This window comes from Sus scrofa, chromosome 5, assembly GCF_000003025.6.
Source record: "Sus scrofa isolate TJ Tabasco breed Duroc chromosome 5, Sscrofa11.1, whole genome shotgun sequence".
Lineage (NCBI taxonomy): Eukaryota > Metazoa > Chordata > Mammalia > Artiodactyla > Suidae > Sus > Sus scrofa.
Genome location: NC_010447.5, coordinates 91,351,961 through 91,640,318, shown reverse-complemented (window position 1 = coordinate 91,640,318; position 288,358 = coordinate 91,351,961). Strand labels below are relative to the sequence as shown.

General features: G+C 36.6%; 1 long non-coding RNA gene across 3 annotated transcripts; it reads right to left on the bottom strand.

Moving 5' to 3' along the window:
• On the bottom strand, positions 78,420–218,204 carry LOC102159901. 3 transcript variants are annotated; one of them, XR_002344335.1, is made up of 5 exons: positions 217,954–218,204; positions 212,950–213,061; positions 208,019–208,094; positions 175,268–175,394; positions 78,420–81,289 (listed from the first exon to the last, which is right to left on the bottom strand). It is a non-coding gene; the product is annotated as an uncharacterized LOC102159901 (long non-coding RNA). The 3 variants fall into 3 exon arrangements; XR_303648.3 differs by lacking the exon at positions 78,420–81,289 and adding an exon at positions 129,332–130,124; XR_303646.3 differs by lacking the exon at positions 78,420–81,289 and adding an exon at positions 129,332–129,962.

Below are 288,358 nucleotides of genomic sequence, written 5' to 3'. Positions count from 1 at the left end.
AAAAAAGGGGAAAAAAAGAGTTTTCCTTTGTACATTTTTCACTAACTAGAAAATTTAATACAGAGAATTTGACATATTCTATGAATTAGTGTTATTCAGTGAGTTTCAGAGTAGTAATATTGTAGAATAAAATGCATAACTCAAAATGCAGTGCTGATAACAGTTTGAGTGTCAAAAATGCTCGCAGAATTTTCTTCATTGCTTATCTGATGTTAATGGCAAAGAATGAGGGAATGGAAAAGTTTTGCCAACAACTCTAAGGACAGTGGATTGCTAAACTGTCTTTTTTTCCCAGAATCAGGACTATTCTTGTTGTTTAAGACACCACAATTCATATTCTTTTAATTACTCATTCTTAAGAGCCTGTCGTGTCACAAAAGTTGTGGCTGTAACTTTGAAGATCTTTTTCCAGAGTTTACAAAATGAGAAAAAATATTATAGTATGCTACTAAACTTTCCAGACTTCTTCAGAACCACAAACAGCCAGTCCTCTGTATGTCATCTGAAATGATTCAAAGATTGCTCACTCAGTGTACATCCCCAAAACCCAAGCTTGAGCAAGCACAGACACTTGATGAGGAGCCAAACCCAGAACAGCATGCCTGTACTTTTTGCACATGGAATTGTTTAGAATTAAGACTAATTTGATTCAGGGAACTTACACCAGGTAACAATTCTTTCACTCTTTGAGCTCTGCCACATACAGGAGGGCTAGTGTATTCAGTCATTTATTCATTCATTTGTTCAATTGTTCATTCTTTTATCAAATACTCATTGATAAAAATCACAGCATCTTGTCCCCATGAAACTTGTATTCTGGTGGGTGTGACAGACAATAGTATGTGAACAAATAAATGAACAACATGATTCCAGTAGTGATAGATGAAAATTTAATCCCAGCTCCTTTCTTCTTAACAGTTGTGTGAACCTGGTAATGTTTCTTAACTTTTTTGGTATATTAATTTTTAAGATCTTAATGAAATAACATTTTTCCTAGACTTTGTTTGAAGATTAGATTATACAGCAAACTGCTTGGAAAATAACATATGCTTCATTTGCATAGGATATATACTAGGTTGTCTGCAGTGCTATTTGTCATGGGAAAAATGGAAACAAGCCAAATTCCTCAGAGGGAAATGGAATGGTTAAATAATATGTGTCATAGTCACATAGTGCAATGCTGCCCAGCTGTTGAAAGGCATGTAGTACTCAAATGAAAAAAAAAAACAGAGCTTAAAACATAATTTGAGTAAAAAGTATGGCAGAAAATATATATAAAATATATAAATATATAAAACATTCATGAACATATATGTATGTGGCAACATTTTAAAAGGACAAGGAAATAGACATATCAAATTCATGATGATAAATGCAGTGAAAAAGAAGGAAAGAACACTATAACTAGGAAGAGGAGAGGAGAATTTGGAGTTCTTATATATATTATATATTCTTTATTTTAAAAATCAAGTACATGATAAATTACATGAAAAATAGTAAGAGGCAATATGGTGGGGGGAGATAAAGTCCATGTATGAATAACTGAGATATTATATGAAAAAAAAAAGGTCCCCTAAGAGGAAAAGGCTTTGCATATTTGTGGCCATCCTTTCTTCAGGACAGTTACGATAAGTCTAAAAATTCCTTTTCCCCTGACTTAGCAAGGTTTTGTGAAATGAATGTGCTATTGGTTTTTGGGTTGGCTCCCTTTTTCAGGTAAAACATATTTACTTAGGATAATTAAGTTTTTTTTCAGTATTTCATTTATTATTATTATCATTACTTACTTAATGCTTTGTTTAACACTGTTTTTAGCCAGGGACTTCATTACATCTTGGTGACGGCATAACATTCCTGCTGTTTTGAGTTTTAAATAAAAAAGTCAGGGTGTTTCAGTGCATTGTCACAAAATAGTGGCCCACAATTTCTCCTGCCCTACATATTACAGAGATTTTATTGACTTGTATAGACTCCAAGTGGTCCTTCTTCATGGCCTCTTTATATTACTGAGTATACACACTTATCTACCGTTGCCAGCCTAAATTCTTTCCAGCTCTGATGGCTTTCAACTTTCACTGAGTACTAACAGTCCTGGCACATAGTCACTAAATGAGGTTGTTGAGTTTCCATTTTCCATCTCACATAAATAGCTACTCAGGCAGATGTGGACTGGGATGGGTACTCCCTAAACCAAAGCTATTTGGCAAAGATTTGTCTTTCCTTAAACAGGGGAAAGGGTTTTGGTTCCTAACATCTTCATTCACTGTATTCACTGCATGAAAACCAGAAAATACTTAATATAGGAGTTGCTGTTGTGGTAGCTCTTTGAAGGACTAATGAATAAGGTATTCGTTTCATTGCAATGCCTTTTCCTTAATTGTTTCTTAATAGGGTCCAATGGAATATATTTTTCTGTTTTCTTTAAAGACATATCACTTGCTTGACTTTGGTATATTTGACAAGATTTGATGACAAATAAGAAAGTGCATTCATTTAATGAAGCAAGTTTATAAGAATCCAGCTAAGAGGGTGAAAAGCTTCAAACTTCTCTTAATTTTCAATGTCCAGATGATAACTTCAGATTCCTGACTCTGCAGTTTTTTTTAAAAGAAGGTTAGTTTTATTTGCTTGCATGATTTTTTTTTTTTAACTCGCCTTATTGAGTCACAGTGTCCATGCCACACCCACATTCTGGACTTAAGCTTGTAACAATGTCAAGAAATGTGGCTGAGACTTCCAGAATGCCAGCAATACATTCATCATTGAAATAGATTAATTGGTTCTTGGAAAATAAGCAAGACTTTCTCAACTCCTAGAACTTTTTAATAAAATGTTTCTATTGAATGCTTAGACCTGAGGATCTGACCCCATGTTTTGTTAACCGAAATATGACTTCTCTGATTAGAGCAAACCATGTTAGTCTGTCCTGCCCTTTGATTCTCCTGATGCCTTCACCATTTTGTGCCATTAACCCTGTGGAATCCCATCTTCGTATTTTTTCAGAAATCCTGATTCAAGGGAGTGTTCCAAACTCACTTTCTGATAAGAAACTTGCTTAATTCTTTCTCAGTTCTCCACTCAATTCTATGTTTTATATTCCCTTAGCACTTTATATATACAGGTGTCACCATATTATCTGATATTTCTTCATTTTGTCCTTAATAATTCCTTTGTAGCTTAATAAAAGTATGTTTGATCCACCCCTCAAACCCTCACTGTCACCACAAACCTGAAACTGATACCATGTCTTTTTCCTTGTGTCTTGCCTTTCCAATCTCAGTTATTAACCTGACAGTGTGTGGGAGAGTCAAAGGAATAACATAGGGTATAATCATCAAGAACTTAAAATCTTCAGGATAATCAAGGAAATGATAAAATGGCAAAATATTTAAATAATCTCTGACAATTATAGAGACATACACAGTGTTGCCAGACCTCCTAGAAAATATTTTTTGGGAGACTCAAGATAGGGAGAAATTACATCTAGGTGAAGATAAAAACTACTTATGTGATGAAAGGAGAATTTGATTTGAAATTTTAATTCATTCATTTAGCATATTTTTTTCAAGTAGCTAAAGTCATTGTGATGATGATAGAGTTTTGCTAGGTGAAGAGACAGGGATACAGGTTTATGAGAGAGGAATAGTACAAGGATGCTTGAGCAATAGTGATGGGCCATTTTGGTGTTTATCTGTCAATACATTCAGCAAACATTTACATTACTTCTATGTACTTGATACTGGGTTAAGTTCTGGGAATGCAGAAATGACAGAGAACAACACTACCCTTTTCCAAGAATTCAAAATATGGTGAGACAAGTAAAGAGTTTGCAGAAAAAAAAGTGATAATCAGTGTAACAGACACACATAAGTAAGCCATGCTCCCAGAACTAAGCATCACTAAATGATAAGATAAAGCTCCTGGCCTTTGTAAGAGACAGTCAAGTAGCATAATTGCTAGAATAAATATTGAGATTAAGAATATACACAGGCACTTTGTGTTTTAGGGATTTTTCAAAAATGTTGGAAATTAGGAGAAAGACAGTATGGCTAAATTTTGGATTAAAGAAAAATGTGTGGTCCAGGTCAGTGAGGTCTAGGGAATGTGAACCAAGTTATAACCAATGGGAATCTTTGAGGAAATTTAGTCAGAGATGTGGTCAGAATGCTCAGCTTCAATAGTCAGCTCTACCCTTGATGTAAAGAAAAAGAAAGATGAGACTATTAGAAATCTAGAATTCCAAGTTTTGTTTTGTTTTGTTTTTAATGAGGTACAAACAGTAGAATAAGGAGGGGAATCAACAAAAACTTGATGAATAAGTGGTTCAACAACCCCTTCTTGGTTTTTTGCCTGAGAGAAGAAAAGCATGAAACTTGGAGGATTACACTTTTGTGTCTAAATCCAAATTCCAGTGACAGCAGGCAGGAAAGGCTCTGGGCCATGCCACATGGGCCACGGCTGTGTGCAAATTTGTGTCCATCTGGTCACAGGGGAAATTGGTTGGCCTGAGGCAAATTTAAATGGGCCCGAGGACCATTTATTTAGAATTAAGTAAAATTTTCTTTTGGGAAATTCACCTGTTATTACAAGTAAAAAGTAAATTTCCACACACAGTGGCTCATAGTTTCACAGCAGGAAGATCTGCTTAACATTCCAGAAAGTTCTGCCTTACCTCTCCAGTTCCTCTCTTACTGAAAGTATTTGGGGGTAATGAGAGTTGGAAAGTACATTCTGAAATTCCCTCTCCTATGACTTTCTGTGAAAACATTGGCCTATCAAACTCTGTGGTCCCTTTCTTCATTTGAAAAACATCTCAATGCTCCTTTTTTAAGGCTGCACCTGCGGCACATGGAAGTTCCCAGACTAGGGGTCAAATTGGAGCTGTAGCTTCAGGCCTACGCCATAGACACAGCAACACTGGATCCGAGCCACATCTGCGACCTATGCCTCAGCTTGCAGCAACGGTGGATCCTTAATCCTCTGAGTGAGGCCAGGGATCAAACGCGCATCCTCAAGGAGACTATGCCATGTTCCTAACCCGCTGAGCCACAGTGGAAACTGGCCTTTTGATTTTAATATATTATAAATCTCTTACATCTATGACAACCGTTTTATTTGAGAAATTGAGTAATCCCAAGTACTGTGAACATCTCTTTTGAGTTCTTACTATTTCATCATCTTGACTTCATTCAGCTTAACTGGTCTTTTTATTTATTGGACTCCTGACTTCAACCGTCTTCTTGTTTCTTTTGTTTTGCTTTGTTTTTCTAATACTAACTTCCCTTCATCATTGACAAATTTTTCTAGTAACTTTTAATATATCATACCTTAGGCCCCAAATTATTACTTTCTTGTTTACGTGTAATTTTATCCTATTAGGTAGGTCATCCTTACTTTTTGTATGGTCATGCAAAACTATCTACCAAAACATTCCATCTGAATTCATTCAAATTGAATGAGTTAGTTAGGCTAAATGTATTATGGAATTAATCATGTACTCAAAGCTATACACACACACACCTATGACATATTAGTACTCATTGGTCTTGTTTACATATTGCACTACTGAATGTTTGAAGATAGAGATCCATCTAACCTAATTCTATTAAAATAACATAACACTAACGTAGACCCACATTTCTTATAGATGTGAACAGGGGGGCAATGATAATATCATACTTTGTTACAAGATTTATGCCCAATTATCAGAGTTATTGAACAGACTAAGGTTTTGCCAAATTTCTTATTTAAATATGAATAAATGGATCTACACTTTTAGAGGAAACATGTAAACCCAAAGAAATAAATATACGCATACAAAAAACTATTCTCATAACCCTACGCCATTTTTTTCTGAGAATCATATAATTTTAAGGGAATATCTGAAGAATACACAATGAATGAGATGAAAACATGAAATTAAGCATTTACATAGATATTATAGCACTAAAGAGCTATATAAAATTCTAATTATAATATTCATTTAAGAAAAAATGCATTTTGTTGTTCCTTATTAATGTCTTGAGGGAGTTGATACATATATATCTGCAGGATGGGGGATAAATGTTAAAATTTTGTACTGAAACCAAAGTTTTTCACTAACAATGTGTCAGTAGAACTCTTGACATGTCAGCAAGTATCCCCAACCACAGATTCCATTCATTTTATCTGACTCTCTTTTTGTTTGTTTGGAATATGAGGTTGTTCTTTGTACTGAGATAAGTATACATTATTGGGGCTTGGTTTATCCAAAACAGCATATGCTACTATGCTAAATAGAGGTTTAAACTTGAAAATGATGTTGAAATGCTACTTTGGTTGTAGACACATGAGAGGAAAAAAAAAGAATTTGTCTTTCCATTGCCAATGTCTTCCACATCAAGGGGACGGAGCCAGATATGTCACTCTTGTGTTTCCTTTTTTACTTTGCCCCTCAGAACCCTTTCTCTCTTCCTCTCCCTAGTCATGAGAAGGGTCAAAGGGCCACCAACATTTACCATTTTAGACTAAGTAATCATGGGCTTCTTTTTCAAGTCAAGGAAAAGATGCAGTATCTGTAGAAACTCTCTGCTTAGCTCTGACTTACTAATGAGTATCACTGGAGAGTCACAGGTTAATCTTCTGAGACAGCAAATTATGTTTTTTGTTCCTGCTCCATAGTCCCTCAATTTGAAGACGACAGGCAGACACTTTGTACCTCTTTACCCCAGGAAAGTCTGTGTAGTGTATGCTGCCTCAAATTTTGTCTATCTTTCTTTCTTAGAAAATTTAAGCTGCCTGAAAATAAGCTTATAGAGATAAGAGGAAAAAGGGAGAAGTGGTCAAAGTGGAGACCAGTTTGCCTTATTCCAAAGTTGGGGCCAGAGGCTCACTAGCTCTGCCGACAGTGCAGAACAAAACCTTGAAGCACCCAGGGAAATGGGAGGAAGACATCTTACAGAAAGTAGACACAATTTCTAGCCTGATCAAATTATCCTTTGCTTAAAAAACACAGAAATATAGCACTGCTCTCAGCAATGTACCCTGAGATCTTGGACAATGGATATCTAAGTAGTAATCCAGTGAGAACAGAAGGCCCTTGGGGCTTAAATAATCTGAATGGGAAACAGATAATAAGTTAGGGACTCAAATCTAAGGGTTTTTTTTTTTCCCCCCTGGCTTTAAGAGACAGAGATTCATTGTCAGATTTACTACCATTTAAAGGGGAAATGTGCATATTTCTTACATGTCTAATTTGTGAAGGAAGTGTCACATCAGGTATAATACCTAGGGTATGCCTGGATGATGGATGATCCTGTTGTTAAAATCTAGATACTTCTGTCTGTTGGTGAAGAGTAGAATAATCATTCATACAAATTCTAATGTAAATTCCATTTGTCCCATGTCAAGGTAGACAATGCAGCTATGGTGTGCAATCATAAGTTCAATATGTGCCCTGCTTTATAGCAGGTAGTCCATGCAAGTTTTCCTGGCAAAATTATTAACAGTATGCACTTTCACAATCAATAGTATCCCAGTTTGAATGATAGATGATTTTGTCAGGCTACCCTTGAAACAATTTGACTTTGAGATAATCACTAATTCATTTTCATTATCCTGTACATATGCAGTTGCTGAAGCTTCTAAATAGTATATAGTTAGTGTTTTGTAATTTCTCATTATGTAGGAAATGTGGAGTAATCTGTTATTAATAAATTTAAGTATTTATCAGAATACTAAAAAAAAACAGCCAGAATAGAAAGATCGAAAGATTATTATAAATTTCTTAGCCTACCTTTAAATTTAATGGGATTTAATCTTATGAATCTTCAGGGAAACACAGAAGAAATTAATAATAAAGTTCAGTGTGACACATTTTCTAATTCTGTGCAAAATGAGAAAAGTCTAAAATACCATTTGATACTGTACATGAATTAGTACAAGACAGTATACAAATTATTTGTATTCCTCAAATAGTATAGAACTTTTGATCACTTAAACAAAAAGAAATAAGAGAGAGAGGTGGCAGTTGATGTCAGTGCAAAAAATGTTGGGATACATGGTATTCTGAATTTGTATTGTTAAGAATGAATATGCTAAATACCTATTTAACCAGAATGCAGCCATGCTCATAAAGCCTTGTGAAAAAGATAAAGAAAAATATGCAGTCATCAATGGGGAAATCACTTTTTAAAAATCCTGTAAGAGTTTTACAAAATAAAACATTAACAATAATAAAAGGTACAAAAACATTTTATCAAGGAGTGTTGAAACAGCAAATAATTTTTAAAAATTACTGTTACCACCAGAATGTGTTCCATTATCAACTATGAAGTTAAAAAGAATCACATCAACAAATGTGTCTCATTTCCAGCTGGATTCACAGTCCTACTTATTGCAGAATGTGTATCTATACTAAGAAAACAGTTATATCTAATGTTTTTGGATTGTAATACTTAGTACTGTTAAAATGGCCACATTAGTCAAAGCAATCTATGGATTTAATGTAATCTGTATCAAATTACCCATGACATTTTTCACAGAACTGGAACAAATAATCCTAAAATTTACATGTAACCATAAAATACCAGGATTCCTAAAGAAATCCTGAAGGAAAATATCAAAGCAGGAAGCGTAACTCTACCAGGCTCCAGACAGTACTGCAAAGCTACAGTAATCAAAACAGTGTGGTATTGGCATAAAACAGATATATGAATCAATAGACCAGAATAAAGAACACAGAAATAAACCAACCACCTACAGATAATTAATCTTTGACAAAGAAGACAAGAATATGCAATTGGAAAAATACAGTTTCTTCAGCAAATGGTGCTGGGAAAGTTGGACAGCCATATGTAAATCAACGAAGTTCAAACACACTATTATACCATGCACAAAAATAAACTCAAAATAGCTAAGACTTAAACATAAGACATAACAGCATAAAACTAGAAGAGATCATTGGCAAAACATTCCCTGACATAAATCATACCAATGTTTTCTTAGGTCATTCTCTCAAGGCAATAGAAATAAAAACAAAAATAAGCAGATGGGACCTAATCAAACTTACAAGCTTTTGGAGAGTAAAGGAACCCACTAAAGAAAATGAAAAGACAACCTATTGAATGGGTGAAAATTTCTGCAAACGATGCAACAGACAAGGGCTTAATTTCCAAAACATACAAACAGCTCATACAACTCAACAACAAAAAAAAACAAACAAATTGAAAAATTGGGCAGAAGATCTAAATAAACCTTTCTCCAAAGAAGACATACAGATAGCCATTAGGCACATGAAAAGATGTTCAGTATCACTTATTATTAGAGAAATGCAAATCAAAACTACAATGAGATACTACCTCCCACTGGTCAGAATGGCCATCATTAAAATGTCTACAAATAACAAATGCTGGAGAGGGTGTGGAGAAAAGGGAACATTTTACACTGTTTAGAATGTTACATTTTACAACATTCTACACTTGGTGGGAATGGAAGTTGATACAACCACTATGGAAAACAGTAAAGAAGTTCCTCAAAAAGCTAAAAATAGAATTACCATATGACCCAGCAATCCAACTCCTGGCTATGTATCTGGACAAAAGTATAATTCAAAAGGATACATGCACCCCAATGTTCATGGAAGCACTACTCACAATAGCCAACACATGGAAACAGCCTAAATGTCAGTCTACAGATGAATGGATAAAGAAGATGCAGTTAGTATATACAATGGAACATTGCTCAGGTTTAAAAATTAACAAAATCATGCCATTTTCAAGAACATGGATGGAACTACAGATTATCATACTAAGTGAAGTAAATCAGAAAGAGAAAGACAAATACCATATGATATCACTTATATGTGGAATCTAAGGTATAACACAAATGAACCTATCTATGACACAGAAACAAACTCAGACTTGTGGTTGCTAAGCGGGAGGGGAGTAGGGGAGGGATGGACTGGGAGTTTGGGGTTGGTAGATGCAGACTATTACAAATGGAAGGGATAAGCAACAAGGTCCTACTGTAATAGCACAGGGAACTATATACAATATGCTGAGATAAATCATAATGGAAAAGAATATAAAAAATGTATATATATATATATGTATAACTGAATCACTTTGCTGTGCAGCAGAAATTAATGCAACATTGTAAATCAACTTATTACTTCAATTAAAAAAAGGAAAACATGTTTTGAGGCAAAGATTTGAAATGAAATATTAATTATCACTGATGAAATTTCAACTGCTCTACACAATAATGTTTTAATAATTTATTTAAAACTTAAAAATTCATGATTTGGAATACTGTTTAATGGATTTGTTGAATTTGTGAATTAGAAGAAGCAGTATTTGGACTAACATATCAAACAACTTTTTAAAAATGTTGTCTTATAAAACAGAATTATAGCAAAACCTCATTGGAATTTGTAGAGGAAAATCTATTATACTATGAAGGAAGTCTGGATCTTTTTTGAATTTTTGAAAAATACTCTTGATGCTTTAATTTGGCACTGACAAAATCACTGCATTCTCAATTACCTTGGAATAATGCAATAAAGATGTAAATCAAGTAAATTACATTAACTCCTTTTTAGTTCAATGAAAAAAAGGTTATATATATATTTGCTATTATACATCAAATAAACATCAGGGAAGTGAAATAATATATCTGAGAAGATGGGAACTGAAATAATGAAAATTGGAAAAATATTAAAATCTCACCCTGATGATCTCTTGCTCTCCTGAACTGTGCAGATTGCTGTTTGTTTGCTACTATCACTTACTACCTTGCATAATGCAAAATGCATAATGTTTTGCTCATTTTATTTCTCAATGCCAGTGGGGTAAAGTACAATTTATAATAGAAAATGTCCCCTTATCTCCTCTATGTAATATTTTTTATGCTGTACCAAGGGCCTCGCATAATAAGTGGACTAACGTGACTTTAACTCAGAAGATGAGAGTCATCAAACATCCTGGAAAAAATCATCTAGAAAATATACATTTCATGTAGATTTTTTTTCTACTTGATAGCAAATGAGGAGAAACTCTTCAAAGATAGTCATAATGTCATCTATAATATTTAATAGAAATTGGGGACCACATTTTCAACAGCAGGGTTTGGTTAAAGTAAATTATGATTGGAGTTCCCATTGTGGCTCAGTGGTTAATGAATCTGACTAGGAACCATGAGGTTGTGGGTTCACCTCACTCAGTGGGTTAATGATCTGGCGTTGCCATGAGCTGTGGTGTAGGTCACAGACATGGCTTGGATCCTGCGTTGCTGTGGCTGTGGTGTAGGCCGGTGGCTACAGCTCCCATCGGACCCCCAGCCTGGGAACCTCCATATGCCGAGGGTAAGGCCCTAAAAAAGACAAAAAAAAAAAAAGAGTAAATTATGATAAATCTATGTCATAGAATATTTAACATGTAATGAAAATATTTTATAGAAGTTTTAATGATGTGAGGAGTTCCCATTGTGGCACAGTGTAAACGAATCCAACTAGAAACCATGAGGATGCGGGTTCGATCCCTGGCCTTGCTCAGTGGGTTAAGGATCCAGCATTGCCATGAGCTGTGGTGTAGGTCACAGACGCAGCTCGGTTCTGGTTGCTGTGGCTGTGGCGTAGGCTGATGGCTGTATCTCTGATTAGACCCCCAGCCTGGGAACCTCCATATGCCATGGGTATGGCCCTAAAAAGCAAAAAAAAAACAAAAACAAAAAAAAACAAAAAAAAAGTTTTAATGACATGAGAAAATATTACGACTCTTGTTACTCTATAACGTTAAGTAAAAGATACAAAACAAATATACATATATATATATACAATATGAAGTTAATTATATGTATATATGTGTATGTACATTTTATACATATATAGATAAAAAGATTAAAATGTTAGTTGTGGTTGACTTTAATTTGTCATTATCAATAATTATAATATTTTTCTATTATATTCGCCTTTATTTTCTACATTTTCTACAATGTGTACATATAATTTCTAATTAGAAAAAATGCATTAAATGATTATGGACTCTTTCACATACTTATTCACAATACTGGAAAATGAGATATGATAGGCTACTCCAGGAGAATCCAACCAATAGAACAAGTTTATACTTAGGAACAGAGTTAAAAACCCTCTACCAACCATTAGCATCAATCAGTATTCTATTACCAATAAAGAAAAATATTTGATCTAGTTCTAAAGGTCTTCATAGGATCTGGGAGATCAACTCTGCATTCTCAAAGGTCAGGATGTATTTTTATTACTGGTGATAATTACTGATGACTGGAATCATACCCTATATATTTGGTAATTAACATACCATTAAGGGTGTTCAAAAATTAAGTAAGATAATATAAGAAATAAACATTGCCAGTGGCTGCCTTATGGTCGGTATAGCTAATATTTGTTTGTAGTTTCTGACATAATTGCAGAAAGTTTTCTGATCTTTTAAAGGACTATGTTCTGGGCCTTAAATAATATATTAAATACATTGTACATTTCCATTAATACGACTTTGGAGTTCCACTGACGGTAAATGTCAAGCCTGAATGCTGGCTAATAGCCTTGAAACTTTGTCTATAAAGTGTATTTTAGCACAAACCTCCCAGATTACAGATCTTCTAGGGACTACTGAGTAACAGAATTTCCAAGTAACCTCTATAGAGAAAGGCAAAATGTAGGCAAAAGTTGAAGTAAAACTTCTAGCAAAATAGCATATCAGCCTGCATAATTATGGACTGTGAAAGTCAAATACCCATAGCATACCCCAGCTCTTCATTTGTCATTAATTAATCTTAGTTTATTTAATCATTAATTAAACATCAATGTTATGAGTCCCTATTAAAGGACTGGAACATGTGTAATATATTACTGAACAAAAGAGTCAGTATTTCTGACCTTGTGGAGTTTATAGTCTAGGAGGCAAGTTATCAAGAGTTAGATAATTTTCTGGAATAACTCTAAGAACATTTAATTGTTAACCCCAGGTCTAATTAGAAATGGCAACCTGTGAAGTAGCAAGGGAGAGCCTGGTCTATTCTGAATAATATATGGTTGTTTGGAATTGGACTTTTGAGCTATAACCATATGCATATAAAATATTTAACATTAATTCTACACATATTTATTAGACCCTGATAGACAATGTGCTAGCTGTTGCAAACACAAATAAGAAAAGACAGCATCTCTGCAATACAGACATAACGGTCTCATGAGATAAACGTAATTGTCACCATTAGTTTTGAAGATCAAGAAAAAAGATGGTGTAGGAAAGAAAGGAAAAGAAAGAAAAATAGGGAAGCCCTTATTTAGGGATTACAGATTACTTCACTTAATATATAATAGCCAAAAAGTGTATTACCATTCCGTATTCATGATGAGAAAGCTGGGGCTCAGAGGGTATGTGAATTGCTAAAAGCTATTCATTTAATTAGTGGGAAAGATAGAATTTGAAATGCAATCATTATTATTATCTCACCGATATCTTAAATCATAGCAAGAGTACCATTTACTGTGTGTCTTAAAAATATTTTAAAACGTCTACTAAGGATATAGTAACAAATCAGGTACAATGTGAAATCCATGGGTGAAAATTGCCCATAGATACTCATTCTCAAAACACTATCTAGGATATATAAGATCTGCTGTAAATGAGTGAATCGTACATACATATGTACATACATACCTGCATACACACATACATAAATTGATCCAGAAATTTAGGCAATTAAAAAATATCTCAGCATCTTCCAGCTTAATTTTATAAAGATTTTCCAGTTTTCACATAATTTTATGTTGCAGTAAGGCATAATTTTAAAAATTTATATAATTTATTTCAGGGCAAATTGAGTATTACTTAATGAGCAAGGAAAGAGTTATATTTTAAAACCTGAATAAATACAGACATTTTTTGTTATCATTTTCCTTAGGGGAAAAGAAATCATGTTAATTTCAATACCAATAAAATAGTGAGTTTTCATGTTTTACTTTTTCTAGTATTTGAGTCTTTAACTGGATATATGAAAGTGTGTCAGCATTTGCAAGCTTGAAAAAAAATTTAAAATCTTAGAGTCTCTTGTTAGCTTAGGCAGAGAGCAATGCAAAATACTTTTCACTTCTGGCAAAAACAACAGGAAAAAAGCATTAGTCTCTCCAGGGTGATTTGGTACTTCCTACTCTAGGGTAGTCCAGAAACACAAAATGAGATCAGGCTTTTTCACTAATTTCTGGCCTTCTCTTTCTCTCCATTCTGGCAACGAAATGTGGAAAACATATTTGTTCAAGGGCAATGTGAACTCTTCCTGAACCTCTCAAGACATCCACGCTTAGTCACAGAAAAACAGAATTTTTTGGTTCTTTCTTAACTTCAACTTCTGAAGCCACTAATGAATCATACAATGGCTTCTCCCAGTCTCCATCCAATCAGAATTAATTTTCCTTCCTTTACTTATCACATTATAAGTAATATTATGCCAGAGTGTGGATTTACAGAATGCTTGATCAAAGACATGCAGTCAGTTTTGTGGTCAGAGTGAAATAGCCCGTATTCTTAAAAATGTCCCCTTTATGCCTCCCAAGCTGTTTAAGCCAAAACTACTATTGAAATAGAATGATGGTTAAATGACTGAGTAGGATGATTTTTTTTTTAAAGGTCAGAGTCTATTATCATGTTTATCTTTATTAGTCTCCAGAGTTATTTGTTCATTTGAGGGTGGCCAGAGAAAGAAGTTAGTTTAGAGATTATTTCATTTTATGAATGGAAAAAATAATTGCTATCAAGATAGGAGGCATTATCTGTTACATTATATTTGCCAAAGTCCCAAGAGGTTTTCAGATAATAAATGCTTCTAATACAGTGATTCTCAAAGACTAGTTTGATTAATAAAAATGGGAATCTGCCCAATGTCAAATTGCAAAAGAATTTACCCACATATAAACTAAAGAGTAGGAACCCTTTAGGAAAAGAGAACTAAGCTAAAGGGGAGTCAGCAGCATCTCTGAAATGAAGAAAAAGGCAAAAAAATAAAGAGAATTACCTTCCCATCCATCTTTCCCCAAACTGTCTGCTTCACTGCTTGAAGGGGTGTTGAGCAACTTTCAGGGATTGCTATTGTGACTGCTCAGCTGAAGATATCATTATGGGTTGTGAAAGACAGCCTTAGATATTAAAAACTTTTACTTCCTTTCACTCACTTCTTTTGTAGAACTCTTCAGTATTTTAAGAAAATAATGCACTGATAGTATTACTGTTAATATATTTATTTGAATTCTTTTTCAGAAACACCAACCTGAGGTTTATATTTTTGTTTGACCTTTTAAACGTCAATTTGGAGTTTAACACTATAGCACATAAAAGCTATGTGATTTGGGCACACACTGATCCAGACCACATTTTCTACCCAGTTTAAATATCATGCTCATTGCTGTTTCCATTTTGCTGTGATTTGAGAAACATCAGGTTTCCATTTCAATGTTCTTATATATTCTTCATGACTTAAAAGTAAAAGAACAATAACTTTAGAGATTCTTTGAAAAACTGTTTAGTTTGCTTTTCTTAATTTCAAGGAATTTCTAAATTCATGTTTCTCATGAGAGAGCATATATTCTGGATTACAATACATCAAAGAAGAAAGTCTTTACTACATGGGGTGCCCTTGGGTAGCCAGTAAACTCTGTAAAAATGTTTTAACCTTTGCAGTCCACAGTCTCTGTTGCAACTAGTCAACTATTTGCACTTCATGCAACTTTCACTTACCATGGATTTATTCTTTTGATTTTTAAATTTCAAGTGGTTAAAAATGGAAAAATTATTCTTAGGCAGTAGGCTATACAAAACTAGGCTGAGGCTGGATTTGTCCATGGGTTGTAGTTTGCTGACCTCTGATTGGTACACTGGTTAGAAAATTGAATCTTGAAGTTAGCCAGTCCTGAGCAGAACTAAAATTCTATCATGTGTTGTGCAGCCTTTGGCAAAGTACCAACCCTCTCAGTATCTCCATTTTTATTGGCACAATTTCTATATAATAACATAATGATTAAGTACAGTTAAGTTCTTATTGTGTACTCATTAAAGTAGCTCCATTATTGGGGCTATAACTTTTTCAAGTAGAGAAGTAAACCTGCCTCACCCTGCTTCAACCTCTATGTAAACAAACAATAGTCAACTATTCTCATTGGTAAAATAACATTTGCCAAACTTGAAGCTTCTTTGTGTCATTCTCTTTCCTGCTTCGAACAATGCTGATTCCTCCAGCTTTAATTTTGAGGTGTTTTTCTTCCAATTCCTTACTCATGTTCTGAAATTATTTTAAATACTCTGAAATGATTCATAATCCTCTGAAACTCTGACACCAAGAATGGACTGAATTTTAAGACTAAGTATGCAGCCATGTTCAAAGTCTTTGCATAACCACATGAAACATTTCCAGAACTGCTGGTTGGGATTTTCTGAAAATTTAAGCGTCATATCCAGTGTTTTTTTTACAGAAAGAATATTTTATGCAGCAGTATTTTCTATTTTTATATGAATTCAAAATCCTGTTGATACTTCAAAGGATATCCTGTTTGATTTCTTACTTCAACTAGTTACCTCAGTAGTAAGAATTGTCTTTTTACCTTTATTTCCTCTTTATTTTTAAAACTATATCTATAAATTATCTTTGCAAGGATATCTCAGATTGTACTTACATAATAACAGCTACCTTCTCCTACCCTCCGGCAGCCACAATGTCTAACATGTACTAATCTTTTCTTTGTCTCTATAATTTTGTCAAGTCAAGAATGTTATGTAAATGGAATCATACAATATGTAACTTTTTCTCATTTCCTTTTATTGAGTATAATTCCTGTGAGATTTATCTGAGTTATGGTGTGGTGTAGCATGTTGCTTTTTTATTGCTAGATAGAGTTCCAAGGTATGGATGTACCACAGTTTATCCATATGGTTGAAGAACATCTAAATTGTTTCTAATTTTGAGCTATTATGAATAAAGCTACTGTGAACATTTATATATAGGTTTTTTGTGAACATTACTTCTCATTTCTCTAGGATATGTGCCCAAGAATTCAACTGCTGAGTTATAAAATAACTGCATGTTTAGTTTTATAAGAAATTGCTAAATGTTCTCCATAGTAGCTGTATCACTTCACATTCCCACCAGCAACATATGAGTGATCAACTTTCCTCTCAGCCTATCAGCATTTGACTTTTCTCACTATTTTCTAATTTTAGCCATTTTGATACTTGCATAGTAATATCTCATTGTAGTTTTAAATTTAATTTCTCTAATAGCTCGTGATATTGAATATTTTTCATGTGCTTATTTGCTATCTGTAATATCATCATCAATTATGAATTCAATTTCTTTAATGGTTATAGGACTATTCAAATGATCAATTTCATTTTTTGATGAGTTTTGTACTTTTTTTGGCTTATAATAAATTGGTCCATTTACAATCTAAGTTGAATTTATGACCATAAGTTATTCATAGTATTCCTTTCTTATTTTTTTATTGGCTATAGGAACAGTAGTTACATCCCATATATGTGTAATTTGTTTCTTATTTTTATTAATCCTGCTAGAAATCCATCAATTTTATTTTCAAAGAAGCAACTTTTTTGTTTCATTGTTTTTCTCTATTATTTTCTGATTTTCAATATCACTGATTTCTTCTCTTTTCCTCATTACTTTTTGACTGCTTTGCATTTATTTAACTCTTAGATTTCTAATTTTTTGAGTTTATAATTTAGATGATTTGAGAGCTTTGTATTTTTTTAACATAAATATTTTGTGCTGTAAATTTTTATCTCAGAACAGTTTTATCTGCATCACACATATCCTAACACTTCTATCACATCACATAATTATCATTTCTTTTTTGTGATGAGAACATTTAAGATCTAGTCTCTGGGCATCTTTGAAATATATAATACAGGGAGTTCCCATCATGGCACAGTGGTTAACGAATCCGACTAGGAACCATGAGGTTGCGGGTTCGGTTCCTGCCCTTGCTCAGTGGGTTAATGATCTGGCGTTGCCGTGAGCTGTGGTGTAGGTTGCAGACGCGGCTCGGATCCCACGTTGCTATGGCTCTGGCATAGGCCGGCGGCTACAGCTCCGATTCGACCCCTAGCCTGGGAACCTCCATATGCCGCGGGAGCGGCCCAAAGAAATAGCAACAAGACAAAAAAAAAAACAAAAAACAAACTGAAATATATAATACAATACTGTTGACTGTAATCACAACACTGTACAATAGAGCTCCAGAAGAATGTGATCTTGAAAATTCTTCTTTTACTACTGCAAATATCTTCCTCAGAAACTGAAGACAAAATTAAAAAAATATGATGTATTACACACAGCTAGTGACAAAACACACAAATCTGGCATTGTTCAAAAGTATCAAATTTTGGAGTACCCTTCATGGTTCAGTGGTTAAGGAACCCAACTAGGATCTATGAAGATGCGGGTTCGATCCCTGGCCTTGCTCAGTGGATTAAGGATCTGTCATTGCCATGAGCTGTGGTGTAGGTTGCAGATGTGGCTCAGATCCTGCCTTGCTGTGGCGCAGGCCAGTGGCTACAGCTCCAATTTGCCCCCTAGCCTAGGAACTTCCTTATGCCATGGAGGGCCTGAAAAAGAAAAAAATTTAAAAATTTAAGAAAATAAAAGTATCAAATTTTAACCAGTCAGTCTCTAGGAATCCAAGCAAATGCTGAAGAATTAAATCCTATGTATGTATTTTATGAAAATTGCACAGCATTTCATAATAGACAAAGTTGTCCTGATGTTTTGTGCTAAGTAAATACTGAGTAATAGTAGTCATACTAGGGCATATATCAAAGCAATCACTAACAAAGTTGTGAATGGAACCTGGTTTATCTAACTTTTGGACTCCGTTTAATAGACTCATTCACCTTATATATATGTAAGTCTACTTTACCATCTCATTACAGAGACTTCTATTAAATTTCAAACGAGAAGGCTCTTTTCTTAGTTTGGGCCTTGGGGTTCCACAGCCACTAAAAGCTTATAACTAAAGGAAACTTAAGCGCATTCTTCCTAGTAGTGCTATTATCTAATGAATCACAGCTGATTTTGTTGGCTGAATAGTCTCAGAAGAAAGTTTTATAATGTGTCCAGGGTTCAATAATTGCTGATTCAGTACATCTTTATATAATAGGAAAATAAGAAAACTCTGCAGTAAGCATGTTGAACAAGGTTTTAATTAAAAGCAGTCCTACAGCTGGCAGCAGACTCTGTCCTGTGTTTTTATAAAATTCTTCAAAATATTTTAATCTCTACCTTTACTTATTATTAGGGTAGTTACATTTTTCTGACTGATAGGAATAAGAATCATTTTCAGCTCATATAATTAATAGAGTAACACATTTACTTATATAGTATAGTCAGCCAGCAATGGGTGTGTGTATGAAATAAAAAGCCCACCCCTATCTCCCTAGTGTATGACCTCAACTTTGGAGAAGATAATAGAAATGGCTTATGTAAGAGATTAGTTCCTGATGTTTATGGAATTAAAATCCACAGAATGTGCCCTTTGTTTAAAGGCAGAGATGGGAGCTTGCTCTTGTAGTCAGTGCCTTATTTACATGTACACATGTGTCATGTTTTTAAATATGTCCTCAAGTATAAATTCTATTAGTAGATTCCAGCTTCCATCTCATTGTTGTCTTAGGACATTTTCTTTCTCATCTTCCCTTACTATTTATGGCAAGTGGAAATCTGACATTATAAAGAAGAGGCTGATGCAAAAAGTCTGAAGCTTTTTCAATTTTCAAAAAGAAAGCAATATGTCTGCAGTTTTGTAAACTATGTTCAGTGTCCTCAGTTCTCCACTGACTTTGATAAATTACTTTAAAGGGATTTGTTATAAAGAAACAAATCCCCAGGATATATATTTCTCTCATTGCCTCATCTCTTTATTTTTCACATGATTGTCCTGGGAATCTCTGAGAACATCTGGGAGAGCTCTGATTACAAAATCTGAAGTGTTTTGAGCACAGAGCAGTTTGTAATTCTGATTTTCTTTGTTTGTAATGCTGAATCTTGTGTTTCCACCCCTTCTTCACTCTTTTTAAATAGATACCATGTTCCAAGATCTCTTATAAATGGGTTAAGTAAACTTGAGGTCCATGGAGTTAGGATTTCTCATCACTTAAGGGAAATCTGATATAACAGTTTTCATTATATCTCAATTGATATCATGTAGGGTGAGGCAATTTCATATAAAGAGGGACAAGGGATATACTACAGGGATCTCAGGTTGCAAAACCAGTTTCTTAATCTCAGTATTATAGCACCAGATGTAGCTGCTGTAGGAATTGGTTCATACACGTATTAGGACCTTTTACTCAAAATGTCGACTTTAAATTCACTGAAGTTAGAGACTGGATTACATTTTATTTCTGTATGTACCCCCAGTGTTTAACACCGAGACTAGCACACAATATTCAGTAACTGCTTCTTGAATTGAGTTTGTATTATACAACTGATAAACAAGTAAGAAAACAGATTAACCGATGAATAATTATGTTTTAGATTGTGGGTTCCATTACCATTTTAAAGATATTTAGTAAAATTCAAAGAATCGAAAGGTAAATTGATAGGCATAATTTTTAAGAATCTGTTTTTGTCTATTATATGTGATACTACCATTATCAGCTTGATATGCTGCAGCCTTATGTTGAATAGTATAATACTCATCATAACTATCAGTTACTTGGTTTTGTTCTGTGTTGAGGATTTTACAACCATTATTTAAGAACTTCAAAACAAGCTATAAGTTCTTATTATTTCATTATGTAAGAAAATAATTAAAAATGAAATTTTTAAATAATTTTCCCCAAACTTTATGACTGAGAATTGAATTCAGATATACTTGACTGTAAATCCTGAATTCTTAACCATTTAGTGATGGAACTAGCACTGGATTAAGAATAAGATCAAATTTTATACTAAGCTTTGATAATAGCTCTGTGTCACCTTGGGCAAGTGATTTAAAATTCTTTGACCTCTTGCTCATTCTGGAAATGAAAATAGAGTGAGCTAATGTATAAAGTCCTTTTTCATTTTAAATGTAATTATCCAGTAATCACAGATAGTTGTTCATTTCAGTCACTCTTACTTCTTCTATACCAAGGACAGCAGAGGTGTGACCAGAGCAATGAGGCACAGCTATCCTGTGCACACTCACTCGTGAATATAGACACAATAAGTAAATTAGAATAAAGTCATTTTTTATTCTAGAGGAAAATAAAATCAATTTAAGGTAGGAAGGAACCTAAAAATACATCCAATTAATGGCCTTGATTTTTCAAATTACGAAATTATTTGTCAGAGACTGTACTACATCCAAAGTCTTAGCATAACATTCTCTATACTATAGTATGATGTTGATTTCACTTGTGAAGATCTTAAAATTCAGAAGTAAAAATCGAAGCATAAATGGTGGAATACAAAATCATGAAAAACACTGAGAAATCTGCATCCAAAACAAATCAGTTCATCTGTTCATTCAGTCAAAAACATTCACTGACAAGCTCTCTGACTCAGGACTGCCTACATAAGGCATGATACCTGACAACCTGCTCAGTGGAAGAGCAGATAAGTAAATAGACTGATACAAAAATGATTGCAAATTATATGATAGAAGAAAGCACAGACTTCGCCAAGATAGCACATTTTACCCAACATTAGGTGGGTTAAAGCACTGATCTTCAGTTTTTGTACACATTTACCCTCTAAAAAAAGATTTTTCAAAATCATGTATTTGCTTGCCTGTTTTAAGCTGAGATCAAAAATTTTTCATCAGCAATGTATATAATTCTAAAGGATTTATTTATAACATATTATAAATATTGATTTTTAAAAATAAAACCAAGCCTCTCTTAAATATATCCAATAAAATTTAAATTGAAAAGCAATATATCACCACCACCATACATTAAAGTGTATATAAATAAGCTCTGGGTTGGAAGTTGGAAATTTTCCATCATTCCTTTTAATCTTTGAACCCATATTTCCATTTCAATTCTTCTATTGAAGTTTTTCAAATATAATATACTTACATGTAAAAATACTTATTTTCCTAATATTTCTACAACAAAAATATTTATATAGATTAATAAATTTTAAATATACTTCTAATGTAGAGTGTTATATATAACATAATTTATGATTATGTAATCTAATTAAATTTAGGCAAAATAATTTATGTTAAGAGTACAAATGAATTATATACATTTTAATTGACAGATATGTTTTCAATTTCTGGTAACCTTATGTCTCTAATTGCTAAAATATTTGTCTAGCATTATCATTTTAATGTTTATTACTGCCAAGTGATAAAACAACAGAATGTGACTAATTTAGTGAGATGGGTAAGAATCACTTAGTATTCCATGTATTTGTCCTTGAATATTAGCTATTACTTGAATAAAGCAGGCTACAATATTAATTTTAATTCTAAATTTAAAAATTCATTTTTTTAAAAAGATCACATTTATAAATCCTTTTTATATAAATACATATATATATAATAGTTTCTTCTGTGAACAGAAGAAACTTTTTAGAGCAAAAGTACAAATTAAAAAAAAATTTTCCATTTATATTCCAAAAATCAAATAATGATTTACCAATAAATATTTTTAATGAACCAAAATCTCAAATATGCACTTCTTTAATTTTGTTGAAGATAAATAAATAAAAACTATCTGACATTAAATGAATTTGTTATCAATAGTCACTTACATTCTTAATTTCTGAAATGTGTACCTATAAAGCCTAATCAAATCTGATAAAATTACTTTTTATTTTGTTTGCCACTCCTTCATTTAGAGACATATATTAAGCCACAATTAGGCAAAACGGGGGACAAAATTCCATAAAATTAGAAGTTTCACATTTTAGTATTTTTCCACTCTCAGTTCAATGTTGATTGGGTCAAAATGCCATTAAAAAGGCATGAGGCAAAAAAACCAAGCAGGAGGAATAACTCTCCCAGACGTAAGGCAATATTACAAAACTACAGTAACCAAGGTTTGTACTGGTACAGAAACAGACATACAGACTAATGGAACGGAGTAGAGAACCCAGAAATAAACCCAGACACCTATGGTCAATTAATCTTTGACAAAGAAAGCAAGAATATAAAATGGGAAAAAAAGTCTTTTCAGCAAGTGGTGCTGGGAAAACTGGACAGCTGCATTTAAATCAATGAAACTAGAAAACACCCTCACACTGCACAAAAATGAACTAAAAATGGCTTAAAGACTTAAACATAAGACACTATAAAACTCCTGGAAGAGAACATAGGCAAAACATTGTCTGACATCAACTGTACAAATGTTTTCTCAGGTCAGTCTCCCAAAGCAACAGAAATAAAAGCAAAAATAAACCAGTGGGACCTAATCAAAATGACAAGCTTTTGCACAGCAAAGGAAACCATAAAAAAAAAAAAAAGACAAACTGCAGTATGGGAGAAAATAGTTTCAAATGATGCAACTGACAAGGACTTAATCTCTAAAATATATAATTTATACAACTCAACAGCAAAAAATAAAAAACAACAACACAATTGAAAAATGGGCAGAAGACCTGAACAGACACTTCTCCAGAGAAGGTATACCGATGGCCAACAGGCACATGAAAAAATGCTCAACATCCGTAATTTTTAGAGAAATGTAAATCAAAACTATAATGAGATACCATCTTGCACTGGTCAGAATGCCCATCATTAACAAGTCAACAAATAGAAAATGCAGGAGAAGGTGTAGAAAAAAGAGAACCCTCCTACACTGTTGGTAGGAATATAAATTGGTACAACCACTGTGGAAAACAGTATGGAGGTACCCCAGAAAACTAAATATAGAACTACCATATGATCCAGCAGTCCCACTCCTGAGCATGTATCTGGACAAAACTTTCCTTGAAAAAGATACATGTACCCCCATGTTCACTGCAGCACTATTCATAATAGCCAACACATGGAAACAATCTAAATGTCCTTTGACAGATGAACGCATTAAGAAGTCACACACACACACACACACACACACACACACACACACACACACACACACACACACACAATGGAATACTACTCAGCCATATAAAAGAAAAATAATGTCATTTACAGCAACATGGATGGAACTAGAGACTCTCATACTAAGTTAAATAAGTCAGAAAGAGAAAGACAAATACCTATGATATCACTTATATCTGGAATCTAATATATGGCACAAATGAATCTATCTACAGAAATGAAACAAATTAATGGACTTGGAGAACAGACTTGTGGTTACAAGGGGGGAGGAAGAGGAAGTTGGATGGGCTGGGAGTTTGAGGTTAGTAGATACAAACTATTGCATTTGGAGTGGGTAAGCAATGAGATCCTGCTTTATAGCACAGGGAACTATATCCAGTCACTTGTGATGAAACGATGGATGATAATGTGAGAAAAACTATATATATATATATACACACACACACACACAAACATGCATATATGTGTATGACTGGGTCACTTTGCTCTACAGCAGAATTGACAGAACATTGTAAATCAACTATAATATAAAAAATAGAAATCTTAAAAAAAGGGCATGTGAAATGGACAAAAAAACAGACACGATAATCATATTAGTAATTTCTTTCTATGGTTGACAACAATCATGTTAATAATTATACCTCTGAATTTATATGGTTTATATCAACTAAGGGAGAAGGAACATGGATAACCTTTTTGTCATAATCCACTATGTGAAAATTAATATGAAGAAAAAAAACAAGATATTGTACCCCTTGTAATTATGCAGCCTGCAAAAGTGTATTAATGTGTTGTTAATTATATTATTAATTACTGATTGTATTTATAAATCCACAATATTCATAAATAATGAATAGGAATAAATAATGAACAAATATATATATGATTACAAGGAATCTTGGAAATGTGAAAAATTGACTAAATTTTTTTTTTTTTTTTGCTTTTTTGCACCTGTGGCATATGGAAGTTTCTAGGCCAGGGGTCCAGTCAGAGCTAAATCTGCTGGCCTAAGTCACAGCCACAGCAACATGGGACCTGAGCCTTATCTCTGACCCACACCAAAGCTCATGGCAACAATGGATCCCCTACCCACAGAGTGAGGTCAGGGATCAAACCCCGCATGCTCATGGATACTAGTTGGGTTTATCACTGAACCATAATAAAAACTCCTCAAATTGCCTAAATTTAAAAATGGACATACTCAGTGTATAGTGTCACTTTATGAGAAACCATCATATTTTTTTTTCCCCAAAGGACTCACTGTAAGTGCATAAAAGTGTCAGTTATTGGTATCACCAGCTTTTTAAATTCACCACTATTATGGGTATGGAGTGTTTTATATAATTGAATTTTAATTTGTATTTTCATGATAAAGTATGATGTTGGCCATACTTTCATGGCTTATTTTTTATTCCTATATCTTATTTGGCCATATATCTGTTTAATTCTTTTCCCTTAAAAATCTTATTATTGTATTTTAAGAGTTCCTCATATATTTTTGGACCAAAGTTTTTTGTTTTTATTATTTTTTGTTATAAATACATTTTGCTAACACTCTCCTAGTTTTTTGGTGTGTCTTTTCATTTTCTTAACAGTGTCTTTTAAAGAACAAATTATTTTAAAATTTTATGAAGTCAAATTTATTATTTACAGTGGTCCACCTCTAGAGGTCTACTCAAGAGTTTAGAAAATATACGTTCTTACACTAACTTAAACCTAAATGTTTGTAGCAGTTTTATTCATATTAGCCCCAAAATGGAAACAACTCAGATGTATATTGATTAGTAAATTCATAAACAAAATATTGCAAATATATGTACGATGTACTACTACCTAGCAGTAAAAGAAATGATACACATAATGACATAATAACATAAATGAATCTCAAATGAATTATGCTAAATGAAAAAATGCCCAACAGGAAAGACTACATGATTCTTTATATGAAATCCTACAAAACTATGCAACAAAAAGCAGATCACTGTTCTTAGAGTTCTGGTGGGGAGGGTAAGAGGAATGACTACAAAAAAGGCACAAAGGAACTTTTTGAAGAGATGCAAATATTCAATATCATGACTGTGGAGATTATTAAATGAATGTATGTATGTATCTGTCAAAACTTACTGAATTTTATACTTAAAACTGGCGAATTATATTGTTTATAAATTACAATTCACTTTTTAAAAAGTGAAAAAACTAGTATGGATTTACAATATGGCTTTTTTTTTTTCTTTTACAAAAGCTGATGTAAAAGACTTAAGAAATATTTCTTCCAATAGATTTTCTTTCATCAAAGAACTAGTAAATAAGGTTAACTGGTGAAAGTAAATGTGTAATGAGGAGAAGTCAAAATCATTAAAAAAAGAAAGAAATCACTTCTATCATTCCACTTTACCGTAACTAAATTTAAAGTATTTCTAAGGCCATAGTGCCCAGAGGAGACATGTATTTAACATAAAAGAAAAGTCCTATATCAATTGATTAAGAAGACTTCATCAACACCCACTCTTCTTATGGGTCCATTAGTGTTCTAGAGGATTTTATGTCCTGGAGCAAGACGAGGATAGATGAGTGACAAAAACTGTCAAAAGTTCTTTTTACTAAAATCTCTTATTGGGCATCGGGTTCATAGGATGTCATTGCCTCTTAATAAAGTGGAGCACAACTGGAGGGGAAGACTGCTTTCCTCCGGAGGTGAAGTAGCATGGCCTGAGAGGTGATTCCTAATGGCTTTCATCTAAATTGAAGAGTGAGAAAGAGTACAAAAGCCTTTAGAATCTACATAAAGTGAGGAGAAGGAGAGCAATGTTTCAATAAAACACTCTTGCCAGTCTTCAAAAACTGGGCAAGAAGATGTTTGAAAGAGCAAAGCTCGCAATATTGGGAAGAATAGAAATAGAGAAATCTTTAAAGGAGAAAAATGTCCCTCCCAACATCACTGAGAAAGATGGAGAAATTTCAAACTATGCTTATACTCCTTACATCTGTTTGTTGCACATTTTCAGGACATAAATATTCCTTTCCAGGTTGAGTCTTTCTCAGTTGAAGAGCCTGAAGGGTAAGGTTGTTTATAGTTAACCTGTTCTGAATCCCTCTTTTGTTCATTTATTTTGTGAGAACAATCACTTCATGTTGGTGAGGTCTGCTCCTCCTTATCCAAGGTTTGCATCTGCATCTTCTCCTCAGTTCCTCACTTATAACCTTGCATTAGCTCAACTGAATTTGAATTAAATAGTTGCTTTCTAATTTGTTTTTATTTTAATAAAATTAATGAAGAGTTTAATAAAGATTTACTAAACATCTAAAATGTATATGACTCTAGGTTAGCTATTGTCCCAGGTATAAAATAAATAAGATGAAATTCTAATCTTTAAGAGGACATCTAGTAAGAGACGGAGGAGATATACCAAAAATAATTCAAGCACAATGTATAACGTAATGTTTGTAGTAAGAGAGATATAAAATGCTATGCAAGCACCTGAGAGAAAGGCATTATAGAATAAAGACACTTTAGATATAACAGGGACCTTGGAGATCATCTAGTGTAGTGGTTCTTAAACCTTAGCAGGGATTAGAATTACATAGAATCAGTGTTAAGACACAGTTGCTTGGTCCTATCTCCAGAATTCCTGATTTTTAAAGCTGGGGTTGGTACGAAGAATTTACATTTCTAACAAGTTCCCAGGTGATATTGATGCTGCTGGCCCAGGGATCACACTGAGGAGTACTCCTCCAGTTCATATATGAGTAATTTACAGATGAGAAAACTGAGTCTGAGAGAGGTGAAAACTAGCCAAAATGTGCATAGCTCATTAGCGCACAACTGGGATTATGATCCAAGTCTCCTGGTTAAAGCTGAGTTTTCCTTTTTTAATGCATGCTTATGTGAGTGCAAGATGTGATAGGAGGGGAAGGATTTCTACAGATTAAGATAATAAGAAAGGCTTCCCCCATCTGAGCGGGGACCCAGGGAAAAGCTATAGCAAGCACAAAACTTCATTTTGGCTAAATCTAGTGAATTGGCTATTGCCTGAACTGTGACAGAACTGTTCGTTTAAGTAGTTATGTATTGAGTGGACTGAGGGAGAAGCCCAAAGGACAGTAGGATGATGTAAAATCTAGTTGAGAGGTAAAAAGGGCCACAACGAACACTAAGGGAGTAACAGTGAAGTAACACATTGTCTATTTATGGTTTAGAAGGTAATCAGTTATCTCCCTTTTGAACTAGAAAGTATCCCTAATAATAAATTCAGAGTAACAAGCTGAATTCAGAAGACTCTGAGGGTAGGAAAAATCACAGCCAACTGAATTTTAAGTATCGGTAGTAACTTTTTAATGTTGCATCAGAAGTATACTCTGAATATTCAGCTTTATAAGTAGTTGGTATAACCAATAATTTGAAAAGAAATATTAATTTCTTAAGCCAGCTCTAAAATCTTTTTATTAATAACTCAAAATAGATAGAAATTATCTTCATGTCGTCTGGCTCCTGCTATCCATTTTAATAAATTAAAATGAAATAAAATAAATGGAAAAGATAAGGAAATTTAATAAATTCTAAGTTTAAAGATCTAAAATATTCTGTTTAAGGGACTGAAAATTTTAAACTTTAGAGGCTGTTTTTAGTGAATATGTTCCTCAAGATTATACTTTGTTCAAAACTACATGGAGGATTTTATTTGAGGGGATATTAAAGGAGGATTTAGCTCAAGAATTTAATTTCCTAAATTCCTAAATCTGATTTTTATTTCCCCCCCCTTTTTTTTTACTCACAGACGGTCAGCACAAAATTTTACAATTAGACTCGGCATAATTTTCTGCAAAAAGACTAAAAGCTAAAGGATTTAATGGATAACTAAACGCCTATTTATTTATTGGTGTTAAAATTCATGCCTGTGGGATGGTATCTTAATATTCTACCCAGTATTTTGAGAGAGACCAAGAAGCAAGGGACAATTATGAACCTGGAATAAGTATCTCTGACTTTCCTTGAATTAATGGATTCTTTTCAACTCTTCTGAAAAATCAGGAAAATTAGCGCCATTTCCACTTCCTCCAAGAATTAGACTGTGCAGTCAGCCATCCATCTGATGCTTTGTCAGGACAGCTGCTTCTACATGTTCTGGTATGTGATGCAGTTCATACTGTGTGAGTCCCATGGTTACTCCTGTACCCACTTTGCTGTGAAGTGGGTCCCTTGGTCAAATGCTATTATGTGTATGTCCTTGTTTGTAGATCTGGCGCTATAGAAGCCCCTGAATAGTCAGGCTGTTTGCGGTCCTGTGGAGGGAAAAAGCAAAGTGCTATCTGGAATATGTATACGTTCCCGTGAAGATAAATACTGGCCCTTCTAGAAAGAAGAGGGCCCAAAGCAGATGACTTGACATTGGTACCAGCTGGTCTCCTTGAGAGATAATGCCACACTAAGGTCCCAGCAATCATTTCTGTGGCTGCTGGGATGGACATTCAGAGTTGTCTGTAGTCTTACTAAATGGCAGCCCACTGGCTAATGCCTCGTTTCCGTCTCTGCCACCGTGGCTACTCTGTCCATGTGCCTATTGTGTCAGCTCTGGGACTGCTGAATACAAAGGCTGACTGAATCATTTTGTCGACTCCATCTTCAGTTCCTCTCCAGGTGAATATTTTCTGGTGGATATTAATATGCAATGACAAAAATCTTCACACCAGCCCCATTTCCTTACGTTCATTCATATGTCTCCAGTCCAGACATCCCTTGTCTCTGCTGCTCCAGTCCTCTTCCTTCCAGTTTGCCTGTAACTGTAACACTGCCCTTGTGCATTTGTGGTTTGCACCCATGTATCATGCTGATCCCTCCACAAACCAAACTTAGGCTTTTTACTTCTCTTTGATCTGGATGGACAAGACCCTCACATGGCCATGGGTGAAATGAAAACTGAAGGAAGGTCACAGAAGCAACTGTGGTGGGTGACACGGGGATTTGGGCCATATATGTTATGCAGGCCCTATAATCCTGCTCAAACTCAATTCCATTTTCTTCTTATGATGGGTTAGCTCAGGTCCTTCTGACACTGTGCTTGACAGGTTTGACAGAACTTAGCTTAGAATGAGTCATTTCAGAGATATGGTTACTTGGTGCCCCATGGAAATTCTATACATCTTCTGGTGCTCAGTAACTTATAAGAAACTGTTTCTTAAAAGAAGTATAATTCTTCTCTGCTGTTAGTATGGCTATAGTCCAGAACCCCAGTGGCCTATGTTAGGATTCTCCTTCTGAGGTTTTTCATAAGGCCACACTGCCACTCTTTTAACCATTTATCTTCAAATACAACTGGGAAGGATCATCTGGCCCAAGTGGCAGAACTATTTGACTGCAGCCTAAGTTTTCTGCAGAACCCTTTACTGCACTTGGCTCTGCTCAGAGGTGGTAGCCTTTTGTGACACCTGGTATATCACCCAGAAAAGTAGACCTCCATGTAAAATGTGCTGCTTCTAGAACCCAACAATGTATCCAAGCATTGCATTTCCTTCTCTGTGATAAGTGATCAAGACACAGGGATTTACTTTTTATTTTATATGGGATATATCAGCATACCCCTTACCATAGGTCCTTTTAAAATTGTACTGAAGTGTCATGTTCTTGAATCCACATGCCTCTGGAGTGCATGTGTTTTACCAAGGCCTCCAGAATCTTAGTAAACTCTTGCTCACTCTGATTAAACTGAAAAGTACCATTAATGTAATGAATCAATATACATTCATTATTGGGGTATGTCTCTCACATGGTCTCTATCTCTTCGAATTACATTGTAACTGTGGTTACCAGAGTTAACATATTTCTGGGGCAAAACTATAAATGAATATTGTTATTTTCTACTGTGAAAGTGTACAGTTTCTCCAAAGAAGATATACAGATGGCCAACAAACACATGAAAAAATGCTCAACATTGCTGGTTATAAGAGAAATGCAAATCAAAACTACCATGAGATATCACCTCACACCAGTCAGAATGGCCATCATTAATAAATCCACAAATAGCAAGTGCTGGAGGGGCTGTGGAGAAAAGGGAACCCTCCTGCACTGTTGGTGGGAATGTAAACTGGTACAGCCACTATGGAGAACAGTTTGGAGATACCTTAGAAATCTATACATAGAACTTCCATATGACCCCGCAATCCCACTCTTGGGCATCTATCCGGACAAAACTCTACTTAAAAGAGACACGTGCACCCGCATGTTCATTGCAGCACTATTCACAATAGCCAGGACATGGAAACAACCCAAATGTCCACTGACAGAGGATTGGATTCGGAAGATGTGGTGTATATATACACAATGGAATACTACTCAGCCATAAAAAAGAACAAAATAATGCCATTTGCAGCAACATGGATGGAGCTAGAGAATCTCATACTGAGTGAAATGAGCCAGAAAGACAAAGACAAATACCATATGATATCACTTATAACTGGAATCTAATATCTAGCACAAATGAACATCTCCTTAGAAAAGAAAATCATGGACTTGGAGAAGAGACTTGTGGCTGCCTGATGGGAGGGGGAGGGAGTGGGAGGGATCGGGAGCTTGGGCTTATCAGAAAAAAAAAAAAAAAAGAAAGTGTACAGTTTCTGTTGTTCTTTATTAATTGGATAGAAAAGAATGCATGTGCCAAAAAGAATGGCCACATACCTTATACCTGAGACTTCTATAGTCATCTCTTGCAAGGATACCATGTTCAACACAACAGCTTTGATCAAGGCTTTGTGTAGACTACAGTTATTCTCAAGATCTGTCTAGTTTGCAAGGGACCAGTAGCATACTAAATGAATATATGAAGAGAACTATCACCACTGCATCCTTGAAGATCCTATATCTTATTCCACAGCTTTAAGGCTTAATATTGGATCACCCCAATTGCCATTATGGCAATTCCCATTATTCAGTGACCAGGAAAATGAACTCAGTGGTCCTATTGAAAGCCGGATTTTATCAGGACTCTCCATTTATTATCTGGCTTGTACATCACCCTTTTGATGAAGGAGGTCCAATGATGATTCAGGTTTCTAGGTATCATATCCACTCATACCAAATGTCCAATAATCTTTGAAATATCTGAATAGTATATTTACTACAATGTATTGATGTCTAGTAAATGGCTATAGTTTCCTTTTCATATAAATAAGAAATGTATTTATTTTCATATAAATACCTAATAACTATCCTGCTATAAAGAAATCACAACATCATAACTCATGTTATTTATGCTATTTACCTTAGTGATTCATTCATGCATACAAACCCCACTAAGGGCCTATTTTGGGACTCTGTGCTAGATGCTTGAGCTTGTATAAGAAAGAGTTTATGTACAAGGGTAGAAAGTTCTGAAATTTGTCAAACTTCTCATTTGACAGAGCATATACAGTTAAGAAACAATTTTAAATGTAGTCAATTGCTCATTTAAAGGGATATAAGCATACTTTATTTATGACACTGATGTACATTCTTGTAAGGAATTCTAAGCTCTTATGTAATTATTTTATTCTTCTTCTTAAAGGGCTCTAGACCCTTTAAAAAGGTTTAAACAAAAACACTTAAATTAATGGATTAAAATAATGTAGACATTAGCTCGTAGTTACCATATACAGCACTGCACAGCTAAAGGGAGCACATTCACAGGGACTATGATATAACTGACACCCCCTATGGGGGTGGGGTTGTGCAGCACACAACCATACAACTGCAGGTAAAAGCCCCATAATTCTGTTACCTACAATCTTGGTATAGCTAGAGCCTGTCACACAGAAATTAGTAGGAACGTTTTTGCTTCTTCTCATATTTAAAGCCTTGAATTTAACATTTGGAAAACTCCAAATGAGATTGTATGTCATATTATTATAATTTTATGCACTATAAAATTTTAATTTAGTAAATGTAAATATTTAAAATGTACAAGGAATTTTTAACACATTGCTTTTTTTTTTTTTTTTTTTTTTTTTAGCAAACAGAGCACTAAAAAGCAATTGAACAAGCAACAATAAACAAACAAAATCAGAGACAGCGAGGCTCAGTATGTGCCAGCAAGGTACATTATTACCATTGCCATTTCCATCTATTATTAAAAAAATATATAGCACAAGACTATACGTTGGATCACAAATTCAGCTTCTTTAGTGTTAGTTGGAAGTTGAGCCCCGTCTCTTTGAGGAGATAAGGAAAGAAAATAAAAGAATTGTCTAGCCTGGCAAGGCAGGTGCTAGCACTTTGTAACCTTGGTTAGGTAACCTCAGTTTCATAAATATTCATTGTGCTCAGTCCTAGGGATAGAAAAGGGAATATATCTCCTTTCACTTGCAATTTAGACTTGTAGAGAAGACCAAAAAATTTGGTTGTTATTTCTATGTACTCTGTACATACTATATACCATGTATTATATACTCTGTGTAATAAATAATAATTGTGTGCAACAACATAGGTCACACACCCGTGAAACAAGCCTGCATAGGGGATTATTCTCTGGAGATAGGCTGAGGATGAGCACTACTGAACCTATAGTATTAAGCATTTTATTGACTCTCTGGCTTTCATTCCATCCCACCCCATTCCTATTATATAAGATCCATTTGATTAAGGTAAAATTGACCCCATTCTCAGATCCAAGTGGATTCCAATTGATATGAACCAATCAACGTAATTTTATCCCTTTCACCTCAGTAGGATATGAAACAACCCAGGCTTAAGCCAATCAGCCTGAAGTCCAGATTCTAGATCAAAGTGATCTATTCAGATTGGTCCAACTGAATCAAAGTTCAGAACTGTTATTTGACTGTTAAATAAAGTCTTTCTCTTGGTAGTATGATAGGCAGAGATGAGGTTGAAACTTCTGTATGCCATTTTTCTACCGTGAGGGAAGCTAGTATGAGGACATACCTCTCGGATATCTGCATCTAACTCCATCAAGTCTTTGCTTTAAGCCAGTAAAAATCCATCGTGGCTCCTAAGTATGAGGAAAGAAGTAAACTGACCTATGACTGGCTTTAAAGCAGCATTTCAACATTCCAGAAAAAAAAAAAAAGGAGAGACTACTGGATGATGAATGTAGGCACAAGCCATGCACATGTAGTAGTAGAAGAAAAAAAATGCTGTTAAGCACAAAACAGAAAGTGTAAAACTGCAATCTGGCTGTTCTCTAGCTTGGGTGTTCCCCTTTTGGCCCCTCCTAGGGCCTTAGTAATTGTCAACTGACAGCTTCAAGTAGGAATTCTGAAGAGGAAAACAGGAAATCCTAAATATTTCAGCTAGTTTGGAAGAGAAGAGAGGAAAAAGGAGAAATACAATTAAGAAAAAAATGACAAACAAGAGATTACAGAGTTATTTAATTATACTTCTGTAATACAGAGAGGTGGAAAAATGACCTAAGAAATTGACAGAAAAAATTATAATGAATGTGGAAAGAACACGATCTCTGTTCCTCTTCCATTTCTTCAGTAGCTATTCCAAATCTGCCCCACATCCAAAAGCTTCATCCAATCCATAACTGGTCCACGCTAAGAAAATTATTTCTTCTACCACAAAAATGTGAGACCACTGGAGACCAAATGACCCACATTCTACCACTCTAGTGACAACAGCATCTCCATCTACAAGAATCTTTTCTTCCTCTCTCATCTCAAAAAAGGAGGTTCCCCATTTCTATGTGGAGACTAAAACTCCCATTTATATTCTTCATCTCATCTCTAAGCCTTGGTTTATCTGTTTTACCTTCAAACTTTTATTTTCTACACAATCCTTATTTTCGGTTTAGATATATGCTTGATCTCTCCATCTTTGAGAAATTTCTCCAATACATTATGTTGCTTTCTAGCTAGCTTTAAAAAAATAAAAGTTTACTCTTGCTTTTTCTACTCACATATTATTTTGAAAACAGTTCTAGCAGATAATAAATGATATGGTGGCCAAATCCAAAGGACTTGGCCTCACTATGACATTTTATTTTTTAATTATTCCTTCTTTGTAGAAACTCCCTGCCCTTTGTCTCTCTGCTATTTTCTTTTGGTTCTCTTCCTGTATATATGATTTATTTGCTGGAAATATTTTGCCTGCTATTTAAATTTCTATGTTTCTGACTTCAGATCTCTTCTCAATCTCTATCTTCTCCCCTCAGAAACCTAAACTCCTCAAATCCACATTGGTACCTTTCAATTTTGTATCTCTACTTTAGATTTTTCTGCAAAGTACCTAACCCACAGAAACTATTGCCCACTAGATATTTATACAAAAATATCTCACTAGAAGTTTTGTTTTCTCTACTCATCTCTGAGTCCTGGCTCTTAGTTCCTGGCTTGGTTAAGGGCATAGAATCTCCCAGACTGAGTTCCCTTTGTGGCTCAGTGGTTAATGGATCTGACTAGGATCCATGAGGATGCAGGTTCAATCCCTGGCCTTTCTTAGTTGGTTAAGGATCTGGTGTTGCTATGAGCTGTGGTGTAGATTGCAGGCTCCGCTCAGATCCCACGTTGCTGTGGCTGTGGCATAGGCTGGCAGCTATAGCTCCAATTTGACCCCTAGCCTGGGAACTTCCATCTGCGGCGGGTGCAGCCCTAAAAAGAAAAAAAAAAAAAAGTCTCCCAAGCAAGAAATATGAGAATCAAGTCAACAGCTACCCTTCATTAGTTGCGAGATTTTACCATCTTATATGTACTTCTGCAATAGCTTGCTATTCAGTCAGCCTTCTCACTGTTAGTCTTCCCCTCTTCCTACTTTTCCTCCACATGCTGCCAAGAGAGATATCTCTAATAATAGTTAAATGTAAGTCTGATCATGTCATTTTCTTGTTCAAAATTCCCCCAACAGCTTCCCATCACCTGCAGGATTAAAGCTAAATTATGGCTAAATGTCTCTGGCAGGAGTACAGGAACCTGCATGTTTTGATTCCTATATGCTTGTCCAGCCACATCTAGTCTATTAAATAACTGCTTAAAATTCTCTAGTTAATGCTGCGTCAAGTTCTTGATCTTTTCTGCACACTATTCCTTCTTGTCCAACCGGCCTTCTCTTTCTTTTCAACTCTGAACATTCTTATGTACCTTGCAAAATTCAGATAAGCACCATTGACTCAAAGAAATGTCACCTCTGTCCCCAGACCAAAAAACCCATCCCCCCACCACTATAATATCATTGTTTCTTAAATCTACCTCTATTCTTGAACATTTCAGAAATTACTGCAATTTTTGTCCACTCTTTCTTCCCTGTTACTCCATTACCTCTTGAAGGTACAGACTGTGTCTTATCTAATTTCTACTCCCATAACTTAGAACAGACTAATTTCTATTCAATCTCAACAAATGTTTGTTCAAGTGAATTCCATTTCAATATAAACAAGATTATCAAAGAGAACATATGTTATATGAATGCACTTATCTTAATAAAGGAATGATAGAAAGTGGCTAGTAATGGGTTATTTAGAAATCTTGATTATTATGTCATATTTGTGGCACAGAGAATACTTTATATAAGCTTTTAAAGAAGCTTTTACGTAAACCTCAGATGATGGGAGAACATGGATTTATTTTGGAGGCTGTACAATTACAAAAGGATTAGGACTTCTTCCACATCTAAGATCAAGAATAAAGACTTCTGTTCCTTATTTTCCATAATGCAATAGTGGATGAAAGCACACTTGGGTCCTGGTGAAAGAGTATCAGGATATATCAGCAGTTTTAGGAAAAGCAGCAGATGTATTAAGAGTTTTAGCTGGAGAATAAGTGAAGGAAGTAGAGTTGTTGTAAGGGCAAGGTGATGCACATATCCTAGATACCAGGTATTTTTAAAGCAACTGACAGTGAGCAATTTTGGTGGAAAAAGGGACGAACTAAAGACATACTATAGATGTAGCTGAAGAAGTATACATAAAAAGTTAAGCATGGGACATCTTTATACAACAAAACCATTGGATTTGGGAGTGAATTTTAAATCTTGGTAGAATTTTGATAGCACTGAAAGTAAACAAATCATATACACACTAGCAAATAGGAATTAAGGATTTTTTTTCCTCAGGGTTGAGAAAGTGACGATTGGGACATTTAAATAAACGTAAATTGTGAAATGTCAAGTTAAAAATGATGCCTGTAATCAGGTTCATTTTCTACACTGAGCCTCTAAAGCCTTTTCCTCTTTTAGGTCACTTCTCTACCTGGTGAGACTTGGTAGAGGTGGAGATGCCTCCAGTAGAAGTGGAAATTCATTTTCCTGGACATAATCTCACCACATTCTAAATCTTCAACTCAAGGTGTTCAATGGAGAGAATCAGGAGTAGTAAGAAATCCATGCAGGTAAGAGTAGAGCAGCAAATAAAGCCGGATTAAGTCCCAGAACAGGTGATGGTTGTGATTCTGTCAGCCTGTCCAAGTTCTGGCAGTTATGGTTTCCATGGTACAGCAGCTGGGCTGGTGCCCAGTAGTGGTTGCATAGAGGTCTGTATGGGACCAATTCTCTGACATCACTTTAGATATTTTTCCTGATAATGTGGTCTCTAAACACAATTTCTCATACCCTTTTTAAAATTCCATTTCTGCTGAAAGTATCCTGGCTTGGTTTATGATATCTAAAATGAAGGAACTTGACTTGTCATCTACCTTTCTAACAAATCCAGAACTGCAATCTTCTACTGAACATTTACTGCATGCACAGGGAATTATATTATGTTCTGGGGCACACAGGTTGGATAGAGGTGAATACTAAAATGTAGACACAGGGCAGCTCTTGGGGCAGGCGGCATAAAGCAAACATAAACTGAGGCAGGAAGATGCAAGCAGTGCACTGAAGTACAAACTATGCAGAACAGAAGTAACAATCATTTCTGACTAATGGGATTATGGGGTCCTTCATAAAAGACATAGATTTTTAATTAATTCTGGAAGAATGGGTAGGATTTTTAATAGGGAATGTCTGGGGTGAGGAAAGTAGAGATTCCCATTGAGTGATACTGGGCTTAAGGAACATTATAATCAAAAAGAAGTAGTAGAAAGTGCAGTGGATCAAAATGTAAGCTACTGTTTCATTCAACTGTAATTAAATACAGAGGAACATGGTGCACTTTCAAGATGGTCTAATTATTTTAGAAACTGGAGAGTTCCTAGGTATACACATGGGAGGCCTGAGATTATCCCATAAGCCTGATTTCTGAGGGTCACATTTGTAGGCCCCTGGGAAGTGTAAACAGTTCAGTGCCTTGTAGACACAATTTCCTTGGGTAGCATCAGGTGTATTAAGCCTACCTCAGCCTGGTGCTTGTCTTATGTTGTCCAGAGTTGCACAAATCCTGAGTCAAGTGATGATTTTCAATTTTTTTGAGTAGAAATAATTTCTTCAAAATAAATACTATTCAGAAGGCTAATTTAATAGATAAAGATCTCTGGTAGATGGAAACATGGGGGAATCTCACAGCCTTGCTCTCTGTCCCTTCCCCCACCTCCTCACCACATCATACTCTTCAGTACTTCACCTTGGAACTTCTAGGAATTTAGAGAATTAAAGTTTCTAAACCACTGGAATATGCAGAAGTGGAATTTCATAGCAAAAGTCAGAGACTGCGTTAGGAGGAGATATGATAGAGGGAATCATAGCGACATGTTTGATTTATAAATGGGCTATATCAAAGACTCTTGGAATCACCTAATCTATGTTGTGATATAGAGAGGAGAGAATGAACAAATAAGCTACATATATGAGGAATTTATGTGAGCTCATTGAAATTAAGAGGGAGGAGTTTCCCCACTGTGGTGCAGTGGGTTAAGACTCCAACTGTGGCGGCTTGGGTCCCTGTGGAGGAACAGGTTAGATCCCTGCCTGGGCACAGTGGATTAAAGGATCTGGCATTGCTGCAGCTGCAGCATAGGACACAGCTGCAGCTCAGATTCAATCCCTGGCCTGGAACTTGCGTACGCCATGGTTGTGGGCATAAAAAAAAAAAATTTAAAAATTAAGAGGGAAAGAGAGAAAACACTTCTTATAATTTGAGGGATAAAGACTTTTTAGATACAAAACAGCAATAATTAATAATAATAATAAAGACCAAAATACAACTGTGTAAAGTTTGTTGTCACTGGTAATAGAATTAAAAACGTAGGCATAAATATGTCTGTTGCTTCTATAATAAAATCATCTGTGATAATTATAACTGAAGTTATACTTTTTAATGCTAACAATGTATAGAATAATACAATGAGTGAATCTTTGATTTATTTGGGTTCAAGACACTGTGAAGAATACACTAAGTTATCAACATGTGGACTTTAAGTGCTAGACCACCCAGGAGCTAATTGGACTCAATAAAGTGTGTGTTCTTTTTGGATGGTATGTGTGTGTTTTCTGAGAGAAAGACATTTTCAGAGTGTGGTATATTAAACTATACACATGTGCCCTGAAGCATGTAGTGAGTTCAAGCATGTTTATTCGCTCTTCAATGCCAAACTAGGCAGGGCAGGATGTTTCTAAATCCCCCTTAAAGCAACAAATCAAAGTGCTTTCCTGGGAAGGATTCTTTGGGGAATGGTGATCTAGTGTCCCAGATGACCACATAGGAGTCACACAAAACTAGCTACACATTAACCCGTTGTTTTTTCCCTTTGAGGTTAGTCTCAGCAGTGCTCCTCTTCAATTCTAAAAGAAGTAAGGAGACTAAAATGTAAGAATAAAAAGTAAAGTGAACTAAGGTGTCACTGATGATAGATAGGGGTAGGAGAAATAAGTTATCTCACAAAATTAGGAATAATTTCTATTTATGAAAATAGATATGGATATATGTATATTTATATAAAGCTCATGCCATGTTGCCAGGTGATGTTTTAGGCACAGTCAAGGTCCCTATCTTCTAGCAGGGTGAGACGATAAACAGGGAAACAAAAAGATAACCTTACGTCACAATAACTGTTGTAGAGAAAATACACTGGGTGATATAATAGTAACTATAAAAGGGCTTTTATTTTTTTAAGTGTTTTGATTAACTCAATTAATTTAATTTTATCTTCATTATAAAGAGTGCTGCCAGGGAAGGCCATTCTAAAGAGGTGCTGTTAGAGTACAGGGCTAAGTGAAGTTGGGTGTCAAGTGAAAGTTCTAGGGGAGAAAATAGTTCAGGCAAAGGATCAGCATATGTACATCTCTGAGCAGGAAATAGTTGGGTATATTTGCAGGAGGAGCATGAAGGGTCAAGCATTAGGTAGGTGATGGTATGAGAGGAGTAGAGAGCTAAGCAGAGGTCAGACCTTGTGTGGCCTTTAAGGCTGTGGTAAAGAAATTGAATTTAATTCTAAAAAAATTTGGAAGACTAGTAAGTTTTACTAGGAAAAGTAACCTCATCTGGTTGGCTTTGTAAAAGAGCACTTTGGTTCCTGGGTGAATGAAATATGTCGTGGAATGTATGGGAGAAAAGAGGCTAACTGCAGGTTACTGCTACAGATGCACTAGAAGAAGGCATATTCCAGGACCACTTTAGGAGACACTGATGGACTTTCTGGCAGTTTAAATGTGATAAATGGGACAAGAGTTCCCAAGGCAAAGGGGAAGGGGAAGGCTCTATAATAACCACCATTTTGGCTTAAACCACTGAAATGGGAAAGGGTATGGGGGAGAAACAGGTTTGCGGAAGAAACCAAACATTCTGTTAAGTCTGAGATGTTTCTGAAATATCTAAGTCAAAATGCCACAGATGCAGATGTGTATAAGCAAGGCTCCCTCATACAGTACTTGTGCAGCAAATGTGTTAAAGAGAGGCACCCAGGGGCATATCCTTAGCAGTGGAACTTTTTAAAAATGCTCCACAGTGACTCTGGATATGCTAGATGCATCATCACTGCTGTGATTTGGGTTCATATTCTCAGTTTCAATACTCAAAGTATCTTCCAAACTTAAAATTAATTTACAGGCCTTCCTCAAAAAAGAAGAAAAATCTCAAATTGACAACTCACCACCTAAATGAATTAGAAAAAGAAGAACAAAAAAACCCTAAAGTCAGCAGAAGGAAGGAAATAATAAAGATCAAAGAGGAAATCAATAAAATAGAGATTCAAAAAAACAATAGAGAAAATTAATAAAACCAAGGACTGCTTCTTTCAAAAGGTGGACAAAATTGACAAACTTCTGGCTAGACTCACTAAGAGAAGAGAAATAACCCAAATAAATAAAATTAGAAATGAAAAAGGAGGAGTTCCCGTCGTGGCGCAGTGGTTAACGAATCCAACTAGGAACCATGAGGTTTCGGGTTCGGTCCCTGCCCTTGCTCAGTGGGTTAACGATCCGGCGTTGCCGTGAGCTGTGGGTAGGTTGTAGACGCGGCTCGGATCCCGCATTGCTGTGGCTCTGGCGTAGGCCGGTGGCTACAGCTCCGATTCAACCCCTAGCCTTGGAACCTCCATATGCCGCGGGAGCGGCCCAAGAAATAGCAACAACAACAACAACAACAACAACAAAAAGACAAAAGACAAAAAAAAAAAAGACAAAGAAATGAAAAAGGAGAAATCACAATGGATACTGCTGAAATACAAAAAGAGAATACTATGAACAAATATATGCCAACAAATTTGAAAATCTGGAAGAAATGGACAACTTTCTAGAATACTACAGCCTGCCAAAACTGAATCAAGAAGAAATAGATCAACTGAACAGACCGATCACTAGAAATGAAATTGAATACATCATAAAAACACATGCTACAAACAAAAGCTCAGGGCCAGATGGCTTCAAAGGTGAATTCCACCAAACATACAAAGAGAATCTGATGCCCATCCTCCTTAAACTTTTTCAAAAAGTTGAAGAAGAAGGAATACTCCCAAAGACATCCTATGATGCCACCATCAACCTAATTCCAAAACCAAAGACACCACCAAAAAAAAAAACAAAACCAAAAAAAAAAACTATTGGCCAGTATCTTTGATGAATATAGACGCAAAAATTCTCAACAAAATTTTAGCCAACCGAATCCAACAGCATATCAAAAAGATCATATACCATGACCAGGTGGGATTCATCCCAGGTTCACAAGGATGGTTCAACATACATAAATCAATCGTCACACATCACATTAACAAAAGAAAAGTCAAAAACCATGTGATCATCTCAATAGATGCAGAAAAAGCATTTGACAGAGTCCAACATCCATTCATGATCAAAACTCTTACCAAAGTGGGTATAGAGGGAACATACCTTAACATAATCAAAGACATTTATGACAAGCCCACAGCAAATATAATACACAGTGGAGAAAAGCTGAAAGCCTTTCTTGCTAAAATCTGGAACAAGACAAGGATGTCCACTCTCACCACTGTTATTCAAAATAGTACTGGAAGTCCTAGCCACAGCAATTAGACAAACAAAAGAAATAAAAGGCATCCAAATAGGAAGAGAAGAGATAAAACTGTCACTCTATGCAGATGGCATCATACTCTATATAGAAAACTCTAAGGACTCAAGCCAAAAACTACTTGAACTGATCAACAAATTCAACAAAGTAGCAGGATATAAGATTAACATTCAGAAATCAGTCACATTTCTGTATACTAACAATGAAATATTAGAAAAGGAATACAAAAATACAATGCCTTTTAAAATTGCACCCCCAAAAATCAAATACCTGGGAATACACCTGACCAAGGAGGTAAAGGACTTATATGCCAAGAACTATAAAACATTAATCAAGGAAATTAAAGACCACCGAAAGAAATGGAAAGCTATCCTATGCTCCTGGGTTGGAAAAATCAATATTGTAAAAATGGCCATACTACCCAAAGCAATCTACAGATTCAATGCAATCCCTATCAATTTACCTATGACATTTTTTCACAGAACTAGAACAAACAATCCAAAACTTCATATGGAACCACAAAAGACCCAGAATTGCCAAAGCAATCCTGAGGAAAAAAAAAACAAAGCAATATTACAAAGCCACAGTCATCAAAACAGTGTGGTACTGGTACCAAAACAGATAGACAGACCAATAGAACAGAATAGAGAACCCAGAAATAAACCCTGACACCTATGGTCAATTAATCTTTGACAAAGGAGGCAAGAACATAAAATGGGAGAAAAACAGTCTATTCAGCAAGTATTGCTGGGAAACCTGGACAGCTGCATGCAAATCAATAAAACTAGAATATAAACCCTCACACCATGCACCAAAATAAACTCAAAATGGCTGAAAGACTTAAATATAAGACAAGACACCATCAAACTCCTAGAAGAAAACATAGGCAAAACATTCTCTGATATCAACCTTACAAATGTTTTTTTCTCAGGTCGGTCTCCCAAGCAACAGAAATAAAAGCAAAAATAAACCAATGGGACCTCATCAAACTGACAAGACTTTACACAGCAAAGGAAACCAAAAAGAAAACAAAAAGACAACTTACAGAATGGGAGAACATAGTTTCAAACGATGCAATGGACAAGGGCTTAATCTCTAAAATATACAACTTATACAACTCAACAGCAAAAAAGCCAACAACCCAATGAAAAACGTGCAAAAGACCTGAAGAGACTGTTCTCCAAGTCAGATGTAAGATGGCCAACAAGCACATGACAAAATGCTCAACATCCCGGATTATTAGAGAAATGCAAATCAAAACTACCACGAAATACCACCTTGTACCAGTCTGAATGGCCGTCATTAATAAGTCCACAAATAACAAGTGCTGGAGGGGGTGTGGAGAAAAGGGAACCCTCCTGCACAGCTGGTGGGAATATAAGCTGGTACAGCTGCTATGGAGAAGAGTATGGAGGTACCTTAGAAATCTATACACAGAACTACCATGTGACCCAGCAATCCCACTCTTGGGCATATATCTGGACAAAACTTCCCTTAAAAAGACACATGCACCCGCCAAGACATGAAAACAACCCAAATGTCCATTGACAGATGATTGGATTATGAAGACGTGGTATATATACACAACGGAATACTACTAAGCCATAAAAAGAATGAAATGATGCCATTTGTAGCAACATGGATGGAACTAGACTCTCATACTGGGTGAAATAGGTCAGAAGAGAAAGACAAATACCATATGATATCACTTATATCTGGAATCTAATATAAGGCACAAATGAACGTTTCCACAGAAAAGAAAATCATACACTTGGAGAATACACTTGTGGCTGCCCAGGGGCGGGGCGGGAAGGAGGGAGTGGAGGGATGGGGAGCTTGGGGTTAAGGGATGCAAACTATTGCTCTTGGAATGGATTTACAGTGAGATCCTGCTGTGTAGCATTGAGAACTGTCTAGATACTTACATTGCAACACAACAATGGGAGGAAAAATTATGTATACATGTATATGTAACTTGGGGTCCCCATGCTGTACAGTGGGAAAAAAAATAAAGAGAAAAAAGATTCATTTATAGTAGGTAGGACCTATAGACATTAAAATTTTCCTCCCTTTAAACATTCTAATCTCTAATATGTAGTATATTTCCATTATGTCCAATCAGAGATATTTTATTACTTATCCTTCACCTCAGGTGGCCTGCCTATTATTTTCAAGAGATTAATCCTAGGGGTTATATTGCATAAGACTGCTCTTTATTTGTCCTGAAACATTCCTTCACTCCTAAAAGACAGACGGGATGTGGCCTAATAGGAGAGGGTTCACAAAGCTCCTCCAGCCCCAGTACAGCTGGCGTCCATCCTCTGCCTGTTGCTGCCAACAAGGCTGGGAGACGGCTGCTCTCCTATGCATGTCAGACTCTGCAGCTGGGAGGGTACAGTTCTCTGGGAATAGCCTCTAGTTGGGTCCCCAAAGTGGGTGGCATGTTTATCTTTCCCCTTGAAAAACAAAAGGTCAACTAGGAACACATGTTTCTATGACAACAATAAATTCAAAGGAAATGCTGAGTCTCAGTAAATGTGGACGTGGGGAAAGAGGAAGTGAGAATTTGGCTCAATTCCAGAGGAGAGGTCTTGATAGTACATTGGGTTTCTTTTAATTTCAACGTAATTCCCCCTTGAATTTATGCAGGATGAAAGGCTTTGGTGAAGAAAATACGTGAAGAAATGAATATTGCCCCAAAGAAAGTAGTCTGTGCACCACTTAAGAGGGAGGTCTTAATTTGGAAAAAAAATAAACTAATGATCTTACATCAATAAGTGATGCAATAGGTTTTCAAATGGGTATCTTACTTGTCAGTGTTGGAAATGATGTAATCTGGTCTGCCTTCGGCCCTTATTGAAAAAACACATTTGTAAATGTGTGATTCAAATTTTTTTTTTATTTTGTCATTTGTGTTTTTGAGGTGCAGTCTATTTCATCCTGCCATGATTTTGCTATTTTCAGTTCATGGGCACCAGTATATGAAGTGTGGAGTATTTCATCAACAGAAGACAGAAGAAGAAAAACAAAAACATTGAGAAACTCAAGTGGAAGGAAAATTCTCTTCAGAATTTTTAATATTTAAAAGGAATAGAGAGAGTAGAATTGATAATCTTGCAGAAAAATAATACCTTCAGAAGAGTATTATGAGCCATTTCTTTCAACGTATAAAAATGGAAAGATACTCCATAGTGTTACAAAACGTTCTCTCCAACTATCTTAGAGGTAGAAACAAAGGCACCAAATAGAATTTATTTTTATTAAAAAATCACAAATTGAAGCATATTTATCGTGAATTCTTCAAACAACTCAGAGGACTATGGAGAAAAGGTCTCTTTACTGCTGTCTCTTCACTCCCAATGAAGAACCACAATCTCTGTTAGAAGTTTGTTGTGTTAGTTTTCCAGAGTTGTTTCAATTGCACTTTAAGGGGACTTGGAGGGAGGCAACTTGAGGTAGTGGAAAAGCACCAGGATGGAAAAGTCACTTCCCAGGTCTGCCACTCTGTGGCTTTTGGAGAATCCATTAACTTCCTTGGGATTCTGAATCCTGCTGTGTAAAATGAAGTGGTTCTTGGGAAAGATGGGCTGGGATTTACCACCAGCCACGGCTACTGGAAACTGGTAAAGATAGTTTGGCAATTTTGTTTGTCAAAATGACTAGGAGAGCCTCCTAATGTTTACCACCCTGAGAACAGGGATGCCAAGCATCCCAAAGCACAGTAAAGAATTTTCTCAGTCTAAATCTCAGTAGTAGCCTCTCTACCCTAGGAAAAAAGTAGAGCATAACTCAAGTCTCTTCTGACTGACAAAGCCTGGCACAGAACTGTTCCTAGTGATTTCAACCAATACCAGTACTTATTGGCTGACCAAGTGAATTCCCTACCTACAAACGAAATTTTTGTATATACCATAAATGTTGTAATTACATGAAAATGGTTTTCTTTGTGTGATAATTCAATTTGAAAGGTAATTTATGTCTAGATTCATTATTTTGGTGATCTTTCAGCTTGCATTTTCCTTTTCTTATTAAGATATTCTCCATCTGGAACCAGTTGTTTTGATTATTCTTTTCTTTCCTTTTTTCTTTTGGTATTATGCACATCTCTTTTTTTTTTATTTTTCGTAGAAGTTTGCCTCTTTTATCACACATGTGAATATCAAAGAAAATATTATTACATATTAAATGTACAATACAGCTTAAAAGATTCAAAGCCAATGTTGTAACCAAGTGATTTTTAAATGATTATTTAATTTTCAATTATTTTCTAATATGTCCTGTATGTTCCATGGGAGGCCCAGTAGTCAAACGATCCTATTAATTCTGTTTCAAGAAAGCAGGCTTTATAAACAGGACTAATAACAATAACGATAATAATCAGGAGGTTCAGGACAATACTTTGTTTTGGGTTTTTTTGTTTGTTTGTTTTTTGCTTTTTTTAGGGCCATACCCATGGCATATGGAGGTTCCCAGGCTAGGGGTTGAATTGGAGCTACAGCTGCCAGCCTATGCCACAGCCACAGCAATGCAGGATCCAAGCCATGTATGTGACCTACACCACAGCTCACGGCAATGCCAGCCAGATCCTTAACCCACTGAGTGAGGCCAGGGATCGAACCTGCAACCTCATGGTTCCTAGTTGGATTTGTTTCCACTGTGCCACGATGCGAACTCCAGAGAATGATACTTTGTATTTATAGAATGGAAATGGAAATCTGTAGATTATTTATTCTAATGCTGTCACAAGGATCATCTTGGGTGACAACAAATTCAAGAGGCTGGGTAGGCCAACAATTATTATTTTCATTTCGTGTTGTAGGAAGGAAAGGAACAGGATGGGGTTAGTTTGATGTCCAAATCATCTTATAACAAACTTATTTTCTTCAAGGGTTTAAAAAATACCAATGTGAACTTTTTTTTTTTCCCCGAATACACTTAATCTGGCAAGATTCTTTCACACAGCAATAAATGGCATTTGTTATCTTGGAGGGAAAGCCAACCTGTCTCCTTCCTAGTCTTGGGGTAAACAAACAGAAGGCTGCCTGCTTCCCTGGGTCTGCTCTCACTAATTAAAGAATTTGTGGTCTGTTTCACTTCAAGTACCTTCTGGAAAATAATAGTTCCTTTTTCCCTCAACTTTCTACACAGCTCTGTGTAAGAAGCATCTCTTTCAGCATGCTTTTCTCTTCCATGGGGATGAGAGTGAGAAAATCCCTCAGATCCAGGATCTTAGAAAACAGGAGCAAAAGAATGTCTGGATAAGGAATTAATCCATATATGGACTAAAAGCCATGAATTCTCATTTCTATTCCAATTTAAATTAAAACAAAGATCAAGCAAAATCCTTTGACTTAATGTCAATATATCTTACTAGTTTTTTTAGTTGAAAATCTTGACGATCAAGTAAAAAATTTTTTTCTCACCCCCTTCTACTTAAGACCCCACTACAATTTATTTGACCAAGACTAAGATATTAAAGCTAAAGTTTCATAGCTCAGTTTCCTTATCACTTCAGCTAAATATTGTCTTGCCAAGAGATTTCTGGGCACCTTTATGTAAATGGAGTTTCTAGCAGGTCAATGGGTAGAATAAAGGCAATGGAGGAAAAATATAAGATTAATATAAACAAGGGTCAAGGGAGAGTTTGGGGTAGATCAGAGAGAAGAGACATTTGGAAGAGCCACTTCTTTGTGGGAGATATTATAAAATAAGAGATATGATGAAGGGACATACATTGGGAGTTTTTTTCCTAAGTGTTAAGAATATATTCTTGGAGTTCCCTTGTAGCAAAATGGATTAAGGATCCAGCATTGTCACTGCAGCAGCTTAGGTTGCTGCTATGTCGTGGGTTTGATTCCTGGCCTGGGAACTTCCACATGCCATGGGGAAAAAAATGTATATAAAGATTTTCCAACTCCCTCTGTTTAGTAAATTCAAGAGAGAACTCAGTAAAAATGCAGTGTGCTTTTAACTACTTCTTGGTTGACAGGCTGTTATTTGTTTGAAAGTGATATTGGCATTAGACAATGAGAAGGATTTTTTTTATATATATTGCATTTAAATGTTGACATTTTCTTCGTGGAAAACTCATTACTGTTTTTATCATACATTCAAAAATGTCAACTGCCTACTCCCAAGACTTGAAAAATTTCACATTATCAAGCACACTAAGAGAAAAAGAAATGACAGTGCTAACTATAAACACATCTATTTCATTTTTGTTTATTTTTACCTAATTCACTTCAATATTTTTTCCAGTTTTTTTATTGAGGTATTATTGACATATATGTATGTTTAAGGTGTGCTATATGGTGATCTGATACACATGTATGTTGTGACATGATTACTAAAATAAGGTTTGCCTCCCCATTCCCTCACAAATTATTATTATTATTGGTTTTGGTGGTGATGACTTTTAATATCCAATCTCTTAGCTTTCTGTTATTTTATCTTTAACATTTTTTAACTTAATATTTCTTAACTTTTCTTTCTTTTTGCCCTCTGAACCTTTTCTTGGTACTGGTACTCACTCATATAGTGAAAAATGTAAAATTTGAAAATAAGAACTATTCACATTTTTCAAGTTGATTCAATATTTGAATATCCACCCTGTTTGCAGAATATAGGGGATATAAAGGCGAACATGAAACATTCACTGCCTTTACTAAGGAAAGATACAAAATACACTGGCAAATATCATATACAATGAAATAAGATAAACACTGGTTTCACACACTAATATAAGACTGGACAGAGAAGATGTCTAAAACAAGCCACCCCTGAAAATTATGTTGTTACTTCCACTTACTATTTACTGAGTCTTGAAAGAGTTTGGGAAAACAAAACATATGTCCATTTCCTGCTTACTTTATGACTGTTTTAGGAAGGAGTCATCTTAAAATAATTAGAGTTTTTCTAAAATATGAATTATTTATTTCTCCCTAAAGTCACATATGTTGACCAGAAGTCTCTACTATCCTAGGAATGATGTGGTTTTCAAGCATCATCATTTCTTCTACGAAAACTTCCTGGAACTTAGGAAAATTGGATAAAAACTCTTTGGCGTCCCTAGTATCATTTCTTGTCCTGTCCAGGTGGTTGTTTTTCCTCATCATTTTTTACATCTTTTCCTTCAGGCAGTTTGATAAATTGTTGCTTTTATGCCTATTCATGACCCCACATCTGAAAAAAAGAAATTAAACTCAAAAGGATGTTTACCATACTGATTTCTCTGTTGGGAAATAAGCCGAAGCTCTGTATGTTTTAAATTTAGACCAGTTATTAAAAGTTGGTATCACTTGTGTTTCTACCTCCAGATCTGTGAAAACTATGATAAGTAATTATTGCGTGTGGTTTAAACAAACAAACAAAACAAAACAAAACAAAAAAACCCTTGGAGGCCAAACCACAAACATCTTTTATGAAGTTGACAAATCATTGGGTATTTTCTAATTGACTCACTGTCAGTCATTCACAAAATCTTCTACCTTTAATTCTGACCCTCTGCCTACATTTTCTTGCTTAAGTTGAATTATGTCTTCCCTCTGAGGTCAGTGTTTACTTGGCAGCCTTCACAAGTGGTGGCAGTTTTTTCTCCCACATCCTCCATAACCCTACACTGTTTTTTTTCTCCCCTAATCCCTCCAACCAAGTGTTTTCTCTTTCAGAAGCTACCCATTCCAGGCCCCTTTACCTCCCTTTCTCCATAAAACCATCCTCTTTAATGCTGTGTTATCAGAATACTATAGCAATTTTTTTGTTGTTCTCATCTATCAAGCTCTAGGTTACTCCATCCATTTCTTAAAGGGTTTCCTATTTCAGTACTTATTCTTTCCAACAGTACTTAGGTGATCATTCATGATGATTTCAAAGCCCACATAAATAGTTCTTCCAATTTTATGACCTCTCTGTTCCCTGATAATCCATTTTTTTCTCTGTGTTTGTCCTTCATGCTCAATCAACTACTCTCACAGTCATACTTTAGAGTTGATCATTATTGATAAATGCCACTCCTTCTTCTTTATTTCAGTTTGCCCACTTTTGACCTCCATTTCCCTAGTATCCCATCTCTGGCAATCCTATAGCTATTAGCCCTATAGACTGCATAGTTCCTTCCATGTCCAAACTTCTCATTTAGTTTAGATTCCATTATCTATGTTATAATCATTGCTTTACACATATTTTTTCTTTTTCCTTTTTGGCCATGCCTGTGGCATATGGAAGTTCCCAGGCCAGCCAACCCACTGCACAACAGCAGCAACCCAAGCTGCTGCAGTGACAATGCCCTGTCCTTCACCCACTGAGTCACAGAGGAACTCCAGACACATATTTTCAATTCCATTATTCTCTGTCCCTTCATCTCATCTGGCTGACCACACCATAATCTTGGTTAAATCCCCTTTTCCACCTGATCAGCACTTGGATCCAGATAACTAAATATGCTGGAGGAAAAAAATACCCATGTCACTAACCTTAAATGGGTCTTCAGTCATGGCAGTGATTATACCACACTTTTCTAATTCATTCACTTCTGATCTCTTCCAACCTCTGAAACTTTCTCTCGCCCTCATTCTTAGATGATGCTTTTGGGTCCTATTTCAATGAGACGTCAGAGGCAATTGAAGCCTACATGTACAAGTTCTCACCACCTCATCTCACCATCTGCCTGCCTGCATTTGGTTTTTAATATTATGGAGACTCTATTATTGTTGTCAAGACAAACCCCTCAGTTTACTGCCCATTCAAAGGTATTTCTCCAGTATTTGATCCCTATCTCTTCAGCTTCGTCATGTTTTCCTTCTCTACTAGGATATGCTAAAAATATGCTAGAGGCTTTCACATCTTAAAAATTCCTTCTGATTTCATATCCTCTTCCAGCTATCACTCCATTTTTCTGTTTCTCTTTTTAACAGTACTCTTCAAAAAAGTTTTATATTTGCTATCCTTATTTATTTTCTATTTTCTTTCCTTGAATCCATTCACCCTCCAAATACCACCACTACCACCACCGCCACTGCTCCACTAAATATATTTTTAATATTTTGGCCAGTGATTTTTTTTTACATTATTAAGATCAGTGGTCTATGATTAGTGCTCAGTTTTCATAAACTATTAGCTGCTTTTCAAATGACTTATTATTCCCTTCTCTTCTTGAGATCATTTCTTCATTTTCCATGTTTTACTTAAATTTCTGGTTATTCCTCCTCACTGTTTTGCTAGTTCTTTTTTATTACAATGACCTCTAAATATTAAAGAGCTCCAAGATTCATACTTGGTCTTCAGATTTTTTCCTTGCTTTTTTCCCTACATTTATTCACTAGGGTATTTTATCATGACTTTAAAAGTAACCAAATGTCCAAATTTTAGCTTGAGCCTGCACCTCTCTCTCAAAACCCAGACTCATATACCCGATTGTCTTCTTGACACTCTCATCTAGATGCCTAATAAGCATCTTAAACTTAGCATGTCCAAAATTTAACTACCAGTCTCTATTTCTCAAAAATTCAATTAAATATAGAAAATGCTTCTGACACAATTTTCGTCATAGCTATAAATGGCAACTTCATTTTCCCGATAGCTCAAACTGAGAACCCTAGAGCTATTCTTGACTTACTCCTGTCTATCACATCCCACATCTGATCTATCCTTTCAAAATATAGACATAATCCTATCACTGCTCACTGTCTCTATTTGCTATCCTTATTTATTTTCTATTATATCATTTGCTATATCCTTATTGTTTTCTATTATACCATTATGGCTCAAACTACATCCTATCTTATTTGGTTCATTAAAAGAACAAGATCTCTTTTCTCTTTTTACTTTCTCTACTTAAACACTTCCCACCTTATACCTTGTTCTGAACATAGCAGCCAAAGTGATCCTATTAAAATGTAAGTTATATCAAGTGTCTGAGATAGCCCATGGGATCCTGGGAAATTGCAAGAATCTCTTTCCCATTTCATTAGCTAGATATACATGGCAACCATGCTCCAGAGGACAGTGTACTGGAAGGATGCAGACTGAGTTCCTGAATTATCAAATAAAGGAGAACCAAAAGGAACTCCTGCTTTGGATGATATGTAAACATATTGGATTTGAGAAATTTTACATTGTTGGGTCAGTTTGTTCCAGGAGTTAGCAATATTCAAATTAATGTATATGATGCCACATTTCTTTCAAAGATTTCAAATGAAATACAATTTCATTAGAGTAAATGCTAGTCACTTACAGACCTTGCAAAATCTGGCTCCCTTCTATCTCACTGACCGTATCTCCTCTAACAATTAACTGGCTCCAGCCACCTCAGCATCCTTCTTATTCCCCAAACACACTAAGCACAACCTCACATCCAGGTCTTTGCACTTGGTCTTCTATGCCCTTGGAAATGCTCTTCCTTCATATATCTAACAGCCACCTTCTTAGCACCTCCAGGTCTCATCTACCTTCTCAGGAGCCTCTTCACATTCTTTCTCAAACAGCAACTATCCCCTACTTTTCATACTGCCTGTTCCCCCTCCCATCCTACTTAAATATTTTTATACCACTCAAGATTTTGATATATTACATGATTTATTTATGCATTTATTAATTTCTCCACTTAGACTAGAACTGTAGAGAGGTGGAAATCTTTGTTTTTATTCACTGCTCTAACCTCAGCTACTATAGGTAAGTGTATGTTTTATATGTATATAGTATATATGTGCCACATAAAAACATGCAATATATATTTGATTAATTATTATTGACTTCTTTTAAAAGTGAGGTATAATATATACTTATGATGAAATATTCAATTTTTTAAAATTGAAATAAAATTATGATACTTATAGAAATAGCTCTAACCTGGAATTGTGGCTAAGATATTGTTACTTGGATTCAATTGAATATGTCTTTGCCCTTGACCACAGATTTAAACCAATTCCAGATTTTAAATGAAGTGCTACTTTAATAGTGTCAAATATAGAGGAGAATGATTTCAGCATTTTGCCAGTGTATCTTGTTTATACTATAACTAAAATTTGGTAAGTTTTTTGCTTTTTTCAGGCCTTATCTTCTTAAAGAAACCAAGGCTAATTGTCTCAGAATAAAACAAACCATATGCCTTATGACAACTGTATCTCTTGTCAAAGTCAATAAAACAGGGTTTTGCTTTGACATTGTCTCCTCAAGTGAAGAAAAGCATAGAATCCAGTTTTAAATATTTACCCTGTAATCAAGCCATCATGGTCTGTGTAACCCCTTCCCTCCTGCATTTGCATGATGTCCAAAAATACACCAGTGCCTTTCTCTGTTTCTGAGTACCAGGATGTGTGCATTGCTAAGGGGCTTCTCAGTCATTGCACTCCCAATGAACAATAAATCCCTGGTGTAACAACTGTAAGCCACCATTGCAAAGCAGTAATAATAATATTTCCAAATGATCAGCAGAGTCTATTTCACATGCTTTTTTTATATTATTATTTTTTAATAGTTATTTCCCCGATACAATTTTTTTCTACTGTACAGCATGGTGACCCAGTTACACATACATGTACACATTCTATTTTCGCACATTATCATGTTCCATCATAAGTGATTAGATATAGTTCCCTGTGCTACACAGCAGGATCTCACTGATAATCCATTCCAAAGGCAATAGTTTGTATCTACTAACCCCGAGCTCCCAAACCACCCTACTCCCTTCCCCTTCCCCTTGGCAACCACAAGTCTGTTCTCCAAGTCCATGAGTTTCTTCTCTGTGGAAAGGTTCACTTGTGCCTTATATTAGATTCCAGACATAAGTAATATCATATGGTATTTGTCTTTCTCTTCTTTTTTTTATTTTTTATTTTTTATTTTTTGTCTTTTGTCTTTTTGTTGTTGTTGTTATTGTTGCTATTTCTTGGGCCGTTCCTGCGGCATATGGAGGTTCCCAGGCTAGGGGTTGAATCGGAGCTGTAGCCACCGGCCTACGCCAGAGCCACAGCAACGTGGGATCCGAGCCGCGTCTGCAACCTACACCACAGCTTACGGCAATGCCGGATCGTTAACCCACTGAGCAAGGCCAGGGACCGAACCCGCAACCTCATGGTTCCTAGTCGGATTCGTTAACCACTGCGCCACGACGGGAACTCCTGTCTTTCTCTTCTGACTTATATCACTCAGTGTAAGAGTCTCTAGTTCCATCCATGTTGCTGCAAATGGCATCATTTCCTTCTTTTTTATGGCTGAGTAGTATTCTATTGTGTATACATATCACATCTTCCTAGTCCAATCGTCTGTCGATGGACATTTGGGTTGTTTCCATGTCTTGGCTATTATGAATAGTACTGCAGTGAACATGCGGGTACATGTGACTTTTTCAAGGAAAGTTTTGTCTGAATATATGCCCAAGAGTGGGATTGCTGGGTCATAAGACAGTTCTATGTATAGTTTTCTAAGATACCTCCATACTGTTCTCCATAGTGGTTATACCAGCTTACATTCCCACAAACAGTGCAGGAGAGTTCCCTTTTCTCCACACCCTCTCCAGCTTTTGTTATTTGTGGAATCATTAATGATGGCCATTCTGACTGGTGTGAGGTGGTATTTCATGGTAGTTTTGATTTGCATTTTCTCTAATAACCAGTGATGTTGAGCATTTTTTCATGTGCTTGTTGGCCATCTTACATCTGACTTGACAAATGTCTTTTCAGGTCTTTTGCCCATTTTCCCACTGGGTTGTTGGCTTTTTTGCTGTTGTGTTATATAAGTTGCTTGTATATTCTAGAGATTAAGCCCTTGTAAGTTGCATCATTTGAAACTATTTTCTCCCATTCTATAAGTTGTCTTTTTGTTTTTTTTTTATTATCATTTCCTTTGCTGTGCAAAATCTTGTCAGTTTGATGAGGTCCCATTGGTTTATTTTTGCTTTTATTTCTATTGCTTTGGGAGACTAACCTGAGAAAATATTCATAAGGTTGATGTCAGAGAATGTTTTGCCTATGTTCTCTTCCAGGAGTTTGATGGTGTCTTGTCTTATACTTAAGTCTTTCAGCCATTTTGAGTTTATTTTGGTGCATGGTGTGAGGGCTTATGTTCTAGTTTTATTGATTTGCATGCAACTATCCAGGTTTCCCAGCAATACTTGCTGAAAAGATTGTCTTTTTCCCATTTTATGTTCTTGCCTCCTTTGTCAAAGATTAATTGACCATAGGTGTCAGGGTTTATTTCTGGGTTCTCTATTCTGTTCTATTGGTCTGTCTATCTGTTTTGGTACCAGTACCACACTGTTTTGATGACTGTGGCTTTGTAATGTTGTCTGAAGTCTGGGAGAGTTATGCCTCCTGCTTGGTTTTTGTTCCTCAGGATTGCTTTGGCAATTCTGGGTCTTTTGCAGTTCCATATAAATTTTTGGATTGTTTAGAAATGGACAACTTTATAGAATCTTACAGCCTGCCAAAACTGAATCAAGAAGAAACAGATCAACTGAACAGACTGATCACTAGAAATGAAATTGAATACGTCATAAAAACACTCCCTACAAATAAAAGCCCAGGATCAGATGGCTTCACAGGCAAATTCTACCAAACATACAAAGAGGAACTTATACCCAACCTCCTTAAACTTTTTCAAAAGGTTAAAGAAGAAGGAACACTCCCAAAGACATTCTATGATGCCACCATCAACCTAATTCCAAAACCAAAGATACCACCAATAAAGAAAACTATAAGCCAATATCTTTGACGAATATAGACGCAAAAATTCTCAACAAAATTTTAGCCAACCGAATCCAACAGCATATCAAAAAGATCATATACCACGACTGGGTGGGTTTTATCCCAGGTTCACAAGGATGTTTCAACATACACGAATCAATCAACATCATATACCACACTAACAAAAGAAAAATCGAAAACCACATGATCATCTCAATAGATGCAGAAAAAGCATTTGACAGAGTCCAACATCCATTCATGATCAAAACTCTTACCAAAGTGGGTATAGAGGGAACATACCTTAACATAATCAAAGACATTTATGACAAGCCCACAGCAAATATAATACACAATGGAGAAAAGTTGAAAGCCTTTCTTGTTAAAATCTGGAACAGACAAGGATGTCCACTCTCACCACTGTTATTCAAAATAGTACTGGAAGTCCTAGCCACAGCAATTAGACAAACAAAAGAAATAAAAGGCATCCAAATAGGAAGAGAAGAGGTAAAACTGTCACTCTATGCAGATGACATGATACTATACATAGAAAACCCTAAGAACTCAAGCCAAAAACTACTTGAACTGATCAACAAATTCAACAAAGTAGCAGGATATAAGATTAACATTCAGAAATCAGTCACATTTCTGTATACTAACAATGAAATATTGGAAAAGGAATACAAAAATACAATACCTTTTAAAATTGCACCCCAAAACAAATACCTGGGAATACACCTGACCAAGGAGGTAAAGGACTTATATGCCAAGAACTATAAAACATTAATCAAGGAAATTAAAGAAGATGTAAAGAAATGGAAAGATAGTCCATTTTTCTGGGTTTGAAAAATTAATATTATAAAAATAGCTATACTACCCAAAGCAATCTACAGATTCAATGCCCCTATCAATTTACCCATGCCATTTTTCACAGAACTAGAATAATAATATTAAATAAAACTTTAACATCAAATTTATGAATTCAATCAACAGAAATACTGCTTATATACTTTTAATTATGAGTTACATATGGCTTAAAATCGCTAGGAATTTGATTAATATAATGGATTTAATAAGTTTTTTGGCCCACGGTTGCTATTAAAATTCCATTCTAAAAATCAGAGCCTTGTAATAATTTCTAGGAGGAAATAAAACATATTCCCAAACATCTCTGAATATTTTATAAAAACAAAAGTCAATCACAATAGTATTTACTATTTTATGAACTGATACTGTGTCCTAATAAGAACAGTGTTAGTTTTTTTATATATTAATTGCTATAATGCTAATCTTCACTGCTATAAGGGAAGATGTATAAAGTAGTAATATCAGTTTAGTAGGAGACAGTTTAAAAAATGATTGGGGCTTTGGGTAGGTAGGAGTGAATAATAGAGGTATAAGGAATAGTTCAAAGTCTGGGTGGTCAGAGAGAATATAGCAAATAATGGAGATTATTCATATAGAACTAATGCCATGTAGGTTTTGAGGAATATAGGTGCAAGAATGTGTTGGAATGAGTATGGAAAAATGGCCAGAAGAGAACATCAGGCTTGATCAAGAGGTAAATCATTAAGGGATGTATAAGCCACTATTGTGTTAAAGATTCTGGATTTCATTTGGAACAAAAGGTAATTATTGCTTTCACTTTTTATTTTCTTTCTCATCTTTATAGTACATATAAAACTCTGAGAAAATTTACTCAGCAAGACAGACCTAAACCATCTCTCATGAAACTTACAGTATGGTGAACAAGCTTGACATGTTTAGGGAACTGAAATAAACTTAGTGCCTTAAAATTAAAAGTAGGGAAATGTCATCTCTGAGGTTAGAGAAGGAAGCAGGGGCTGTTGTAAATCAGATAAGGAATTTTAGTCTTTATGCAAAGAGTGGTGGGAAACCATCAAAGTATTTTAAGCTTGGAGATGTGATTTATGAACGATCACACTGGCTTTGTATAGTAAATCAATTGGTAGAGGAGAAGTATGTAAAAGGAAATATCATAAGATGCTATTGCTATATGCTCTGTAAGAAAGATGGCAACTTGGAACAAAAAAGGTGATGGTGATGGTAGGAGAGGATGGTATTGCAGGCGATGGTAGAGGTGGATCAGAAGAGGAGAAGTATACATGGTATTCTGTTTGAAAGAATTTAAGCAGTAAACACATCAGAAATTGTGGTCTTGTTGTACCAGTAAAAATGATGAAATAAATACGCTTCCTCCTCCGGCTTTCAGAAAAATAGCTGATATATTTTTATTTTAAAATTTCCTCTCCAAAGGGAACCCTCCTGCACTGCTGGTGGGAATGTAAACTGGTACAGCCACTATGGAGAACAGTTTGGAAATACCTTAGAAATCTATACACAGAACTTCCATATGACCCTGCAATCCCACTCTTGGGCATCTATCCAGACAAAACTCTACTTAAAAGAGACACGTGCACCCGCATGTTCATTGCAGCACTATTCACAATAGCCAGGACATGGAAACAACCCAAATGTCCATCAACAGATGATTGGATTCAGAAGATGTGGTACATATATACACAATGGAATACTACTCAGCCATAAAAAAGAATGACATAATGCCATTTGCAGCAACATGGATGGAACTAGAGAATCTCATACTGAGTGAAATGAGCCAGAAAGACAAAGACAAATACCATATGATATCACTTATAACTGGAATCTAATATCCAGCACAAATGAACATCTCCTCAGAAAATAAAATCATGGACTTGGAGAAGAGACTTGTGGCTGCCTGATGGGAGGGGGAGGGAGTGGGAGGGATCGGAAGCTTGGGCTTATCAGACACAACTTAGAATAGATTTACAAGGAGATCCTGCTGAGTAGCATTGAGAACTTTGTCTAGATACTCATGTTGCAACAGAACAAAGGGTGGGGGGAAAAATGTAATGTATACATGTAAGGATAACTTGATCCCCTTGCTGTACAGTGGGAAAAAAAAATCACAGAATGTCCATATAGGCTTTTGCAGACATTGAAAATTGCATGAAAGAAAAATATATGATGACATGGAAATAGTTTCATGGTATATTAAATGTAAAAGAAAAATTATAAAAATAAATAATAAATTAATAAATTAATTAATTAAAATTTCCTCTCCGCTTATTCACCCTCTTTAATATGGTTTCCATTCCTCTACACCACAAAAGGACTTTTTAATATGGACTCAAATAACAACCTCAATAACATTCAAACTACTGGACACTTTCCAGTCTTGGCTGCTTAGGATCATTAGATTGCCTCTTTCCAGACTGCTCTATTCTGTTACTTCCATGACAATAGCATCTCCTCTTACCTCGGTGGCCACTTTTTTCCTGTCTCTTTTGCCAGTTTGGCTCTCTGTTCTCTCCTGGTCTTTATTTTTTTTTTCAATTTTTTTTATTATATTTGATTTACAGTGTTCTGTCATTTTTGCAGTACAGCAAAGTGCCCCAGTTACACACATACATACTTTTTTTTCACAGTATCCTTCATCATGTTCCATCACAAGTGATCAGATATAGGTCCCTGGGCTATACGGCAGATCCCCTGGTCTTTAAATGTTGGAGTCAGTCATTGTTCAATCCTAGACCCTCTCCTCACTTCACAGTCTACTTCCATGTCATCTTAAGGTCATACCTCTACAATTTATACCTCCAATCCATACAATTTTTCTGAATTCCAGACTCAGGCCTAACTGTGTATATTAGACCTCCGTTTTGATTCTTCACTAATACCTCAAACTCAACATGCCAACTCACAGACAGGGAAGAATAGAGAAGAACGAGGTTGGGAACCAGGCAGAAATGTGTGATTGTCAGTGGCTTAGATATATTAAAGGAGAGGGTCTCTGGAAATAAGGTCAAGAAATTAGGAAGCCAGGAAATTGGATGTTTGCCAGGAGAACACTTGAAGGTGCCTAAAAAAATAGCAAAAACCTACAACAAAATACTTGCAAAGTAAATTCAACAGCATTAAGAATTATGCACTATGACAAGTGGGATTTATTCTTGGAATGCAAGGAACATTCAACATATGAAATTTGACCACTATAATACATCACATTAACAGGATGAAGAGAAAAAAAAACACACGATCATCTCATCTGATGGCAGGAAGAAGCATTTGACACAATTCAAGAACTTTTCGTGATATAAAAACAAAATAGAAATAGATGAAAGCTTTGCATGAAAAAAAAATCCACATTTAACATCAATAGTGAAATAATGAAAGCTTTTCTTCTAAGACCAAGAATAAGGCAGGGGTGCTTGCTTTCATCACTTCTATTTAACATAGCACTGGATGTTCTAAACAGCAATTGAGCAAGAAAAATAAATAAAAGGCATCCAATTAAAAAGAAAGAAGTAAAATCATCTCTGTCCACAGTCTATATGATCTTATTAGATCTTATATGCAAGAAACCCTAAAGACTCCAAAAATTCTGTTTAAGCTAATAAAATGAATTTAGCAAAGTTGTGAGAGACAAAGTCAACACACGAAAATCAGTTTCATTTCTATACACTATCAGTGAACAATCTGAAAAGGAAATTAAGAAAACAATTTCATTTACAATAGCATCAAGAAAATAAAATACTTAGGAATTAACTAAAGAGGTGAAAGACATACAATGAATACTATAAAGCATTACTGAAAAAAATTTAAAAAGTTAATAAATGAAAAGATAAACCATGTTCATAGATTGGAAGATTTAATATTTTTAAAATGTCAATACTTATCAAAATGATCTACAGATTCAATGCAATTCCAATCAAAACTTCAAAGACTTTTTTTTTCAAAAATAGAAAGCTCCATCAAAAATTCGTAAGGAATTTCAAGGGATCACAAATAAAAAAATAATTCTGAAAAAGGACAAAGTTGAAAGATTCTTACTTTCAGATTTCAAAACTTACTACAAAGATAATCAAAACAGTGTGGTGCTAGCATAAAGAGAGACTATAGACCAACGGAATAGAATAGACAACCCAGAAATAAACTCTATACAAATATGGTCAAATTATTTTCAACAAGGGTTCTGGATATCCAGGAATTCCTGTTGTGGCAATCTGACTAGTTTCCATGAGGATGCAAGTTTGATCCCTGGCCTTGCTCAGGGGTTAAGGATCCAGTGGTGCCATGAGCTGTGGTGTAGTTTACAGATGTGGCTGGGATCCTGCATTGCTGTGGCTGTGGTGTAGGCTGGCAGCTGTAGCTCCAATTCAACCCCTAGCCTGGAAACTTCCATATGCCATGGGTGTAGTCCTGAAAAGCAAAACAAAACAAAACAAAAACAAAAACAAACAAAAAAACCCCCTGGATATCCACATGCAAAAAAATAATTTGGACCCTTACTTAACATATATGCAAAAAATAACTCGAAATGGATCAAATACCTCAACGTAAGATCCAAAACAATAAAAATCTTAGAAGATAACATAGGGCAAAATTTCACAGCATTGGATTTAGCAATGATTTCTTTGATATGACACAAAAGGCAAGGCAAAAAAAGCAAAAGCAGACAAACTGAATCTGATAAATGTTGTAAATGATTTTACATCTAAGGCTACAATCAACATAGTGAAAACACGACCTATGAAATGGGAGAGAATATTTGCAAATCATGTATCTGATACCTCTCTGTTGAGAGATTAATAACCAATATATAGAGAACTCCTAAGATTCAATAACAAAAAGCCAAGCAACCTTATTCAAAATGGGCAAAAGACTTGAGCTGATATTTGTCCAAAAAAGATATGAATGGCCAAAAAAGCACACAAAAAATACTTAACACTACTAATTATTAGGTAAATGATGCAAATGAAAATTACAATAACTGCATATGTAATAATCCCAAACTGAAAACAAGCTTATGTTCATTAACAACAGAATAGATAAATCTAAGAGTGGAAATTAACTATCTAGATATACATACTGTGAATCTGAAATACATAATGTTGCTCTCAAATAGACACAAAAACCAGACATTGTATTATTTTTTCATATATGGTTCAATAAGTACACAAAAAGCAAAAGGATATAGTATTCAAAGTTAAGAAAGCGTGATGTTTTGGGAGAAGGAAAAGATAGCAATTTGGAGGTGGCATAGCAGAGAATATTTTGGTTACTAGTGGTAGCCTATTCTTTTATCCAAAAGTACTAAAAGTGGGCCCTTAGATAAGTGCTTAGTATTGATTCATAGAAGTATACATGTGTATTTTATTGTACTTTTCTATAGATGTGCTATACTTCTTTTTGTTTGTTTTAATTGACTTAAATTTATTTTTTTTAATTTTTTTCAGGAAATTTTTTAAAATCGTTATTTCCCAAATACAAGTTTTTTTTTTCCCTACTGTACAGCATGGTGACCCAGTTACACATACATATACACATTCTACAGAAAAGAAAATCATGGACTTGGAGAATAGACTTGTGGTTGCCAAGGGGGAGAGGGAGGGAGTGAGGTGGATTGGGAGCTTGGGGTTAATAGATGCAAACTATTGACTCTGGAATGGATTAGCAACGAGATCCTGCTGTGTAGTACTGGGAACTATGTCTATACTTCTTAATCAAAAAGACAAAAGATTAATAAATACAACGAGGTGTTCCCATCGTGGCTCAGCAGAAATGAATCTGACTAGTATCCATGAGGATGCAAGTTCAATCCCTGGCCTTGCTTAGTGGTTTAAGGATCTGGTGTTGCGGTGAGCTGTGGTGTAGGTTGCAGAAGCAGCTCGGATGCCATATTGCTGTGTCTGTGGTGTAGGCCAGCAGCTACAGCTCCGATTTGACCCCTAGCCTGGGAACTTCGATATGCCGCAGGTGTGGCCCTAAAAGAGATAAAAAATAAAATTAAAAGTAAATAAATAAATACAACAAAACTATAAATACCTAGTAATAAAATCAGTAACATAGGTAAGTTGCCTATATGAAATAAACTACAAAACAAAACCTGAGTAAGTGGGGAGATGACCTAAGTTCCAGAATATATAAAGGTATCCTATAAATTGATATAAAAATAACTACATAGGAAAGTCAATTGGTAATAGAGATGGACAGGCAATTCACAGGAGAGGCAATTTGAAGATTGAAATAATTTATTTCAAAAGTGTCTGGAGTTCAAAGGAAAACTCAGGGAAATCCAAGTTAAAACAACAGTAATAAAATACCTATAAGATTCAGGTCTAATAATGTGAGAAAATCGAAACTTTCTCAGCCATATTGCTAGTGGGAGGGTGTTAGCTCAAACTTTTCTTGAAAATAGTCCGACAATATCTATTATAATTAAAATTTTATAAGCCCTTTGTTTGGCTCTACCAAAAGGATAGTACCACATATAAAAATATGTGTACAGTGTTTTTGTTTGTTGGGAACAATCTAAGTGTTCATCACGGATGGAAGAAAGCTTTTCCTACAAACCTAAAGGGCTGTCCACAATTCATTACAAAATGAAGAGAGAAAAGTTGTGGGAAAATGTGGTTATACCTTGGTTCTGTAAAAATACTGCCGAACATTTTATCTGTACAATGATGTGTAAAAGACATTGTTAATAATTACTCCCAGTAAGAGGGAAGTGGAGGAGGCTGGAGGTCACCTAGAGATATTTTTAACTTTCTTGTTTATCCCTAGGTTATCCCATCATGTGTTACAATGAGCATGTATTTATATTTTTAAAAATCAGAATATAAAGAAAAATGTTTTCTTCACTCATCAAATATGTGGCACTTTTCTTCTCCATGTGACCTCATACTTTTAGCTTTACCCACTGAGAGCTCCTAATGCCAGTTGTCTCTTGCCCATTTTCATAGACGTCTCTTGAAGCTGGTCTAGCTATGCCAGCTTTTCTTTTATTGTTATGGTTGTTTACATTCTACAAGTATTTATAACTTGTTAAGATGGCTCTGTGGTCAAGTTTAAAAGAGGATTCTGGTAAATCCCTTCCACTTACAACACTTTTATCTATTAATTTGCTGTAGTTCATTGCTCTACTTCTGTTTACTTAAAGATTTCATCTAGGTTCTTTATGTTTTGCCAGCACCCAAAGGCACACTTTTCTCTTCATGCCTTCCAGTTTCCATAGCACTATTTGCTGGCTTGATTCTCTAAGAGACAATCCTTTCATTGAATTTCAAAGACTCTAGATTTAACCCAAGATAAATGTTGAATAGTGCTTGGGGTCCTGGAAAGCATTAGACACACTGTGAAAGAGTGGCCCTACCTCTAAGTTAAAAGCAGCCTGTTTGAAGTTCCAAATGCACATTCCACGTCAGTGTAGACTGTCACCGTAAAATTTTGTTACCCTGTGCTCACCTTGACAACCCAAATCCTATTCTTACTGGATGAGTTTCTTTCCTGTGGGACTTCATGTAGAATACAGACTCTAAGTTCACTCATTTTTCTCTCTCTGAAGGCATTATTCTTATTTTAAATTCCAGGCTTTCAAAATCCAGTGGCCCCAACTGTCCTCATGGTCAAGCACAGACTCTTTCTGATGACTCTCCAGATGCTATAGGACTAGCTTAAACTAGTAAAATCTCATCCAAAAAGCTAAATCCAACCAGTTGCTCAAACAGATCTGCTTAATACCACTCCCTCCTCAACATGCAGTATCAAAGAGTTTGATAGAAAATATCCAGTCTAAACTCTGCTCTCCCCCTCCTTCTCAGTAAGCACTGACTTGCTTTGATTCTTTTCATGTCTCTCCTGATTGACAGTAGCCTTCTCCCTGAGCTTCTTATCTCATCATATTAATCTTTCCATCAAACTTCTGCCAGTGCTATTTTTTCAAAAACAAGAACCCAAGCTTCCAATCCCCTCACTAAAGAGATTTGAGGTTTCTCTACTACTTGTAAAAAAAAAAAAAAGACTAAAAAACCTTAATATCTTAATATGTTAAGAAAGTCTCTCTGAATTCATTTCTGCCCATCTTTCTAATGTTGACACCAATATTCTGCCAGCAATGCTCTCCCCCAAAGATAACAGGCTATGTCATGCTTGCTTGCATTTGGTTATACTGTTTCCTTTATGGGAATGCTTTTCTGACCCTGTTCTGCTTGGTCGAGTCCAACTCATCCTTACAGACTCTAATCAAGTGTCACAAGCTCTGAAGCCTTCCAAACTCCTTTGGGCACATAGCTGTTCTTCATTTTTGTCTCCACTGTTCAGAGTTCTATTTTAGCATGTATCAGATTGCATTTTAACCATGTGACTCCATCCCTTGCTTGACTTCCTTCTTAAATCATGAGTGACTCAAGGGCAGGGATGACAACCTTATATGCACTGTGTTGGGTTCAGTTCCGAACATGGAGAAGGAATCTAGTGTTTGGTTTTTTGAGGACTGGACTACAGGAATGACAGAATAAACAGAGTTTTTGTTTGTTTTTTCCACAGAAATCAGGAGTCTCAGTATTCCACAATGACTCTTGCTAAAATTTGACTAAGATCAGGAAATGAATCAGAGAGATGTCTCTGTTTTTTTGTTTAAAGAACATCTCTCATAAACTTCTGTTGAGATTCAGTGGAAAAATGACATCAATTTCCCTTATTTCAATTGTGGACTAAATAATATTACCAAAACATTCTACCTTTAAAAACTGAAAATTTGGTTTCCAGACTATAAAATGTCTCAAACCCTGGTCTCTTTTTACCATTATTAAATCAAGATTGCGTTTTGTTTTCCATTCCAAATTTGATTCTACCCCAAGAGTTCTTAGAGAAATCTCTTGTGTTAGTGAATTTGTGTTTAAAGTGCAAATTCTGCTGATTAATTTGTGATATTTTTCTCCTTCATTGTAACTATGATTTATCTATGATCACCAATCATGATATGTAACCTGTTAAAGAATGAATTTATATAGGTACTATGGTAGAATATATGAATATATGAAGAGAAAGATTTAAATCTCAGCTTATATGTATACATTTCAGATAAAAGATCTGATACTTAGAAAGTCTAAGTTACTTATTGCTGTGAACAATCTTGTGGTTTGCCCAAGATAAAGTGAATTCCTTGGATGCTGGACTTTCAATTTTAAAACAAGGAAGTTTCCAAGCAAATCAGGAGTACTTCACTCTGTCACTTATCCAATGTCACACAATAAGCTGCATATAAAAAGTCAAATTCTGTCCTTTATAATGCTCCAAAATTTTATTTTCATTTCACATGCTGCCTCCTTGATTTGGATTTCATCTATAATATTTATTTCCACATTGTAAATCATATGGTGTCAATAATTAAGGTTTTCAAGAGCAACAGAGGAACAAAAAAATTCTAGTGAGGTATTTTAACAGAATTTTAAATTATGTAATTATGTAGCAGTAGCATATTTTAATTTCAGCTACAGATGTTCATCCTTTAATTACATGCCAAAATTGCTAGCCAATAGATGTATTTTACATATGCTACATTATAAAATGTATCTTATTATTTATGGACTAGTTGTTGAGAATCTCAAATTAGACTATCGCTCTTTCACTGTGTAAACAGTCATTCTTTTTTTTTTTTTTTTTTTTTAAAGGACGCACCTGTGGTATATGGAAGTTCCCAGGCTAGGGGTCAAATTGGAACTGCAGCTGCCAGCCTATGCCACAGCCATAGCAACTCAGGATCCGAGCCACCTCTGCAGCCTATACCACAGCTCACAGCAATGTCAGATCCTTAACCCACTGAACAAGGCCTGGGATTGAACCTTCATCCTCACAGATACTGGCCAGGTTCGTAACCTGCTGCGCCACAATGGGAACTCCCAAAAACAGTTGTTCTTAATTGTTTGTGAATGTTCATAAAGCTTTTAATAGCTATCAGTATGTCTCTATTTTTTCATCCAACCATGTTTCTCCAATATCAATATGAGAAAGGTTTATAATACATGAAGAAGAGAGAAATGATAATTTGCATTGTTTTGAAGAGAGGGGAATAGCTGATGGATGGGGAATGGGGAAGTGTGTCAAGACCAACCTGATGAGGGGCTTAAAGGTTTAAAGAAATGGCATATACCATGGAATAATTCTATTAATATTCTCCAGAAACATGTGACTTAATATATTTTGTCTTATGAAATGTCCTTACCAACCTCTGTGCCTTTCTAAGGAAATATGGCACCCTTTCTTGCATAGTTTCTAAGCTTCAATTAGTTTTTTTTTTGGGGGGGGGATCTTTTTAGGGCTATACCTGTGGCATATGTAAGTTTCCAGGCTAGGGGTGGAATCAGAGCTATAGCTGCTGGCCTACACCACAGCCAGAGCAATGCCAGATCTCAGTGGCATCTGCAACCTACACCACCAGATCCTTAACCCACTGATCGAGCCTGGGGATCGAACCCACATCCTCATGGATACTAGTTGGGTTTGTTACTGGTGAGCCATGATGGGAACTTCAAGCTTCAATTACTTTCGATTACTTTCTCTCAAGGTACATTTGATAGCATACATATCTATTATATATTATACTTCCAAATGGGTCTCTAACAATAATCTAAAATGTGTATCTTAATATTAAAAACATTGAGATAAATGAAAAAATTAACATTTACAGAACTGAATATTTACTCAACAAATTGTGGCAATGGTACAAATTTTAAACAATTAAGGATTTTGAGTATGTGTTTTCATTCTACTTGTGATTAGCTAGGTAACCCTAAGAAAATCATGTAATTTCTCTTTTCAGTTTTCTACTAGTAAAATGGGAAATAAAATAATGTCTTACCTTGCCCATGGGCACAGAAGTAAGTTCATCTATATGACCATGTTGTATGCTGGGAAGAAGAGTGGTGAATTGAAAAAAGAGGAAGAGTATAGTAACTGCAATAGCTGAACATAAATCCAAAGACAAACGAGGAGGCTTTGAGGCAGTAAGATTGGGGTACAAATCACAACATACTTGAGCTCACTGAGTTAATTCTTATGCACTCTCAAGTCTGTGAATATTGTAGCACACAGGCGCTTCTTAAACCTCACTGTGAGTACATATTACCTAGAGAATCTTGTTAAAATGCATAGTATAATTCAGAAGGTCTATGGTTAATAGCGCCTGGTTGATATTAATAGCACCTGGACCAGGTACCACATTTGAGCAGCAGAATAGAAGGCTATTTACTTTCCCAAGTGCTTAGAGAGATGATGAAGATAAGTGGCACTCTGATATATAAGCAAGAATCATTCTGATGTACCAAACATTACAAGATGAGACTGATTTGGAATTTGGACAGAAGGATGTGAATTTGAAGTAGTAATATGACAGGAGAGATCTCAAAAAGGTAAAGGATACCCAACAACAGATTGGAAAAGTCTTCCAGTAATCTGTGGTTGAGAAAAGTTTGGGTATCTCAAATATAGAGGCAACTTGTTAAAAAACAAAACAAAACAGCAAGGCAGAGGGTGGGATATAAAAAGTTTGTGCAGAAAGAAAAAAACATGTGCAAATTTCCTAATAATAAATCAAGATAAATGGAGACAGACGCAGCTGGGTCAGGTTCAGGGCTTCAAAATGAAAGTGGAGTTTTAAAAAACTGAATGGTAACATCTGCACAATGTAGGGAAGACCCAAAAGCCATTAAAGAAAAGGACAGAGAATGAAGAACCTTTTGAAGGGAAAAGAAAAATTAAAATACTTTTCAGGTGGTAGTGAGACAAAAAGGCAAAAGAAAGTAGAGTCATGATAGGTGTTACAAGTTATCTCCTTGGGAAAGGTAACCCTTGCTGTGAAGAGTGAACAGAAAAGAGAAGTCCACCCAAATCCACTGGAAAGACAAAATGGGAGGAGTTCTCTAGAGAAGCAAATAGCATAAAGGCTATAGAAAGTGAAATGATGCCTGCTGTGTTTCAAAATAAGGTGACCAAAGAAGTCAGTGTAGGAGCTGAGATGGAAGAGATCCTGAATCAAGGGAGAAATGCAGAATGAAAAGGAGAAAAAAAAAAAAAAAAAAAAGAAAAAAAAAAAAAAAAAATCCCAAGAGAGAGAAAAGTAAACCACACACTCCAGTGGTGTCTTTACAAATATAAATCACAAAATTGAATATTTTTAGGATTCACTATTAGGAAGGAAAAAGAGGAGTTCCCACTGTGGTGCAGCGGAAACAAATCTGACTAATAACCATGAGGTTGTGGTTTGATCCCTGGCCCCACTCAGTGAGTTAAGGATCTGCCATGAGCTGAGGTGTAGGTTGCAAACTAATCTTGGATCCTGTGTTGCTATGGCTGTGGCATAGGCTGGCAGCTATAGCTCCAATTTGACCCCTAGCCTGGGGACCTCCATATGCTGCGGGCACAGCCCTAAAAAGCCAAAAAAGAAAGAAAGAAAAAAAAAAAAGATGACAGCAATTCAAGTTTTGACAAATTCTAACAAATCAAAGACTGATGGAAATGGACTCCATCACAAGAACAGCAAATATTTTTAAAACTGGAAAGAGCAATGTGATTGAAGAACATGGTGAAATAAAGTGATGAGGCAAACAGTAAATACCAATGACCAACTTATTGGAAAGTGTGATAGAGAGAACAGAGTAAAAGCAAAGAATCTGTACATGTAAAAATAAGACCTCTATTTGTCTGCAGGAAGTTGGGGAGTTTCTACTCCTCTATGGCAGATCCACTCAAGCATGTGTGACCCTTGTCCTGGTGAGCCCCAAGAGAACTTCCTCTCTTTTTGAGTTCTCCTTCCACTTCTCACCCTTACTTGTTTATTAGCAATATATTGTCCCACCTCCTTTCCAAAGATATTTCATATTGTTAAAGAAAACCAGAGCCAGGGAGTTCCCACTGTGGTGCAGCAGAAATGACTCTGACTAATAACCATGAGGTTGCAGGTTCAATTACTGTCCTCGCTCAGTGGGTTGGGGATCTGGCATTGCCATGAGCTGTGGTGTAGGTCGCAGACAAGGCTCAGATCCTACATTACTGTAGCTGTGGCATATGCTGGCAGCTACAGCTCCGATTTGACCCCTAGCCAGGGCACTTCCATATGCCATGGGTGTGGCCCTAAAAAAAAAAAAAGAAAACAAACCAGAGCCAGTTAGTGGTTAAAGTGGTAAAAACAAAAAACAGACAAAAAACAGATTTTGTTCAGGAACTATGGCAATAGAGGGAAAAGGACCTCAGTGTAGAACTGGGCTCAATTCTAAACAAGCAAGGACCAGTGGGAATTTACTGGCAAGAAGCAGGTTGTGGGGAGGGATGGATAGAAAATGACTAAGAGGAGATGTCAAGGAGAGAGGGAATTCTTGCTGAATAGACCTAACAGGATTCTTGCTGAAGGCAGGCCAGGATAACCAACTACCATCCGGATGGGTGGGGGAATGAAGGATTTTATGAGATATCAAGCATGATCAGATATTGAGTTTGGGGATTCTCACCAAATTGACTAGCAGAATTCTTCCTAAAACTGGGTTATGCAGGCCTGAGGACAGAGCCCAAGGATGACACCTGATGAGAAAGGACTTAGAGGAACCCGACTAAAGATTGATCAAAAAAAGCCTTTGTCAGTAAGAGCTTCAACTCTACTCATACTTCTCCTAGACTCTCCTGGCCTTCCCATGTCTGGCTTCACATTTCCTAAAGACCCTTTCTCTTTCATCTCTGCCAACAAAATTCTAAGGCTTTTCTGTTTTCCCTTCTTTCTTCAGGTCCTGGTAGATGACTGAGCATCTGAGAAATGAATCTGAGTTACAAAAGTAATGTTTAATAGTAGTTTTCATCTCATTCCTTGCAGATATGTTGGTTAGACTAAGTAACGTTTATATAGGGATTACAGGACCAGAAAGCAGATAACTTCAATTTTAGGGTATTTTTTTTAGCTGCATGTACTCCTTGGAAAGAAGATCAGTTCTATGTGATAGGCAAAGCACTATAATTTTTAAACATCTAATTGGACTTGGTCCATATCCAAGCTGCCATTAGTCAATGTTCTCAAATGTATTTTAGAGTTTATCAGAGGAAGGGAGGAGAAATTATCCAAACAAAAATAACCACATGAATCATTACTGATTATGATGTATCTCATGAAAGAAATCTTTGAGATGTGCAGAAAAGTAGGCCAGAGGTACAATCAATGACAATCGCATTAAGGACAAAAGGAAAAATGATCAAGCATTGAACGTAATTTAAAAAGTAATAATTTTAGTAGAATATACACTTAGAAGTAGCTTGTGTCTTTCATAATAGCCAGCATATGAGATATCATACAATGGTTCTTCTATTTGCTTAAGACATTTTTGAAGCATTCCTGAGAATCTTCATCAGGACCATGTTATAACTCATACAAGAAAACTATTCCCATAAGGTCAGAGTCATTGCCTGCATCTTTGCCCATTTTCACATTGCATCTGGATCTTTATTTCTAAAAGCAAACAAATAAAAATTCTTCTTGTTGAAAGTTATCTGAGAGAATATAAGTGAAGGGATCACTGTGGCATTTTGGAAGCCCAAGTTACAATGAACATAGTTTTAAATTTGCGTTGCTTCGAAGACCAAATTTCCTGACTTCTTACTAGTAGTGCTTTCTATTGGCATTTGTTTTCCAAAGCAAGAAAGAAAATAAAGCTTGATTCATAATTTCGTTGGAATAAACAGGATAACATATTCCCTTTGTGATTTCTTTGGACGTGAAAAGGAAATGCTCTGCAAAAGATGATCTTGGAAAAATATATTAATATGCTCGCCGTTGTCAAAGCAGCAAGTTGTGTAGTACACTAAATTTATGGCAATTTTAAAAAGTCATTTTCAAAATGGAATTTATAGTATGTTTCTCTCCCAGGATGAAAAAGATGGAATCCCTATATAAGCATGTCCAATTTAGTATAATTTGGGGATCATGTTGCATATCTATTGTTAAGTATTAACATAATATTTTTGTATTCTTTCCTCCTAGTGTGAACCAAAAATGCTTGATATGAAAATATTTTCCCTTACAAGAGGAGGATTGACCCCAAAAAGACAAAAAAAAAAAAAAAAGAGGAGGATTGATCTTGTAACCACATATTTAAATGATTCTATTTCTCTGGCATGGATTTTTTAATTAAAATTCCCTGATTAGAAAGTATATATTACAAGGTCAAATAAGACTATATCATTAAAAAGTTTATTTAAGAAAACTTCCGGAGTTCCCATTGTGGCTGAGTGGTTAACGAATCCAGCTAGGAACCATGACGTTGCTGGTTTGATCCCTGGCCTCACTCAGTGGGTTAAGGATCCGGAGTTGCCATGAGCTGTGTGTAGGTCGCAGACGCAGCTCGGATCTGGCATTACTGTGGCTCTGGCATAGGCTGATGGCTACAGCTCTGATTAGACCCCTAGCCTGGGAACCTCCATATGCCGTGGATGCGGCCCTAGAAAAGACAAAAAAAAAAAAAAAAGAAGAAGAAGAAAAGAAAACTTCCTTTAAACATTCACACTAAATGACTTGCTTCCTTGTATTTTTCAGTTAAGTGCTCTTTGATAATTGTTTTTGGACCAACCAAGGAGAAAGAGAATAGTCACTAGGTTTTGAACAAAACTGCTGTCTCTGCCTTCCATCTACAAACACAAAGTTTATAAAAACATTAAGTTCTGACATGTTTAAAATAGTTTATATTCTTTGAAAGAGAAAAATGTGTGTATATAATTGGTAGGAATAAAAAAATGTACACACCATCTTTTCAAGGATTTGGAGAAGTCACATGGGTAAGGCAGTAGGTTTTGGAATACAGACCTGGTATTAGATCAACCCTTTCCCACTAACCAGCTCTGTGACTTAGAGTAAGTTACTTAAACTCTCTGAGCCTTGTTTCTCAAATTATCAAATGAAGATGATAGCACCTTAAGCTTCTCATTATAAAATAATAACATAATACACGAAAAAGTGCACACTAGAGTATTGTGCCTAATACATTGTAAGTAATTAAGAAAATATTGGCTGCTTAATATGTATTACATGAGTCAAGTCCACTTAAGAACTGATTTCAAGACCTCCCAAGGGAGGGAGAAATATGTTATTCTGCACCTCCATTTCTACTTTAATAAAAAATAGACATACTAAGAGCCATCTGGAAGAGATATTATAAAGGCCAAATATTTCTACTATAGGATCCATTCACTCAATAGAAACCAGTTTAGGTACGGTTATTCCATGCAAAGGAGATTGCATTTTGTTTGGATTTGTTTTCTTTCTGGATAAAAACTGCATTTTGTTTGGAAGCCAATAAAGGATTTCAGCAGTAAACTGGCACGATATGCTTAAAATAATTATTTGGCTGCCATATGTAGAAATTTTTGAAGGAGAGCAAGATTAGAAATAAGAAGATCACTTAGGAAGTTATCCCAATGACTGAGGCAAATATAGTGGTAGTCCCAGGAAGGGACTTGGACTCCACAGATGGAGCAGACAGAATGTATTGATAATTAGATATCAGGAAAAGGAAAGCATGAACACTCTAGGATAATTCTTGATTTTTAGCTTGATCATTGTAATAGATGGCAGTGCAATTTCATAAAATGGTGATGACAGAGAGAGAAGCAGGTTGAAGAAGAAATGAACCAAGCATTCTCAGTTGGCCATGTTAAGGCTGAGAGGCTTACTAAGTATCAAAAGGGAGATGTCCAGGAGGCAGATGAACGTACAGGTATAACATTAAGGAGAGAGGACAATTTAGTAATAAAAATATGAGTCATCTGTGGATCATTGGCATATGTTACTTAATTAGATGAGTTTAACAAGTAAGAATAGAAGCAGGAAGAGAAGTCCAAACATTCCCACATTTCTTTTTCTTTTTAGTGCACCTGTGGCATATGGAAGTCCCGGAGCTAGAGGTTGAATTGTAGCTGCAGCTGCCAGCCTACGCCACAGCCATAGCAATGCAGGAGCCACATCTGCGACCTACACCACAGTCACAGCAACACTAAATCCAAACCGTGTCTGTGACCTACACCACAGCTCATGGCAATGCCGATCCTTCACCACTGAGCAAGGCCGGGACCGAACACTCATCCTCTTGGATACTTGTTAGGTTCTTAACTGGCTGGACACAATGGGAACTCCAAAACATTCCCACATTTAAAGGCTGAATAGACAAGAACAAGCTAGCAAAGGAAAGTGAGAGGAAAACAGAATAGCATGTAGTGTCAGAGAAACCTAGAAAGGAAAATGATTCTCAAAAGAGATAATGTATGACAGTGTCAAGTGCTGCTGAAAGAGCAATATATGAGATAGCCCATGTGAAAGCATCTAGAGCACTTCCTGACACATAGTAGGTACTTAATAAATGCTATTCCTTCCGCTCCCAGTTTCCTTCCAAGAGGTAGAAAGGCACAGTGGCTACAAGGGTAGGCCTAGGAACTAATCTGCCTCAGTTCAAATCTTTCCTCTGCCATCCTATAGCTGTATAACCTAACACAAGTCATTTGACCTCTCAGTAGTTTGGTCCTATATTTTAAAGCAAGGGCAATGACAGTGCCTACTTCATAGAGACACAGCTAATACATTGCTACTATCGATCAATAAAGTTAATTACTATTTTCTTTCCTATTTACTTTTTTCCATGTTATATATTTTCAAAAATTATCCAGTAAGAAATATGAATTACTTTTTATTTCCACAATGAATACTTGGCTGAGGGACAATAATTAATTCTACTTTCATAACCAGTGAGACAATGAACAAAGCCCACCTTTTCTTCTCACACTGTGCACATATCTTCTGCCTTTAAAGAAGAATTTTTATTGATTGGGGTCCTGACTATGTGTGGGCCCAGTAAAAGGAGCAAACAGGGTTGGCAGGGCACCCAGAGACTAAAAACTGTGGGAGGTTGTTTCCACCCACAAGACCAAAAGGACAAGAGGAAGAAACAGTGTTGCCAGAGGTCATGAAGAGTTGGAATTGCAAGAGTGGTTTCCCCCTGGGGAAGAAAAATACAATTATTACCAGGGACCAGGTGCTGATATAAGGAGGGAGAAGGGGCAAAATGTACAACTTTCTCTTTTCACCTTCATATCTTAATACACGGGGACCCATGGGGTGATTCTAAGCAGAAGCCAGCTGGCAAGGGAGCCCAGGTGAGGTGGTCTTCAGAAATTGTCCCAGAAGGGGTACAGAAGCATGGGGCATAGACTAAGGCAAAGAGAGAACAACCTAGCATACTCTGCTATTCTCTAGTGTGGGTTCCCAGCCAAGTCCCAGTAAATGATACTCAAATAAAAGTGATCCACCCTGTCTCAATATCCTCCTCCCATGCTGGTAGCCAAAACCATCAGCTTCTAAGTAGCATTTCACGTCAACCAGGTTTTCACAACAGTCAAACCATATGGGTTCTCCTTAACACTTTGCTTCTAATTTTAAGAACTACGAACACACACACACACACACACACACACATGCACACATCAGTTGAAAGACTGCTTGTAAGTTATAAAAATGAAAAACTTATCTAAACTTTTCTGAAATATAAGCCAAAAATTTTGTTTGTTTCAAAGATTTGGACAGAATTCCTTGACTTGACTACATCCCACAAGAATGCCTTCATTCCTGGTTTGAACTGGAAACTTCTAAACAGTTGACACCAAGGATTTTAAAAAATAAACAGATGGGCATGTCTCCATGACTTCATTTTGTGTCGAGAATATAAATATTCAGAGAGATAAATGACAATGTCTGTATTTTTCAATGTTTGTAAATAAAAGAATCTGCCAATGTTATTTTATCCATCCATCCATTGACTGCTTGTTGATACTCGTTTATGGCTGTGGTAGGAAATTCCTTAATCATTACTCATTTGAGCTAATTTAGAGTTTTTTTTAATATAAAGGAAAGAAAATTAAAAAAAAAAAAAAAACAGGCTCAGAGGTCAAGATACCTTAAAATGTGGGATTAGTGAAATTTGTCATAATCATGACAAGATAAATGAAAAATCCTTTTCAATGAAATAACTTTTCTTTATAAAGACACCCCCCCTTTTTTTTTCATTTTACAGGCAAAAAAAAAAAAAAAAAAAAAAAAGTATTTGGCATAAAAGTACTGGATTTTAGCCAGAGGAGAGTTTGTTCAGAACTTTGTCCCTCCTTTAATCTGGGCAAGTTCAAGCTACAGTAAAATTATAGTTTTCAGTATCCCTTGTATTGCTAACAAGTTCTTGTTGAGAAGGAACCTCAGAAGATGGTGACTCAACACTTAAATTTGAGACAAGGCAGCATAAAAATCTTTGCTGTGTAAGTAATATCAGAAAAGCAGTTTGCTACCTTTCTTGGTATCACATTTGAGATGAACAGACCTTAACCCATAGATCCAAAATTCACCATCCTCCCAGTTAAAGACACCTTACAAAATAATGGAAACTATTCACTTTCACATGATAAGCTGGTATGCACTACACTGACATTTTCAAACAAGGTTAATCCTTACACAGTTCTTTTGTTTGAATGGACACTCTACTGTCCTGTAATAGATGGTAACTCTAAATTTTATTTTGCCAAACATAATCAGAAAGAAGTTCTTCATGACAAATCAATAAGTAGTTATTACAGATTCATTGTACAGTGGGTACAAAGGCATGTAGTCAAATTAACAAATGCAAATAATTTGTTAATGTGTTCCTTTTCCCTATTTCTTAGGGGGGATTTTTGGTTGTTGTTGTTCAAGAGTAGTTTGTCCAAATTATTTTTTCTGCAGTGTAATTTGATTAAAGCCTATCTTTAGGAGAAGTATTATGATTTCCAGTTGGACCTCTGCTCATGTCAAAGATGTATAATAAATAGCTCATGCCCTTTTGTACCTAACATTTTCCCTGTCAAGAGTAGAGCCGTATAGAAGATAAAAGTAATGAAGGAAAGAATGCTGTGATGACAGCCAACAGTTGCCATAAGTATTCGTAGAGTAATGGGAGCCCAAATATTCAGCGAGTGTCAAGGTTTGAGCTGATACACAGCAAGATTTTGGATTGGCATATGCACATTGTGTCATATGGAATGACTGGCCAATGGGGACTTGCTGTATAGCACAGGAAACTACCCAATATTCTGTGACAGCCTATAAGAATCTGAAAAAGAATGGAAGTGTGTATATGCATAACTGAATTGCTTTGTTGCGGAGAAGACATGATCACATTATAAATTAACTATACTTCAATAAAACTATAAAAAATGAAACAAAAAGATAAAAGCACCAATCCACTAAAAAAAAAAAAAGGAAAAGACAATATATTTTAAAGTTTCAAAAAAAGGGAGATTGAGTTAGCTGATGTATAGCCTATATAAGTAACTTTTCTTTGGAAGCAAGCCTATAGAGTATTGGTCTGGCTATTTCACATTTCTAAAATATTTTAAGAGTAACAACTCAGATTTGGAATTTTGTTGTAAACAAAATTTTTCTTTTAATACTAAGAGCTACATATCTCAAAGTGATCAAGGTACACACTTTTTAAAAAATGTCAAATGGGCTGGTTAAGACGTGCTGTGGCTATGCGAGAAGCACGTGTACTGGAAGCTTGACTGGGAAGAAGTCAGCTCTATGCTCTCTCACATGATGGAGAGATTCCCAGGCCACAGAACAAATTCACATGATTGCAGCACAAATGCCCTTTTATGTATGTATCCAATTTCCGGGTGTGGATTATTAAAGAATATCATGGCATTATCTAATGCCATGTAATATAAACTGGAATATATTTTAATGGTACAAATTCACTCTTCAACTAAATTATTGGGATTTTCCCTTATTTTTGTGGCTACTATCAGAGTATATTTATTTTGCAAAATATCCAGCTCTGGTCTTCTGGCAGAGTTATATAAATCCTCAATAACAAATTTTATCTTTGACTAAAAGTTTATTTTCCAAAATTACTTTCACTAGTGCTAACACATTCTAGAAAACAAGTTTTGTTTTGTTTTTTTCTTTTTAGGGTCACACCTGCAGCATACGGAGTTTTCCAGGATAGGGGTTCAATTTGAGCTACAGCTGCCGACCTACACCATAGCCATAGCAACTTGGGATCCAAGCTGCGACTGCGACCTACAGCTCACAGCAACACTGGATCTTTAACCCACTAAGCAAGGACAAGGATGGAACCCGCCACCTCATGTCTTCTAGTCAGATTCATTATCGCTGTGCCACAACGGGAAATCCTAGAAAATAAGTTTTTGAGTTACAGTGCCACACAATCTATAGGAAAATACATGTATTAGCTACTGTTTCTTTTTAGGTCTGCATATGTGGCATATGGAAGTTCCCAGATTGAACTGGAGTTGCAGCTACCAGCCTACACCACAGCCACAGCAATGCAGGATATGAACCATGTCTGTGACCAACACCTCAGCTCATGGCAATGCCAGATCCTTAACCCACTGAGCGGCGCCAGGAATGGAACCCACCTCCTCATGGATACTAGTCAGGTTTGTTACTGCTGAGCCAAAACAGGAACTCCTACTATGTTTTTCTTACCAGACTCTTTTAAAAGAAAACTGAGAAAAATAAAATACAAGCAATAAAAATTTTTATTATGTTTTTTCCATTTAATCTTTCAGATGAGAACATTGGATTCCAAAATGATAAAGTCATTTGCTCAAAGCCACATAGCTAGGGAGTGTCTGCTCTGAAAAAATGAATTTCATTACGCTGGGCAGCATATATATTATTCAACGTATGAATATAGTTTTGTTATTGTAAGAAAAGTGTATTAAAAATGCATGAACAGTATTGTTGGTTATGAGAATCTTTAAACTCTAAGATACTATAAGAAAACCCTGAAAGAGAGGAACAAAGGAATTGTAGATAAGGAAAGGGAAGATTCTTTAAATTGATGGGTTGGGAAGAAAAGAATATGAGCCACTAAAAGGTAGAAAAGTCATTATAAAGAGGACATTTCCTGATTTGTTTGCTTTGTTTTCTTTGTTCGTTTTGGCAGGAGAGTATGACAAAGTGAAAAGAATAATGGAGTCAGGGAAGTACTTTATGAAGGACTGGGAAAAAGTTTCAGCCAGTTAAATCCTGCACAGCAAATGTGATGAGTAGGATAAGAAAATATGACAAGATTATTGGAAGTTCCTATTTGAAGAAGATAAGGACAATCTCTAGCTAGATTCCTTTTATAAATAAATGCGGTACCATCTCACTATAATATGATTTATGATTAAAATAATTGCAAGTGACATAGAGTATCCTGAGACCCCATCAAAACATAAAAACCAATATTTGATTGATAACTTGAATGTGTGAGAGGAATCTTACTATCCTAACCTTTGTACTGAGTGGACTGTGGTGTAGGTGGAGCACTTTCAAATAAGGTGCTTCCAAGAAGGTTCGTAATGGGCTGTTACAGCACATCACCAAGCCATTTCAATGATGGCATGGTGGTGCCAAATTTCCAAGGAAGGGCTGATGGAAAGAGAAAATCTATTGAAGACCTAGCTAACATCTGGATTTAGGTGTGCCTAAATGAATCACTCTTCCATACAGAATGGCATGGGAAGTGTCAAATCTCAAACTCTGTATGCTACGCTACTGCTCTTCTGACTGCCTGCAAATGGTGCAGTTTATTCACCTGCCCGCTAATGAGAATTATAGCTATTCTTTTTTTCTTAATAGAAAGAACGTTGGTTTAATTTATATTTAAGCTCTAACAATCCCTAAGAGTTCTAAGTATTAAGAGAACATCAAGCACAGGTTGATTTAACACAAGGACCTTCTACAGGCACTTACCTGTGTTCCAGAGAAGTCCATGTAAAGACACAAATATAATTCTGTCTTTATTCAAAGAAACTCTGAAAATTAGACTTAAACATAATGTTGATGTATGGAAGGAAGGAACAACTTATTTGATGATTCATTGGCAGATGTCAGAAATTAGGAATTTGGCATAATCCAATGTCTACTCTGAGTGGGGTAGCAGATTAGAAAAAGCACTGAACCTGGCGTAAAAAGACTTGGATTCCAGCCTGAGGATGCCTTTATATCACCTGTGTTATTCTGAGCAAGTCACTAAACCCCTCATTATAATCTCCCATCTCTTAGTCTACATAATCATGTTAATAATACTTGCTTTTGCTAATTCAAATAATGAGAAGAGCTCATTTTCTGTCCTGAATGGATTCTGGAAACATGTTTTCCTCCTGCCTAATTCACTATCACAGAGTGTCTAATTCTCTCTTTTTAGTTATCTACTGCAATGTTTGTCACACAGTAGGTATTCAATCGACAGTGTGAAATGTAATCAAGCAGTGCACCCAAGAGGGAATAAATAGGGTACTCACAAAGATTTACTGAACACTCAAAAGTGAAGAATATTAGAGAAGACAAAAGTACAGTGAAAAGGGGAGGGACAGAAGGTTTAAGAAGACATAAACCTGCTAATTTGCCAAAGTTGGTTGTAAATTTGCTTATAAACCTACATAAATTATGAACAATGCTTTTAGGCACTACACACTGGATACCGCATCACATTATGTGCTGTACTCTTCTCATACTCTTTACAGTTGATGATCTATCTATACGAGAACAATCCGAGAGAACTTTCAGCAATGATGGAAATTCTGTGTACCCTGCCCTGTATAATTGCCATTTGCCACATGTAGCTTGAAATGTGGCTAGTGTAACTGAGGAACTAAATTTTACATTTTATTTAATTTTCATTAATTTAAAATTCAATTAGTCACATGTGGCTAGTGGCTACTGTATTGAGCACAAATCTAATAACTTACATGGTTAATGAATGACCATATTCCTATGTGAAGCAGAGGTTTCTAAGACAGCATAGTGACTCAATATGTACGTGAAAAAAGGAATTATGGTTAAACAGACCTCAGTTTTCAAAACTATCTGAAATCTTGTTTCCTACAACTTGTGACGTAACGCATCTCTTTGACAGATCATTGCATTCTTTCACCATAAGTAGAAAAAGAACTTGGTTGCATTCCATTGAAGACATTCTTTAGCTTTCTGGGACTCAGTTTCCTCATCTATAAAATGAAGTGGCTGGACACCATTATATCATATTTAAAGCTCTTTTTAGCTGTAGGAATTGGGAGCAACTTAGTTTAATTTGTCTCATCTAATTCCTGTCTCATCATCAGAATCTCTCCAAAATGTTTTCCTTTCCTTCTGTCCCTCTCTTTCTTGCCTTTTCACAGCTCAAAAGATTTCTCCAGTTTGAATGATTTATCCTTCTGGATTTATGTTGTCAGAAAGGTTTGTTTAGATGGAGTCCAGACATACTCCTGTGTAGCTTATGCATTCTAATTAAGAAGGATAACTTCAAATGGATCAAGGTTATCTAAAAAAAAAAAAAAAAAAAAAAAGAATTAGAACTTGATTCAAAGATCAGAAGGGAAGAAGACCGTTATAAAATAAACTTGGGATGAACAACTCCAAAGTTTAAAGCAAACTGAGATGAGAAGCCTGTTTTTCTTCTCAAAATCAGCCTAATTCTCATTTGAAGGGTTAAGAGAGTAAAGTAGCTGCAGTTGCAGAAATGCAGATTTCTGACGTGGCTGCTCGGAATTTGTTAAAGGAAAACAATTCTGAAAATTCATTCCGGTCCCTCTGGCTCCCCTGGTTCTCTGCACCCTGAGAAAGAAAAGGAGTACACAACTGCCACCTTTTGGAGAAAACAGCAATAGCAGCAGAGACCAAGAACATTAACTACTCCACTTTCAGAGGGAAAAATGAAGTGGTAAATATTATTTTAACCTTATTATGATGTCATATCTCCAAAGAGTTAATCCAACTTCAACTTAAAAATGTAAGTAAAAGCTGAATTAAAATCCGGGTTTGGTTTTCCTCATCTTTTAAATGACAGTAATAAACTATACCTGATTTTGTTTTAAAATAATCTTTGAAATAACCACAAAAGAACAAAATGCTATCTCGAATCCTGATGTCAGGACTTTCTTTTCGCCTTGATCATGGCTAGAGATCTACTGGGACTATTAATTGTTTGCACCCAGTTACTCTGCCCTTAACTGTAAGATAAGATAGTCCTTAATTTCAAGTAGTGTTCTGTTTTTAATATTTAGAATAAAACACTAGAGAAGAATATCCCTTTGTTTTGCTAGAGAAGAGGATTATTTATTTTATCAAAAACAAGGAAGAAGTGTTGCCAGGAATTTACTAAGTTTCCTGGACTTGGACAGTCAAAGGCTTTTGAAATCCTACACAGCTTGGTGTAATCATAATTACTGTTTAATATGTGCAAACACCTTTCACATGTCCTGGTCTTGAACATTCTGGGTGTGCCCTCCACTGGTACAATGACTGCTAAGCATAAGATTCTGCAACTAAACAGATGAAGATGACCTTTAAAATGCTTCAGAGATGGAGGTCAGGGGATGTCAGAATTTTGTTTTAAGCCATGTTGAGATATCTACAAATTTGACTTAGAAATAGTTCGCATTGGATTGACCTATTGAAACCATAAGTATAAAACAACCCTCTTCCTTACATGTCCTCTTTTCTCTCTGAGATGCTTCTCAAACATAAGCAATTAAAGCATAGAAGCAAATCTGATACATGACTGATTGCTTCCAGGTTTCTCTGAGTTCATTCTCCCAACATATTTTCTTAGTGCAACCACCCACACATACTAATCAAAATGTTTTCTTAACATTTACCTTAAATTGTACTCCAAAACAGATTCTACGTTATTCCCTAAATAAGGTATCACAAAGGCTGCTGTGATTTTAAAGTGAGAGATGAAAGCTGCTCTTATAAATTGCCATATTGTGAAGAACAATCATTACTGAATATATGTACTATTTTTATATCACTTCCTTCTCCACTCTACCCTGTAAGTTTTAACAAAATTATTTGCCCTGAAAATAAATGCACGAGAGAATGATTACTGAAACAGCATTTTCTGTCTTAGCCCTGCCAATATGGGATTGTTAGGAGATGGAGTTAAAAATCTTCAGCACGCCCTGCTGTGGTTGTCAATCATAGCTCTCCCTTTCCAAAAACCTCAAAAGAGCTTATAATGCCACGTACCATATGTGGAGTAATAATTAGGCTTACCAGGGTGCTTTCTGTTGGACAATCTCTTTGGCACAGATAGAGCCATAAAATCCAGCTTTTTACACAATGTTATCCAGCTTTTTTCAAGCGCTTTAAAGAATATAACTGTAATATCATTTGACAACTTTGGCATGCTCTGAGCTAACTATTGGGCACTTTTGAATCTGGAGTTTCTTATGCATTTTTTTTCTATTGAGACAAATACCAGAATTTGGGAACTGAATCAATAGTACACATCCACGATTCCTGAACTCTGAAAATTAACGTGAAAGCAGACATTTTACAGAATCACTTGGAACTGAATTGCAAAAATTATTTGGAATTTCAAGTTAAAAGTCAATACGAAGAACTTCTGGAGTTCCATTGTGGTGCAGCGGAAATGAATCCAACTAGGAACCAAGAGGTTGCCGGTTTGATCCTGGCCTCGCTCAGTGGGTTGAGGATCTGGCACTGCCGTGAACTGTGTTGTTGGTTGCAAACATGGTTCGGATCTGGCATTGCTGTGGCTGTGGTGTAGGCCGGCAGCTACAGCTCTGATTAGACCTCTAGCCTGGGAACCTCCACATGCTGCGGGTGTGGCCCTAAGAAGACAAAACAAACAAACAAAAACTTCCAAAGAGGCTTAACATTATGTATGAACCTCTGGGACCCCAGAGACTATAAAGATATAGATAGAGGTATATAGATGTAATTTTCCTAATTAGAATCCCTATATCTGCCTCTCCCTATGGATGCACAAACCTCTGTAATTTGGCCACACACTTGGTATTTGGGGTTTGCCCTCTTACATTTAATTTGCACCCCAAACAGTCATAAAGCACATGCATCTAAAATATGTGTCCTCTGCAGAGTTCCCATCACGGCTCAGTGGAAACAAATCTGACTGGCATCCATGAAGACCCAGGTTTGATCCCTGGCCTCGCTCAGTGGGTTAAAGATCCCATGTTGCTGTGGCTCTGGCGTAGGCTGGTGCCTATGGCTGCAATTTGACCCCTAGCCTGGGAACCTCATATGCTGCAAGTGTGGCCCAAAAACGATAAAAAAAAAAAGTGTCCTCTGATTTTGCCACATTGTCAGTATAAAGTAAAAGAATTATCAGAGATGACTGGAAGAAAAATAACAGAAGATTTAAATATTTAGAGAGTAAAGATCAAGATGGCTTAAACTTGGTTTTTTAAGCTCAAGAAAAGGGTGGGTCTTAAAAGTATGTGCTCTATCTCTTCAGACATAGACACACACACACAAGAACATACATCAATGTATATTTGCTTGTATAAGCAAGTCGAAGGCAGGGTTCTTCAGGACTGCAGGATTTCATGATCCCCTGAATAAAGTAAAAAAAAGCTGCTTGCAGCTATTTGATAAATTCATTTTCTCTAAACTGTAGCTTCCATCACATTTTTATTTCTTCTGATATATGTTTAATTAAAATTCATAGAGGACATGGCAATAAAACAGAAGCATTGATTGCACATTCCACCAGTATATCCAGAATGTTCCTGACTTTTTTCACCTCAGCTTACAAACTAGTCTATTTTGTAGTTAATTTCATGTACTTTAGCCTACATATATTTCAATATGTGAGCAAGCAAGCATTTAAACATCATTAAACATCATGTTTAATGTTTCTTTTTAAAATCCTGCTTTCAAAAAATGATACATAAAAAATTTTCTACATATATATGTGTGCATGTGTGTGTCTGCGGTATGTACAAAGTGTGGGTATGCGTAACTTGAGTTCCTTGTATTTTACCACATTGTATGTAGGAAGGTGGGATTTAGCCACAGTCGGGGGACCATTACCAGGAAATGCATAGCATTTTATGACCCTAGTATTATAGAAAATGTTATAAAATTAATGCATATAATTAAAAATTATTTCCTCAACAGGGAAATGATTAAAATAGAGAGGCACTTTGTCTACTCATACTTTTACAAAATGCAAAAAATAGTATTTTGCTACTTAAACTTATATAGTAGGAGAACAAACATATTAAACCAGAGTTTGGGTTTGAAACTTACCCCAGTATCTTATGTAATATCCAAGATCTTGTGATCTTGGGCAGTTACTAAGCTCCTGAAGCCCCAGTTTTCCGGTAAGAAAAACTTCATGGGCTATGGTGAAATTTTAGTGTAATTTCCTGTGCCCTTTCTACAGAGGACACTTAGTAAATATTAATTTTGCTTGGTTTTTTTTTTTTTTTTTTTTTTTTTTTGTCTTTTTGCCATTTCTTGGGCTGCTCTGGCAGCATATGGAGGTTCCCAGGCTAGGGGTTCAGTCAGAGCTGTAGCCACCGGCCTACGCCACAGCAACGTGGGATCCAAGCTGCACCTGCAACCTACACCACAGCTCACGGCAACGCCGGATCCTTAACCCACTGAGCAAGGCCAGGGATTGAATCTGCAACCTCATGGTTCTTAGTGGGATTTGTTAACCACTGCATCACAATAGGAACTCCCAAATTTTGCTTGTTTTAAAAGCCTAAATACTTTTCAGTGAAACCACCTTGATGTACAAGTGGAGTGAGTACCATTGGTATGCTAATATTGGAATGGAAATGAACAAAGTGCCCTTTAGAGGGGTTTTCCTGTTCCTTTTTGTAAACACAGTATATCCTTCCTTTCAAAACTTTGCAAAAAGGCTCTTCCTCCAGGAGATCCTTACAGATAAACTCTACCCAACTCAACTCAACACATATATCCCAGCAGAAAGTTAATTTAAACAATCTTCCAAAGAATAAGTCACTTCTGAAGTTTTGCCTAATCATACCCAATGATAGCAAGGAGTGGGCCATGAGCCTTTCCTTTCATTTATTCCCTCACCCATTCATTCATCATTCAATCAACCTTTTAATTAGCAAATACTCACTAAGGGCTGAGTGTATTGGAGTGCTGGATTTCTCAAAAATCATTGAAGAGCATGGACCATAAGTGTGCATAGTTGTCCAACTAAGTATCTCACAATCTTAAGCTGTGAGGATCCTGCATTGCCCTGAGCTGCATTGTAGGTTGCAGACATGGTTTGGTTCTGGTGTTGCTGTGGCAGTGGTATAGGCCAGCAGCTCCAGCCCTGACACAACCCCTAGCTGTTTTCTTTGTTCACTTAACACCCTTGCATATGAACTAGGTAATCAGAGGTGAAGAGGATGGCACCTTCTGCAATTGTAGGGTGACTCACCGTTTATGAAGGGCTATTGGCTTATTTGGACTTAACAACCCCCTGAGGCCATCATTCTCAAGTCAGAATGGCCCAGAAACATGTCCAGAATGAGCAAATGTGAAGCTGGCCTCGGTATTTAAGCATCAGAAATTGATTTACTCTGAAGATACTGTATCCAATTTTCTATTTCAAATTGTTTTATTTTATTCCATAAAGAAGACTCCCAACATGTTAGCGTTTCAAGCCACACAAACCTGATTTGTCTCTGCGAAACCTGTGCTGTTTTGTTTTGTTTTGACTATATTGTGAAGCTATTGCTTTTAGCAACTGTTTTTTAAAACCAGAATGTTCTCAACTATACTGCACATAATAATTATCTGGAGAAGTTTCTTTAAATGTGATTCCAAAGTTCCTACCCTACAGAGCTTCTGTTTCAGTAGTTTAGCTGGCAACTTGAAGAATACACATCTTCCTCACTTTACGATGGAGTCCAAACTGAAAATATCCTGTGTTAACAATGCTCTTAATACACCTAACCTACCAAAACATCAAAGTTTAGCCTCCCTTAACCAGAACACTTACATCAGCCTACAGCTGGGCAAATCATCTAACACAACTCCTAATTTAGAGTGTTGAATATCTCATGAAATGTATTGCATACTGTGCTGAGACTTAAAAACATAGGCTGCCTGGGCACAGAAGGGTTGTAAGTGTATTGGTCGTTCACTCTGGTGTCCATGTGGCTGACTGCCTCTGCCCACTATCACAAGACAGTCTCTTCCCACATGTACGTCTCATCCCAGGAGAGGATCCAAAATCAAAATTCAACGTACTGTTTCTAGTAAATGCATATTGCCTTTGCACAATCATAAAATTGAAAAATCATTAAATGAACCCCATTATAAGCTGAAGACCATTTGTATATATATTTGCATATGTATAATATATAATATACAAATTATGTATATATATTTATGTGTATATGATCATATATATTATATATTTGTGTGTATACAAATAATAAATAAATAAAACCTTATATATATCTGCATCCCAGCTAGGTCTGCTAGTCTTTGGATCACATGTTGAGAATCAAATATAAGCCAAGAATTTTAAAATTGAAAGAAGCCTTAGAATATTTCGCTAGGGACATTCTTCATTTTAAAATAAGCTAAGTTTTTGCTGCTCTGTTGGATGGCTTCCTATTTGGACATGATGACAGCCACGCGGTGCTAGGGAGGGTCTAGAAAGCTCAATTTCAAGCACTCTCTTCCAAAACAGCCCTTTGAGCTCACATTTGAAGGTAGTGATCCTACTCACAATGACTCTGCCACAGGCACAATCATTCAGAACAGAGATCATTAGAACACTTTGGTAACAACCTCACCATGAAACTGTAGTTCCAATTGCACATGTGGCCACAACAAAAATGTTAGAGTCATATAGCTTAGTCCTAAAATAAAACGTAAATGGTCCCCATATCTTCACTTTAGGACTCCGCTGTACAGCACTTTTAGTCCTATTGCTAAGTCATCTTATTTCTCTTTAACTCCTGTCTCTATTTTAACCTCGATTCCTTTGACAGGACCCTTAATTCCTGCCAACCACCTGGTTCTACCTTATTCAACAGTTCCCAGCCTCCTGCCTCTCCACTCCTCCATTCCATCTGCCATAAGCAGGCACTGTGAAACAGTCATTAAAATCCTCAGAGATGCCATCTGCTGCCTAATATTGTCTATGACTCATTCGACATTAAAATATTACCTTTACATTGTGTGACCTGGGACCTCTGAAAGATTAGCTCAAATAATTTAACATCATTATTATCATCATGGCCTAGTGAACTACACCATTCAGATATTATTTCATCAGTAAGAGCAATGGCTTTTTAAAAAATACAATACTCTCCTTTTTCCTTATCTCCTTCCACCATCCAACCAAATCTAGTGCTGAATTGAATAATGGAAAAATACCGATCCCTTTAAGCTTCACTAAAAACCAATAAAGAACTGAAATCTTGCCAACACTCAAAATAAATTATCTAAAGATATTAAATATAGTGGAATGGTAATACAGACTGATAAGTAATAGAAAATATATACTGCGTTGGTTGAAATATATATAAGGTTGGCTGAAAGTGATTAAAGGTAATCATTGCACTCTGCCAGGAATTAATTGAAGGAGTGAGAAGAAACTTTATTTTTCTATCCATTCTTTTACTAAGAGAACAGGATTTCTTTAGTCTTTACCATTTAGCACTATTATTTTTATAATTATTACAAATTTAGAGTATATTTGATATACTTAATCCCCAATACTAAATCATATTTATTACCCAAAAAGTTAAAATTGTTTAAATGTATTCAATTATTTAAATGATTTAAATTAAAATGTATTGTACATATACTATCATTTTATTTCTTCTAAAGGATTTATGTATATGCAATATCTTGCAAGTATTTAAGACATCATCATATATATTATTTTATAAAGTAAATCTTAACAGGATAATGCAACTGGTCCTGAAACTGAATATGTATTACATATTACTTTTATCAACACAGCAATATCTATCATTAAGTACTTAAACTTAATAGAATAAACCAGTACTACCACCTGCTGTTTGAAAAAGAAAATTCAATTTAGTGAGTTCAACTTACAGTTACAGCTCAAAGCTTGGTCTAGTTGTATATAATCATGAGGATAAAGTTTCATTATCATCATTATCTTTCAGATTTTAAGGTTTTAAAATAATGTATTTTGAGCACGTGTGCAGATCTTTAAATACATTGATATTATGGAGAATGAAAGAGAGAAGTGGAACGAAACAAGGAAAGCCAAGTCCAATAAATAACTACTGACCGCTTGAATACCATGCTGCCCTCTAAAAATAAGAGTATTTGATTTTTCTGCCACATCATCTCATCAGCTTTTACTCTTAATGATATCATAGACTACACATGTTTATTCCTCTGTATCTTTATTGCTGGTAACAGGTATGTTATCAATGTAATGTAATGGCTTTTTCAATTAGGGCAGTCCTGGATTTGAATTTCATCCCTCTACTTGTTTGAACTCACTTCAGTTATATAGCCTCTCTAAAGCCCCTGCTGCAGATTTTTAAAACTGGGATACCAACATGGATCTTGTAAGGTTTTATTCGATTTTCAAATGGTATGGAAAGGAACTTTGGATACATATTAGGCATTGCATAGATGACATCTTTGACAGTATTTTTTCTACAATTTTTATATTTTTAAAACCTATGCCTCTTTGACATTTTTTTTGTCTTTTTTTTTTTTTTTTTTTTTTCTATTTCTTTGGGCCGCTTCCAGCATATGGAGGTTCCCAGGCTAGGGGTCTAATCGAGCTGTAGCCGCTGGCCTACGCCAGAGCCACAGCAACACAGGATCCCAGCCACGTCTGCAACCTACACCACAGCTCACGGCAACACCAGATCCTTAACCCACTGAGCAAGGGCAAGGACCGAACCCGCAACCTCATGGTTCCTAGTTGGATTCGCCAACCACTGCACCACGACGGGAACTCCCTCTTTGACATTTTCAAAGAAAAGTTTATTAGCATTTCTGTTTCCAAAATGTGCTACCACGTGCCTAGGTTAAATTGACTTAAGTAATTTCATTTGCAATTTGAGTTCACAATCTGTACCTTGGCAGACTTTCTCAACAAAGGTACTGATCACGTTCAAGAAAATTAGGTGAGATTAAAGACAAAGGGCATGGTTGAGCATCCCCCAACTCAACAATGATTAGGAATGGAGATCTGTGTCAGTGAAGACACGGCATTAGGGGCACAAATGAGCTCCCCGTCAAATACAGGTCAGGAATAAACCACCTCAAGGTCTGATAAACTAGTGATTTGTTTATCCGCTCATCTGCTGATGACCACTCAGATTGGTCCTAAATTTTAAATGCTACAAATAGGGCTGATATTAACATTCACATAAAGGTTTTTGTAAGAACACATGCTTTTATTTCTCTTGAGTAAATAACTGGGAGTGAAATAGCTGAGTTTAACTGGTTAAGAAGTCGCCAAAGTGTTTTCCAAAGTGTCTGTACCATTTCACTTTCTTCACAGAAATGTATGGCATTTCTAATTCCCTAACGACCTTGCCAACACTGAGTATAGTAAGTCTTTTTTATTTTAATCATTCAAATGAGTGTATAATGTTAGCTCATTGTGGTATCAAGAATTTACACTTCCAAAATAACTAGTAGTGTTGAGAAACTTTTAACATTTTCATTTGTCATCTCCATATGTTCTTTAGAGATTTATTCAAATATTTTGCCCATTATTAGTTGTATTGTTCATTTTCATTATTATTCTGTTGTGAGTGTCCTTTATATAGTCTGAAGACATATCCTTTATCCTTTAAATTATATATATCACGTGCACATGTATGCTTTGTAAATGTTTTCTCCCAGACTGTGGCTTGTGTTTTCATTCCTTCAACAGGGTCATATGAAGAATAGATGCTTTTAATTTTAGTGAAATCCAGTTTATCAATTTATTCTTTTATGGACTATGCTTTTGTTTTGTTAATGGTGATGAGATAGGTGTAAATTAGGAGGACTTGTGCAAGTGAGGAAAGTTTCCATTCATCTAAAAAGTGAAGAAAGTTTCCATTCATCTAAAATTGTGTGTAGAGTTCCCACGGTGGCTCAGCAGGTTATAAACCCGACTAGTATCCATGAGGATGCAGGTTCAATTCCTGGCCTTACTCAGTGGGTTAAAGGGTCTGGCGTTGCAGTGAGTTCTGGTGTAGGCTGGCAACTGCAGCTCCAATTCGAATCCTCGACCAGAAACTTCCATATGCCGCAAATTCAGCCCTAAAAAGAAAAATAAAATTGTGTGAAAACTTTCTACCCTAAGTTGCCTTTAGAACCCCAATCATATCCCTTGATGTGATTACACAGCGTGAGGTCAATAAAGCTCCTAAGATTTACATCCAAGATTGAGCATTCTTGGTCTTCATTATGCTACAGGAGTGACTCCAGGGAGGCCATAACTACTGAGGGGTTCTCCATGAATGGCAGCTTGTGATACCTACAGCCAAATGTGCCAAGAGGATCCAAATACCAATGTAAGTTTGATCTTTCAAAACCTAATTCAGGCAGCAAAGCTCCTAGGCAAAATGGTTGCTTTAAAATGCTCATTGGGGAGTTCCTGTCATGGCACAGTGGAAATGAATCTGACTAGGAACCATGAGATTGCAGGTTTGATCCCTGGCCTCACTCAGTGCGTTAAGGATCCGGAGCTGCCATGAGCTGTAATAGACATGGCTCGGATCCTGCGTTGCTGTGGCTGTGGCTGTGGCTGTGGCTGTGGCCGGTGGCTATAGTTCTGATTTGACCCCTAGCCTGGGAACCTCCATATGTTGCAGGTACAGCCCTAAAAAGCAAAAACAAACAAACAAAAAAACAAGCCCAGATGCTCATTGGTTATAAAACACAGTAGGTCCCCAAGCAATATGCTCTGAAACAAAGAGGAAATTGTAATAAGAATATCGAGAGACATCAAAAGCACCTAGTGAAATACACTATTAAAATAGACAAGTTCATCAGAATTCTCTAATCAGAAATATTTTTGGATTATACCATAAGAAGGAACTATATAATAAACACAAAAATAGCATTGTCTTTTTGACAAGAGAAATCTTCAAAAAAATTTTTTTGGCTTTTGAAGATCTGGATCAAATATCCCTCAAAACCATCCTACTCCATTTATTCTAATTACATACTTAGCAGATAGAATATTGGAGGTACACTGAAAGATTTCACTGGATGATAGATATAATCATTTAAATTACTCTCCATTCATTATGGGAAAACTGGATAGCTGCATGTAAATCAATGAAACTGGAACACACCCTCACACCGTTTAAAGACTTAAATGTAAGACAAGACACCATTAAACTCCTAGAAGAGAACATAGGCAAAATATTCTCTGATATCAACCTTACAAATGTTTTTTCTCAGGTCAGTCTCCCAAAGCAACAGAAATAAAAGCAAAAATAAACCAATGGACCTCATCAAACTGACAAGATTTTACACAGCAAAGGAAATGATAAAAAAAACCCAAAAAACAAAAAGACAACTTACAGAATGGGAGAAATGGTTTCAAATGATGCAACGGACAAGGGTTTAATCTCTAAAATATACAAACAACTTATACAACTCAACAGCAAAAAAGCCAACAACCCAATGGAAAATGGGCAAAAGACCTGAAGAGACTGTTCTCCAAGGAAGATATACAGATGGCCAACAAGCACATGAAAAAATGCTCAACATCCCTGATTATTAGAGAAATGCAAATCAAAACTACCATGAGGTACCACCTCACACCAGTCACAAACCATCGTTCATAAGTCCACAAATAACAAGTGCTGGAGGGAGTGTGGAGAAAAGGGAACCTTCATGGACTGTTGGTGGGAATGTAAACTGGTCCAACCACTCTGGAGACAGTATGGAGGTTCCTCAGAAAACTATACATAGAACTACCATGTGACCCAGCAATCCCACTCTTGGGCATATATCCAGACAAAACTACTTAAAAAAGACACATGCACCCACATGTTCACTGCAGCTCTGTTCACAACAGCCAAGACATGAAAACAACCTAAATGTCCATTGACAGATGAAGGATTAAGAAGATATGGTATATATACACAATGGAATACTACTCAGCCATAAAAGAGAACAAAATAATGCCATTTGCAGCAACATGGATGGAACCAGAGACTCTCATCCTGAGTGAAGGAAGTCAGAAAGAGAAAGACAAATACCGTATGACATCACTTATATCTGGAATCTAATATATGGCAGAAATGAACTTTTCCATAGAAAAGAAACTCATGGACTTGGAGAACAGACTTGTGGTTGCCAAGGGAGACGGGAAGGGAGTGGGATGGACTGGGAATTTGGGGTTAATAGATGCAAATTATTGCCTTTGCCATGGATAAGCAATGAGCTTCTGCTGTATAGCACTGGGAACCATGTCTAGTTGCTTATGGTAGAGCATGATAATGTGAGACTAAAGAATCTACACATGTATGTGTAACTGGGTCACCATGCTGTACAGTGGAAAACTGGCATAACACTGTAAACCAGCTATAGTGAAAAAAATAAAAGTCATTATATAAAAAAAGAGCTTCAAAATACAATGCATAATACAACTTAATTTTATAAAAATAAAAAAATAAGTTATTCTCTATTTATGATGTATAAATTGAGCCTGTATGGAGCTCCAGGCACTGTTGAATGCATGGGGGATACAGCAGAGAATAAATTATATATTAGGCAGTGATAAATGCAGTGAAGGAAAGATAAGCAAAGAAGCGAGTTAGAAGTTGATAGTGATGTGCTATTTAGCAAGAGGATAGAAAATTTATCTCTAATAAGGTAACATTTGAATAGATATCCAAACTGATGGAGTGGACCTTGTGACTATTTTGGAGAAGAATTTTCCCGATATGGAGAATACTAAGTGACAAAAATCCAAAGCAGTGGCATGTTTGGGCATATTCGAGAAATAGCAAGGTGGCCAGTGTTAGCAAGAATTCAACTTAGACTGTACGAGGTATCCTTTAGCATCCTATCTCCCATCAAATTTACCTTATCTCTCTTTAAATTTAATAATCTCCTTACAGAATAAATTATTTTAAAAATTCTGATTCTTTCAAGTTGCTGTCATCAGTTGCTTTTCACATATCCTTTATGAATTTCAACACGTCTTTAATCTTTGGGTATATTTAATACCACAGAAAAAGTTTCTTTGTATTTGCTGTAGGCATTTTTCTTTTGGTTTTTTGATGTCTACGTGGACATGTCCATCAGGAAAGGCAATGGCAGGTGCAGCTGCTAGAACTGAGCTCTGATCTGTTCAGATTCAATCCACAAAATTTCAAGAGGGCTTATATTTCAGCTTCCTATCATCCACTGAGAAATGTAAGATGGATAAAAGAAAGAGCTGAATTCAACGTAAGAAAGATAGAGAAAAGCTTTACATTTTTAAAGTTTTCCTGGGAGCCAGTTTAGAATTGCTTGCAATCCTTGTCACTGCAAGAATAAATAGAAAAATAAAATTTGTACATAATCAGTTCCATTAATTTACTGTGAAACCTAGGTGGTAAAAAACATTGTCAAGAATTTCCTTCTTAGGAGTTCCCATTGTGGCTCAGCGAAGCTGACTAGCATCCATGAGGATGCAGGTTCAATCCCTGTCCTCGCTCAGTGGGTTAAGGATCTGCATTGCCATGAGCTGTGGCGTAGGTCTCAGACACAGCTCAGATCCCACGTTGCTGTGGCTGTGGTACAGGCCAGCTGCTACAGCTCCAATTCAGCCCCTGGCCTGGGAATCTCCATATGCCACGGGTGTGTCCCTAAAAAGACCAGAAAAAATGAATTTCCTTCTTATAAAGTTGTCCTCTACAGTACACTTTCCTCGGTTTATAACGGTTCTTACAATATTTTGTTCTTGGTGTTTTTCAAGGAAAAGAAGAAACAAAACAAACATGTCATGCGAATTATTTATATTGGCTAAGAAAGGGAGAAGTTTGTGTTTGCAAAGTAATCAGCATCCAGAAAGATGATATGACAGTTTATAAACATTATTCTGGTAACACTAAGTTTTTGCCAAATTGAAAAACTAAATTCCTCTCCTCCATCTTTGTGATACAGCAGACAATTCACTGGTTGGTGCACGGACTTTAACCTACAGCGATTTTCTATATCCAGTTGTGAAAGAATGCTTACAATTTAATACAGATCAAGCCCATGATAAGTAATATGGACCTATTTTCTTACGATATTTCTTCCTCCTTGGTCATGAGAACAATAGATCAAGAAGAGGTTAGAGGAAATCAGGCAAATATTTGTTCAGAAACAAAGCCGGCAAAATAAAGGGGTGGATAGGATTAATTGCGTGGATGGGTTTTCTCCGTGAAGATTACCTTGCTCTAGGGCACTTTCCATTCAAGGCACTCATGATAACAAACAACAAAGTTCACTTTGGGTAGAAGCTTATTTAAAAGACACTGGGGATTCCTGACCCAGACAGTGATAGACCCCAAGACCTTCATGCCAATGTGGCACTTCCCACCCCACATAAAAAGGGGTGAATGTTTATATTAGTTTCACTTAGAAGGAATACCTTAGAATATTAAATCATGTACTTTATTCCCACAAATTTAAAAATACAGTCATTTCTCTTTTTTTTGGTCTTTAAATCTTTTTAGGGCCTCACCCACGGCATATGGCATATGGAAGTTCCCAGACTCAGCGATGAATCAGAGCTGCAGCCATCAGCCTATGCCACAGCCACAGCAACACATGATCCGAGTCACATCTGTGACCTATATCACAGCTTGACCTACTCCACAGCTCTTGGCAACACCAGACCCTTAACCCACTGAGTGAGGCCAGGGATTGAACCCACATCCTCATGGATACTAGTCGGGTTCATTAACATCTGAGCCACGACGGGAACTCCTAAAAATACAGTCGTTTCAACATAAACTTTAAATAAATTTAATTCAGTTAGAATTCAACTTTCTGAATGTAACTGAAAAAGCTTCTCTAGAATTGTCTTCTCAGTCACCAGGCTGCAAGGATATAGATTTCTTGCGGAAAACAGTTATTTTGGATTTGGCATGCCCAAGCATTTTCTCTGCTCTCTTACTGTAGATAATTTAGGCCTTTTGGAGAATTCATGGATCAAGAAAAATAACACTTTCCATATTATAGAATATTTCTATCATTAGATTCAATGTCTATTTCTACATTATCCATCTATATTACAAAAGGCCCAATAAACACTGGCACTGGAAACATTTGTGAATTTTTGAGAGATTTCTGAGGTTTAGTTGGCAAAAATCACAAAGCAGTGAAATTGTGTCAAAGATAATTGCTATTTCACAGAATTGGAGTGAACTTTAACCAGGCCTTACTGGCATGAGTATAAATAAAAAAATATTTTTCTTCTTTTATTCTTTCTGTTTTAACAGTGACTTAAACATAGATTATTTCTTTGTTACAATCAAATTTTATCTTATCATTAGGTTGTTATGGTTGTTTTCCGTTGTCCACAGTTTTGCCAAATATTTTATTTTTCTTACTGCTCCAATAGCATTATTTTAAATCTGCATGTCACCTCTTCGTAATCAATTATTTAATCAGCAGTGGCATAGAAGAGATTTTAGGGACAGTAATAGGCCAAAAGAACGTAGGTTGTCACAATCCTGACTGGCTTTTGGAGGGCTATTTACTCCTCTCATCCCCCAAATCCTATGGATTCTTTTTTTTTTTTTTTTTTTTTTTTTTTTTTTTTTTATTGTTGCTATTTCTTCCTCCCGGCATATGGATTCCACTAGCCACCCCCCCCCACCACACAATCCCACCACGTCTCAACCTACACCACAGCTCATGGCCGGATCTTAACTGAGCAACAACCCCCCTCATGGTCATCGTTCCCTGCGCACGAGGTATGGACTAACTATGATCCCCCCCATGGGCTATAAATTGCAAGGTAATCCTGGTAAATAGCATAATGACTCTGACTTTCAGAGTTCCAGAAGAGAATATGAGCATGCATTAAAGGTGCTTCTCTTTTTCACTGTCTCAAAGAACACATGCACATTTTCTAAGCACAGGAACAATTTCAGTTTTCTATAAAGAAAGTGCGGAGTTCCACCTGTAGCACAGTGGGTTAGGAATCCAATTGCAGCAGCTCCTGTTACTGCAGAGACCCAAGTTTGATCTCAGGCCCTGGCACAATGGGTTAACAGGTCACAGCTGCAGCTTGGATTCAATCCCTGGCCTGGCAACTTCCATATGCCACAGATGCGACCATAACATGAAAGGAAAGGGAAGGGAAGGGAAGGGAAGAGAAGGGAAGGAAGGAAAGGGAAGGGAAGGAAAGGAAAAAGGAAAAAGAAAAGTGTTTGGAACTATAAATCATGCTCAGGACTGACCAAAACTCAGCTGAAAGACCAATGTGAGAAATGTTAAAGAAAGAAAAAGTATGTTACTCTAAATATGTTTCATCATCATGAATGTATTCCTACCTCCATAGCACACTCAGGAAAAAAAAAACATATAATCATAATTAGAAACTATCTAACATAAACTAAAAGATCTAACATAAATTGAAACTCAGATATATAACTAAAAAGTAAGGAAAAAATCATAGCCTACTTTCTATCAGAGGCAAATGGTGAACATATTTGAGATATATTTTATAAGAAATAAACATCAATTCTACCATTTTTAAAACACAAGGTCTGGAAAATATGACATATAGATACTTTACCCTTCATCTTGATTCTTTAGGGTTTGGACCATAATTTGCTGAGAATTGAAGGAATATCTGACAACCCAGGCACTCTTAAGTGAGTTAAGTTTTTCTTAGATCAAAAGTATTCCTCCTAGGCCTGTTTATGAAATTGTCAACTTTGCAGATCGGGGCAAATGGAAAGATGCAAATTTGCTAACAAGCTGCCATGTACATTTCACATCCAATTTACATGTAGTGCTCATACCAGCCTCTGTGAGCTAGGATTCACCAAGCCTGCTTAAGTGTAAGGAGGCAACAATTTAGAGAGATTACATAATTTGCCCCAAATCCTCCAGTGAGCAAGTGAAAGAGCCAAAAGTCATCCTCAGGTCTATGCAGTTCTGAAGTCAGCAGTTTTTTCTCTTAAATTCTATTGCTCTGTGTGTTTCACAGACAGGTATTCAGTACCTTGGAAGACTGCTCTTGAAGTTCAGGATGCCTATGAAATAGAAAAGACTACATAAAATCCAAACGGAGGGAGAAGGAGAACAGGTAGATTCTTCCTGCAGAGTGGATTATGGACAGCAGGTATTTATATGGTCCCTGAAGCAGCTCTGATGAATTTAATCCAGGGCAGAGTGGGAAATTGGGGTAAAGAGAGTCTGCTCAGAGTGGAGCATGACTGAAGAATTGAAGCAATCTAAGGGTAATAAGTAAATGAGTAAATAAATAAATTTGACCGTAGTCTAATTTATCCCAGAGTCAGGCCTGGTTTTATCTCTGTTCCTCTCCTCCATGTATCATATTTGGTTGTCTGCCTGCCTTGTCTCCCCCCATTGATGCCACTCAGTAATCTCTCTAGGCTGAAGTCAAAGCCTGGATGGTCATTTTTCTCTGAAGTACCTCAGAGGGCGCAGTGGTCAGATAAAGCTGGCTTGATGACTGAAACTTCAAGTCCTGATAATGCAGAACAAAGGGGTTTGTGAGTGTGTGTGGCAGTGGCACAACTTGACTGTCCTCTTATGGAAAGAGGGCTCGCTCACCGCTATGTGCTGATGTGCAAGATCTTCCCTGCCCACCCTCCAGGGGAAGTGACCAACTGAAGACAGGAATCCTGCAGTCCTGGGGTAGATCCCCCACTCTTCGAGGGCTGCTGAATCTGATTTTGTAGCACAGGGCACCCCTGTGTGAGGGCAAATGGAGGGACCCTGGAGTCAGGTCTACTCTGTAGAATCCTTGACCATGCGCTTAATCTATGCGGTTTGTCTGCTGAGTCACTACTGAATCTGTTCCAAGTCATCATTCTCTCTAGCACTCAAACTGAGATCACCTTTAGCGGTCTAGCTTGGTTCAGGCAGGATGGGATAACTGCTGATATTTGTTATAAAGCACTTTATAATCCTCAGGGTCCTAATACCTATATCTATCTATCTAATATTATTGTTCAATACTGTCAATGAGAAATAAGATACTATTTCCCAGTTTTCAAGATGTGGAAACTGAGGGTCAGAGCTGTCACATCGTGTGTGTGTGTGTGTGTGTGTGTGTGTGTGTGTGTGTGTTAGGGCCGCACCCGTGGCATATGCAGATTCCCAGACTAGGGGTTGAATTGGAGATGTAGCCGCTCGCCTATGCCACAGCCACAGCAAGGCGGGATTCAAGCCATGTCTGCAACCTACACCACAGCTCATGACAACACAGATCTTTAACCCACTGAGCAAGGCCAGGGATCGAACTTGCATCTTCATGGATGCTAGTCAGATTCGCTTCCACTGAGCCACCACAGGAATGCCACATCTTTTTTTCATAACACATCACTGATGAATTTGGGGCCCGAATCTATGTATCTCTATGTATCTTCACTACTAGCCTCTCTTATGCACAAGACTTTATGAATATGACCTAGGAGAGTGTTGCACAGATCCCTTTTTAAGGGGCAAATTTCCCATTATTGAAAACTTTGGATTCCTATATGTTTCAGTACCTTCCAAAATAAACATAAAAGTTTCAAGTGGAAATAATCACAGAAACTTGAATAGATTTCTTTTCACATTAAACATGCAAGTAATCAGTCTTGGAAGATATTCTAAATAGGGAGTTTGAAGACAAAGTTGATCTCATTAGGAAACTGTGAAGAAAATATCTGAAAAACAAGCCATATGTCATGTAATAGAGTGGAGGTAAATAAAGAAAAGCTGCTTTGGTGTTTAGAAATGAGAAAATCATAATTACCTAACAACTGGCACTTACACATTCACCACGTTAACTTGGAAAACTGATTTCTAGCCTATATTGGCTTGAAAAGAGGGCGGTCAAGGAAAAGGGACAGGGACCTGGGACGTAGTCAAAGCTTCGTCACTGTCGATTACATGAATGAACGGATGGATGGAGTTATTGGCATAGACATGGTGAAGAAAGGAGAATAGGAGGTGCTTCTCTTAAATACAAGTCTCATTCTGTGCCATCCTACAACTGATTCCTCAAATGTCTTCTCAATTTTTTTTACTTTATTACAACTCATGGATCTGTGGGTCTCACTTAGCTCAACATAGACTGAAGAAATGTCCAGTTGCAGAACATTCAGGCATACGATGGTGGTGGCAGAACAGAGTTGAAAGAAGGCATTTGCAGAGACAGGTACAATGTTAGACATGCAGTAATAAGACCTGCCACTATTTCCCTGTGTGACAGCATCTTTATTCCCGCTAACTCATGTTATTCTCCCAATTCTTGGAGATAGATATTTCTACCCCCAATGTATTTATCAAAAACTAAAGACAGAAGTACCATGTGGAAAAGATATTAAAAGTGAAATTCTAATATACACCTATCTGAATTCTGTGCTCCCTGTTGTCTTCACTAGACCACTTTCAGATCATACGAATAACTCAACTTCTGCATTTTGCACATGAGTAATAGGAGATAATTCAACTCATGCTTGAAGACTGAAAAATTAGTTATGGGTGCAGGTACCTTAATCCTTTCTTGTCCTTTTTACACCATAGCAAAGCTAGCCATTGGTTTAATTAGTCGAAGGCAAATCTAAAAAGCATATCAGATACACAAATTTAATGTTATTAATAAAACTGCTAGTTGCATAAGTAAAGGAGAATGAGTCGCTCCTACAGAGCCCGTGTCTTCAATATCATGTTATGAGGGTTAACTGCTCCTGCCCTCCTAAAAGGCTCTGTGGCACCCAGTCCTAGAGCACTTGGCTAGAGGCTCTTGGCTCCTGATGTTCGTTATCTTGGAAGCTGGTACCTTAGGGCCTGGGCCATTAGTTTCAGAAGGTTAAAATTCACACATATCTTGCATTTCCTTTTTATTTTAGGTGGCTTAGATAATTGTGATTCTTGAATTAATCAAAATCACAAAAGTAGACTAAATCAAATTTAGTCTTCTTATTCCCTGTTTCTAAAGCTATAGTATTACAGTAAAAAGACATCTAGAATTGTGTTTAAAATACTCTATCCAGTATCTAAAACCATCCAAAATGTAAAATTAAATAGTTTAAAAAATTTCTTCAAACTACATAATTCTAGTCTTTCACATATTTTTTCACATATTTTCTAGCATAAATTTGATTTATTTAGAGGAAAACAGCCATTTTCTGTTTGTTATTTAAATAATTTTGACAAAACTGCTATCAAAATACCTTAAAAAAACAACAACCAAAAAATGATGTTGGAATACTGACTTGGGGTCTTCCAATTCAAAATGAAAAGGAAAAAAACAGAAACTGGCATATGCTTAGAAACACTAATTGTAGGCTTGGGTTGGTGACTCTTCCTCCCAAAGCAATAGAACATTCTTTCTGTTGAAATAACAAAATAATGGCATTAACAGTTCATAGTCATAGTGAATAAAAAGACAGTGGGAAGAAATTCCAAGGAGAATTCCAACATGCCAAGGTGAAATGCAAAGAATGATGACGGCTCCTTACTTTTCAAAGATGAGCTTCCCAGTTCTCCTGGGATAAGTATTGAAGTGCATTACACTGGTGGAATTCCATACTTAGCCATATGTAAAGCTTGCTGAGGAGAGCAATTACAGAATCTTACATAGCAGTTACTCTTGAATTTTGCTCTCAAATCTCATTACTTACCAACTCAGAGTGAGGACACTGCTGTTAGTTGCTAAAATAAAAGTGCTTTCCGGTCCTGGAAAACCTCTGTGAAATCCCAGACCCTTGGACCTCAAACAGGTGGCACTCATGGGAAATCAAACATCAATCCATCCCTGTCAGTAGAAAGAGGTGGATGTCCCTGACTGGCTTTGTGAAGATGATGGAATTGTTTCCTTCATATCTGCCTTCTTGTGTGCTGGAAAATTTTACCTTTAGGAGTCACTCTGTCTTAAAAGACTACTGATTCAATGTAAATTCTCCTGGACTCACCACAGGCCAAATAGGTTTAATTTCTCTTATGCTAACTCTGTTAGTGAGTAGAACTGCCTAAAGGGTTGGTTGAGAAGATGTGGAGAATACATAGAGGCTCAGTATGAAACAGCAAGTGATGAAATAGTCATGTCTGTAGACTGATGGCAAAGACAAGGGGAACAGGGACTGAAGAAGCTTTGGTGGAGGGTCCGGGAGCAAAGGCACTTACAAGGCTAATTTTCCAGCTCTGTTTCAAATCATTGTTAGTTGACAACTAACAGAATGTCTTGAATGAGAAGTAAGTTGTTAAGTCTAATTTTATCTATAAACACCCTAAGAGAAATGTATCTTTATATTTATGATGCTAACGAAATGAGAAAATACTCATCTAACAGACAATGACATAATATTTACACATCCTATGGGAATCATTTTAGGTTAACTGAAGTGGAGCTGAACATAGATTAGAAATACTTCTTGTCCAGGGGATCAGGGGCACTTCCTTTTGTATTTTAACTAAATCAACAATGAACAGTAGATTTAATTTCTTGTCCAACCATGTGAATTTGGAGAAGTTACTTCTCTTTCAGCTGTTCCCCTCGAGTTAGATACATGCTTTGAAGGCAGAGGTTCTGAGTCAAAACATCACAAGCAAGAGACATTCTGTCACAGTCCCTCAAGCGCCACCATGTCTCTGGGCTGGAATAGCTATTTGTTTACCATTCACTGCTGGGCTTCTAATCAATAGCCTAATGACTAACATCCAGGCACCAATTTCTGTAATTGCTTGTTATTGTAACAACAACAAAAAAACCCCCACATATTTTTAAATGCAGTAGATATTATAAGATAATAGAATAAAATCACTCTTATTACCAGAGATGAGCAGGGTTGGGGGTGGCTGCTATCAGCACTTGTCTTCTAGTCCTTGCATCCAAGGAACTGGGCATGTGATTGTGATTAAAAAAAAAAGCAAAACAAAACCAAAACCTGCATTTTTAGTTCTTTAATGTTTTACATTATAAGACTCTGTCAATTTTAGATTACAAATGACGGACAAAAAGATCTCTCCTTGTCTTCTTTCTTCTTTGTTTCTAGAAATGTTTCCTTTAGTCTGGAAATATAGGAATGTGTGTGTGTGTGTGTGTGTGTGTGTGTGTGTGTGTGTGTATCTCCTTATCCAAACTTACAAGCACTCTATGCAACTTGGTAGAAGGAAGACAAATTTTTAAAATTACTATGTTTTAACACTGTTCCAAATCAAGACTGAGATGAAGGAATCACCTTGAGGACTTCTCTCTACCATTTCTCTAGCTTCTGCACAGGCTGGATAAGTCTTGCTGATGAAATAGTACTTCCCAGGGTTCAGGTATAGTACAAGGGTTGCAACTTACAAATTAAAATGTTCTAGATTGACGATCACCACGTGATCCAGCCTAAGATCATGGAGCTATGAAGAGATTGGTAGGCAATGACTATTGTGAGACACATCAGAAACCCTACTTCCTATGGAAGCGAAGAAAGTGAATGTCAAGAATCCACGCAAAGAGTAAGTATTGTAACCTGAAAGTGCATATCTAGTTACTCTCTGAATTAGATTTGTTGGCATGTTTATCAGTATGCTCCTAGTCTTACTATTACTGTAAAGCCTGGAGTTGGTGACCTTGGTGGTGACCTCAGCAAATGTCCTTAATCTCTCTGAGCTTCCCTTTCATCATCTGTAAAAGGGGGATAATAACCCTTAATAAGCAGTATTGTCATAAGGATCTAAGGAGTTACATATTAGAGGGCTGAGCACCCAATCAATGAATTGGCGGTTAGCAGTCAGTAAATAATAGTAGCCTTGGTTACTGCCATTTCTCTGAGACCTGGCACAGAGCCTGGCACATAGAAGGTGTTCAGTAAGTGTGTATTAAATATATGAGTCTGATTGCGAACTCTTACAGAAGACTGACTACCTCTTCCCCAGCCCCTCACACATCCATTTTTTCCGTGTAGATGCTTGGCACATTTATTGACTCTGTACATATTTATTGGAAACTCAACAATGAACAAACCCATTGTCAGCAGTAGTGAAGTTTAGAGCCTGATGAGCATCTAGTCTTCACATTTGCATTTTTACAGGTGGTAAGGTTGCCATGCCATGGCTATTGTACTTTGCTTTTAAGTCATTTACATGAGCCCCCGTCGTGATCTGTGTTCCAGCGCTGCCTCAATGTGACTGTTCCTCTTCCTTGTGCTTATGGATGGCTAGTAACCTAAAACACTTTCTCCACAAGGGAAATCCAAAAAGTCGTATTTGGAAATGCATGTGGTGAATTCTCAACTACATTACAAGATCTACCTTTCAAAGACTGGGAAATTGCCTTGGCACAGCTTTCCTCAGGTGCTGGGATTGCAGCCCCTGGGAACAGAGCTGAGCTTCATCGCCATCTAGTGGTCAGATAATGTGGTGCCCAGATGCAGAGCTTTTAAAGTATGTGAGGTTTCTTAAGGGAGATAGAGTTGAAGGGAACTCAGGAGTCACCTGCTCTACTTCCCTTATTTATAAATAAGAAAAATGAATCCCTCTACAACATATGAACCAAACTCTCTTTTATAAAGGTTGACTGAAGAACTACCATCCCATTTAGTTGCTATTTCCCTCAACGGTGTAGACTATGGGGTGTGTGGCTGTGGCTGAACGTTCAATTTATGCAGCTATATAACCTCTTGTGAACTTGAGTGTTCTTACTTTTAAAATGAGGATGACGTATCGCTTCTTGGCCATTTGGCTAAGATCAAGTGTAAAATGAGGATGATGTGGTTGTTCTAAGTATCAACTTGAATGATAGGGTATGTAAAAGGGCTTTATAAATAATGCATTGTTAAAAGAAATCTGTTAATATATTTTTATTTTTTCACTTTTTTGCTATGGAAAGAGATGCATCTCATTCAAAACTGCACTTGCTGTTGAAAGCCGCCCGCTCTGGCATTCATAGCGAACTTCCATAACTATGTATTGCATGGCTACTATGCACATCACAGGAAGAAAGGACACCAAGACCAAGCGATCTCAGACTTTACCCTTGAGGAAATCAGTTTGCTAATGAAGACAGACATCTATGCATGCAATGTGTTGTGATAACAGATACCACAGTAGAGACTGGTGCCAACTTTAGGGCTTGCACATAAAAGAAGAGTGTTCAGTACTGCCAAGGCGGGGTAGAAGAGGGTTGCAGGGACAGAAAACACTTTGTGTAGGAAAAAATAAACTTGGATTAAATTTCAAAGAAAAATGAACTTGAATTAATTTCTATGGTATACTAAAGAAATAGATGAGGATAGGTAAGAGGTGGAAATTTTAGATGCAGAATGTTAAAATATTGAAAAAAAACTATTTAAAAGGAATCATATCATCCTGTGGTTATGAAAATACTCCAATTCTGGTATATATGTCTTTATAACTCATGGCTACCATTCCAAACACATAACAGATTGAACTGGTTTGGAGCCAGTATTTCATAAGTTATAACCAAATTTGATATATTTTGTTTCAGTTATAAAAACTAAAATTATTTTAAATTGTGGAATAGCATATAATCTAAAGAGCCAATAGAAAACAATGAGAATTGAATAATTTTATGAAACCTCATCTAGGCTAATCATTCCATTGATTTATATATGAAATATCTATCCTTCAATTCTATGCATTAACAGCTGTTGGAGTTTTTCCTCCCTCTTTCTCATTATATTGAATGTTAAAAAAAACAAAGACAAAAACAAAAACAAAACCTTAATGGCCTAAGAGCTAGGAGTCATACTTTTTCTTTTCCTTCTGGTCTTCCTTATCATCCTCTGACATTCAGAGAATTACGTTTAGAAAGATTGATTGACAGTCATCTGTCCACACATCATTCATTCCAAATGGCTCTCTTCTGGGCCATCTCAGGGTAAGAACTGTTCATTAGTCCTTCAAAACATATCAGAAAGGACAACTCCATCAAAAAGACATTTCCATGTACAGTGAAAGTTGAAAATTACATTCTTCCTAGGTGTGTTTTCCCATGCTTCCACATGTCAAAGAGAATAGAAGAAAAAAAAAAAAAGACTTTTATAAATAAACAAGGTGACAAAATGAAAGAGAAAGAAAGCAATTTTCTTTGATTAAGGGAATAGGAAATTTCCAAATTTCACCAAGATTTGAGTTTTAAAAACTTGTTTAGAGCCTCTCTCCTTCATTTGCCCATCCCAAATAGTACCATTTTCAAAAAGGTATTGTGTCCTAATTTCAGGCTTGCTTATGTCACTCCTTCTGCTTTGAAATGCCATCCTCTCCTGTGACTTTTTCTTCAGTTTTTTTTTTTTTTTTTTTTTATGACAGCTATTGTTCCAGATGAATCCTGGAAATTACATCCTCTGGGAAATGACTCTGACTTCCTTTCCTGAAATATATTCACATTCTCTCCACTCCCTTGGTACCTTGTGCTAGTTTACTGCAGTAGATTGATTGCAGGCATGGCTTCAGTTATTCATGCCTCCCTTTTTTCAAGCTCTTTGCAGTCAAACTCTGGACCTCCTCCTACTGAGTCTATTTTCACATTTCCTTGAATCTGGGTTAGCCTTGTGTCTTGCTCTGGCCATTAATATGCAGAAGAATGGTTTTCCAACTCTAAGCTAAAACTCAGCAAGACTGCATTGCTTAGAATAAAGGACTTGTGAAATCCTAATAAGAGGATACTAATTAATCGCCTGGTTTCTCCATCCAATAACTTTCGGGCCTCTACCATCATAGTAGTTCACAAGAAAGATGACGAAATACAGATATTGACACCTTCTTACACTGAAGAATTTCACTGATATTGACAAGTAACGGTACCCAGAGACCAAGGGCCTTGGACAGTATCTTTGAGACCAACTGATTATCAGGCTGATCCTAAGAACTGGGTATTATCAAATATGTGTGACCAGTGAGGGCAAAACAAAGGTAAACAAACTACATTTATACCCTATGGGATTCTCTCAATCTTAAAAGGACGCTCATAATTATCTCTTTGACCACTGTCGGTGTTCATTAATTAACAGAAAAGATTATTGGAGAATATGAATACATTACTTTGTAGTGTTAGTCTATTTAGTGACATAATTAGTCTTCGCAGATGTCTGAAATGACACAAACAACAGCACTTCAAGGTGCCAGCTGCCTTGAAATGGAAGGCTTGAAATTGTCCCTTGGTCACTGACGATTCTGGCAAAGCTCTGTGAAAAACACTGGCACATAGTATTCCAACAAGGAGAAATCACTACCTCTGAAAAAAAATATCAGCGACCACAAGTGTACTTGGATCCAGGAATCAAAGAGAACAAAATGCTTTGGGGGAGTGGGGTTTGTGGTTTCTATAGGAGGTTTCTGACTTCTCAATTATCAGAGTCAAGTTGGGGCACGCCATTCCTGGAAGGAAAAGGTGACGTGCAGCTGGAGCTCATTCCTCCTTCTCTACCATCTTCCCTGAAGCCCCGGTATTAATCCTACTGTGCTCTTCAGAGGCAAACTTCAGTCTAGAGGAGAAGCATGGGCAAGCTAATGGCATTCACCATCTGGAATTTCTTCATGTCAGACATACTATCCTCTTCTCAGGTCAATATTTTTAGCCCAAAACTTTCCATCACAGAAAAATAGGTAGGGTACCTTTTGAATTATGGAATAACACCAATTCATATGCATGCACACATACCAATGTTTAATTTCCAAATAGCCATTATACATAATCATCGTAAAAGCCTATAATCCTAGCATTTAATAGAGAAATTCAGAAATTCCTTCCTGCAAACACCACATTCAGGATAAGGAAATTATCCCAAGGGAGGAGGTCAGGAAAAATCTATGATTCCAAAGGGATAGTATATATTTCTGAGAGGAAAAAGTGGCTTTATCTAGTTTTGTAGCCAAAACTTGAGGTGCCCCCCGCCACTTATGGAGATAAGGCATGATGCCATTGGATTTCTTTCTTATTTTTTACCACTTGGGATGATCCTTGTGTGCTCTTGATCCCTGCTTCCAGGTGGGTGACAGAAGAATGATGTGTGAGCATCTTTTACAGTGTTCAGTTTGTTATAAGAACGTGTTACAGAAATTGAGCTTTCTAGGGTCTGACTCATCTGAGTGCAATGCAGACCACAGTAGGCAATGCTGTAATGTCAGGGTAAAGCGTCTGATTCTACAAAGAGAGGAAACGATATTGCTTGACACTAACAACTTCTGGATTAGAGAAAAGGAGCTGCTAGTGGGAATCCTATATCCTTTCTAAATGGTGATGGGAGAGTCAAAGTGCAGGAGAAAAATAGATTTGATCAAGTTAAGGAACTTCACTGGAGTGGGGGTGGATGTTTATGCATCAGAAGATTGAGAAGGAAAACTATTCTCAATAAGAGTTAGACAAGAATTTTTTTTTTCTTGTCTTTTTAGGGCCACACCCACAGCACACAGAGGTTCCCAGGCTATGGGTCAGAGCTGTAGCGGCTGGCCTACACCACAGCCACAGCAACACCAGATCTGAGCCATGTCTGTGACCTACACCACAGCTCACCACAATGCCAGATCCCTAACCCGCTGAGTGAGACCAGGGATCGAACCTGCATCCTCATGAATCCTAGTCAGATTCATTTCCGCTGAACCATGAGGGGAACTCCTGAACAAGGTATTAACCACTCTCTGGGAAGAACACAGGAAACTTTGACTCCAATGTACCATGAAATTAGTAAACTGAGCAAAGTGGGAAATGGTGCATGATATATAAAGAGGTGCCATGTGCCCATTTATGGGCCAGATCTCAAGTTCCATTGCAGAACTGATGATCTGCAAAACCAAGGCAGAGACAATTAAGACTAGAGGGATGAGGAAAACCAACTTTGGGAGAGGGTTCTCCACCTCAGAACTAGCCTGGGAAGATAGGCAGTTATTCTCAAAAAGGGCAATTGATATTCACCTGACTCTTGGAGGACTTGAGGGAAACATGGCCCATGCTGTTTTCAGTTGCTTTGAGAGAAGAAATTATTGTCTTGGAGAAATAGATTCATTTTCCCACCTGCTATGAAAGCCAAATATTGAGAGACCTCTGTATGATTTCACAGGGGTATGGTTTTTTCAGGAAGTATGGAGGGATAGTATTTTGAGATACCTCGTAATTTTTGTATCTTTCTTAGTAATTCATTCCCATGCTCCTGTCTCCTTCATGCAGAGATGTGCCCAATGCACCTGGAGAGAAGTGTGATCAGGCAGTGACAGAAGAAAAAGAAAGAGGTATATTTTTAATGTTAGAAAGACACCTAACATTTCTTTCTAGAACTGGGGGGAGTACTCAGTTAGAAAAAAATTCTCCCAGATAGTAGAAAAAAGGAAAGACAAAGAGGGTAGAGATAAGAAGAGTGGTGATGTTGAGGTTCTGTTTCTGGGAGTGGCTATGAAGCAGCCACGTGGACAAGAATCAAAAGTGCCTTGGACTAGAACCATCCATGAAGGACATTGCTTGTATTCCCAGAGGTTATAGGGAAACTGAGTGAGCATGTGGCCAACTGCCCAGCCTCAGCCCCAGTAAGGACCATACACAGAAGCTGCCCTGGGTCTGTACGAACTCTTCTTTCCCCCAGCGTTGGAGGAGGACTTCCCTTTGCAATAACCAGATGCAGATGGAGAGTTCTTGTGTCCTGATGTTGGTGAAAATACATTGTATCATAAGCAGATCTTCAGAGTGGTCCTCCCCCTTACCTACCTTCTTCTCTACTTCCCCAGTCACATTTGACCTCATGCTACCTCTTTCCTCTCTTCCTCACTGTGTATTTCTCTTTTCAACCACAGGACACTGGCACATGCTGTCCCTGCTGTCTGGAACATTCCTCTCACCTGCGTACTTGCCACTGCCACTCCCTCCTCTAAACACACACATTAAATACATTTATTCTTCAGATCTCAGCTGAAACAGTGTATCCTTGAGGAAATTTTAAGAGAAGTTAGATTCTTACCTACATATACACATACGTAAACTATCATTCCTATCAAAGTGTATTCGGGATTATAATTGCACATATATTATTAGCAGTATGGTTATATGGTTATCGTCCTTCTGGGCTACTTGGCCCTGAACACAATGAGGACAGGAATTACATATTTTTGCCAACCCTTTATATTGTCAGCACTCAACATAATGCATGGCAAATAGGAGCTGCTCCACAAGTATTTTGTGAATGAGAAGATGCACCTTTATCTAATACTGTCCCTGGCATGCATATAATAGGTGATGCAGGCGCACGCGTACACACACACACACACACATACAGATCAGTCTTCAATAAATAAATAATCCAAACAGGTTAACTGTATGTTAATTAAGCACATTTATGAATTACTTGTTTAAGATGCTGTGGGTAAAGTGGAATAAATATCAACATTTCAGCCAAGCAGGTAAGGGTTGAATTGTAGTTCTTCAAGTAAGTGACTACATTTGGGCAAAATATCTTACCCTTTTAAGCCCCTTTTTCCTTGAGGAAAATAATAATAATTCTGAACTTGGGTTTCAGGTTCAAAAGTTATACTGTATACAAACTGCCTATCCCAGTGCTTATTATGTAGTAAGGGCTCCATAAATGGTGGCTACTGCCATGAGTGAACTCATGTAAATCATGTAGAGCTCAGTTTAGTTGAGTTCCCCACAGAAACAGTGCTGGACACCTAAGATGGATCCAATAAAAGCTGTAGAATAAACAAGTGAAAAAACACATGTTCAGAATGACTTGAAATCTCTATTGTTCCAACAGTTTACTTTTCAAAATATGCTAGAACAATGCAGAATTCTACCACTAGGTGTCAATAAATATACGCTAGAAAAACAAGGCCTAGGATTCCTAGATTCTGATACTGATGTAAATTTTCTTGTAAAAGTAATATCAGGGCACAACTATTTATATAAACAAAGTGATGTGTTCAGTTATTCAAAAGTTCCCAACTCTCCTAACTACCAAGTAAATCAAATATTCACACTCTTCCTTTTCTTTCCTTTCTTTCTCTCTATCCTCTTTTTCTCTCCTTTTCTCTCTCTCTCTCTTCCCCTTTCTTTCTTTATTCCAGGGAACAAAGAACAAAGACTTTAATTCTCATATTAAAAGTATGCCCATGTATAAACAAGGAAGCTAAGACCTATGGCTGGCCAATGCCTGGGTTGGGAACATGAATTTTCTATCACAGCTCAAATGCCTTCAGTTTGCACCAACCCCACTAAATATTTAAAGGGCATTCTTGAGTTCCCCTTGAGGCTCAGCAGAAATAAACCTGACTAGTACCCACGAGGATGTAGGCCTAATCCCCGGCCTTGCTCATTGACAGATACACACGACTCATATCTGTCATTCCTGTGGCTGTGGGGTAGGCCTCTGATTCGACCCCTAGCCTGGGAACTTCCATATGCCACAGGTGCAGCCCTAAAATTTAATTAATTAATTAATTAATTGATTGATTAAAGGTCATTCCACCTCTTTCTCACCGTGGGTCAAATTCCTTGACTTTTTTCCTCAGTTCATCCATGATTCAGCTTTCTTCCGTTTTCATCTGGATACAGACTACTACTTCTTTGGGTCTCTAACAGAAGGCATCCTTTAAAATGTCTTATTTTAGCCATCCCTTACTAGATATGGATTCTGTGTTACATACTACATCAGTTTGCTACAGCAGCCAGAAGGAAGTATCACAGACCGGGGAGCTTCAACAACAGAGCTGTATTTTCTCATAGCTCTGGAAACTACAAGTTCAAGAGCAAGACGCCAACAGGGTTGATTTCTCCTGCACCTCTCTCCTTGACTTACAGATAGCCATCTTTTCCCTGAGTCTTCACATCATGTTCTCTCTATACACGTCTGCATCTAAATTTCCTCTTCTTATAAGAACACCATTCTTCTTGGATTAGGATTCACATAATGACTTCATTTTAACAATTTCTCCCTTAAATATTTTATCTCCAAATACAGTCACATTCTGAGGTACAGTTAGTTAGGACTTCAAGAAATGAATTTTAAAGGAACACAATTCAGCTTATAGCCATAAACCCTCAAAGCACTCCAAAATTTCTCAATAGCATTTACCATAACTGTACTTATTTACATGCAGAAATCATGTCTAAGTGTCTGTTACTTACTTGTAGGCTGTAAGTTTCCATAAGGGCAGGAATTGGGTATGTTTGGTTAAAAATGTAACCTTAGTGTCTGCAAATGGATCTGGTGTCTAGCACAAAGAAGGTTATCTTCTTTACATTGCTATCAATATCACTCTACTGCTATTTTCTGTTTAACTTCAATGTCCAACACAAACTGGCTGAGTACATACTTGAAGACATGTAATAACTACAACTGAAAAGAATGCTCTGGACAACTTTTTTTTAAAGAACTACTTAATTTCTTGAGAATGCCAACCCACTGATATGGTCACCCCTCCCTGGCCACATATTTGCAGCAGCAAACAGAGGAAGAACTTTCCATACAGTCAGTGTACTTCATAATAGCAAATTAGTCTCAGCTCAGGTTTAACATGTTGTGCTTTTGATGGCCCACTAATAACACAAGCTGGGCTAGTTTGTGAAGCAGGTGTCTAATGGCACCATATTCAGTACCGCCCTCGGGCCCAGGCACTGGAGCCTCTGGCCTGGCCTTCACTGCTGCTCTTCTAGCTGCACTTCTCCTTGTCAGGAAAGAATCTACAGGGCAAATTGCATGATGCATGACCACCTGTTACCCACATACCACATCTTTCTAGACTTTCCTCCAGGTACTTAAGACCCTGAATTTTCCTGCCCAAACTCCCTGGGATTGCTTCTGGGAATTGCATGGACCCCTTTCCCAGTCCATCTTACTGAGAGTATTCCAGGCCCAAAAGATGGCCAGAGAGCCCTCACGGTGTAGAACAGAGCCAGGTGCAGAATGAAAGGAGGACAGGACTGGGTCAGAGGGCCCCACTTGATCTTAGTTCTGGCTCCCGAAATATAGGGGCAGGCCTGGATGTCTTTGCCTGTTTTATATTCTAATGTCTCATCTGACAAATTATACTAAAACCCACAGAAAAGCTTCCCAATCTTCAGCCCCAGGAAATCATATGCTTCTCTGGAGTCAGTTACTGAACCTATGTAGTGCCTAAGAGCCATCCAGGCCTAAAATCAAATACCAAATCTACCACCACTATCTGTGTGACTTTAGACAAACTGCTTAAACTTCCTAGCTTCAGTTTCCCCGAATGAAAAAAAAGGGTTTGGGGAAGTTAAATAAGATAATGTATTTATGGTAACATTTCGTGATGTTTCCTACTGCCCTAGACTCAAAGCTGAGAAAAAAAGACGTATTATGTACCCCACACTTAAAGAACACATCAGTTAAGTATGCACCAACAATTGGGGCCAGATACCTTCCACAGGGCATGTAAAAAGACAGCCAAACCCTCTGTAGTACCCACATCATCACCCCAACCCTCTTCCTCAGCATAATCCTAGAAAAAGTAATTACAGAGGTATGAGGAATGCAGGAAGAAGTAAAATATAGCAATCGAAAAATGCATACAAAACAGAAAAGGAGAAACACTGGTAATGAAATAGGAAAAATAACAGACCTGGTCCTCTAAATGAGTCATAAAGTAAATGGCAGCGATAGGCAATATTTGCATTTCAAACAGAATTCATTTGGGGCTGTTATTTCCAGCTCTTTCTTTAATCATGTTGGGTACATGCGCTAAGAGAAATGAGATTCCATTTTTAGCCCCTGGCATTGAGAACCCAGAGAAAAGGTGAAGACTTCATCAACCAACTGGGAAATAAAAGGACGTTGAAAAAAAAATTTGATGAAGGAAGAGATGAGATATAGAAACAACTTCCCTCTTTTCTTTGAGGATCTGAAAGTGTGATTATTTAGATTCCTGTTGCACAGTCTTTAAAAAGACAACATTGGAGGGATTGAATTTCTAGAGAGTACTAGGACTGGGGCCAATGATACATAATTATTAACCAGAAGCATGCTCTGAACATCCGACAGGCCTTTACCACTATCCTCCCTAACACTTTATGTAAGACCATAAACCAAGGTACACGACAACCTATCTTGTTACCAAGATGAATTTACTGAGAAAATGTTCTCATTATGAGCAGTTTATCCAAATGAGGAAAGTGATTTACTGGTCAGAATACCAAGGGGGCGGGGGGAGCATGATACATGATTCTAATATTTCAGCTTTGTGTTCAAATCTTGGTTCTTCCTACTAGCTGGGTGATTTCAGGTGAGTCACTCAAGACTTCTGAGCCTCAATTTCCCTTTTAGAACAGGGGAGTCACAATCTCTACTGAGTAGATATGTTGAGAGTTAAACATGTTTTCAAATGCAAAGAACCAAGAGTGTGTCTTGCACAAGGCAAATGTTTCATCCCTACCTATCATTCCTGCCCTGGTAGGTTTGAATTTCTGTCCTAGGAATTAAATGGAAACTCTCTCAGTACCATTTACAGGACCAGTAACTCCTGAAATGTTAATATCTCTTCATATTTAAGGAGATCAAAATGATAATTCTTTTTTGGAAGGTCTCCAAACTTCCAATTATAAAATAAATAAGTCACGGGGATGTAATGAACAGCATGAGAAATACAGTCAACAATATTTTACATTCACTTTGTAAGGTGGCAGATGGTAATCAGACTGTGATGATCATTTTGCAATACATTCAAATATCAAATCACCATGTTGTATACCTGAAACTAACTGCTAATTCTTATACTTTTTAAAATTGCCATAATTTTACTCTTATATTGGAAAAAATAGAGCTTAGGAAAGGCAAGTTACTGGGATTTTTTGGCACTATCAAAAGAACTAGGAATCAAATCTAGTTCTATCCAGTTAAGCAAAGGGGAATTATTTTAATTTGATTAAGAAATATTTAAAGTGAAAAAATAGCTTTGTCATAAGTACGCTATTAAACTGATGAAAGAATTACTTTTTATGGAGCCTAGGACAAGTGAGAGTTTTGTTTATCTGGGTAGATGGTGGTGGTGTTGCTATACCCTGATCCACTCTGCCAACAGTGGCACCAGCCCCCAGTTCTTGAGATGATAGCTGCTCACAGCTATCCTTTACTCTGGAGAATGTCTCTCTCTAACCTAGTACTGCTTAGCCTGGGAGGTTATGCCCACCTCCCTCTACCCTTCTACAACCCACCATACCTAATGAAAGACTGACCAAGGATAAAAATGGTGACACACTTGCCTCAATGTGGGACCCAATGTGAGATACAACTCATGCTTCAAAGCCCCCACAGGATGAGGCTGGAACATCCTAGCTTCATCCCAGGAGTTCATCCTAGAAGTCCATCCTCTTCAGCTGAGTCTTCATCCTGGCTTAGCTCCTCCTCCTGCCTTGTCCTGCTTCCCTCACTCCCTTCTCTCGAAGGCTCGCCATTGAGCAAATAACTCCATCTGAATTCCTATCTCCAGCTCTGCTCCTAGGAAACCCAATCTAAGACACTTGAGAAAGAAGATTATTGATCATTAATTTTATCTTTGAAAGAAATAAAAATTAAAAGAATGCAAATTAGGATTCACTTGTAATGCAAAGGGAAAGCATTTAAAACTTGGAATTCTGAAACAATGCTAAAATCTTGTCTTTTGAAATAGACAACTTGTAAAATACTATGAACGTGAACTTAAAATGTTTAAAACATCCATTTATCACAGATCAATAATGGCACAGAATGGGAACTTACCATATAAAATAGCCCATTAACTTTCTCAGTTTTTGACTTTGAAAAACTTACGGTTTCCAAATGAGACAAGTTGGGGGGTGGGGAGATGCATTGAGAGTTTGGGATGGAAATGCTATAAAGTTTGGTTGTGATGATTGTTGTACACCTACAAATGTAATAAAATTCACTAAGTAATTTAAAAAAAAACTTTCTCTGTTTTATGGTTTAGAGAAAATACTTTCTGTATCTCCTCCCCCTCAATCCTCAAGCTTGAAGCCTCAAGTTTTCCAAGTTTGGAGAAACCATTCAAGTGGCCAAAAAGGCAATTTTTGGTCAAAACTCCAAAATAAAAGTGACAGAGATACCTTCCATCTTAATGTGTGTAGTTTTTTTCCATTTTTAGAGCAGCTGTGAGTTGCACACTATGTCAGACTCTGCTGATATATTGTATAAGATTTCAGAGCCCAAATACCCTCTTTTGATTACGCAACTAAAATTAAAAATTGCTTTGGATGCCATTCAGAGTCTTTAGGAATATCTGAGGTCATTCCAAAGAGGCATGGGATTTCAAAACTGTAAAAGAATGAGAGAATTAAATAAGAGAAATTAAGGTCTTAGTTTTCTCAATTACATGATTTACAGTTTCTATGTTGCTCTGTCATTAGACAAAAATATTAAAAAAAAATACTACCCTATAGCCTAACATTCAGAAAAGCTCATTGCTAAATATTAACCTAAAACACTGTATTTGTCTTTCTTTTAACAGAAGTGTTTTACAAATGCAACTAATGTTCTTATATATCATCACAGTTCTACAAATTCACACAGACATCTTTATAAATAAGTTTCAATGTTACTGTTGAGCCTGGAAGTCAAATATAAGATGAAATTGCAACCCAGAACTCAGAAGAGAAGTAACAACTTTAGCCCCACACTCACCACAGTGAGATTAATCAATACCCCCAAAGGACACCTCGGATCTCAAGACATTTGCCCAAGGTAGAGAAAAATCCCTGGAATGTCTTTTCAATATTCTCAACCATGCTCAGATAGATGAAATAGATGAAGAGAAAAGCAGCAGAGGATAAGATAACTGGCTAGCCCCAAATCAGATTTTGCTGTTAGAGAATTTTTTCCTTCTATTTTTTTAGATAGTTAAGGAAGCCAACAAACATCTGCTGTAAGACACCAGGAGTCAAAGAAGTTCATCCAAAATGAAATGGATGAGTTACTGCTCTTCAATTCTATTCTTATTTCATTAGTAAAAAGAGACTCTATTGTTTTTTTATTGTTGAAAATGGTTGTGGAAGAAGAAATACTTCTATAAATGAAAGGATTTTGTATAATTTTCTGTTAGAAAATATCTGATCAGCTGATTGTCTTCAGACTCCAGATTTCCACTGGCCAAATACTATTTATCTTCTTGGAAGACTCTGGCAGGTTTTCTCTTCTTAGGAAATGAGTTGGAAAACAACAGTGAGACTTCAAAGCAAGGCTCAGGGTTATCTGCTGATTTATGAGATGACTATTCTCATCACTTATCAGAACACTGAGTCCTTCCTGCGGAACTGCAATCCTAGTATGTAAATAGAATGGAGGAACTGCTGGGTATCATATTCAGCGTAAGAAACAACTCTACTGAAAGGGCCATAACAAACGAGTCCTAAAGGCTGCGTGTGGTACGGTTGAATGTCTGCTGAATATAAAGTTTTGGAGGCTTGGAAACAACCTTGGTTCCCTTAATTTATGCTCAGCGTTATACATTCCAAGTTAGGGCACTATCTCTCTCTCTCTCAAGTTTCTATTGATTTTCCCCATTTCTCAATTCCCTTGCTCTCCCTAACTGAGAGTAAGAGTAATAGATCTCATGCTGATTGTGCCTCTGTCTTGTTGTCTGAGCCTAAAAAAGTTATAGAACCTCAATAGTCCTTAATTTTCCCACTCCTTAAATGGGAATCATTGTTCAGGAAAGCTCATAGTAATAAAAATTAACAAAATAGCAGTCCAGATGCTGCCCACAAAGATTCTGATGTAGGAGATCTTGGTGAATTTGGAAAGAAAATAGAAGTAAATATATATAGAAAGAAATAAATACATAGAGGGCTCTCTAGATGACTTTGATCTTGAGCCGGTTTCAGGCACTACTGGACAATATTAGATGACCTCTGAGGTGTTTTATAGACTTATGAACATGAAATCTATTCTATAATAATAGAAAATTTTGATGTGAAATAATTTCCTCACCTCGAGGTTGCCAATTTCTCAAACAGCAACTTCTGAATGTCCTTGGTAATATTAAATAGCCACTCATCTCAGTGAGAATGGAGCAATGAGAGAACAGAGGAAAAAATCAAATTAACTAAACTGGCTTTTGGGAAATGCTCCAGCGACTCTGAGCAGAATGAACTTTTGGTTTCTCCTCAGTTACGTTGTTATGTAAATGTATCAATTGGGATATCATCGAAATATAGTTGTATTAGAAGGATAAGTGAGAGAAGTTAACCAAGAGACTGTCTCTTTAAATGTGGACAGTGGGAAGAGAAGTCCAAAACTGATGGCTCTGTAAAGAATGGGGAGGGAACCAATATTAGCCTCTAGAGATTTGAGGTTTCCCAGTTAGTTGTGTGGCCTTTTAGGAGAGGTGCAAAGCCAACCTGCAGTAACCTCGCAGGGAGAAGTTCAGCGGCTGAATCCCTGGCCTCAACCCTCTCTTCTTCCAATGTCCTGTCGGTATCACCAATCTCCCATTGACTGACCCCAGACAGGAGAGGAATGGCAAGGATAATGCAAAGCCTACTTCACATTAGTCTCCTGGGGATACAGAGCAAGATGTCATAGGATGCTGAGGGAGAAAATGTGATTAACCCGCACAAAGACCTAGCTCTGCCCCTGAGGTTTCAAACTTACATAATAGACACTGAATCTTCTTTAAATGTTCCTTACTTAAGTCACATGCATCCTTCCTATTTTAGCTCCTATTTTAACTCAGCTCAGATGTTTTCTATCCCTTATAGTTGTCCCTGACTCTTGCCCACAAGCTGTAGCAAGCCCTTCTAAGAAACAACTTTCATGATTGCTCTTTTTACATCATGTTTTAGGCCCATGATTAAATTATGATTGAATCTCTCATTCTGAATAATCTATGTCAAAGTGTCCTTGAGGGTTTTGGTTGAGTCAAACTGAGGGGTCTGACAGATCAGACTGTTAACTTGGTTTACACTGAGATATAACATCATCTACGGCTCATGTGTTCTTTCTCCCTTTGTCAAAATGTCCACCTGAGGAATTCCTCTTGTGGCACAGTGGTTAACGAGTCCGACTAGGAACGATGAGGTTGCGGGTTCGATCCCTGGCCTCGCTCAGTGGTTAAGGATCCAGCGTTGCCGTGAGCTGTGGTGTAGGTTGCAGACATGGCTCGGATCCCGCATTACTGTGGCTGTGGCGTAGGCCGGTGGTACAGCTCCGATTAGACCCCTAGCCTGGGAACCTCCATATGCTGCAGGAGCAGCCCAAGAAATGGCAAAAAGACAAAAAAAAAAAAAAAAAAAATGTCCACCTGAGAAGTCATATACCATGGGAATATTGCTTTGTAAGTACAGAAAACTAGATGGACCTTCTTGTAGAACAGCCTTCTTAGATTGTGCTCTCAGCTCTGCCTTCCTGATATACCCACCTCCACTGGTCAAGCGGGAAAGCCAGAGAAAGCCAAATACCCATATCAAGTGATTATAATGCCTTCCTCACCTCTGGCCCACTATCTTTTTCCTAATTTCCACTGAAACAATCTCCATGTCACTGAATTATGTGAAATAAGACAATGTAAAGGAGTATTTCTGAGTAAAAGGAGTATTGCTTTCTTTCAATATACTACAGTTTCAGTCATGGTTCCTGCGGTTAAATTCTGATGACTTGTGTTGAACTTGGAAAGTACCTTATTACCTAATCTTGCTAAAGTATTTATTACTTGGCAAAGTAATCCTTTATCAAGGATTATTTTGGATAAATGTATTTGTTTTGTGAGTTCTTTGGAACACTTACTTTAGATACTTTTGAATGATTTTATTTATACATTATAGTTAAGAGGCATAAACGTAATATCTGATTTATAGAAAACTCTCCATAAAAAAGTAACCATTGATATATTTGGAGTTGCTAACAGTGGCTGACATTTTTTTAGTACTTTAATGCGTATTATCTTATTTACTCCCACAAAGTAGGTATTAGTAGGCCTCCTTCATTGTTGAAAAAATTAAGACTGAGTGGTTGAGTTTCTCAAACAGGATCACATAAGAGAAAAACAACAAATTCCACATTCAACTTCAGCCTTTCTGATTTCCAAATTTGGTGACATTTTACTATACGATTTCCCTCTGAGGCAACCTACTTGTATCTTTCTGCTCACTTTTTATGTCATATTAACATTTTCATTTCCTATACCTGTGAGTTCATCAAGCCCCCAATATGCAGTCAATCTCTTTTCAGCCTAAAGGACATTGAGGTAAGGACTTGATGTATTATCACCAAGCAGGTTATTTTCTTACATGGACCCATTGCTCTAGGTACAAGACTCCAGAATTCTCTTGGCAAATACCACCTTTCTGGGTCCATGCCTTAATCCACTACCGAAGGTTCCATTTCTTCTTAACTCTAAGTCGTGTTTATTACTACCCTCTGTAAGGTATTATTTCCCATAGGGAGAGTTGTGTCTTATAAAATGCATATGTTGAAGCCCTAACCTCTAATATATCAGAGTGTGACTTTATTTAGATAGTGGTCTCTAAAGAGGTAAATGAGTTAAAATGAGGCCTTTAGGGTAGCCCTAATTCAATATGACTGATGCCCTTATAAGAAGAGGAAAGCAGGACTCCTAGAATGAATGTGTACAGAGGAAAGATCCTGTGAGGACACAGCCAGAAGATAGCCATCTGCAAGCCAAGGAGAGAGGCCTCAAAGAAACAGCCCTGCCAATGCCTTGATCTTGGACTTCTAGCCTCCAGAACTGTGGGAAAATCAATTTCTGTTGGTTAAGCCACCCTATTTGTGGCATTTTGTTATGGCAGCCATAGCAAACTGATGCCACCCTCTTGAGGAGACGATCTGAGCTCACACATATTTTCTGGATCATCCTTCCTACTGACTTTCTGCCTGTCTGCCTAGATGGATCCCATAGGCTCCCTATATCCATGCTTTCACTGTGCCTCTTTCCCCATTGACCTTATTCTGATTTACCTCCCTGATGTGAAAAACCTGCCTGTCACCTCTGGCAGCAGTTGTGGTTTTCACTGTACTGCTGTCTGTAGATGCAACGGTAGGCTTTGCCTGCCCTTTGATAGATGTTAACAGTCCCCACCCTCCTCTAGTCAAAGTGCCAGCTCCTCTGAATTTCTCCTGAATTCCAAATAAGTGCTGCTATTTTTCACCCCTAGCCTGTTCCAGTAAATGATCTCCTTGGACTGAGGTCTGCTCACTCCTACCTTCTCTTTGCCTGACCAATTCCTACCTATCCTTCAATCCTCCATTTAGAAATAACTGCCTTGAGAACTTTTCCCTGACTCTACACAACTGAGCTAGCCCTTTTGCACATGTTCTCCCATATGATCCAACACTTACATCTTATTATATTATAGTTTGGTGATTCTCCAAGGAGTGAGTTTCAGAGTCAAGCATGGACTTGTTAAAGCAAAGACTGCTGGGCTCCAACCGAGAGTTCCTGGCTCAACAGATTTGGAAGGGCCTCAACAATTTGCATTTTTAACAAGTTCCCTGGTGATACAGATGCTGCTGGGACTAAGACCACCCTTTGAGAATGACTGCTACAGATAAATAATCTGTATTTATGGTTCCTTCCATTAACCTCCCCCATTTTACCTACAATAAATTGTACACTCTTTAAGAGTAAGAATTTTTGTCTTTCAAAGAACTGTGAGCCCAGGACTTTGCACATTGCCAAAGGCATGATAGATACTTAACAAATAACTGTATAATATATAAATAAATAGAAATGGGAATTCCTTACTTGAGAGAATACTTTTTACAGTAACAGGATGCTAAAAAATGTTGTACCAAGGCTAATTTAAAATACACAAACAAGAGAATCAGTGCTCATTTAGAAATGGCTAAGGGTCTAAGCAGAATGTTATTTATACTGGTCTGGTATGCACACAAAACTCTTTTATAAGAACTTTGAGTAGGGTTATTTTGCCTCAGGGAAATGTAAAATGTATAGCTCCAAAAAAAAAAAAAAAAGTAAAATACGATGTGAAAATGAGTCATTAGGAAAGCTAGTCATTATCTAAGGAACACAGAAGGGAGCCCAAAAGCAAATACAAAACAGAGGAGCTTCCAAGACCCAGGATTCCTCCACTAGTAGAACTTCAAATTGCAAAGGCGGAAGAAACAAAGCCAAAAGTTCGACTCTGAAAACACTACGCAGAGGCAGAAACAGCTGCATTCCCTCCAGGCTCAGTCACTTTTACAAGAGTGATTTTCTTGAAGTTTTAATGTGCCCTGCAGCCCCCTAGCTTCCCTCCCAGCCTCCTTTCCTGGTCCCATCAATTCATTAAGGCATCACGCAGGGACCCAGCAGGCTGCACCTCACTGACTCAGCTGAGCTACGTAAATATTAGTGCTCTGGGACCACCGAGAAAGAGTAGCAGCGATTTGCCAGCCCCTCAGTCCTTTTTCCAATATTTTTCTTTGAGTAAAATGTCAAAACAAGCAGTTAGAAAGCTCTGTTATGCTGACTAGCTGGCTTCCCACCAATTTATGTTTCTATGGGCTCAAAAGATCAAAGCAACATCACTTCTTGAACACCTGAGAAGGGTGAAAAGGGTCACCCCAAGGGTTCGCTGACCCAGTTGAGTTTATCTTTAGCCATCCAGGAAAAGGTGGGTCCTCAGGTGGACCTCAATAACAAAAAGTCCATTCTAAAGCTGGGTGTCAATGTCTGGATATTTAATCCAGCCTTCATGCTGTTCTAAGACAGGTATCAGTTTAACCGTAACATCTTCTATCACCATTTTCCTCTTCAAAATCCTTACGCGGTACCCTCTGCCTAGAACTAGGGTAAACCATAGGTCTCAGTTCAACAAAGATATTCCTGGTTCACATTCTCATGAGGGGTATTATTAATATCACCTCTCTATGTCTCTCAAAAGTGTCTCAGTTTAGACAAAAAATGGTCACTCTAACTACAATCTTGCACAAGACTTTTTAGGATGTGGATCTACCTTTTAAGTCTAGCTTCATTTAATGCCTGTCATCAGCTATTCCTAATTAATTAGTTTCTCACTATATTCCTGTTTAATGACCATACTGCATAGCAAACACATGTTTGTTAAAGCACTGGATATCTTACTTTGTAAATGTCTCCATAATAATTTATATCCCAGTCATGGGTAATTCTCAAATATAGCAGTTATGTCTTTTTATCTTTACATTATACCTCAATGTTGAATGAGTGAATGAGTATAAAGAGTAACATAGAGGAAGTCAGAAATAGTTGGGGAGGAATGTTTACTTCTGAGTGTTCTCCAAGTCACACCTTTTAGTCCAAGTGCCCAAACCAACATGGAGCAACACATGCACCAAAGAGCTCTGTTTAGAAGAATCTTCATATGTACACCCCATTCCTACTCAGGGAAAACTCTGTGATCACCTCCTTGCATGGTCTTTGTACTTCATGATCTTACTGCCCAAGTTAGCTAACTTAACCTGATCAGGAGTTATACTAGTAGTCTGGTGGACCTGGCCTTTTCTTCCTCCTGGGCAAAAAAAAAAGAAAAGAAAAATTCCTTCTTAGTGTTAGAAAAGACTCTCTGAGCGGCCTTCCTCTCTTGCTTTCCAAGTTGGAAGGACTGCATTAGCCTTGGGCTATGAATAAACTGTTTCTTGACAGCATAATTCATGAAATCCAATTTGTGAACATACTATATGACTCTGATAGCCCCAAGACATGATATTAAATGGAGAAAAATAAAACGTCAAGAGGGAAGCTCTAAAATAGACTGGGTTAGAGGTTTTTGATTTCTCTTACAGCTTCCTTAGTTCTAAGTGTGTTCAGCAAATTCAAGCATAGAGTGAAAGCTTGGAGATGAACATGAGTATCTTGCATTTCTCAGCCTGTAGCACGTAGAGTGCCCACACCTTGTATATTTTCTGCTAGGACATGCCTCAGTGTCCAGCATCCCATTGGTCTCATTGCCTTTTGATACCAATATTTAAAACAAAGTCTGCACAAAGTCTAGAATGATTTTAATGAAGGAGACTTAGTCCCAAAGGTTAATGGGGGTCCGTTGTGTAAAGAGTAATGCCTTTCAATGGTGACAAAGTATTACTCAACAGTGTTCAAGCCACCTCATCCATCATCACTTTGAATTGTGTTTTGTTACTGATGTGAAGTTTAATACAGAGTCCACCGCAAAGCATAAGACACTTTTCCCCATGCTGACCCCAGGGGCACATGTCAGCCAACATCTGGGCGCCACAGCTATAAGGTTTTGGAGAAGCCTGAGCATATATGCCTCTTTTCAAACAGCACATGTGCTCATTTGAAGCATGCACTCTGGCACCACAGGCACCAGTCGTAGTGTGATGGGTCCTATAAAATAGTCGATCATGCATTTTACTATTTTAATCAAAGGAAGCATAGCATTGACATTTCAGTAAGTACACAAAGGAACAAAGCAGAACCTTGACGTGGAGGGAGTACTCGCACCCAAATGGAAAACTGATTAACAAAGGGCCTTTGCAAGACAAACCCAAGGCACTGTGTGTCAAGAGGAACTACAGTTGGCCAGTTGTCTTTCTAGTTTTTAGCAACTCCCCAAAAGGACAAAGATGTTCCAGCCAAAAAAGAGAGAGAGAGAGAAAAGAGAAAAACGTTAAGTGATTTTTCATAGTATTTCCCCAATAGTCTGTGTTTGACATGGACTTTTAAAAGCATTCCTTTGTTGGTTCTTTCAGTAGTAACAAACAAATGTCCTCACTTAGAAATACAAAGGCTTTCAAAATGCAAGAAAGAGGAAAGAACTACCACTGGAGGGTCGGCTGTAAGACAGCCCCTCAGGCAGACAGCTGTGAGGAGGACTGCGAAGGGTGCCACGTCATGCTGCTGCTTTCTGCTCACTAGTTCTGGACAAATTCTAAAAGGGCAGGGGGACCGCAGTGACCAGCTCTGTAATCTCTGAGGCTTGTCAGATTCATAGCTATGGGTGACTGACACCCAGCCACAACCCTTCTGAATCAATCACAGCTAACTATATGATGAATCTATCCATGATTAATGATTTTAGATGCCAGAGAAAAAGAATGTTGACCTTCTCTTTACAGATTCCTTCAAACTGCTAAAGTAATTTGCTTTCTTTATACTGGGTTTCAAAATTGTTTACATGTTTTTGCCCCACCTAAGTTGTTCCTCACCTTCTTTACAAATGTTCTTCCAGTATTTTTCCTTAGTGTAAAAGCCATAAAGATAAGTTCTGTTTTATTAAAAACACAAGGAATATCGGGATTTTTGTCCTGTTACTCTGAGGCCTATTTTTATACTCTCTAATCTCTACTTTCAAAAACATAATATATAGTATAATGTAAATACAATTATTTTCTCATTTGGGAAATATATTTTAGAGTAAATACTGGTGATATAAAATATATCTTTTGATAAAATCCCAAAGATTAAGGCAGGACAAATTCCAGTTACATGTCCTATTTTGATTTTAAACTTTGTATTTCATTCGTTTCTATGATTAGTGATTTTTTTCCTTTTCTTAACCTCACAGTTGTAAAAATTTTAATGACATCTACTTGCTACTAAATCACTTGTCACAAGAAAATCTTCATTTTCCCCACAGCATTTACCTCATTCTAGTTAAAAGGTTGATTTAGACAGTTTGTTTTCAAATTGCTTTAAATTTATTGCTGTTGTTTCAATGAGGAGGCTTCATTGCATTGTGAATTTCTAATATTTACACGTTAGTCATCCTTGCGCAAAGTTACACCTCAACTTAATCTTTTCCCCTACACTTCTCTCATCGATCCCAGCTTGGGATACACTCATGTCATTAAAGATCCTGATTTCCTCCAACATCCTCAAAATTTTGTAGAAAGTTACCTTACTCACAACTAATCCACTGAATTACACATGTTTCTAATCTTCCTCTCGTGTTTTATGGTTTTCATATCAATACTGCACAAATTATCTGTCCAACAGTGAGCCACGCACGAGATTTTTTTTAAAAGGCTGAGAGACAAGTGCCAGGCAACTACTAAGCCTATAAAGGTGAAACTGTTAAGTCTAGAAGAATATTTATACAGACTGACTTCCTGCACAATGTGTTCAACAAAGCTAACAGAATTCACACAGATTTGCTACGAAACCACAGATTAATCGTATTGAAAGGATGATGCCCCACACGCACTTGTGTTTCACACACTTGTGTTCAATGGCACAGTAACACACATACACACACACACACACACCAAATAATGAATAACTTGAGAAACACCTACCAAAGTTTCAGTTTAATCTAAGCAGAGAGAGAGAGAGACAGAAAGGCTTTTCTCTTCACTCCTACCTGCAAATTTAGAAGATGGGGAGGAATATTTGGGGTCATTGGGTAGTCTCCGCCTGAGGTGAGGCCACACAGCTACACAGAAGACAGAATCAGAACAAAACTCAAAAGCTCTGCCTTTATGAGGTGAGAAAAAGGAGATGCCAGAAGTACCTGTGAGGAGCTGGGCTTACTTAACAGTTTTGCAAACAACACAAGAAACTTCTACTCTAAGAAACCTCCTTCCTTGTAGGAAAACTTGAATTTGACCTGTTATAGTTGTGTCTGGTGTACTGGCTCTATATATTTGTCGGTCTGAGTGGTAAAATCCAGTTACACAACAGTTCACAATTAATGTTAGAACAATTATCAGTTAGTAATCACGCACTTTTTACAACTACGATTACAGGTAACAGGATCACGTGTAGGAAGAGAAAAATGCAATAAGCCATGTTAAATTTTAGTGTCTCCAGCCAGTCAGTGTCCCCTCTACCCTTTAGGGATCTAGCAAGATGCCTTTTCTGGTCACCACTCCTGTGGAGATACAGTAAAGTGCATGTTTCTCCTCCCATAAGTGCCTCATATCCCACAGAAAACAAAATGCATACCATCCAGGCTTAAGACTAACCAGTGCTAGGGAGAGAGGCTAAGATACAAAAAGAGTAGCAGAGTTTTTAAATTTTATTTATTATGTCTTCAAGGAGTTTAAGTACACATCCAAAGAGACACTAGAAATAAACATGATTCTAAAATTATTATTATATTTTTTAAGCGGACAAGTATAAAACTAAGGAATTACTCAGATGTCTGGAACCAAAACACCTGACACAAGAAAGTGAGCAATAAAATGTAGATCTTGAATAGAAACATGGCAATGGGTTAATATCTACTAGGGTTCAAAATGTTATGCCGGGGCAAATAAATATGAATCATTCTGGGTCTCAATCTATAGATTCTTTTAATTTACTAAGACTGCATATTAAACTAAATTGTTAGCAGCTGGTTGTCTACAAAAACCTAACTAAACTCCTGGGAGCTACTGTATAGCTGCCTCTTAAAACCTGTCCCAGTGTGCACCACCAAATGGATGTTGGAGAAAAAAAGATAATTCTTCCCAAAGCACCTATTTCATCTATTCCAATTTGTCCTTGGGAATCCAGGGAATTTTTCCTTTCAACACTGTACTGCTTCAAGTACGGAAAGCTTCCTCTCAAAACTTCTCAGTGCTCCATTCACTGTGGTAGGATTTTTCATGAATTTCTTGGCCTGTGCCTGCAGTACATTTGGCCATCCTTGCTCACAGAAGCCCACCACAAACGACTGCCGCAATCCCAGGCTTGGCTCTTGAATCTTTGCTCCTTCTTGAAGTCTTCCGGTTTTCTGGATATACTCATGATAACAGATCCTCTGTGTCATGTAAATAGCATTTTGATTGCTTGCAATCAGAAATAAAAAGGGATTTTTTTTTTTTTTTTTTTTGGTCTTTTTGTCTTTTTGCCATTTCTAGAGCTGCTTCCCAGGGCATATGGAGATTCCCAGGCTAGGGGTCTAATCGGAGCTGTAGCTGCTGGCCTACACCACAGCCACAGCAACGCCAGATCCAAGCCGAGTCTGCAACCTACACCACAGCTCATGGCAACGCCAAATCCTTAACCCACGGAGCAAGGCCACGGATTGAACCCAAAACCTCGTGGTTCCTAGTCGGATTTGTTAACCACTGAGCCACGACGGGAATTCCAGGGATTTTTTTCTTAAAACAAGCAAGGAAGCCACAGCAAATGAGGTCACAATCCCAACCTGAGATTCCCAAATACTGGGAAAATCTATAACCTGAAAATGTTTTTACTAATTAGACATAGATTTGCTCTTACCCCACCTCCCCCCAGGAAGAGGGCTCTCTTCCTGCAAATAAAATGCTTTAAGTTATGAAACTTTGGTTCAATTCGACTCTGCCTCCTTTTTGCCCAGTGAAACAGGCGGCTGATGGAAAACCAAAGTTCAGGGCCCAACTTTTCTCATTTGGTAACTTTCATTTCCTAATAATATTGGATAATTAACAAATTGTGTGTTCTAATGCTTTGTCACTTCAAGAGCATTTGGGGAGAATACTTCTTGTGTCTACTGAGTAATGGCTCAAATGAAAGAACACGATCAAGAGAATGCTTTATCACTGTGCATAAAACATACTGAATATTTATGATTTTAATTGCTACACACCATGTGCATACCTGTTTGGAGAATTATATAGATCTTTAAAGGTCAAGCAAGAGAATGATTTTGTGACTTTATAATTCATGATTAACAAGTCATTGAAAATTTCTATTAACTCAAAATGGAAATTCATAGAAATTCTTAAAAAAAAAAAAAAAAGAACCCTTAGTATTCCCTATATGTAACTGGCGTTTTTGTGAGTTTGTGAAACCAGATGCTTTTGGATAAAAAAAGCAATACTGACTCTTTCTTAGACTTAGTGCCTCTTTGCTAAAAGAAAAATTCTTAACTGAAAATGCAGTTCTATTCCTAAATTTATTGTTTACAGAAACACATGCTAATATAACAACGCATGAAAAATTAAAAAAAAAATGCCAGACATGCCTCGACATGCAAAATGTATTTAGCTGTTTGCTTTAACATGCTACTTTCATTCTGCAGCCTACCTTCTCCAAGACCAAGTATTTTTGCGAGTGAGGCTAAAAATAGCCAGCGAAGCCTAACAACTAGCTTCTGATTGGCTCGGTACAAAGGCCACTTAGCCAATGAGAGCTTCTGGGAACAAAAGCAATTCTTTTGTGTGTGAGATGCTCAACCCACGTCAAAACAGCTTCAGGCTGTAGAAGCGATTTCGGTTGAGATTTAACAAGGTAATAATGCATTTCAGTCCTCTGAAAGGTTTGAAGCAGAACAAAGGGGGTAGTGAAATCTACAAAACAAATGGAGTGCTCAGACTTTCAGGGGATGAATCATCGGGTGCCTGAGCTACACACATTTGCAAACCCAGAAAAGCAAGTGCGCTAGGATTTTTTTTCTTCCTTCCTGATATTTTAACTTATTTTCCGAGCGTTTTCTCTGCTCAAAAAAAGAGAAAATCAAAGGCGTTGTGTTCTGACTATGCACAAATATGCTATTACGTTGACTTGCTGATGAATAGAAAGCAACTCAATCACGATTCCCTTACATGGTACAAAGAGAAGACAAAGACTTGTGTGAGGTGGAGAGTAAGTAGTAAAGCTCCTAAAGCTTTGGACTTTGGTTTTTGGGAATCACAAATATCCCATGTTCTCAAAGTAAACGCAGTTCTGGATTAATGTTGTGATGACTCCCATGATAAAGTGGGACTTGATTTGAAGCAGAAACATGGAATTTTGGGAGGTTTTAGCACCACCAAGGCATTTCGCCTGTAGGGGTCGCTGTTGCACAGCAGACGAACCTCTTCAGAGCGTCCTTCCTTTTAATCTTAAATGAAAGGAGAAAATGGGCTTGGTAGGTGCCTTTCAGGTAGGACAAAAGGGAGTGGGGAGTCAGTGTTTGAAACTCTTAAGCTTCACTGCGGTCATTACTATGGGACAAAGCATCCTATAACAATACAGTCTACTTCACATGGGACTGAAATGCTGTACAGGACAAAATGTTGCTACAGTAACCATTGGAAATGTTATGTAACACATAGCAGCTCATAAGCCATTTCATGGTTTAAAACTGGCTTTATTAAGCAGGTGATAATTCAGGGATGGTATGACACTTCAAAGGCTCCAAGCAGGAGGTAAGACACAAGGACACACACTTTAACTTCTTGTATAGGAAATGCATACAGGTTACCAAGTCCAGAACACTGTTGACAAGAAAATACAGATTGCAAATGCATTGTTTACATGTTCTTTTCCCAGAAAACTTCAAGTTCAATGCATTTTTTTGTCTTCAATATAGCTTTTCTGATAAATGATTATTGAGTGAAATCTTAATTATCCTTTATTCTTGGCATGACGTAAAAGACCTGCATAAATCAAACATTTCAGTAAAATGAAATTATATTTTTATTGTGTGATCAGGTGTGATAATAAGAGCAGTACTTAAGAGTCACCTGTTTAAGGAAATGCATAGTCATAAAATATTGCATTTGCTAATTATTGGTCTTAACTGCATTTATGAGCCTCAATAGATATGTTGCCGTAAAACATGGAGGTGGTTTGCTGAGAGGAGTATCCTATTCTAACAAATAATACGAAAACTAGAGAGGTAATATACACTGTAAAAAACTTTTTTTTGCACTCACTTTAAAATAGTCTCCTATGGGGGAAAAAATTAACCTAGGGAATTATGTTCCTAAACAACGAAATCCCCAAAGGATGGTATATATGCAGTTTTCAACATTCTCTGTCTAGAAAGAATGTGGATTCTGTCCTATTGCAGTACTTTTGTGAGTTTTATAGTTTTGGCTTTATCATGTTGGCCAAGGGCCAGTTAAAGGAATTCATCACCAAATGCTTACACAACCCCTAAGGGTGTGCCTAATGCTTAGTTTAGGATGGGTGGTTGCAGTAGAAGAGGCTGTGAGTACTAGCTGTACCTTATCTCCCTGTGCCTGCCAGCTGCTGAGGTGCTCAAGCCCCAGCCCTGACAGCTGTCCCTCTGCCATCGTCAGGGTGCTCTGTAAGAGGAGAAGAGGGGAGAAGAAAGAAAGTACAAGTCCTCTCCTCTCTGCCAGTGTGACGCTGAAGCTGGAGTCAAAAGCACAGAGTAAGCTTCCTTCCTCCCCTTCTTAAGAGCTAAAAATATCCTTTATAGGAAGTCAAAGCTACTTTCTTTCCTCAACTGGTCATCAGTAATATAAAGCCTTTTATGAACATCTGCATAAAATATATGTTTTTAAAATATTATTTCCCCCCTGTTTCCCTTCTGTTTTGTACCCATGCTTTCCATTCTAGGAGGTAACAGACTCTGTGGCTCAGGTTCATCCCTTCAGAGACGAATATGGTAAGGCAAGAGAAGAGTGAAAGCCCTCCTGGCTTTAGTTTCTGAGTTTACATGGATAATTGAGGGGAAAGTCTCATTGACAGTGGGTCCCAGAGCAGTGGAACCAGAGCCTTGGTCCCCAGGTGAATGCTGGAGAGTCAGGATGAATCCAGAATTCAACACTAGGTACTGAAAGCTCCAAAGAGTGCAGTGGATACAGGGAAGGGTGACTACACCCAGGTTCCCTAATAACGTCAGACAAGCATGTGAGAGCAACTGACCTCAAGAGCATCTCTTGGATAGTGGGAAAAAAAAAAGTCAGACGTGACCATGTTAGCTGGGAACGACAGCCTCTTCCCTGTCTTTAGGAAGATTTAAACCTCTCCATCTCTGGTTACAGTTTGGGGAGGCTACAGGAATCCTTGAAATTATGGTGGAATTGGGTCTTAAAGTTAGAAGTAGATTAATTAAGGAAAATAATACAAAAGCCATTTCTTGCATACCTGATACTTAAATCATACTAAGAATAGACTTTGTATTTTCTAAGAGCTGTGTTATTTATTACTTCATTTGATATTTAGTACAACCCTATAATGGAGTTAGGTATTTATCATGTAGTGTTAATAAAGCAAGCCATTTTCATTTTGTGTTATTTTTCAAAGTACTCACTAGGATTTGCCATTATTATAATCTCTATTTAATAAACATTTTAAAAGGTTTATAAACACTACTTTGAGGGATTTGGTGACGATCATTCAGGCTCTTATTTTCTGTGCCAAAACAAAATTGATAATTGAGGTACTCTCCCGGGTAACTTTATTTCCAAGAATCCTTAAAATTACCTGTTATCACTCATAATTTATTGTTCATTTTGGAAACAGAACCACAGGCTCTGGGAAGAACACTGACTTAGAAGTTAGATTTTGAGATTAACTGTTACATAAGTACTTGGGATTTAGGCAGTGATAGGTGCCAGGGAGAAACTGGTCATAGCTGAGAAGCTTGGAGATGAAGGCCAAAGGATATAAAAGACAAGAAACCATAACCATGCACTGCATAACAAAGTCTGGTCACTAAGACCAAAAGACTAGTTCTACAACTAGTAGAGCTATCTCTCTACAATTAGTAGAATTGCTACTATAAAATTGTGGAAGTAATGCTACAAAAAAGCCCACAGTTATGACATTATGGAGGGAAAAAGAATGTAGATCCTGACAGGCACAGCTAGAATTAGAAGCAGGTGATAAATCTTAAGTCCAGACAATCTCAAGTTGGACCATAAAGTTAGCTAGACATCTTAATTACAAATAGCCTAATTAGTTAGGAATCTGGAGCCTTACAAAAGGAATCAAGGCACCAACAATGGAAAGGGAGTTGTTATTGAGGAAGGGATCATTTCTTAGAAACTAGTGTCTAACTCAGCTATGGATTCTCAGTTCTAGTTCAGGAGTTATAAACGTGTGGCACTCATGCCATTGTTTGCTGTTTCCTTCATATCTGTCAGCCACCAGGCATCACCATTAGATCAGCACGTCCTTTTCTGTAAAGCCTAGAAACAGGCTGAGAAGCCTTCTTGTAAGTGCCCCAAGAAGCCATAGATAATCCACTGGAAATTACAGTCTTAGGTCTCTATAAAGCAAACAAGTCAGTATGTCCCATTTGAGAATGAGAATCGTGGTTCCATAGGTTAGGGTAACTATACATTCCCAGATTTCCCAGAATTTACATCTCTCGTTGCAGTGTAATTATTAATATCACCACATTCATTCTCAAAAAGGTTCCAGTGTGAATTAAAAATTATGTGGTCCCTCTATCAAGCAGATATCGAGGCATCCAAGCAGACTTTCTGACTGGCCATGTAATCTTCAGGCTGTGTAAAATCTGTTAGTCAAGTCAGTGAAGAAAGAGGACTCTCTGAATACTTGATTCTATGGAGATAGAACTTGTCTTATGTATACCTATCATGTCTGTATGGACTCTGAGCCTCAGATTCCCTTCTAAGGGAAACGAATGCCTACATCCAAAACTAAAATAAAATGGAGATAAGAGGAATTCAGTATGTTTGGTATCCATTATTTTTATTATTTATTTGTCTTTTTAGGGCCCCACCTGCGGCATATGGAGGTTCCCAGGTTCCTGCAGCATATAGGGGTCGAATCTGAGCTGTAGCCAGTAGCTGATGCCACAGCCACGTCAGATCCGAGCCACGTCTGCAACCTACACCACAGTTCATGGCAACGCCAGATCCTTAATCCACTGAGCAAGGCCAGGGAATGAACCTGCATCCTCATGGATGCTAGTCAGATTCGTTTCCACTGAGCCATGACAGGAACTCCTGTTTTGTATCCTTTATACCAGAGGCTCTGAGAGTTGGTGAAAGATATTTTATCTAACACTGTTAGATACATTTCAGGTGCTATTACTGTTAGTTTTGTTTATGTTTTCATTCTCAGAACAGACAGTTACAAAGTGCCTTTATAAAGAAGTACATGAGAAGCACCTGTACTGTCACTTCCGGTTTTCTATGTCCATGGCAGACATCACCAATTGATCATGGAATTCTTTACTTCCAGAACAGGCTTGATATGAGATTCTTCCTCCACAAGTGTTCCTGGCACCCACACCAGTTACCTAGAATTGTTAGTAGAACTGAAACTGACTTTTTGTTCGTTCATGGATTATGTCAGACACTGTACTAGGAAGCAAAAGAAACTGTCATTGCTTTGGAGAGATTCCTCATCTATTGGAGGAAGGAAATAGCTAAACCATTCACTGCAGTGGTAAAAGGACTCAGGGATGATTTGTACAACAAACAACAATCACACCATTGTTTACTAATGATGGATCTATCTACAAAATTCTAGAAGGATTATAGGCAAAATTTAGGCTGTTCAAGGAAAGCTTTGCAGTTAGAAGTTACTTAAATTGAAACTTAGGAATAAATTGATACTTAAATTGATACTTAGGGATAGTCAGACTAAGAAGTGGAAGGGGGGTTCAAAGCAGAAGAAACATGTCTGAAGCCATTGTAAAACAGGATGCGTAGGAATATAATGAGATGGGACATGGAGGTTGTGGGAGAGAGGTTGGCATGCTGAGACAGAAGGGCTCGGTTTTAAGGGGTTAGTGCAAAATACAAAGTAGAGATATGTACACACTGAAACCAACTTGCTAGAAATTAAAACATCCGCCAATAAAGGGGAAGTTCTACCTACACATAAAACCACTGATGGATTTTAAAATGAATTAAATAGTGAAGAACTTGTTAAATCAACTGGCCTCTCCTACCACAACCAGCATTTTGGCTTAATGTAGCCACAGATACAGATTCCATTATTTTCTTGTTTGGGTTTTTTTGCTTCTTTCCCCTCAAACTTCCATCTTAAATAAAGAACAGACATCTGTGTCTTCCCTAATACATTAGTCAGGGTTTACTCTTTGTTTGTTGTTTATGTTTTTCATCCTAAGGTTAGGCTAACTTTAGCTATGATATCTGCATTTAAGTCTAAAACATGAATTTGCCAAAGACAAAATGAAAAATTGTGGTGGTATTTTAACATGTGGAAGGTTCAGTTCATGGTTTCTAACTCTCAAATGTTGTTGGAGATGTAAGTTATAAATTTTCTTACCCACAAGCCCACAGGCTCACTAGATCAACCTTCAGAGTATTTTATAAAGCTCCATTCTTTGGAGGAGTTGTGCCTGCCTAACCCAATAAATTTTATTTAGCTTTGTGGACCAGACCACCACTAATTTTAAGCCATATCTGTCATAAAGTATATCTATCTATCTTATACAGCTAGCTCTGGGTTCTAAGCTACCCATTATTGCTCTAGTCTACTACCAGAATTTTTTAGAATTATATTCTAGAGGACTGGAAAAATCTCCCATTATTTCGAATATCCCAAGTTCCATCCCAAGGACCTTGGGGTTTCCTTTTGGTTATCTAAAGATTGTGTCCTCTTAAGAAATTTAAAAAATTTGTAGATTATAAATGTCCTGAAAGAATTGAGTGAATCCTTCTTAGGGGACTATTCCTTATTCTGCACAAGTTTCACTGAGGCACAACTATTTTTGAATCTACCTATACACGTGATATAAATAGTTTGTATATTTAGAGTTAGTTTTCTCAAGATAAATATCAAAAGTAAATTATAGGGTTTTTTGGCAAAGGTCTTTTTTTTTCTTTTTTATAGTTCTCTGATGGTTATGACTGATATGAAAACCTCAAAATATTTTGGGTTTGGTTCAGATAAGCATCTGTGACTTTGAATGTTATTCCAAACTCTTGAGTCCATAAATTAAAAATGCATGAGCAAATGGCTTATGCCAGATTTTTGCTCTCAGATACAATCAGCTCCAGCAACAACGCATGCAAATGATAAGCGCCATATAAATCGTATCTGACCTACAGGAAATCTCATGCTTATGAGCAGGCTCTTCCCCAAAAGTTTGTGTCTCACTTGTTGAGAACCCAGAATCAGTTCCTCACTGAAACAGTGTTACACGGTGCTGAGGTACCTAGGCCTACCCCTCAGAGCCTGACAGGGAGTGCTAAGACTTCTGGCAACCTCTCGTCTTGGCTTCTGAGTTGAAGAGGAGTAATAATGTAGAGAATTATTCGGCCCTACATATATTAACTCCTTTAGCAACAACTCAAATATAGTCATTAGTTTCATCCAGGGTTTATGAGAAGAAAGATGTCAAGTCACTTGCACATAGGACTCACCTGGTACAGGCAGAATTTTGGCCCCAGGTGAACATTAGCTTCAGGGCTAATGTTCCCAGGTACCTCTTCCACAAAGGGATGGAGAAAGGGGTGGGTAGGATGGAGAGGGGTAGGCAGAAGAAGCTGCTAGGTCAAATGTATGTGAGGGGAGAAGATAATGGGAATGAGGAGTTGAGCTGGCTGTCCAGGGCAGGGTGTTTATCTTTAACGGGGTTGAATTTTGCCTCCATTCCTTCCTCCTATTCCTAATGCCTTTTTAATTTTCTCTATCACTTTCCTTCTCATATCCTCACTTATTCTTTCCTCCTTTCCTTCTTACACCACTGCAGAGTCTGCTCTTAAAGGTAATGGGAAAAAAACAGGATTGGAGTTGGACTGGATAAGGGTGACCCACTGTTTTGTTTGCCCAGGCCTCAGAGGTTTCTGAGGACCCAGGACTTTTAGCTCTAAAACCAGGGAAGCCTCTAGCAAAGCAGTACTAGGTGGGTCACTTACTGTGTGTATATGACAGGAAGAAGACTCCATAGGAAGATAAGGAGAAGGAAAATAAGGAACAAAAAGAATTCCTCAGGAGCAGTGGCCATGGGCAATCTCTATGAGCTGAACTTCAAGATTTTAAGCTTTAAAGTCAAAGTACATTTAGAATATTAAGCAGAGTTTCTGCTTGATTGTTTCTCCCTAGTTTCCATTTATTTTTAAAGTTTTCTTCCAATTTATTTTTTTAATTTTAAATTTTATTTTTATTAGAGTATAGTTGACTTACAGTGTTGTGTCAATTTCTGCTGTGCTGCATAGTGACCTCGTCATACATATAGATATACATTCTTTTCCTCATATTATCTCCCGTCATGGTCTGTCCACTTCTCCCTAGTTTCTAAATAGTATTTAGACATGTTAAATTTGGCCTCAGCCTGGATCACAAGATTTTGAAAGAGAATAGGGCAGAGTAGGAAGCAGCTTTAATCTGATGAAAGCAACTGGAAAAACAACTCTGTTAAAAGTTTCCTTGTCCCTACAGGAAAGAAATATTCAGATTACTCAATGGCATTTCACGTTGTTTTGCTTATTTAGTGATTGAAGGAATAAGTAACATTGCTATCCATTTAAATTTCATCCATAGTAATGAGTAGTTTCTGTGATGATTATTAAATTATACCTTATAGTATAACTTTAAAGCTTACTAAGGAACAGGTTGAAATGCTCTATAAAATTCTAGTTCTGGTTTTCTCTATAAGTAAGGCTTCATTAGCTATCACCTGAATTACTGTCCTTGAAATTATACTTGGTTGAGAGTTAATTTTTTAGTATTTAAAAATATTATTAAATGAATAAAAAGTTGCTTATCATTATTGACTTTAAATGAATGTTTTCTTTCAAAGAAAATGCATTTTGAAGAGATTTGTAATGAAAAAATTTCCAAGTCTGCAAAGAAAGTTCCAAGTCTTCAAAAATTTTGAAGAGATTTGTAATGAAAAAAAGTTGAGTCTTTGAATGCTTTACTGATTGTTCAAAGGCCATTTTTATTTTTAGAGATAGCATGTTTTAAATAGATAAACTTCCTAGAATACTCTTTATGAAATACTTAAGTTGGAAATATCATGGCATAGTAAAACAGTCTATCTATGTAAGACTACAAAGAACAGTTAAACAGAAGTTTAAAATGCCCATTATTCTTAATTTTTATGAGAATTTTTATTATTATGAATAGCAAAGGTGAGCATTCTATGTTTTTCCTTCTGGCACTAAAAAGAAAAAGCAGAAAGAGTAAAATTAAAAACAAATCTATACAGTACCCTCAACTCAAACCTTAGTCAGTTAATTCTGGGTCAAATAATAAATAACTCTAAAATATTTGTGGCTTATAACATAAACATTTAGTTTTATTTATACTACATGAGGCTCACCTGGATCTTGCTCCTGAGTCTTATCATTCTAGATTAAAGAAGTAGCCACTTCCAAGACTTGCTATTTTCCTGGGCAAGAGGAGGAACTCAAATGTAGACTGAGTTTGATACAAACACCTGGGGTCACATGTTCTACCATCTGAAGCCATGTAAAGAAAACCTGCACAACTCCTGTGTTTTCCCCTTTACTATCCCATTATTATAACCAAGCTAGTGGACTGTGGGGCTCTTAGACACACAAGTCTTTCTGTGTCCTCCATTGCTTGTTTTTAGGGAATAAGCCTCAGCCTCCATGACCTTCCCTGAGTTCCAAAGGGGAGGTGCTAATCAGTGAAGGGAGGAGATGCAGAGACCAGGGAGGAGCAGTGCAGCCTTCCAGCAGTTCCCAGTTCCTCCTCAAGGAATTCACAAACAATATCTCTGAGCCTATTTCTGTAGACCTAAAACCCACAACAAATGGCAGAACTACTTGATGAAGCATTCTGCATCCTGGGAAGAAGGAGGACCACCAGAACCAGTCCTGGGGCCACTAAACACCAGCTTTGAGAAACAATGCAAGCTTGCCTCTACCCTGATCCTTATCTACAGCCCTATTTTCCACTCCCCAAACTAGAAAACCATCTCCTAACCCCTTCCAAGCAGGGAACAGTCTTTAAGGCATTAGCCTGCTGTGGCCCCCTTTGCCTGGCAAAGCAATAAAGCTCTCTTTTTCTCCTTTACCCAAAACTCTGCCTCTGCCTTTCAATTCAGCACTGGCCAAACTGAATTTTGGCAACATTATTACCATGCTCACAACACTTCTGACACAAGATGGGTGGGAGTTTCTCATCCACCACCTAGGTGTCCTACAATGTTGATCAGTTCTGACACTATCCATCCATAGAGAGCATCAGATCCCACAGGTTAGAGGCCTAGTCTCACAAGACTGCTCTCATCCCTTCAGATGATAGTTGTAAGTGTATGTTATTATCTGTGCTTTTGATGGGCTCTAATCAGTGTCTGACCACCCCCTCCTCAGATTCGATTAATTTGCTAGAGCTGCTCACAGAACTCAGGAAAACCATTTGCTGACTATTTGCCAGTTTATTATATAAGGATCTGATAAAACATTCAGATGAACACCCAGATGGAAGAGATGTGAAGGGCAAGGTACAGGGGAAGAGGAACTAAGCTCTTTCAGCGCCTCCATGTGTTGACCAACCTGAAATTCTCCAAATTCTATACTTTCAGGACTTCTATGGAGGTTTCATCATGTAGGTATGATTGATCACTAACTCCATCTATAATCCCTCTCCCGTCTCTGGAGAATGGGGCTAAAATTTCAAGCTTTTAATCATGGTTTAGCCTTTCTGGTCACCAGCCCCCATCCAGAGGCTCTCTCCAATTGTCCTCTCATTAGGACAAAGGACACTTATCACCCAGGAAATTCAAGGAATTTAGAAACTCTATGTCAGGTACCAGGGTCAAAGCCCAAATCCTAGGACAAAAGATGCTCCTGTGTGTATGCTTATTACTTAGGAAATCAAGAGAATTTTAGGAGTTCTGTGCCAGGAACTAGGGACAGAGATCAATACATATATTTTCTGTTATCTCAAAGCCCATATCTGACTTTGGCAGCTTTGAGGTTGCTGACAGCATAACAACTCAAGCACTAGACATGCTACCCTAAGCTTTTCTGTCTCAGGACTTTCTCCATGGCCTTGGTAGGCAGTCCAGCCTGTACTGTCTCTGCAGAGCATTGCCTCCAAGCCGGTGCTTCAGCTTCAGCTTTCAGCAGGTTATTCCAATTCTGTCAGTCAGACTGGCAGCATCTGATGGCATGGAATGAAGTTCAACCAGGGACCCCATTTTCATGGCATACTCCTGTACCCTTTCCCCTGTGAAGGGGATTTTCACTGCATAATTTTGTACATAATTCCAACTCAGTAGATAGATACTCTTGAGACGCCTGATTGTGTACTAGCTGATGATCTGCAGCCATAAGAGCAAATCCACTTTGAATGGGTGTCTCTTCCTAGAGTAAGAAACCACTGTCTCTTCCAGGAAAGATGGCTCCAAAAGTAGTCAACTTTCAACCAAGTGGGCAGTTGATATTCTCAAGGAATAATGTCATGCAAGGGGTTCACTGCTGGTCTCTATTGCTGACAAGTTGGATATTTAGTGGTGAGAGTGGCTAGACGGGCCTTATTAAATGAAAATTCATACTGTAGGGCACAGGATTGGGCATGCATGTTGGCTAATATGGCCACGCTATTGATGTGCCCATTGTGCCTGTTTTGCAGTGACCAATGATGGAGACTGGCTAATACTAACTGAATGAGCCATTTTTAAACTTGGTTGTTCAATGCCTCTTCTGTGCTGAATTCTTTCTAATAGAAATTAATATGTGTTAAAATAAATCTTACCCTTTTGCCCGCTGTCATATATCCATCAATATCTCTCCACCTCACCTTCCCATGTCCTATATCATTAAATCCAATCTTTTGATTCTTTTTAGCCAGATCCCTGACCAGTTGGCCAGACTACTGGCCCCTTTCCATGAATCCATATATCTTCTTACTCCAGACTACTTTTCATGGCTCACAAAGTACATGACCAAATGCCCATTTGAAGTTATGCTCACTGGGGAAATTTCCTCTCATTGGTTTATTTTAAGGCCATTTCTGATTGTGGTTATAGTGTATCCACCATCTCTTTTCAGTTCATAATCTTAGACCAAGCTGACATTACTCATAAATTGAGTTCAGACTTTTTCTTTTGCCTTAGGTGGTTTTATAGGACCCCTGCACAAAACCTTAGCTGCATGGTGAAGGAGGAATATGGGCTCGATCTGAGTGAGTCACTTGGGAACCTGGATTTCCTGTGCATGCAGCTGACTCATACTTTCTGGCCCTAGTCAGCTAGATTTAAGTTGTATCATTTCCATTTCATGACATACTGCTGTTAGTCCCCCTTGGGTTGGGATGCTCTGGGTTTATGGTCACTTGTTTGACTTGATGGTCAAACATTGCATCTCTACAAGTACCCAAGAACACTCCAGGAGATGTTTCTTAAAAGGTTTGTAATTCTCCATTATAGACAGTATGGCCTTAATCCAGAATCCCAGAAGCCAATGTTGTGATTCTCCCACTGGCTCTTGGTATATACTTCAAATTGTACCTTTTCCCATAACTGACACACCCAGTAGTATGAGGTCTGCCGGATCCTATGATACAAGCAGCAGGGATGCTTGCATGCACTGTAGCCTGGACCTGCAACAGAGTCTTTTCCTCCTCAAAAGTCCACTGAAACTTGGCAGCCTTTGTGATACACAGTGTATGGCTCGACACTAATTTGGGGTGTGGAATCAGTTGTCTACAGAGCTCTAAGAGGACTACCAAGATCTGTACCTCTTTCTTTGCGGTGGGGAAACAAAATAAAATATAGCAATTTGCCTTGTACTTTTACAGGGGTAACCCAGTACATTATGGTCAAAGAACACTTAAAATCCTAATAGAAGTGGCAAGTCCCTGATAGTGTGTAGATTTTATCTCACTTTAGAGCCCATATGTACTTCCCAAGGCTTTGAGCTTATTAGCCACTTCTTTCTTAGTCTGTCTTGATCAATTTGAGTGCAGTGGAACAATGTGATGTCCTATGAAATTTCCTAATGTTCCTGATCTCTTTGAACTATATTATGACAGAGGGCAGGAGAGTTAAAGTAGAAAGAAAAAATACATACAGGTATATTGCTGAGGGTTCCACGTCAGTGCAAACTGTTTCTAATCTCCTTTTCTGACGGCATAGAAAACTCCCTGCAGATGAAGACTTTGTCATTGCCCCTCGGACTTTGCTAGTTGTTATGATCATTTAAGCAGTTAAACGCTGATCTCCAGTAGTTAAACACTGCCATCTGGACTCAGAGTCTTCAGGACTCCCGTCATCTCCATCAATGTTAACAAGCTAAGCCATGTGACTGTCTTTCCCACTATCAGCCATAATCTTCAGACAAGAGCCACGGTGGAGCAAATTAATGATTCTGGTGTTACTTCACAGTGCATTCCTCATGCCTACTGTGAATTATGTGTCCTATGGGCTCTTCCAAGGAAAACATTACTCTGAAAGTTTCCCTGGAAGGACATCATACACCCATTGCAGCACACCCACTTCCCAGAGTCTTGTACTCCTTTTATACCTTTACTACCTTGCATGGCAATTTAGGAATTTCAATATTATTAAACTTTCTTCAGGTTTCTAGGACCCAGCCTACTAGCAAATTTCCCCCCATGCCCTGGGATCTTTACCAGAGCATTAACTCTCATGTTTCAAGAGAATGTTTCAAGTCAATAAATTCTTATTTTTCTAGGCATAACTTTCAGCCCTGTTGACCACGTACTCTGAAAATCCAATTCCAGAGATACTTTCCTGACTCCTGATAGTACATGCTAGCTAATTCTTGAGGATTCATGGGGTGATTATATCTTTTCTTGTTTATAAATCCCAATACGTTTTCATCGCACGGCTGAGTTATACTGAAATTTAACCATATTTTTTCAGTCTAGAAGCCAGGAGAGAAGGTAGAGGCAATTCCTGAGGGATGTATCTTTTATGCTATGTGGGAGCAACCTCTGAAATGTATTCCTGCAAGGGAAAATTTCTAGCTCTTCATAGAGATGTTTGGATCAACTCTGTAGGCTCTCAGGTTGTAGGTCTTCAGAGGAATTGACCAAGAGGTACTCATCCTATGTTTTCATACCCCAGCTTCTCCTAAGCAGAGCTCTGACCTTAGCATAAGAACACTCAACTGAACATTCAGTGGCCCTAAATATCAGATTGTGAGTTTTCTCTCCAGCTACGTGTACTATCCTCTTGGAAAGATAAGGAAATATTTATCAACTACCCCCAAAGCCTTCCGGTCCTCACACTTACATTTGACCTATTTTTTCACCATGTTCAGTTTCTCATTATCTTGCTTTAAGTCTACAGTATAACTTACTGATAATCAGACATTTCCACTATTTTTCCATTGATTCTTTGCTCCATATTTTTCAAATGCCTGCACATTGTCCTACCTAGGGAACTCACATGCAGCAAGATATTCTCCAAAGTCACCACGGATGAAATATTTATCAACTGGACCACTGTTTTATGCCAGAAACTATCCATGATCCACACACCGCTTGGAAAGAGATCATCATTTTCCAGTAAGTAGTAAATGATCCAGTTATAAAACTCTGTCTTATTCACTGATAGCACATAAATTGTTTTTTTCCAGTATAAACTGTTTTTCCAGTATAAATTGTTTCAGTTGGTTGTTTTGGGAAGCAGAAGCCATTGAGATATAAATGCAAAAAAAATGTATTGGGTATAAATACCTGTGAAACATAAAAATAGGCAAAGGGGGAAAGAACATTCAAGGAAAACCTTCCAACTGTGATAAAAGTTCTGGCTCCTGGGAAAGAGAGAAGGAAGGCCAGAGGATTGGATAGGATGAGCTTCACATGTCAGTGCAGTTCAGGAAATCTCAGGGGGAGCTTTATTGGAAAGACTGTTTTTGACAAGTTCTGTGCTGCCTCAAAACTGAGGCACTCTTGCCACCACCATATTTACTGGTTGTGCAGGAAACATGAGGCCTTGACTCATGTTCTCAATTGGCACAGCTTGAAGGCACCTGGACCTGGATGCTGGGACTTAACTTCTTTTAACAGGTTTTCTTTTGAAAGGGAGTCTGTGCTTCATAACTCATTGGCTTCCCTAAAGACTTCTGACTAACACAGAGTCATTTCAACAATTTATTCAAACATCTAAAGCTTTCATCACAAAACAAAATAACTCCAAAAAGTAGGAGATTAAAGAAAACCACCAATACCTGTTTTGCAGTAAACTTCTTTGCACAATTTGCTACGTTTTCACTTTCTCTACTGATCACCTCTTAATATCTTCCTAGTTTTATGCCCTATTATGACAAAAATGGACCCTCCATCTTTATATGTCCTTGAAATAAAACTTGTCACTCTATTTCCTTTCTTCTCTTAGCTGAGGTACTGTTTTTAAGTAAAACTTATGCTTTTCAGTCATCTTTCTAGGGAACAAAACCTAATAGTCAAAATGAAAGAAGGTTTAACACACACACACACACACACACACACACACACACACACCCTCACATATTTATCCACCTCTAACTTCTGCAAGACAATGAATTATAAGAAATAAAAGAAATGTATTATTTGGTGTCTTACTTTAAAAAACTCACAGTTTTTTAAAGCAAAGGGCAGAATTAGGTTGTCTTTTATCATCCTTGTTCTTTTCCATCTCTCATATCACAAGAATAACACTGCCCTTTGTGTAAGATGAAGACAGCATCCTTGTTCCAGTTCTTGCTAAGAGAGATTAATTTTCCAGGATGTGAGGATGTTGATCTTCATGAAATCTAGTCTCTTGCCTAATTAGGAAAAGTTTTCTTATTCATATTACCAGCTGACTTCCTGCTTCTCTTTAACGATAAATAACTCTGTGCTGGGTGAAATAAATTGTTCATTCATTTGTAACTAGTGCAAGCATTTCGGTCAGAAAATATGGAACACAATAAAGAATTTATCTTTCCAAATCCATAACTGTATATCGCATCTCAAGGTGCAAATCTTCAACGACCTTATCATAACATTTTAAAATACATTTAATCAGAATTTATTAAAATTATCGAGAAAGTGATTTTGTGTATGTGTTTAAAATTTTTAAATATGGAGTTCCCATTTGGCTCAGCAGTTAACGAATCTGACTAGTATCCATGAGGACACAGGCTCGATCCCTGGCCTTGCTCAGTGGTTAAAGGATCTGGCATTGTCATGAGCTATGGTGTAGGTTGCAGATGTGGCTTGGATCCTGCGTTGCTGTGGCTGTGGTGCAGGCCAGCAGCCACAGCTTGGATCTGACCCGTAGCCTGGGAAACTCCATATGCAATGGGTGTGGCCCTAAAAATAAAAAATAAAAATAAAAAATTTTTTAATGAACACTCAAAAACTACTTCTAGGTGAATGTTGCTATTTTAGGGGCCATCTCTTCCTTCCATAAGAAAAATCATGTTCTTATCTAAACATACAATGGTGCCAAATCATGAAATAAATTTATAACTATATATTTGTTTAGTTCTTTATGCCAAACATTGGACTAAATATTCTGAAATTTATATATCAAGAATATAAACTGGATCTCTGTCCTAAAAATATGGAGTAGATGCCATTCATTCATCCTTTCTAAGAGGAAAACAACAGCACAACTAAACTTAAAACTACTGATGGTCCAGGATAAAAACGAACAATTAATTTTGTACTAAGTAGGTAGATATTATATACGCATCATGAAAAATACAAAACCAGAGACCATGTTCCTCTGATGATTCACTTCATTTTTTGTAAGTTCCATTTTGCACCTTTGCTTTACATACATCACATAGAACAAATGAGAGGTTCAACCACTCCTCTTGTGTTTCTCACCTACCCCAAACCCGGTCTTCTTCTGAAATAGAACGTGATTAATGTGCTTTAGTCAGGAGCATGTGTGATTACCTTGGTCCTTCTAGTTTGACTACTGCCTAGAACACTGCTTAATAAAAGACTACTCACAGTGAACTTGTCCTCCCTTTGAAATAGGAAATAAATTTCTTCCATTAAAGTCCTAAGACGGTCAATAAAATCAATAGAAATTTCATCAGAATCTCTTTATGCATGTTATTTTTTGGCCAATTTTGCATGTCACCAAAGCTAGAGATGCCCCAAGACTTAGGTCAAACCATGAGTAGAAATAGCAAGAAAAAATAATAACATTAACATCTGTTTAAAATGTTACCTTCTTGAGAACAAAGAAATTTTAAATGGGGTGAGGCAATATAAAGCACAGGTTAATATGAAGGACTTGGAGTCATACTGATGGGCTTTGGATAGCCTATTTAACTCTTGTGAACTTTAACTTCATAATCTGTTTAAAGTATCAATAATACTTTCATTATGGAGTTGTTTTAAAGATAAAATTAAATTATATCAGCACTGACACACTGCTTTGACATGCAGTAAGTGCTCAGTAAATTGTTATCAATTATTATCAGTATAACATACAGCCCCAGAATATTACACTTACTAACACAAATATATTTGGGAGAAAATGAACCCTTGTTTTTAATGTCCTACCAAAATATATCAAATCCTAGAAAAGTTATAAAAAATGGATCACTTACTATAAATATTGTCAAATAAATGTATGTTAGAAACCCAGGGCCCATTTGGTAACTTAAATAAAATAATAATTAAGTAACATTAAGATCAGCCTAATGGAATAAAGGCACTTCTCCATTATTGTGTAGAGTGAGAGGGAATGAGAAGAAAACTCCCTAAAGTCCTGGAAACATCTGAATATCTTTTTATCTCCTAATTTTCCTATGTCAATATGAGAGGCTTCAAAAGTTTGAAATACATGGTACACATACTTTGTTTAAAATGTTTGGAGGAGAGACCAGTTAAAAGGCACATATAGGGTTTCTGGATGGGCTAGTCTGTTATCCTAAACGGTCAATTTTCACTTGATAACAAGGTTATTTACCTGATACCAAAGGATCTTGTCTTTGGCCTAGAGACAAACTTTGGGAGAGAATTAGGCTTTATTATCTGGATGCAAAGTTTGTGTTCCTGGAGACCAGGATGGTCCCTCAATGTATGTGGATCACTTGTAGGATCAGTTTCAATTTTTATGGTGGGGCCTCATGTTGATACTGGCTTCTATGAACTTAAGGTCCTGCAATAGAACCTGATTTGGAGTAAGAAAAAGTCTAAGTACAGAAGCCTGATCCTTACATCTTCATATGCTGACTGCAGATTATAAACTGAGTTCACAGACCATGTCTGTTCTGTAAAGGACTGCACTCCCCTATCTGCTAATGCCAAGTACAGAGTAAACTTTGAATGAATAAATGGACTCTTTGGCCCTTTTCTGTTGGATGCTATGTCTAATCAAAGTATTAAGCCTTCTGAGTTCCCATCATGGCTCAGCAGTTTACGAACTCAAATAGGATCCATGAGGATGCAGGTTCAATCCCTAGCCTCGCTCAGTGGGTTAAGGATCTGGCATTGCTGTGAGCTGTGGTATAAGTTGCAGACATGGCTCAGATCCCAAGTTGCTGTGGCTGTGGCTGTGGCTGTGGCTGGCAGCTGTAGCTCCAACTGGACCCCTATCCTGGGATCCTCCATATGCTGCAGGTGTGGCCCCAAAAAGCAAAAAAAAAAAAAAAAAAAGTATTAAGCCTTCAACTCAGTTGGATGTCATTTGGCTCCTTTGCTTCTACTAATGAGGTTTGCAGAACATTGTGGAAACAAATTCACAAGTTTCTTTCTGGATCTAATCCTTGGCCTTTTCCTTTTGAGCTCTGAGCTGCATGATACTTCTAAGATAAATGATTCCAATGTATAATCAGATCATTTCCATTTGAGGTTAACAGCTCAACATAATTTCTTGATTCTCCTTCTAATTTGTTATTCAGGAAGCACTCCACTCCATCTCATCCCCTCCATTCTACTATGGGAATGGCCTTTGCAGTCTTACAATTAAGAAACATTATGAACAAAATGCAAATGCAGCAGAGAAAATTTATACCTTCCTAGAGCAAATATTAAATCAATCTTGATTCTTAGCTAAACCAAATAATTCCCGACTTTGCATTTGGCTATCATAAACATAAAGCCATGAATAAAGACAACAAAAGATGGTAACAGAAAGAGCTCACCTGTTTCAATTTAATACAAGCTCACAGTTTAATTAATTATGGTTCCAACTTAGAAGTAATTCAAATTGCTAAATTAAATATAGGCTTTGCTTTCTAAATGTATTATTATTTTATCATGATAATCATTATTTTCCTCTTCTGCTTATATGTCTACCATATTTTTTTCAGAGAACAGTCTGTTAAAACTGTTTGCTTCTTTTTAAAAAAAAATCATATTATTTGTCTAATCATTGAATTTTGAAAGTTCTTTATATACTATGGTTACAAGTACTTTATCAAGTATGTAATTCACAAGTACTTTCACCCAGTCTATGGCTTGTCGTCCATTCTCTTGAGAGACAAGACTCTGGACTTCAAGGCCTTTGGTATCCTCTTCAACAGAGGAAAGTTGCCTCTGTGACTTTCATAGAGTAAAAGTTGTTTACTTACTTATTTTTTTTAACTTTTAGTAAAATGAAATTTATGATTTAAATTAATCATGTTTTTTGTGTTCTATCTAAGGAATATTTACCTAACAGAACTTTTATGGTTTTAAGTTTTATACTTAGGTCTATGATTCATTTTGTGTTAATTTCTGTGTAAGTTGCAAGGTATGCACGACATTTTCTTTTGCACATGGATATCCATTGTTCCAGCACCATTTGTTGAAAAGATTATTCTCGCTCCACCCAACTGCTTTTGAACTTCTGTCACAAGTTATTTGAGAATATATGTGTGGATCCATTCGCGGCTCCATACTATTTTATTGATCTGTGTGTCTACATTTATGCAAACTCCACACTCTTTCGATGACTACAGATTTATAAGTCTTGACGTCAGATAGTAAGCATCTTTCTAGCTTATTAATGTTTTACAAAGTTTTTAAAACTTTTTTCTTTATATATGAATTTTAGAATTTTTTTGTGGTAATGTGTTTTTTTGTTTGTTTGTTTTTTTTTTTTTTTTTTTTTTTTGTCTTTTTGCCATTTCTTGGGCCGCTCCCATGGCATATGGAGGTTTCCAGGCTAGGGGTCCAATCAGAGTTGTAGCCACCAGCCTATGCCAGAGCAAAGGAAAGAGGGATCCAAGCCGTGTCTGCAACCTGCACCACAGCTCACAGCAACACCAGATCCTTAACCCACTGAGCAAGGCCAGGGACTGAACCCACAACCTCATGGATCCTAGTCGGATTCGTTAACCACTGAGCCACGACGGTAACTCCAGTGGTAATGTGTTATTAAGTATTCCCTTTTCTTCAATGTCATGAAGGTTTTATGTAGAATTAGTATTTATCATTTCTTCCCCAAATGTTTGGTAGCAATCATAAGTGAAACCATCTGGACTTGGAGTTAGCTTTGCATTTTGAAGGTGTTTGACTAAGGAGGGCAAGAATTCATTGGTTTGGAGAAACACTCTGAGGACAAAGGGCATAAAACCTTGCCAGTGATCCCTGAGATAAGAAGCACGGAAAATGATAGCCAACCCTAAGCAAAGTGGGATAGCTTGATTTGCCTTGGCACAGAGTACAGGAAGGAATAAAGAAACTGAGGAAAGCGGGCCTGCTAGAACAGGAGGTCAGAAGGCTCACCAGAAGATTACATTTTATGGGAGGTTCCAGAGAACAGCATGTGCCATGACCATCAGAAAGGTACTGTTGATTGTGGCACCAGCATTACTTAAGAGGTCAGTATAAGTTCTCTGCAGACCAGCTCTGAGCATGTAATGTCACTGAGGACAATAGGACGACAAATAGAGGCCAGGTGGCAGCTCTCAACTACCAGAAGCCTGGGCGCCACAATTGCCATTAATACCAACAAGGTCAGAGAGACAGAAGGGGGTGTGACCTCCAAGGAGTTATAGAGGTGGTTAATTGTACATGGTATCCCTAAGAGCCTAATACACAGGCAACCAAAAGACCGCTGATTAATATCTATAACCAGAAATAGTCAAGAATGGAGGAATATGAAGTTAAGGACAGTCTTCTAAATAAGAAGTCATAATTCCCTGATCAGTTGCTGAACTTATTTTCAAATTTGGAACCCAATGACTAAAAAGATAAGTTGATCTCCACTATGAAGGACTCTGCAACACTGAAGCAAGTAGATAATAGAAGGGTTCCCTCAGTCCTCTCCCAAAGGGTCTCATGGCCACCCACTCAAATGACTACACATGGGGAAAGATAATTTAAGAATATTAGACATGAGGTGTGAGCTGACACTGATAGCCAGAGATCCAAAGCATTCTCATGGCCCTTCTGTTCAGTGGGTATTTGGAGTAACCGTCATTTTGGGTTCTTGGCAGGTTGGGTAAGAGCTATCATTGTGGGAAAAGTCAATTGGAAACCTCTGAAATTGGAAACTCTACTTGGCCCAGATTGCAAATTAAAAACCACACCACACTGTGGAGTACTGATGAGTAGCAAAAGTTATTGCCATCAATACAAAAACTAGAATGAAGATCACTACCATACTTTCTTTTCATTCATAAGCCTGGTCCCAGTAGAAACAAGATGGGTCCTAATGCGACTTCAAGGTCAACCAATTACTGGTATAGATCACAACTGGCATGTGGGATGTGGAATCATTTCTAGAGCAAATTAATCAGGCCACAGGTCTATAGCACAGAGCCACTGATTTGGCAAATACATTCTTTGGTGTTTCCCTTGGAAAAGAGGATCACGAGCAGTTTACATTCACATCAAACAGTATTTATTTACAGTCCTGCATCAGGCCTATATATTAACTACACTCTTTCATATGACATAATATAGTCTGGAGAGTTCTGGACCATTGGGACATCCCTTAGAACATCACATGGATCCATTATACTGACAACATCATGCTGATTGCACAGGAAAAGTGAGATGTGGAAATCTTGGCAAGGCACTGTGTGCTTCAGAGAATAAGAGATAAACCCTATGAAGAATCTTGGACCTGACACTTCATATAGTTTTAGGGGTTTGCTGGTCATAGCTGTGTTGAGATATTACCTCCAAATGGAAAGACAAATTGCTAAATTTTGTATCTCCTATGACAAATAACATAGCACAGCGTCTGATAGACCTGTTAGGGTTATAGTGGAAACATTATGTTGAGAGAGAGAAAAAAAGAGAGATTCGTGCAGTGGCCAATGACCTAGTCATTTGGTCAGGGGCCGGGAAGGAAAAGGGTTAGAAAATTGGAGGATGTCTGGCACAGAAGCAGGTGGCTGAACACACTGGAGAGGAAATAAAATGTGAAGAGTTTTCTATCATACAGGAATGGCTACTAGAAAACATTCAACATAGAAAAAGTACTGAATAACCAAACAAAAAAGTGACTCAGCCAGCTCACGTTAGATGGCCTTTATCATTGGCTCCCGTGGAACTGGAATAATGGGCAAGTGAATGGAATGGTCATGATGAGAGAGATGAGGACTATATATGTTCCCAAGGGCATGGACTTCAACTTACCAAGACCGTTCTACCTATAACTGCCTTTGTGTGACCAGCAGACACTGACTCTGAGAACATGATCTGGCACTGTTCCTTGCAGAAGCCAACCAGGGACTTAGTTGCAAGTTGACCACATCACACCTTTTCTACGGTTTATCCTGATAGGGATGATACCTATTACAGGTATTGATTTACTCTTTGAGCTTCAATCAGCTCAGCTATCCAGAATTTATGGAATGCCTGATCCACAAGCATTAAATCCCCAACAATAAAAAAAAAAAATACAACTAATGGGCCCACTTTACAGCAAAGAAGATGCAGCAATGGACTGAATCATAGACCACAAGATCCAAAAGTACCTGGACCCAGAGAGATGGAATATGTTTCTAAAGACCCAGGTAAAACACCAGCTCAGAGTAAACGGTCAGAAAGAATGACATGCTATTCTTTATAATGTGGTATACACATTAAATCAGAGGTTTCTATAATGCTTTGTGTCCCAAGTAGGAAGGGATGAAAATCCAAGGGATGGAAACAAGGATGGCCTCACTTACCATCGCAACAGGGGAGGAGAATGGTGGTGTCCACTGTACAGAGGCCAGTGATGGTATTAAACATCCTACAGGTACAGGACAACCCTCCTATCATCAAGTTTAATCCGGCCCCAAATGTCAGTAATGTTGAAGTTGAGCAGCCCTGTCTTAGAGGGGCACATTTACCAGGGGGACAGCAAGGGGACTACTGAACTACACACAGCTGCTGTCACCAGGGCACCCAGGATGCCTTGTGGCAAGAGAAAGGATTACTGTCATTCATCATTCAGGAGGCACTGAACCTCAGTTGCAGGAGGAATCTGTGTGGAACCTGGGTACTTCCTTATACTCCCCTGTCCCACTCTAATTATGAATAGACAGGAGCAACAACTCCTGCTAAGAGAAGAATGGTTGTCAAAGGCTCAGATCCATTAGAAATGAAGCTGTAATTCAAACCATGAGGGAAGCCACCTAGAACTGCTGGAATTTAGAATGGATAGTGGAAGAGAGACTAGATGAATATCAGTTCCTGCCCCAAGACTAACTGTGGCCATGGGGGTTGTACTTGACCCTAATAACCTCCTTCCAAGATTTTTCCTCACAAAGACCATGGAGGAGCTGCTCCCCAACATGCAGGGAGAAGTGGCACAAGGTGAGCCTGTGATAACTGTGAAAGTGCTCCAATCAGATCTGCCTTCAAGAGAGAACTTGCCACCAGGGTGCAGTTAATTGACTGCCACTGGCTGCCATGTTGGTAAGGTCTGCTTCAGCTGCTAGTTGCTGGCTTTGCTTCCCCTCTACTTAGTATACAGTGCTATAAATACATGTAAAGTTGTAAAAAAAAGACAGGCTGATATATTATTAACATGAATTATAATACATAATTGGTAGTGGCTTGTCAGATGTCTATGGTTCTTGTTAGCATACAGCTTTCTTGTTAACATTTTTTTCCCCTCCAAGAAAGAGTGATTTATTTGCATTTCACTTTATATTCTTTCTGTACACTCAGTAACAAACAGTAAATGCATATTTGATTGTAACTTTTATCTGACGTACTTCGTTGATTAACCAAGGGAGATGAAATTAATAAAAATAATAATTTAGAGAAATATATTTCTGTATTTTGTTTATAATCCTCATAGGCTTGACATACTCTGCATACTTGTTTTATTAGACTTCTATTTAATACTGATCAGTGACCATTTCCTAGTTGTTTCTTATTTTTCATTACTTTAGCATCATAGCAAACTTGATTTGTAATACACAGTTTATGCAATTGGATATATATCACTAAAATTTGGAATATCCCCTTTCCAAAGGATTTCTTGCTTTTATCAAAAAAATAATTTTCTGTTGATCGTGTTCCAATACTTCTCTCTAAAGAATAATTCTCTTTTTTAATAGTTTAAAAAGTTCTACTTACCTCTCTCCTCTCTTTCTTCCTCTCTCACTTACAATATTTATTTAGCTTCTGCCTAGAATGCATTACGTTCTTTTTTCCTTAACGTGTAGCTCAGTAGAGCCTTATGGCTGTTCATCTCAGGGCTTTATCTGCTTGCTCAGGTATGATTATATAATTAAGTGTTTTTCTTTTCTTTCTTTATTTAGTAAGTAAAAATGAAACCCTAAGAAGTAAAACAGCTTCAGCATGAAAAAAATGGAATTATCCCCTACTAATTTACCATGAAGAGGTAGAAAATCGAAAAAATAATTAGTAAATAAAGGCACAGATATATCCAAATTGGAAAAGACTAAGGAACATTTAGCTTTGGAAAGTGATTTAGGTCAGTTGACACAACATTATAAGATAGTAAAATTCTACCGAATAGGTGAATTGCATGTTATAAGATAGACGTGTTAACAAAGTTGCCACAAATTAACAATCCTATACAAATATTGCAGATAAAGTTAATCAACGATAAGTTAACTTGATGGCCTGAGTAACATTGTTTATTCTAAAAATTTTTGAATTTTTCAATCTGCAGACAACTCACCAGATTAGAGGATTAATATACCAGAGGGGGTTTTTTTGTTTGTTTGTTTTTAAAGAAATAGTCTTGGGAATAAGAATAAGCACAAGTATAATCCATCGCTGTCTGATCTAAGAGTAAAGTCACCCACATTCATGTAGCTTAATTATTAGGAATGGAAACTAAGCCCACCTGTGTCAACACAATTTAAGTGTTGGTTCCAGAAAAGTTCTCACCTAGGAAGATAAGAATACAGCCAATAACTAATTTCACTCTTGGCTTTAGGAAACTTGTATAAACCAATTTTGGCAAATAGTTTGCTCAACTAGGCAAACAGCTCTCCTATCAGAACAACAGATTGCTCACCTGGCCAATAGCTCAGTTATTGAACAATATTTTACTTACTAGAGCTGCTTCAGAACTGTTGCTTCACCAGTTTTCTGTCACCAACTTCGTCCAATCTCAATCAGTTTGGCATCTTGAAAGAGCCACTTTAAACCAATGGTGACCAGATCTCAAGCCTGATAGATATCCTTCTCTACCTCTCCCCTTCTGAGGCCTAACTCTAACTTTCCAGGCCATGTCACTCTTACTGCAATAGGTCTGACGAACAACTCTGCCGAAGCGACATTTTGTTATTTGTTTTGTTTTGGAGGGGAACTGATGATGATAACCATAGCACCCTTTCCCTTCCCCGATTGCTACCAATATCATTCACACACCACCAACATTTCCATCAAACTTAACTGATCCCCGTTGAACTAATACAAAGACAAAACCTAATACAAAACCTACATACTAAAATTTAAAGAAGAAAAATTCTCCTATAAGAGAAAAAGGTTTAGGAGTTCCCGTTGTGGCACAGTGGAAACTAATCTGACTAGGAACCATAAGGTTGCTGGTTTGATCCCTGGCCTTGTTCAGTGGGTTAAGGAACTGGCGTTGCCATGAGCTGTGGTGTAGGTCGCAGATGTGGCTCGGATATGGTGTTGCTGTGGCTGTGGTGCAGGTCGGCAACTAGCTCCAATTCGACCCCTAGTCTAGGAACCTCCATATGCCACAAGTGCGGCCTTGAAAAGCAAAATAAATAAAATAAAATAAAATAAAAATCATTAAAAAAAGAATAAGATTTATTTGTGCAATGAGATTCTTAAAGTTCAGACCTTGTTAATTCTATACTTACAACAATGCATTTGGATACGAACAAACTGTGGGCGATAATGATAAATGGACTATGTGACCTTGGAAAAATAATCTAGTCTTTCTGAGTCTCATATATAATATAATGATAATTTTTAAAAAATAATGAAAATTGCTAATACATATTTAGCCCTAGTTACATCTGGTGTGAAACTGAAATCAACACATTTTCTCGTTTTTGCCAACAATTCTGAGAATGGGGAGAAAAAATATAGCTACATGGGCCAGGAAATAATTGTTCCTGGAAGATACACCAACTAAAACAACTCATTTAACATGACTAACTGCTTCTACATCAATATGTGTATCAAGCCCCTTGCTTCACTGTGCCCACCAATCCATAACTCTCATCAAAAACTGCCTAACCAGAGCTTCCATTGTGGCTCAGCAAAAACGAATCAGACTAGTATCCATGAAGACTCAGGGTAATTCCTGTTCTCGCTCAGTGGGTCAGGGATCTGGCGTTGCCATGAGCTGTGGTGTAGCTCACAGATGTGGCTCGGATCTGCATGGCTGTGGCTGTGGCTGCTGCCAGCAGCTGTAGCTCTGATTCAACCCCTACCCTGGGAATTTCCATATGCTGCAGGTGCGGCCCTAAAAAGACTAAACAAACAAACAAAGAAACAAACATAAACTGCCTAATCCCTATCAGTCACCTGCTCTGCAAGACTCTTTCCAAAATCATCAGTCCAAATGCTAATACCACACACACACACACACACACACACATATACACATAAACATATCTTTACATGGTATAATATATACATATACATGCATTATATATATATATATATATATAAATTACACGTTTTTTTTTTTTTCATTCTTGACTTCACTCTCCTAAGACTATAGAAAGGCACTCCTTTTAACTGCATTAAGTTTAATGAATTGAGTTCTACTGGCTCAACTGGCTTTTGGGGGAATCCTTCTGGGAGCTGAGAGAGAGCTTAGACCTTCTCCTAAATATCATGTATGTATTAAATTCTTTACTCTTCGAAATAGCCCTATGAGGTAAGTAATATTATTATCCACATTTTACAGAAGGAACAGATCTCCAGAGGTTAAACAACTTAGGAAAGTGCTTTTGTGAGGATTAAATAGAGAAAAGCATAGCATAGGTGCTAGCACAAAATAAGGTTTATGAAATACGACTATTATTCTCTATTGTAGTAATAACAGAAGGAAAAAATAATCACCTAATTAAAGAGATCTCTACCATGGATACTTAAATCCCCAGATGTTTGGTCATAGAGAAACTAAAAGTTGGGAAATTTTCCGCAAATGTTCATTTTTTACTATTATATGAAAAAAAGCATATATTTATAACATATATATGTTCTAATAATATCTTCTTTATATATATATACACACACACACATATATATATGTGTGTGTGTGTATATATATCTCCTAATTCTTGATATATATAGAGAGAGTATGACATTCAGAGAAGTTTTATATTTTGGCCAGAGCTGAAAGCCAAATATCATCTAGATCAGGAGCAATCTTTTTCTGTAAAAGTCCAGGTAACAAATATTTTAGGCTTTGCCCTCCATATGATTTCTGTCACAGCTACTCAACTCCGCATTGTAACACAAAAGCCAACAAAGGTCATATATGGAGGGATGGGTGTGACTGTGTTCTAATAAAACTTTATTTACAATGAAGTTTTAGTCTACGGGCTATAGTTTGTCTACAGTTCTTCTTGGTGCTTTTCTTCTTTTTTGGTCACACCTGTGGCTTGCAGAAACTTCCTGGTCCAAGGATAGCACCGCACCATAGCAGCGACCCAAGCCTCTTCAGAGACAACACAGGATCTTTAACCTACTGAGCCACCAGGGAATTTCTAGGTGCTTTTTAAAATTTTTTTTTATTTTCTTGATTTTCTACTCAGGTCTGACAATCCTAAATAGTCACTCATTCACAAATGCAGCATTGCTTATCCATTCACATGGCCTATCACTAAGTTGTTTGGGTTGTCATGACATTTAATATTGTACTTTGGTGGCTTCTGTGACAAAATAAAGATACCATAAGTCAACCCTGCTGGTAACAACTAGTTGGCTGCTGTTTTGTGGGAGATCTGCAAGTCAGGATGGTACAATCCTGGCGTCACTGGGTGGTGCTTTAGAGAAGGCAGACTCTGTACGGGGCTTAGACAACAATTTCACCAGGGATAAATGACCTTTTTGTGAAATTCAGCACCCAATCTGGTTTCATTATTTCGGAATATAAAAGAGTTTGGTGATTAGCTTTGTTTACACTTGGCAAAGTATCACTTCCTCTTCTGAGGGGGGGAAAAGACAAAAAAGCTCATAAAAATTTTAAAAAGCTTTTCACTTCAAATAGTTCTTGCAAAACTGCATTTGGATGAGTTAAGTGTGAAGGAATCAAAACCATATGGATTGTACTTCTTTTAAAATAAACACTGATTTAAAAATTGAGGGAAAATTCTTAGAAACATAAGCTCTAGTCTTCACAGACTCCAAATGGTCAAAAACTTTGTTGAGAAATTTGATAAACCCAAAGCACAGCTGGGTTTAACCATTCTTAATTATAGTGTTTTCTTTGTATATCATGTAAAAATAAACAGCCTCAGGAGTGGCCTACATTTGGTTATTTTAGAAGAGTGTGGGGACTTTCATTTATCTCTAGGGTAACCTTTGCCCAAATCTGGGATTTGAGGTAAATCACGTTATCATATTTGAAATGTTAAAATGTTAAGCACTTGTGACTCATCATATTTTATTTTCAAATGTCCAGTCTTTGCTTCAAGTCAGAATTAACAAAATGTTAAGACCTATACACAACTCTCATGAGGTGACTTACTCTGATTAAATCTATACATCTAGATATTTAGTCATCCAAAAATGCAAACCTGGTACTCTTAATTAAATAATATCTCTGGATGGGTGTTAATTTTCATCACAAATAATCAAAACCAAGTTTTCTTAACCACAGTCTTAATTCAAGTGATATCAATTCAACTAACCATTAATTCATTTCTTCCCTACCATCTTGCAGGACCTTTGCTATCTACTAAAGGTTCAAAATCAACACAACAAGAAGAGGTGGTATCCTACAGGAACAAACGGTGAAATGTAGTTAGGCAAATTATTACAATACAATGCAATATTCTTTGTAACACATGTAAACATAAATCATGACTCCAGAGGAGGGATTACCAGTTTCCTGGCAGAGAAGATAGACTTCTTACTTGAGGAAACATTTAAATGGGGCTATAACAGATCAATAAGCATTTGCCTGATGAAAAAGAAAGCAAAGCATTCTGAGCAAGGGAAAGAGCACACACAAAAAACTGGAATACTTTGGGAGAACCTGGAGCACCTCTGCGTGGCTGGAATACAGGCATACTTCAGAAATACTGTGGCTTTGGTTCTGGACCACCACAATAAAGTGTACATCATAATAAAGTCAGTTACAAAATATTTTTTTTTCTGGTTACCTAGCACATATAAAAGTATGTTCATACTATACTGTAGTCTATAAGTGTGCAATAACAGTATATGTAAAGAAACAGTGTACATAGATAGCTTAATTAAAAGATACTTGTTGCTAAAAATGCTGACCATCATCTGAGTGAAACTGAGCAGGACCCTGTGGTGGTCCTGGGCACAAGCCTTTCTGTGTCCCCAATTTCTTGTTTTTAGGGAATAAAATTCAGCCTCCATGACCTTCCCTGAGTTCTAAGGGGTAGGTTCAAACGGCTGCTATTCAGGAAAGGGAGGGAATGCAGAGACAAGGGAGGAGCAGTTCAGAAACAATAGTGCAGTCTTGGGCAGGGTCGCGGTTCCTCTTCAAGGAGCATACATAACAATATCTTTGAGTTCTTCTGCAGAACTAAAACCCCCTACAAATTAAATCCAAAGAGGAGAACCACCAGAACCAGTACTGGGGCCACTAAACATAACTTTCAAGAAGAACGAAAGCTTACATCTACCCTGACCCTTATTTGTGGCCCCATCCTTTACTCCAAGGTATAAAACCTTTTCCTAATCTCTCCCAAGGGAGGGCACAGTATTTAGGGCATTAGCCTTAATGGCCTGGCAAAGCAATAAAGCTATTTTTTTTTTTCCTTCACCCAAAACACTGTCTCCTCATTGCCATTTGACACTGGTGGACAGAGGCTGAGTTTTGGCAACATGAGCCTTAAACAAATCGTAATCTTTTTGCAATAAAACATAAAAGATCACTAATCACAGGTCACCATTCAAATATAATGATGATGAAAAAGTTTGAAATATTGCAGTAATTAACAAAACATGACCCAGAGACATAAGGGAGCAAATGCTATTGGGAAAACCAAACCATGCAAATGGAATTGTTCAATGCAGGGTTGCCACACATTTCCAATTTGTAAAAAGCACAGTATCTGTGAAGTACAACAGAGCAAAGTGCAATACAATAAGGTATATCTGTTTAAGGTGGGTGGGGAATGACCAGAGATATGGGTAGAGTATCAGGCTAAACCACATAGAAAAGGACTATGTCATGCTCTGGTGTCTGGAGTTAATGGGCAGATAATGGTTTTTAAAGTCAGATGCAGTGAGAAAGACAATTCTGACAGCTGGAGAATCATTTTTAGGGGTGTGTGTATATGTAAGAGCAGGGAATGATAGGAGACCCTATTCAATAATAAAGACTCTTATCAGGATTCTCCAAACATTCATACTGGCTACTGCAATGTGGCTAGTTTTGGCAAGTGCGACTGCTACCCTGTCATTTAAAAGTAGGGTCTGTGAAAGCAGGGGCTACGTCTAGCTTACTTACTGAAATGTTCCGAGCTCCTAGCACAGTAACTTACACACAGGAAGTCAGCAGTAAAAACTTGTCTGATTACTAGATGACAAATGAAAAGGCCAAGTAGTCACTTTTGCCACCTTGCTTACCAAGCTAGGAGAGGAAAAAACCTGGGAAACTCTTGTGAGGTTCACAATTCAGAAGCATAGACTCACTAAATGACTGGGACTTAATCATAAGACAGTAAAATTTTTTCCCCATTTCAACATATCGCTACCACATAACTAAAGACCTTTTTATAGTAGTTCTTTTTACCCAGCACATTATGTCTGCCATGAAGAAAAAATTACAAGTGTCACCAGAAGTAAAAAAAAAACAAAACAAAAAAACAAAAAAGCAAAACAAAACAAACCATAATTTAAAGAGACAGAACAAGCATGGAATCAGACATGGCAAGAATGTTGGAATTATCAGACTAGAAATTTAAATATTTTTGATTAATATGCTAAGGGCTCTAAAGGATAAATAACATAAAGAATGGATAGGGAATGGAAACGGAGATGGAAATCCTAAGAAATAAAACCAAAAAGAAATACTAGAGATAAAAGACTGTAACAGAAGTGAAAAGTCCCTCTAATGGGCTTATTAGTAGATTGGACACAGCTAAGGAAAGAATCTCTGGGCCAAAGGCTACATCAATAGAATTCTCAAAACCTGAAAAGCAAACAGAACACAGAGACTGAAAAAACAAACAAACAAACAAAAAAACCAAAAACCTAATACTCAAGTACTGGGACAACTACAAAAGGTATACAATATGCATAATGCAAGTACCAGGAGAAGAAAGAAAGAAGAAATACTTGAAAAAAAAACTCTGAGAATTTCTTCAAATTAATGCCTGACACCAAAGAACAGATCCAGGGAGCTCAGAGCTCCAAGCAGGATAAATATTAAAAAACAAAACAAAATTATATCTAGGCATTAGTTTTCAAATTACAAAAATTGAACATGCAGAAAAATCCTGAAAGAAGCCAGAATTGGGGAACTGTTACCTTACAAATAGAGGGACAAAGATTAAAAATTACATGTGACTTATCCTCAGAAATCATGCACACAATAATAGAGGGAAGTGAAAATTTAAAATGTTCAGTGGAAAAACAATACCAACATTGAATTCTGCACCCTGCAAAATTATCCTTCATAAGTGAAACAAATAAAAATTTTTTTTTTTTTTTTTTTTTTTTTGCTATTTCTTGGGCTGCTCCTGCGGCATATGGAGGTTCCCAGGCTAGGGGTCTAATCGGAGCTGTAGCCACTGACCTACTCCAGGGCCACAGCAACGCGGGATCCGAGCCGCGTCTGCAACCTACATCACAGCTCACGGCAACGCCGGATCGTTAACCCACTGAGCAAGGGCAGGGATCGAACCTGCAACCTCATGGTTCCTAGTCGGATTCGTTAACCACTGCGCCACGACGGGAACTCCCCAAATAAAAATTTTTCAAGCAAACCAAAACAGAGAATTTTTCATCAGTAGACCTGCACTGCAATAAATGTTAAAAGAAATTTTTTTGGCAAGAAGGACAATAATATAGGTCAGAAACTCAGATCTACATAAAGTAAGAAAGAGCATCAAAGAAAGAATAAGTGAAAGTAAAGTGAAACTTTTATTTTTCTTTATCTGACAGATAACCATTTGTTAAAAAGAATAATACTACAATGTATTTGATTATGGATGCTTATGTATATAATATATATATGCTCATATATAAGTGAAATGAATAATAGCAATGCTACAAGGAACAGGAGGAAGGAATTAAGGAATTAGAGTTACTTTGTAATTACAAAGTACTCACACTACTCATGAAGTGGTGTGGTGTTATTTTAACATGGACTTGGATTAGCTGTAAATCTCTATTGCAAACCCTAGAGAAACCTCTAGAAACAAAAAATGATAAGTATAACTAATATACTAAGAAAGGACAACATGAAATCATATAAAATGCTCAATTAAAACCAAAAAGAGAAAGTGGAAGACAAAATTAGAAACAAAATAATGAGGGCAACAACGGGAAAATAATAACAGATATGGTGGATAGTAATCTATGTCAACAATTACTTTGAATGCCAATATTCTAAATGCACCAAATAAAAGACAGAGATTGTCAGAATGGATCAAAAAACAACAACCACTATATGCTATGAGAAACTCGCTTTAAATAGAAAATGTGATTCAGTAGCTAAATAAACTGTGATAAAACCAAAACCTGAATATTACCAAGCATGAAAAAGAAATGAGCTATCAGATTATGAAAATACATGGAGGAAACTTAAATGAATATTGCTAAGTGGAAGAAGCCCATCTATACACTGTATGATTCTAATGATATGACATTCTGAGGAAGACAAAATGAAGGCGACAAGAAAAAGATCAGAGGTTTCTAGGGGTATGGAGGGGAGATGAAAATGTTAAGGCCTATCAACAATTTCCCTATGTTACCATAATATTAGACGTAAGTCATTATTCATTTATCCAAAGCCACAGAAGTACAACACTAAGGGTAAACCCTGATGAAAAGGATGGACTTGAAGTGATTATGATGTGCCAGTGTTATGTTCATCAATTTTAACCAACGTTAACACTCTAGTGGATGATGTCAATTATGGGGGAGGCTATACATGTGTGGAGTGAAGGGCTATATGGAGAATCTCTGTACCTTCTTTTCAATTTTGCTGTAAAACGAAAACTGCTCTAAAAAAAGTTAAAGTCTTAGAAAAGGAAAAAGCAGCATGGAACCGAAATATGGATACAAACTTTATTGACTTTGTAGCTGTGTGAGGCTTGCAAGGCCTCAGTTTCTACAGTGGTAAAATTTGTATAAAATTAATGATTAATATAAAAATACTTATTTTCATAAGCGCATAGTCCTCAGTAAGTTTTAGCTCTCTACTTTTCCTTCTATCCTAGAGTATTATGTGCCAGCTCAGGTTTTCCTTTTAAAATAGAAGCAATGTATCTTCAGCTATAGCCATTTTTTATGAATTTTATTTTATTATATTCATAATTGTACAACCATCATCACATTTTACATTTCTGTCCCAAACCCCCAGCCTATCCCCCTCCAACCTGTCTCCTCCTATAAGTCTTTCAAAGCCTGTGAGTCAGTTTTTGTTCTGCAAATAAGTTCACTGTATCCTTTTTTTAGATTCCGCATACAAGCAATATCATGTGACATTTGTGTCTCACTATCTGACTAACTTCACTTAGCATGATAATTTCTAGGTCCATCCATGTTGCTGTAAATGCCATTATTCCACTCCTTTTTGATGGCTGAGTAATATTCCATTGTATATATATGCCACATCTTCTTTATTCACTCCTCTGTCAATAGACATTTAGGTTGCTTCCATGTCTTGGCTATTGTTTATACTGCTGCAATGAACACTTGGGTACATGTATCTTTTAGAGTCATGGTTTTCTCTGGATAGATGCCCAGAAGTGGGATTGTTGGATCAAATGGTAATTCTTTTTTTTTTTTTTTTTTTTGGTCTTTTTTTTTGTTATTTCTTGGGCCGCTCCCGCGGCATATGGAGGTGCCCAGGCTAGGGGTTGAATCGGAGCTGTAGCCACCGCCCTACGCCAGAGCCACAGCAACGCAGGATCCGAGCCGCGTCTGCAACCTACACCACAGCTCACGGCAACGCCGGATCGTTAACCCACTGAGCAAGGGCAGGGACTGGACCCGCAACCTCATGGTTCCTAGTCGGACTCGTTAACCACTGTGCCACGACAGGAACTCCCCCCAAATGGTAATTCTATTTTTAGTTTTTTAAAGAATCTCCATACTGTTTTCTATAGTGGTTGCATCAATATACATTTCCACCAACACTGTGAGAGGGGTCCCTTTTCTCCAGACCCTCTCTAGCATTTATTATTTGTAGACTTTTTCATGATGGCCATTCTGGATGCTGTAAGGTGGTACCTCATGGTAGTTCTGATTTGCATTTCTCTAATAATTACTGATGCTGAACATGTTTTCATGTGTTTTTCTTGCCATCTGAGCTATAGATATTTAAATGGCAACTTAACCTCAACTGTTCACATTTAGATGACTTTGTGTCTAATTGTGAAATAATTTTAGATTTGTTGAAAAATAATTGTATCCAAAGCCACCCACATGTCCCTAAACCTAATAATAATTTTCAGGGAGACTATAGTCTGAAGTCCTAATTAGCACAAAAAAAGATAAATCTTTAATTCTCTAGGGCACAGCCTTGCTGAAGTGTGTAACTAAAAACTGTGATTCATATACCTCCAGCTATAGGCAGCACCAATGACCAAGGGCCCAGATGCTGTGCCAAAACCTCCCACTGGCCACACCCAATCACTGAGCATCATGGGGAGACCAGAGGCAGACCCCTCCTGGAGACAAGGAACTTTGGGGACAGTCAACTTTCACTCGAGGACTCTTGATAGCCTGGATGAACATTCCTTACGCTGTAGGGGAGTTTAAGGTGCTTTGGCAATCTAATCAATTTTTCCTCCCACTCTTCTCTAGGGGTCAGATCAGCAGTGTCTTTAGACACGTCTCCTATTCTCTTCTAGCTACTTCTCCATTTTCTGTCACACAGTTATGTTCCCTAATAAAATCCTTGCAAACTGAATTGAATGTTGGTATTTGTTTTTAGGGGTCTGGAATAACACATTAACTCTCCCCAGTGAGAGATTTCTTCTACTCAGCTATTAATGTCTCCACTTTCAAAAAACAAACTTGCTGACAATCTAAAAATCACAGTTTACATTTTAAAAATGGAACAAAACATGGCCCAGTATGGTTGCTACAACAATATATAGGATTAAGTCCAGACTTCAAGTCCTTTTCATTCACGGTCTCCTACCTATTCCCAACCACTTACAGACCTTCCACTCTAAAGTGACTTAAATTGTCACCACTGCTCATTCAAAACCTGCAACTGCTTGTGTCTCTGCCAATGTTGCTGCTTGTGTTAAAATTGTGTTTTCACAATTCCAACACCAGCACTCAAGGCCCATCTGAATGGCATACTTAGCTCTGTGGCCTCTTCCCAATTCTTCAGCAGAGTACCCCTGAAGCAACTGTTCCATTGGTAGATGTGCCTATGGCTAAGCAATAGAGCTAACTGTATATCTGATCATACTGTGTGTAATTCCTTCTCGTGTTCTCCACAGTGCTTAACTGAGAGCTGACACTGTAATTGCTAAGTTTAATAAAAAGCCAAATCAGTCAGTTTTAAGTAAAGAACTAGAATGGATTTGGAAATAGAACAATTATGGGTTTAAATCTCAGATTCCCACTTACTAGTTGTGTGACTTGAGGTAAATCAATTTTTCTGAGGTTTGTAAAATGAGGATAATAGACCTCACATTACAGAGGCTTTACAAGGATTAAGATCATTCATTTATTTTCATTCATCCAACAAAATGAGCACCTACTATAAGCCAGGCACTATGTTAAGTCTAAAAGACACATCATTTGAGAAAAGGGTGTCTAAACTCAGAGAATCTTATTTTAGTATAGAAAGGCAGTTAAAGAATTAAACAATTTAAAAAAAATCTGCAGATTGCTATAAATTTTGTCAAGAAAAGAAGCATGATGCTGTACAAGATAATGACGGGAAAGGGAAGGTCTGAACTTTAGGATGACCAGGAAATGCATCTGGGGAAGCAAGTGCTGGACAGAGCATAGGATGTTCTCTGTAACAATCAAGCTTCCTCCAGAGGAACAGAACTGGTGGGACACACACACACACACACACACACACACACACACTCACACACACACCACACACAAATATACTTGTGCGATTACCGTTCAACAAAAAAAGAAGTACATATATTTTACAATTAGGCATGAAATCCTCTAACTTAAAACACAAATAAACACACACATAGTATGTGAATGTGTGTATCTATGTTTGTATGAATATATATATATATTTATATTCATGTATGATCCATACGATTTATTATAAGGATTAGGCTTATGTGATTAGCTAGTAGGCAAGTCCAAAACCAGTATGACAGTCTAGAAACTAGAGCAGGAGCAGAAACAGAAGTCACAGGTGAAATTTCCTCTTTCAGTGAAATCTCAATTCTTTTTTAGAGATTTTTTAGCTGATTGGATCAGGCCCACACAAATGATCAAAGATAATCTTTACTTAAAGTCAAATGCCTGTGAAACTAATCACGTTACCAAAAACCTTCACACCAACACCAACATTAATGTTTGAATGAATAGCTGGGTATCATAGGCTACCTCAGTTGACGTAAAATTAACTACCACATGCTCTGAAATGCTAGTTCTTTCGACATTAATTGCTTAACGTTACGCTTTGGAGCACCTGGATGTATCTTTCCAATGAAAATGATTGCCCCGGAGTTCCCGTCGTGGTGCAGCAGAAATGAATCTGACTAGGAACCATGATGTTGCGGGTTCCATCCTGGCCTCGCTCAGTGGGTTAAGGATCCGGCATTGCCGTGAGCTGTGGTGTAGGTCGCAGATGCGGCTCAGATCTGGTGTTGCTGTGGCTCTGGCGTAGGCTGGCAGCTACAGCTCTGATTAGACCCCTAGCCTGGGAACCTCCATATGCCATGGGTGCAGCCCTATAAAGACACACACAAAAAAAAAAAAAAAAAGAAAAAAAAAAGAAAGAAAGAAAAAAGAAAATGATTGCCCCAGGACTTTTATAACATTGTTCATATCAAAATCACAGTAAACAAGGATTTTAGAAAGAAAGATTTTTTTTTTTTCTTCCTGAAATGAAACATGTTAGTCAGTCCTTCCTGTTGTAAAATTCTCTACCATGGCAGCTGAACAGGCCGAATCCTAGTACACTCATTATTATGGTAAAAAAGATTTCATTGATCCAAAAGACCCAGCGGGCAGCACAACTATCAGATATTTTTAAATGATTAATGGCAAAAACTATACTTCCTTCCTTTGTGGTACCTCATATTTTTGATTCTAGGTAAATATGTTTTCAATATTCATTTAATATTGATCAAATGCCTATGACTTCCATATTAAAACTAAATTGAAAGCATATTTATTTTGCAAGTTAATATAAACATATGAGTTGGAAAATCTAAGTTAAAAATCAGTATAGAAAGTTTGTTAAAATAAATCACACATAAAATGAAATAAAAGATGTACACTTTTATCCCTCTTCATTTATCAAATATGAATTCTCCTTTGTTTTTTTTTAATTCACCCAAAAAATTTAAATTGAGAGATGCTGTTTCCCTTCACCCCCTCCCCCAATAGTATAGTCTATAGTATAAGCTCTTGGTTTCATAAATGTGGACAGACGTGGGTACGTCTTGCCAACTTTTCCCCTGGGAGTTAGGGAGCATCACTTTTGACAGAGCTCCAAAAAGATGACAGTAACCATACTGACCAAAGAAGGCAGAACAGCCCCTAGACTCATTGCAACTTATTGTTGATTTTGCCATTCTGTCAGAATGACTGGAAACTAATGCTTTCACTTGAGTTTGAAGTCTTTCTTCTTTGGGGTATGAAGGAGCTTGGCTTGGTCCAACTGTTGAAACATTTTTAAGTGCAAATCTACTTCCTAGTCTGACCACAGTGTTCTGTATCCTGGTGTGCAGTACTTGTAGTCATCTTGAACATACCAGCTATAACCCATAATTGATACTTTGAGATCCAATTTTGCCCTCTGACCACAGAATGGAAGATTGGAATATTTCTGTAATCTAGAATTATTCTCTCCTCCAAAATGATTTTGTTTTCTTAGCACCATTTCCACCCCTGTTCTCTCTCTAAAAAAATATTTTCAAAATACATGTTAAACTAAAAGTAATTTGGCTGGTAGCAGAACACTCTCTCCCAAGTTAAGGAATGTTGTGCTGAAATTTTAGGATCATTATAACTTATGATGAATATCTCAATAAAGATTTAAAAACTTGATATTTTATTGAGTAATAAAATGTATGCTGAATTTCAAAGATGAGACTAGAAAACTGTACATGAGTAAAACGGATGAGGAAATCAAGGAATGGGATGATACCTGAATTATTCGATCCCCCTCTAGGCATTGCAATTTTTAATGCCTTATCACCTGCTCAGGGCTTATATCATGAGGCTTGTAAGTTTGGTAAATGTCATACATATGTGGCAACTTTTTCCAGGTAATATGTAATGTACACTAACATATTAAAGGCTCCAAAGTGAAGAACTTTGAGCTGTGTTGCCTAAACTTACAGTGGTCCCTTGGTATCCATGGGGGATTGCTTCCACATGCTGATACCAAAATCCACAGATGCTCAAGTGCCTTATATAAAATGATGTTGTATTTGCACATAACCTAGGTATATCCTCCCATACCCACCTATTTTAAATCATTTCTAGATTATGTATAATACCTAATACAGGGTAAATGCTATGTCAACAGCTATAAATACAACGTAAATAGTTGCCTGCAAGTGACAAATTCAGTTTTGCTTTCTGGAACTTTCTGGAATTTTAAAAAATTATTTTCTATCTGTGCTTGGATGAATCTGCATATATGGAGCCTGTGGACAGGGAGGGCTGACTGTATCAAATTATATTTTTCCCCTTGTTTTGCCAATTAATATCCTGAGGAGCTGACACTTTCTGGAATACCTTTTAGAAAACATTATTCTATATGTAATAGCTGGTGTAAAGTATAGTCAGGGTTGGGGGTCAGAACCAGAAACATATGGTCCCTAGGATTCACCAGGAAAAGGGAGGTTTACAGAGGGAGTAGGCAGTGGTGAAATATACCAAAAAAAACAAAATAGAAAAGGACTAAGAAAAATAACATTAGTTTTTGATCAGGAAGGGAACACTAGTGACAAGTGGTGTAAAGTTGTAGGCCAAACTAGATCTCAGAGATGTTATTGTTGAAAGTGTATTAATAGTAATTTGGCTCCATTGATCTAGATGTGAAAGAAAATAGAGAACTAGTATCAGAGAATTTTGTGTTAAGGGAATTGGACATTGTTTATTTTAGCAACAGTTGAAACTTTCTGTGTTAGGAGAAGATACAAGAGAGAAAAATAATTAAAGATCATAAACAAAGATTCCAGTAAAGAGACTAGATAAAAGTACAGGCGTTTAGCTACTTTCCCTCCTAAAATCCAGTAGTGTTAAGACCGAGATTGGAAGATTCATTATTGTTAAGATGACAGTTCTTCCCAAGTTGATCTATAGAGTCAATGCAATCCCCATTAAAATTCTACCAGGCATTTTTGTAGAAGTTGATTTTAAAATTGATATGGAAATGCAAAAGACCTAGAATAATCAAGAAATTTTTAAAAAAGGACAAAGTTGGAGTAATAACACTATTGGATTTCTGGACTTATTATAAAGATACAGTACTCAAGACAGTGCAGTATTGGTGACACAATAGGCATATAATTCAATGAGTCAATATTCCAGAGACAGTAAAGAATTTCAAACTTTATATTGAGAAAGTTCCCTGAATATCCAGCACAATCTATATTTATGTAAAAATTGCAAGATTTTAGAATGTTTCAACTGTAATTCCTAATATCTGAATATGACATCCAGATCCTAATTCCTATTGTCAATAACATCTGGTTTTCCAAAATTTCCTGTATTTTTCCTATAAAACTGTCAGGAAGTCAGATTATTTAAAATAACACGAGTACCAAAAAAAATTATAAACCTTCTTTTCTTTCATGGCTGCAGAAAACATATAGGATTTAAAGGATTCAGGATGTGCAGAGAAATGGGGATATGCTAAGTGCCCCTTCTCTTCCCTCAAAAAGAAGAAGATTTGAGCATTTCATGCTTGGCGATATTGATTTTAATAGAGAAGTGTGTTTCCCAGCTTCAAGTAAGAATATTAAAATGGAAATGTAGAGAAAAGAGATCTCCTGGAACTGCCACCACGGGAAGAGAGACAAATCAATTGTTCCAAAGACACGTATTCTTGGACTACCCATGAAGTGTCTCATTTTGCTCAGCTATTGCAGTACCTAAGTTAGAGTGAATATTGCTCGTCACCCTGTGAGGAAATGCAATCAAATAAATGGTTTGTTTTTAGGTTCTGGGGCTCTTGGTGTTTGCTTGGTGACATTGGCAGAGAGCCGTGAAACTGGCCAGGGAGAAATGGTAGCTGAGGGGAGTCCTGAATTCTGCTTTCTTGTGAGCAGAAAATAGCCTAGAGAAATGTCCTTGGCTCCAGGAGGCCTATGCCACAAATAAATCAGGCTCAGCCTTGCTTTAAAAACAGGCTTGGGTGGCTTCTTTGTCACTGGTTTTTAAGGCATCAGATGTTCTAAGAATTGTATGCAATATTTTTAAAAAGTCAATTTAGCACGTATGTTTGGCATTCTCGTAATCCTTAATTATTGAAATTTCATAGAACTTGGATTACCCTTCATCACTACACTTCATCACATATCTCAGGAGTTTTAGAAACTTGATTTAATCTTCTCATGAAGACAGAGGATGTTATTTTCACAGACATTGCATGATCATGCTATGATGCTGTTATGTCTCATCATAGTAAGTTGGGCTCAAAATGAAAATATTTGCTCAGTTAAAAAATTCTTGGGGTTCTATATTATTGGAGTTAAGTTTCATTATTAAATATGTCATGAACTGACGCCTCCTCAAAAGAAATTTGTTAATGAACCCATGAAACATTCGTTCATTTTTTTCAATCAAGGTACGTTTACGGAGCACTAAAAATATGCTTGGCAATATGAGATGTTCTGGAAAAGATATACAAAGATTAAAAAGAGATACAAATATCACAGAAAATTTAAAATTACATTGACAAAGAAGTGCTAGAAAAAGAAATATTAAAAAGTGTTATTAGAGCACAGAGAGAGATTATTTGGGAAGTTTCCCTCAAATGATGTTTAAATTGCTTCCTGGGGGATAAATATGAGTTTGCTTGAGGAGGAGTGTAGTGTATTGTAGACAAAAGGACAAGTACATACAACAGTACAAGATCAAGGTTTTGGTGTTTTTAGAGCAGCGTGGAGTTTACTGAAGTTGAAGCACAGATATACCTGGGGCAGGTGGGAAAGGAAGGAACATTATACCAGAGATACAGATTCATAATAATAGTAAAAAACAGACAAAATAAGTTTTTTTTTTTTTTTTTACACTAAAGGTAAAAGGGAACACAGTGTCTAAGAAGAGGGCCTACATGATTAAACAGATGAATAACTTAGACACGTTACTATGGAAAAATGAAAAATGGCCTGGAAGGAATGGTAAACACTAGGAGGCAAACAAAAAATGTAAATCTCTTAATGAAATTTTTTCTCTCCTAAATATTTATAAATTCCTGAAATATAAGAGCTTTGATGTTCAAAGGAAATTCTGAAGCATTTTTAAGATCCAGAGCTGATGAGAAATGCATTTCTGGAATATTCACTTTCTAAAGGAATATGCCTGCAGCTGTATGTTTTGGTCACCCAGAACCAAGGACAGAGGCTTCTCTCCAGAGTCAAAGAGCAGGGAAAGAAATTTTCTTCACAAGGAAATGGTGAACATTCTAGATGGCTAAACTGTCTTCTGTTAAATCAAGAGAGTTACTCTCTGAGATGCATTCCAAAGATTACTTTTTCTTGGTGGAACTGCATTACATTTTAAGAAATCTTTTGGTATATCTCAGGTCTGATAGTGTTTGGATAAATACCTTTAAATGAGGAAGGATTGCTATTGCTTAATGATGACATGGGATAGGGAAAATGCTATATATAGTATTCTTTAGGGGGAAAAAGGAGTTGGATTTCAGCTGATGAGTTTATATTCACAGTAAAATTTTGCAAAGCTCTGTGTTAGAAAAATCCTGTATCCTGAGCTGTCAATAAGCTCCCATCATGGTCTCTCTAAAGGTATGAGAAACATTTCTAAGATTTTATTTTTGGCCCTTTAAACTCCTAAATTGGATTCACTATGTAACTGACCTAAAACTGATTGCACAGAGCTTCGTCATTTAAATACATGGGGGTCTCAATTGCCTTGGGAAATTCAGACCTTGTTTAGTTTAGCCTTCTACTCAAACCAACACCAAATTACAGCATGTGAGAAAACCTCGTATTTTTGTTTTTCAATTTATTTCCAAGTGACTACTCAATGAACATCCCCCAGAGGTTATTTTGGTTCTTCTTGCTGGTGATGTTTTGCTTAAATAATTCCATTAAAAAATTAATTTTCACTGTGAGTTAAACGTGATGCTGGACAGTAAATTCAAGGATGACTAAGACCTCCCAAGAAATCATCGATAAACGCTGGTGAGAATGCGAACTGGTGTGCCATCTTGGCAACAGAGGTTCACACTCCCTTCACTACAATTTTGAGATGCAGAAACCAGTGGAAACAGATTTGCTGGCAAAACTTGTTCTGAAATGATGGAAATGAGGTTATTTATGATATCTGTGCTATTTAATGGGAATTTTCACACTTTTTGCTGCATAGATACTAACATGTTTAATTACTGGACGCTATCCTAGACAGACACTCCTAGTGATGTGACAAGATAATATCGTATGTCTTGTTCCTACCTCATTAAAATCTGAAAAATTCTCAATTCTAGAACACACCTGATTTTGAAAATTTTATGTAAAAGATTATAGATCTATATTTATCCCTTCCAATGTGGTTAAACCTTCTAATATGGGAAACCAGTAGTGTAAATAAAACTATTAGCATTCACCCCAGATCTTTTATTTTATAGACCACATTTAAATAGTAATGGCTGCTCAGACTTCCTACACAGCTTACTTGATAATGCTAAAAAAAAAAAGAAAAACAGAAAATAAAAGCCTCATTATGATATTTTTAAATGGTTATTTTTAATGTTCCTTTTTCTATAATATAGACAATTCCTGTTTTTTCACCTGTCATTCTCCCTTTGATACTTGTATTTGGTACTGTTATGCAGATTGCTGTGGAGGGTTTTCTTGGAACTCCAGCAAGCAGGAGGACCCATGCTGAAAACCACCATTTGAAAAGACTATTTTAGATGCTATATTTAATAGTACAAAAGCAACACAAAATGCTGACCCTCACTTTTGTACATGGCACAGAACCAAGACCTTCCTCCATTCTTAACTGGGACCCAAGTTAAATTAATTCCTTATGTGCCTGGTGTTTTTCAGTATTTCAGTTTATCTTGTGCAGTCACAGAAATGAATAATAAAAGCTGAACTAAGTCTAACCAGAAAAAAACACAACAGGATTCAAAAGGAGATAATTAAATCCCTCAACTGCTGTAAGGCCAACATTAAAAAACTGAAGAAACTGGTCTCCCTTTTATATTTTAGCATACTTCTTCTATCATCTGCACAACTATAGCTTCTTAGCCAGACCTTATTTAATCAAATGGCAGAAAGACTCAGAGGCTCAGTTCAAGGGCTTAGCCATAGTTTTGAATTCAAGCCACAAGAGGAAACAAACAAACAAACAAACTTACAGGAATATCTGCTTGCTACTATGATTTTCAAGAAAGGACTTCCCTTAAAATAACTAATTTGTATATGGATGAGTGTTGAAGATAATATCCCCAATTGTGCACTCTCTTCCACTAAGAAAATAAATGCAGGGAAAAAAATAAAAGATTGATGTCCTTGGTACCATAACGAAGGATTAAAATGTTAAACATCAACCTTAACCTCCCTACACGTTTAATGTGCTCTTTACCTCCAACTTTAGCCATATTCTTTGTTTCATATGAGTTGTCTATTTCAAATGATATTCTTTCCTTTGGTATGGCCCATCATGAGCCATTAACTTAGCAATTTCCCTTATTTCTCTACAACCCCAGGATCAAAATATGTTTAATATGAGTCAAATAGATATTCTTTAGGGTATGTACTAGCTACAGATTTTTAAGAGAAGCATATTGTGTGTGCACGTGTGTGAGTGTGAGAGTGTGTTTTTGTGTATTTAATTTTCCTGCTGCATGCCCACAGTCTGATGTAAAGATCTAGGACTTAGGCAGAGTTTTGAAAGTATTAAGGTTCTTAAATCAAGGGGTTTAGTTATGGACATGATGTTTTGAGAGGTGATTTTCAAACTGTTTTCTAAGGAACCTTACTTCTTAAAGGTGTATAGAGAGGTTTATTGACATTTGATTCCAATTTAATATTCTGACTGTAATAAATTAAGATATACATTCAAATGTGTTATATACTAAATTTTAACACACTGTAGACCACCAGCATATTGACTCCTGCTGCCGGGTTAATTCATTTTTGTGCAGGGCCTAACATAAAATCTTTCTTACCATCTCTGGGACTCTATTTGAACTTGCAGACATATGTCCTTAAGATGGTAATAGCTGTGCTGGGGGGTTTTGTAACTCATATCTGTGTAGCCTGCACACACCTACACATACACAAATTCAAGGTCGTACCCTCTTGTTGATCTGTAAGAGTCAAGATGTTCTAGTTGCTAAACAACTCAGTAAATTACAAAAATAAATTGAATGCCAAGGCTGATAGGACTTCAGCAGTCAACTAAATAACTGTCTGAAAGTTTTACGTTTGTCACACACAATTTTCACTTATTTTCATGTTGTATATTTCCATGCTGTTTGAATGTTTACAGTGGATATGCATTATTATTGTCAAAAAGAAAAAACAAAGACATTTTACATGATGAAATACAATCTCTTTTGCAATGGATTGATTTTTAAAAAGAATATTTTGCTGCTAAACTATTTGAAAACACTACTTTAGATAAACTGATTTTAAAAACTGTACTTAAAGTCATGCTAATTTGTAACCCATAAGTACTCAGACAATTGATTTACATTGTTGTTCTGTCTCTTACCAGCCTTGTGTTCCTGGGTAATGAACTTAAAACCGTTTCTTATCTATTTCCTCAAAATATAGTTAATAATAGTTACCTCCATGGTTGGTGTAGGGTTAAATTAGAACATTTAACACTGTCCCTAGCTCACAGTAAATCTTAAATCTAAGCTCTTTATAATTAAATGTGTTAAAATTATTTTTAATAACTAAGCAATTTAGAATGCACAAAGCTTAGCTGCTTGTTGATATGAAAAAAAAAAAACAAAAAACAAGCAAACCAGCAAAAACCTATTTCTTACATTTTCCATACCATTTACTCAAACAGATATAAAATGGTTAAGAGCCGGGTGCTACTGTAAATATGGTAAGATCAATTACATTTCACATTTTCTCAACTTTTCTAAGTTGACTTTCCCAGTTTGCAGATGGCATTAAGCTTCCTCTGAGCAGTGAAATGCCAGGCTCGGGGGTAGAAGAGAGGCACAATGTTACTGTGAGCTGGTGGAAAAGTGCTTGGATGAGTTCCAGGGTAAAAGGTAACCAGTGGAAAGGGTGAGAAAGGCACCGCAGGATGCCCTTGAGATGATTCTTCTAAGGAATCCCTAACACAACAGGAATGGAGAGGTTGCCATTATGGGAGGTTCTGCAATGAAATGAGCACTCAGAAGTGCTGACAATTAAAAGAGAGGCGTCAACAACAAGCTTCCTGGAAATGAATCAAAGAATTTCCTCTTACCTGTATTCGAAACCACCGTTTAGCTACACCCAGGGCACCATTTGCAAAACCGACGACTTTAATGATGAAAAAAACAAAAGAAACCAAGCAAACAAACAAATCCAAGGAATTGACAGCTAAAATAAACACATGCTTAAGGGGACATTTACTTGACTATAAAATTGAAATTCTCCCCCATTTAAAATGGTGTATATGTATATTCACAATCAACACAAGAGCTGTCTGGAGCCAAAATCATGATCTAACAGAATTTGTTTTAGGTTGCCTTTCAGAGAATACTTAGCAGTGACCTACCATGAGGCAAAACAAGTGACATATGCCTAGTGCATAACTATTCATGAAGCAGTTGTTAATCTGTTACCTCTTTTAGTTGTCAGAAGTTTCTAGGAGCTCTCCAGATGGGGTGAGAGGAAAGACTGGCTGACAAAGAGGGTTCTGTGCAGTCTCAGCTATTTCTTGTATGGAGCTGCACCAATAACGACAGCATTCTGTAGAGAAATAGAGGCCTCTAAGACAAGGAAATAGTTTTTGTAGATAGATCTTTGAATTCTTTTGTGGTTTTAAAGGATTTTTAAAAAAATACTTTTCCCTCAAGTCCATGTTATTGGGGCTTCCTATAGATATTTAAATTATTTTTAGTTTGTTAAATACAAACATAAATTAACTTCTTATTGTATATGATTACTCATCTTCTCAGATTTCTTTGGGGCGAAGGGGAATTGAAATTTGGACTTGGGAACAGAAACTTGTCTCCCTCGCCTGTTTTAGTTTTAAACTAAACAAATAAAATGCCATATATCTGAAATCTTCTATTTCTTTATGTTGTCAAAGATCATCCAGAATGCTCAGTAATAAAATTTTCCATTATATCAATTCATTTTGATATTTTGTTTTTGGTCGTTTTGAGTGATGGGATCTGAACTGAAATGAAAACCAATTAACCTTGAGGTCATAGTAATGCAAAACAGAACTTTCCAAGATTGGGCCTGAATATCTTGTTTATTTGGATTTAAATGATCCCTGAACATTCCTTTTTTAAAAAAAAAAAAATCAGGTTGGTACAGTATAGGTGAACTAAATGGTCTAATTAAAGACCTTTGATTTTTATTCAAAACTGTCATCCTGGGAGGACCAAAAAAAAAAAAAAAAAAAAAAATTGCCTCCATAAAATAACTTCAGGAATGTTTTATCAGGATTCAGGGATGCCTGGAGTATTAACCTATGCAAAGATAGGACTTATATATATCCCTCTCTCTGGGGGCTGCCTTCAAAGTCCTCCTCCCAAATGTCAGAATTTTATCAGAATTGGACCAGAAATTCTCTTTGTTCTCCACTGGCTGATGCAGCAACTGAAAGAAAACAATGCTTAACGGTGGTTTAAAAAAAAATCCGTAAGTCCACAAACACACAAAGAAATAAAAAATGGCAACAACAAAATCCAATTTAAGAATCAGATGCAGTGTTTTTAATCAAAGAAAGTTACTTCCTTCTTTTGTTTGTTTTGCCTCTATTTTTCCTTAACTCATTTTATGTGTAATTGTCATGACTATTTTCAAATACTGTGACCCAATTTTTCTCATTAGAAGCTCAGTATATTTTATTCACTATTTCAAGCCTTTCAGATCACCTACAAATCATGAGAAATAGATTTCAAACAGAACAATGAAAAATTTACTATAAAGGTCAGAAAAAAAGGAGACTCTGAGAGCTGGCAGCTGAAATGATATATTCTGTATTGGAGATTTGGGAAGCATTACATTTGATAGTTTAATGATGAAGTGGAATTAGGTGACTCCCTGTGGAATTAGGTGGCTCCCTAATGTTTCCACCTCATGTTAAACATATAAGAACAGAACTTGGTAAAGAAAACCAAAACTAGTTCTGTGGTACTGAGTATTTAGTTATTTTCATTCTTGAAATTGTGCCCAGCAATAAATAATACACACACACTTTTGAACAAAGCATGATTTAACTTGGAAAAAAAATGAATTTTATACCATTCTCTAAATGAGGAATAGTCCATGTAATGTACATAATATACATTATTAATTGCTCATTTGGGGCTAAAATTAATTCCATATGGAAAGTTTTTTCCCCCCCTCAAGTCAGCAGAAAGTATAATTATAAACATTTTATCCTTTTGTCTTTTTAGGGCCACACCCACGGCATATGGAAGATTCCCAGGCTAGGGGTCTAAGCAGAGCTATGGCCGTTGGCCTACACCACAGCCACAGCAACATCAGATACAAGCCCCATCTGCAACCTACACCACAGCTCACAGCAATACTGGTACTTAATCCTCTGAGCAAGGCCAGGGGTCAAACCCACAACCTCATGGTTCCTAGTCAAATTTGTTTCCCCTGCACTACGACAGGAACTCTCACAAATATTTTAAATGAAGGGTTTTTTTGTTTTTTGTTTTTAAATTCATGCTTAGAGTATGGTAGAAATTAGGAAATGTTAATATAAAAGTAAGATGGGTAATAGTACGGATAAAAGTATTCAAAATGCCCTGCTTAATAGCCAACCATTCATGGAGGGTATGACTACAGAGAATGAAGAAATGAGGAGGAGGCTAGATCTAAATCTGCCCATAGATATAAATAACCCAGCTGAAGTGGGCAAAAGACTGTTTCAGGCTTGGAGACAGAAAAGGGTATGAAATACGTGGGGAGCTGTGGGTAAGGACTTCCACAGAGCTAACTTACCTATCTCTCATTTTCTGAGCACGCCTTGTGTATATGCCCACCTCTCCACCTTTGCTGATAAGAAGCCAGTGGGCTTTGGATGCTTGCCTATTATCTTCTAGAGATTTCTCAGGTGGAAATTCTATGTAGATATTAAAATCAAGCTTAAATGCCGCATGTCCCACCAAGACGTCCTAATCCCTCAGGCTATGATCTCTACTATATCTAACCTCTTATAACCCTTCATAAAATACCTCACATTAATTAGTCATTACTGTACACTAGGCAAGACCTTTACACATGCACATGAGCTCACTGAATTGCTGCTAAAAGCCTTATACATCTGTTATTCTCTTTTAAAGATAAGGGACCATGCTTAGCAAATTTAAAAACTAGTTGAAAGTCCCATAGTTAAGAAGTAGAGGATTGGCTTCAAACCAAGATCAATTTTTTTATCGAATTTTTTTGAATCCTCTTTTATGTAACAATTTGTGAATTTATTTTTATTTTTATTTTTTAAACAATTAAAACATTCTGAGTTGAAGCAACAGAAATCCTTTACAAATGAACTTAAACTTAAGGTGTTACGGTAATACCATATTTGGGGTTATATCACAGAATTGAAGGGCAAGGGAAGGCAGTGGAACTTCACGAAGGATTGACGCGACCACTGTGTGGTTTGGAGGGATGGACATTAATTCCTGATTCATGGTGCAGCACATCAGTCTAAGTCACACAGGGTTGACTGGGATCCTAGGTCTAAGACAGTCAATATTTGGCCTTTCCTGGCCACAGTGATGATTTCTGGGTTCAGCATGTGACTCAAGTGGGCCCAATCAAAATGAAACACAAACTTTCTTTATGATGGTAGGGAAAAGAGAAGTTCTCTTCTTTTGATGGATGATTTCTGGATATAAGACTTAGAATGATTATCAATTTACTCCCATGAAGAAAGATAGTCTGAGGTCAAAGCCAATAAATGGTGGTGACTCAGAGAAATGGAACTGGGCTCTGATCAAACTGCACCTGAGCTGTATTGTTGCATTATGATTTTAGAATATTCATTGTGTCTTCCTCTAAGAATTACATTTGCTTATCCTTTGACATCAGCATTTGCCACGCAACCTGCTTTGAAGGTCGAAAAGAAGCATGTGACTTTTGAGAAGTTTTAGAAGCCAATGTATAGTTACACCATTTCTTTGTATTATTATTCCATTAGATATCTTAGGTAAGGGCTGCTCCTTTAGCCTGCTTGTGATGATAAAGTAGACCCTTGTAGAACAGTAGCCTGCTTCAAAGGAATGTTTAAGCCACTGAAATTTTGGAATTCTTTCTATAGTATAACCTCGTAAAAAGTGATTATTACTATCTATCACCTCTGATCTTTGCCACTGAAAAAGCGAATGCATGTTCTCCATTGTGGAAGCCAGTATGAGTTTCCTGCTATTTTCTAATGGAAATATCTTAACTGACAAACCCATTTAAGTCATTTGAATAATCTGTCAACCTTCAGTGGTAGTTGGAAAGCCTTTTAACCTGAAAACTTCCCAAAGATGCATCATTATATAATCTTGCTTCTGTAATGCCCAATGCTCTGCCAGGGGCGGTTGTGGCTACAAGGGAGGACCCCATCTCTGTGGACACCCACAGAAATGGCAAGGGACTTTCTGGTTTCTGTAATGATCTTAATTAACTCATGTAGAATAAACTTAATATAGTGCACAGAATTTTACCATTCGTATTATCAAGAATTTTCTTCTCCCATGTCAAAGATGTCCTCTCTCACTAACAAAATCAAAGCTGACGCACACAAGTGGATCTCTTTGATGCCTATTTCAAAGCATTTCAGAAGAGTTAATTATAGCAATACACTGAGAAATATTTAGGCGCTATTATGTCTCTTCCATACATGGAAAGGTGGAAACCCTGAAAGTTGAAATATCTTTCCTGGAGACCACACAGGAAGTCAGAGACAGTCCTCAGTGTTCCCAACCTCAATGACCTCTACAATCTCTGTGTGGTCCGTAGCCCTTCCGCCTCAGGGCATTCACCAGAAGAGGAGACTTTTTACCAAAACACTACTAGCAGTAAATGAGAGAACCATTTTAATGCTTATTGCCATTTATAGCCTCTTCTGAATCCATGCTAAGGATCAGTAAGATATCTGAATTAAATGGCTGCAAATTCTGCAAACCAGCCAGGGCCTGTTCTAAATGCCTTCTAGGCATCAACACGCAAAGGAAAATGCATTGTTCAAGTACACGCTGGACACATTCTCTTCCCTTCCTCTAATTCAATTGACTCGCCAAGGCAGAACTTGGAGGATGAGAGAGAAACAAAAAGACCTACTGAGAAAAAAAATTTTTGTTCCAAAATAATGCATTACTTCTAGCAAAATAACAGTGTATAATAGTAATAATAAATTATTGCCATACCTAGTCAACATTACCTAAATTTTAGCAATTTTAATGACTATATCAGATACATTACTGAATTGTTCAAATAGACCATGTAAGGAGTAGAAATTTAGTTATCAAGAAAAAAATAGGTTCAATAGAAAATGATGATTCACCAGATACTGACAGAGCTGCCTCCCAAGTGTCAGGGCCGTAACTAAAACTTGCAACATTTCACAGTGAGTTCTGAGCTCAGCTTGAAAACTGTATCATTTATTTTAGGCCAGACCACAAAGCTCAAGATAAATCTAAAAGTACATACCATTTTGCTTTTGCAATTTTTCCCCAAGACTATGGATACTCTACATAAGCAGAGTATATTTAATGCTTAATTGTCATAATTTTACATATATTTAAGCCAAAAAACTATTAGCTACAGTATTTTAAAAGTTGAGATATTAATCTTAACAGAGAGATTATTTTTATCATTGTTTTAGACTATTTTTTAACTAAACATTCCAAAATTATACACTGATCCTACTTTTAGCATACTTCCCTTCCCCTCTGCCTCCCCCAAAAGGGCACAATTCTATTTAATTATTCAAGGAAAATAGAACAGTTCTTAGCTCTACCTGAGAGAAACTAGCACTTTTTCTCAATTCTCACTAAATCCCATGGAATATTTCATGCAACTTGTTTTTTACTTTATTTCTCCCATTGTGCTAATTTTACAATAGCATAAGTAAATTTTGTCAACACCATTATAGGAGTCACAGAGGTCTGCTAGAGATGCAAAATCAGAGAACTTACATATGTGTATACAAAAGTGGAAGCCCAAACTTTAAAAAAATAGCATAAATACCAATCCAAAGATAAACAGCCCAAATATCATTAATCTTTTTGATGCCAACATTGTTTAATCAAAACTGGAAGAGTGGACACAAATAATTACATTCTGCTGTGTTATTAAATGTCATTTTTATGATCTATGATTTTAAAAACAATCCATTCACATGTACAAACATTCTACACCATGAAAAACTCTGACTATAAGCTCTTGTCTTTGAAATGTCACTTTTGGAAGAGCTAGATATTATATAATATCTTATTCACTTCAACTAACTCATCCATTATTTATATTCTTTTAAATAAAATTCCAAGCAAAGAGCTCTAACCTTTTGGAGGTGAGCAGTAAGTAACAATGGTGAATTTTAGAAGAGACAGGAGGCCTGCTTGCTGTCCCACAGCTTTGTCAATAGATGCTTTGATTCTAGAGAATTTACAGTGTTATAAACTTAGACTTTTGTTCACACATCCATGAACCGTATGAAATTGAGTAAATTATGAAACAGGTTTATGGTAAGAAGACAATGTCCTAACAGCAGAAGCTAAGAGAAATACTGGCCTTTAAGTTGGAAAAAATAATCTTGTGATATCTGTAAAAGACAGTGCCAACATTCCATGTATATTCTGTCAAAATATAACAGTGGCTATGGCAATTGGTGGATGCTGCTGGGGATATGGTTCTTTTAGTTCTTGTGAAGTATTTACCACTCAAAGAAAAAATATTTCTAACATTTACCTCTCACCACAACCCTGAAATGCTACTATTTATATTTGAAAACAAAGATCAAATATGGAAAAAAAATATGATGTGAAATGCAATTTCTTTTTTTTTTTTTTTTTTTTTTTTGTCTTTTTGTCTTTTGTTGTTGTTGCTATTTCTTGGGCCACTCCCGCGGCATATGGAGGTTCCCAGGCTAGGGGTTGAATCGGAGCTGTAGCCACCGGCCTACGCCAGAGCCACAGCAACGCGGGATCCGAGCCGCATCTGCAACCTACACCACAGCTCACGGCAACGCCAGATCGTTAACCCACTGAGCAAGGGCAGGGACCGAACCCGCAACCTCATGGTTCCTAGTCAGATTCGTTAACCACTGCGCCACGACGGGAACTCCTGAAATACAATTTCAAAACAACATCCTGTGAATACCTTAGAAGTTAAAGAGAGGAGTGGAAGCAGGTGGAAAGATTTTATACACACACACACACACAAATTTTATTGAAGTTACTGATTCTTCCAAAGCCTAAGTGGATACCATTTAACATTTTAATGACCTTTTACATGATGCTTTAGGAAGGACGAAGGTGGATGAGAATGACATTGATATGTATTATTCATTCATACATTTTTCATTCATCAAACCTTAATTAAGTTCATGCTATGCACCAGGATCTGAGAACACAAAATCAAGCACTCATGGTCCCCTTGCCTTTTGGGAATTCATAATCTATTTGAAAAATACTGGTAACTCATTATAAAGATTACAGCATGAAAATGCTAACTAAGGGCTTTCTAAAGAGATTAGCAAATCAAATTGTATTTGGAAACTATTCAAAGAAAGGTCATTTTTACGCTGATCTCTCAGGAAGTACCAGTATGCATTAATGAGGGCCAGCAGGATTAGCAGGAGGGAATTTTGGCTGGAGGGAACAGCATGTGGGAAGCATGGAAGAGTACAATATGATTGGGGAGGTACAATGGATATTGGTTGGAGTGACTGAGAAAGGTAGGCTGAAACCAGATTAAGGAAGCCACTGTATGCAAAGCTAAGAGGAATGAAGGCTATGGAGAGTTACTGATAGGCTGTAAACCCTGTGTTTCAGGTCAGATTTGCATTTTAGAAAGGTTATTCTGGGAGAAGAATAGAGACATGCCTTAAGAGCATCAGTCAGCAGGCACTTCATTCTGATTCTTCTCCTATCATATTAAGCAGCATACTCAATTAAAGTTACTGATCTGTAAAGGCCCTCTGTGCCATAAAAAACTACCCATGTACACAGAAGTGCCAAGGTCCTGGTTTCTGAAATCCCTTTCATTAACACCAATCAAGAAAGTTAATTTTTAAAAACAGAGTTAAGCTATCATGATATCTTGATGAGCCAGAAATGAATTATTAGCACATTTCTGCCCTTGCCAGACCTCAGAGATCTGAATGTGTAAAGAAGAGAATTTATACTTCAGGTTTTGACCTACTGCAGCTGCAAAGCAATGAGGAGGAAAAGACAGAAGAGAACAATCGGGAAAGAAGAGAGCTTAGTACCATGAGGTCTCCAGAGTGATGTATAAAGAATGAACCTCCAGTATGGGGGTCATAAATGAAAAGCTGAGGCAGGTACCAAAGGAATTCTCTAGTGGTATGGTGGGAAAAGCTGGGAAATGTGAATTTTGACTCCCACTTGAAAATTTTGTTGTTGTTGTTCACTTTTTAGGGCCGCACTCATGGCATGTGGAGGTTCCCAGGCAAGGGATCGAATCAGAGCTACAGTTGCCGGCCTACATCAGAGCCACAGCACCACAGGATCTGAGCGGAATCTGTGACCTACATCACAGCTCATGGCAACGCCAGATCCTTAACCCACTAAGTAAGGCCAGGGATCGAACCCGCAACCTCATGGTTCCTAGTCGGATTTGTTTCCACTGCGCCACAACGGGAACTCCTCGAGAGTTAATTTTCTTCTCTACATGGGAAAAGCTCTTAATTCTCTGGATCTATTTGTTTCTTAAAAAAAAATAAATACATAACATAGGAGTAGAGACTCTGAAATCCCTTCAAGTTGTAATATTCTAGTGTTCAACCACATACAGTCCCGGACTTACAATGATTTGACTTGATTTTTCAATTTTATGGTGGCTAAAAGTAATATGCATTCAGTAGAAACTATACTTTGAATTTTGATCTTTTCCCAGGCTGTGATATGTGGTACGATATTCTTTCATGTTTCTGAGTAACGGCAGCAAGATGCAGCTCCCAGTTGTCCACGCGATCATGAGGGTCAACAGCCTATACACTTACAACCATTCTGTTTTCTTCACTTTCAGTACGGTATTCAATACATTACATGAGCTATCAAATACTTCATTACAAAGTAGATTTTGTTTTAGATGGTTTTGCCCAACTGTAGGCTCATGTAAGCCTTCTGAGCACATTTAAGGTAGACTGGATAAGCTCTAATGTTCAGTAGGTTAAGTACATTAAATGAGTTTCTGACTTAACAATATTTTCAACCTGTGATAGGTCTATCATGGTATAACCCCATCATAAGTGGAGAAAGATCTGTATTTCACAATTTCACCCAAGGCTGCTCCTAACATTTATATCCTATTCTTTGCTCTTTTTTTTTTTTTTTTCCAAACTTCTTTTATGGTATTCTCCCTGAAAAGTACAATAATAGACACAAAGCACTACACTCACTTACTAAATACTTCAGTGAAGTATATGTATAAAATTGAGTTTAATTTAAAAGGAAGACTGTCATATACTAAAGAATTTGGTCTTTGTCTCAGATTCTTGGGAGAGAGCATGTGAATCCTTAGAATTTCCTGAGTGATGGGAATATCTATGCTTTTCATGTTTGGCTCCTGGGACCACACAGGGTGTAAATAAGGTGACACATGGTGGATACCTTGGTAGTTTCAAAATGGAGCTTATTTACCATATTAGAAAGGTCACTTATATGATTAGAGGGTTGGAGGTTTGAGCCAAATGACTTCTTATCTTCAGGGAATGGGAAGAAGCTTAAGTTCAATTATTCAACAATCAATCATGCCTATGGAATGAAACCCTGATAGAAACGCTGGACTCTGGTGCTCAGGTGAGCTTCCCTGCTTGGTAATCATCTGTCTACAGGCCGGGAAAATGATGTATCCTGAGGACAAGGAAGTGTCATATTTGGGTCACTCCCAGGCTACATCCTATGTGTCTCTCTCTTTGGCTGGTTCAAATTTGTATCCATTTACTACACTAAAAATATAATCAGGCATAAAAATTTGTAGCACTTTCCTACATTCTATGAGTTATCCCAGCAAATTATTGAATCTGAGGGCATAGTGGAAACCCCAAAATTGGTAAGCAGTTGATCACAAGTATAGGTAGACTGGGCACCCCTAAACTTGCAACTGATGTCTGACATAAGGGAAGTTCTACTGGTGATTGTTTCTTTAACCTGAAAAGTCTGTTCTAGATTTGGGTGGTTAGCATCAAAAACTGCATTTTATAAAGGTTTACTGAATATTTTAGCATATTTTTATACTAAATTTTTAAGAAAAATTCATTGACATAGTTTTATAATTAAACTCTTGTAGTACCACTGCGTCATTAGAATTCCATGAAAGTTAAATATGCATGCAACAAAAAGTACATAGCTTCTTGAAAAGAAAGAGTTAATGTTACCGTATTGCTGCTAGAAGAAAAGATTAAGTGAAGAGAGTTTTTTGCAACTATCAAACAGGAAAAAAAAGAAAAAAATGTCTTTAAAAGGGGGCATCAAACTTTTCTTAAAAAAAGAGACTCGATGGTATACAATAAAAATAAAATAATAAATAAGAATAGTGGAGTTCCCGTCGTAGTGCAGTGGAAATGAATCCAACCAGGAACCATGAGGTTGTGTGTTTCATCCCTGGCCTTGCTCAGTGGGTTAAGGAAACCAGTGTTACCATGAGCTGTGGTGTAGGTCGCAGGCGCAGCTCAGATCTGATGTTGCTGTGGCTGTGATGTAGGCTGGCAGCTGTACCTTCGATTTGACCCCTCGCCTGGGACCTTCCATATGCCCCAGGTGTGGCCCTAAAAAACAAACAGGCAAAAAAAAAAAAAAAAAAAAAAAGAAAGTAAAGGAAAGAAAGGAAAAAGAATAGTTGATACCAGGATTCATGAGGATATTAGGTAAGGTTAAGTGTGAGGCAAGTTTAAAATATAGCTCACCAGAAAACATAATTATATTTGAAAATCTGGTAAAAAAGTTAAGTGTGGTAAGATTTCATAAATTTCACTGATTTAGTGTAAAGGATGTTGGAACTCATTTTACAGTGAGATGTAACTGTGTAACTGTGACCCACCTTCACAATGTGATATGGCTTTTTCCCAAGTGAGAAGATAAAAATTTCTAAAAACTGATATTAGGAAAACATTTGCTTTTTCAGATAGTTAATTCTTTCAATAATGCAAATAAACTGACAATGCATCTTTTTTTTTTTTTTTTTACTCAAATGAATTTATGACATCTGTAGTTGTATAATGATCATAACAATCTGATTTCACAGGATTTCCATCCCATAGCCCAGGAACATCCCCCCACCCCCCAAACTGTCTCCTCCAGAGACCATAAGTTTTTCAATGTCTGTGAGTCAGCATCTGTTCTGCAAAGAAGGTCCGTCTGTCCTTTTTTCAGATTCCACATGTCAGTGAAAGCATTTGATGTTGGTGTCTCATTGTATGGCTGACTTCACTTAGCATGATAGTTTCTAGGTCCATCAATGTTGCTAAAAATGCTGGTACTTCATTCCTTTTAATGGCTGAGTAATATTCCATTGTGTATGTACCACATCTTCTTGATCCACTCCTCTGTCGATAGACATTTAGGTTGTTTCCATGTCTTAGCTATTGTAAATAGTGCTGCAACGAACATGGGAGTACCTGTGTCTTTGCGAGTCATGGTTTTCTCTGGGTAGATGCCCAGGAGTGGGACTGCTGGATCAAATGGGAGTTCTATGTTTAGTTTTCTGAGGAATCTCCATACTGTTTTCCACAGTGGTTGCACCAATTTACAATCCCACCAACAGTGTACTAGGGTTCCTTTTTCTCCACACCCTCTCCAGCACTTATTGTTTGTAGACTTTTGGATGATGGCCATTCTGGCTGGTATAAGGTGGTACCTCATGGTGGTTTTGATTTGCATTTCTCTAATAATGAGTGATGTTGAACATCTTTTCATTGTTTCTCGGCCATCTGTATGTCTCTTTGGAGAACTGTCTGTTTAAATCTTCTGCCCATTTTTTGATGGGGTTGTTTGTTTTTTTGGTATGGAGCTGCAGAAGTTGTCTGTAAATTTTGGAGATTAATCCCTTGTCAGTCATTCACTTGCAAAGATTTTCTCCCATTCTGTGGGTTGTCTTTTCATGTTGTTTAGGGTTTCCTTTGCTGTGCAGAAACTTTTCAGTTTGATTAGGTCCCAGTTGTTTATTTCTGTTTTTATTGTCAATACTCTAAGAGGTGGATCTGAGAAGATGTTGCTGTCCTTTATGTCAGAGAGGGTTTGGCCCATGTTTTCCTCTAAGAGTTTTATAGTGTCTGGTCTTATATCTAGGTCTTTAATCCATTTGGAGTTTATTTTTGTGTGTGGTGTTAGGGAGTGTTCTAATTTCATTCTTTTCCATGTGGCTGTCCAGTTTTCCCAGCACCACTTGTTGAACAAGCTGTCCTTTCTCTATTGCATATTCTTGCCTCATCATAGATTAATTGGCTCTAGGTCCATGGGTTTAATTCTGGGCTTTCTATCCTGTTCCACTGGTCTACATTTCTGTCCTTGTGCCAGCACCATGTGGTTTTGATGATTGTTGCTTTGTAGGATAGTCTGAAGTCAGGGAGCCTGATTCCTCCAGCTCCATTTTTCTTTTTCAGGATGTCTTTGGCTCTTCTGGGTCTTTTGTGCTTCCAAACAAACTTTAAAATATTTTGTTTGAGTTCTTTGAAAAATGTCCTTGGTAATTTGATAGGGATTACATTGAATCTGTAGATTGATTTAGGTAGTATAGTCATTTTGATAATATTAACTCTTCCAATCCATGAGCATGGTATATCTTTCCATCTATTTGTACCCTCTTTGATTTCTTTCATCAGTGGCTTATAGTTTTGAGTACAGGTCTTTTGTCTCTTTAGGTAGGTTTACGCCTAGGTATTTTATTCTTTTGGATGTGATGGTAAACGGGATTGCTTCCCTATTTTCTCTTTCTGCTCTTTCATTGTTAGTGTATAGAAATGCCGTTGATTTCCGTGTATTGATTTTGTATCCTGCAAGACAATGCATCTTGATTTTCTTTTTTTTTTTTTTTTTTTGTCTTTTCTAGGGCCGCACCCGTGGCATATGGAGGTTCCCAGGCTAGGGATCCAATTGGAGCTGTAGCACCCAGCCTACACCACAGCCACAGCAACTTGGGATCCGAGCCATGTCTGCGAACTATACCACAGCTCACGGCGATGCCAGATCCTTAACCCACTGAGCAAGGCCAGGGATCGAACCCACAACCTCAGGGTTCCTAGTTGGATTCATTAACCACTGTGCCATGACGGGAATTCCCTGCATTCTGATTTTCACGAGAGAGGTTTGAGTTCAGTTTAACATAAAAGAAATTGATTTGAATCATTTAAATTAGAAAATGTTAGTTTGTTTCCTGGTTGGCGATATTTTAGAGGGCAGCGTTTAATTCAGAATAAAGGGTCATCCATGTGATATACCATCACAACCACTTGAAAACAGAGGAAGAACACTTAGGAAGATGAATCATTAAAAGATGATCATTAATCATCAAATTCTGTTAAAGTTTCTTTCAGAGACTCTACACATAAAAAGGAAAGAAACCTAGAGCTCTTTTAATCAAAACACAGGCTGTGTAGGTGAGTCAATTGTCTGTGCTTAAGCCCCTGTCATTTCCGGAAGTCTGGTGAACACCCTGGTGTGAGGTGGGGGTGTAGCTAAGTGATTTGACTTAAAGAGAATATCCACGTGACTTGGCTGACCATTGCTGCCTTCTGAAGAGCTACCACTACATCTTTCTGGATGAAAGCCTTTAAAGCTGTGAAACCAGAGAACAATCCTTTGTTGGTTCATTAACTTTTCTGAGAAACTCATTCATTTAAGGCCCAGAAGCCACACTGGCAGAATTAATTACTCCATTACCTAGGGTTTGCATAGCTTTTTATATTTATATTCTGATATGTACATGCACCTACTTATATGTTTCCTTCTTTGTAAATGTCCTTCCTAGCCAGAATATTGCACACTGATCATACGTGTGTGAGCATGTGTCTAAAATATTAATGTGCATGGAATCATAGGCATATTCTATATGTTACAATTTTAACTGATAGGATCTGAAAGGCTAACCGTGTGCAGCAAAAAGACATCAAAACATAGTGGCTTAAATAAAGTAGACGTCTTTATCCTTTACACGTAAGAGTGTCCAGGTGGGTGGTTGAGGCTGATGATGTTGTTCTGTTCCAAAAAAATTCAGGGAACCTGTCACGGATCAAGTTATTCTCTCCTCTTGTTTTCATGTCCTATAGGGTGTTGCATTTCTTGTATTGTTGAAACATCTGTCCATGATCTAGGTCACAACACAAAGGAAAGGAAAGCTATAAAAGAATTTGCCCTTGATTTTAATGCCAATACTTAGAAGTGCCACTAAGCACTCTAGCAATTTAATTACTAAACAAAGTTGCACGTTCACATCAATCGGCAAAGGAAGGTGGGATCTGTAGTCTCTAATGGAGTGGTCAGGGACACTCATTACCATGAAAGGAGAAATGGTTTTCAGGGGAAGTCCATCAATTTGCCACTTTTACTGAATATACAACATAAAATAACAAAGGTGGATACAGCAAACCCCAGAGTAATCAAGAAAAAATAAAAAAGAACCTGAATGCTCCATAGCAGAGTTTCTCAAATAGGGGCATTTTGTCCCCCCAAGGAACATTGACAATATCTGGAGATGCTTTTGGTTGTTACAACTGGGGGTGGGTTGCTACTGGTATTTAGTGAATAGAGGCCCAGGATGCTACTAATTATCTCATAATACAGAGGAGAAGAGCCTACATCACAAAAAGTCATCTGGCTCACAATGTCAATGTCAAGTTGAGAAACTCTACTATATATAATAATTTTCGTATCTCCAAAATATCACATGCCATTTGGAACAAACTGGGACCACAAAAGTTATACTGAGGATAACGTGTTAGAGATATTTATTTATTCATTGCTTTTTAGGGCCACACCCAGGGCATATGGAGGTTCCCAGGCTGGGGTCGAGTAAGAGCTACAGGTGCCAACCTATACCACAGCCACAGCAACATCAGATCTGAGCTACGTCTGTGACCTATATCACAGCTCACACAGCAATGCTGGATCCTTAACCCACTGAGTGAGGCCAGGGATCAAACCTGCAACCTCATGGCCAGGGATCGAACCTGCAACCTCATGGTTCCTAGTGGGATTTGCTTCCACTGTGCCATGACGGGAACTCTGCTATTTATGTTTCTTCTGCTGTTTTACCTGTGTCACCCCTGTTTGACTGTAAGCGACTTTAAATTAAGAAACTTGTTTTGTTTTGTTTTCATTACCGGCACCAGGGCAATGATTTCATGCTTTTGGATGAATAATGATGAACATGGAGCATATTTGATGTGTATTGCTCTGTACCAGGCTCTGGTGATTGCTACAAGATGCATGAATCCTGTTCTCAAAGTCCTTGCCATTGACAGCCATTGTTTTCATTATTTCTCCTTCCTTTCTCCCCCCACCCCGTATCAGTAGTATTTCTACTCATTTATGTCTCATTTGCAGAGATGTCTGTGTTTGAAGATTGCTTCTAATACCATCTCACTTGAAAAGTCCAAGTTAGTGACCCAGAGCCATGCCCATCCGATTAAGAAGTATCTAATCTCAAATATTTTCTGCCAAAAAGTAACCCTAGCCAAAGGAGGAAATAGCCCTAAATTATTAGCTTTTTAACAACTCAGCTCAAATGGAAACAGAATTAAGATTTATAAGACAATAAAGGAGGTGACTGTTATTTAAATATTCAAAATGAAAAATGGAAAGAAAATCTCAGGCTTTACAAGATCCAGTGGCATAAGCAGAACACTCAAAAAGCTAAGAGGAATGAATTAGGGAAATGAGTACAGCGTTTGGTGAATTTCATATGAACTTTTGACCTTTAAGGACTGCAAAACTACTTTTATACCCTGTGATCTAGCAACTTCTATTTTTTTCTTTATTGTCTCTCTCTTTTTCTCTCTCTGCCCTTCCTCCCTCTCTCTCTCTCTCTTTCTCCCTCCCTCACTTTTTAAACTTGTCCCAGCCTTCATTTCTCGGCCATCAATTCAGCCTTGCCTCTACCTAACCTAGTGCCCTTTTGCAAAGTATCTTAATCCAGGTCAGAGATCATAAAATATGAAGGCTCATCTCTTTCAATCTTCATATATCCTTTAACTTGCACAGAGATCAAGTTTCATTTCGCAGCACTGCCTCAGTGTTCTCCACTGGAGGAAAAAAAAGTATTACGATCATTATCAACCACACATAAGGAATCATACAAAAGGTAACCTAGTGCACAGAGCTTATTGAATTGCAAACAGCTTTCTCTGAAATCAAGGCTGCCACCAATGCAAATCAGATGCTTACATAATGCTACTTCCTTGGAGGGTAACAAAGGAGTGATGGGATTAAGATGCCCCTTTGTGGTATGGCAAAGCTTTTCTGTCTTCTGGCTTAAAGCTGAACATTCTGACATATTAACTGGAAGGTGACAAAATGTATCTAAAACTATTGAATACACCTATTTTTCTTAAAATAATTTATACCAAGACTCTTTCCAAGGGATTTGAAGCAGCTGGAAACTATGATGTTTCTGCCCTTCCCCTCCCCCCTCGCTCTCTCTCCTATCACTTCTCTACCTTTTCTATAATCCTTAGATAGGATATTTGAAAAAAACTAGTCACAGCATGAATGGAAAAAAAATCCATCTTGTTCTCACCTTATTTTATAATTTAACATAATTTCATAATCTCAATTGTACACAAAGGTGCTACAGGGCTTTGCAGGGCTTGCTTTTTTTTTTTTAATGAGTGGCACACCAAATTAGAACCAGTGATCAGCAGCCGTTTTGCATAAAACCAGATTCCAGTTTGACAGTTGCTATGCATCACCACACATCCTTAAGAAAATGCTCTGCTGTGTTTACATGTGTCTTCCCAGCAGCTGATTTCTGAATTTGGGTGCTGATGCATGGCATATACTAGAGATTGGAATATACCTCCTGTTGTGCAATTTGAATGAAGCCAACTGCATTTCCTACAAGATTACGCTGCCTTCCTTTCTTTTCTCATTTTATCATCTCTCTACTTTCTCATTTCTCTTTTTCCTTCTTTCCTCCCTCATCATTCCTTACCTTAATATTTTCTTCTTTTGATCATATTTTCCCCTTTTCTACTAATCTAGAGACTCCTTGAAAGTAGAATTATATTTGAGTCTTTATACTTTCAAGGTCTGGCCATAAAAGGGTGCCAATAAATACTTATGAAATAAACTGTGGGTGGTGCTATATTTCTAATAGCTGAAAGCATATTTATCTAAGATGACGACATAGTGCTGATGCACAGAAATGTTTATCTTGGCCTTTGTTGTCACCATCACCATTTGTCATCATCTTTGACATCATCATTATCATCATCATACTGAGTGCTACTCTCCACACCAAGAGCCGTACATAAGTAATATTTCACTCATTCTATTTCCATCGTATCAGTGCCTCCTCTGCAAAGTGAGGATAATAACAGCACCTTCTCCACAGGTTTCTTGTGAGATTAAATGGAATGATAGGCAGAAAGTGCTTACTATATTACTTGAATAAGAAGTTTTCTATAAATGTTACCTATTGGTATAATGATGATTTTAATCCCCATCTTACAGCTGAAGAAATAGGAACAGAGAGGTTAGATGGTTTACCAAAATCACTCAGCTGGTAAGTGACAGCTGGAAAACTGGAAACAAACTCCCAATTCTGGCTCCATAGACAAGGCCATAACAATAGTGCATTTCAGTCCCAAAGTTCTTGACAATAGTAGGAATATAAAATGAAAAGAGTAAATTGCGACAAGTTTAGAGAAGGAAATATTTTTTCTCAAAAAAAAGGTAAATATTGAAAAAAATTCTAAAGAAAAAAATAAATACTGTCAAAAAGCTTTACCCTAACCATGAAAGTCATCATAGTTTGGAAACATAGTACAATTACACTTACGTCACAAATTTATCTATGAACTTACTCTTTCTGCTAAAGCAGTAATAAACCATTTTTATAATTTTTATACCTTGATATAAAAGTTTTGAATAGTTGATATATCTCATTTCTATGGCAATGTTGAAATAATGAAATCTGCCCTGAAGAAAATCACCAACCTGCCTTTACCCTTTCTTTCTTCTTTCCTGCTTTGATGATCTCTGATTTGTTAATGTTTGCTGGAGTTAATGATGAAATGTTATTTTATTACATAGAATGCCTAGATGATTACAGGTTAAAGTATATATTTAAAGATTTAAGTAAATATTTACATGAGGTATAAGGGAATTAACATATTTTTAACATTGTAATAAAAGTTTGTTTAGAAAAAAAGAATTCACAAAAGATTAATAGAAGTGAGTTTAAAGCTAATTGTTAAAAGTTATTGCATATAAGGGAGTTCCCACTGTAGTGAGCGAAAAGGAATCCAACTAGTATCCATGTGGATGAAGGGTTGATCCCTGGCCTTGGTCAGTGTGTCATGGATACAGAACTGCTGTGGCTGTGGCATAGGCTGGCAGCTATAGCTCTGATTTGAGGCCTATCCTGGGAACTTCCACATGCCTTGGGGGTGGGCACACTCCCCCCAAAAATTATTGCATACGAACAGAATACCTATCAATGATCATCTTTTAATGAATCTTATGCCATTGCTTATACATTGCCTATTATTTTCTCTATAGTAAAGAAAGAAAAAATTCAGTCAATCAAGTGATGCAATGCTTTCTTGTCACTTAGACTTTTAAACTTCAAATATTAAGAGTTTTTTTGTCTTTTTGCCTTTTCTTGAGCTGCTCCCGGGGCACATGGAGGTTCCCAGGCTAGGGGTCCAATCGGAGCTGCAGCCACCAGTCTACACCAGAGCCACAGCAATGTGGGATCCGAGCCGTGTCTGCAACCTACACCACAGCTCACAGCAATGCCTGATCCTTAACCCACTGCGCAAGGCCAGGGAACGTACCTGCAACCTCACGGATATTAGTCGGATTCGTTAACCACTGCACCATGATGGGAACTCCATTAAGAGTTTTTTTAGACATTTAAAGATTAATTTTGATATTTGTCTTTTATCTACATAAACTAAATCAGCAAATGATATTCATTAAGTTATTCCTAAAACATCTTTTTCTATCCAGAGTCTCATGCCTTTTTTTTTAGGGCCGCACTCGCGGCATATGGAGGTTCCCAGGCTAGGGGTCCAATTGGAACTGTAGCCGCCAGCCTCTGCCAGAGCCACAGCAACGGGGGATCCGAGCCGCGTCTGTAACCTAAACACAGCTCACGGCAATGCCAGATCCTTAACCCACTGAGCAAAGCCAGGGATCAAACCTGAGTCCTCATGGATGCTAGTTGGGTTCGTTAACCGCTGAACCATGATGGAAGCTCCCTCCAAAGTCTTAATAATTTTTTGAATAAGAGCCATTGTTGTCCATGTTTTCACACATGATATTGTTCTCCATACCTAACAAATACTGGTGATACAGCATTTCTTAACAGAGTCTAGGCAGAAAATTAAAGCTATTGGTACTTGACTTTTAAGCCATATTATAATTACGTAGGATCAGTTTGCTCTGGTTTCAATTTCAGAATGCTGCTACACACTTCTCTTTTATCCCTGCCACTGCCCCCACACAGTGTGTATTAAATATTTAAAAAGTGTTTCAACCAAGGTTTTGGGTTTATTTGTTTTTTTCAAAATCACTGATGTTGATTGTGAAAGTTTTGCTAACAGTACTTTTGATGCTCTACCATGCTCATGAAAGGATAATTACGTTCTTATTTAGGAATAATAAAAAAGATTGCCTGGCAAACCATGATTGAAAAAGGAGATTAGTTACAAGAAAAAACTTAATTTCAATGTAAAAGAAGGAAAAAACAATGTCATAGAGTCAATGAAATAGAATAATGAATAAATATAAAGAAAAGATTCAACCTTTAAAGAAGGGAAAAAAACAAAGCGTAATTTAAAACAATGCTCTGCTTTCACTTAAGATGTAAAAAACTACAAACTATTCATTTACCCTTAAAAATGACTGAATCAACATCTAACTAACAAAGAAGTCTCAAGAGAAATTTAAAATCAAATGAAAATAAAAATATAAAATTATCAAAATTCGTGGGATGCAGTGAAAGTAACATTTAAGGGAAATTTATAGCATTAAATTCATGGATTAGAAAAGAAGAAAAATCTCAATGCAATAACTAAAGTCTCCATGCTAGTAAACTGAAAAGAGAAGAATAAATTAAAGACAAGCTGAAGAAAGGTAATAAAGGCAAAGACTTCTTCAAACAAATGCTTACAGAACTCATTACCAACATACCTATACTATGAGAAATGTTAAAGAATTTACTTCAGGCAGAAGAAAGCTAGACTGTCATACGAAATTTAATTTACATAAATAATTAATCCCAGATGTCATATAGATTAAGTGTAAGAGTTTTTTGGGTTTTTTTTTTTTTATTTTCACAGGTTAAAAAGGTAAATATATGTTTAAATTAAAAATATTAACAAAAAGTATGGGTAATGCTACATAGGAAGATGTAGCCAAAAAAAAAAAAAAAAAAACAAGATGGATGGACATGAGAAAATGGAAGTATATGGTATATGGAAACATACAGTTGTAAAATGACAGAAAATGGAATAATGTAATTTGCAGTTGGATAATATAATTTGAAGGCAGGATATATTATAAACCATAGAAAATTAACAAAAAAGGGGGAAAAGTAACAAATAGAAAATAAGAGCAATTTAGTGGATTTAAATTCATTCATTTTAATAGCTACGTTTAGTGTAAATGGCCTAAATCTCTCAACTAAAAGGTAGAGAGTGTCATAACAGATAAAAAAATTAAGATCAAATGCTTCAAATTCTTCCCACAAAAAATCCCACTTGAAATGTTAGGATATTGGTAGGTTTTGTTTTGTTTTGTTTTTTGTCTTTTTAGGGCCACACCCATGGCACATGGAGGTTCCCAGGCTAGGGCTCTAATTGGAGCTATAATGCCAGCCTATACCAGAGCCACAGCAATGCCAGATCCAAGCTGCATCTGCAACCTACACCACATCTCATGGCAACACCAGATCCTTAGCCCACTGAGTGAGGCCAGGGATGGAACCTGCAACCTCATGGTTCCTAGTCAGATTCATTAACCACTGAGCCACGATGGGAACTCCAAGATATTGGTAGGTTAAAAGTCAAAAATAAAAAATAAAAAGGAAAAATAAATGGCAAGCAAATACTTACAGAAAAGAAGAGTGAGTGTCTTTATCAATACATAAAATAGAGTATAGAAAGAGAAAGACCTCTATGCATAAAAAGGGATATTGTTGGGAAACAATTCTCCATGTGTTTCTAACATGTCCTCAGATCTTCTATTTATTATGGACAATCCTTTTAAGAATATTTGTATAGTGAACAGCCTAGAGAGATAGGTATTTTGTCTCCCTTCATCTCCAGGGCACGCGACATTTTGTTTTCTGTATAGGATAATAAAGATAATATCATCCAGGGAAGATGTTGGGCAGGTTTCCTAGCAGTCTTCTTTATAGGGTTTAGGTTTCCTTTCTCAACTTGACACTAATCCATAGTATGTGTACAGCATCTACCTGGGCTTATACTTTGTCTAGCACTCACAAGATTTACAGGAAAAGATGAACTGAAATAAACATGAAGCTCATGCTACTTTCCGTGCTGTGAGTAATAAAGTTCTTTGTTTCTGACTCAGGACAGACATCTTTTGTCTTTTGCCAGAATCTATGGAACTTCGGCAGTGTGCTGGTAAAAGACTCAATTCATCAAGAAGATATAATAATCCTAAGCATGTATTTACAGATCATTAAAATACATGAAACAGAAACTGACAGAACTAAAAGAGATAAACCATTTATAATCAGAGACTATAAAATTTCTTTATCAGTAATAAAACAAGAAGACAGAAAATAATGATAGAACATATCAAAAATTAAGACTATCAAACAATTTTATCTAATTGTAATTTACAGAACACTCTACCCCCAAACAACAGGATATACATTCTTTTAATGTACACAGAGAATATTCACCAATATTCACCAAGATAGACCATATCATGGTTCATAAAACAAACATCAACATTATTAACAGAATTAGATCAAAGTAATTTATCCAGCTATAGTGGAACCAAAATAGATATCAATGGGGGACATAGCTGAAACAGTACATGAAAGCAATTAAGACAAATGATTGTAGTAAAAATATCTCAAATCAATGAATTAAGTCATCACCTTAAAAACTACAAAAGGAGAAAATTATAAACAATGCAATCAAAAGGAAAAAATCATAAAGAGAAGAAATTAATAAAATAAAAATTTCAATGCAATCCCTATCAAAATATCAATGGCATTTTTCAAAGAACTAGAACAACAATGCTATGGGAACCTAAAAGTTGCTAAAGGGCCAAAAAAGTCTTGAGAAAGAAGAAAAGAACTTGAATCATAGTCCCTGACTTCAGACTATACTATAGAGCGATAATAACCAAAACAGTATGGTACTGGCACAAAAACAGACATATAGATCAATGGAACAGAATAGAGAGCCCAGAAATAAACCCATACTTTTATGGTCAATTACTCTATGATAAAGGATGCAAGAATATACAACGGAGAAAAGGCAGTCTCTTCAATAAGTGGTGCTTTGAAACCTGGACAGCTACATGTAACATAATTCAGTTAGAACACTCTCTAACATCATATACAAAAATAAACTCAAAATCGATTAAAAACTTAAGTGTAAGAATATACACTATAAAACTCCTAGAAGAAAACATAGGGAGAACAGTCTTTGACATAAATTACAGCAATATTTTTCGAATCTATCTCCTAAAGCAAAGGAATAAAAAAAATAGAGACCCAATTAAACTTAAAAGCTTACATAGTCCAGGCTCAGGTGGCAGAATATTTAAATTTTAGGAAACATTTTAAGAATTATGCCAAGCTTACAAAATTCCTTCAGAAAACAGGAGAGAACACTTTCCGACTCATTTTCTGAGGTCTGCTCATTTGAAAGCCAGAGAAAAACATAAGAAAACTTAACACCAACACAACAATGGTGTTAAAAAACAAAACTTAAGTATTATCCAATATTTTTATCTGAAAATAGATGCAAAATTCTTTAAGAACTTACTAGCTTAATCAAATTTAGAAACAATAACAAAAAAGAATGATATAGTATGAATTGGTAAACTTCATCCCTGAAATCCAAGACTGATTTACCATTTGAAAATCAATCCTTATAATTTGCTATATTAAAACAACCTACTAGAAAAATATATTATCTGAATAGGCGCAGTAAGAGGAACTGAAAAATCATCATCTATTAAAAATAAAAATCTCTCAGCAACTTAACAATTGAAGGGAACTTCCTTAACTTGATAAAGGACATCTATAAAACCCACAACCTAAACCATATTTAATTGTAAAGTAATAGTGCTTTGTCCATAATGGAGTGAATGTAGGATGTTTGATTCTCACCACTTGTAGGCAGTATTGTATAGGAGGTGACATCCAGTGTGATAAGACAAGATAAGTAAATTAAAATGAGTACAGACTTACAAAGAATAAACATGATTTTCATAGAATCATGGTCATCTATAATTACAATCCTAAGGAATCTACAAAATATCTCATAGACATTACAATTGAGTTTAGAAAGGCCACTGGATAAATGTCAGCTTATAAAACTCATCTATATTTTTATATACTAATACTAAACAGTAGATATTGATATAAACTTTTAAATCTTCATTCTTTATAACAGCATAAAAAGGCAAACATGAAACACCTAGAGCTAACCAGTCTAACATGCACAATAATTTTATGCTTTGGTTAAAAAAAAAAGCACTGATGAGAGATTTTTTTTTTTTTTTTTTTTTTTCTTTTTAGGGCTGCACCTGTGGCATATGGAGGTTCCAAGGCTGGGGGCTGAATTGGACTTAAAGTTGCCAGCCTGTACCATAGCCACAGCCACGCAGGATCCCAGCCGCATCTATAACCCACACCACAGCTCACGTCAATGCTGGATCCTCAATGAAACTGGTGGATTCATTTCTGCTGTGCCACAGATGAGTGATCTAATCAATTGAGAAATATATTCTCTTCATGGGTTGAGAAACTCAACATTGTTGTCAATCCTTACTAAATTGATACATATTTCAAAAAAACACTAATCACAATCCAAGGAGGCTTATTTTAAAAAACTGTGAAGATGATTCTATAATTTATATGGAAAAGCAATGGCCTAGTTAGCTCAACAAATTTTGAAGCAGAAGAACAAATTTGGAAGACATAAAGCCTGATTTCAAGACTTATATAAATCTTCAGTAATCAAGAGAATGTGGTTTCAGTGACACTGATTGACAGCAAAAAATAAGAGTCAAAAAATGGACCAACATGTTTTAGTCAATATATTTTTGAAACAAATTTAGTGTTCTCTGGGAATTTTGGAAAGAAAGTATACTCTTTTCAACAAATTGTATGCCAGGGTAAAAAAAAAAAAGAAAGAAAAGACTTCGCCTTTTCTCTTTATACATGTCATATATGAAGAAAAGATGAACATAAATATGAAGAAAAGATGAACATATAATGGATCATAGACCTACATGTAAAACTTAGAAACATAAAACTCCTAGAAGAAAATATAGGAAAAAAATCTTTGTAATCCTGGAGCAGACAGATATTCTTATCTAACACACAAACATACAAACAAGAAAAAAATTTCATAATTTGCACTTCAATATTAAAACTTTCTGCTATCCAAGGAGTTCTTAGACCACAATATTCATAAATTACATGGTCCAATGTAAGTGGATAAAAGTTTTAAAGAGAAATTTCATACACACACAAAGAAACTATAGATTTTAAATAAATATATGAAAAGATGTTTGGTATCATTAATCATTGGGAAAACTCAAATTTAAATCATAATAACACATCATTACATACCCATCAGATGCCTAAAATTCCTACCACCACTATTACCAACCCCCCACCGCGCCAAAAGAAAAAAAAAATTACTGGTGTGGATGCAAAGGGAATGGAAAATGGTATAGCCCATTTAGTAAACAATTTGGCAGTATATACAAAGTTAAATATACACTTACCATAAGAACCAACTATCCCATTCCAAGGTATGTTTACAAGTGCTGAAAATACCTCCACACAAATACTTGTATCTTAATGTTCACAATCACCAAAAACTGCAAACAATTCAAAATCTATCAACTTGTAAATGGATGCACAAATTGTAGTTCATCCATAGAAAAGTAAAGTACTAAGCAGAAAAGGATCAAACTAATGATACATCAACAACATGATATCTCGGAATTAAACTAAGTGAAGGAATCCAGTCAAAAAAGGTCACAAACCCTATATATTCATTTATATGATATTCTAGAAAAAGCAAAACTATAACAACAAGAATCAAACCAATGGTTTGTAGGGGCTGACAGTAGGTGGAACCTACCTCACAACAGAGAGTCACGAGGTAATTCAATAGGGTGACAGAAACATCTATTATAAAAATTGATTGTTGTGGTGGTTATACACAGAATATACCTGTCAAAGTCAACAAACTATGTAACTGCAACTGGTAATTTTTGCTGTATGCAAATTATATTTCAATGAATGATAATGCAAACAACTAAACCCTCCCAAAAGAGGAAAAATCAACATGATAATTCAATCGGGTTTATAAATTTCAGCTGTGACTGCCAGAAACTTCTGGGGAAATCAATTAGGCAATATGTGTCAATAGTCTTAAATATGTGCCTGCATTTCCCCATACAACTCCATTACAGCAACCAAAGAAAATAATCTAAAATAAAAGAAAAATTATACCCATAAAGATTTTTACTATAGAATTCTTTGAAATAATGGAAGCATAGAAATTAAGATCTAACAATCTGTGAATGATTAAGATTTAGTCAACATCTTCATTTACACTTTAAATATGAAACAACAAACACAATAGAAAAAGTCATGATACAAAGTAAATTAAAGGCAGTAACATACTTAAGGTTTCTGTTAAATGATGACTGACCAAACATATATGTACTTCTCACTCCCCAGAGCTGGTATAGTTAAAAGTATAGAGTTAGAATAAATTCTTATGTAAATGGTCTCCCATTTTTATTGTTTCTTTTTTCTGCTTCCACCTTCTCTCAACCCCTGCTCCACATCCGAAGCATCCGCTCACAAATATTCTATGAGCTGAATTTTAAAATCACCAGTATATTTTCCTCACCTCTTTTTTTTTTTTTTTCCCTATATTGCATTTAAATAGTAAATATAAGGTCATGGCTGTACAAATAAAACAAAAAACAAACAAAAAAAACTTAGCCAACATACAATAATAAGCCAACCAAAGGCAAACTCAAAATCACTCCACTATTTGTTTTTCCATTTTGTTTGTTTGGTTTCTGTTCAGTTTATTTTTGGCTGAATCTGTGGCATGTCTAAGTTCCTGAGTCAGGAATCAAACCTGTACCACAGCAGCACCTGAGCCATAGCAGTGACAGTGCTGGATCCTTAACCTGCTATGCCACAAGAGAATTCCAAAAAAAATTCCATTGTTTTAAAAGTAATTTTATCATGAATAAAATGATCTCTGTGATTTTAACATTGTAGCATTACTTGATTTGATATTAATTGACCAATTATTAATAATTAAAAATGACTAAGAATTGTTGTAGTATATATATACAGCCTAAATAAAATGTTTATTTTTTTGAGCTTAAATACAAAGAGATGATTTTTCAAGTGGAAGGTTATCTTTTTGTTGTAAATATTGTATTTTAAGGATTAAATAATTGCACTACCAAAAAATGCTTAGGATTCCAAACCAATTTCTTTTTCTTTTCAGCTTTACTGAAGTATAACTGACAAACAGAATTGTAAGATACTTAAAGTGCTCAACATGATGATTTGATATATCATATACACTGTGAAAGAAGTCCCAGGATTGAGGTAATTAACAAATTTATCACCTCATATTTTTTTTTCATTTTGGCGAGAAAACTTAAGGTTTACTCTCAGCAAGTTTTAATTATACTCTACTATTCTCAACTGTAGTCGCCTTGCTGTATATTAGAGCCTCAGACCTTATTCATCTCATAACTAAAACTCTGAGCCCTTTTCTCAGCCTCTCTCAATTTCCTCTAGGTTCCTAGCAACCAGTATTCTATTTTCTGTTTCTCTAAATTTGACAATTTTTTTTTTTTAGAGTCCACATATAAATGATACCATGCAGTATTTGTCTTTCTCTGTCTGGCGTATTTGACTTAGATAATACTTGTCTGGTTCATCCATGTTGTTGCAAATGACAGGACTTCCTTCATTTTCAAGACTGAATAATATTTCATAGTGTACACAGTTGACCCTTGAATAACACAGAGGCTAGGGGCACCAATCCTTACACAGTAAAAAATCTGAATATAACTTTACTCCTTGCCCTCCACATCTGCATTTCTGTATCAATGGATTCAACCAACCACGGATAGTGTAGTACTGTAGCATTTATTGAAAATATCTTTGTATAAATGGACCTACACAGTTGAAATGCATGTGGTACAAGGGTCAACTGTATATATCTTCTTCACTGAGTTATCTGTCAACAAACACTTAGATTGACTCCATACCTTGCCTGATGTTAATAATGCTGCGATGAGCATGACAGTAAAGATATCTCTTCCAGATACAAAGGTGTAACATATAGCACAGGGAATACGGCTAATATTTTAGAACTTTAAATGGCATATAATCTATAAAATATTGAATCACTAGATCGTACACCTGAAACTAATATAACATTTCTAAATTAATTATACTTCAATTAAAAATACAGGAGAAAAGTCAAAAGCATTAAAAAAAATACAACAGAAACAAAACAAAATAAATGCTTCGTGGATTTTCTAACATGGTTAATAACCGTGCTCTAAAAAGAGTTTTTCTTATATGATTTGAAGAATTCCATACTTCAAACCTTAGCAGTCATACAAAATACTCTAGAGAAAGCTTCAGAATAATCTACTACTTTAGATTTTTAATTGGGAACACTCTGTCAATGACTTGGCCAACTATGCAATATTGTTTCAGCATATTTCCTACGTAAAATTTCTACTACTTTAAAATAATCTTCTTTTTTTCTAACACTTGCCATTTTATTTGCCTGGCCCCAGACCCTTAAAGTATAAAAGATTTGGGGATTTAAAATGTGCCCTTGCCATGATCTACTTCAAAATGAAAGAAATCAAGTGAATTCAGGTCATGTTTTACAGAGTAACTGCCTTCTTTTCATACCAATACAAGTGGTCTCTGATGCCTACTTTCCTTGGTTAGCCCATAAAATATAGGCAACTCTGTCAACATTTAGCAACCTTAAATTATGCTAGGCACTAACATACACATAATAAAAGCTTCTGTACTAATAACCAACTTATAAAAGGTTCTGTGCTCAGTATGCATGTTAAATACCTACTTTCTCTCCCAACAATGAAATGTGTTGAAAAGTGGCTAAATACTGACTATCTGTTATGTATGTTGGCAAATGACAAAACAGTAAACAGAATGCTTTAAATGAAATCTAGTGAAAGGAACATTTCACAAGTCTTTCCACCATTAGCATGCTCTAATCCTCATTCTGTAAAGATATGCCCTGTGGGCAGAAAAGAAAAACATATAGTGGAAAAAAAGAATCTGTAAAGAAAGAGACACATTTCCTTTAAAAATGTGTATGTAAATGGTACTTTTCCCTTTGTAATTTTAAATTAGAGAATATACATCTGGAATTCACAGTAAACTCTAGCATCAAAGGTAATTCATGGTATACAGGGCTATTTATTTTGATGGAAGAAAAGGCTATTGTGCCTGTAATTTTAAGAGTAGTCATGTAGTTCTCTTCGTGGCTCAGCAGTTAACGAACCTGACTAGGATCCATGAGGATGCGGGTTCAATCCCTGGCCTCACTCAGTGGGTTAAGGATCTGGTGTTGCCGTGAGCTGTGGTGTAGGTCACAGAAGCAGCTCAGATCTGATATTGCTGTGGTTGTGGTGTAGGCCAGCAGCTACAGCTCCTATTCAACGTCTAGCCTGGGAACCTCCATATGCGGCAGGTGCAGCCCCAAAATAGGAAAGAAAAAAAAAGAAAGGTAGTAAAGTTCTTGGCTTAAAAAAAAAAAAAATCAATAGGGGAATGTGGTATAAAATAGAAAGTGGAAGTCCTTTCAATACAACTATTTATACATAGTGACATGTATTACATACCTATGAGTGTGTGTATATGTGTGTGTGTGAAAAGTGTCCCATATGTAAATTCTAATGGCTTCCATGAATTTGATAGTGCCTTTCTAGCAGTATGTAGTAGAAATATTTATACCACTTAAGGGAGAACAGAGAAGCTCCTAACTGCATATCACATTACTTTTGGAACTAAATAGATTGTTACATTACTCAGGCTTAAGAGATATTTCCAAAATACCATGCAAGACAAATGCATCAGAATCCCTCATTTGCTCCAAAAGCTGTTCATTGTTTGCCTTTTCATTGCTTGGTCATTGCCATGGTGAGGGATACCTTTGGTGCACAATGTTGTTTGCAGGACAATTTTTGCCACAAAAAAGGATAATTTTTTTCTGCCATTTTCCATTTTCATCACCAATTTCCAACTGTCATGAAAGTGAGCTCTGTTTTTACACGACATTCCATTCTTATTACCATCTTCGTCCCAAGAATGAAAGTCTGTAATGAGAGCAAAGCCATAGCTGGCATCAGAGGCTGTTATAATTCACTCTCATGACAAAGATAGTAATGAGAAATGACAGTGGCACAAAATGAATCCTTTCCGATCCCAGCACCTGGATGATAATGAAAACAGAAGATGGCACCAACTTTATTCATTTTCATGACACCAATTGTGACAGGATTGAAAGCTGCATCAACAAACCCATCGAAGGTACAATTTCGCAGTCTCATTCCCATCAAGTTTCAAAAACAACAAAACAAAACTCCATACCACCACTTCTGAGAATGCAGTTACAGTGAGGCTTTCAAAGGTTGCAGAGTTTTCTTTACTGTCTACAACTGAAAGCATTTCAGAGAGGATGAAATGCTTCCAACTCCTAAAATTCTGTTTTCTTTTTTATTATGGAATTATCTTAGCAATGCCTTTAAAATAACTGATGGAAGAGAAGCAAGAGAATATGGAAATAAAGCCACTTTGTGAAGTGCTAATCTTCTAACGCTTTTGAAAAATACCAAAATGCCAAAATTAAGGTATAAAATATTTACCTAATACAACTAATATAGAATCTTACTCTTCCACATATCCCCCTTCCTTCCCTCCCCCACTTCTTTCTTCTCTTCTCTGTCTTTTTGAGCTATGATTATATCTTTATAAAATCTAAAAGGAATTCAGAGCTAAGTGGATCCAAATTCTGCATTTACACATAAAAAAAAGAGGCTTAAGTAAATGAATCTATTCATCCATCATCACCCAGATAGTATCAGAATACTTATAATTTTTCAGTCTAATCTTTCTAGGATATAAGTTGAAAATGCCAAAGAGAAAAGTAACATGGAGCATATATATCATTTGGTTTCTTTGCAATTCCTCTACAAAAAGAAGGCGCATTCTCTTATGGAATTCAAGGCTACTGGCTTTGTCACTTCCAACCTCTGCTTCGGGGCGAATTATGTTTCTGATCTTCAGTTTCCTCTATTATAAAACATTTAGAAAAGTGTAACTGGTGTACTAAACAGCCTATCTTGAATAAGCAAATAATAAGATGATCACTTTATTCTTTCCTCTCCATGCTGACTTCAGATAGAACTTTCTTTTACCTCCTCTTCACTCTGCTTCAAACTACTCTGTGGCCAGGAGCTGGGAGGCTTTGCCTGTAAAATGGCAAAGGCTCTATTCCCTGCTGGGCATCTAGGTACTGTACTATTTTACGGCACAGGCAATGGACCCTTTGGATGACATCTTGTAACTTGTTTTCCACTCCTGGCATTAAAGCAAAATGGTCCATTTTTCCTCTTGGTAGACACCTGAGGCCTTTCAAAAATATTCAAGCCTGGATACTTTTCTGAGTATCCAGGTGGTCTGCTTGAAACTGTGTACCTCCTGGGCCTGACATGCCCCAGGAGTGAGGCCAACTCACTGCATGCTTTATTCCTTCCCTGCAGTGCGGCCTGCTCTAAGCAACCTCTGGTATTTGGAATTCTTCAGGCAAAAGACAAGCACCATTCTCTGTGTGCACACACTCTAGGGAACACATGCCAAGCTGGAGGTATCTGTCCCATACCAGCATGAACAAACCTATGCATTTCTTGCAGCTAACAGGCACCTGGCAAGCAATTGGGAATGTGTTAGTAAAATGTCACACACTTCTTTTGATAGACATACCAATCTCTGAGTGTTATTGCTAGGTACCTTTCTTTGACTCAAGGGAAGAGGGAATGGGATAGTCTTGCCTTATATATACCTATTAAATCTCTTCAGTGACTTAGGTCTCCAGCAAATCTCTGAACTTCTCTTAACACTAGCTATTGGGGATTATGGTGTCTGGACCAGTCCGGCCATTTAGAGATGAATCTGATACTCTTGTTTAGAAAGTAACAACACTTGCTCTTCACTGTCTCAGCTTTCCGACTTTAGATGAAATTCTGAGACCCAGAAAAAGTCTCATTACATTCTCTACAGATCTCTCATGGTTTTTTTTAATAAGCTAGTAACCATAACTGCTTGAAATTTTGATAATTCATTTTGTATTTCTATGAAATGCTGTTATAACTACTGAGTTATGGGGCACCTGAAGTTTAGAGAGGGAAAGCGCCTTCTTCTGATGTAAGAAACCAGTGCCCTGGTTAAATCAAGTACTTTAAAAATAATATTTTTTAAAGTGAGAATGTATGTCACAATACACTGTAATCTTCAAGCAATCAGAATACCTAGTAGTCATAGAGCTTCCCATGCTTTATGATTTCTGTGGCATTATAAAGGTCAACTATAATCTATATTTTAGATCCTCTATATTGAGGATCTAGCATGTCTTCGACCCAATCCACAGATGACCAGCGTCTTGTTCTTGGGCAATTACTTCCCTGCAAATACCTCTGGGTACAAAATGAAGCATTCATGGTTCTAAAGCAGCTGAGTCCCACCAGATCTGTGCAACAGTGGAACCTGAACTGGATATTTTACATGTTATCCCTCAGGATAACATGCTGAGATCTCTTCTAAACTTTTTGTACGTTCCTTGACCTACCCATAGATTTTAGGGGACTGATTTTCATAATGAACATTTTCCTTTTATAGTTTTCTTTGAATACCTTCAGATAAATGAAGACCTTTCAGACAAGTAAAAAACAAAAAACAAACAAACAAAAAACAACTCTATTAAACAACAGTAATTTTGGTGGAAAACACGCTCTAGATTTTTAGGTCTGCCTCTTTCACTAATATGACACCTACCATGGTAATCTGTATTTTGAGACCTAATGTGTACAAGGCTTTGTGTTCTATGACCTTGGGCAAGTAGCTTCATTTCTTTAGGCTTTTGTTGACTTATCTGTAATACAAGAGAGCCTGGAATTAGATTTGTGGTTTACCACCTGTTCTGAGGACCTCTTGTATTCTGCTGAGATGCTCAACGACTCCGACAAAGAAGGGATAAGACAAGTCAATTGTGGGGGCTTCCCAGCAACCTCTCTCGCAATCGATGGAGAAGTTCTGCTTATGACATTTTTGTACTGGGCTTCTACATGGGATTTTTTTTTTTTTTTTAAGAGTTCAACTCTAAAACCACTGGATTAGAATTTCCTTCAGACTCTGTATTAGCTAGCTCATGATTGCAAAAACCCAGAACAGCAAAAGCTAATTCACATGCCCTTCCAAGGCATAGCATGATGTTGGAATCATATGACATTTCTCCGATACTCAGCTTGACATCACCTGCTCAACTTTGTTTAGTGAGCAAATAATAGCACAGATGTTTTCATAGTCATGCAGGCAAGAAAAGCCTTTATTTGAAATGCATATCATGGTGCTCAAAGTCAACTTGGAAAATTGGAAATTGGTATAAACCTGCCAAAAAGGCAATCAAAACTTACCACAGGAAGACATGGAAAGAAGTCAGCCATGAGGTAACCCTGTAGATGCTATTTCCACAGTTCCTGATCTCAGCACCTTTAAGAAATGAACATTGTTGTGCAATTTATTCGTCAACAAATTTATTTCACCTTAAAGATAAACGGATTTTTTAATTAATGCAGATAATTAAAATCACAAGTGGCTTTCAACACAAGTTTGAAACCAGCCACCTGCCCCTAGGACTGAGAAAACAACTGGGTGACACCCTTACCATGGTGCCTGGCAGGAGGGGGCTTGATGGCACATGTCCCACATGCGTGGCAGCGCCAGTGGCTTCATGATCAGTGCAACGGGCGACAGGGACAAGGCACCTGGGGATGGGCCTGAGGTTGGGGGGGTGTCTGCTTGGACCTTGGTGGCCCAGTGGCTGTAAGTCACTGAAAGATTGGGTCAGGAAGGGCTCTTAACTGTAAGGAGTCACTTCCAGTAATGATCCCAGCGCCTCCCTAGGAGTCCTTCCCCAGGCCGCTGGGAAGGGCCAGACCAGCGTGAGTAACCTCAGCCCCCCTGTCCAGCCCTAAGCCCCCAGCATAGGCAGGGCCAGAGGACAGCCCAGGAGGAGCATGGGATAGACAGGAGCAGCTGGAGCAGTTTCGAGTCATGCTCTACATTTCTAGGGTCCTGTGCCCAGTGCTAAGGGTCAGATCTGGAACCAGAGAGAGGGGCGAAGCGGCCCCAGGGCTCAGCTGCCCTTGGTGTCAGGGATGAGATACCTACCAGGCCAGCTGACCAGACGCAGGATTTGGGGGGAAACGTCCCTTCTTCTTTTTTTTTTTTTTTTTTTTTTTTTTTTGTCTTTTTGCCATTTCTTGGGCCGCTTCCACAGCATATGGAGGTTCCCAGGCTAGGGGGTCTAATTGGAGCTGTAGCCGCCGGCCTACACCAGAGCCACAGCAACACAGGATCTGAGCCACGTCTGCAACCTATATCACAGCTCACGGCAATGCCGGATCCTTAACCCACTGAGCAAGGCCAGGGACTGAACCCGCAACCTCATGGTTCTTAGATTCGTTAACCACTGAGCCACGACAGGAACTTGGGAAACGTCTTCTTTTGGGAGAAGGAAGTCTTTTCTGCTCTTTAGTTTGTGACTTAATACTTTTTTATAGTGGTGGGTGGGGCAAGGAAAGCAGGAGAGGGGGAGGTAAGATTAGAGCATGTCTGTTACGCAGCTCTTCTGTGTGAGGGTGATGCATTTCTTCCTCTCCAAAGCAAGAGGAGATTACGTCTAAGTGGCCACGTGTGTCTGGAGTTGGTGGGTGGGTGGGTTATGCTAAAGTTATGCTAACTTAGGAGTTCCCATTGTGGCTCAGTGATAACGCACCCAAGTGGAATCTATGAGGATGCTCAGTGGGTTAAGGATCCAGTTTTGGCGTGAGCTGTGATGTAGGTCACAGACAAGGCTCAGATCCTGTGTTGCTGTGGCTGTGATGTAGGCTGGCAGCTACAGCTCTGATTAGACGCCTAGCCTGGGAACCTCCATATTCCAAGGGTGTGGCCCTAAAAAAAAAAAGTCATGCTAATTTAAAGTGCTATGGATATTTTCTATAGCCATTCAAATTAAACAGAGTTTATATTAGGAAGAACAAAGATTGAATGGATATAAAAAATTTTAATTCTATTTATAGACCTATTCTGTAATAAAATAAGACATGCAAAAAAATATTTCGTATTAGTTTTTAATTTTCATGTTTCTCTGTAGTCTAGATGATTTTCTAGAAAATACTGACATCTTCACATACTTTTGATAAATTAATGTTACTTTTGGCAGTTAAGGCATCTGGAAGATTAAAAAGATGACTCAAAATTCCATTCCTGATGACTTTGAGATCACAATTACCACTTTGTCTTCCGGCTTGGTTAAATGCAGTGTTCCCACTCCATTTGGATTGTTATAATAAGTCAAGCTTAAGAAAAATGCCTATATGAAAACTTGCTTACAATGATTTTGCCTGACAGTGATGTAAAATGTAATTAAAAGGTTTGAATTGCACAGGTGCTAAAAAGAAGTGCATTACAAAACAAGCAAACCATAATGTTAAGAACTCCAGTTGGTTATTAACATGTTATGATTTTAATTATGACATTCCAGGATTATAATCCCAGGTCTGTTGCTAAAGAGAAGACGTTATAAAAGTAGGTTGTCGAAACCTTTATCAGAGCGTAATTTTGACATTATTTTCAAAGGAAATTTATTGTTTAATTACAAAGATAATATAACTACAATTTAGGAAATATGTAAAATGGTAAAAAAAAATTGCCTCTTATTCCTATACTCAAACTACCTTTATTATTATTTTTGCAGAGTTCCTTCCAGGCTTTTTTCATATACTTTAATTTCTAATGTGTGCATGTAACATTTGGTACCCTGTCTTTTCACTTTATTGTATGTATTTAATAGAGTTTTTATTTTCAAAACGAGTGTAGTCCATATCTGCGGAAATTACTCAGTAGGAGAAAGGGGTCAGCATGGCACTGAGCCTTAGGTCTGGTCCAGAAGGTAATTCTGCTTTGCTGTGAGGCGTGCAATAACTAGGGCATTTTCATTCCCTGGAACCATTTCATGAGAAATTCTTTGCTCTACTCTGCATGCTAAATACAGGGCAAAGTCTCCATCAATTAAGGCTTGGAATGAGGCCAGATCTAAATCACTGGGGTAGAATCCTTGCGTCTGATCTTCATAGGGATCACCATATCAAGAGCCCAGATGACTCAAGACACTGTAATTGCTGCCCATGGAAGCCAAAGGAGGGCATTTGAACCTCAAAGATGAAAGCACTTCTTTCAAGGACACCTGAAATCATGTTATGAAACTAAGAGCTGCAACAAAATCAAAATGACTTAAGAAATTCATTGCAATATATAAACTATTCTATGAGTGAGTCTAACTTGTATTTCTTTAAAAACAGCAATGCATAAGTAATGCAAACACTAAGAGCCCCTGCAATTTTGTTATTTGAGATGGAAAAGAATGAATTTTGGAAACCTATACAATCAACCTTATGTGTGTGTGTGTGTGTGTATTTATATATAGGCAAAATTTGGCTTAAGTATGCATGGGGACACTATCTTGGTAATATCTAAATTGTAAGTGTACTTTAAAGTAACTCCCTCCCAAAAAGACCAAAGTTCATGAACAGTTTCAGAAAGGCTGAATCTCTCCAAAACTTCCAACAGCTTAATTCATCATTCAGAAACCACAAAAAATTAAAGTTTAAAGATTCTACTACCTAGAATGCCAAAGTCATACTAAGATTTGTGACACTGTTTTCAAGGATGTGAGGAAAAGGTGCACAATTTCTGGAGATTAGATTGAGAGTTCTATCAAAATCTTAAAACTCTCAATCTTTTGGACGCTATAATTATACTTCTTGAACTTTTCCCCTCTCTTTGGCAGTCTTTTAATATTTCACTCTTTTTTTCCCCACTCTTATTAAGATGTAATTAACATGCAGTACTGCATCATTTAAGGTATACAACAAAACAATCTGACTTACATATATCATGAAATGATTATCACAGTAACTTTAATGAAGATCCATCATCTCATAAAGATAGAAAATTAAAAAAAAAACAAAAAAAACTGTTACGAGAACTCTTACGATTTACTCTAACTTCCATATATAACACATAGCAGTGTTAATTATATTTCTCGTGTTGCACAGTACATTCCTAGTAATTACTTACCTTATAACTAGAAGTTTGTACCTTTTTACTCTACAAATTTCACTTTATTTTTGGTTTTCAGTAGCTCGACTATGATGTTCCTAAATGTAGTTTTCTCTCTGTATATACTCTGTGGGGTTAGTATATCTTGAGTTTGTGGCTTGATATCTAGTCATGCCTAGGAAATTCTCAGCCACTATTTTTTCACTATTTCCTCTCTGATTAGGCATGTTAAACATTTTCCCTCTACCTTACATGTCTCATATGCTTTCTTTCTCCTGTGCATCACTCTGAATAGACTCTACTGTTGTATGATCTGATTTTCTCTCTTTTTTTTTTTTTGGCTATTTCTAATCTGCTAATAATAAACTAGTAAATTTTTCATCTCATTCTATTTTTCAGATGTAGAATTTACATTTGACAGGTAATGTGTGTGTGTGTCCTAGGTGTCTACTCAAGTTTCTCATCTTTCTTCTATTTTCCTGAATTATATCTATCATGTTGTTTTAAAATCTCTGGCAATTTCACTATCTGATTCACCTACGGATCTATTTCAATTGTTCGGTTCTTTCTTGGTCTTGTTCAATTGGTCCTATGTTTTAACATTTCTTTATTTTTTAATTTGATATTGGGAAACGGTACACTTAAAATTATATTGTCTATGAGTAATATATCTTCTTCCAAATATAACCTTTTTTTTTTTTTTTGGTGGAAGGCAGGTAGAGTATCAGAAGCTCATCTTAATGTTTTCATGAGCTGATTTTTTTTTTTTTTTGATTATTATGTTTCCATTTTGTCCATATTATTCTGTCATGGCTTTTCTGGAAACTCAGTAAAAAGCTCTGGGTATTTAGTAAGTTCTTCTGATTTGGTGAACTTGAATTTCAATCTCATTCCTTAAAAGTAGACAGATACTGAAAACTGCTCTGCTTTTTTTCCTCCCAGCTGGTGCATTCCTTTGGTTTTCTTGCATCCATTAACAAGGAGTCCATCTTGAATATCTTGAAGCGAATCAGTAGGAGATTTCATTCTCCTCTGAAGTCTCCAACTTGAGATACTTTGTGATATTGCCACTCTACTCATACATTCTCTCTCAGTCTTAAACTCTGCTTTCTGTCTCCTTAGTCCTATAAGTTTCTTGTCTCCTGCTTGGGTTCTATTCTCTCTCATAGCAGAACATTTCTAAGTACCCTTAGAAGAGAAGCCAGTTAAATGTGGAACTTACCTTATGTCCTTTCCTTTTTAAAATGGTTGTAGTCCCTCCTGTCTCTAATTGCTTTGGTTGTATTCCAGGGCCTTCAAGCAGTTGCATTTTACATCTTGTTCTGTTCTCATAACTGTAACAGAAAAGTTAGTCCAATACAAGTCACTTCTTTATAACTAGAATCCGAAATCCACTTCTAGAAAATAGTATGTCAAAGGAAGTATCAGGAATATGACAAAGATTCAGTGCCTGTATAATTTATAATAATAATTTTTCTATTGACAAAATAATGGAAACAATCTGTAGGTCTGATAATATAAAATTATTTATATAAATTACATTTTATCCACTGTAAATAAGAATTGCTCCAACCATTAGGGGCACAACTGAGGTGATAAATTTCAAGTGTGCTCATCGAGTATCTGTGTGGGTGCATGTGTGTGTGCATGCACGCGCGCAAGTGTGTGTGTGTGTGTGTGTGTGGTGTGTGTGTGTATCTTCCTTTTTTTTTTTCTTTAGTCTTTTCTGGGGCCACACCTATGGCATACGGAGGTTCCCAGGCTAGGGGTCTAATCGGAGCTGTAGCCACCGACCTATGCCAGAGCCACAGCAATGCAGGATCCGAGCCATGTCTGCAACCTACACCACAACTCACAGCAATGCCAGATCCTTAATCCACTGAGTGAGGCCAGGGATGGAACCCGCAACCTCATGGTTCCCAGTCGGATTCGTTAACCACTGAGCCATGACGGGAACTCCATGTGTATCTTCTTCCAGTCATGTTTACTCCACAGGTACTAGCATAAGTAGGTCAATAGTTGGACTTGACCATACTTACTCCAAAACCCCAACCAAGGCCTATTTCTGTCTAATTTAGGAGAAATAGAATGAATTAAAGCACATGGATGGTTCACAGAACTCAGAGGAACAGAGGAATAGGGATGGGGGATATACTGCTAGAAACAGCTTAAAAATCTTATGTGAAACTGCTCCCATGAAAACATCACTGCTAACAACTCTCAGTAGAGATAATATGGCCAATCCCCATGATACCACTGATAATTGACACTGGAAGTTCCTGCTAGAAACATCATCAGTGCTGCTTTAGAGAACTAGAAGCAGCTTTAACCTCTGTGGAAAACCATTCTTGAGAGAGATTCTAAATTGTTATTAATGAGTGTAACTTGTTTTTAAAATAAGTACATCCTTCTAAAACCAATTACTTTCAGGTAGCTTATGTAATGAGAGAGCCAGCATCATGTCCATGGCTGTCGATAAGTCTCCATATAATGCAGGATTATATTTATAAATTATTTAGTGTTTGCTTCTCTGAGCCAAGTAAGTCTGATACTGCAAGGATGCTTGCCATGCATCATTCCTCTCCTCCATTAGCCTTTCTGAAAGGTGGTTTCCTCCAAGTATGATCTGTCTGTGCATAATTCTGCATTGAGCTCAATCTTCCCTTGCTCCTTAAGTTTTCAGGCTAAGCTCAGTCCAAACCATGAGTTGTCAGATTCCACCCCCCACCCTAGGCTAGTTATAGGCTACTTAATTTAGTGAATGGAGCAGCATTTTCTAAAGTCTTCGCCACAGACATTCCATTTTTTTTATGACAGTCACTAAATTTGGCAGCTCTTTCACATATTTTGCACAGTTTACTTATTTCTACCATAAGTCCCATTACTGTGTCAGTACTAGGAGCATATAAGACACTCAATAACAATTTTAATAAGTTCTGTAACATTTTGAATAATTAATGAAAAAATCAGATCTCTAATTTCTTTAGAAATTTGATTTCTTTCTTTTTTTTTTTTTTTTTTTTTTTTTTTTTTTTTTTTTTTTTTTTTTTTAATTTCTTCTGTTGCAATGATATTAGACATAGTTCTCATGCTATTCGCATCTCTTGTAAATCTATAGAAATTTGATTTCTATCTCTCATTCTTCATATATATTCATGCGGCTTCCTAAAAGAGGGTGAAACTGCCCTCTTTGTTATTTTTATTTATTTATTTTTCCTCTTTTGAGGGCCACAGCTGCGGTATACGGAGATTCCCAGGCTAGGGGTCTAATCAGAGCTGTTGCGGTCGGCCTACATCAGAGCCATAGCAATGCCAGATCTGAGCCGCGTCTGCGACCTACACCACAGCTCATGGCAACGCCGGATCTTTAACCCACTGAGTGAGGCCAGGGACCAAACCCCCAACCTGATGGTTCCTAGTCAGATTTGTTACCGCTGAGCCACGAGGAGAACTCCCCTCTTTGTTATTTTTAAAGCCACACAAATAGCCAGATAATAAATGTTTATTGAGCTGAACTAGTAGATATGTAATAACAATGCTAAATGGCCATCTGTGGGATAAGTCTAAGGGGAATGACATTTTTATCTCTAATCAAAAACAAATGTCATTGATCACTGAACAATCCATTTTTCTTTACTTGTACCTATCCTAAGAAAGAAAAGGAAATGGACATTCAATACTCTGACTGTTGAATGTTACTAATGAGATTTTAGGGATAAGAAGGTTAAGTCAAAATTTCTCTACACAACTTGTATTTTAGGGATGTGCCTTTCATCTAACTACATAACAACAAATTGTTAGACTAAAACCATTATGGAGCAATCTGGATGCTCTGCTTCTAGTTTTGTAGACTCTAATGGAAGCCAGAAAGAAGCAAATGAACAAAAATAATGAAATAAACCTAGAATTATTCATAAAATTAAAACTTGCACAGAGTTTAGATGAAATCACAATTGTGGTTATGGAATAAATATCCTGTGTTAATAACTTGTCCATTAAAAAAGATACCTGCTAAAAAAACTAGTAAAAGATTATGGCTTTACCATTAGACTCAAAAACAAATTGATATTTGGAGACAGTATCATATTTGCCTTTGGTAAAAGGCAACCAAGAACAAACCTCTCCAATTTATGCTCCTTCTAGGTGGCTTTACTTTTGTCAATGTTTGGAATTGTCATACTTCAAATTAAGTCTTTTTGGTAGGTTTCTAGAAATATTTCTTTTAATGCTTTAACTTGCATTTCCTTGATTACTGAAGAAATTGAGCTCTATTTTATCTATTAATTTGACCATCTTCTCTCCTAAACTATTTGCTCGAGACTTGCATGTTTTCCTATTTGATTTCTTTCTCCTATTGATCCATAGGAGTTCTTTATGATTCACAAATACAAGAGTTTTGAAAGTTAAATATTTTGCAATATCATCTCCTGCTCTTGAATTTACTATTTTGCTTTCTAAATAATATCTTTACTAAGCTGAAACCCTTAATTTTCATGAACAATTGAAATACTATCTTCTGTTATTATCTTCATGTCTGTAAAAAAAACACACAATGGCTTTTCCTTACACTGCACACCATATTCTGAACACTGGAAAGGGATTCTCACACCAGACAATTCTGCAGCACGAGCTGAGTGTGCTGGAAATGTACTCAATTGTGATATTAGCTACTTGGAAGTAGAGTCATGTTCCACACCTCAAAGATTTAGTCCTACAAGGATGTCCCTCTTCTCACTTCAGATGCCAAGTGAAAGTTCAGGTTGTTACCTATGCTTCTGAACTACGGGCTATAGATGGGAGGTTCCCACAGCCCTCTCCTTGAGTTCAATTAATTTGCTACGGTGGCTCAAAGAACTCACTTGAAACCATTTTACTTACTAATTACTGGTTTGTTATAAAAGGATATAACTCAGGAACAGCCAGATGAAAAAGGTTCATGTGGCAAGGAAGGGGGAAGGGGTGCAGAGCTTCCACGCCCTCTTTGAGCAGAGCGCTCTCCCAGCACCTCCACATAGTCACCAACTAGAAGCTCGCGGTACACCGTCCATTGGGAGTTTTATGGAGTGTTCATGACATGGGCAAGGTTGAGTAAATCATTGACCATTGGTGATTAAACTCAATCTCCAGCCTCTTTCCATTTTTGAGAGGTGAGGATGAATAATAAGACTGACAATTCCAACCCTCTAATCATACTTGGTTTCCCTGGCAACCAATACCGTGTCCTTAGAGGCTTTCCAAAAATCACCTAAATAACATAAACTCAGGTGTAGTGGGAAAGGGCTTTGTAGGAATAACAAAAGATGCTCCTTTCACCTTTATCTCTTTGAAGTTAGAACTAAGAACAAAAACTAAATATTTTAACAAAAGATACTCCTATTGCCCTAATCACTTGGGAAATTACAAGGGTTTGGGGATCTATGTGCCAGGGACTGGAGGAAGACTAAATATCTATTTCTCGTTATAAATCACAATATCACAGTATTCTATTTAAGAAATTTTCTTTCCAAGGCCTTTAATGTTTTATGTCTTTTCCTAGAAGCACTGTTACTTTACCTTTTATTTCATTTAGAAATCTAAATTTACCTGAAATAAATTTTTGTGAATGCTACAAGAGCTAATTTTTAAAAATACAGATATCTAAAGGTTTCAGCAGCATTTATTGAAAAGAGACATGTAATGTTAGCTTCGTAATAAATCAAGTGTCTGAATATGCGTGGTTATCTTTTGGGATTCCCCCCCCCTTTGGTCTGTTTGTATTTTTGTACCAATATCATATTACATTAATAAACTTTATAAATCTTATTAAAAACAAGACAATAGGCCCCAAATGTTGTTACCTAAGCTAAGCTCCATGTCACGAGATGTAATCACTCTTTCGGGTACAGTCAGGAACCACCTGAGCAGCACAAGTGAGATCACCTGACGGACCCCTGCCATTCCCTAAAGGAAAGTAACTTTGCTGTAACCAATCGCTTCTTGGCCTCCTTTATTTTCCTGGTTCCTGCTCTCTTCTGCCTACAACAGTCTTATTTTAACAGCTCCCAAGAACTCCTTTTCTTCTGTTCGGCTAGATGCTGCCCCATTTGATCCATCTTTGCTCGAATAAACTCTTAAAATTTTTAGCACACCTTGGTTTCTGTTTTAACAGTCCTGATAGTGACAGGAGAAGAGGAAACTGAAGGAAACCCCTTCGGCCCCAGGAGTGAGGAGCAAGCATCCCTGGTACCTGCTGAGCCCCAGCCGCCGCTTCCCGCCGCCTCGGGGGCGCTGGGTCAGGCCTCTGGCATCCTCCGCGGCTTTTTCCTCAGGAGCTTTCAGGCGTGTTTGAGAATTTGTTTTCCGACCACGACTGGAAACAATCAGAGGTGAACCGGGTCTGACCGAGAAACCGAACCGGGTCCGACGTAGAAAGCAGCCCGGGTCCAGGTTCCGACCAGGTACCAGTTAGACACGGAACTGGTTCCGGGTCAGCCTGCGTCCGACTTAATGAGGACTGCGCCCCGCGCGAGGCTCTGGTGAATAACGTTTTCTTTCACGGCCAAGCAAGCAGGTGAACCTCACTCAGGATCATTGTCCCCCCAGGCGTCCCAGCTGAAAACTTTTAACCCGGATAAGCGTATCCATTTAGGAGAGTAACTGGGGTCTCGGCCGAGAATGCGCCGCAAAGCGCAGAGGGAAACCATCTTCCTCCCCTTCAGCTTCCGGGGGCACCAGGCTGGGCCCCAACGGGACACCCCACGTGCCCCAGAGCCTGCAGAATCCTGGGGCGAAGGGCAGAAGCCGGCACAAGGTAAGAATTCTCAGCCAAGTCTGTTCTCCTGGGTCTCTGTCCGGGGGGCCCGGTGGAGAGAGGAAGGAAAAATTTTATTTTGTCCTTTATTTTTGGATTGGCCGCAAAAACCATGTGCAAGAATTTATCTTCGATGCAAGAGTTAAGATTTGTGCATTTGCTTTCTAGTACCCATTGCTTGTCAGCTCTTTCCCTCTGCTTAGCAATAACTGTTTAGTTCTTCTAAACCTGAAAACAGATTCGTTTGTTCGCTTTTTCCCTAGGTTTTCTAGTGTTTTCTCAATGGAAGGATTATTTGAATTATTCTGTACTTACAGGAAACATTTTTTCTCAATGATTTTAAAGGTATTTTTCCAAACAAATCATGTTTCTCCCCCCAAATAATCCTGTTGTTATGAATTCAGCCATCAACAAGTTTTCCACCTCCTTAGTGAGAAAGGCCCTGATTGAAAAACACTAGCTTGTACTTCTGTCCCCTGCTAGCTTTTTTCTTATGATTAGGTGAGATTTTAGTGTTTTGTTGTTTTTGTTTTGGTTTTTTTTCTTTGTCTTTTGTCACCGCCGCGGGAGGTTCCCAGGCTAGGGGTCTAATTGGAGCTGTAGCCGCAGACCTACACCAGGGCCACAGCAAGGCTGGATCCTTAATCCACTGAGCAAGGCCAGGGATGGAACCCAGAACCTCATGGTTCCTAGTCGAATTCGTTTATGCTGTGCCACCACAGGAACTCCGAGATTGTAGTTATTATGTAAAACATTATGCTACCTTAAGCAGAGAATTGGAGAAAATTTGACTCTGCTGATGGAACAAATTGGTGGCCTTGCATAGAAGGTAGCAGAATGTAGGTCCTAGAAGTGTTCAAGGTGATGGCACACATTCATAGGAAGTTCTGGAGAATTTCAAAATAAGCATCAGGAATAACTATAACAACTTAATATATTACATTAAGCTAGGCGTTCTGGTCTTGGCACAGCGGAAATGAATCTGACTAGGAACCATGAGGTTGCAGGTTCAATCCCTGGCCTCACCCAGTGGGTTAAGGATCTGGCGTTGCTGTGAGCTGTGGTGTAGGTTGCAGACCCAGCTTGGATCCTGCATTGCTGTGGCTGTGGTGTAGGCCAGTGGCAACAGCTCCTATTAGACTCCTAGCCTGGGAACTTCCATATGCTATGGGTGCGGCCCTCAAAAAGATAAAAAAAAAGACCAAAAAAAAAAAAAAAAAGATATAATACCTTCTGCCGTCTCATGGGCAGAAGAGACTGCCCTTGCTGTGTACTGGGAATGTTTTTTGGGGAAGATGAGCAGTGATGGTGAATTGTTGGGATGTATAATCAGAATTCCATCTCTGTATTTTAGAATTAGATGGCGCGTGTGTGTGTGTGGGGGGGGGGGGGACATCTAGAAGTGATTGGTGGGAAGGGTTCAGCCATACTTACGGATTTTGTTGCTGTAAAAGTTATGGGTATCGTAACTGCTCTCTTAGCCTTTGCTGAGCTAGTGGGCTAGGACAATTCTGTTAACAACATGCAAATGGATAAGTACTATAAAAGAAGTAAATGATAAGCTCCAATGAAGGAAGAAGGGTCATGCCTGACTTAGCTCAGAATGGAACTGCCCGCCATGCATCATGCTCACTGTAGTAGGTACTAAGGAAAGGTACCAAGAAAGGAAGGAACAAAGGAAATTGTATTTGTGTGTTTTAGAGTTCCTCTAATTTTAAAACATCTAATTTAACATTTATTAGTGGAAAAGGACAAAAGAATCTATGAATTGCAGGGGTTTTGTTTAATTACTTGATGAATATTATTACATTTATAGTTACAATGATCATCACAACCCAATTTTATAGCACTTCGATCCCAAACCCCCAGCACTTTCCCCCCATCCCCCAACCTGTCTCATTTGGAAACGTAAGTTTTTCAAAGTCTGTGAGTCAATATGTGTTCAGCAAGGAAGTTCATTGTGTCATTTTTTTTAGATTCCTCATGTAAGTGATAGAATTTGATGTTGGTGTCTCACTGACTGACTTCATTTAGCATGATAATTTCTAAGTCCATCCCTGTTGCTGCAAATGCTGTTGTTTCTTTACCTTTAATGGCTGAGTAATATTCCATTGTGTATTTGTAACCACATCTTATTTATCCACTCCTCTGTTGATGGACATTTAGGTTGTTTCCATGTCTTGGCTGTTGTATATAGTGCTGCAATGAATATTAGAGTACATGTATCTTTTCAAGCCATGGCTTTCTCTGGATAGATGCTCAGGAGTGGGATTGCTGGAGCAAATGGTAATTCTATTTTTACTTTTCTGAGGAATCTCTATACTGTTTTCCACAGTGGTGCACCAATTTACATTTTCACCAACAGTGTAATAGGGTTCCCTTTTCTCCACACCCTCTCCAGCACTTAGTTTGTAGACTTTTTGATGGTGGCTATTCTGGCTGGTGTAAGGTGGTACCTCATCGTGGTTTTGATTCGCCTTTCTCTAATAATTAGTGATGTTGGATTGCAGGTTTTTATTCTTGCTAAAGTTTAAATATATTTGCCTATTACTAATAAAAGAGTGTTTTGGTTTGGTTTGGTTTGGTTTCCAAAAGCAACTATTCTGTTACTCAAGGTCACTCTGTGGTAGTTGTCTGGTCAAAGCAATAAATTGCTCATTTGTATTCTTTCAATTTATATAATAAAAGCAGTATTTCAGAACATAATTTTTGCTTCCACACTTTGAAGTTTAGAATGCTCAGATACCTAATGAGTGTTTTCCACAAATATTCGAGCAGACTCGAGGGTCCCATTTTACTCCCCCTTTCCTGTTTCCTCCCCAAATCCCCCCACCCTGCCCACACACAGACACATCCCTACCCTCCTATTATATGGCTTTCTATCTGGGTGAGAATGCAAAACAGCCTCCAAACATTCCAGAAGATTTTATAAACTCTGCCATCTGCACATCTGGTATGTAGGACGCCTGTAGTGCTCTTTAATCAGCAACACAGATATCTGTGCTTTGGGCACTTGTCAGAGAGTTTCACCACAAATTGACTGCAAATAACCAGGTCTTGTCAAAATTTACTTGAACATGGGATGATTTAAAGAGACAAGCTAACCAGACACTCTTACATACTCTCCAAGCACTGACCTATAGTAATAAATACATTCAGGACACAACATTATTGAATAATGTCATTCATGTACCTGAAGTTAAAATTGGAATGTGTGTAATTTAAGATAAATGCATATTAAAAAATTATTTATTGTTGTTAGTAGCTTCCCCAAAACTTCCATGTGTGTATATTATGGAATGAATATATATATACTTACACACATATATATATACACATACATACATATATATGTATATAGTGTATATATTATTTTAGGTTCATAGCAATTGAGAGGAAGGTGTAGAGTTTTCCTAAATACCCTATTCCCTCACACATACACAGCCTGCTATTTGTAACAATGTATAAACTTTTCAAACCAGCTTCTTGTACTTAGTAGTATGCATTTAAAGTTCCTCCATGTCCATTTATAGCTTGATTATTTCTTTTTAGTGCTGAGTAATAGCCCATTGTCTAGATGTACCAGTTGACTTATCCATTTGGTTACTGGAGGATATCATGGTTGTTTCCAAGTTTTGGCAATTACGAATAAAGCTACCAAAAACATCCATGTGTAGTTTTGGGTGAACATAAGTTTTCAGCTCCTTTGGGTAAATGTCAGCACTATTTTTGGATCATATAGTAAGAGTGTATTTGCTTTTATAAGAAATCACCAAACTGTCTTCCAAAGTGGCTGTACCATCTTACATTCCCTCCAGCAATGAATGAGCGTTCCTGTTGCTCTAGATCCTCACCAGTATTTGATGCTGTCGGTGTCCTAGACGTTGACCATTCTAATAGCTATGTAGAGGAACTCATTGTTTTGATTTGAGTTTCCCTGATGACATATAATGTGGAATATCTATTTTTATGCATATTTGTCATCTATCTTTACTGAGGTGTTTGTTAAGATCTTTGGCCCATTTTTCAATCAAGTTATTTGTTTTCTTATAGCTGAGTTTTAGGAGTTTTTAGTGTATTTTGGATAATCTTTTATCAAATATATCTTTTGTAAATATTTTTCTCTTTCTGTCTGTGATTTGCTTTCATATTTTCTTAACACTATCTTTAGCAGAGCATACGTTTTTAATTGTAACAAAGTCCAGCTTATCAGTTCTTTCATGGTTCATGCTTTTGGTGTTGTATCTAAAAAGTCAACACCTTACATGTGGCCGTCTAGGTTTTCTCCTATGTTATCTTCTAGGAGTTTTATAGTTCTTCATTTTACGTTTACATCTTTGATGTGTTGTGTGAAAAGCAAAAGTTCTGTGTCTAGATGGATTTTTTTTCCTTGAAAATGCCTAGTTTTAACAAATATTTTTTAATCTTTTGGACAACTTTTTTCACTTATTGGCCAATTATTATGTAAAAAACTTTATATGTTAGTCTATGAGATACGATTATCCCAGAAATCAGAGTGAAATAGTTATTCCAAATAATTTTTGCTGTGCTTTATTTAATGGACAGCTAAATTATTTATTTCTCTTTTCTCCCTCAGTTGTCAGGAAACTTACAGAATAATTTAGTATTATGTTTCCACATAGTACAACTTAACTAATAGATAGTGAACGACAAACAAGGAAAGAAACTATTCTGGTTGTTTCAGGGGAGACAGAGTAAATGGCCCAGTTCATGTTTTAGCCAAGGTTACCGTTTAGCACATGTGTCAGGAGGAGAGGAGAAGCTAAGACAAGTGAACAAATAAGATTGAGTTGGATGATATTACTAGTTGTTCCTCAAGACTGAATTAGTAGAAGGCAAAGAGGAAAAGACGACATCTAGGTCTGGGACTCTGAAGTCAGTATGAAGAAGATTAGTATTTTGGCTTGGCTTGTATTGAAGTTTGGAGAAGAGGAAAAAGTATTTCAGACAGAAGAAAAGTAAATGAACTATATAGGGATTATTAAGTCTTGGTTGATTGGAGCAAATGATGCCTAATATTGCAGAATGTGAAATTAAACATGGAAATGTTTTTTTCTTTATATGATGTATTACTTTGGAAGCTACAGTGAAAAATTTCAGTTACTAACTCATTCCCTTTATCTTTCCAGTGAGATATATTCTGTATGTTAATTTCAAATGTTTTGGTAATTGTGTTTCCTGTTTTTAATTAAGTTACCTCAAATTCATTTTGATGGTAGCAAAACATAAGCAAGACAATGTATAAAGGTTGGTAAGGGGAAAAACTCCAATAACATTCATTGTTAAAATATCATTTAAAACAGCTATCTGATGTAGAATAGAAAGGGAGTAAAATGACAACTAAATTTGTCTAGAGGCTCTGTAAGGCAACATGCAAAGTATTTTTCTATATTTTATTTATTCTTCATGAAAATCTAGTTATCAAGCATTTTAATCTCAGTTTTATAGGAGGTATTTTGAAGCCCAGATAAGTTAAGTGAGTTTCTCAGAGACCCACAGGTCATTAGTGCTCAAATTCAGATTGGAAGGTTGAATTCTAACACTCGTTGTCTTTCCATAACAGTGTGCCGTATACCAATATAACCTAGTGATCAATTTGCCAGTTTTCACATTAAAGCTGATTGTTCTGACACAAAGTCAGTGCACTTTTCATATAAATGTAACTTAACAGACATTCAAATTTTAAATAAATAGATAAACTAGTAGAGAGAAAAATAGAACATGCAATCCATTTTTGTTTTACCCACAGGAGTGTTTAATATAGATATAATTTGTCAACAAAGTCAACTTGTGCAAAATGGAAACTTGAATGATGATTTTATTTACTATTTCATTTTTTGAAAAATTTTGAGATGGTTCATTTTGAGAATAGACGCTGCATAGGTATGGTTTCTATACCTATTGAAGCTGCTTTGTGATTGTTCTCTGCAGCTTTTGACTGACTACAGTCATCCTGGAAGTAGCCAAAAAGCCCAATCTTGTTGCCTAGGTCATCCTAGCATTTAGCAAATTCCAGATGGCAGGGACACATAACTGGAAAAATATGGGAATCCAAGCTCTTTGGACTATAGAGTAAAAAAAAAAAAAAAAAAAATGACTCTATTTCTAAAGATGCATTTTGTTCACTAAGACAAAGTAAGATCACTGACATTGATTCTTCCCAGGGCTCCTACCTGTGACTTGGGAAAAAAAAAAAATAGTGTCTCACAGTGTAGTATGTACACCACAGCTGAAATACTCGAGTCCTTCTGCTGTGCATTTCTTTACATTTCAATGCAGAATGAAACAAGACATATGCTATGATAAGTGATAGACGAAAGGAACCCAGCCCTCCTCCCTCACCTTCCAGCTCAACACCTTTGAGAGTTAGCAGGTACCTCAGAGTGAAGTTCAATGATCTTTACTGCTCTCCATGTTCTCTCTCCATCTGTCCATTCTTTTTTTTTTTTTTTTTGTCTTTTTGCTATTTCTTGGGCCGCTCCCGCGGCATATGGAGGTTCCCAGGCTAGGGGTCTAATCGGAGCTGTAGCCACTGACCTACTCCAGAGCCACAGCAACGCGGGATCCGAGCCGCATCTGCAACCTACACCACAGCTCACGGCAACGCCGGATCGTCAACCCACTGAGCAAGGGCAGGGACCGAACCCGCAACCTCATGGTTGCTAGTCGGATTCGTTAACCACTGCGCCACGACGGGAACTCCTCCATCTGTCCATTCTAATACTACCCCCACTACAATTTTTCATGGACCTAGTACACCACCTACTTGGAAATATTTATTTCCCAAAACGTTCCTGTGTCTTCTGGTTATGTAATTTTAAACAGGAATGTCTCAGCCCCCATTCTCATGGAACTTACCTTTAATCATCTGGATGTATAAAGCAGTTCTTCCAAGACTTTACCAGCTTGTGCACATAAAAGGGGCCACACTAGTAGCATGATACGCACGTCACTCACTCCTCTAACTAGCAGACTGCTGTGATTTCTTCAGTCTTCCCTAATTCTATTAGAGGAGTTCCAGGAAGTTTTCACTTGAACTCACAAATTGCCATCTTTGCTGTCACCTGGCACTGACCGTATTCTATTTTGGATTAGGTGTTGACTCCTCCAAAACTGTACATCATTCTTATGCCAAAATAGCCCTGTATTTTCACAAATCATGTGCAACCAAACAGAAACAAGATAAGGTCCCTGTATTGCCCAGGTCACCCTTTCCCACAAGGGCATGAAAGGAAGTGGCTTGGGAATTCTCATAGAATCCCTTGTAAACTACAGCTTCTTCCTTTCCTGCTTACAGCCCCTGTCTTCACAGAGCTGAAGTGATTTGAACAGTATTAAACAGATATTTTCTTTAAAGTTATCTTTTGCTTGCAAGGATACGAGTGCTTTGGTGACAAGTGGTCTGTTTATCTTTTAAATCTAGTCTGGTCATGTGTCAGGTAAATTATTTCATTTTTCTTAACTGATTTGAGAGAAACTGTAGAAAAACCAACACCAGAAAGATTTTTGAGAGGATTTACTACAAAGTAATGAAATCATTTGACTATGATAGGCTCTTAATAGAGTAAAATGGTTACTTTCTGGATTTTTTTCCCTAAAGTCCATGGACCGGTTTTAGAGACTAGTCTTTGAATAGAGACCAAGCTGCTCTTCCCAGGACCCTCCTTCACCTCCGTCTAATACAGAGTGAAATCCTGCACGGGCTCCTTCCTGCCCCTTCAGTCCCAACCTCTCAAGACAGATGCAAAGTTGGTGCAGAGTTCTGTTGACTCATTCTAACTGTCCAAGAAAGTCCAAAATGCAGCAGTAAACAGAGGCTAGGGCATAGCTGGAAACTTTATTTTGTCTTTGTATATACACAACTTTTGATCTTTCCTAGTTTTAGTATCTTTAGAAGAAAGAATCAGGTTTTGCTCATCACTGTAACTCAAAGGATTCCTTGCACGTAGTACACACTTGAAAAATGGTTATTCTCACTTGACTCCTTTTGGGCATAATATGGTCACTAAATCCAATAATCTTAAATTAATCATTACCAAGTGTATTTTATATTTAACATCAAATTACTTAAGAAGGCATATAAACTCATAAATCTAAAATATAAAAATGATTAGTTTTTGTTATATAATAATTTTCCTACTCTTTAATGAACTGTATGATGTTGTGTAAATACCACCTTGAAAGCAGATACTGAAAGCACTTGGATTATGTTATGAGGCCACCTGATAGAAAAATAATTATATTAGCATAACTCACATGATATTGGACAAGGAATGATTAAACCATCAGTTTTCTGGAGCTACTTCTGAGCTACTGCTGCTATAAGGATACAAAGGAAATATAACAGTGGCTGTATTTTGCACAATTGGGGATTCATTTTTGGAGAAAACTTTTCCAGGCAAATTAGATTTAAAATAGCTTTTGCATCAGAAATAATAAACCTAAAAGAGAATGTAGCCAACAAAGGAGACAGACTTAGAATTCTCAGCAAAAGAGAAAGCTGAAGCCTCTTAGTCTTGGCAACATTTTGCGGAATATATTGGAAGGAAGCAAAACTTCCAGCAGGTAACAAAACATACAGTGTTTGCACTTAAAGTAGGTGCTTTGAGACTAGGCATAAACAGAACTTTGAGTCAGAGATACCCTGAATCAACAAGTATTCATCCCAAGAAATATGTAAAGTGGACCAAAGTATCTTCATGCACAGGAAGATTCTCCCAACTTCAATGAAAATATCCATAGCCAGTCTGGTCACATGTTACCCTCTTCCACTTAGAAGAGTAATTGGAGAATGGTTTCAGAAAATCTAGCATGCATTTTAAAGCATTCCAAATTGTAAACTACATATATTTCTCACTATAGTGGATGAGTTCATTTTTCTTAATCCTTTTGTTGTCTGCATAAAGACCTAAGGTTATGAACATCTCCTGTTATTATTATAAATATATAACAGCCTCGATGGAACTATAGAAATTTCTAGAGTCAATATTAGGGTGGATGGAGATAAACATTGCCTCTTAAAGAATTCTATCTGAATGAGACTTTTTTCTTTCTTAATGGGACATATTTTAAATAAATTAAGGTAAAAAAAATGTTTTACAGAGTCTGAAGAAGCAGCAAATGTAAAATTATTCCATAAAGCCAAAAAGAAAAGTTACATAAGTTGTGACCCAGAGGCAGTGTGCTGTGGAGAAAGAGAGTCTGAGAGGGAGGAAAGAAAATGAGCTCACCTCTAACCAGTTCTCTGGCCTTAGTTAAATTCCTAAAGCCAGTGCGAGTCCTAGTTTTCCCCTATTAGGTCAACCACTTTGAGGTTGTAAAGCCCTGTTTTCACCTTAAAAGCTATACTGCAGAACTTGCTGGTTGTCATTGGCACCTGGGGGCCACTGCTTCCCCATTCTTTGGACTGAGGAATATGCGCAGAAGACCCACACCTTTTGTCAGAACTGAGCTAATTTGTAAGCTGCTTTTGACTAATACCATCCTACCTCAATCCCCCCCCTCTGAGCACCACCCCACATGAGGTTAAACAAAACAAGGTAAGATGAGCCTTTAAAGGTAAAACAAAACGTTAGTGTCTTCATATAGCACCTTTGAGGCTTTAGTTGGTCTCCTGTTGCCTGATTTGAAATTGTTAAAAAATGTTGCACGTACAAACACACTGGGTACACTTTAAAAATAACATGTATTGAGATGTTGACTCATAAGAATGTGAAATTAGTAGTGGTTTCCAAAACGGGTAAACAGTTACCTTATTTTTTTGCTTTTACATTAAAATGCATTCAGCTGTGTGCTATGTAAAAAAAGTTTTTTTTTTTTCCTAACATTTAAGACTTGCTTTTATTTTCCCCAAAAGCAGACCCTGGATAGTGATTTATCTGTAAAACTAAAAGTCAGTCATCTGGATATGTTAAACGTGTCTATGAATATTTAAATTTTGAGCCTTGCAATTAAAAAAATTTGAAGTTTTTGATATAGAAATATAGAATCAATAGCACATCTGAGGAAGAAGGGACTAAAAGGTGATTTAATGTGTATATTTGATATTATAAATGAGAGAACACAGGTCAAGGAAAAAATATTCTGATGTTCTCTCTAAAAGTATTTTTATCCGAAATGCCTCAAAGATATTTGGCTTACCAAAAGCCTTTTAACTTACCAAATGTTTAAAAAAAATTTAATATAATAATTGCAGTTATTTCAAAGAACATTTGTTACATAACTTCAACTAATTGAAACTATTGAAAATCAGTAATTTTTTAAAAACTGCAGTCAAAAGGTACAAACTTCCAGTTAGAAGTAAGTCCTTGGGATTTAATATACAGAATGGTGGCTGCAATTTATAATACTGTATTGCATACTTGAAATTTCCTAACAGAGTAGATCTTGAAAGTTCTCAACACACAAAAAAATATGTAACTATGTATGGTGGCTGATTGATGTTAGACATATTATGGTGATCATTTCACAATATATACAGATACCGAATCATTATGTTTTACATTGGAAATGAATATAAATATGTCAATTATAACTCAATAAAAAAGTAGTACAAAAGAACTTTGATGAACCAAATGAGCTCATTAAATACTGACACTAAACCTTCTTCCTCAGTCCCTCCCTCAAAAATATTTACAGTAATTGCAGGCCCAGTCAATAATCTCACTTCAATTTTTGCAATCACATCAAATTCAAAATAACAAAAAATAATTAAGCACATACTATAAAAAGACATGCAATGAGTGTATAGAGGTGATTAGAAAACAAACAGCTATTGCCCCTGCTTTCATGGAGGAGTTGAAAGTATCTGAAGGAGCAAGGTCACTGGCAAAATAAAAGAGAAAAGAAATTGGAGAAAAGTAGATGCAAGGTCCCAAGTGGCATCATTTTCTTGGCTCTTAGCTCAATGTAGCACTGCTCTGTATGTGTCAGGAATTCCTGAGCACAGTTTCCAATACAATGTTTTGTAGTATTTGGCATTGTAAATTATGGATTTGGCCATCAAGAAAATACTCAGTGAACTCTATCTTCTGAAAAGGCAGAAAAGTGTGGGCATGTGGTAGACATGTCTAACAGGGGTCTTATCTTGAGGAAGGTCTGAGTCTAAAGATAGAGGTTCAAGGATATTTGATCATGTCTGGAGAATACTAGAGGGATCCCACAGTGTCAGCACACCAAAGGGGACCTCATGTAAGGGAGCTCTAAAGAGAGATGTTTCCAGATACAACACATTGACCCAATAATAAGCCTCACATGACAATTCAGGTATCAACTCTCATGTGACTTATGTGCATATTCCATTGCTCAGTGCAAGCCATAGAGCAGTAGCTAACTTCAAGTGGTGTGAAAATACAACATACCTTATGCCCAGAAAAACAAGAATCAGAAATATTGGTGAACATATGTACTTTGCCAGATAATCCCAAGTGTTAGTATAGTGTAGATACAGATAGAAATCCTCATGTGGTGGTGGGAATATAGACCAGTCCTGCCATTCTGGAGGACAGCTTGGAAGCGCAAACAAATTAAGTTTGCCCAACAGTTCTTCTTCTAGGCATGAAACTCATAAACAAATCCTCATGAAGAACTGCAAGGGAACATGATCCATCCTTTAAATTATTTGAGCATTATTTGAGATAGTGATGAGTTAGTTACAATTGAGGTGTCTATCACTGGAAGTGGATAGGCAAATGTGATTACACATGCTGGGGACCATGTAACAGTTAGAAACAGCAGACTAGATGTACATATGGCAAATGTGGTTAACGAATCTGACTAGGAACCACAAGGTTGTGGGTTCAATCCCTGGCCTCACTCAGTGGATTAAGGATCTGGCATTGCCGTGAGCTGTGGTGTAGGTCACAGACGCAGCTCGGATCCCACATTGCTATGACTCTGGGGTAGACTGGTAGCTGCAGCTCCGATTGGACCCCTAGCCTGGGAACCTCCATATGCCACAGGTGTGGCCCTAGAAAAGAGACAGAAAAAAAAAAAAAGGTTCATCATTAACACTAAGGTGGAATAAAGAAGAGGAAGCTTGGAGAAAAATAATATAATTTCAGCTTTTGAAAAAAAAATCATGAGTACTGAGGCTCAGAACATTCATAAATTAAGAAAATAATTGCAAACACTAATATTCTGAAATGATGACGTTGATTCCTTGGATACTCTCTGCTGACACAGATTCTAATACCAGAAAGTTGGGGAAAAATGTCTTCAATTTGCCAAATGTGTAATTACACATCTAAATAAATATGTCATATATGCCTCTACAAATTCAGTATTACAGGCTCTAATTTATATATGAAGAGTAGTGGAGCAACAGAAGGAGAAATTGAACAGAAGACAAGTATTTCATAATAGGTCAATAATTGGATGTCCTTTGGCAAAGAATTTTGCTGCTCACCTTCAATATACTGGGCTATAAAATGGAATCAGTTATACTTACTATATCTCACAGAGTTGTTAACTACTTAAGCAAAATCACATATTTTAAGATTCTTACTCAGTGGAAATGTAAGATAAAGCATTACTTGTTCAAGTTCCCCTTGTGGCTCAGCAGTGATGAACCTGACTAGTATCCAGGAGGATGTGGGTTTGATCCCTGGCCTCACTCAGTGGGTTAGGATCTGGCAGTGCCACGGGCTACAGTATGGGTCACAGACACGGCTCGGATCCTGCGTTGCTGTGGCTAGGCTGGCAGTTACAGCTCGGATTCGACCCCTAGCCTGGAAACTTCCTTGTTCTCTGGGTGTGGGCCTAAAAAGACAAAAGACAAAAAAAAAAATTGTTAATATTATTCTGAAATGTTCTTACAAGTATTTTGTTTGGTATTAATTCTGTTGGCAAAGCTAGAAAATTCTAGGATTGTCCACTGCAAGCCCAAAGCCTATAAGGGTTACAGACAATGCTCTTGTTAAAGAGATCACTAGAAATGGGAGAAAAGTAGAGTTAGGAAAAGTCTTTACACCAGGCATCTGTAGGCAAACTAAGAAGAGATGTCCTGATTTTTGATCCAAAATACAATCATAAAAGGGAGATATAAATGCTTTTTTAAACTGAGATGTATTTAGCCTTTTACTTTTCATACAAAACTTTAAAATCATATTAACAGTTAAAGTTGAACATCCACATTTCAACAGGTTTTTGTATATTCTGGATGAGAAGGAAAGCATTATATTTTTAAAATGTGTATGTTTGTCAGAGTTGCACTCTTTTTTTTTTTTTAAACCAGACCATATGTTAGGTAATCACTCTGTCCCAAGGTCAAAATCAGGAGAACAAGGGGTCTTGACAACTACAAACAATAGAATTAACCACATGGACAATCTGGCAGATTGTATAAAAATTTAGTAGTAATATGGATAATGACAGTAATAAGAACAATAGCAGTTTAATTAAAGCTGGTTGAATCGGTTAGCACATATTTACACATTTCAAAGAAAAGGAGAAGTAACAAACATCTTGACCTATGGCATTAACCCACCACACTCCACCTATGAGAAGTTCTCATTGTGACCCAGAAGGTCCATTGGTCTCATCTCTGCACTTTCCTAACTGTCATCACACATTGATGTCATTTTTTCTCTTTTAGCTCCAGCCATATAGGCCCACACTCAGTATCTTTGTGTACTATATACTCTGCTTTCCAGAGACTTTGAGCACACTCTGTCTGCCATGTTTTTCTTTGCACGCTTTTCCTAACTCTGATTTATCCTCATTTTATCCCATGGTCACTTCGTCATCTTCATTGAAGTTATCTTAACCCTCCAAACTTGGCTACATTCTCTTCACTCATGGTGTTACCTGTGTTTTTTGCTAGCACTTATTTTTATGCTTATTAATGCCTGTCTCTCCTACAAAATAATAAATCCATGAGAAAGTCTACATATGTTTTTCTCATTTTGTCTCTAATATCTATCAATGTGCTTGTATATAAATTTATACATATTTATTAAATGAAGGACTAGATATTTAGTCTCTAAATGGCAGAGACCTCATAGGATTCTCAACTCGCAAGGAAACTCATTCATCCATTCCTTCTAGGAAATCCAAAAGCTAAATATCATTATGTAAAACTTACTTTGTTGGTCTTGTTGAACTAGTTATATACAATAAATGGTAGAGAGAGATGACAAGGTTTGTGTCCAAGGGAACACTGTAACTCAGTGTGTTGGAATACCTAGGGACAGGCTATTCCCTTCCCTTCATGCTCACTCCCCATCTTCGTCACCTGTGGTAGGAGAGTATTTCACTATGTAAGCTGAGGACAAAGTTGTCCAAATGTTTCAGCTTTGTTTATATTTTTGTTTTTGTGTGGTGTGTGTATATGTAATAGTTTACATTGACCCCAAATTCCCAGGCCATCCCACTCTTTTCCCTTCCCCCTTGGCAGCCACAGGTCTATTCTCCAAGGCCATGAGTTTCTTTTCTGTGGAAAGGTTCATTTATGCCATATATTAGACTTCTGATAGATAGATCATCTGTATAAAGCTCTTGCAGTAATTTCCAAAAAACAATTATACTTTCATTTGTGTGAAACTCAGAAATTCCCAAAGCAGTCAGCACATGAGAACTAATCAGTACCTGTTTTCTCTCCCAAGATCTCCTCCTCAGTTTTATTATACTGTGGAGCTGTGGTGGTCAGACTAAAGGAAGTTAACCAATTTATGGGTGTGTTCTAGTTTTAAGACCATAGCACCCAAACTGGTACATAATCTCCTTCAGAGAAAGAGTGATAATAATACAGTTCTAGCATCTAATACAGTTATAGCACCATGTTTAGTCACGATTAATCATTGAGATGTGGATCTATGGAATTGTTTAAAATATAATGAATAAAGTGAAGTTGAGAAATGCTTCTACTGAGCCCTGTCTTTTGTGGTTCGAAAATAAACAAGGGATGGCAGCATGGTAAAGTAGGATTTACTTAATGGTCAAGATCTAATTGAATCCTGATGTCAACTTCTTAATAGCTGCATGATTTCAAGTACATTTTTGGACTCTCTGACCTTTACTTACCTTTATTTTTTTAAATGATTTTTATTTGGTCCATCATAGCAGGTTTGTGGTGTTCTGTCAATTTGCTATTGTATAGCAAGGTAACCCAGTCACACATACATATATACATCCTTTTTCTCACATTATCATGCTCCATCATAAATGACTAGATACAGTTTCCAGTGCTATAAAGCAGGATCTCATTGCTTCTCCGTTCCAGAGGCAATAGTTTACATCTAATAACTTCAAATTCCCAGTCCATCCCACTCCCTCCCCTTCCCCCTTGGCAACCACAAGTCTGTTCTCCAAGTCCATGATTTTTTTTTCCTGTGAAAAGGTTCATTTGTGCCATATAGTAGATTCCAGATATAAGTGATATCATATGGTATTTGTCTTTCTCTTTCCGACTTACTTCACTTAGCATGAGAGTCTCTAGTTCCATCCATTATTTTGTTCTTTTTATGGCTGAGTAGTATTCCATTGTATATATCTTCTTAATCCATTCATCTGTCAGTGAACATTTAGGTTGTTTCCATGTCTTGGCTATTGTGAACAGTGCTGCAGTGAACAGGCAGGTGCATGTGTCTTTTTCAAAGAAAGTTTTGTACAGATACATGCCCAAGAGTGGGATTGCTGGGTCAAATGGTAGTTCTATATTTAGTTTTCTGAGCTATCTCCATACTGTGGTTGTACCAATTTACATTCCTGCCAACAGTGCAGGAGAGTTCCCTTTTCTCCACACCTTCTCCAGCATTTGTTTTGGTGGGCTTATTAATGTGTGGGTGTGAGGTGGTCCCTCACAATAGTTTTGACTTGAATTTCTCTAATAATCAGGGATGTTGAGCATTTTTTCATGTGCCTGTTAGTCATCTGTATATCTTCCTTGGAGAAATGTCTATTTAGGTCTTTTGCCCATTTTTCCATTGGGTTGTTGGCTTTTTTGCTGTTGAGTTGTATAAGTTGTATATTTTAGAGATTATGCTCATGTCAATTGCATCGTTTGAAACTGTTTTCTCTCATTCTGTAGATTGTCTTTTTTTTTTTCTTTTTATGGTTTCCATTGCTGTGCAAAAGCCTGTCAGTTTGATTAGGTCCCATTAGTTTATTTTTGCTTTTATTTCTGTTGCCTTGGAAGACTGACCTGAGAAAACATTTGTAAGGTTGATGTTAAAGAATGTTTTGCCTGTATTCTCTTCCAGGAGTTTAATGGTGTCTTATGTTTAACTCTTTAAGCCATTTTGAGTTTATTTTTGTGCATGGTGTGAGGTTGTGTTCCAGTTTCATTGATTTACATGTTGCTGTCCAGTTTTCCCAGCCTCACTTGCTGAAAAGACTGTCTTTTTCCTATTTTATATTCTTGCCTCCTTTGTCAAAGATTAATTGACCATGGGTGTCTGGGTTTATTTCTGGGTTCTCTATTCTGTTCCATTGGTCTGTCTGTCTGTTTTGATACCAGTACCACACTGTTTTGATGACTGTGGCTTTGTAATATTGCCTGAAGTCTGGGAGAGTTCTGCCTCCTGCTTGGTTTTTGTTCTTCAGAATTGTTTTGGCAATTCTGGGTCTTTTGTGGTTCCATATAAATTTTTGGATTTTTGTTGTTGGATTCAGTTTGCTAAAATTTTGTTGAAAATTTTTGTGTTTATGTTCATCAGAGATATTGGCCTATAATTTTCATTTTTGATAGTATCTTTGTGTGGTTTTGGTAGTAGGGTGATGGGAGCATCATAGAATGTCTTTGAGAGTGTTCCCTCTTCTTCAATGTTTTAGAAAGGTTTAAGGAGAATGGTTATAAGTTCCTTGTAGTATGTTTGGTAGAATTCACCTGTGAAGCCATCTGGTTCTGGACTTTTATTTGTAGGGATTGTTTTTATTACACATTCAACTTCATTTCTAGTTATCAGTCTATTCAGTTGATCTGTTTCTTCTTGGTTCACTTTTGGTGGGCTGTAAGTCTCTAGAATATTGTCTATTTATTCTAGTTGTCCATTTCTTGTCAAATTTGTTCGCATATAATTGTTCATAGTATTCTCTTATGGGTTTTTGTATTTCTGCAGTATCCATTGTAATTTCTCCTTTTTCACTTCTTATTTTGTTCATTTGGGTTTATTCTCTCCTCTTCTTAGTGAGTCTGGCCAAAGGTTTGTCAATTTTGTTTACCTTTTCAAAGAACCAGCTCTTGGTTTTATTGATTTTTTTTGTATTGTTTTTTGAATCTCTATTTTATTGATTTCCTCTCTGATCTTTATGAGTTCCTTCCTTCTGCTGACATTAGTTTTTGTTTGTTCTTTTTCTAATTCATTTAGTTGGTAGGCTAAGTTGTCAATTTGAGGTTTTTCTTCTTTTTTGCGGAAGGCCTGTATTACTATGAATTTCCCTCTAAGCACTGCTATCTTTATTTGTTAACTGGCAAATATAGAAATGATCTCATGGGCTTATACTTAAAACAAACAAAAAAACTTACTAGTGTCTCCCATTTGTTAAATCCTATTTTGTTTACATTTACCTGTCATTTTCATCTAGTCTTCCTGTAAAGTGGTATTAACATCCCTGGCTTTCATTGAGGTTCAAAGAGGTTAAAGCCACACAACTAATAACTGTTAGAGAGAAAGAGATCTTTAGGACTTCAGTGAGGCCTGTTTTAGTGTTCCCACAGCTGTTGAGGCTTCAGAGGAACTCCCAGCAACCCTGGACAAAGAATGTTTATGTCTCTGACCTTTGCCAATATCACTGCTTGCTTTAATTGATGCACCACAGTTGTTGTTTGTCACTAGAAGTTCCCTTGTGAATTTTTAACCACCAATTCCAAGTTTGTTTCTTCAAACATGAGTTAAATTGAGCAGGGACTCTCTGAATATGAATATCATAATATTATCATAATTGCCCTTCCACCTATATGTTGTCATATTTGAGAAGTTGCAGAACTGATTATTGTTTAAATTTACATAAGAGGCATATATGTCCCTTGGATTTTGAAAGACTCAGTTTATCATATTTAGACGTGTTTGAGGTTCAGGCACACCCTCTTCACAAGGCCTGCCTGCCTGCATATTTAATCACTGTGACCCAGCAAAGACAACATATGCAGTGGAAGTAGGACAGAGTAGGAAAACAATAAGTTAAATCACTTCTATAGGAAAAAAAATGTAAAATTCTGAATGCCAAAGCTTGTATATAGAATATATTCAGAGCATACACCAGGTATTGACATAATATTTTTAGGGGAAAAGCTAGGGTGTGGAGGCAGGTGGCCTGGGTGTTTGAAAACCTAGCTGTAAATCTTGGTTCCACTATGTATTAACTATCATTTTGTCCAGTTATAAAACATTAGCTTACTTCCTTACTGTGAAATGCCCATAATGATACCTTCCTAGCCTCCCTTCCTGAGTGTAGTGGAGTCCAAATGATGTAGCATGAGACAAGAATACGATTCCCCATTTATTGTTTCGATTTTATGTAGTAAATTCTTTTATTATAGGCATTATTTTCCAAAAACAAAAATGTTCTTCAGAACATAAACACAGTAAGAAAAGTAATAGAATTTATGAGGGGGTTTGTGTTCAAACATGTTTGGAAAATTCTGGGTTAACTCCTAATCTCAAAACTTCTCAGAGTCTCTAATAGGCTAAGGGAAATCCCCAGAAGGAGAGCATTTGATTTAATAGTTTCTCAAGTTTATTTAACCTCATACCTTTTGTCTTTCAGAGTTAGTATGATACAGAACACATTTGGGGAAACGTAGCTCTTTGGAGAATGGATAAGTACTGTGTCGAGGTTTGAATTTTCAGATGAAAGCTTTCTATACATTATAATAATAGTTTCCATATATTGAGTATTTTTTTTATGCCAAGAATTGAGCTAAATATCTAAACCTTGTAACTTGATTTAAACTGCTTAAAAATCCTTTGAATTTTGTGTCTTATCCCCTTCTTAAAAGTGTATGAAGTGAAGCTTAGGGAGGTTAAGTAACTTAACCAAACTAATGAATCACAAGACCAAGATTCAAATCCAAACCAAAATCTTTGGCCTTTTATTCACATTATGAGCATTTGTTTAAATGACTGGATGAATGAGCCATGTGGATCGTATGTGAGATGTATTTTTCCCACTTTTATTGAGATGTAATTTCCATCCATCACTGTATAACTCTAAGGTATACAGCATGATGGTTTGGCTTACATGTATTATGAAATTATCACTGCAATATGTTTAGTTCACATCCATCAACTCATATATTTACAACAAAAAGAAAAACCAAAAAAATTTTAATAAATTTTCTTCTTTTGATGAGAATTCTTAGCAGCTACTTTCTTAACCACCTTCTTACGTAACATAACACTTCAGGGTTAGGTCAAGTCATGTTGTATGTTACATCCCTAGTACTCAATTACCTTACCTAAAAGTTTAAGAAAGTACCTTCCTCTGATTCCGAAGATATAATTTAAATAGCACAGAGCAATTCTGTGAAAATTGGCAAATTCTACTTTTTACTGTAAAATCAGCTTTCCTAGGCTTCCACTAAGAGAAGCTATCCAGCTCGTTGATCAGAGTCATGGACAGCCCCCAAGCCCACTCAGGACTGTTTTTGTGGCGCTTCCTGTTCTGCCAGGGCCAGCCCTCAAGACAGACCTAGCCCCTCCTCTTGTATATTTTCTTTGCCTGTCAGTGAGATAAGCAGGATGGAGCAGAGCTGGCCTCCTTGAGGTAGGCTCGTCTAGGTCATTCTCTTTCTGTCCCATTATTTATATACTTGTAATCAGGATGGGTGGTAGGCTGCTATCTGTTCCACATAGGCACAGAGCAAAGCACAGGAGAAACTCGAGTATCCTCAAGCCTGTGCTAAGTCTTAGCAGACTGCAGAACTGGAAAATTATGTTTGGTTTTTAATTTCAGTATTCTTCAGCAGGAAATTTTGTATACTTATCGAACCCTGTTTGACAAGTAACCACAGGGTCATTTGAGTACAGTAAAAAAAAAAAAAAAAAAAAAAAAAAAAAGAGCCTATCCTCGAACAGAGACCATTGAGATAAAGATTAATCTTTCAAGAAATATGTATAATTCAACAATAGCTTGAACCAGAATTTAAGATTTCAGCATTTTTGACCTACATTTTTTACCTATTATGTATAAAGTGATCTAATTTTATTTCATCCAAAACAATTTAATCATCCCCATAGTAAATTATTTAAAGAAATTGGTGTGATCCCTAAAACAAAACAAGTTAATGTTTTCAAATTTCCTAAACTATACCAAATTGTATGTCTTTGATCTTGTCATAAAATCAAGTTTATTATCCAGTCATAAAGACATTGAGTGTAGAATTACTTTATTGCTAAAATTGATCCATTTCTGTCAAGTACCACTGATCAGCAGCTTTCGTATTTTTGTAAAAAAAAAAATACTTTGTTCAAATAATATTTTACAAAGAGTTTAGTATGTTAGGTAGAAAGAAATAGAACCTGTCTCTGAGAAGCAAGAGAAGAAGTCTAGAAAAGCTCTCTGCTCATAACTTCCCTCTACCAAATTCTACAGACCCTGAGATCTAAATAGACTCCCTGGGCATTTATAGATCTTAGCCTATGAACCTCTAATCCAGATAATGCTGTACATAAAAACTGGGAAAAGGTGATTTTTCTCTGTTATTTAAGATGACAGGTCATCCTAGGCATATGCATAAGACCATGAAATAAACAGAGAAATGAATTTTATGGCTGGAAGGAACCTTGATAATCTTAAAGTCTAATGTCCACCAATTTCATGAATTCAGAAACAGGCACGTTGAACTTAACTGACACAGTATCACACAGCTAATTACTGGCAGGGTCAGGAATAAAAATTCTGCCTCCTGATATAGTCTGGTGCTCTCCTGATACACTACATGGACCTGACTAAATAATTTGGAGGTAGCATATTTTTTCCTAAAATGCTTTAGCTTGGGAGAGACTATATTTTATAGTACATAATATATAATAAAAATGTGTCTGATGGTTCCTTAAATTTGAGACGTAAGTATAATGTCTTCAGTGAATCAATACAGTAATTAATGTATGTTAAATATCCCGAAGTTTCCTCCTGGTACTCTGCACAGAAAAGTTTCATGAGGGGGTATGTATTATTCACCATACCTCTCCTCTAGTGAAAAAGCCATCGCCCAGTTGAACAGTTTCGTAATGCATCACTTCACCATGTAGGATACTTGCTGATGATCCTTTAGCAGTTCCCAGGGTTTATGCTTTTCATAATCGAAGTATTCAGAAAATTAAGGATCATAACAATATAAAGTTCTCAGCTTATTCTGGAATGTTCCAAGTCATTAGAAAATGTTTCTGACAATAATGGCATTTTTAATAAGACTGTTTTTTCATATATAATATTTTTAACGTACTCAAGCTAACATAAAAATGCACGTGTCCCCTTCATATTTCTTCTCCTTCTCCCGTTCCAGGAGTACTTTGTTACCTAGGAAACGAACATAGTGACCCTGTCAAGACGTGCCTGATTAGGTGGATCCAGATTAAATGTCATTTTTTAAAATCAAAAGTAGTCAAATGATAGCAATTTCATATGATTAGCCTATACATGTTAGCTCTATCGTAGATATGCCTTATTATCTGCAAAATAGGTTTCATAACTTGAGGAAAGAGAGAAATTAGCAGATTTTTAAATCATAGTGCCTTAGTTCTTATATGAGGGCATGTTGAGAATGTAAAAACATGCTCCAGTATATCACTATATACTTTATTTGTTTTTTTTTAAATATCTGGCCTGTTCAGCACTATAGAAATATGTCTATAATTTGTAATATTACAAATTTATTTCTGAGCTACCTGCCTGACCAGTTCTTTATGAAGTAGTCTTTCTGTTTTTCTTGATCTAACCTCATGATTCATTTTTCTACTCCTTGATCTTCCTCTTTCACCCACTGAACCTGAAATTATCTTAGTCTTTTTTTTCTTAATCTGAAAATATCTTCATTTATGGGTATCTAGTACACTGAGTTAACTATTTAGAATTTTGTGGTATGTAAAATAACATCACCTAGTTCACTACGAGAGAGATAATTTGCTAAGAATAAAACCTTCAAGATGTATTTACCATAGAAAAGTTTCTATGGGAGGGTAGGACTGATCATACAAAATTGATAATAACTTCCAAAGGTAGAAAGAGCAAGATTTAAATAGACCATATTGTTATGGTTCCAGACATGCTACTGCTCCCAGTAGTGATGCAGTGACAATTTGTAATAGCATTCAAGTGAACTGGGTGCATACTAAAGTGGGCTTTGAATAAATGAAGGTAATGGGACATTCATTCATTAATATTTTTTATTTCCTGATGAAAACATAGATTACCTCAGCCATTTTCCCAAGATTTGCTGGAATGCTGTTTAAAACAAAAAAGACACCTCCTTTAAAACCTATTTTATAAAGACTAACCAAACTTAATGTTAAAAGACATTTCCTTTGTCTCATCTAATTCCCTCCAGCTACAATTTAAGCTTCTTTTAGTCAGTCTGTTCTTTCTCATATTTTAATTGGTGTTCACAAAGGGTATTCTTAACAAGGATTTCCAAGGAACCAGTGTTTCCACTCAAGAAAGTTTGGAGGTCTTAATGTCGAACTAGAACTCCAAAGGAACAGAGGAAACAGTAAGATTGTATTTGTGTTCAAGATTATAAGAAAGAACAAATAATCATTAACATCTGATGGGAGAATCATAAAGTTTGCATGAAAACTATTTTGTCTATTTTTAAGAATCTTTTCTCTGTGATACCTTAGCAAAAGGAACAATTTAAAATTTTATGTCTATGGGCAAAATTTGAAAAATGTTAGTTAAGCTCCCAAATACAACCTAAAAAGTGGGTTTTTGTTTTTGTTTTTTTGACTCTGAAAGCAAAAGTGATTGAGATTCTGCAACTTGCCAGGGAAGAATTACCTTTGTGATGTCTTCAGCACTCTTAGAATTTTTTTTCTTAAATCATATTGTACTTTGTAAATCTAACTGTAACCCGGACAAGTACTGAAGTCTTCAGAGACCAAGGACTTTAAATAGGATAGAAATTAACTGAGGTTCCTGTTGTGGCTCAGTAGGTTAAGGACTTGACATTGTCTCTGTGAGGATGTCGGTTGGATTCCTGACCTCAGTCAGTGGGTTTCAGATCCGGCATTGCGGCAAGCTGCAGCATCGATCACAGATGCGGCTGGGATCTGGTGTTGCTGTGGCTGTGGTGCAGGCTGGTAGCTGCAGCTCCAATTCACTTTCTAGCCCAGGAACTTCCATATGCCTCAGATGCAGCCATAAAAAGGAAAAAACAAAAGCAAAAAACAAACAAAAAAACCAAAACAGGTGTTAAGGGTTTTAATCATACAACAGACAAAATTAATCTGCTGTCTTTAAGAATGGTTCAGGAATTTGAATTTTTGAAGAACAAATGTTTCTAAAATTTTTAGTCTATGGAGTAGTAACATAATTTTCCTTAAAGAGGTCTTCCTCAAATGTTTATCATGAAAAGTGGTGCTCTTATTATCTGATAAAAATTAACTCGTATACAGAATCACTATTTTGAATACTCATTATGTCTAAGTGGGTACATAGTTTTTAATCTCACCCTTCAAATAACTCTGGGAAATACATACTCCCTTATTCATTTAAAGGATGAGAAATTGCAGGATTATAGAAATTAAGTAACTTGATGATGGTTACAGAGACAATGAGTGATCAAACCACAACTCAAATCCCAGTGGATTTATCTCATTCCTACTGTAAGAGAACAAGTAGGAGTTCCCTTTTTGGCACAGCAGGTTAAGGCCCCGATGCCTGTGCAGTGGCTCAGGTTGCTGCTGAGATGCAAGTTCAATGCCCAGCCTGATGCAGTGGGTTAAGGATCCAGCATTGTTGCAGCTGCAGTGCAGGTTGCAGCTGTGGCTTGAATTCGATCCCTGGCCCAGGAACTTCATGTGCTGCAGGTGTGGCTGGAAAAAAAAGAGCAAGTATATTTTGAACTAAGTGTCTGGAAATAAGGACTCTTCTGATAATATATAAACATGTTCAAAGTAATTTTTCTGTGGGTAAGAATTACTAGTCTTTTCCCTTAAATTCTTTATTATTCAGGGGCTCTGTTTTGCAGTGAATGAGAGTATTTTCCCTGTCAGTATTCTAAAAATTTAACTTAATTCATACATACTAATTTACATTGACATTTTATTTCAGTTTGTATTTTGCTTAATTTGACAGGAAATTTCTAGCACTAGTGGAATTTACATTAGAACTCATTTAGGAATACAACTCATAATATTGATAGCCTTAAGCATCCACTGATATGTTAAATCACAGCTTTAAACAAATATTATAAATAAAATCCAGGATGTACATCAAAACAAAGGATAGTAAGAGGCTTGTCTGTTTATTGAAAGGAAGGATCACTTGTATTAGTGTGACAAAATATTAGGAAGGAAAACAAGAGTATTGTAGTAACTTGAATGAATTCCCCAAATTATCCTTATAAATGTGTGTATGTGTGTGTATAAGAGGAAAGTAATTGCCTCTGATAAGAGAATAATGAAATGAACATTTTAAGTCAGTGCGAAATGAATTGCTTCAGTGTAAATAAAAATATAAGTTGCTTCGTTATATATACACATTTCAAAATATTTGCCAGCTGTTTAAAAATATTTAAAATTTTTGACCACATTCTGAATTTCTAGATATCCTTTAGAACAAAAATGATAAAAGATGCAGACAGAACTAGGTACAATTTTTTGATCATGGTATTGTTTCATATAGCAAAATATTGGAAATAATTCTAGGTCCCATAATAGGATAATGGCTAAAAATGGTGCTAGCTTCATAGCATACATAACTATGTAGAAATTAAAAATTGTATCTTCAAAAATGTTTGATATGAAGAGTAGATTATAAAAGTACCTACGGTGAGAATGCAATTATATGTGCAAATATGCTTATAAAGGAAATAGAAAAAAAATTCCAAAATATTAATAGTGCTATCTCTAATAAAGTTTATTTTCTTCTTTGTTCTTGTCTACTTTTATTTAGAAAAAAACCCAGGGACTATGAATTGTATCTTTAATAAAAATAAGTCATTTTTAAAGATAGATAAGTTCTTGAGGTATCCTTATTATGAAGACTTCGATACCTCATTAGGGTGATTCCAAGGAAACCAACACCCAACATAAACACACATCCCCATGTAGATATGTAGCTGCTTAAATCCACATTCATTGGCATTGTTTAATGCCACTCAGATAGTGCCCGAGCACTTTAAACTTGCCTCCGTTTGGAGAACTTCTATAGGAAACAATGCTATGCAAAGTGTGATGGTTATTTTCTTTTCGATTTATAACAATTTTATTTATTTTTCATTTGTAATCATTTATTTATATGTTTTTTTCTACTGTTTTAGACGTAAGTGTTGTGATCTCAGTAGAGCTAATGGACTGGGTAGTTCTAAAAGAAACTTTCCTGAATTTCTAGTTTGAGAGCAACATGTTACATACATCATCTCTTTTAACCTGCACGCTAGCTCATTTTACATATTAGAACGCTAAGGCTCTTGGAGACTGTGATTTGCCTGTATAACCATGGTGAGAGGCAGGACTCGAAGTCTGTCATCTTTCTACTGACATAGTGTGGTGCTGCCTTATCATAATTTTCCATAGCATTTAAGGTGTGTGTATGTGTGTACTTGGTGTTAGAAATATTATAATCATCCTAGTGTACAATTTAAGGGAGAAATTTAACTGACAAAGATCTACAAAGTAAAATTGGGCCAAGCGATGCTTTCCTAAGACATTCCTCACACTCAGAAGATAGAATGTGTTGTTGAATTTATACATGTAATAAAAAGAATTCTGAACTAACTCATATTCTTGAATGAATAGAGGCAGACTCAAACTGCATTTTCTTTTGTTTAATATACATAAATAAAAGTAAAATAGACTTAAATCTGTAATTACTCAAACCCATTGCATTTTACCTCTGGAAATCCAGACAGCCCTTAATATCAAACTATATAAAGATTTATTTGTATTTATTTATGTCCACAAATTTATGATAGAAATACATATAAATCTTAAATGATTACATTCAAATAAGAAAAATGAAACACAGGATTGACAGCAAAGAGGAAGATTTGATTCCACTGGTTAGATTCTTTAAGGAAATCTGCTGGTATTTCTATAAATGGTAGATCTCTTTCCAAACAGTATGTATCATTTTAGAAAAACCACAACAAAGTTCTTGCTTGGTGTTTTGTTGTTGTTGTTGAAAAATCAGTTCTGTCCTTTTTTTATTTGTGCCAAGTAATTGAATACATAGTACATTACGAACTTCTAGGTCTAAATCCCCTATTGTGATTAATACTGAATAGCAACACTGGGCTGATTCCAAGGAAACTTTATTATTATAGTTGATGTCCTTCTTCAGCTACTCCACAATGTTATTTTAAAGGTCCCAGGAATTAAAATTAAAAGAAATGCTGTAAGCCTTTTCAAAACTCTGTGCCAGAAAATAAAAGCCACTTACCTGCCCTTGCGAGCATTATGGAAGGATGCGTTGGCTGAGTTTGAAAATATCTCTTTAATGTGAGCAGTTGGAAAACCTATGATTGAACAATGCTAAATAACTCTTCTCTGAAGATGGGAAAACAAATATGGAGTTATTTAATCAGAAAAACACATTCTAAAACAGAAAGGGAGCCTTATAAATTTAAAATCATTCATTACTTGAAAAATATAATTTGGCACAAATACCATTTATGAATAAATAAAATTAAGTCTCCTGTTCTCCTTTAATATTCTTTTAATAGAACAAAATAAAGACATGGCCCATCTCAACCAATTTTGACTTTTACTAGCTTCTTCTCAAAAGATACAGCTTAGAAAGGAAAGCTGTAGAAAAGTTGCTTGTTTTGATGGAATTCTAGACATTTAGGTAAGTACAAATGGTGATTTTTTGGTGGGGTATTTTAAGATTAACATAACTGAAATTTTAAATGCTCAGTATATAGCATAGATGAGATATCTTAAGATTCTCAGATTCTTCATAATCCTGTGTTTAATATCATTTTAAAAATTATATTTAAACATATTCATTTGAAAACTGGCTGTGAAGTTCTAAATAATTATGATAACTTTTCCCAATAAAATTATATGTGGAAATGATTTGGACTAGGAAAACCAAATGTATTATCCTAGTCTAACCCAGTGCTTGAGAAATTAGTAAACTGAGCCTCCATTATTAACAAACTGGAAAATGTGACACCAAGGTCCTGTCTACCTAATACTCTTTCCCCTCTCCCACAATGCCTCCACCTACATAATAAATACTAAAAATATTATTTTAAACTGACCCCCCTCTTTAAAGAAAATACTCTAAAACTTCAAAAGGGTAAGCTTTTTGTTTGTTTCCCTTACACCCCTCTCCTTGCCAATAGGTATGAGCCAAAAAGAAAACTTCAAAAGGCATACCATTAGGGAAGCATGCTGTAGACCAAAAATGCATAAAACGTGCATTGTTTATTTTCGGGATTTGAGCTCAAGAAAAAATGAGGCATAAATCTGGTTTTAACTTGTTAATTATTACAATGGTATACTGAAATAATAGAAGTCAAAATGATAACATTTTTTATAAGAAGCTTCTCAAAGGAGTGTATTAAATTGATATTTCAAGACTAGTGAAATATGAAGTTGTCCTTATTCATATGGGGAACTGTAATATTTCAATGATATTTTTAGGAAACTCTATAAATAGGAAGTAAGTCACGGTAACCAACCCAATAAAATACTTAGGAAATTACTTAGTGGCCATAACTATTTCATTGTAATTAGTGAGACTTTTCTATTGCAATTACACATTTGTCTGGTTATCATGCCAATACAAATATTACCCTATATTCCCTGTTCTATTACCTATCTGATCAAGTAACAATGGCTTATCTACATATAAAGCTTTCAGAAGAGGGATATAGGATATTACTCACTTGTTTTTATATTTCACTCTCAAAGAATAAAATGGAAAATTAACTTTGAGTTTTTGTTTGGAGAGGACTAGCAGAGAATAATTGTAGCCCTTAGCAAAGGAAGCTCTATTTGGATTTTTTATTTTCTTCTAATTTTTTTATGAGATTGGGATGATTGTTAAGAAGTTGAAAATAGTGGCACAGAACTTCAGAGATTTCTGATGTTTAAATGCATTTGAAGTTGTAGATCTTTTCAAAGATAATCTTAAGCAGAGCTCCAATACATAACAAAGGTCGGTACTGAGATTTTGTCTCTGAAGTAGATTGGAAGAGCCCAGAGTCCAGGAAAATCTAACTGCTAATCTCTGTATGGCATTGGCAGCTTTGTATCATCTCGGGGTTCTGCAGAACACAGCTCTAAAAGTATGGTTGAGAATCACACAGAAGACCAAGAGAATAAATGAAAGAGTTAATCTACAAGTGTCATTTTCTTTACTAGGCTAATAAAGGTTATTTATGATAGAGAAACATGTCCTCAGGAAACCTAATGCATAGAGATAGAAATTTCAGCTCAGATGGCCAAGAGTTATTCACTGCACCTAAAAATGTAAGTGAATTTATAAGAAACATGAGTTAGTACATATCATAGTTGAATTGAATTTTGAAAGAATGATTAATGAGAATAGGAATCATTAGCTACTTTAATAGTTGTTCAAGGAGTTCCCTGGTGGCTAATGGTTAAGGATCAGTGTTGTCACTGCTGTGGCACCAATTTAATCTCTGGCCTGGGAACTTCCACATGTTGCATGCACATCCAAAAAAAAAAAAAAAAAATATATATATATATATATATTCAATAAGTCATTCCTATAGTAGTCAAATAATATACACCTCTTTATTTTTAATTTTAATTTTTTTTTGTCTTTTTAGAGCTGCACCTGTGGCATATGGAGATTCCCAGGCTAGGAATTCAACCAAAGCTGTAGCCCCTGACCTATGCCACAGCCATAGCAACGAGGATCCGAGTTTTATCTGCAACCAACACCACAGCTCAGGACAACGCCTGATTCTTGACCCACTGAGCAAGGCCAGGGATCAAACCCGCATCCTCATGGATGCTGGTTGGGTTTAACTGCTGAACTACGACGGGAACTCCTATTCATCTCTTTAAAAATTATGTATTTGGAACTTTCTATGTCTGGAAGTATTGGACAGGAAAAAAACCCTAATATTAGGAAATTCTTTGTGTCTGTAGACCAATGAAAGGCAAGGTGTAAAACCAAAAATGTGTCAGTGAAGAATCAATCTTAATATTCATTTTAAGAATGGGAATATGGGGAGTTCCAGCTTGGCTCAGTGATGACAAAGCCAACTAGCATCTATGAGGATATGGGTTCAATCCCTGGCCTCACTCAGTGGATCCAGCATTACTGTGAGCTGTGGTGTAGGTTTCAGATGCAGCTCAGATCCCGAGTTGCTGTGGTGCAGGCCGACAGCTGCAGCTCTGTCAATTCCTAGCCTGGGAACTTCCATATGCTTCAGGTGTGGTCCTAAAAAAGAGATAGATAGATAAGGATGTAAATAAAGAAGTGGAATATGAAATTCTTCCTCCTTAATAAGAGAAAGTCTTTTCCACATTAGAAATTAGTTATATTAATGGAAATTATTAGTACACTTACTAGATTTGATCAGGGTATTGGTATATTATTAGCCCATATATTTTAGGTCTTTAGAAAGATCTTCATTATGTTTCTTTTCTCAAAAAAAAAAAAATGGTCGAAGAAAAACTGTATTCTTTAGTATCCATTCTCCTTTTTTCTAAGTTTTTCTAAATTTAATTTCTTGACCAGGACACATGGCCTTTAGCTACTGCCTGTATTTTCTATTCTTATTTTCAGTCAGTGAATATGTTTGGGCTAGTAGGAAACTACAAAAATATGTAAAATTTCTAGATTATTTCCTTGAAGATAAAGCTGCAGTCCCATTACATGCTTGTTTCTCTTCTTCTTGGCCAAGAACAGCAGCTAGAACCAATCTCAGACCCAAAGATGGAAGCTGTATGTTGACAATAATATAGCCAACTGATCAATAGAGGTTCTTGGGGACCACACACTAAAAAAATATTCTTTTAATTCAAGACTTTTTATTTTCAGCCTTCTTTGTAATAAATCTTTAGCCTATGCTTTACCTAATAAAGAACTTGGCGTTATAAGATATGTGCTGCCATAAAAACTATGTAGTATTGTTTCAGCCATTGTAGTTATAGTAAAATTACACAAATATTGCAGGTTGGAAAGCTAATGGCCTTTGTTATGGCATGGCAATATATTTAATCAAACTGTCAATTATAAAGAAAATAAGGTCATACCTACTAATTTGGTTGTAGTAAGGAAAATTAGGAAGAGGCTAAATATTTGTCTGTGTTATCTGCCTTTTGATACTTAATACTTTTAGCCAATTACAAGAGAGAAAACCTTGAGGACGGATTGTCAGTGTTCAAGTAGAGATAAAAAGGAATAGACCTTGCTAAGAGAGTCTCTGACAGAAGTCTAAACATTAACTTGACCACATATTGGTAGCTCTTATAAAGGCAAAATTCCCTATTTGTATATCCCAGTTGGCAGAAGATAAGCATTTGCTATAGACTGAATGATTGTGTCCCTCCAAAATTCATATGTTGAAACCTAATCCTGATTAGGTCATGAGGGTGGAGCCCTAGGCAGTGAAAACAGAGACCCCCCCGCCCCGAGAGCTCCCCTGCTCCTTCCACTGTGTGATGACTCCATGAGAAGATGGCTATGAACCGAGGAGTTCTTACCATACACCCAATCTGCCAGTGCCTCGATCTTGGACTTGCACGTTCCAGAATTCTGAGACATAGATGACTGTTGATTAAGTCACCAAATCTGGTATTTTTGTTATCTCAGCCTAAGTAGCCTAAGACTTTCTCAGTGCCTTTCTCAAAAGTCTCCCATTTGTATTTTACACCCAGACAGCAAGAGTTCTGCCCACTTAAAAAGATGAGGTAAAATCGTGAAACTTCTCATGAAAACCTATGGTCTCATAGAGATAGTCCTTAGAATAGAAACCGAAAGATAGAAATGAGGACTCTCCAGGTCTAAGAATGATTTGAGAGAGATCATTAAATATAGTAATTTTTAATGGAATCTAATTGGAAAGCAAATAGAAGCTTTATTAAATTTTTAAGAAAATTAATAGGGCTTGAAAAAATAAAAGCCACAAATTTGGCCAACAAGCAAGACCTTAGGTTCCCAAATGTGTATCAGCCAGCAGTAAAAATTATATAGCTTCCACAGAAAGCATACTCTCCAAAACTCCCTGTGGTTTTAGCTACACTATATAATATTCAAAGAAAAACTTGAGATGGATCTAGATATTATGAAAGGCAATGACCAAGAGAGTGATCCAAAGGAGCAAAAATAGGGAGAGCTAAGCAAGGAATGGGTTATTTCAAAATTCCTAGGAGTTCCCATCATGGCACAGCAGAAACAAATCCATCTAGGAACCATGAGGTTGTGGGTTCGATCCCTGGCTTTGCTCAGTGGGTCAAGGATCTGGCGTTGCCGTGAGCTGTGGTGTAGGTTGTAGACACGGCTCAGATCCTGCTTTGCTGTGGCTCTGGTGTAGGCTGGCAGCTGTAGCTCTGATTTAGACCCCTAGCCTGGGAACCTCCACATGCTGCGGGTGTGGCTCTTAAAAAAAAAAAAAAAGCAAAGTTCCTACACACTAGGATATAACATTATGGACCAATAACTACTTTATGTTTTCTATTTTTTATCTCTGTGAACAGATTATTTTTTACTCCATTAATGTATATTACATGATGGAGTTGCGTGAGGAAGAGAGCTTGTCTCTTAGTTTATAGATGAGGTATCACAAGAAGAGGATGGTACATCAGTTAGGGATTTTGGGCTTCATACTGGGTGTAGAAAATGCATGAGCCATGGGCAACTCTGCTGAGGATGACAAATACGTTGAAGAGTCCAGAAAAAGCATATGCAAGGGGGCAGACTTTTGTCAGTAATGCACCAATGTCTTTTTTCTTTTATGTGCTTTAACGGTTCATGTATGTTTAAGACATAAAGATAGGCAGAAGGATACCCAGAAAGGTATTATGCTTCTTAGCAGTGCTAGCAACTAGGGTAGCCATGTGATCAAGTTTGGGTCAATGGGATGTAAGCGAATGCCAGATGTGAATGAATGAAAGAATGAACATTGAAAACTGTCCCTAAAACAGGTGAAAAATGCTAAAACTAAAAAAGAAAAGTGTATTATTAGAGTTATAATGAGAAGAATCACAGTTCCCTACTTAAGATTTAAATAACATAAAATTCTCTCAAAAATGCCATCACATCTCCCCAGTGAACTGATAACCAGTTGATAATTTAGATTAGTTCATATAATTTGAATTATTCCTGACTTCTAACTTTAATCCAATTAAAAGGAAAAATATTTGATTTGAAATTAAAAATTTTTATTCTTATTGTTTCTTCATGCTTCACAAACTGAGTATAAATTAGAAAAAAGGCCTGCTACCAATTAGGCAGCAGACCCAAATTCGTTTTTGCTAGTTCACATTTTGAACATATATTCTAGATATTAAATTCTTTGTTTTAGTGATTTTTAGAACTTATCAATATAATTTTCATTCCACTTGACATGGCTTATTTAATTATATGTTTCATCATTTTAAATTGTTAGACTTGCTCAGTATGGTCTTTTTAATTTTCATAGAAAACCACAGGTGCAGATGGTCCATTAATAGCAATAAAAAGACAAATTAAAATTATGCAAAATCCTTTGGAAAGCAATTCATTCCACAGCTATCTCAAGGAAAGTGTCTGTGTTTAAAATCTAGTGTGATAAGGCTTCCTGCTGATATGACAAGTCACCCTAAAAGAAGTGTTGTATCACCTGAATTATCTGCTTTTTGCAAGAAGGACAGACTATTTAATTGAATTTAATAAACAATAGCTATGAATAGGATTTCAGTCTGTCATGGTTAAATTCTAATTCTTTGTATGATTTGATAAGACAGTGACATTCAAAACCACACATTTATGAATCCTCTGTCTACTATATACTGATGTCTCCCTACTGATATGATAGAAATTTTCTATTATCTAGAATTATTATGCCCATTAATATTTCTGTTGGGGTAATGGTTGAATGGGATATTATGATATAGTGCATACCAATAGTCTTTGGATTCAAAATACACAAGAGTTCAAATCCTCCTTTACTCTTTGTTATTTGTATCTGTTTGGGAAAGTCTTTTACTCGTACTTTTAACCCATTTAATGATAATACTTAATAACAAATCTTTAAAAAGTTGTAAGGGTTATCATTAGAGATGTGGAGATAATTCAAATATTTTAAAATCCAAGTGAATATTAATTAGTATGATATATCCAGATTGGGACAAGAGGAAGTAAAGTAAACTAAAAGACTGTAGGTTAGAATCTGACTCAGCTGACCGCCTTTGAGTTTATTTTCCTCAAAGTGTGAGGAATGACATGAAGAAAAACTTACATCAGTCACATAAAGGGGAAAAATGATAATAAATTGCTGAAGTGGAATAGCTGAGATGAGTGGAGTAATGAATTGAAGAAAGGGCCAGTGAAACAAAAATGGAGAAGTATGCTTAAGAAAGATATTTGAGCAAATGAATAAAGCCCTTTCCAGTAACTGCTTCTCAGAATATTAGCATAGGAGAGGAAGGATTGTGGCACAGTAAAGAATCCTGATAGATTACTCTCTTGCAGAAATTCATTCTGTTGATATCCTCAATGGTGATCTTATCTACATGAATTAAAGGAGTAGGTTAAAACTATACAAGACAAATCCTATTCTTAAAATAATTAGCCGGTATATATAGAAATGTCATGTTTAAATGAAAATTTATTTTTGAAGATTGAGAGACCAGAGATATTCAAGCAAGGAGCATAATCAGATTATATCTGATCAACAAGGAAGAAAGCAGGGTACCTTCAAATTTCTGGAGCAGCTGTACAGTAATTATAACAATTAATTTCCTGTATGTGTGTGTGTGTGTGTGTGTTCTCCTCAGAATTTTTTCTTCATCTTATTCAGCAATTTAAAAGAAACTTAATTTCCTGGAAGTTGTTTAGAGTTTATTATACACCAGGATGCTGAGATACTGAGTTTTGATCAACTTCCTGTGTTGTTTCTCATAATGCTGCAGTTGAATTGCATTCCTTGTACAAAATGTATTTGAGGTTTTTTTTTTTTTAATAATGAAAAACCATTCTGTATTCATAGCACAAAAGGAACTGTGTACTGAGCAATCTCATATCTGATATGACTATGGAATTCTGATATGAAGTCAATCCAAAGAAGGATGTTTTTCCTAGGGCCCATTTTCTGTTATCTTATCACTTAAAACCCTTTGAAAGATTTCATAGGGATTAATGGTCAGCACCCAGAGAGGGTTTGGGTCTATCTCAGCACTTCTGAGTTGGCTGACACAGACTTCATTCTTCAGCCATCTGGAGTATCAGGCACACATTTTTAGCCTTCATCACCATCCTAAAGAGATGAAAGCCCCTTGAAGTCCATGGGAGATTCATTTTAAAATTAGTTCTGTAGGAAGCAGGGTAATTTGAGAAACTGGACTGCAGATAGTATTTGAATAAGGCAGACACACACAATGCCAACTTTGTTATTTGAATTCTGGTCTTGGTATGGGTGGCTCTGTGTGTGTATACAGGCGACATTATGGGAAATGTACTTTGAGCCATGATGTTGTTTCAGAAACTTCAGTAGTTCAAGAAGCCTCTCAGCATTTGTTTGTACAATACCTGTATGCACATAATTTTGCATAAGTATCAAAGCCAGCGCCCATCAAGAACAGACTGAGAGTAAGTTCTTTGTGTGCTTAAGTGTATTTACATCCTCAAAGTATGATTTATTTATGTTAGTCTCGGGTATGGCTCTCATTGGGAGCAACTGATATATCAAAAGATGATTTTCAAGACTAGATTTTAAAAACCTAGAATGAAGCAAAATAAGGAGTACCATGCATTGGAAAGAAACCGGGACATGTTGTTCATCTCATACAAACTTCCAGCTGTAAGTAAGATGAAGGAAGATACTAGGAGTCCACACAATGTAATTCTCCTTTTGCTACATGGCAAGAAGGAAAAAACTGAAACTCTTCTAGTAACTGACAGGTCATGGAAAAGATGATACACACATTATTTCAGTCTTGCATCTCACGATGGATCAGTTGGCTTTCACAAAAGTGTGTAAACCTGCCTCTCCTTTTCCTTCTTGGAGTCAGTAATTTCAGGAGAACATCTCCAAAGGGTAGGTTCTAAGAAGAACTATAATCAGCAAGAGAGACTCTGGGAAAGAATTGTGGAAGAGATATTTTCACAGATGTTTACTAACAAAGGTGGATGTGAAGAGAAAAACGTGTAGGTCTTTACCTACCAGATTAGAAAACTGGAGATCATTTTAAAAAATCTAACCCAACATTGCCGGTTATGACTAGCCCACTCTGAAGAGAGGAACAAAATAATACTCAAGGACTAATGTGGTTGTACGTCAGTGTATTTCCTCAGCATTTGTTTGTGCAATACCTGTATGCACATAATTTTGCATAAATATCAAAGCCAGTGCCCATCAAGAATAGACTGAGAGTAAGTAAGTTCTTTGTGTGAACGGCAGTGAACTGTTCATCAAGATATGTTTATTGACACCGGTACCAATGTGTTTGACTTCAATTTTGGGGACAGAAATTCAGTTGATATGCTGAAGTACAGCAAACTGATAAAGACAAATCACAGTTCTTGACTGTGCCAATCAGACACATTTACAGTTATCCAAGACTCCTGCAATGGATCAGAGACTTGGGTGGATCCTTGCATCATCATCACATTTCCCATTCATTAGTCTATTATGTGGTGGATCATCTAACTTTTGTTTTTTTTTTTTTTTTTTGGTCTTTTCCAGGGCTACACCCATGGCATATGGTGGTTCCAGGCTAGGGGTCCAGTTGGAGCTGCAGCTGCCAGCCTATGCCAGAGCCACAGCAAAGTGGGATCTGAGCTGCATCTGCAACCTACACCACAGCTCACAGCAGTGCCGGATCCTTAGCCCACTGAGCGAGGCCAGGGATGGAACCTGCAACCTCATGGTTCCTAGTCAGATTTGTTTCTGCTGCACCACAATTGGAACTCTGATCATCTAACTTTTTTATAGAAGCAAAGGATACATTAAGGATAACAAGTAGGGAAGCTACACCAAAGGGGAAAAAAATGAAGTTTACTTCAAGGACAGGTTTAGAGGGAGCAGAGTGTTTGTGAATATAGCATGAATATGTGACAAGTAGAAATAAATGTGTGTTACCACTTCAGTCAATCTAGTTTTCTCTAATGGGGTGCTGTGTATTGGGAAAACTGAATTACATATATCAATGTAATCAAAACCTTTAAGAAAAATTATTTTGTGATAATATTTCTGTCATGTCATATAAGCCTTTTCCTGGAGAAGTTAATTCCCCAAACGCCCTCATTGATTTACTCTTTAAGTAAAGGTGGCAGAATAAATAAGATTGTAATGTTAACAGCTGGCTCAGTGTTCCCCTTAGGGAGAAAACTCTTTGTTTAGGAAAACACTTCGATATTCTGCTTTAGATGTGTGAGCCCTAAGGACGTGTTCTGGAAGGATCCCATAAGAAAAAAAAAATGATAAACTTCTCTGGTCTAAAAATTTAATAGAAATTTAGAAGAGGTTTAGGCTTCTTGTTTTTCCTCTTTCCACAGTTTAAATTCCTTCTCCTATATTTGAAATTCATAGATCAAGAGTGAGTCCATAAAATCTTAGGCTCCCACCCTCAACCTCAATAAAAGCAGAACTCCTGGCCTGCATGCTTCCATACCTCTGTCCCCAGGACCCAGCCTTATTATCCTGCTAGTCCCTATCTAGAACTCTACTTCTGTTGCCAAACTTAAACATTTTGGAAATGTCTTAAAAATATATTCAACAGACTTTTTAAAGGCTTATTCTATGAGTCAGATACATTGCTACAATAGAAGATGATCAAGACTGCAAGGTCTCTGATACCAATGTTAGAGTAGGCTAGTCAATAATCACATAGTGGTTTCTCACAGTCAGACATCTGTCTATGAGATACAGAATTCTCTTGGGTGAGAACTGTTGAACAACTGTCAGCAAAAGACAGGAACCTACAAAAAAAAAAAAAAAAAAAGAAAAGAAAAGATAATCTACATCCAAAGACAAAGAAGCCACAGTAAGGAAAGAGAGATGGATTTGCAATGCAATCAAATCTCAGACCCGCTGGGTAGGTGACCCAAAACCTGGAAAATGATTCTATCACAGAAGTTCTCCCATAGAAGTAAGAGTTCTGAGCCTCTTGTCCAGCTGCACAGGCTGAGGGTCTGGCATTGGGAAGAGGAGAATTTGACTTTGAAGCCCAGTGGGGATTGATTGATTGCAGGAGCTCTATAGGACAGGGGAGAACAGTGTTTCTACTCTTGGATGGTGCACATTAGGTCTCCTGTAGACTGAGACCCAGCACAAAGCAGTGACTCAGTAAACTAGATTGGGCTAGATCTACCTGCTGGTCTTGGAGGGTCCTCTTGGGATGTAAGGAGTGGCTGTGGCTTGCTGTGGGGACAAGGATACTGGTGTAGGCTGCCATTTTGACACCAAGACATTGTCCCCCACAACCGCCTCCAGGCTCCAATTCTAAGATATCTCAGGTCCAGCAATCAACAGGGCAGGAACATAACACAGCCCTGCAGACCAGAGGGACAAGACCCAGCTCCACCAATAGTGAACAGGCACCAGTCTCTCTCACCAGGAATCCTGCACAAGCCTCTAGACCAGCTTTATCCACCAGGGCATTGACATCAGAAGCAATAAGAACTACAGTTCTGCAGCCTGTAGAAAGAAGTTCACAAATACAGAAAGTTAGACAAAATGAAATAACAGAATAATATGTTCTAGACTAAGTAACAAGCTAAAACCACAGAACAACAACTAACTGAAGTGGAAATAGGTAATCTACAGAAAAAGAATTCAGAGTAATGACAGTAAAGATGATAACAAGATCTCAGAAGAAGAATGGAAATAGAGACCAAGAAAATACCAGAAACGTTTAAAAAGGAGCTAGAAGATATAAAGAACAGAGTTGAACAATACAATAATTAAAGTGAAAAATGTACTAGAAAGAGTTGATAGAATAAGTGAGGCAGAAGAAAGGATAAGTGAGCTGGAAGACAGAATGGTGGAAATCACTGCCACAGAACAAAATAAAAAAAGAAAAGAAACTGTTTAAGAGACCACTGGGACAATGTTACACATACCAACATTCACATTATAGGGGTCTCAGAAGGAGAGGAAAGAGAAAAAAAAATGACCTGGGAAAATATTTGAAAAAATAATAGCTAAAAACTTCCTTAATAGGGAAAGGAAAAAGTCATCAAAGTCCTCGAAGTGCAGAGTCCCATGCAGGATAAAGAAAAGGAAGAACATGCTGAGACACACATTAATCAAATTGAAAAAAATAAAAACAGAGAAAATATTAAAAGCAACAAGGGAAAAGCAACAACAACAAAAAAATATATAAGGGAATCCCCGTAAGCTGATCAGCTGGTTTTTTCAGCAGAAACTCTGCAGGCCAGCAAGGAATAGCAAGATATGTTTAAAAGTGATAAAAAGAAGAAACCTGCAACCAAGAATACTCTACCCAGTAAGGCTCTCATTCAGATTCAATGGAGAAATCAAAAACTTTACAGACAAACAAAAGCTAAGAGAATTAGCACCACCAAGCCAGCTTTCTAACAAATGCTAGAGGAACTTCTCTACATGGAAAAGAGAAGGCCCCAACTAGAGACAAACAAACAAAAAAAGTAAAAATGGAAAAGCTGTCCAGTAAAGGCAAACATAAGGTAAAGATAGGAAATCAAACACATGCAAATATGATATCAAAACCAACAATCATGAGAAAAGGAGAACACATATGCAGGAAGTTGGAAATGCTTTTGAAATTTAAAGACCAGCAACTTGTATATATACAGACTGCTATGTCAAAACCTCACAGAAACTGCAAGTCAAAAAGAAAATCCAAACATAGAACTGAAGATAGTCATCACTTCACAAAAGAAGAGAAGAAAAGAGGAAGGGAAAAAAAACCCTACAAAAACAAATCCAAAACTATTAAGAAAATGGCAATAAGAACATACGTGTCAATAGTTATCTTAAATGTAAATGGATTAAATGCTCCAATCAAAAGAAATAGACTGGAGTTCCCATCGTGTTGCAGTGGAAACAAATCCAACTAGGAACCATGAGGTTACAGGTTTGATCCTTGGCCTTGCTCATTGGGTTAAGATCTAGTGCTGCCGTGAGCTGTGATGTAGGTTGCAGACTCAGCTCGGATCTGACGTTGCTGTGGCTGTGGTGTAGGCCAGCAGCTGCAGCTCCAATTAGACCCCTAGCCTGGGAAACTCCATATGCCAAGGTTACAGCCCTAAAAGACAAAAAGACCAAAAAAAAAAAAAAAAAAAAAAAGATGTAAACTGGATGACTGGTTACAAAAATAAAACCTGTATATATACTCTCTATTAGACCCACTTTAGATCTAAGGACATGCAGACTGAAAGGAGATGGAAAGAAAGTATTCCAGGCAAATGGAAATCAAAAGAAAGCTGGAGTAGCAATACTCATATCAGATAAAACTGACTTTAAAATAAAGACTGTTACAAAAGACAAAGAAGGACACTACATAATTATCAAAGGAAAAATCCAAGAAGATATAACAATTGTAAATGTATATGCACCCCACATAGGAACACTTCAATATATAAGGCAACTAAGGCAACTGCTAACAATCATTAAAGGAGAAATCCATAGCAACACAATAATAGTGGGGGACTTTAACACCCCACTTATAGCAATGGACAGATCATTGAGACAGAAAATCAATGACAAAACACAGGCTTTAAATGACACATTAGATCAGAATGAACTTTATTAATATTCCATCCAAAAATAGCAGAAAACATGTTTTTCCCAAGCACATGGAACATTTTCTAGGATAGATCACATGCTGGGCTAAAAAGTGAGCCTCAGTAAATTTTTAAAAATAGAAACCACGTCAAATATCTTTTCTGACCACATTGCTATGAGATTAGAAGTCAACTACTAGGAAAAAAAAAAAACTGTAAAAACAAAAACATGTAGAAGCTAAATAATATATTACTAAACAATCAGTGGATCACTGAAGAAATCAAAGAGGAAATAAAAACTATACCTAGAGAAAAATGACAATGAAAATAGGATGACCCTAAACCTATGAGCTGAAGCAAAAAGGAAGCACAGTTTAAAAGCTAAATCTGTGCGAAGACATAGAATGGTCTCAATCTTTCAGCAATAAAAGAGATATATTTTCTTCCTGCACTGGATCATTTTATTATTAAGTTGATCAAGCTGAGAAATATGCTTCCAGAATCCTTTTTCTCTGTATGATACTGGGATTTACTTGGGGGAGAGAGAGAGAGGGAGAGGAAGAGTGAGAGAGGAAAAGGATCAGAGAATGAAAATTGTGAGATACTTGGGAGGTAATCAGTTGTATCTCATGATTGGATTAAATGGTAATTCCACATTGTAGATGAACCTGGTGGTTTTCTGTTTGATTTACACACACACACACACACACACACACACACACACACACACACACACACAATGGAATATTACTCAGCCATTAAAAAGAATGAAATAATGCCATTTGAAGCAACATGGATGAACCTAGAGATTATATTAGGTGAAGTAAGTCAGGAAGAGAAAGACAAATATAATTTATTTGTGGAATCTAAAATATGACACAAATGAATTTATTTATAAAACAGAAACAGACTCACAGACATAGAAATTTATGGTTATCAAAAGGGAAAAGGAGTGGGGGAAGGAGAAATTAGTAGTTTGAGATTAACAGATAGAAACTACTATATATAACATAGATAAACAATAAGGTCCTATTCTATAGCATAGGGAACTATATTCAATATCCTATAATAAACCATAGTAGAAAAGAAAACAAAGAAAAAGCCCTTGTTAAGACACATGAAAGATTTAAGTCGATGTCATGCATGTAAGCCCAGGCAACATGTAAAAGAAACACCCTGCTCAACCATTAAATTGTGAGAAATAAAAAGTCATCATGTTTTCAGACCACCAAAATTTTGGGGGTAATTTATTAATACGTCACAAATTCATAGTTGTCTCTAGTTTTTTTCTTAAAATAATACATTTTAAAACAAAATCTACTTGATACACAAGTCTAAATATGGGCAGCATGACTCTCCTTTTCCCTTTACTCTGTATAAGTTAATAATTTTCATTAAGCTGTTACTCATAATTTGTAACTCAATTTATGCCACCATTACACTATGAAATTTTTTGGAATGATGTACTCCTTGCTGAAAATACATATTTTGATTGTAATGGAAGCTTTCTAGAATTAGTGTATCCAGTGGTTGAGTACATCGTCATTGGACACGATAGTTGGAATTCAAACAATTGCCTGATATTGAAGAAGTTACTTCTCTGAGCTTCAGTTTCCTCATCTCTACAATAAAAACATTTGTTTCTCAGGGTGCTGAGAAGAATAAATTACACTATTCTGGCATGTAGTAATGCTTAATGTTAGTTATTATTAGTTCTGAAATAATCATTTGCCCTCAGGAATGGAGTCAAGTGGGATCAGCCATCAAGCCAAGTTCAGAGAGCCCTGTTCTGCACTTGTAGACAAAAGTACAGATGCATAGTGGCACACTCATGGCTGATCCTGCAAGAGCAGTCCAGATGGTAGACCTGCTAATGGTTATTCTCCTTCCCCCTAAACATCTAGCAAAAGAAATATATTTTCTCTTAGTATTGGAAAGGCCAGAAAATTATCAGATGGGATGACAGTGGTCTGAACCAAAGATTTGAAACATCCAATGATTATTTGTCCTGGCCTTGCACACACTGATGAGAGAAACTGAGGTGGAAATCAGAAACGATTATCTTTATTGCCTCCCATGCATTTTTAATTTTTAATAGTTTTTTTTAAAAAATTTCCCCACTTTTCTTTTATGTCTTCACTTTTTTAGATTATTTCTTTCTTAGAAATATTGCTATTTACCAGAAACCTTACTATTTACTCAGTTTTAGATTATTCATTTAACAAATATGTTTAATGCTCCTATGTTCCTGTCACTATGTTAGATGTGGAAATACCTTAGTGAACCAGAAAGATGTGGTTCTTGTCATCGGGGCATTTTTACTTTAGTTAGGAAAATAGAGGAATGAATAGGAAAATTATCATATGGTATTATATAAGTATTTACTGTTGAAGCTCAAAGAAAAGGCATATGACTCTATGTGATAACCCATGTGAGAGCTAAAGAATGAGTAAGAGCCAAGCAAAGAGGAAAAGATACTAGCTGTGGTGAAAAGGAAATGTAGGAAAACCCCACCAGAGTCAAGGACATCTGAGCTATAGGTGACTAAAAGACATCTCTGTGGCCAAAGAAACAATTGCAGAGATTCCTAAAGACTAAATCACAAAAAGCCCATAAAGCTTATCATGAAGCCCCTCTTTATCATGAAGGGCAATGAGAACCTCCTAATGGGTTTTGAGCAGAGATATATATCTTAATCATTCTGGGGGTAGAGAATTGTTTGGAGGAGAAGCAAAAGGAAAACCTGGTGACAGGGAGCTCTGCTAAGAATCTGCTGAGGGGTAGAAGTGAAGGACCTGCACTAGGGCTCCCTCTAAGACACTGAGTGGAGACAGAGAAAGTTGGATGGATTAGTGAGTTATTTATACTGTGGGCACCACAGAACTTCTTGCTTAATTAGATGTGAGACAGAACAGAGACAGAGCAAAATCTGATTTCAGGTTTAGCAACCATAGAAATAGTGACACTCTTTTATAAGATAGGAAATATAGAAACAATCGAGGAGAAATAGGTGCCCAGGATACAATGACTAATTTACTTTTGAATCTGGGGACATCCAAGGTTCCATGTCCTGCATGCAATTGATTATGGTGATCTGGATTTCACGGAGAGATTTGGTCACTAGAAGTGGAAAACATTTACTCAGTTCCCCAGATGTTTTCTTCTGATCATCATCTATTTTTAAATTGTCATTAGAGAGCCCAAGAATATGGATATTCAAATGAACTTTTCCTCTTCCTACATGAATTGTATAACTCAAAACCTGTGGACCTCATTTATAGACAAACATAGCCTCCACTTCAGATTTCCAGTTAGTAAGAGCTTACCTTATCTTTTACTGAAACTGTATATTTCTCTCAGAACAATATATATGGGTGTTGTTCAAACTAATTCTGAAAGAGAAAAGATGTGGATTCCTTATTTTTGAATTCTTAAACATGATGAGTTTAATAATGAGAGAATGAATTGTTTGAGCAAGTTGATCCGCAACTGGCAAACTTCTTGTTCATTATTGATTATCATCCAGATTGGAACCAATTTGGAGTAACATTACAGACAATGCAGATGGAAGGTTATCAGTCCTACCTAAAAGATATGGGGGGGGGTGTTTGTGTGTGGGTGTATGTTTGATAACTGAAGCATTGCTACAATCAAGCTGGCAGTTTGTTTTTCATGACTAGTTCATTATGCAAAGACAAACTGCTGCTGAAGAAAATTGGCTGATTAAGGTGTTTCTACAGCACAGAGATATTTTTCATTAGTGAGGAAAGTAAAGAAGTTTGTTCCTTGTGCTTAAAATGAAATGTTTCCAAAAATAAATGGCTGAGTACCATCTAAGTAGAGGTAAAACTAAAAGCTTCTAGGATGGTTTCGAGAGGGGAAAGAAAATTCACACATGTTCATGGTTGTAAGTCAGTGTTGTAGCAAGGAGCCTTGGACAGCAAAGTTGCGTAACAGTTTCAACTTTTTTAAACACTTAAAAAGAAAAAAGAATAACATGTTGAAGTAGCAGATACAGAAATTTAGTTATAAAGCCTTTGATTTTAATTCCTGGGAGAATTTTGTTCCACCTACATGCAATTATCATTGATATCATTGGTTTAGATCTATCAATGAGCCACCTGGAAAAGTCTGAAAGTGGCATTTGGAAAAGTAAGTGCTTTATGTAAGTGCCTGTCTTATTTGACTTAGCTGGCACAGCAAGCATGAGAACTTAGAATGTCATTCTTGCAAATGAATCACAATTCTCTCCTTGAAATTTCACCTAAAGTAAATTTCCAGAATTCTTTTAGATAAAAGCTATTTAAATAATGGGCTGTTTACAACTAAAGGAATATTTATGATCCTAGACTTAAGAAAAGAAATGGGAAAAAAAATGGAGAAGATGAAAGAGGGATTAAGAAAGTGATGATGTCAGTGAAATGAAATAAATTTATGAGGCATGCATTCCTTGAGGCTTGGCCTACCTTTCTAAAAGTATCGAGGATGCTCTAGATAATGCAAAACCCTTTTATGAACTAAAAGCCAAGTCGTTAAACATTTTCAAATATTGAAGTACTTGTTTAGAAAAATGGAAATCATGATCAAAATAAAATGTATAATTGTGCATATACCAACTGTATAATTGTAGGCAAAATACCTAACTTACCCAAATCAATTTAATTATCCTAAAAATGGAAATAGTAATGCATGCATCATAGTGTTATTACCAGTATTAAGTTAATTATTTTGTTGACCCATGTAGGCTATGTAGTTGGCACTAATTAAAGCCAGCAAATAAGCATGGCCCATTATTCAATGGTAAATAATTTGAAACATATTTGAAACATGGATAGCTGGAGTAATGTTCAGGATAAAGCCTGAGAGTACAGATATATTAGGGTTGCAGTGGTCTCATCAGGTTACATGTAACTTCTTCCCAAAACTTTAGGGATGTGGAATAATAGTCTTTCTTACTAAGGTAATTTTAGGTGGAAAAAAATGAGTATTGTTTTTTGTATATGTAAACTTTTACACTTTTAAAATAATAACTTTTTAAATGATGATTTTTTAAATAATAAAAGCTAAGTTATTAGGAGCTGAATATTCAGTACATAATAAAGGCATTTAAGTATATTTATTGTGTATGGATTATCTCATTGAGCTTTTGTAATAACTCATACAGTAGGTACAATTATCATCATTGCTTGATAAAGAAATTAAAAAGAAGAAAAAGGGTGAAATATGTGTCTAAGTCCAGATAGCTGATGAATAGGAAAAGCAGAATTCAAATTCAGGCCATTTGACCCCTATTTGTATAGCAACTGTGTTGTACTAAAATGTATAATCATCACGGGGTCCACCGATTCCTAGAAAGCAGATTCATGTAACAGCCTGAACACTGTAGAAACAAAGTAAATAAGAAACAACACAGTGACTTTCATAGCCCTGAAATTGTCCTATAAGAATGACCTGCAAGTCCATTGTCACTGCTGGGACTCCCCTTTGCCTCACTCAAGGCCACTTCTGGGAATATTTTAAAGCTTTCTCCATATTGCTCTATTTAATGCATTGAGTCCTTGGAAGGCATATGTGGTTATCTGAGCCTGAGTTACATATCTGATTCTTGGCTTTCAGGGTCCAGAGAGTTTTCCATCCTTTGGGATTCAGTCATAGGAATTTGAATCCTACCTTCTGTTGAATCACATAATTTGTGTTATTTCTCTAAAACAGGAACATTTTTTTCCTTAAAAACAGCCTGCAGCTTTTTCACCTAACAGGATGAGAATATCGTTTGTATAGCTAAATAGAAACCCATTTGTTTCTCAAAGAAGAAAATCTAAGCCTTTAAGTCAATATTACCACATAATGTACATTTTCCCTTTAGTTCTTTTACATCTCCTCTGAATATTCTGAAACTTCCAGATCTGCCTTTTCCAACATGGTAACCATTAAGTCACATGAGGATGGCCCTTAAGCATTTGAAATGAGGCTAGTATGTATTGAAATGAGCAAAAACGTAAAATATACAATGGATTTTGCATTTGTGTACATGGAAATAGTAGCATTTTAAATGTATTTACTTTTAATTAGGTAAAGTGTATTTTACTATAATTTTACTGTTTTAATTTCTTAATGTGAGTACTTAAAATCTTTAAATTAAACATATGATTCACATACTTATCTTGGGCAGGGCTACTACAGACTAAATGAAATTAGTTAATGTAAGTACTAATACCAGAATGTCCTACACACTGTATTTGGAGAGGCATACAGGAAAATAATAGAAATTACTTTTAAAGTTTAAGGGTATATGCTACATCTACCAATGACCATGGTGAAGTACCTACTTTAAACTAACATTCCCACAGAGAACAATTATGTGTGTTAGATTAAATGCTTAAAAGAACAGATTGAAAGCATCAGTGAAAAACTAAAGTATCAGACCTGAAAAGCCAAGATCTTAGAGGGAAGTAAAACGAATTGAGATGAACTTAATACTCTCCTGGCAATTTTCCCTCAAGGCAATTGCCAGCTCCTAAATTGCAAATGTTCAGAGTGAGACACTGAGGAAAAGGAGCAGAAAGCAGCTTCTGAGAAGACAAGCAGAAAATACAGAGATTTTGTTGTTGTTGTTTTCTCCTGAGGCTGGAAACATTAGAATCACCATGCTGTACATGAGATCCCCAGAACTTACTCATCTGATACCTGGATGTTTCTACCTTTGATCAGTATCTCCTCATTTCTCTCACACCCTAACCCCTGGCAACCACCGTCTGTGCTTTGTTTCTATGAGTTTGTCTTTTTTAAGATTTTACATATAAGAGAGATTATGCAGAATTTGTCTTTGTCTTATTTCACTTAGAATAATGCCTTCAAGTTTCATACATGTTCTCATAAATGGTAGGATTTCTTTTTAATGGCTGAATAATATTCCATTGAATATACCTATTCCACAATTGCTCTGTCCATTCATCTATCATGGACCCTTGGATTGTTTCCTCATCTTGGCTGTTGTGAATAATACTACAGTGAATATGGGAATGCATATATTTTTGAGATAGTGATTTCATTTGAAGGCTTTCCTTTTAGTATAGTCTTGTAGTTCAGGTCTTCTAGTATAACATTCAGCTTTTGCATGGCTGAAAAACTCTTCATTACACTTTTATATTTGAAAGTTATTGTTTCTGAGTGAAGAATTCTAGTTTGATAGTTTCTTTCAGTATGTTTAAGTACATTCAGTTACTCTTGTGTAGTCTAGCTTGCATATTCCAAAAGAAATAGTCTCTATTTCTTACTTTTGTTCCCCCATATAAAGTTTTTTTTTTTTCCTCTAGCTTTTAAGATTTTCTCTTTCTTACTGATAATAAGCAATTTATTGTTTTATGCTTGATGTTATCTTTGTATTTCCTGTCCTTCTAGTAACTGTGGCTTTATAATTTTCACCATCTTTGGGAAATTTTCTGCTACTATGTTTTTACAAATTTTTCCTCTCAGATTCCCCACCCCCAACCTCTGCCACCACACACACAAAGGCAAGAATTTGTGGATTTTTTTTCCCCCAATTTGAGGAACATAGAATTTTAAAACAAAAGTGAAGAATGATGAAAACATAACCCAAGGCAACTGGGCTGGTGTAGCAAAACCTGGTAAGATTTTAAAAGATCTAGGTTCTTATTTTGCACTTAAAAGCTGTAGTTTAACTTTCCTGACTTTCTACCTCTCAGAGAGTTGGGCAAGTTGCTGTTTTCTATCTCTAGCGTAAAGTTTGATGCTGAAATCAGTTTTTCTAAACTGGAAATAATAATAATTTAAAAAATCAATAATTAACACTTTAGAAAATCCTTCTCATAGTGGATCCCCATGGTTATAATGTATTTTAAGTTATTTTATTTAGTCAGGAGCCAATGTCTAATGACCCCCCAAGGTCTGTGTGGATCTCTTTTCCTCAAGTATAGTATCCCAAATAAGTATTTGCACATTTCTTTCAGTAAGGACACTTCTACAGATATACTTGGGATGTTATATCAAAGGCCCTTCATGAAGGATGTCCATTCATACCTTAATTTGAGACGTGGGTCTTAGATTTGGGGAAGGGCCATGATTATTTAAAATGGTGACATAAACAAGCCTTTCTTTAAGTCAGAGTGGTTTTCTGTTTCACCTATGAAGCAGGACCTTAGCGGGCTGCGTATATATGCAGCTCCTGGGAATGTTATGCTCATCATCATCAACAAATCTCTCTGAGTACCATATGCAGATTACTAGGTAGATTTTGTTGATTATTATAGGTAACATACCCAATTTGCTCTAGCCAGTTAAATGCCATGTCTGACCCATCTCAGAATCCTCCTTGCTCCAGCAGAATTAGAGACGCTATTTTACTTAAGGAGTCCTCCCACCTCTCAGCTATATGGCAGTGCATCTCTTACAATGGAGATCTCAGGGTACCATGAAGAGAATAAGCTGGACTCTCTAACAGAATATAAGCTCATGATGATCAAGCATTATAAATCCTTGTATTTCATCTATTATATAACTCTAGATGAAATAGATGAATTTCCTTAGTTTTTTTTTTTTTTTTTTTTTTTTTTGCTTCTTTAATTGGGCTACCATTGAATCACAGTTTCTTTCATTCAGAACCCACAACATAAAATTCAGAATCTCTAACAAGTTCATTGGTTATCAGTAAATTTAGCCATATCCTTGGTTGAGAATCCTAGAAATCCATTCCCACATCCATTACTGAAATTTTTACCAGTAAAATTTAGTGAACTCTGAAAGTTTTGTGTATATATGCTTTTTTTTTTCTAGTTTAAATTTGTAATTTGTCTTTAAGATCATGCTGATATTTTCCTCCAACTGTAATATAAGCCATGTAAAAATAAGACCTTTTTCCTATTCATTGCTGTGTGGAGGCAGAATTTAATAAATATTGAATGAATAAAATAATAGATGAGTATTTTGATTCATAGATCTGGAAGTAATGAAAGGGGTAGAATAAGAGGAGAATTGACTCCTCGTACAGTTACAACACGGTAGGAGAGGGACATTGCAATGTATTAGCACTCTATATGATTTATATGCTGAATTCTTTTTGTGTGGAATCCTAGTTGACATCCAGAATGTGCATAATAAAGCTTTTCTTATTAGTATAGATTGCTCAGCCGTTGTATTTATTAGTTTTACTCTCCATGACTTTTGTTCTCTGTGGGAAGTAGATTAAACAATAATTTTCTTTAAATGCAGCAGTATAAGTAAATAAATACAATATTGGCATTCAGAGATGATGTATTCTCAAGCAAGAGCCTTTTTGTTGAGCATCTCCTTAAACAAGTCTTCTGACATATATGCCAAGATATAAGCAGCATACATTGAACAATTTCTTTGGATTATATATTAAAATACTCCTTTTAGCTCTTTCTGCCGCCCTGTAAGATTCTGCATTTTTTCCCAAAGCTAAAATCTGCAGGACGTAAACTTTGACCTCATTTAGTCAATTGTTACATATTTTAACTTGAAACTTTTTAGATGAAAGAAATTGCAAAGTTTCTACATTTCCTCATAGTTCTTCTACTAAATTAAATTAAAATGGAACTGTAAAGAATAATTTTTCATTGCCTTTTTTCTATAAAATAAAAGCCTACACTGTTGAGCTGGGAAAACCAACTAACCAACCAACCAGACTTAGGTCATTCTCATATACCATCGTTTGCTTGTCCTAACTATTTAGTGATAAAAAGAATCAATCTTTAATTTTACTTCATCTGAAACCAAAAAAGCAAAGTGTTCTGGTTCCCTATACTACCATTCTTATGTAAATAAATATGAAAACTTCAATTGTAAATTATGCAGTGTTTCCCCCTGAAGCCTCTTTCTGGAAACTCCCTGTTGAGAAGATGATAGATAAGGCCTTCAAAAGTATCAGTCTCAATGAAATTCCTTTTCCAATCTGGACAGTCTTGCCTCTGATTTCTCCTTGCCTAAATTGCTTTTAATTGCATTCCTGTTTGCTTTTTGTCTCATCTTCTGAATTAAATTTAGCATTAATATGATATGTCCCAACAAGCTAAGTAGCTTTATTACTTTTCCAACCTAGATATTTTTCTTAGTAGAGGTATTTTAATAGCCCATATTTCTTCCTACCTTCATCCCCATCAATGAACTTTTCAAACCTGGCTTAAATATGTAAAACAGAATACTATATGAACATTCAGAAAAGTTTCCTACATTAGCTAAAACTGGCAATAAAATAAAAGAAATGCTTCTCAAAATTGATGCTGCCTGAAAAATAGAAAAAAAAAAAGATGATTTCAACATACGAAAAAGCAGTAAATTTAAAATATCAGCACTAATTAGCTCAAGATTTTTGGGGGGAAGAAAAGTGGCATTTTAGTTTTCTACTGCTGTATAATAAAGTACTACATGTTTAGCTTTGTAAAATAACACTTTACGGCTCTGTAAGTCAGAAGTATGACATAGAGCTGAGTCTTTTTCAGAGTATCACAGAGCTAACCTCATGATGTTACAGGACTGATTCCTTGTGTAGAGGCTCTATAGGAAAGTCTGCCTTCAAGTTCTTGTTGTTGGCAGAATTCATTTGCTTCCATTTCTAAGACAGAGGCCATGTTTCCTTGCTGGCTGTCATCCAAGGACTGCTTTCAGCTCCTAGAGATGTCCCACATTCATTCTTTGCTATGTGGTCCCCTCTGTCTTCAAGTCAGCAACTACATGTTGAATTCTTAGACTTTAAATCTCTGACTTCCTCCACCTCTGTCCTTAGGACACAGATTTAAAAGCCCAGGGTGAAACAGACGATGTCTACCTGGATAATCTTACTATCTTAAGAGGAACTGATTGGGAACTTAATTACATCTGCAGAACCTCCTTTGACATATAATGTGACATAACTATGGGAATGATATCTGCTAGTAATCCCAGGTTCCACCCATACTCAAGGAGAAGTTATACAAGATTGAGTCATCGGAAGTCATATTAGAATTCTGCCAACCACGGGGTGCAATACATGAATTTGAAGAAGCCTCCTAAAATTTTTCCCTTTTAGATTTTTTAAGTGATATCAAAGTGATTAATTAATAAAAGCATTGTTGGATAATACAGAAATTTACAAGGCTATTGACTACTAAAGTGAAATTTAATTTCATTTTTATGGGTTTTTTTTTTTTTTGGCTTTTTGTCCTTTTTTTTTGGGGGGGGGGCGCACCTGAGGCATATGGAGTTTCCCAGGCTAGGGGTCTAATGGGAGCTGTAGCCGCCAGTCTACACCACAGCCACAGCAATGCCAGATCCAAGCTGCATCTGCGATCTATACCACAGCTCATGGCAATGCCAGATCCTTAATGCACTGAGCAAGGCCAGGGATTGAACTGTCAACCTCATTGTTCCTAAGCAGATTTGTATCTGCTGTGCCATGACAGGAACTCCTTTTTTTTTTTTTTTTTTTTTTTTTTGTCTTTTGTCTTTTTAGGGCCCTGCCCGTGGCATATGGAGGTCCCCAGGCTGGGGGTTAAGCTGCAGCTGCCAGCCTATACCACAGCCACAGCAGTGGTGGATCTGAGTTGCATCTGTGACCTACACCACAGCTCACAGCAACGCCAGATCCTTAACCCACTGAACAAGGCCAGGGATTAAACCTGTTCCCTCATGGATGCTACTTAGGTTCATTAACCACAGAACCACGATGGGAACTCCTAATTTTATTTTTAATGTAATTAGAGTAAAAATCAAATTCATAAAAATATGATGTGTAACTAATATGGATTTCAAGAATCAACTTGTTTTTATTTTATTACCTATTTCAATTTTTTAATTTTATCTATCTTTATTTTAAAATTTAATTGTATGGGTTTTTTTAATATAAAATGTCCAGAATAAGCAAAGTCCATTGAGAGAGAAAACAGATTATTGGAATGTCAGGAACTGGGAGGAAGGCATATGGGAGTAACTGCTAATGGGTACAGAATTTCCTTTTTTTTTTTTTTTTTTTAAGTGGTGTAAACGGATGTTAAGACCTCTTCTGTTGTTTCATTACTGGAAGTTTCTCCATTTATGTTTGCAAATATTATCTTTATGTATTTAGGTGTTCCTGTGTTGGGTGCATATATATTTAGAGTAGCAACATATCTTCTTCTGGGATTGATCCCTTCGTTATTAAGCATTGTCATTCTTTGTCTCTTGTTACAGTCTTGGTTTTAAAGTCTCTTTTGTCTGATATAGTATTACTTCCTCAGTTTTCTTTTTGTTCCATTTGCATGGAATATCTTTTTCCATTCCCCTTCTTTCAGTCTGAGTGTGTCTTTAAATCCAAAGTGAGTCTATTATAGTCAGTACATATATGGGTCTTGTTTTGAATCCATTTGTCCAGTCTATGTCTTTTGATTGGAGCATTTTTTTCCACTTACATTTAAATTAAGCATTGATGATACATTGCCATTTTGTCATTGTTTTTAAGGGGTTTATTTTTGTTCTTGTTTCTTTTTCCTTCTTTTTCTCTTTCCTTGTAATCTGAGGACTATCTTTAGTGCTATGTTTGGATTCCTTTCTCTTTTTTGAATGTGTATCACAGGTTTTTGGTTTTTAGTTACAATGAAGTTTGAATATAACAATATATATATTAAATGTTGTTAAACCCCATCCATATTTAATGTTCTGACATCATATTTCACATATTTTTGTATATCCTTTAACTACTTTTTGTAGATATAGATGATTTTACTACATTTGTCTTTTAATCTTCCTACCAGCTTTCTAAGTGGTTGTTCTACTACTTTTACTGCATGTATGCCTTTACCAATATTTTTTCCTTTTGTAATTTTCGTATTTCTATGGTCTTTTCTTTTCAACTTAAATATACCCTTTATCATTTCTGGTAAGGTCAATTTAGTGGTGCTAAACTCTTTTAGCTTTTGCTTATCTGTAAAAACCCTTTATTTCTCCTTCAAATGAATTATAGCTTTGCTGGGTAGAGTATCCTTGGTTGTAGTTTTGTTTTGTTTTGTTTTCCTTTTATCATTTTGAATATATCATGTGGCCCCTACTGGGCTACAAAGTTTCTGCTGAAAAGTCAGGTGGTTGCCTAATGGGAGTTCCCTTGTATTTAACTAGTCACTTTTTTCTTTCTGCTTTTAAGACTGTTTTAAATTTGCCATTTTAATTATGATGTGTCTTGGAGTTCCTGTCGTGGTTCATCAGTTAACAAACTCGACTAGTATTTATGAGGGAGCAGGTTCCATCTCTGGCCTTACTCAGTGGGTTAAGGATCCAGTGTTGCCATGAGCTGTGGTGTAGGTCACCGATACAACTTGGATCCCTCATTGCTATGGCTGTGGCATAGGCCAGCAGCTACAGCTCTGTTTCAACCCCTATCCTGGGAACCTCCATATGCTGTGGGTGTGGTCCTAAAAAAAAAGAAAAAGAAAATTATAATGTGTCTTGAAGTGGACCTCTTTGGGTTCATCTTGTTTGGGACTCTATATGCTGCCTGAACCTGGATGTCTGTTTCCTTTTCCAGGTTAAGGAAATTTTATCGTTTTTCAAATAATTTCTCTGCTGTTTTCTCTCTCTCTTTTCCTTCTGGGATCCCCTGTAGTGTGAATGTTAGTACACTCGATGTTGCGCCAGAGATCTCTTAAACTGTCCTCATTTTTCTGTTATTTCCCGTTCAGCTTCATTGATTTCTGTTACTGGGTCTTCTAGTTTGCTTATCCATTCCTCTGTATCATCCAATCAACTGTTGATTCTTTCTAGTGTATTTTTTATTTTAGTTATTGTATTCTTCAGCTCCATTTGTTTCTTCTTTATATTTTCCAGCTCTTTATTAAACTTCATTGTGTTCACGTTTTCTTATCCCAAGTTTGTTGAGCATCTTTAAGACAAGTACCCTGAACTCTTTATCAGTAGATTGCTTATCTCCACTTCACTTAGTTCTTCTTCTGGGGTTTTATCTTGTTCCTTTATTTGGAACATAGGTCTCTATCACCTCATTTTGCTAATTCACTGTGGTTTTTACATGTATTAGGTAGGTTGGTTAGTTACATTTTCCAATCTTCGAAAAGTGGCCTTATATTGGAGACATCCTGTGGAGCCCAGCAACCACTCCTCTCTGGACCTCAGAGCTATATGCTCTAGGGGATCCCTCTGTGGGCCACATGAGCCCTTCTGCAGCAGGGGGGTTAAGTACTGAGGGTGTGCTGGTAGACAAGGGGGCTCCCAGGCCAGTTGGCTGCCAGACCTTGTCATGTGCAGTGGTTATCACCCCACTTGTGGGTATAGCCAGGTCCTAGTACACTAGCTGTTCATCAGGGGGTGGGGGCAAGGCTGATTCTGGCCCACTGATGGGTGGGACTGGGTCCCCAGGCAACTGCCTGTGATGTCCGGGGTGGGAGACTGGGGCTGGTGTTGGCTTGCTGGAAGAATCAACTTTGAATTTTTTTTAGAAAATGTTTTCTATATATTTAAATCATTCTAGCTTTAGCAGTCTCATATAGAAATAAAGACCTTGACAGCTAGAGAGCTAATGCATATGACAGAATTTTCAGCACCTTGTCATTTGCTGCCATCTCTGCCACCACCTCTGCACTCGAGGGAATTAGCTATCTGAAGAAGGGTCAAAGGGCTTGAAGTGGTGTTGGATCTTGCCTGTGAATTGACACCATCTTATTTCAATGCTAAATGTGCTGGAAAAGAGTAAATAGCCAGAGTAGTTGGCATTTCAAAGTAATAAATTTTAAAAAGAAAGCAATACATGATAAGTGCAATTATGTTAATAAAGATGCATAACCACATTATTCTAGCACTGTAAGATTTACTTGAAAGAATAAGAAAATAATTTCAGATAAATTAGAAATATTTCCACATAAATTTCTAATTTTATTTCGTAGAAATTATTCTGCCAATACATTTTACATTTTTTTCATTTTTACAATTTAGTGAGAAGATATTCAAGTCCTTTTAAATCACATTTTTTATGTGAATATTTGGATTCTATTTCCAAATTAATTGTAAATACTATGTTTTGAGAATGTGATATCAAACCAAAATTCCTCATTTAACTAAAATAGTATAGACATTTCATTCGGAAGTGGTATTAGAGAAGTAAAGCTAAAATGAATAATATTCATTATGCATCTTTTAAATTTCTTAGGGTGTGTCTGTAAAGAGTTGCTAATGCAAGGATTTTCATCTTATAAACTGTTAGGCATCTACAAAGCAACAAAACATGTTTATAAATAATAGTCTGCTGAATTTAAAAACATTTTTCTCTTTTACATCAGAAATTAAATTCTTTCCTCCTCGATTCTGTTCAGTAGTTTGGAGTGTTTGGTATTTAATTCTTATCCAGGTACCAGATAATTGCTGCCACTGTTTGACTGTTAGTATACACCACAGACTATGCTCAAAGCATTCCTCTCCAAAGTCCTAAAAGTATTACCATTCTGATATAACAGATTAAAAAATTTGAGATTAGAAACATTTGGCAGTTTGCCCAAAGTAGTTAGTAGCAGGAGTGGAAATTATCTGAATTCAAAACTCTTCAAATCCTCAACCTTAACCAATTAGATAGAAAACATGAAGGCCTAAAACAGAAGAAAAATTAAAATCAACTAATTTATCTTGATATGTCATCATTCTTTTTTTGGTAAAAACATTTTAGGCTTCTCAATCACCACTCCATGTGTACTACATTTTTTTTTTTTCAAAATATTTTGGGTTTGTTTTGTAGCTATTGTCTTGCAAAGTACGGTATATTTTAGATCTTAGGACAGAAAATTCTTTTTCTAAAGTACTCAGCGTTTCTTAAATGAAATAATTTATTGGAGTTCTCCTGTGGCGCAGTGTGTTAAGTATCTATTGTTGTCACTTCAGTGTCCTGGGTCACTGCTGTGGCATGGGTGAAGTCTTTGGCCGAAGAACTTTCATATGCCATGGGTATGGCCAAAACAATATAATTTTTTTTTAATTTTAAACCCCTTTTAATTGAAATACAGTTGATATACAATACTATATTCGTCTCAGGTGTATAACATAGTGGTTTGACCTTTAAATACGTAACAAAATGATCACCATGATAACTCTAGCAACATACAAAGTTTGTAGAGTATAACTGAGGATATTTTTATGCTGTATATTACATCTTTATGACTTATTTATTTTATAACTGGAGGTCTATAATTCTCAATCCCATTAGCCTGTTTTAAAATTTTTATACAATTTTTGAAGTTCACACTTCATTTACAGTTGCTGCAAAACATTGGCTATACGCCCCATGTATACAATACATCCTTGTAGCATATCTTACACCCAATAGTTTGTACCTCCTACTCCCCTGTCCCAGTAGAATTATAAATATTTGAGAATTTTCTTTAAAATAAATCAGAGCACTCTACAAGCAAGGGGCACAATAATTAGTCTCTATGACAGCCGGATATTATGAAAAGAAAATGGTGCAGATAAGGAGGATTTGAGAAGAGGTGGAAACAGTCTTAAGTTGTGGAAAGCCCTAGAAGAGAACCAGACTGCACTTGGGTCTCCTTGGGGGCAAGGAGAGATTGATGATGATGCAGCTCATGAGGATACTCTTCTTGGCAGTAAAATGTTTATAAAAATAATGCCATGGTAGAAAGGCTGCAAAGGAGGATTTTTAAGTTCAGGAAATTCTTTGAAGGGAAATTTGAGATTTAGAAATTTTGAATAGTTTAATATGAGAGGAAATTATTTAAAAATAACTTTCAATATAAAAGGAGTCAATACATTTGACAAATCAATGTTGCATGAAAGTTTTTGAATGAATGGTATGTATTCCCCATTTCTATAGTGAGTTGTACTTTGACCATGGCTATTTGGATAGCGCCAAATAGCTGACTAGTACAACCATAAAGAACCAGTATTTGACTTATGAGTCATTATTAGTACAAACTACTTTTTCTGTTGTAAAGGAAGTATGTGGTCTCCTTCTACTAAGAATGTATCTTTTATGAAAATAGTATGTATGAATTTTCGTATGTATGTTTGTCTTTCAAATTCTTATATTTTATTTTGTTTTATTTTATTTTTTGTCTTTTTGCCATTTCTTGGGCCGCTGCTGCGGCATATGGAGGTTCCCAGGCTAGGGGTCAAATCGGAGCTGTAGCCTCTGGCCTCTACCACAGCCACAGCAACACGGGATCCAAGCCGCATCTGCAACTTACACCACAGCTCACGGCAACACCGGATCCTTAACCCACTGAGCAAGGCCAGGGATCAAACCTGCAACCTCACGATTCCTAGTCGGATTTGCCAACCACTGAGCCACGACAGCAACTCCAAATTCTTATATTTTAAATGTAGTTTTTCCTATATTATTTTTCTCATGTATAACCTTGTAATGAAAACAATAGGAAACTTAATAGGAAAAAGAATCATAAATGGTAAAATTAATTTGTATCATGTATCAGTATATAATTACCTTGTAGCTTACGTCATTTAGGAATTTAGAAGTCCAGTTTTACTGACCTCAGCTGTCAGAGTTCAGCCTCCCTCCTGGCTCGGTCATGGGCTGATCGTGATCATGTTTATGATTATTCTACCATTTTATTCCAGGGAAGATTTAAGTAACTCCATCAAGTTAACAAATTATTATCATTTATGGAGATAATATCTACATGGCTTTGTCTCCTGTATTACTTTGCTTCTCTAACTTTCTGTGACTATTAGCCTAAAGTCATCAAGAATGTGATAGATTTAACAAGGGGGTAAAATCATGGAGCCTGAGTGGTCTTCTATTTACGCTGATTTTTGTTTCCAAATGAAATGAAATACTATTAAGATTGGTTTATTGTTCTAAGTGAAAATGTACTTCTAAAATAAAGTATAGCTTTTATATTACTCAGTAGCTAAGAAGAAATTCAAGCAACAGCTCTTTCCATGGGAGGCAAATCTGTATTTTTACACCATTCCTGTCTGAATCCGCAAGCTTTCTTTTAAGACTTGATTAATCAAGCAGCTGTGCATACATTTACAGTATGCTGATGATTTTCTATGCAAAGTAAAGATTTTTTAATGATAAAATATTCCTTTGTAAGTTAAATTGTAGTACCAAACTGAAATATGTGACATATGGATATATAGTTATTTTTTAGCATGTTCTGTGTGTTATAATTTGGGAGGAGGAATAGATCTCTATACAATAATGAAGCACTTTGTTTGTAAATATATCTAATATTACAGACAGAAGTGTTAGCAAAATATCTTTGTCACTTGCCCTGCCTTTACTCACTTAATATCAGTGGATAACATAGAATTGATAACTAGAAAGTTAAGAAAACAGCATTTGGGCAATTCTTTCAAAAATTACTCTATTTGTAAAACTCAGCCGTGGCAATGATGTGGAGAAATGAGTAGTGACACATATCATATATTGTTGGTAGAAATTTTTTTTCAATTTAACAACATTAAAACACTAAAAGGGTGTATGGGTTTCATTCCAATAATTTTATCCCTGAGAAATCTTTGCATTTTTGATATAATACACATAAGGAAGATCATTACAGTATTGTTTGTAACTTGTAAAAAATTGTTAGATAAAAATTATCAAAAGAGCAAATATTTTAAAAGGTATCTTGTATCTATATGAGTAGGTAGGTACCTTGCAATCTTAAAGAAGGAATTCAATATTTTGCAAGAGTTCTGAGGGAAAAGGTACACCTAGTGGCACTCAAAGAAACATTTTTCAAGTACATGTTGAGTGCCTGAATCAAAGTAAGACAGAAAAGAATACATATTATGGTCTCATTTATTTAAAATACTGTTACTGCTTTTATTTGTGAGTGTAGAGAATAAAGACAGCAGGAATAAAGACAGCAAGCAGGAACAGTAGTCTTCTCTGATGGAGGATTTGGGAAGAAGAGAAAGACAAATGAGGAATTTCGCTTTTCAAATTATATATTCCAATACTGTTTAACTTTTTTATAGTTAGAATGCATTCCTTTTGCAGTTTTATATATGTATTATATATATATATATATATATATATTATTTGTATGTAGTTTCTAATCGTAAATGGTAACGTTTGTAGATTTAATAGGATCGTGTGATTGATTTCATCTGGTTTTGTAATTAACTACCATATTTCAACACTAGTAATGTCCCTGAGAGGTTGTACTGTCCTCCCTCAGACACAATTTATATGAAAAACTAACTTGTCTGGTCAGTTATGCATTGCATCTTTTTTTAAGTCAAGTAGTTGTTATTGATTGATATTCCTCAAAAATCAGTTATAAGATTCAAATGAGCCGTATGTATAGTTTGTCCATATTCAGGTTGCTTTAGGTGTTTCAAAACCTGAAATTATAAGTACAAATAATACTTTTAAGTATATCAAAGTTACAGGTGTTTGGATAGGATTTTTAAAACATTATGAAATTGTCCTATAATGTAAGATCAAGCAATTATTTAGCGAAATATAATCAAACCTCATGCACTCAGGCTTTAGTTTTATGTTATACAATGTTTGTATTAAGTCCCTTATAAGAGACATTTCCACGATTTATTCCCTAGCATTTATCCAGAGGAAAGCACAGTACCAGGCACGTTGTAGAGTCTGAATAAATATTTCTTGACTATTTATTTTTATTCATTTTTATTTACTTTCTATAGGAAACTGCCTTTTGACATTCTTTGTATTAATGAAAACATACTTCACCAGAAAGAAAAAGCATTATGTTCAAAATAATGAAAATAGAACCCTCTGCCCTCCACTTGTGTTAGGATACAAGGTTATGGAAATAATGACTTAAGTTTATTCTACCCTTACCTAATCTCTCATAATTATTACTCAGAACTCAAAATTGTTGAATACGTAGCATACCAGGACTTTATCATCAATGCCTCACGTCTTTTTTCTCCTTATAATTTCCAATACATTGACTTCCCATTGTCATCCATAAAGGTCAAAATCCTTGGCCTGTCAACCAGAGTGGATTCATCGTGTGGACCTGCCAAACATCTGGTGTCACTTCACACCCATTTCATGCTAGCTGCCTCCCCTAGAAAATAGGGTCCCAGAAAAATCAAACTTGCATCCATCCCATTCCACATGCCCCAAGAGATAAAAGATTTGTTTGGATAAGAAAATGCAGAAATTTTCCATCTGAAAAATGTATAAAGCAGCTGTTTTAATGTCAGCATGCATGTATATCTTTTGTCATTGAAAAAAAAATAGTACGCTATTTTAAATTTTCTGCCAGGAGTTCCCGTCGTGGCGCAGTGGTTAACGAATCCGACTAGGAACCATGAGGTTGCGGGTTCGGTCCCTGCCCTTGCTCAGTGGGTTAACGATCCGGCGTTGCCGTGAGCCGTGGTGTAGGTCGCAGACGCGGCTCGGATCCCGTGTTGCTGTGGCTCTGGCGTAGGCCGGTGGCTACAGCTCCGATTGGACCCCTAGCCCGGGAACCTCCATATGCCGCAGGAGTGGCCCAAGAAATGGCAAAAAGACAAAAAAAATAAAAATTAAAAAAAAATAAATTTTCTGCCAAAAGTCTTCGTCTAGGCCTGTCCCACTCTTCTCACTTGTGTTTTCTCTCTCCTTGAAGTCCATTTTCTTGATCTCTCTTACCGTATCTCAATCTACCTAAACTCTTCTTAATTTTACTCTTTGCCTGGCTGTCTCTAATTCATTCTCTAGGACGTAGCCACTGGCATAATCTCTCCCAGGGAGATTTTCCTGATATCCGCCTCCTTTGGGGTAGGTGTTCTTTCTTTATGGTCCCATATGTGCATCATAAACTTATTTCTCTTATTGCATGTGCTCATTCTATTATAACCATTTATTCTTGTGCCTCTCTTTCACTGAACATGAGCTGCTTTATTGAATAAATTAATGAGTGAATAAGTGAATAGAATATTATTTCAACTTTTTACATATTCCAAATTCTTAAAAAGAACCATTTCTCAGATCTTTACATGTATATGATGTATAGTATTCATAAAATACAGTGCTAGTTGCTGAACTAAAGAATCCAACAGAATAAATTATATTCACCCATCTGGTGGAAAGCTATTAATTTACCTTTTTGTCCATTGATAAGGTCAAAAATGCCAAAAGGAAGAGTGGCATTGAACAGTACTAATCACTAAGCAGTATTTATTTAATTGGCATTTAAGGCATTTTCAAAGGATGCTTGGCCAGAGAGATATATAGTAGCCTTACACTGAGCACCATCTAATAATTTTAGTCCTCATCTGTCACATTAGCACTCTCCTGTCTCATTTCCAGTGCCCCCAAAGCAGTGCAGTTGATGGATTATGGAAAACAAATCTTTGTGGAAATACTGATAATTTACTCAAGGTCAAAAAAAAAAAAAAAAAAAACCAGGCAAGAGTAATTTGTAACTACTAAACTGCTAGATGTAATGCTTTGGCTTGCTGCTCTGTAAATGGTGGGTGGGGGAATTGACAAGAGTCAAGACTCTTTAGAAAAATATGCAAATCAAAAATTTACCACCTTTCTAAATCCTTTTAATCCATCGGTTAATCTCAACAATGACCTAGTTTTCAGAACATTGAATATGCTTGGCTACCTAATCACATTATCTCATTCCTCTTCTGCAAACTTTGAAGTAGGAAAGATATAATGTATAAATGAAAACATTGATAAAGCACAGCTGCCTGTCATATTTCCAATCTCCTCAGAAAAACAAGTGATTTATAGCATGATGAGATCAAATCTTCCTCCATGGCATGCTAATGTCTATATTTTAAAACTCAGTTAGCAGAACTCATGCAATAGCCCAGACTGATGGCATTAACGTCAGATCTTTGAACAAATCTAGTTAGTGTGAAAGCAGAAGAGAAAAATGATCTCATTTTGGAAACAACGATAAAAATGATGCTGTTCAGTGAGAAATTGAGGCCATGAGGGTTTAGTATTATATCTTTGAGCTTGTCTTTTATTAGCCAACTTTCTACTATAAAATACATTAAAAATTTATTTATGAAGAATATGCCTCAGAACTGTTATAAATTGAGTGCTTTGCTGAGAAAAGATTATTACATGATTATCTTGTTTCTGTCTTTACATCCAAAGTTGTTTATTGAAGGCCTACTGTGTTCATAGGATAATGCAAGGGGTATAAAAAGACTAACTACAAAGATAAGAAAGAACATATCTTGCCTTCCAGGACTGGTAAGTGGGGAATACAAGATATATAAACATACCATGTTTATATACATGAATGTTCCATGTAAACATACGCATCTTATTTAATAGATGATCTGATGGTTCATATCTTAGTTCAGGTTCCCTAGAAATAGAAGCTAGTGTCTGGATTTTTATTCAAGTAATTTATTTGGAACCTCTTTCAGGAAAAAGGTGATAGAAGCAGGATAGAGCAGGGGATAAAATGAAAGCAAGGATACAGATGGAAACTAGTTTCAGTCTGATCTCATGGGCAAGTTTTGGAAGAAGATTAAACTACAAAATTGTTCCCGCTTTGAGAGAAGTAGGCAGTTTTATGTACAATATGCCAGTCAGTCCTCTGCCAAGCTCTGACTTCACAGATGTAGGAATGGGCAGCAGTGCTTCCTGGGCAAGGTATTTCCATTTGGCTGAAGGAAAATTTCTAGCGAAGGGGACAGCTGTGCATTGCCATCATTCAATTCAACAATAGGTAACAGCTTACTGGTTGTTAATGGCCAGAGATACAATTATATAATGATTTATGGGCTGCGGCCAGTGGTTTGACTGAATTATCAGGGACCTAAAAGGAACGTGATTGGAAAATTGGTGACAAAGACATTGGGGGGAAAGTATATTGATAGGCTTGTTTATATAGGCAAAGGATATGAAGATATTTGTGTCTCATATGAACATTCCTAAGAAGGAGAACTCAGTAGCAGAAGATTTTCATAACAAAGTAGATAGAATAAACTGTTCTGTGGATACCAATCAGCTTCTTTCTGCACCTACCCTTTTCATCAGCCGATGGGCTTGTGAACAAAGGGGCCATGATGGTAGAGATAAAGCTTATGTATGGGTTCAGCAACGCAGACATCCACCCTCCAAGGCTGATCTGGCTGCGACCACTCCACTGCTTAATTCCCAGTCTGCCAGTTACAGAGGCTAACACTGCGCTCCCAGTAGGGCCCCCTTTTCTTTCATCCTTAAGGAAAGATTTCTGAATCATTATACGTTGGGAGAGAAAAAGAAGACAAAAAATAAATGCGATATTAAATCCTGAACTGGATCCTGAAAGAGTAGCAGAAGGAATATAAGGAGAAAATCTGATGCAATCCAAATAAGGTTCATAGTTTAAATGAATAGTGTTCTACCAGTGTTAATTTTCTGATTTTGATAATTGTACAGTGGTTATATAAGTTATCAGAGGAATAAGACTATAAGATATATGCGAATTCCCTGTAATATTATTGCTTTTGCAACTTGTTATAAATCTAAAAGGATTTCAAGATAAGTAAAAAATAATGAAAAAATATAAGTAGATTAAATACTTACAATTTTTATCCAAATTGGATAAAAGAACCAAACCCAACTGTATGCTTCTTACCGTAAACATATTTTAAATACACCATACATGTATGTTAAAATTAAAACGATATAGCAATAAGCATAAGAGAGCTAGTGTAGCTAAATTAATATTAGAGAAAAAATATGGCAAGGAATATTACCAGAGATAAAAATGTATATTTCGTAATGATAAAAGGGTAAACTAGTCGAGAAATTACAAAAACTCTAAGTGTGTACCAGCCTGATAAAAGGACTTCAAAACAGATGGAGTGAAAATTGACAGAAATAACAGAATAGAACAATCCATAGCCATAGATGGAGATTTTAATAACCCTTTAGAAGTAATTTTTAGGAAAAAAAAAATGGACCAAAATATTAGCAAAAATATTTTTTAAAAATTAAAAATTGACCTAATAGACATTGTTAGAATATAAGCATTAATTGAAGAATACATACTTACAGGTACTAAATGTGGAAGAAAACTCTAAAATTGGGAAAGTCATAAGAAATTGATGGTATAGATATTTTTCATGAAGATTAAGTACTTGTATTTAATCCAAAAGGCAGTAAGAAGACATTAAAGAATTTTGACAGGAGTGTGAATGATGTAAACAAATTCCGTATTCTCTGTTTACTTAGATCCACTCCAGTATCCTCAGATGTGTGTTAAGCAAAACATTTAAATAGATTAGGACCATGAAGAAGGCTAAAATAAACAATAAAAAGAAGCTTATCAATACAAAAATCTTTCTTTTTTAACATGTAAAAATAAACTTCAGAATGAAGGAGATTTTGGATAATGGTTAGGGATCCATTAGGCCTAACAATGAAAGAGCAATAAGGAAAGAGATTTTAGCTTAGTGCTACTCCCAAAGCACATGTATGCAGGCATGCTTGTGTGTGTACACTTGCACATAAACATGCAGACACACACACACAGCTGAGTCAACAGGAAGAACTTGTCCTGCTTCATAATCTTCTAAGATATTGCTGTAAGATAGATAAAGTTTCCTAATTGTTTTGGTCTCCTTTGACACAAACTCCACAAATTCAGTCTATTTATGATTTTGCAAAATTTTAGTTATTGTTAGAGAAGAGTGTGGAAATGGTATATATTTCAGACATGACGTACGCTTTGACATTTCTCTAAGAACTCAGTATTTTTGGCCACCAGTCAGATGGATAACCTCACAGGACATTACCTAACCTAGAGGCACATATTTGAAACACGTACAATTATAAAATGAGAACTGAACCCAGAGATTTAACAGTGATAAGTTCAAGTAAGTTTTTTTTTTTTTTTATTAAATCCTTTTGGTCTCATAAATTTAAGGGCAGATTTATAAAACGCAAGACATCACTTCTTCCCTGCAAATTTTTTGTCTATATTTGGGTCTCACAGTTCCATGGGGTTACCTAGAAGAATCCATTTCTTGACTGGCTTACTCTTATGCTGACAGTAATCTTTTAACTTTTAGATTGCCAGGCCAAAGAAATTGACAAAGCAAAATCTAACCTGACTTGAAATGTAAATGTTGACCCAGTTTTATCTTTCATGTTGTTCCCTCAATACTGATTTGTGTGAAATAAGAACATATGGCAATGTGTTAGTTGTGGGGAAAAAAAAAAAACTTTACTTCTAAAACGTTCCCCTTTACTCATTCACATATTGCCAACAATAAATGTCACATTTGCTTCACTTAATTACTCTGGCCCAGATTCCTTTGACCATGCAAGTCTACTAAAAGCTCAAATAGATGATATGTTCTGAGAGGGAAGTGGAAATATAATGATAATATAAACCATTTTGATAGAGAAATGTTAGAGACCAAAAGCTTTGTGTCTCAGACTGAAGGGCAGCTGAAGAGATGGTCTCAGGGGCAAGTTTCAGAATCAGCTGTGAAATTTATATCATAAAACTCTGTATGTTCAGCAGCCAGCACAAAGCAGGTTTGAAGCAAGTAGAGCTTCCCTCAACCGAAGATGTGCAAATGCTGGGTGACCAACACAGACCTCAGAGTGGGTATAAGCATATGAAATAGTTTATTGAAAAATAAACCTAACATTTTAATTTCTCAAATAGAATTGAAAAAAAAAGTTGAACTGAAATATGCAGGAGTTCTTTTAGAATGGAAAAAAAAAGTTGAACTGAAATATGCAGGAGTTCTTTTGGAATGAGAGAGAATTCCTGCAGAGATGGACTAAAGGGCATGGTAATCAGTTGCTTCTATTTAAAACCTCCCTTTGTGTGTATGCTTCCCCTTCCTTCCTCCCTCCTTCTTTTCTTCCTCTACACCTTCGAGACTTAAACATAACTCCCTTGACTAGAGGCATCACATTAAGAAGCAGTATTTCTCCCTGTATTATTGGACATAATGAACATAGGTTTTGGATGACTTCTACATTGCTGTCAGTCTGGATTGTGGTGGAAACAGTTAAAATGCAGGGAGTTTACAGTTTGTAGAGTTCCCAAAGTTGAATTTTCTGATTATGGTCCCACGATTTAATTTCTAAGACTGTTGTGTGGCTCTATAATGAGCTGAGAATATGGCAGGGCAATTGTATCAATCAGATCATTGTCATCCCAATATTCTCCTGGCGTCAATTTGAATATTTTTTATCCTATAGTCTGCTGATCTTATTTAAGCTGCTGGGGAACCTCTGGGTGAATTATGACAGAAGACACTGGTGGTATAAGAAATATGGTGATACTTGGGATATCAGAAGAGCTAGGCTTGATTCCTCTCTCTCCACTAGATACTAAGGTTTAGAAGTCATTTAAACGTCTCTGAGCCTCAATTTCTTTATTTATGAATAATGATAGCAGTTGTTCCTCCAGAAAAATTGTGTGAATACTCAGATAAATGAGATTAAAATATGAAAAAATGCTATGAAAAGAACAAGATTCTTTGCTTATATTAAGTATTGTTACTGTTTGTCAAATAGAGCTAGAATAAAGATACTGATTATAATTTAATGTTCATAGGGAGACCTTAGATTCTCACTATGAAGTCTTTGAATTCTCATTTACCACCTATTAAGTATAATCTTTAACGCATTGTTTAACATTCCTTCACTTAGTTTCCTTATCTGTCAATGGAGGGTTTATGAGAAACTAATGAGATAATACACTGGAACCTTAGAGCATACTACCTAGCATATATTTCATCAATAGAAATTTCATATATAGAAATCTGTACAAAAATGATTCTTACAAATATAAAGACACAAACTATATGCATGTTTAGAGTTCCATGTTAACTTCACAACTATGCATTAGTTTAAATTCTTTGCTGCAAAATAAATATTTACTGACAAGTTCTTTTGCAGCATGCTCAGAGGTTCTCAAAAATTTTATGCTTAAGAATTGAAATTATGCCGAAATAGTGCAAATTCTGGTTGTATCCGTCCTGTTCAGCTGGTCTGGAGGTGAGTGTTATGTATTCGTGTATTGTGTCTGTATTCTCCCTTCTCTAGAGAAGTCTCATAGCTAGCAAATTCTCTCACAGTTTTCATCTTTTATTTCTAGACTCGGAACTTTTTTCCTTTTTTGTTTTTCCTGTATATCACATATTTCTGAAAATTTGATTCTATGATTTATTGTTTCTAATGCTAATTTTAATTTTGCTGCTTTTAAATGTCCTTAAACATTTCCTTACCTCACAAAACTTTAAGACTTTTGTTGTCTGTCAAATTTTCACCTGTTTTTCCACTGCCTCCATTTGTATTATCTTATTTTTAACTCATTACACTTCACTATCTTAGAATTTTTTTGCGATCATATGGCAATTGCTTTCAACTTTTCTAAGAGCTCAGACTCTGGAATCAGGCTACCCAAGTTTGTAGCCCATCTTACCTTTTTCAAATCCTTATGTCTATGAGCGTGTTACTGATAACTTTTTATGAAATGGGAATAATATCATAATTTTCATGTCAATTTTAATAAGTAATGTACATTAAATATGTAGAGCTTTGTTGAACAATCGCTTTCAATCAGTATCATTTTTAAAATTGGTTTTTTTCCTCATAATAAACATCTATATACAGGCAAATACATATATATTTATGTACCTGTGTATATGTCTACACTCGATATATATTTCCTCTTCTGCATTACTGAGTGTTATGTTTTCTGGGTTTTTTAATGTCGCAGCTTTTTTTGTGTGTGATTTCTGTATACTCTTCCTTAAAAGAAATCTATGCAGTTCAGATATTCACCCATAAATACAATGGGTAGAGTCTCCTTGGTGGCCTTTACGGCCACCTGTCATGAGAATGCTTCTCTCTCCTGTATCTTGGGTGCTGTTTGATCTCCTGATTCCAGTTATTTTCTGATTATCTAAGACTTCGATGTAGGGCATAATGGTTGGTGTAATAGGAGTTTTCCTGGTGTTTTAGTTTGCCTGCCTTACTAGAAAAAAACAGTATTTACCTCTGGTTAATATATAGTACCTCCCACATAAATGAGAGTAAATTAAAAATTTTAAATGTTACCTCGAAGAATATAGGCCACTATTACTATGAGCATCTCCTGCTCAGTTCATTTCTGCTACTTCCTCCTGATTTAGGACTTCAATTTAATTTGTCTTTGGATAGAGAAAATGTCTATTAGTATCTTGAAGGTGGTTGGAAAATTTGTGTCTAATGATGCTTTTCAAGATACTGTATCATTCTAGACATTTTTCTAGGTTTGTGGGCACAAAGCTTAAAATTAAAGATAGTTACTAACTCCCAGATGTTGAAAATTTCTAAAAATGGTGGTAAAATACACATAACATAAAATTAACTATCAACCATTTTTAACTTTACAGTTCAATATTATTAAATATATTCACATTGTTGAGCAACCATCACCACCACCTATCCCTTTAACTTTTTTCATCTTGTAAAACTGAAACCTTATAGCCATTTAACAATAATTTTCTTTTTTAAAATTTTAAATTTTTTACGCTGTTGTTTCCCCAATACAATTGTTTTTCTACTCTACAGCATGGTGACCCAGTTACACATATATGTATATGTTATATTTTCTCACATTATCATGCTCCATCATAAGTGATTAGACATAGTTCCCAGTGCTACACAGCAGGATCTCATTGCTAATGCATTCCAAAGGCAAGAGTACGCATCTGTTAACCCCAAGCTCCCAATCCATCCCACTCCCTTCCCCTCCCCCTTGGCAACCACGAGTCTATTCTGCAAGTCCATGATTTTCTTTTTTTTGTGTAAAGGTTCATTTGAGCTGTATATTAGATTCCAGATATAAGTGATATATGGTATTTGTCTTTTTCTTTCTGACTTCACTCTGTATGAGAGTCTCTAGTTCATCCATGTTGCTGCAAATGGCATTATTTCGTTCTCTTCTGTGGCTGAGTGGTATTCCATATATATACCACATCTTCCTAATCCAATCATCTGTCAATAGACGTTTGGGTTGTTTCGATGTCTTGGCTATTGTAAATACTGCTGCAATGAACATGCAGGTGCATGTGTCTTTTTTAAGGAAAGTTTTGTCCGGATATATGCCCAAGAGTGGGATTGCTGGGTCACATGGTAGTTCTGTGTATAGATTTCTAAGGTACCTCCATACTGTTCTCCATAGGGGTTGTACCAGCTTACATTCCAACCAACAGTGCAGGAAGGTTCCCTTTTCTTCACACCCTCTCCAGCATTTGTTATTCGTGGACTTATTAATGATGTCCTTTGTGACTGGTGTGAGGTGGTATCTCATGGGAGTTTTGATTTGCAGTTCTCTAATAATCAGGGATGTTGAGCATTTGTTCATATGCTTGTTGGCCATCTGTACATCTTCCTTGGAGAAATGTCTATTCAGGTCTTTTGCCCATTTTCCCACTGGGTTGTTGGCTTTTTTGCTGTTGTGTTATATAAGTTGCTTGTATATTCTAGAGATTAAGCCCTTGTCAGTTGCATCATTTGAAACTATTTTCTCCCATTCTGTAAGTTGTCTTTTTTTTTTTTTTTCCCCACTGTACAGCAAGGGGATCAAGTTATCCTTACATGTATACATTACAATTACATTTTTCCCCCACCCTTTGTTCTGTTGCAACATGAGTATCTAGACAAAGTTCTCAATGCTATTCAGCAGGATGTCCTTGTAGATCTATTCTAAGTTGTGTCTGATAAATCCAAGCTCCCGATCCCTCCCCCTCCCTCCCCCTCCCATCAGGCAGCCACAAGTCTCTTCTCCAAGTCCATGATTTTCTTTTCTGAGGAGATGTTCATTTGTGCTGGATATTAGATTCCAGTTATAAGTGATATCATATGGTATTTGTCTTTGTTTTTCTGGCTCATTTCACTCAGGATGAG